Genomic DNA, 244,885 nt, shown 5'->3' with positions numbered 1-244,885 from the left:
GTCAAAAAGTTCTGAGCGTTGGTGGCTTGGAAAATTCTATAGTTTGCAGGGCTAAATCGGAAGACCAAAGTTCACATTCCACACCCACATTTAGAAGCCATGTGACTTTTGATAATCTACTCAATTTTGCTGAGCTACAGCGTCTATATGTATAAAATAGAGATCTATATCCAGAATGTTCTGAGAATTGAAAAAAAAATAAAAGGAAATCTAGTCCTGACACGGGCTTGCCTAGCTCACATACCTGTGATCAAATGAAAATGGATGTGAAAGCCCTTTCAAGAGGCATGGTCCTCAGCACACACAAGAGATGCCTTGTGTTTGCTCATTCAGCTTGCTCCACTGTGGTAGTCTCCACAATGGCTCCCAGTGAAGGATGTTTCCTGGTATTCATCCCCTTGTGTGTTGTCTTCTCCTCTTAAAGCAAGGCTGGTCCTGTGCCCTGTTTTTAAATAACAGAATGCAGTGGCTGGGCCAGCACTTTGGGAGGCTGAGGCGGGCGGATCACCTCAGGTCAGTAGTTCAAGATAAGCCTGGCCGATATGGTGAAACCCCGTCTCTACAAAAAATACAAAAATTAGCCAGGCATGATGGCACGCGCCTGTAATCCCAGCTACTCGGGAGGCTGAAGCAGGAGAATCGCTTGAACCTGGGAGGCAGAGGTTGCACTGAGCCAAGATGGCGCCATTGCACTCCAGTCTGGGAAACAAAAGTGAAACTCCGTCTCAAAAATAAGTAAATAAAGGCTGGGCATGGTGGCTCACACCAGTAATCCCAGCACTTTGGGAGGCCGAGGCGGGTGGATCACCTGAAGTCAGGAGTTCGAGACTAGCCTGACCAACACGGAGAAACCCCGTCTCTACTAAAAATACAAAAAAAAAAAAAAAAAATCAGCTGGGCATGGTGGTGGGTGCCTGTAATCCCAGCTACTTGGGAGGCTGAGGCAGGAGAATCACTTGAACCCAGAAGTCGGAGGTTGCGGTGAGTGGAGACTGTGCCATTGCACTCCAGCCTGGGCAACAACAGTGAGACTCCGTCTCAAAAATAAATAAATAAATAAATAAATAAATAAAAGATGGCAGTCAAAGTGGTGCTGTGTGACTTCTAAAACTAGGCCTTAAGACTATCTGAAGAAATTGCTGAGAGACTCGGAGAGGAAGCCACCCAGCTGAGCCCCATCAATCCACAGAACCATGAGAGGTAGTCATACATTTTTGCTTTAAGCCACTAGGCTTTGGGGTGTGTTGTTACACAGTGACGGATTAGCAAGACACCTGCTATGGGTTGGTGCAAAAGTAATTGCGGTTTTGTCGAAGTAATGGCACCACTGCACTCCAGCCTGGGTGACAGAGTGAGACTCCATCTCAAACAAACAAACAAACAAACAAACAACTATAATAGTGATGATAATCCCTGCTGATAAAGCATCTCTCTTATTTGGCTTCCTTAATTAAATTAAATTTCTTAAAGAGTATATATCTAACTACCCTGTAATTTTTACCCATTGCCTCAGCCACCATCCCTGTGGTACCTTCTCTGGGCATGCAAGGCACTCAACACTTTTTTTTTTGAGACAGAGTTTTGCTCTTGTTGCCCAGGCTGGAGTGCAGTGGAGCGATCTCAGCTCACAGCAAACTCCACCTCCCGGTCGGGTGATTCTCCTGCCTCAGCCTCCCAAGTAGCTGGGATTACATGCATGTGACACCATGCCTGGCTAATTTTTTGTATTTTTAGTAGAAATGGGGTTTCTCCATGTTGGTCAGACTGGTCTCGAACTCCCAACCTCAGGTGATCTGCCCGCCTCGCCCTTCCAAAGTACTGGGATTACGGCGTGAGGCACTGTGCCCGGCTCAATACTTTCAATCTGGGAAATGTAGTCTTGAGTAAAGCCAGGTCTTTTAAGGTATTTTAAGTGGGATTCTAAGTCAGTTTCCTTAAAGAAATGTTTTACATAGGTTGATGTCATTGACCAAATATTTACTTTATTTATGGCCACATTTTTGAAGTCTGCATTATGGCATCTTGTGTATCCATGTTTGTTTAAGGGTTGAATCATACTTCTCTTTCCTCAATGATTCTACCAGAAATTCAAAAGATAAAAAGCCAGGCAGCTCTCAGACACAAATGATTGAAACCATTGTTTCAAAAAGACCCTCTTTCACTTGCTCTAAAACCATCTGCTGCGCACCTACAATGGGCCAGATCCTAGTGTAGCTGTGAGAGATGGGAAGGGAAGACAACCTGTGACCTTAAGAAGTCTACAGTGTGTTAGGGTCAGGGTTGGGGAGAGGGTGGCAGGCCAGTGAAAGACTAATACTGAGAGAGAAGGGTTGGGGAAGAGGGAGGCTGCAGAGAGGAATTTCTCTTTTTAGCTTCTTAGTTGAGTCACTCTCCTGAAAACAAAAGTCGGATTAACAAAAGAAAAACAAGCAGAAGTTTATTAATGTGTGATGTACCCATTATGTGAAAGAGGCCTCAGTTTTAAAAGTATTCCTTTCCACCAGGCACAGTGGCTCACACCTGTAATCCTAACACTTCAAGAGGCCGAGGAGGTAGGATTCCTTGAGCCCTAGAGTTTGAAACCAGCCTGGGCAATATGGCAAAACCCTGTCTCTACAAAAAACACAAAAATTAGCCAGACGTGGCGGTGCACACCTGTAGTCCCAGCTACTTGAGAGGCTGAGGTGGGAGGATCATTTGAGTCCAGGAGCTTGAGGCTGCAGTGAGCCTTGATTGTGTCACTGCACTCCAGCCTGGGAGTGAGACCCTGTCTCAAAAAAAAAAAAAAAAGTATTTCTCTCTCAAGGCAGTGGCCTTGCTTAAATAGTATTTTAAGAAAGAGCCATAAATCCTACATAGTGACAAGACAAGAGAGAGAGCAGTTCCCTTTTTAAAAGGTAGGGAAAATGTGGAAAGATTGTAAAATCTGCTTCCAGATTCCTCTGGTATCTGCTGGTGCCTTCTCTGGGTGCATAAGTAGTATGGAAGATCCATTGATCCATCCACCCACAAACCCATTCATTAACCCACCCACCCATCCATCCACCAACCCATCCACCTGCCCATCTACCCATCCATCCATCCATCAATCCATCTACTCACCAACCCACACATTCACCCACCCACACATCCATTCATCTACCTATTGAACCCTCCACCCATCTATCCACCTACCCACCCATCTATCCACCCAATTATCCACCCACCCATCCATCCACCCACTTATCTACCTGCCCACTCATCCATCCAGCTGCCCATTCACCCACACATCCAGTTTGGAAGGATTTATGTCCTGCCATCAGGCAAGTAGAGGGTGAGGTAGAGTGTTCCCATGTTTTAAGGGTCTTTAATTTAACAATCCTCAATATTTTAGGGAGAAATATTTTTATTTCCTTCAAGGCCATGGAAACCCACAGAAGGGGAGCCTCCCCTGCCACATCTGTGACCAGACTTGCTGGCCTGGTTGGGGAGTAAGTGGAAGTGAGGTGGAGTGGCAGTCACCCACCCAGCAGCCTTCCCAAGACCCTCCTTCCCTGACATGTGGGGGTGGCAGTGTGCGGCACACAATACAATGTGTTCATCTTGCTGTTTCCTTTCCTGGGTCAATTGCCCTTCCCAGCCACCTCTGCAGTAGGTGAGGCCATGGGGCCAAGTTCTGACTAATAGGAATGTGAGCAGAGATGCAGCCCTTCCCATCTGGGGCAGTTAAAAACCGGTGCACAAAGGCCGGGCGTGGTGGCTCACGCCTGTAATCCCAGCACTCTGGGAGGCAGAGACAGGTGGATCACCTGAGGTCAGGAGTTCGAGACCAGCCTGACCAATGTGATGAAACCCCATCTCTACTAAAAATACAAAAAAAAAAAAAAATAGCCGGGCGTGGTGGCATGTGCCTGTAATCCCAGCTACTCAGGAGGCTGAGACAGGAGAATTGTTTGAACCCGGGAGGTGGAGGTTGCAGTGAGCCAATATTGCGCCATTGCACTCCAGCCTAGGCAGTAAGAGTGAAACTCCGTGTTAAAAAAAAAAAAAAAAAAAACTAAAACCCAAAAACCGGTGCACCATTTCCATCTCTCTCTTCCCCTGCTGCAGTGATGGTGGAGGCTACAAGATGAAAGGGGGCCACCAGCACACAAAGATTGTCAGGCGAGCAAGAAATAAACCTCCATTGTGTTCAGCCACTGAGATTTCAGGGCTTACTTCTTACCAAAGCCTAGCCTGGCCCATCCTAATACAATATATATCCATTTCTAGTCAATAACATGTAAGGGACATGTGCTGTGGAGTTTCCTTATAAATATTTCCATTTCCAAAGAATGGACTTTCCAATAAAACAAAAGAAACATATTAGGAGTGCTCATTCATGACCGTGGCAAGGTGTCTTCTTGGTTTTGAAGAAAAATCTTATTAGAATGTGAGGCTTGGAACTGTAGCAGTAGAGATGTGAACTTGGGCAGAGTGATAGAGATGAGAGTCCAGAGCCCTAACCTTGTGAAATTGCTGATCTAAACTGCGAGCATCTGATTCCATACTTCTTTTTAAAAAGACAATAAATGTCGTGATGGTGTAAGTCTTTTCTGTTATTTGCATTTGAATGCACCTGCGTTGATACTAGTTTCAGGTGAGGATGACAGATGGTGATAATGGACAAGTAAAATGAATGGCAGTTCTGGGGGCAGGTCATGTCACTTTCTTCTCTCACATTCTCTCCAGCTCCGTCCACACTACAGTCATTGCTGAAAAATGAAAATAATCTGGGACAGTATTTGCCATCTGCAATGTGCTTTCACATACATTTTCTGGCTTTAGGGTGATAGAAGAGTGGCCACATAACGTAGGGTTTGATAGCTCAGCCTCTAGAGGCAGACACACTTGGGTTCACATTCTGACTTGCCACCCTTTTTGCTGTCTGACCTTGGACAAGCTCTCTAAACATAGCTTTCTCATCTGTATAATGGAACCATTATAGAAACTCCCATATAGTGTTACTGTGAGAATAAAATGACATGACACTTATGAAGTGTTTAACATATCACCTGGGATACTAAAAACACTTAATACACAGGAGCCCCTGGAATACTGGATTTTGATTTTCTTTCCTGTTTTTGAGATGGAATCTCACTTTGTTGCTCAGGCTGGAATGCAGTGGTGCAATCTTGACTCACTGCAGCCTCCACCTCCTGGGTTCAAATGATTCTCCTGCCTCAGCCTCCTGAGTAGCTGGGATTACAGGCACCTGCCACCATGCCTGGCTAATTTTTGTATTTTTGTAGAGACTGGGTTTCACCATGTTGGCCAGGCTGGTCTTGAACTCCTGATCTCAGGTTATCCACCTGCCTTAGCCTCCCAAAGTGTTGGGATTACAGGTGTAAGTCACCGTGCCCAACCTGGATAACATCCTGGGATGTTATGGGATAGGCATTAATATTCCTATTTTGGAGTTGAGGAAACTAAAATTTGTACAGAATTTAAGAGACTGGCTCAAAGTCAGAACCAGAATTTGATTCCAGGTCTGGTAGTTCCCTTTTCAAAGCTCTTTGCACAGTAACATGATGTAAAACAAGCAGTAAAACAAAAGAAAAAATTTAAATTGATTGGGCTGGGTGTGGTGGCTTACACCTGTAATCCTAACACTTCGGGAGGCTGAGGCGGTGGGAGGATTGCATGAGCCCGCGAGTTCAAGACCAGACTGGGCATCATAATGAGACCTCGTCTCTACAAAAAAAATTTTTTTTAATTTGAGGTGCTTCTCTTTTGAGTGCCAATAAACAGAATCACTTCCGTAAAGTTCACTCCTTCAAGGGAAGAAATTACTACTGTGGCATATATGCAACATATTGTTAAACTCATTTAACAGATCAAAATTTAATTAACAGATTGCTAAGTTTATGCTGATAATAATATACTCTACAAGTTTTTTTCTTAATCCTCTATTATCAGCTTCTCCTGCCCCTTACCTCTACCTTACAAAACTGAAGTGAAAATGCTTGCCTTCATAATCCATGCAAGGTAGCACATGTGCCATTATGCATAATTTGTGAATCAAACAGAATAATAGCATTTTTCCCCCAAGGCTTTTCTTCTCCTTCATTAAAACCTTTAGTTTAGAGGCCATGCCTGTAATCCAAGCATTTGGGAGGCAGGGGATCGCTTGAACCCAGGAGTTTGAGACCAGCCTGGGCAACAAAACCAGACCTTGTCACTACAAATAATATAAAATTAGCAGTCGGGCGCAGTGGCTCACATCTGTAATCCCAGCACTTTGGGAGGCTGAGGAGGATGGATAATGAGGTCAGGAGTTCGAGACCAGCCTGACCAACGTGGTGAACCCCGTCTTTACTAAAAATACAAAAAAATTAGCCGGGCGTAGTGGCGGGCGCCTGTAGTCCCAGCTACTTGGGAGGCTGAGGCAGGAGAATGGTGTGAACCCGGGAGGCGGAGCTTGCAGTGAGCCGAGATCCCACCACTGCACTCCAGCCTGGGCGACAGAGTGAGACTCCGTCTCAAAAAAAAAAAAAAAAAAAAAGAGAGTCCATTTCAAAAAAAAAAATTAGTTGGGCACACAGTGGCACCTGCTTGTAGTCCCAGCTATTCAGGAGGCTGAGTGGGAGGATCACTTGTGTCCAGGAGTTTGAGGATGCAGTGAGCTAAGATTACACCACTGCACTCCAGTTTGGGCAGCAGAGTGAGACCATGTCTCGAAAAACAAACAAAAAACTAAAAAACAAAAACAAAAACCTTTGTTTACTATCTCCTCTGATAGTTCAGCATTCAAAATAATTTACTTACTGTATTTTTGAAGCTAAGTGACTCTCAACATCAAGTTAGTAGAATATGAAGCAACGCCCTTCACTGTATCAGAAACTGGATTGATCTACTGCCCTTCCTCTACAGCCTCATCCTTTGACATCAAAAAGTGACCAATAAAATACAAGGCATATTTTTCTTTAAGCTCTGCCTAATGACTTACTTGCAACCTAAGTCCAGGAACAAATACTACTAGTACTGAAATAGCATTTGTTTTCTTAAACCTAGCTCAGTCATGGCCTTGTTTGGAAAGCCTGTCCTCTCATCCTTGGGGTGACTTTAATGTGGCATTTACCTCATTGTGCTGCCATTGATCTGCATTGATGTCGGCCTGGCCATGGCTCTGCTGAAGACGATCTCTGCTTTACTCTTCTCTCCATCTCTAGAGCCTTGCACGGCACCTTGCTTGTTGCAAATGGTTTAAATATTTGCTGAAGCAAGTGACGAGATCAGTGCTTGATACATCACCTGAAAGGGATAAGATTTCTTCAGCAAATTTACCTGTAATACCTATTAAAACGTTTTAGTAGGAGATGTGCCGCTCCTGGGGTGAAATCAATCTAGTGAACCTGGCGGGCGAGGAGGTGAAGGCCATAATCAGGTGCTAACTCTTTCTCCTCGGGGCGTACCATTCCTTCTTTCTATGGTTGCTTGATTTGGGTGACACAACATGAATGTGATTCTGAGTGCTCCTATCTACTTCTGGATCATGGGACAGTCCCCAGGGCTCAGTCCTCTCTACTCCTTTCTTTGTCATCTCTCTGGATTCTGTCTATGCACTCTACAAAAACCCCTAGCTTGGTCTTGATCTTTCACCCTTATTTGGGTGTTACCACTTATTTGCAGTGTTACCATCTGCAGGCAGGATGGCAGAGAGGACGCCCCTTGGATGTCTTGCTAATATTTCCTACTCAACCATCAAGGCCAAAAATAATTAGATTCAAAAGCAGAGAGCACAGCACAGAGGACAAAGAAGAAGGGAATCAAGCCAATAAACCGCTAGGTTTGCCTTAGGAAGACGAAGCACTGGGGGGCTTGGAAAGAACGAAGTTGCTGGAATTGTGTCATACAAGCCCAGATGGTAGGGGCCCTAACAACCATTGCCTTCGGGAGCCTGGGCCTCCTTCCCTCTCCTGCAAATCTGCTCTGTGATCTTGGAAAAGTCACTTTCCTCTCTGGGACTCCATTTCATCAGGGTTAAATGAGATCAGAGGTTTCCAATCTTAGTAATGCATCAGATGTTTTGGAGATGCTTTGGAGAGCTTGTTAAAAATGCAGCTTCTTCCAGATGTTCTGATTTAGGAGATTTGGGGGAAGCCAAAGAACCACCGTTTTCAACAAGCTCCATGAGTGAGGGATTTCCTGGACAAAAGACACTGGAGTAGATGATCTCACAGTTCCTTTCCAGCCCTGACACTCCCTCGGTTGTCTGATTAGGGGAGCAGAGGGTAGCCAGGAAATGCTGGCAGCCAGCCAGCTCTCTGTCCAAGAAGTGTAGCCAGGAAAGAAGCCAGATGGCAGGTGGAAGGGGAGGGTCAGGGAGGGTGGTGTTCACGGTGTCATTGACATCAGCACTCTTTAATTGAACTGGACGTGGGGAGACCTCCGGCGTAAGACTCGGGAGGGAACCAAGAACCTTCCTTGGTTTTCCTCCCACCCCAGCCTGAGCGAATCACTCTTCTTTTGCCCCATTCAGATGCTCCAAACAAACGTTACGAACCGAAAAATGAGTTTGTCCCACAGTGTTAAAACTTTTATTAGATTTCATATTTTAAAATTCCAACAAACAAACAAACAAAATTCCAGATTTCTCTTGGAAAATCTAAAAAGATCAGTTACACTGGACTCAGAGCGCCCTGGGACATCAGCTGGCGCTGAGCAGCTGCGCCCCCTTTGGGTGAAAGCATGCATTTCCAGCCTCTGCGATCGTCAGTGGCCAGCCTGACTCATGGTCCTTAACCTGTCAGGCCCCCGTCAGAGGGGGCGTTAGAGGGGGCTCCCTTCACCCTGAAATTTATTCTGGGATAAGCCAGAACAGCAGAGAACTGCTGGATGTAACTGGACATTGAGAATTATGGAGTAGCCTCTGGTACTGAGGTTTCTTGCCTATGTGGAAAGGTATTAAGAAATCAGTGGGGTCTGGCGCTGTGGCCCACGCCTGTAATCTCCAGGACTTTGGGAGGCCGAGGAGGGTGGATCACGAGATCAGGAGTTCGAGACAAGCCTGGGCAACATGGTGAAACCCTGTCTCTACTAAAAATACAAAAAATTAGCCAGGCGTGGTGGCGGGTGCCTATAATTCCAGTTACTCGGGAGGCTGAGGCAGGAGAATGGCCTGAACCCGGGAGGCGGAGATTGCAGTGAGCTGAGATCGCACCATTGCACTCCAGCCTGGGCGACAAGAGTGAAACTCCGTCTCAAAAAAGAAAAAAAAAAATCAGTGAAGTGGGACTGACTGCTGTGTTTACGACAGGACTGCTGTGGAGAACATCGACCACTACACCACATGGTTTCTTCTCTGTGGAGGCCCAGTGGAGGAATGGATTTCTTTAGTCTCAGTACCAACAGTGCTTCTAGTTGTGTTTCTTCTGAGGATCAGTTGTGTTTTTAAGTCCTCTAAATGGTGTACAGGATGGTTTCTTTTTTTCTTTTTCTTTTTCTTTTTTTTTTTATACTTTAAGTTCTGGGTTACATGTGCAAAACCTGCAAAACCTGCAGTTTTGTTACATAGGTATGCAGGTGCCATGGTGATTTGCTGCAGCCATCAACCCGTCACCTACATTAGGTATTTCTCCTAATGCTATCCCTCCCGTAGCCCCCCACCCTCAACAGGCCCCGGTGTGTGGTGTTCCCCTCCCTGTGTCCATGTGTTCTCATTGTTCAACTACCACTTATGAGTGAGAACATGCGATGTTTGGTTTTCTGATCTTGTGATAGTTTGCTGAGAATGATGGTTTCCAGCTTCATCTATGTCCCTGCAAAGGACATGAATTCATCCTTTTTAATGGCTGCATAGTATTCCATGGTGTATATGTGCCACATTTTCTTAATCCAGTCTATCATCGATGGACATTTGGGTTGGTTCCAAGTCTTTGCTATTGTGAATAGTGCCACAATAAACATACATGTGCATGTGTCTTTATTGTAGAATGATTTATAATCCTTTGGGTATATGCCCAGTAATGGGATCACTGGGTCAAATGGTATTTCTAGTTCTAGATCCTTGAGGAATTGCCACGCTGTCTTCCACAATGGTTGAACTAATTTACACTCCCACAAACAGTGTAAAAGTGTTCCTATTTTTCCACAACCTCTCCAGCATCTGTTGTTTCCTGACTTTTTAATGATTGCCATTCTAACTGGCATGAGATGCTATCTCATTGTGGTTTTGATTTGCATTTCTCTGATGACCAGTGATGATGAGCATTTTTTCGTATGTCTGTTGGCTGCATAAATGTCTTCTTTTGAGAAGTGTCTGTTCATATCCTTTGCCCATTTTTTGATGGGGTTGTTTGCTTTTTTCTTGTAAATTTGTTTAAGTTCTTTATAGATTCTGGATATTAGCCCTTTGTCAGATGGATAGATTCAAACTTTTCTCCCATTCTGTAGGTTGCCTGTTCACTCTGATGATAGTTTCTTTTGCTGTGCAGAAGCTCTTTAGTTTAACTAGATCCCATTTGTCAATTTTGGCTTTTGTTCCCATTGCTTTTCGTGTTTTAGACATGAAGTCTTTGCCCATGCCTATGTCCTGAATGGTATTGCCCAGGTTGCCCAGGTTTTCTTCTAGGATTTTTATGGTCCTAGGTCTTACGTTTAAGTCTTTGATCCATCTTGAGTTGATTTTTGTATAAGGTGTAAGGAAGAGGTCCAGTTTCAGTTTTCTGCATATGGCTAGCCAGTTTTCCCAACACCATTTATTAAATAGGGAATCTTTTCCCCCATTGCTTGTGTGTGTCAGGTTTGTCAAAGATCAGATGGTGGTAGATGTGTGGTGTTATTTCTGAGGCCTCAGTTCTGTTCCATTGGTCTATATATCTGTTTTGGTACCAGTACCATGCCATTTTGGTTACTGTAGCCTTGTAGTAAAGTTTGAAGTCAGGTAGCGTGATGCCTCCAGCTTTGTTCTTCTTGCCCAGGATTGTCTTGGCAATGTGGGCTCTTTTTTGGTTCCATATGAAGTTTAAAGTAGTTTTTTCCAATTCTGTAAAGAAAATCAGTGGTAGCTTGATGGGGATAGCATTGAATCTATAAATTTTTTTGGTCAGTATGGCCATTTTCATGATATTGATTCTTCCTATCCATGAGCATGGAATGTTTTTCCATTTGTTTGTGTCCTGTCTTATTTCCTTGAGCAGTGGTTTGTAGTTCTCTTTGAAGAGTTCCTTCACATCCCTTGTAAGTTGTATTCCTAGGTATTTTATTTTCTTAGTGGCAATTGCGAATGGGAGTTCACTCATGATTTGGCTCTCTGTTTGTCTGTTCTTGGGGTATAGGAATGCTTGTGATTTTTGCACATTGATTTTGTATCCTGAGACTTTGCTGAAGTTGCTTATCAGCTTAAGGAGACTTTAGGCTGAGATGATGGGGTTTTCTAAATATACAATCATGTCATCTGCAAACAGAGACAATTTGACTTCCCCTTTTCCTAATTGAATACCCTTTATTGCTTTCTCTTGCCTTATTGCCCTGGCCAGAACTTCCAATACTATGTTGAATAGGAGTGGTGAGAGAGGGCATCCTTGTCTTGTGCTGGTTTTCAAAGGGAATGCTTCCAGTTTTTGCCCATTCAGTATGATATTGGCTGTGGGTTTGTCATAAATAGCTCTTATTAGTTTGAGATACATTCCATCGATACCTAGTTTATTGAGAGTTTTTAATGTGAAAGGCTGTTGAATTTTGTTGAAGGTCTTTTCTGCATCTATTGAGATAATCATGTGTTTTTTGTCATTGGTTCTGTTTATGTGATGGATTATGTTTATTGATTTGCGTATGTTGAACCAGCCTTACATCCCAGGGATGAAGCCCACTTGATCGTAGTGGATAAGCTTTTTGATGTGCTGCTGGATTCGGTTTGCCAGTATTTTATTGAGGATTTTCGCATCAATGTTCATCAGGGATATTGGCCTAAAATTATCTTTCTTTTTGTTGTGTCTCTGCCAGGCTTTGGTATCAGGATGTTGCTGGCCTCATAAAATGAGTTAGGGAGGATTCCCTTTTTTTCTGTTGATTGGAATAGTTTCAGAAGGAATGGTACCAACTCCTCTTTGTACCTCTGGTAGAATTTGGCTGTGAATCCATCTGGTCCTGGACTTTTTTTGGTTGGTAGGCTATTAATTACTGCCTCAATTTCAGAACATGTTATTGGTCTATTCAGAGATTCAACTTCTTCCTGGTTTAGTCTTGGGAGGGTGTATGTGTCCAGGAATTTATCCATTTATTCTGGATTTTCTAGTTTATTTGTGTAGAGTTGTTTTTATTATTCTCTGATAGTAGTTTGCATTTCCATGGGATCGGTGGTGATACACCCTTTATCATTTTTTATTGTGTCTATTTGATTATTCTCTCTTTTCTTCTTTATTAGTCTTGCTAGCGGTCTATCAATTTTGTTGATCTTTTCAAAAAACCAGCTCCTGGATTCATTGATTTTTTGAAGGGTTTTTTTGTGTCTCTATCTCCTTCTGTTCTGCTCTGATCTTAGTTATTTCTTGTCTTCTGCTAGCTTTTGAATTTGTTTGCTCTTGTTTCTTGAGTTCTTTTAATTGTGATGTTAGGGTGTCAATTTTAGATCTTTCCTGCTTTCTCTTGTGGGCATTTAGTGCTATAAATTTCTCTCTACACACCGTTTTAAATGTGTCCCAGAGCTTCTGGTACGTTGTGTCTTTGTTCTCATTGATTTCAAAGAACATCTTTATTTCTGCCTTCATTTCGTTATTTACCCAGTAGTCATTCTGTTCAGTTTCCATGTAGTTGTGCGGTTTTGAGTGAGATTCTTAATCCTGAGTTCTAATTTGATTGCACTGTGGTCTGAGAGACGGTTGTGATTTCTGTTCTTTTACATTTGCTGAGGAGTGTTTTACTTCCAATTATGTGGTCAATTTTAGAATAAGTGTGATGTGGTACTGAGAAAAATGTGTATTCTTTTGACTTGGGGTGGAGAGTTCTGTAGATGTTTATTAGTTCCACTTGGTCCAGAGCTGAGTTCAACTCCTGGATATCCTGGTTAATTTTCTGTCTCGTTGATTTGTCTAATATTGACAATGGGGTGTTAAAGTCTCCCATTATTATCATGTGGGAGTCTAAGTCTCTTTGTAGGTCTCTAAGAACTTGCTTTATGAATCTGGTTGCTCCTGTAGTGGGTGCATATATATTTAGGATAGTCAGCTCTTCTTGTTGAATTGATCCTTTTACCATTGTGTAATGGCCTTGTTTGTCTCTTTTGATCTTTGTTGGTTTAAAGTCTGTTTTATCAGAGACCAGGATTGTAGCCCCTCCTTTGTTTTGCTTTCCATTTGCTTCATAGATCTTCCTCTATCCCTTTATTTTGAGCCTATGTGTGTTTCTACACGTGAGATGGGTCTCCTGAATACAGCACACAGATGGGTCTTGACTCTTTATTTTTGAGACAGAGTCTCACTCTGTCGCCCAGGCTGGAGTTCAGCAGCGTGATCTCGGCTCACTGCAAGCTCCACATATCGGGTTCACGCCATTCTCCTGCCTCAGACTCCTGAGTAGCTGGGACTACAGGAACCCACCACCACGCCAGGCTAATTTTTTGTAGAGATAGGGTTTCTCCATGTTGGCCAGGATGGTCTCAATCTCCTGACCTCATGATCCACCCACCTCGGCCTCCCAAAGTGCTGGGATTACAGGCGTGAGCCACCATGCCCAGCCGGGTCTTGACTGTTTATCCTTTTAATAGGGGCATTTAGCCCATTTACATTTAAGGTTAATATTGTTATGTTTGAATTTGATCCTGTGATTATAATGCTAGCTGGTTATTTCGCCCATTAATTGATGCAGTTTCTTCATAGCATTGATGGTCTTTACAATTTGGCATGTTTTTGCAGTGGCTGGTACTGGTTGTTCCTTTCCATGTTTAGTGCTTCCTTCAGGAGCTCTTGTAAGGCAGGCCTGGTGGTGACAAAATCTCTCAGCATTTGCTTGTCTGTAAAGGATTTTATTTCTCCTTCACTTATGAAGCTTAATTTGGCTAGATATGAAATTCTGGGTTGAAAATTCTTTTAAGAATGTTGAATATTGGCCCCCACTCTCTTCTGGCTTTTAGAGTTTCTGTGGAGAGATCAGCTGTTAGTCTGATGGGCTTCCCTTTGAGGGTAACGTGACCTTTCTCTCTGGCTGCCCTTAACATTTTTTCCTTCATTTCAACCTTGGTGAATCTGAAAAGTATGTGTCTTTGGGTTGCTCTTCCTTACAAGTATCTTTGTGGTGTTCTCTGTATTTCCTGAATTTGACTGTTGGCCTGCCTTGCTAGGTTGGGGAAGTTCTCCTGGATAATATCCTGAGGAGTGTTTTCTAAATTGGTTTCATTCTCCCCGTCACTTTCAGGTACACCAATGAGACGTAGATTTGGTCTTTTCACATAGTCCCATATTTCTTGGAGGCTTTGTTCGTTTCTTTTCACTCTTTTTTCTCTGATCTTGTCTTCTCACTTTATCTCATCGATTTGATCTTCAATCACTGATATCCTTTCTTCTGCTTGATTGAATCAGCTATTGAAGCTTGTGTATGCTTCATGAAGTTCTTGTACTGTGGTTTTCAGCTCCATCAGGTCATTTAAGCTCTTCTCTACACTGTTTATTCTAGTTAGCCATTCGTCTAACCTTTTTTCAAGGTTTTTTACTTCCTTGCAATGGTTTAGAACATGCTCCTTTAGCTTGGAGAAGTTTATTACCGACCTTCTGAAGCCTACTTCTGTCAACTTATCAAACTCATTCTCCGTCCAGCTTTGTTCCCTTGCTGGCGAGGAGTTGTGTTCCTTTGGAAGAGAAGACGTGTTCTGGTTTTTTGGAATTTTCAGCCTTTCTGCTCTGGTTTCTCCCCATCGTTGTGGTTTTATCTACCTTTGGTCTTTGATGTTGGTTACCTACGGATGGGGTTTTGGTGTGCATGTTCTTTTTGTTGATGTTGATGCTATTCCTTTCTGTTTGTTAGTTTTCCTTCTAACAGACAGGCCCCTCAGCTGCAAGTCTGTTGGAGTTTGCTGGAGGTCCACTCCAGACCCTGTTTTCCTGGATATCACTAGCAGAGGCTGCAGAACAGCAAATATTGCTGCCTGATCCTTCCTCTGGAAGCTTGGTCCCAGAGGGGCACCCACCTGCATGAGGTGTCTGTTGGCCCCTACTGGGAGGTGTCTCCCAGTCAGGCTACATGGGGGTCAGGAACCCACTTGGGGAGGCAGTCTGTCTGTTATCAGAGTTTGAACGCTGTGCTGGGAGAGCCACTGCTCTCTTCAGAGCTGTTAGGCAGGGACTTTTAAGTCTGGAGAAGCTGTCTGCTGTCTTTTGTTCAGATACGCCCTGCCCCTAGAGGTGGAATCTAGAGAGGCAGTAGGCCTTGCTGAGCTGTGGGGGGCTCCACTCAGTTTGAGCTCCCCTGCCCTTTGTTTACACTTTGAGCATAGAACTGCCTACTCAAGCATCAGCAATGGTGGATGCCCCTCCCCACACCAAGCTCCAGCGTCCCAGGTCAATCTTAGACTGTTGCGCTAGCAGCGAGCCAGGCTCCATGGGCATGGGACCCACTGAGCCAGGCATGGGAGGGGATCTCCTTGTCTGACGGTTGTAAAGACCGTGGGAAAAGCACAGTATTTGGGCAGGAGTGTACTGCTTCTCCAGGTCCAGTCACTTATGGCTTCCCTTGGCTAGGAAAGGGAAATCCCCCAACCCCTTGCACTTCCCAGGTGAGGCGATGCCCTGCCCTGCTTCAGCTCGCCCTCCATGGGCTGCAACCACTGTCTGATCAGTCCCAATGAGATGAACCAGGTACCTCAGTTAGAAATGCAGAAATCACCTGTCTTCTGTGTCGATCTCACTGGGAGCTATAGACCAGAGCTATTCCTATTCGGCCATCTTTGAAGCGACCAGGATGGTTTCTTTGTGCCACCATCTGCAAAGCTCAGCACCAAACTCATGGCTGTCTTGGAAAGGCTCCATGGCCTGCCTGGGGAGCTACCCTTGTGAGTGGCTCTATTTTCCTTTCTTAGATGTGTATTTTTCCTACTTATTTTTTATTCTATGTTAGTCTAAGATTTGTGTCTTTGAAGAGTCAGATCTTTGATCTTTGTTAGAATAAACCAGAGTTTAAATAAACTCCTCTACCCTATATATACCTTGATTATAGCACTTTCTACAATGTATTATACTTACCTGTTTAGATATTGGTCTCTTCCGCTAGACTGTGAAGATCAAGCTGCATTTTATCTTTATCAAGCTGCTTATCGCTAATACTGAGCCCAGAGCTTTGCATTTAATAAATGTTTGAAGAATGAAAGTAAAGATGTTAGAGAACTGGCATAGTGGGAATCCAGGTAACAGATGGAGGGGTTGAACAAGGCAGGCCTTCTTCTCAGATCAGAGGGGTGCAAGAGACCAGTTGGTGTTTTCGGTTTTTCTCTCTAACCTAAGAAAAATTCTATTACTCTAGTTAAGGTTTTATTAAGGCTCATTTAAGGTTATTTCACTTTACACATTTCACTTAAGGTTACTGAGTTTGGAGAATATGTAAGGGGTTTTCTGGCATGGTAGAAAGAAGATGGGCTTTGGCTATGGATTTGGGTTGGAAACCCAGGAATGTCTTTTTGTTGTTGTTTTTTAAATGTTAGTGGGGGATTTGCTTCAGTTTTCTTGGCTGTCAAAGTAGCTAGCTGGGCCGGGTGCGGTGGCTCACGCCTGTAACCCCAGCACTTTGGGAGGCCAAGGCGGGCGGATCACCTGAGGTCAGGAGTTTCAGACTAGCCTGACCAACATGGAGAAACCCCGTCTCTAATAAAAATATAAAATTAGCCAGTCATGGTGGCACATGCCTGTAATCCCAGCTACTCGGGAGACTGAGACAGGAGACTCGCTTGAACCCAGGAGGTGGAGGTCGCGGTGAGCCAAGATCATGCCATTGCACTCCAGCCTGGGCAACAAGAGTGAAACTCCATCTCAAAAAAAAAAAAAAATACAAAAAAACAAAAAATCCAAGTGGCTAGCTGTAGCCCTTGACAAAGTAACACATAACCACAAATTTAGCACATAGTGGGAAACTCAGAGGTTTTAGTTTTTCCCATGAAGTTCTCTTCTTTGAATGTATTTTTCTATCATGTAGCCCCTGCCTTTAAAACATTAAGCTCTTGGTGAAAGCAATGGATCCTATAACTCATTTATCCTTCCCTCCCTTCTCCATTTACCTCCATCTGCCTTCTATCTGAGGACGAGAGTTACGTTTGCTGATATTAAAGTCACCAAGGAATCACCAGTTTGTGGGTTTGTTGGAGGCTGGACATGCACACACAGAATATGGCTCCTAGCATAAACTCCTGCTCAAATACAACAGACTTCTTAAGAAAAAAAATAAAATAAAATAAAAAAGGAAAACAAAACAACAACAACAGAAAATACCAAAACCAGTAGATGGTTCCAGTTCTGGTAATGACAGTGTAGCTTTTATCAGACTAACCCACTATTCAATAACAATTATAAACTCTGGACAAAATATGAAAAACAACTGTTGATGGCAATGAAGAACAACCAAAGGCAGGCAGCCACTGGAATGGCCATGGCTCTTGAAAGAAGGGAAGCAAAGTGAGTTCTATATTTAACTGGTTTTCCCCCATGAGTATTATTTAGTCCTGACAGTGCATGGTGAAATACAGCCTAAACAAATGTGGCAATTTGAGTCTCCAAGAACACAACTGTATATTCTCAAAAGGAAAATAATCCAGAATTTCTGTAATGTATCATCTACAATGTCACTCCTATACTAAAAAATTTAATAGACATGTATAGAAACACAAAAAATGTGACCCATAATGAGAAAAATTAGCCAATAAAAATAGACACATAGATGACCTAGATGTTGGAATTAGCATCTATGTTAACTGTTTTAAGCTGCTATGAATATGCTAAAGAATTTACAGGAAGAAATGGACAGAATGGGTGAATAGAGAACTCAGAAGAGAAATGGGAACTCTAGTAAAAGAAGAGAGATCCTAGATCCATGCTATCCAACATGGTAGCCCTTAGCCACGACAGCCACAATGTGGCTATTGAGCATTTCAAGTGTGGTTAGTCCAAATTGAGATGTGCAGTAATTTTGAAATACTAAATTTCAAAGATTTAGCATAAAATAGCTCATTAATAGTTTTTATATTGATTATATGTTAAGTGATAATATTTGGGATATGTATAGTTAAATGAAACATATTATTAAAATTAACTACACCAATTATTTTACTTTTTTTATTTTTTGTAGAGATGGAGGGGTCTCCTTGCTGTCCAGGCCAGGCTCGAACTCCTAGCTTCAAGTGATCCTCCTCCCTTGGCCTCCCAAACTGCTGGGATTACAGGTATGAGCCACTGCACCTGGCTATTTTACTACTTTTGTTGTTGTTTTACTTTTCTTTTCTTTTTTTTTTTTTTTTTTTGAGACAGGGTGTCACTCTGTCACTCAGGCTGGAGTGCAGTGGCATGATCTTGACTCACTGCAATTTCCAGCTCCTGGGCTCAAGTGATCCTCTCACCTTAGCCTCCTGAGTAGCTGGGACTACAGGCATGCACCACCATTCCCAGTTAATTTTTTTTTTCTTTCTTTTTTTTTTTTTTGGTACAAAGAGTTTCGCCATGTTTCCCAGGCTGGTCTCAAACTCCTGGGCTCAAGTGATCTGTCTGCTTTGGCGTCCCAAAGTACTGGGATTACAGAAGTGAGCCACCATCCCTTGTCTATTTTAGTATTTTTTAATGTGGCTACTGGAAAACAAAATTACATGAGGCTTGCATATTTCCATTGGACAGCACTGTTCTAGAACTGTAAAATACAATATTTGAATTCAGAGAGGTGAAAATACTAAAATTAATTAATAAATTAATAAGATTCCAGGATGCTACTAGGTCAATATACAAAAATCAGTTGCATTTCTAACCCTAGCAACAAACAATTAGAAAATAATTTTTTTTTTTTGAGACAGAGTCTCACTCTGTTGCCCAGGCTGGAGTGCAGTGGCATGATCTTGGCTCACTGCAACCTCTACTTCCTGGGTTCAAGTGATTCTTGTGCCTCAGCCTTTCCAGTAGCTAGAATTACAGGTGCACACCACCACTCCTGGCTAATTTTTGTATTTTCAGTAGAGATGGGTTTTCACCATGTTGGCCAGGCTGGTCTCGAACTCCTGACCTCGAGAGATCCACCCACCTCGGCCTCCCAAAGTGCTGGGATTACAGGTGTAAGCCACTGCGCCTGGCTGGAAAATAAATTTTTAAAAGGCCATTTATAATAGCATAAAACTCAGACTTTCAAGAATAAACTTAATAAAAGGCTAAGCTCTATGCACTGAAAGCTGTAAACATTGCTGAGAGCAGCTAAAAAAGAACTAAATGAAGAAATGTTTCTGGATTGTGCAGATGTCAATTTTTGAGAAATTAATCTATAGATATATACTATCCCAATGGAAATTCCAGGAAACTTTTGTAAAAATTGACAAGCTGATTTTAAAATGTATATGAAAATGGAAATGTCCTATATTAGTCAAGACATTCTTGAAGAATAAAGTTGGGGGACTTACCCTGATTTCAAGACACAATAACACTCCAGCATTAGTCTTATTAATTTTGTTAATTTATTGTGGCATTTAGTAATTTAGTTAATTAGTGTAGTTATTAATTTAGCATGTGTTAAGATAAATAGGGCCAGGTGCGGTGACTCACACCTGTAATCCCAACAATTTGGGAGGCCAAGGCAGGAGAATTGCATTTGCCCAGGAGTTTGAGACCAGACTGGACAACACAATGAGACCATGTCTCTATAAAAAATTAAAAATATTAGCAAGGCATGGTGGCATATGCTTGCAGTCCTAGGTACTTGGGAGGCTGAGGCAGGAGGATCACTTGAGCCCAGGAGTTTAAGACTGCAGTGAGCTATGACTGTACCACTGCACTCCAGCCTGGGTGACAGAGGGGACCCTGTCTCTAAAAATAAATACATAAATAAAAATAAAAATAAATTAGATTGCCTCTGGGAGGAGGGGATTCTGGACTAGAAGTAATTAAAGAAACTTTCAGAAATGTTGGTAGAGTCTATAACTTTATTTGGCTGATGATTACAATGATATATATATACATCTGTCAAAACTCATTGATCTGTACATTTTATTTTATGTAAAATAATTGTGTAATAAAATATGTAACATAATTTTTTAATAAAAAGCAACAGAGTGGAGTAATCCTGGCATGGCAGCCCCAGCATGTTGGTTGGGAATGTAACTGTACAATGGAGAGAGATGAACTCTGCGACACACTGAGCTGAGTTTATATCCTTTCTTTACTACTTATCAGTGGTGACCTTGGGCAAATTGTTCACTCTCTGCAAGCCTTAGTTTTCTCATCTGAAAAATGGTGCTGGTGCTAGCACTTTACTTCACAGATTTGCAAGGAAGAGCTAATGAGTATAAGTAGTTAAAGTATCTAGCATGGTTTCTGGTAGTTTACAGTCCCACAGAAGAAAACATGCCCTAAGGGTAAGCGGTTATCTGCCAAGAAAAAAGGTGGACAGTGAAGGGGGAAAAAAAAGTCTTCAATTATGAGAACCTTGAAGATTTTCAGGTCTTGAAGATGCCTTTTATTGACCCTTGCTTTGGTAACATGATCTGGGAAAGTAGAATCCTTCCTGCTCTAAATCATCTACTCTTCGGAAATATATAAATTCCCCCTCTACAGTAGCAGAGCTCCACAAGAAGCCTGCCCAATTTTTCCAAAGTTATTTTTTTGATATTGGTGCCCAGATGTAGGTGGCTAAAGTGAGCAGGGAAAGCTAAGTACAGCCCTCCAGTGAAACACAGAAAGTACAAGAGTCTTGAAACAAACTCCAGATCACCCTGTGGCTCTGGGAATCAAACTTCAGAGGTCATCAGGCTGGCGCTTCTGTTATGGTTTATGTCCTGGCCAGTTATCCCATGAGACCACATCTCTTGTTCCATACAGGCACGGACCAAAGGCCTGGGTTCTGCTTGACTCCACTGCTCACTGGATGACCAAGACATGTTCCACATCTACAAACTAGAGGTAATACTGGCTTGCTTTAAAGTTGTAAGGGGAGCAACTTCCTTATGGCATATATTTATGATTTAATACTATGGTCTTTGCTATAACATTGTGGATCGGAATAAGAACTATGCGGCTGAATATGTCCATATCTTTTGTTCAACTGTAGTTGAAGATCTTGTGAGCCTGGGATTAACAGTAATGGCAAAATTTTATTTCCATCAACAGATCTGTATAATTTCTATGGTTAGAAAAAAAAACCCTATATAATTTGGCATGCTTATTGTTTTGCCTCTGTAACAAATAACTCAAATTCATATTTATTGATAAAGAGTTATTTATTTAAGAAAGATGCGTGAAAGCATCTACTCCTTCTAACTCCTTCACATAGTTTTCGGTTCTGATGTATCCTTAACTGCCTTATCATCTTACACTGAGTGTTAATCTGTAACCCCTGATAAGTCCTTGGGGGTAAGAATCTTAGAATATCTATTTATTGAGTTGTAATGGTGCTTTATATATTCTGGATACTAGACCCTTATCAGATACATGGTTTGAAAATATTTTTTCTCTTTCTGTTGGTTGTATTTTCACTTTTTTGATAATGTGCTTTGAATTATGTCTTAAATATTTTATTGTGAAAATCTTGAATTTTGATTATGTCCAACACATTTGTTTTTTTAAACAAGAATCTTAGAATATCTATATATACACGAATACACTAGACATATTAAAACATTAAATAATTTTATTCTTTTCTCATTTACAGTAGCCCAGTGGTAAGCATGTTAGAAAACCTGAAGAAATTTAAAAGTTTTTGGTTTACAAAAAGCATGTATAAAAATACCTGTTCAGACAAACAAAGATCTGATCATTACATTGCCCAGCTTTAAGAATGCCAAAAATAACTAAAATACTGTCAATCAAATGAGAGGGCTACATGGGTTTATTAAAGTTTATTTTAACAATTTTAGCTAAGCAGAATGTGCTAATGTAATTCAAGTTACAGTTACTGCCAGATAACATAAGAGAAAACATTGTGTGTGGCCACTTAAGATTATGCCTCAAACAGATACTGTTTCGTGCGCAGAACAGAGTTGGGGAACACAGCTGGGTTAAGTTTCAATGGTAAGCAGCAATAAAGATCAAGAAAATCCCCAACTTTTCTAATAACCGCTATACAATATGAAAAAAAAAATAGTATCTATCACCACCTCTTAACAATGGACATCAAAATTAGGATTGTAGGTTTTCTAAGTGCTTGGATAAAAAATGCGAACACAGTTAAGATCCTTGGTTAATTATCTTTGATTTTTCAAAACCCCCAAAACATAAAATATTTTGCTTGCTGGTGCATTAACCCATTAGCAATAACCTGAGCTATCTTTTCCTCACCAAGTATTTTGACAGTGCAAAATGTTAGTAGTCTCAGTAGACGCTGCTCACCACATTCTGTCATTGCAGCCTGATGATGAACCATGTCAGGGAGGTATCACTGCCAAGAGAAATGCACAGCAGCCTAAAAGATACATGATTCACTAGCATGCTGGAGTGTCAAAGGTAGATAGGCAGTTTTATGCAAAATGTGAAATATATAATTCAAAATGCCCACAAGCTAACAGAAAATACAGTATTGAATCTTTTAATATCAAAACAAATACTTATTTTGCTACTTTGAACAGTATTCCACATGGACAAGCAGATCGCGATGCTCAGTGGCTGGATACTGTATATTGCACTTGGGACATTCCACCAGGCTTTCATTGAGTGCAGCAGTGGGACTTTTTGGTGAGGCGGCAACTTTTTCTCTGTTTTCAGTCTCTCCTTGGAAAGTGACTAATGGCTCTGTGATGGCAAACTCATGAAGCTGTTTCTGAAAAATAAGTTTCAAATAATAGAATTTGTAAATAGGGCCAATGTTCAGCTTTTTTTTTTTCTTTTTTTGAGGCAGTCTCACTCTGTCACCCAGGCCAGAGTGTAGTGGCACAAACATGGCTCACTGCAGCCTCGACCTCCCAGGCTTAAGCAATCCTCTCACCTCAGCCTCCTAAGTAGCTGGGACTACAGGCACATGTCACCACGTCCAGATAATATTTCTATTTTTTGTAGAAATAGAAAATTCTACAAAAAATTAATTCTATGTTGCCCAGGCTGGTCTCAAACTCCTAAGCTCAAGTGATCTGCCCACCTCAGCCTCCCGAAGTGTTGGGATTACAGGCATGAACCACTGCACCCAGCCTGTTCAGCAATTTTAACTGTTCCATAAGTATTATAGCTGCTTCAGCACTGTAGACAGATTTTCTTTTGAATTTCAGCTCATCAGTATTATGAGGGTAATATATGAGGTAGTTGTGAATTTATCCAGATAACTACTGTAATTATCCAAATTACCCAGATATGGGAGTTGGGTGTATATATGAATATGTTTTATTAGGACACAGAGTCGAATATTAGGTAGGCCTATATGCAAGGCTGATTAAATTTGCTAGTTTTGTAAAACAGAGGCAACGTCAGCAATAAAGTACTACATGGAAATTAAAGGCAGCAAGCAATTTTAGCAGCTCAAACAGCTTATACACAGAAATGACTAAGATATTCTATCATACCTTTGAGACTTTCCTTTTTTGTGTTTTTTTTCTAAGAACTTGGAGTAGTTAAAAATGAGTATTTTACAGCACAGTGAAGAGGGTGGATAGCAGGAACAAAGTACAGGAAAATTACAAATTCTTTTTTTTTTTTAATTATACTTTAAGTTTTAGGGTACATGTGCACAATGTGCAGGTTTGTTACATATGTATACATGTGCCATGTTGGTGTGCTGCACCCATTAACTCATCATTTACATTGGGTATATCTCCTAATGCTATCCCTCCCCACTCCCCCCACCCCACAACAGGTCCTGGGGTGTGATGTCCCCCTTCCTGTGTCCAAGTGTTCTCATTGTTCAAATCCCACCTATGAGTGAGAACATGCGGTGTTTGATTTTTTGTCCTTGTGATAGTTTGCTGAGAATGATGGTTTCCAGCTTCATCCGTGTCCCTACAAAGGACATGAACTCATCATTTTTATGGCTGCATAGTATTCCATGGTGTATATGTGCCACATTTTCTTAATCCAGTCTATCGTTGTTGGACATTTGGGTTGGTTCCAAGTCTTTGCTATTGTGAATAGTGCCACAATAAACATACGTGTGCATGTGTCTTTATAGCAGCATGATTTATACTCCTTTGGGTATATACCCAGTAATGGGATGGCTGGGTCAAATGGTATTTCTAGTTCTAGATCCTGAGGAATTGCCACACTGACTTCCACAATGGTTGAACTAGTTTACAGTCCCACCAACAGTGTAAAAGTGTTCCTATTTCTCCACATCCTCTCCAGCACCTGTTGTTTCCTGACTTTTTAATGATTGCCATTCTAACTGGTGTGAGATGGTATCTCATTGTGGTTTTGATTTGCATTTCTCTGATGGCCAGTGATGATGAGCATTTTTTTCATGTGTCTTTTGGCTGCATAAATGTCTTCTTTTGAGAAGTGTCTATTCATATCCTTCACCCACTTTTTGATGGGGTTGTTTTTTTCTTTTAAATTTGTTTAAGTTCTTTGTAGATTCTGGATATTAGCCCTTTGTAGGTTGAGTAGATTGCAAAAATTTTCTCCCATTCTGTAGGATGCCTGTTCACTCTGATGGTAGTTTCTTTTGCTGTGCAGAAGCTCTTTAGTTTAATTAGATCCCATTTGTCAATTTTGGCTTTTGTTGCCATTGCTTTTGGTGTTTTAGACATGAAGTCCTTGCCCATACCTATGTCCTGAATGGTATTGCCTAGGTTTTCTTCTAGGGTTTTTATGGTTTTAGGTCTAACATGTAAATCTTTAATCCATCTTGAATTAATTTTTGTATAAGGTGTAAGGAAGGGATCCAGTTTCAGCTTTCTACATATGGCTAGCCAGTTTTCCCAGCACCATTTATTAAATAGGGAATCCTTTCCCCATTTCTTGTTGTTGTCAGGTTTGTCAAAGATCAGGTAGTTGTAGATGTGTGGCATTATTTCTGAGGGCTCTGTTCTGTTCCATTGGTCTATATCTCTGTTTTGGTACCAGTACCATGCTGTTTTGGTTACTGTAGCCTTGTAGTATAGTTTGAAGTCAGGTAGTGTGATGCCTCCAGCTTTGTTCTTTTGGCTTAGGATTGACTTGGCGATGCGGGCTCTTTTTTGGTTCCATATGAACTTTAAAGTAGTTTTTTCCAATTCTGTGAAGAAAGTCATTGGTAGCTTGATGGGGATGGCGTTGAATCTATAAATTACCTTGGGCAGTATGGCCATTTTCACAATAGTGATTCTTCCTATCCATGAGCATGGAATGTTCTTCCATTTGTTTGTATCCTCTTTTATTTTGTTGAGCAGTGGTTTGTAGTTGTCCTTGAAGAGGTCCTTCACATCCCTTGTAAGTTGGATTTCTAGGTATTTTATTCTCTTTGAAGCAATTGTGAATGAGAGTTCACTCATGATTTGGCTCTCTGTCTGTTATTGGTGTATAAGAATGCTTGTGATTTTTGCACATTGATTTTGTATCCTGAGACTTTGCTGAAGTTGCTTATCAGCTTAAGGAGATTTTGGGCTGAGATGATGGGGTTTTCTAGATATACAATCATGTCATCTGCAAACAGGGACAATTTGACTTCCTCTTTTCTTAATTGAATACCCTTTATTTCCTTCTCCTGCCTGATTGCCCTGGCCAGAACTTCCAACACTATGTTGAATAGGAGTGGTGAGAGAGGACATCCCTGTCTTGTGCCAGTTTTCAAAGGGAATGCTTCCAGTTTTTGCCCATTCAGTATGATATTGGCTGTGGGTTTGTCATAAATAGCTCTTATTATTTTGAGATATGTCCCATCAATACCTAATTTATTGAGAGTTTTTAGCATGAAGGGCTGTTGAATTTTGTCAAAGGCCTTTTCTGCATCTATTGAGATAATCATGTGGTTTTTGTCGTTGGTTCTGTTTATATGCTGGATTACGTTTATTGATTTGCGTATGTTGAACCAGCCTTGCATCCCAGGGATGATGCCCACTTGATCATGATGGATAAGCTTTTTGATGTGTTGCTGGATTTGGTTTGCCAGTATTTTATTGAGGATTTTTGCATCGATGTTCATCAGGGATATTGGTCTAAAATTCTCTTTTTTTGTTGTGTCTCTGCCAGTCTTTGGTATCAGGATGATGCTGGCCTCATAAAATGAGTTAGGGAGGACTCCCTTTTTTTCTATTGTTTGGAATAGTTTCAGAAGGAATGGTATCAGCTCCTCCTTGTACCTCTGGTAGAATTCGGCTGTGAATCTGTCTGGTCCTGGACTCTTTTTGGTTGGTAAGCTATTAATTATTGCCTCAATTTCAGAGCCTGTTATTGATCTATTCAGAGATTCAACTTCTTCCTGGTTTAGTCTTGGGAGGGTGTATGTGTCGAGGAATTTATCCATTTCTTCTAGATTTTCTAGTTTATTTGCGTAGAGGTGTTTATAGTATTCTCTGATGGTAGTTTGTATTTCTGTGGGATCGGTGTGATATCCCCTTTATCATTTTTTATTGTGTCTATTTGATTCTTCTCTCTTTTCTTCTTTATTAGTCTTGCTAGCGGTCTATCAATTTTGTTGATCTTTTCAAAAAACCAGCTCCTGGATTCATTGATTTTTTGAAAGTTTTTTTGTGTCTCTATCTCCTTCAGTTCTGCTCTGATCTTAGTTATTTCTTGCCTTCTGCTAGCTTTTGAATGGGTTTGCTCTTGCTTCTCTAGTTCTTTTAATTGTGACGTTAGGGTGTCAGTTTTAGATCTTTCCTGCTTTCTCTTGTGGGCATTTAGTGCTATAAATTTCCCTCTACACACTGCTTTAAATGTGTCCCAGAGATTCTGGTATGTTGCATCTTTGTTCTCATTGGTTTCAAAGAACATCTTTATTTCTGCCTTCATTTTGTTATGTACCCAGTAGTCATTCAGGAGCAGGTTGTTCAGTTTCCATGTAGTTGAGCGGTTTTGAGTGAGTTTCTTAATCCTGAGTTCTAGTTTGATTGCACTGTGGTCTGAGAGACAGTTTGTTATAATTTCTGTTCTTTTACATTTGCTGAGGAGTGTTTTACTTCCAACTATGTGGTCAATTTTGGAATAAGTGCGGTGTGGTGCTGAGAAGAATGTATATTCTGTTGATTTGAGGTGGAGAGTTCTGTAGATGTCTATTAGGTCCGCTTGGTGCAGAGCTGAGTTCAATTCCTGGATATCCTTGTTAACTTTCTGTCTCGTGGATCTGTCTCATGTTGACAGTGGGGTGTTAAAGTCTCCCATTATTATCGTGTGGGAGTCTAAGTCTCTTTTTAGGTCTCTAAGGACTTGCTTTATGAATCTGGGTGCTCCTGTATTGGGTGCATATATATTTAGGATAGTTAGCTCTTGTTGTTGAATTGATCCCTTTACCATTATGTAATGTCCTTCTTTGTCTGTTTTGATCTTTGTTGGTTTAAAGTCTGTTTTATCAGAGATTAGGATTGCAACCCCTGCCTTTTTTTGTTTTCTATTTGCTTGGTAGATCTTCCTCAATCCCTTTGTTTTGAGCCTATGTGTGTCACTGCATGTGAGATGGGTTTCCTGAATACAGCACACTGATGGGTCTTGACTCTTTATCCAAATTGCCAGTCTGTGTCTTTTAATTGTAGCATTTAGCCCATTTACATTTAAGGTTAATATTGTTATGTGTGAATTTGACCCTGTCATTATGATGTTAGCTGGTTATTTTGCTCTTTACTTGATGCAGTTTTTTCCTAGCCTCGATGGTCTTTACAATTTGGCATGTTTTTGCAGTGGCTGGTACTGGTTGTTCCTTTCCACGTTTAGTGCTTCCTTTAGGAGCTCTTGTAGGGCAGGCCTGGTGGTGACAAAATCTCTCAGCATTTGCTTGTCTGTAAAGGATTTTATTTTTCCTTCACTTATGAAGCTTACTCTGGCTGGATATGAAATTCTGGGTTGAAAATTCTTTTCTTTAAGAATGTTGAATATTGACCCCCCACTCTCTTCTGGCTTGTACAGTTTCTGCTGAGAGATCAGCTGTTAGTCTGATGGGCTTCCCTTTGTGGGTAACCCGACCTTTCTCTCTGGCTGCCCTTAACATTTTTTCCTTCATTTCAACTTTGGTGAATCTGACAATTATGTGTCTTGGAGTTGCTCTTCTCGAGGAGTATCTTTGTGGCATTCTCTGTATTTCCTGAATTTGAATGTTGGCCTGCCTTGCTAGACTGGGGAAGTTCTCCTGGATAATATCCTGCAGAGTGTTTTCCAATTTGGTTGCATTCTCCTCGTCACTTTCAGGTACACCAGTCAGACATAGATTTGGTCTTTTCACACAGTCCCATATTTCTTGGAGGCTTTGTTCGTTTCTTTTTATCCTTTTTTCTCAAAACTTCTCTTCTCACTTCATTTCATTCATTTGATCTTCCATCATTGATACTCATTCTTCCAGTTGATCAAATCGGCTACTGAGGCTTGTGCATTCGTCATGTTGTTCTCGTGCTGTGATTTTCAGCTCCATCTGGTCCTTTAAGGACTTCTCTGCATTGGTTATTCTAGTTAGCCATTCATCTAATCTTTTTTCAAGGTTTTCAACTTCTTTGCCACGGGTTCGAACTTCCTCCTTTAGCTCAGAGAAGTTTGATCATCTGAAGCCTTCTTCTCTCAACTCTTCATTCTCCATCCAGCTTTGTTCCATTGCTGGTGAGGAGCTGCGTTCCTTTGGAGGAGGAGAGGCACTCTGATTTTTAGAATTTTCAGTTTTTCTGCTGTTTTTTCCCCATCTTTGTGGTTTTATCTACCTTTGGTCTTTGATGATGGTGACATACAGATGGGGTTTTGGTGTGGATGTCCTTTCTGTTTGTTAGTTTTCCTTCTAACAGTCAGGACCCTCAGATGCAGGTCTTTTGGAGTTTGCCAGAGGTCCACTCCAGACCCTGTTTGCCTGGGTATCAGCAGCGGAGGCTGCAGAACAGCGAATATTGGTGAACAGCAAATGTTGCTGCCTGATTGCTCCTCTGGAAGTTTTGTCTCAGAGGGGTACCCGGCTGTGTGAGGTGTCAGTCTGCCCCTACTGGGGGGTGCCTCCCAGTTAGGCTACACGGGGGTCAGGGACCCACTTGTAGAGGCAGTCTGTCCGTTCTCAGATCTCAAGCTGCGTGCTGGGAGAACCACTACTGTCTTCCAATCTGTCAGACAGGGACATTTAAGTCTGCAGAGGTTTCTGCTGCCTTTTGTTTGGCTATGCCCTGCCCCCAGAGTTGGAGTCTACAGAGGCAGGCAGGCCTCCTTGAGCTGCGGTGGGCTCCACCCAGTTCGAGCTTCCCGGCCGCTTTGTTTACTTACTCGAGCCTCAGCAATGGCGGGCACCCCTCCCCCAGCCTCACTGCTACCTTGCAGTTTGATCTCAGACTGCTGTGGTAGCAATGAGCAAGGCTCCGTAGGTGTAGGACCCTCCAAGCCAGGCGTGGGATATAATCTCCTGGTGTGCTGTTTGCTAAGACCGTCGGAATAGCGCAGTATTAGGGTGGGAATGACCTGATTTTCCAGGTGCCGTCAGTCACCCCTTTCCTTGGCTAGAAAAGGGAATTCCCTGACCCCTTGCGCTTCCTGGGTGAGGCGATGCCTCACCCTGCTTCGGTTCACGCTCGGTGCGCTGCATCCACTGTCTGACAGTCCCCACTGAGATGAACCCAGTACCTCAGTTGGAAATGCAGAAATCATCCGTCTTCTGTGTCGCTCACGCTGGGAGCTGTAGACTGGAGCTGTTCCTATTCAGCCATCTTGGAACCGCCCCCACAAAATTACAAATTCTTTTGCATACCCTCTGCTCCCTAAGCTTTGAATGGTCAATAACAAAAATGAATTATAAATTTTCATTTCAAATATTATAAATGGGTAAAATCAATTATATACTTAAGAACAGAGCCAAAAATATATTTTCTTTCTTTTATTCATACAGAAGTTACAAGTGATTTTTACTTTTATCATTGTTTTTTTTTCCTCCTTTGAAAACTGAGGAATCATATTTGTAACATTTCACTGTCTCCAAGTATTCTATAGTAGTAGAATAAAATTTAAAATATGTACTAGTGGGACAGACATATATTCAAATGCAGACCCCCAACAAGTTTGGTCCAAAAGCTTATTAGTAAGGTGAGAATAAGTAAGTGAAAAACCATTTCATCATAGAAACAATATTATTTAAAAGGTTCATGTTTTAAAAGATTATGTTTTCAGAGTGACTCACACAAACCTCATAATACATCTAAAAAGCATATTAACAGTAATAGTCCATTATCCCTAAAAACAGCATTTTTTTCTTTTTCTTTTTTTTTTTTTTTTGAGACAGAGTCTTGCTCTGCTGCCCAGGCTGGAGTGCAGTGGCTCAGTCTCAGCCCACTGCAACCTCTGCATCCCGGGTTCAAGTGATTCTCCTGCCTCGGCCTCCCAAGTAGCTGAGGTTACAGGCACCCGCCACCACGCCCGGCTAATTTTTTGTATTTTTAGTAGAGACAGGGTTTCACCATGTTGGTCAGGCTGGTCTCCAACTCCTGACCTCATGATCCGCCTGCCTTGGCCTCCCAAAGCGCTGGGATTAAAGGTATAAGCCATCGTGCCCAGCCTTTCTTTCTTTTTTAATAGATAAACACAATTTCAGTTCAGGATTCTGTGACTACCCTCTATTCTACCCTTTTGACCCCAGCTCAGGCACTATTTAGTGCCTCCAGCATCACAGCAGCTGGGGTAGTTGGGGGAATGTTTCCAGATGTGATCATGTCCCTCTTTCATGTCCTCTGAATTGATGCTCAAAGGGCAGTTGCTTCAAATGAGGCAGAGGCTCTACCTACTGATTTGAGATACAGCTAGCTGTGTGTTAAGCTGTATCCTCCTAAGTTCGGAACTGATTTGGTATATAAATGGAAGACGAAGACAAATTTTAGTTTAATCATTCCAGACTCACCAAGGATTCCAACTGTGTTATTTGATTTCTTGCTTTTCGGAGCTCCTTAAGAATTACATGCAATTGATGCTGCACATGTTGACGGTCGAGTTTTTCATTTTCAAAGTCTAAAGTACATGCCTGCATCTGGAAAAGGCCCAGAACAAGACCATTACAGCTGATACAGACTGTCTAGTTCTCTTGACTGGATGCTCACATTTTTTTATTAGCACATGAAGAAAATATTTATTGTACCATCGTAGCAAGAATTCACCTAAGCACCATGAAATGTTAATAAACGAGGCAGCTTATGGCTGAGGATTTGGTTTATCCAAGGAGCAAAGCCAACGCTGAGGTATAGGTGAATGAAGAGCAGCTTAAGAAGTTGTTGATTAGAATTACTCCTCCCTATCCACCTTTTTTAAGGGGGAAGAAGGAGAAGGGAAAGAGATAGCTATTCCCTGGTTTGGAATATACTAAAAATCTCTGCTTTACACCATTTATAATACATTCTGAGACTAAATGGTGTCTCTCCAAGTTCTGCTTGAAGTTATAAGGTAGCCCTACTTAGGAGACATTGTTAGGCTAGGAGCTACAGCCACTGGGGAAGAGCAAAATTTGCCAAGGCCAACATCTACCTGTCAAGAAAACTGCCATCACACCTCAAGAATCTGTTTAGCCTAAGGTCAGCAACAGGAATAAGTGGCTAGCAGAGTCTCTTGAAATATCTTTTTTATTGAAGAAGAAAGACTTTTATTGAAGTCTTTTAAAGACACTTTTCACAACTTTCAAACAGTTCTCCATAGAACAGCATAAACATGAGGAAAAACTGCATTTTCTAACAGGCAGAATTGAATTTAGAAGCAACCCGAATGAGTACCTGTTGTTCCAACAGAGCTACCCTTGTTTGTTCTTCTTGCTGCTTTAGCAGAGATGTGTAAAGAAACTGGACCTGTAGGACATAAAGAGAACCAATGCTGTCACATCCAACCTTTTCCGGCTTGACCTGGGATGCACGGAAAGCTCACATCACAAGTCTCACATCTCTAACCAGGACAACACCTGCTAGTCAGGGGTGAATCATTCCAGCTGGCCATCTGATGGCTATCTATGCCAGCAGCTAAGCAGTATACCACCGCCCTTGCCGAGAGTTCCCTGAGGCACACAGACTGAATGCTGATAAACAGCACTGAACTCTGCAGCAGCCATGCCCCCTTTCCTGGAGGTTCTGACACTTCTGAGTAGGATAACATGGGTGGCAGTGCTGGGCCCTTAGCCAGAGCTGAAGCAAAATTTAATCAGCAGACTTAATCTCTCCCTAGTATCACTGCTCATACCTGTAGACAGAAGAAGTGTGAGTGGTAAAGACTAAGATGGCAGGCTGGACACAGTGGCTTGCACCTGTAATCCCAGCACTTTGGGAGGCCAAGGCAGGTGGATCACATGAGGTCAGGAGTTTGAGACCAGCCTGGCCAACATGGTGAAACCCCATCTCTACTAAAAATATAAAAATTGGCCAGCCGTGGTGGTGGGCACCTGTAATCCCAGCTACTCAGGAGGCTGAGGCACAAGAATCACTTGAAGACAGGAGGTGGAGGTTACAGTGAGCTGAGATTACGCCATTGCATTCCAGCCTGGGCGACAGAGCAAGACCCTGTCTCAGAAAAAAAAAAAGAAAAAAAAGACTAAGATGGCAAATGTTATAGATGGACTTGTTACTGTCCCATCACCAGCACCCTCAACTTTTGTAGGACTGTTAAAAATTATTATTAAAATAGTAGCAATAACTAGCATTTACCTCGCTTAGTTTACAAAGCACTTTTACCTTCTCTCAACTGACGCTCACCAAAGCCCTATATGGCAAGCAGAGGTTATTATTAATTTGACAAGGGAATAACCAGTGAGTAGTCAGAGAAGTTAGGTGATTTGCCTAAGGCCATATATCCTGGACTAGAGACTAGGCATGGATTCCAAATAATGTTCCTTCCATGATGCCAGGCTGCAAAGCAAAATCTAAATTAAAGAGTTCCATCAAAGTACTGTTCAATTCCAATAATCCTAACGTAGTAACTCCAACATTATTATGATACCATAGCATAAGGCTATGAGCATAACAAGAACATGGAAGATGCCATGTGAATTCACTTGAGCACATATCATCACCATTAAGATGCCAGTCTAGGAATCAGCCTCGATTCCTCTCATTACTTCACTTCTTCTTTTGGCTTCTCACATATACTGACCTCCTCCTCACTCAGAGCCTTTGTGTGTACAATTTCCTCCATTGAGAGGAAAAGTCACCCACCTCACTGGGTCCTCCTCATCATCAGGTCTTTGTCCAAATGCCATCTCCTCAGAGAGGCCTCCACTGGTCCCCAATTTCCCTTTGTCATGTCACCCTGTTGCATTTTCTTTAGTTTCCTTATTTATTGTTTATGGTCTGTTTCTGTTCTGGAATATAACTCCCATGAGGGGCAGGAATTTGTTTTGTCCCTAGCCAGTTCTCTAGTGGTCAAATAGTCCCTGACACTTAGAAAGTGTTCGGTGAACACTCTGAATTATGGATCTGGTTAAGTTTACCTGAGATAAGAGCTCTTCGGATCTCTTCTTCTCTTCTTCAAGTTTTCCCCTAGCAATATCATTCTCTTCCCTGAGTTTTTGTATCTTCTCTGTTTTATGCCTATCATCTTCCAGATGTTGCACATCTGCCCTTCTTTGTGAATACAACAGCTGATTTAAATTGTGAACTTCTTTTTGGGTTTCTTCATATTTTCTTCGAAATTCACTCAGTTCAAAACTCAGCTGAGTTATGGTTTGTCGTTCAACCTCAAGATCTTTTTTTGCACTTGCCAAGAGATCGTTGTAACATTTCTGCTTCTCTTCTTGAAGATAACCTATGACAAACAACATTACGGCACAACTCACTTTATAAAATAAATAATATTCCTGAAAAGAGAAACATCAAACATCTAAATGAATCACACTATTTCCTTAGTTTACAACATGAAAAGTCAAGAGATAGGGACTATGGTTGATATTTGATGAAATAAAAAACAAGTTCAGGTATACTATTTGAAGTTATAAAACTCACAAATAGAAGAACTAAAAACAGTAACATCTATTCTGTTGGGAGGGAAAGTCTCAAGAAGTTCAATCAACAAATAGGAACACAAGCTCATTATTTATATGTGGAGATAACTATCAAAATTAAAAATAGAAATATTAAGAGCAGTTGCCTGATGGGAGGAAGAAACGGGGATTGGGATGGGAAAGACAGGGCAAGGTCCTTCTTAACTATTACATTATTCTAACAAGTGCTTATATTGCTTTGATAAAACAGACACACAGAGAAAGAGAGAGAGAGAGAGAGAGAACTGTATTACCAAAGAAAAGAAATTAGACTTAGCCCATAACTAAAATCCTGCTTTTACATAAGCACATATTTTATAGAAGCAACTTAGTGCCATTAGGGCTGACAGCTTTGAAGTGCCTCCAGAGACATTTATAGTTTCTTTTTAGCATTAGCTTTGTTTTAAGTATTCAAATATGATTCTCCAATCTTATGAGTCTTGTTCCCCTTTCTTTAGACTTCTCTATAAAATTCAAGGCTTTGGTCCCCTCCAAACTGTCAGTCTTTTAAGGAGAGCATTGCATGGAGTTTCTCATTTTTCTTTTCTTAGCTTGTCATCTAGAATTGCTAAACCTATTTCTTCATCTGTAAAATGAGAATACTGACCTTTCCTGCCCCGCCTCTTAGGGTTGCTCTAAAACTCCACTAAGATCTATGTAAGGGAAACTGCAAAGTGCTTGGCAAAAAGACAGCATCGTGAATGAGAAATTTCATCTCAATTCTATACCTGAAGTTCAAATGATTTAAGGATCATCTAAAAAAGGCATTCTTTCTCCTGGGGTTGATATGAATAAGTGCTGAAGGGAAGCAAAGTGAAAAGAGAATTGTGACAAGGCCAACTCTGGGGGAAGTAAAAGCTGGAGAAGGACTTTGAAAAAGGGGAAGGACATTCATGGGTAGAGAGAACTGAATGTGATTTCAGAACTGCCAAAGATCACCCATTAGCCTGTGTTGGTACTTTCTTTTGATCTGAAAACGTTAGGAAATAAAACTTGCAAAAATGGTATTTCTTACTTCAGGGCTATAAGACTTGCTCTTATTTTACTTTCTAACACATATCTATAAAAATCTAAATTTGATGAATCATTCCTTTTGGAAAATGTCAGGCCTATCCCTAGAGAACATTTTTATACCAGTCAGTACCTTCTGATTCAGGCTTTTTTGTCTGCTGTGGGAGTGAATGAGCAGCTGTTTCCGTTTTCTTTTCCAACTCAAAGATCTTTGCTAAAAGTCCTTTTACATAGACTTCCCGCTGCTGATCATACACGAGCCACTGCTGATTTTTCTCCAGAGCCTTAATGGGAAGATGAAAGAAAATCAACAGTAAAATAAAAAAACAAAATCTTAAAATGGGCAAGAGAGTCCAAGTGATGTAGTCTTTTCCAACAAAAACTCTATGGCTCATAGACTAATTCTGGGCAACCATTCTATGTTACATGCCTTCAGAATACATAACAACATGACACCATCGTAGTTTATGTGGGATTAAGTTCATTTGTTTGCTTTTTTCAGTACACAACTTGCTTTGTGTGTGCGTATATGTCATTCTCTGTAAACTAAAACACGTTTTATGACAGACATGGAGATGAACTGCTCAGAATCCCCCTTCAAGAGCCCTGCCCAGCTGGCTGGGTGCGGTGGCTCTCGCCTGTAATCCCAGCACTTTGAGAGGCCGAGGGTGGTGGATCACCTGAGGTCAGGAGTTCAAGACCAGCCTGGCCAACATGGTGAAACCCTGTCTCTAATAAAAATACAAAAATTAGCCAGGCATGGTGGCGCGTGCCTGTAATCCTAACTACTCAGGAGGCTGAGGCAGGAGAATCACTTGAACCCGGGAGGTGGAGGTGGCAGTGAGCTGAGATCATGCCCCTGCACTCCAGCCTGGAAACTCCAGTGAAACTGCGTCTCTCAAAAAAACAAACAAAAAAAAGAGGATCTCTGCCCAGCTGCATGGTGAGTGATTAGCTGATTAGCTGACAGCCTCCATCTGTTAATTCCTTCAAGTCCCTGTCAGCTTTTGAGCTGAGCTGGATTGGCCCCAGCCAACAACTGAACAAGTGCCTAACTATTGCTGCCCAACGAGGACTCTGCTTTTCAGCACTCTCTGCTCTGGAGCCCCCCATGGGGTGACAGAGACCTTGTTAGGTTTTCATCATGGTCTGATGGTCTCCCTGGCATAACTACTTCCTTTTTCCTTGCACAGATCTTGCTCCCCAATAAACCGTCTGCACTCCTAACATCATCTCAGTGTCTTCTTTAGAGGATCAAACTTAACAGCTACCTTCTCTCTTTACTACCAACTTTCATCCTTTATATGATCTTTTATAACCCAATTAAAAACTCCAAGCTGCCGTCACTCACCTGTTTGTATAGGGGTTTCATACTTACAGTGAGTTGAATAATGTCCCCCAAAATTCATGTCCACTTGAAACCTCAGAATATGACCTTATTCAGAAATGGGGTCTGTGGGCTGGGCAGTGGCTCACACCTGTAATCCCAGCACTTTGGGAGGCCGAGGCGGGCGGATTACTTGAGGCCAGGAGTTCAAGACCAGCCTGGCCAACATGGCAAAACCCTGTCTCTATTTTTTAGCCGGGCATGGTGGCACGTACCTGCAGTCCCAGCTACTTGGGAGGCTGAGGTAGCAGATCACTTGAATGCGGGAGGCGGAGGTTGCAGTGAGCCAAGATTGCGCCACTGCACTCCAACCTAGACAATAGAGTGAGACCCCGTCTCAAAAAAAAAAAAGGGGAGGGGGAGGCTTTGCAGATGCAATTAGTTAAAATGAGGCCATACTGGAGTAGGGTGAGCCCTAAATCCAATGACTAGTATCCTTATAAAAAGGAGCAGACACACAGATATACATAGAGAATGAGGCCATGTGAAGACAGAAGCTTTGTATGGCAGGGATTGTAACCAGTTCATTTCACACCAGAGGACTTGCTATAAATCCAGAGCTCATAGTAATCTGAACTTCGAAGAACCTATAACAGTATCAGCAAAGCTCATTTTTTCAAGAGTGGAATACAGATTTCTGATTACTATTTGGAGAACAACACAGTAGCTCTTAAAATGATCTATTATGCATAGATAAAATTCTTCTATTTAATTTCAATCTGACAATACAATATAGTGTTTCCTTTTATAGCAGCCACTCTTTCCAGACCTCTAGTTCCACAATGAAGAGGACATAAGGAGCTTAAAGGTTTTGGGTGTCTATCAGGGCAACTGCTTTCCGGTAAGAATTTCCATCCTTTAAAGACATTGATTGAGTCCCATATCCAGAAAGATCTACATGTATGGAAACTCTTATTAAGTCTAGAGAGTTTCTCTAAGCTTTGTTAGGCTCTTTCTACTAGCACCCTACAAACTCTTGAGCAAAGCTCCTGGGTATGGCACTTAAAGGATTTTCAGTGTCTGTTTGCTATAGAATTAGCAAATGAATTAGGAAGACAGAAACAGTCTCTAAAATCAAAGACTTAGCCCAGGAGCCTCAGCCACTTTACCAGACACTTTTCTCTCTGCATCCATTAGGGAACAGTAGTCCTCTTTACATGGCTTAAGAGTCCATTTGTCAAGTGGAGATATTGTATATCCATTTTGTATTATATATCGTCAATAGTGTAAAGCTCTGTGGATGGCTGTTTTCACTGTAGTAATTTGATTTTTGATTTAAAGAGTCTGTCTTATTGAAACTTCGTGGTAGATATATGATTGTTCAATGTATTTTCTTTTAACTTTTGTGTATGTTTGACATTTTTCGTAATAAAAATTGGGAAAAATAATCATAAAAGTTGGGAAAAATAATCAGTGAACTTAGTACAGTTGAGAAGATTGCTAGGATTCTTGGCCTATCTTAAAACAGGCTGCAGTAGTCACTCTCTTATTCAGCTCCACTGCCATCCCCAGTGAGGTTCTTACTCAGAACCTATGCATCTTTCAAAAGAAAGGACTCATGAGAAACCCAGGATCAGATTTAAATTTACTTGATAAGAGAGGAAGCACTGTATGACTCACAATGCACATGTATATCCAAATACCTATAAATTATAGTGTGTTAGATACTAAAGATACCTAATTTTATACTAAATTTTACATTTGTCCACATTTAAGTAGTATTTTAATACAAATAATTTAAGTCAAAATTAAATGGTCATGAAATTTTTTTTTTTTTTTTTTTTTTTGAGACGGAGTTTCACTCTTGTTGCCCAGGCTGGAGTGCAATGGTGCCATCTTGGCTCACTGCAACCTCCACCTCCCGGGTTCAAGCGATTCTCTTGCCTCAGCCTCCCGAGTAGCTGGGATTACAGGCATGCGCCACCACACCCAGCTAATTTTGTATTTTTAGTAGAGATGGGGTTTCACCATGTTGGTCTCAACTCCTGACCTCAGGTGATCTGCCCGCCTTGGCCTCCCAAAGTGCTGGGATTGCAGGCATGAGCCACTGAGCCCGGCCAATTTTTTTTTTTTTTGAAACGGAGTCTCGCTCTGTGGCCCCGGCTGGAATACAGTGGCATGATTTCAGCTCACTGGAAACTCTGCCTCCCGGGTTCCAGCAATTCTCCTGCCTCAGCCTCCCGAGTAGCTGGGATTACAGGCGTGTACCACCACGCCCAGCTTTTTTGTATTTTTATTAGAGACGGGGTATCACCATGTTGGCCCAGCTGGTCTCGAACTCCTGATCTCAGGTGATCTGCCCTTCTTGTCCTCCCAAAATGCTGGAATTACAGACGTGAGCCACTGCGCCAGCCCAATTTTATTTTATTTATTTTATTTTTCTTTTCTTTTAAAGGAACCAGCTGGGTGCAGTGGCTCACGCCTGTAATCCCAGCACTTTGGGAGGCCGAGGCGGGCATATCACAAGGTCAGGAGTTCGAGACCAGCCTGGCCAATATGGTGAAACCCCGTCTCTACTAAAAATACAAAACATTAGCCAGGTATGGTGGCGGGCGCCAGTGGTCCCAGCTACTCCGGACGCTGAGGCAAGAGAATCACTTGAGCCCAGGAGGTGGAGGTTGCAGTGAGTTGAGATTGTGCCACTGCACTCCAGCCTGGGCAACGGAGCGAAACTCCATCTCAAAAAAATAAATTAATTAATTAAAAAAAAAGGAACCATACATCACTTAAGTATGAGAAACAAAAATACATGTTAGTTGAAGATTCAAGGGGTAGTATTCTAAAAGGCCACATGATGGCGATGTTCCCTCAATAAACATTTCCTTATGCCACCTCTTCTCACTGTGTGCATCGGCTTTCTATCAGTATCAATACACGGAGTTGATAGCTATCATAAATATTGATTGTATTAGTTTTGAGTTTTTAGAGTCAAACATCATTGCATTAGATATGCCTTCCAGCTTTGTGTCATCTATACGTTTGTTAGGCATGCATTTAACAATTTCCTCCAAGTTACCAATAAAAATGTAGAACAAAAGTGGGCAAAATAACATGTCCTGTGGAGTCCGGGCATGGTGGCTCACGCCTGTAATCCCAGCACTTTGGGAGGCTGAGGCAGGCAGATCACGAGGTCAGGAGTTCAAGACCAGCCTGGCCAACATGGTGAAACCCCGTCTCTACTAAAAATAAAAAAAAATTAGCCAGGCGCAATGGCAGGTGCCTGTAATCCCAGCTACTCTGGAGGCTGAGGCAGAAGAATCGCTTGAACCAGGGAGGCAGAGGTTGCAGTGAGCTGAGACCGTGCCACTGCACTACAGCCTCGGCGACAGAGTGAGACTCTGTCTCAAAAAAAAAAAAAAAAAAAGTCCTGTGGAATGCTATAAAGGTCTTCGCCCAGGTTTGACAAGAATCCACTAAATATTCTGTAGACAAAAATTCCAACCAACGTAGATTAAAATGTTAGCCTATACTGGAGGAATAAAAAATGTGGGTCAATTGACAAAACTGCAGTAGGAATGGTAGATTATAGAAGTATTGTATCCATGTTAAATTTATTAAAGTTGCTATCTGTGCTATAGTTGTGGGCAAGAGTATCCTCGTTCTTAAGAAATACACATTGAAGTCTACGGCCATACCACCCTGAACGCGCCTGATCTTGGCTGATCTTGGAAGCTAAGCAGCGTTGAGTCTGTTTAGTACTTGGATGGGAGAACAAACACACATTGAAGTATATGGGTTTAAACGGCTGTGGATATGTACAATTCATTCTCAAATGGTTCAGAAAAAAATACTACATGTATATGTGTGTGGGTGAGGGTTGAAAGAGGAAAAACAGAGTGCAAAATGGGGTAACATGTTAACAACGGTTGAATTTTAGTAAAGGGGATATGGGCGTTATATGTTATTATATGTTATCATACTCATTCTTGTAACTTTTCTGTTAATTTGAATGTTTGCAGACAAAATAATTTTAAAACAATTATTATTTATCTTCCCTAAGTTCTATGCTTAAAATTCGGATATTTGAATTTAAGAGCAAGAAACGCCTATTAAAACTGTCTTTTGGCTATTTGGTTTGTCTAGTTTATACTAACATAATGCTTAAATAAATACTAAAAGTACTGACATTTGACAATGCTTACGACATTAACTCTACGTAATTATTTCAACTGTCGGCCAGAGCGAAATGGTAACTGAACAATGATACAACTGGGCCTAAAGAAGCTGTACGTAGCTTTTAGGGCTTATTTAAATATAACAAATACTAATTCTGAAAATACGTGGGTAAGCTTCTACAGGAAGTTTCTGCGAACTTTGAGAGGGTGATGGAACTAGAACTGCTGAGCTCTCAAAAGCCAAATAATGTGCCAGTGTCGGTGCTGCAAGAAGTGAGATGTCTCTTTCCATGTTCCCTAAGTCCTCCAACTACAATTTTCCCCCTGGTCTCAAAGATTTGCTGAAATTCCAAAGGGAAAACCAGAGCTAAACCACTTCTTGCTCCTCAAATATAAGTTCTGGCTGGGTGTAATGACTCACACCTGTAATCCCAGCACTTTGGGAGGCTGAGGCAGGTGGGTCATCTGAGGTCAGGAGTTGGAGACCAGCCTGGCCAACATGGCGAAACCCTGTCTCTACTAAAAGTACAAAAATCAGCTGGGCATGGTGGCACGCACCTGTAATCCCTGTTACTCAGGAGGCTGAGGCATGAGAATCACTTGAAACCAGGAGACGGAGGTTGCAATGAGCCAAGATCGCGCCACTGCACTCCAACCTGAGTGACAGAGTGAGACTCCATCTCAAAATAATAATAATAATAATAATAATAATAATAATGTTAATGGTTCTCAAAGCGTGGTCCAAGGGCCAGCAGCAGCAGCAGCTAGGAGTTTACTGGAAATGCAGAAAACTCAGGCACTACCCCAGACCTAGTATATTAGAGTCTGTGAATCTTGCTCAGTCTAGACCACCATTTGTAGAAGAGTTGGGTTAAATTTTACCCCATTTGTATAAACGCCTTTCTAAGACAGAGGAGACAAGCACAATGTGACCCTTAAATAAGCTGAGAAGATAGAACAAAAAGCTTGGGCTTACATATGTAGTATTTCAAAGTTAATTTCATAAAAAAGAATCATCATTATCTAAAAATACCCTCAGGTGATATCTGAAGCAGTTAGCACTGAGATGCCTAAAAAGCACATGTAAGCTTAAGATAATGGCATCTATTTTCAGGTACTTTTCTAGAAGAGACACCAGTAAAATTCAAGAAACTTCCCAAGATTCCATCCAGTCATTCTTTCAAATGTTCTAGACACTGAGGATATAGCAATGTACAAAACATGCAAAAATCCTTCCTTCATATGACTTCTATTCTGATGGAAAGGTTGAACATTAAACAAGAGAAGTTAAATAGATTGTAAATTTAGCTGTAGAATGTGATGAGGAGGGAAAAGCAGGAGAAAAGAATAGGAATTGTCTGGGAGCTATAATTTTAGACAAAGTGGTCAGGCAGCCCCCATTCTGTCCTCCCCCAACCCCAAGAAAGTGGCATTTAAATAAAAACCTGCATGAGGTAGGGAGGAAATCATGAAGATATCTGGGGAAGAGTGTCCCAGGCAGAGGGAACAGAAAGAGAAAAGGTGGTTTATTCAAGGAGTAGCTGGAAAGCCATTGTGGTGCAGGTGGAGTAAATAAAGTGGAATGCAGGAGCTGTGTAAGATATTTCTAAATATGTGCATCTAATGCATAGGTATGGATATACATAGAATAACAAACTTCAGTGTAATAAGACATAGAACTTTTCCTTTTCATTCCAGTTACCTCTAGGTAAATTACGTATTCTGATAAGAGTACTTGGCACCTGGCTAGACATCCAGGAGATTTAAATTCTTCTTTTGAAGATCAAAAAGACTTCAAAGGATACTTGATAGATGAAGTAAAACAGAAATCTTAAGAACATGCTTATATCAGGATAGACATGCCAGTAATATTTTTGGAACCAAAATACCAACATACTGACCTAATACTTAAGTCAGAAACTTTATACTTCATATCTCTAAAACTTGAAAAAAATACACTGTAAGTAGCAGTCCTGTGTCCTCAATTTATTCCATTCCCAATAAAACCCACCAATCCATTTATCAGTTTGCAATAATACAGCTTTACTGTATAACTAAAATAACCTCATACCAAATTCTAGAGAAAGGAAGTACTGAGTGTACAAAGAACGTTTCCTTTTCAACCTACGAAAGCAAACCTTAGTTTCAAGAGAAGTATTCAAACCAAAGAGAGCATCTTGCATGGATAAACCAAAAGAGAAGATACTACAAATTAAATTACATTATAAGAATAAAATGGAGGCCAGGCACAGTGGCACACGCCCGTAATCCCAGCACTCTGGGAGGCCGAGGCAGGCAGATCACCTGAGGTCGGGAGTTCAAGACCAGCCTGGCCAACATGGTGAAACCCCATCTCTACTAAAAATAAAAATTAGCCGGGCGTGGTGGTGGGTGCCTGTAATCCCAGGTACTTGGGAGGCTGAGGCAGAAGAGTCACTTGAACCTGGGAGGTGGAGGCTGCAGTGAGCTGAGATCTCACCAGTCCATTCCAGCTTGGGCAACAGAGCAAGACTCCATCTCAAAAAGAGAAAAATACTGAAAAAACAAGAAACAATAAAATGATTGGGCAAATTAGGGAAATTAGATTTAGATAGAAAAGGGATGTTATTGAGGTATTTGGTGGCAGTGATAATTTCTAGGGCTGTCTACCCTACAGAGACCATGATGCCGGGCATGGTAGCTCACAGCTGTAATCCCAGCACTTTGAAAGGCTGAGGTGGGCAGATCACTTGAGGTCAGGAGTTTGAGACCAGCCTGGCCAACATGGTGAAACCCCATCTCTACTAAAAATACAAAAACTTAGCGGAGTGTGGTGGCTCGTGCCTGTAATCCCAGCTACTCAGGAGGCTGAGGTAGAACTGCTTGAACCCAGGAGACAGAGGTTGCAGTGAACCAAGATGCCACTGCACTCCAGCCTGGGCAACAGACCGAGACTTTGCCTCAGGAAAAAAAAAAAAAAAAGGGACTATGCTTAGAAGAAATGATTCTCGAATGTATAGAAAGAGACTTAAATGAAGCTCTCAAACCATTCAGTTTTTCTGTCACAGCACTAATGTTGCCAATTTCTGTAAAACTTAAGAATAAATGAATTAGCCCTCTTTACCCATAACTTAAAAGGAAATGAACTTACATCTTTCAGCTGTATTTCCATTTCATGAATATTATTTATTGATGAGTTGAAGCAGTTTGGAGCCACAGTCTGTAAATAATCCAACATTAGTTAACATCAGACATTCCACAATAGAAGTTGCCTCATTACATTCACCATAATAATACAGTATAACTCACGGGGGCATCCCGAAATCCAGATCTAGGCTGGGCACGGTGGCTCACGCCTATAATCCCAGCACTCTGGGAGGTTAAGGAGGGTGGATCATTTGAGGTCAGGAGTTTGAGACCAGCCTGGCCAACATGGCGAAAACCCATCTCTACTAAAAATACAAAAAGAAAAATTAGCTGAGCCTGGTGGCCTGTGCCTATAATCCCAGCTACACGGGAGGCTGAGGCAGGAGAATCACTTGAACCCGGGAGGTGGAGGCTGCAGTGAGCCGAGATTGCGCCACTGCACTCCAGCCTGAGCAATAGAGTGAGACTCTGTCTCAAAAAAAGAAAACAAAAAATCCAGATCTAGTAGATGGTGGTAAACCATCAAGCCAGGTGAGAGTTACCAGAGATAACCATTGTGAAAATTAAGATCCCCTGAAGTTTCCCAAACAGACTGGAAATCCTGAGATTTTCTATCTAATCTGACTTCTGCAGTCCTCTAGACCCCAGGATTGCCAGAATAGCCCTCAGTGCATATGAATAGCCCAGTGATTTTTACCAAAAAGACAAACACAAAACAACTAGGCTATTTAAATGACACCTAGAAGACATTAAATTGTCAAACAAAAGGTAAAATTTTTTTTCTAGAATCATGTTTTGTATTAATAATAGTATTAATTAGGCCGGGTGCAGTGGCTCGCGCCTATAATCCCAACACTTTGGGAGGGCAAGGCGGGTAGGATCACAAGGTCAGGAGTTTGAGACCAGCCTGGCCAATATGGTGAAACCCCATCTTTACTAAAAATACAAAAATTAGCCAGGCATGGTAGCGCACCTGTAGTCCCAGCTAGTCGGGGGGCTGAGGCAGAACCCGGGAGGAGGAGGTTGCAGTGAGCCAAGATCAGGCTTATGCCTGTAATCCCAGCACTTTGGGAGGCCGAGGCAGGCAGATCACCTGAGGTCAGGAGTTCAAGACCAGCCTGGCTAACATGGTGAAACCCCATCTCTACTAATAATACAAAAATTACTCCAGCCTGGGCAACAGAGCAAGATTCTATCTAAAAAAAAAAAGTATTAATTATTAATTAGTATTAGTTCATATAGATTATATGGAACTCAAAAATTATTTCTCTCCTCTTCATTTTCTCAGAGAAATAAAAGAGAAGTGGGTGGCTAGGTAGCCAGGCTGGCCAACAAACATAGAAAAAGCTGTATTTCAGTCTTTTAATAGCTATAAGAGACTTGTGAATACTGGCAAAGAAGCTCAAAAAAATTATTTTTCTCCAAAGATGCTCTATTCATTCACTTTAATATGTAGCCCTTTCTCTCTCTCAATTCAGTCCTCGAGGTGGAAACTATGACAAAGATAGTTCTCTAAATCCCTTTCCTTTTACCCTGGGCACACTGTAGACTGATTCCAGCCTTCCCTGTGGTTAGTGGAGCCATGTTCCAGTGGAATGTGAGCAGAGGTGAGATATGTCAATACCAGGCCTGGCCCCAGACCCCTCCTAGGCAGTTCTCCACAAGCTCCATCTCACAGCTACATACAGAGGACTTGGTGGGGGACCCTACCCTAAAGGAAGGTGGAGCCACTAGAAGGAAGGAACCTGGAGTCAAATGACTCTGTGGAGCAAAGCTTCCTCTACTCCAATCTGGACTAGACCAGCATGAGAGAAAAATAAACATTTGTTGCATAAGACACTGACATTTGGAAGTTGTTATAGGAGTCAGACATACTAGTTAATAAAGAAATCAATACGAGTAGCCCACAAAATTATTATAAGAATACATTTTTAAAAATTATAATTTCAGGCCAGATACGGTGGCTTATGCCTGTAATCCCAGCACTTTGGGAGGCTGAGGCAGGCGGATCACCTGAGGTAAGGAGTTCAAGACCAGCCTGGCCAACATGTTGAAACCCCGTCTCTATTAATAATACAAAAATCAGCAGGGCGTCGTGGCAGGTGCCTGTAATCCCAAATACTTGGGAGGCTGAGGCAGGAGAATTACTTGAACCCAGGTGGAGGTTGCAGTGAGCTGAGATTGCGCCATTGCACTCCAGCCTGGGTGGCAAAATGAGACTCTGTCTCAAAAAATAAAAAATAAATAAAAATTTTAAAAATTATAATTTCTACCAAGTTTGTATTTCACATTCCAAAAGTGGAGAAACTAACTCTTGAACTTCAAAGAAAAATTTTAGTCAGCTACTTTGAATCTGACTGTAACGTTTTATGAGTTTCAGCTCTGTGGAAATTCTCTAGAAAAACTTCAACTTTTTGAACTCATCTGCAGAAACACTCAAACGCCCATCTATGAAAATACACATAAATGTATAGGTCTGATCACTATCTCCCCTAAATGGGAAATAAAGTACAGAGAAAGATCCTTAACAGCACTGAGATATATTTGAAAGCTACAGATTTTCTACTATAGATGATTTTTTTTTTTTTGAGACAGAGGCTCACTCTGTCACCCAGGCCGGAGTACAGTGGCGCAATCTTGGCTCACTGCAACCTCCACCTTTCGGGTTCAAGCGATTCTAGTGCCTCAGCCTCCCGAATAGCTGGGATTACAGATGCGTGCCGTCACACTCGGCTAATTTTTGTATTTTTAGTAGAGATGGGGTTTCACTGTGTTGGCCAGGCTGGTCTCAAACTCCTGACCCCAGGTGATCTGCCTGCCTTGGCCTCCCAAAGTGGTGGGATTATAGGCGTGAGCCACCATGCCCAGCCTATAGATGATATTAATGTTAGTATTATTCGAATCTCCAAATCTCCAAAAGAATCAAAGGTCTGATCAATAAGTAACCATTTACCGAACACCTACTATATACTAGGCACTATGCGAGGCAATTTACATACATATTTACATTTAATTCTCACTATTCCTATCCTGATTTTACTGATGTGGAAACTCAGGTTTAGCTTATATGTTTAAAAAAAAAAAAAAGAAACTAAGATTTAGAACAGGGGTCTGGAGAAGTCTAGTATTGTCTCTAAGGCTATAAAGGTTAACAAATTTGTTCAGAGTCACAGAGCTGGCAAGTACAAAACCAAGATCTGAACTCACATGTCTATTTCTGTATCCTTGTTCTTTCTATGACGCTAGTGCCTCTCAAACAAAACGGGGAGAAAATGCAAGTGCAGTTAGGAAAAGTATACTTGATATTATAATTGTATGTTTCAAATATGAAAAATAACCAAAAAAATGAAGCCTACTGTTTTCATGATACAAACTATAGAAATAAGAGCTCAAAAAAAATCTTGGTAATTGTAAATACACAGTAGATGCTGTCTTCTGAATATTCCTCCAGGCAAATCAATGGTACAAGGAGTGGAGGGTACCATATTAACTATTTTTGCTTATAGAGAAGGGACTGGGCTATTAAAAAAAGTGAAGTGACCTGATAGTATACTATACTAATCATTTGTCTCATCATTTGGGAAGCATGTCTTAACAAACTCATTCCTCCTAAGAATTACAAACTGTATCAGAAAGAAAAAAAAAATCTGGGTTTAAAGAAATGATTAGCACCTGTGATAAACGGAGTGTATTGGTTTTGCTTTCAAGTTCAGCAATTCGTGAGGTTGCAGCAGACAACTGTTGTTTCAATACGTCTTTCTCTTCAGATAAGGCTTTCAACACCTGCTCCCTCCTTTCTCCTTCTCTCGTTGTCTCTTCCAGCTGTTCAAGCAATGTGGTAGTACTATATCTGGCCTTCAGTTGGTCTCTCAGTCGCTGTATTTCTTTGTCCTTCTCTGTGAGTTGATAAGCATTCTTCTCCTTCTCAGCCTCAAGGACTCGAATTTTCTAGACATAAACTAAGAAGAATCTTAGAACAAAGCCAGGTCAAACATCTAGCTAAACAATATATACTTCAACAAGCATTTATGAAGCATTTATTATCAAGTCAGCATTACGCTAAATACCAAGGCCAAAAAAGATTAGGAAGCCAAAGTTTTATGTTCAGATAGCTCACAGAGAAGTAAGCCAATGTATTAATGCAACGTTGTAAGTGCTGTAGTTAAGACAGATTAAAAAATGAGCACAGACACAAAGAAAGGAGAAACCACCTCTATCAAGGGTGGTGAGAAAAAGCTAAAGAAGGGCTAGCTTTCCCATGAGTATTTGGTAATCATTCTTCCATAACACTGGATCTTGTAAAAACTAAGAGCTAAAAGTCGGTCACACAAGATATACATGCTCCTTAATGAATTTGAATCAGTGGAACTTAAAAGTTACAGAATATTTCAGCAGGAGAGGGATGCATTCATTAACCTGCTTACTTTCGATAAATGATTCAGTATTGAATCTAGAAGGTGATCTCTAAAGGAATGCTTAACATCTTCAAAGATTCACAAGATATACATAAGTAATGTTTTTTAAACTGCTGCTGGCATAAAGGAAAAAGTAAAATAAAAAGATAATAGAAATAATTATTAAAATTATAGGCTAACAGGATCAAAACAGCATGAAGTTAAAACTTGAATTTAGGAAGAAAAAAGCAGCAGTTGTTCAAATATAAAATGGGGAAAATTTAAGTTTAGGGGCATGGTTATTCATTTGAAAATAATGAGGAGATTATAGTTGGCCACAAGCTTAACTCAAATCAGTAGTATGAGACAGATAACAGAGCCATACAATTTTAGGCTTTAATGGAGTACAGTATCCAGCTAAGTAGATGTAACACTACTATTTCAATCTGTGTTTTCCAGAACATATTTAGGATACTGTGTTCAATTCTAAGTGCATAATTCAGGAGGGATATGAATAAACTAAAAACTATTCAAGATGATAAGAAGCCAGAAAAGCTGAAGAATATGAGCTTGGTCTGCAGAAAAGTTAAGAGGAAGCAAAATTTCCTTACATATCTAATAAATTGTCAGTTTGCATAGGAAAAATAAGACTTGTTCTGTGTAACTTTAATAGGCACAATTAGAACAAATGGGTAGAAGTTATAGGAAGTTTAATTGATTATAAAGGAACAAAATATCCAGTGCTTCTCAAAAAGTGGAATGAAATGGAAAGCTATCTCTCAGGGAAGCAATAAGATTCCTTTACCAGATTGCAAAATAACCTTCATATCTGTGGACTGGTGATGACTGTTCTCTAAGTGCTTGAAAAAGCATTTACCTCAATGTATGTTGTTACAAAAAATAAATCAGTTTCATTATGTGCCTGTTTAGAGAATTTAAATAAATCAAATGGTATACTGTTTAACCATTTATTTTATTTTATTTATTTATTTTTTTTTTGAGACAGAAGTCTTGCTCTGTCACCCAGGCTGGAGTGCAGTGGTGCGATCTTGGCTCACTGCAACCTGTCTCCTGGGTTCATGCGATTCTCCTGCCTCAGCTTCCCGAGTAGTTGGGATTACAGGTGCACACCAACACATCCGGCTAATTTTTGTTTCGCCATATTGGCCAGGCTGGTCTTGAACTCCTGACCTCAGGTGATCCACCTGTCTCAGCCTCCCAAAGTGCTGGGATTATAGGCATGAGCCACCGTGCCCGGCCTTAACCATTTATTTTCTAAATACAAACAATAAAAGCACTTTTGCAAAATAATTAAATCCAAATTTGTGATTATATTTATGATTACATTTTTAAGTCCCTCTAGTTCTAATAAGTTCCTAACTTCCTTACTGTCTATGCCATAACAAATTATAAATTAGGGAATCCGAAATATAGTTGAACAGAGTGTAAATGCCAACATGTCTAATAATTTTTCCTTCAAAAGCCTGAAAACCAGAATTACTTGGATAGCAGCCAATATGCATGATAAAATATGTTTTAAATAAGGAAATCTGAACACTATTTAATACTCTGAAATGGACAGATCTGATTTTTTACATTTAGTAAATTAACAGGAAAACCAGATTATATAACTATTGGGTAAATATTTTCTCCTCTCCCACAGTAAAAAAGAGATATAAGCCCAGCACAGTATCCTTAAAGTACATCAACGAGTAATTTAGTACTCCAAAAAAGCATGGAATGGCCAGGCATAGCGGTTCACACCTGGAATTCCAGCACTTTGGGAGGCCCAGGCAGGAGGATTGCCTGAGGCCCAGAGTTTGAGGCTGCAGTGAGTTATGATCAAGCCACTGTACTCCAGCCTGGGCAACAGAGTTGAGACCCAGTCTCAAAAAAAAAAAAAAAGTATGGAAAATCGAATGCTTCTAAGTTATGCTATCAATTTAAAAATAGCGAAAATAGTTAGCCAGAATGTTTCACAATCTTAAATACAGCATAACAAAAGTTATCAAGAATATTCATGTAGTTAAGCTAAATTACCAAGAAGCTATAGGAAGAATGATGAATTAGGTTATTACTTTGTTTTAAATAACTGAGAAACAGAGCATACTAAAGGTGAAACAGACCATGTTAAAGGTGCAAAACTATTAATCGCAATGTCTTTATTTCCAGAACAAACTTAGTACCTGGTAACCTCAAAACACATACTCAATTACATTTAAAAGGTGAGAAGTTAGTAATGACTAAAGTACATCTAAGACTTGGCAAAGTCAAAGTAGGAATTTAAGATTCTAAACCCAATGTCAGCTTTCCAAAACTAATCAACTGGACAAGACAGGGAACACGGCAAGAGTAAGAAGGTAGCATCAGGAAATCTTCATGCATCGCTTTCTTGGAGAGCTTACAATTTAAAGGATCAGAAGACCATTTACCTCCAAAAGTCTGTGTCTCTCTTTATCAGTCAGCTTTCCTTTCCCACTTGTGATTTCATCCACTGATGTCTTTAAGTGTGCAATTTCTCCCTTTAATTTTTCTAATGTAGTTTCGGATTTGGAGTTACTAGGCTTCGATCCCCACTTACTTTTAATTAAATCTTTGGTACTTCTGGAAGACATCTCTGAAATGGTCTGTAAAAATAAAAATCAACTGTATAATTCTGAGTTTAAAAATTTAAATCTCAAGTTTGAAACAGGTCTAATAACCTATCTGCTCTAAATAGAAATGATATATCCAAACCAGCAGGGTATGGAGAAAGATGGATGGAGGCTTCTGGGGTATTGTAACTTTTTTTTTTAATCTCAGTGGTAGATAAATGGGAGTATTCACCTTCTAAAATATGTCAACTTGGGCTGGGTACGGTGGCTCACGCCTGTAGCCCCAGCACTTTGGGAGGTCAAGATGGGTGGATCATGAGGTCAGGAGTTCGAGACCAGTCTGGCCAACATGGTGAAACTCCATCTCTACTAAAACTACAAAACTTAGCCAGGCGTGGTGGCAGGTGCCTGTAATCCCAGATGCTGGGGAGGCTGAGGCAGGAGAATCGCTTGAGCCCGGGAGGTGGAGGTTGCTGTGAGCCAAGATCGCACCAATGTACTCCAGCCTGGGTGACACAGCAAGACTCCGTCTCAAAAAAAAAAAAAAAAAAAAAGTCAACTTGTACATTTATGTTTTGTGTAGTGTTCTATATGTGTAATTATATGTGTAATTCTTTTGTGGAAAAGTTTGGTTTAAAAAACAATGAAGGGGTCTCCAACCATTAAATAAAGCCTGAAAGAAGTAGGTCACAATCAAGGACATATCTTGGCCCAAAATAAAAAGCTGTTGGTAAATAATGTAATTCTGAGTATATAGGCACGAAATGTCATTACTTAACATAGGTCCTCTGTTTTAGAAGGTAGCCTAGTTCAGATCCATCTTAATAATCATTTGAGAGAGCACAGTGGGAAAAAGTGAAGAGAACCTAAAATAAGACATTTACTGGAAAAGAGGTATAACATTCAGGGGAGTCAGGCATGAAAGGAATTAAGAATAAGGGGCCAAATTAAGTAAGGAGAAACTCAGTATCTGCTAACAGTACTGGATGACAGTTTAGAAACAAGTATATAATATAAACTTTAGCAGGCAAAAATCTAGTGAAGCATACGATGCATATAAATAGTATATAAAAGTAACTCTAATTAAGGAGGTTAAAAAACATTTTTCTACTTCATGTATCCCAAGATAAAATAATGGCAGTGTGATTAAAGGATATAAAGGAGTATGAGCCCATTAGTGCATTCAAAAATTACTATAAAGCCTACTATTTACCAGGTATCCTAATACATGCTGGGTGTAAACTGGTTTAAAAAAAAAAAAAAGACATGTTCCCTAATGTTATGGGGCTTTCAGTGTAGTAAAGGCAGGCAATAACAAGGAAACAAACAAGGGTTCATGAATCCTCAAACTGTAATAAATATTACACAAGAGAAGTACAGGGATAAATGATATCAGTAAAAACAGGAGAGACCTCCTTAGAATGGTAGTGAAGTGACTTTTAAGATTGTCCTGTGTGAAATCAGAACGTCTAAACATATTAGAACTGTGGAGATTGAGTAGAAGAAATCATCTATCAAAAGGTTAGTCCTGGATTTTTGCCATTATAAGGTGAAAGATTGCAGTAGCTCATCCATCAGTTAAAGAAATGCAAGGTTATGGCGTCTCTCAGTCACCTGCTGCCACAGGAAGTTCTTTCCTATGTGTTTCTGTTGATAACACACTGTTGACTTGATATCGTGGGTCGTAGGACAGAAAACTACTACCAAGTCATTGAGACACAAAATGATGGAAATATAGATCTGCAGAACGTGAAAGAACCCCCAAACATCTGCTTCCTAACCTTTGCACAGAAACTCTGGCAGTGAATGAATGACTACTAGTTTCTAGCCTCTGGCCCAGACGGTTTGGATCTCCCCCACCACCTAGTCCCACCAACCTCCTTTCCCTGTATTTTCTTTTTTCTGTTTCTGTTTCTTTCTTTTTTTTTTTGGCGGGGGCGGGGCGTTAGGGGCGGCAGAGTCTCGCTCTGTCGCCCAGGCTGGAGTGCAGTGGCACTATCTCAGATCACTGCAACCTCCGCCTCCCGGGTTCAAGGGATTCTCCTGCCTCAGCCTCCTGAGTAGCTGGGACTACAGGTGCGCGTCACCACGCCTGGCTAATTTTTTTTTATCTATTAGTAGAGATGAGGTTTCACCATATTGGTCAGGCTAGTCTCGAACTCCTGACCTCAAGTGATCTGCCCGCCTCGGCCTCCCAAAGTGCTGGGATTACAGGCGTGAACCACCGCGCCCGGCCACCTTTCCCTGTATTTCCTATTCCAGTCATCCACAGGGTTCCCCCAGTTCAAACCTTCCTCAGCATGCCTTCCCTCTGTGAACTCTTAACAAACGATATAGCTGCCCCACCCCCACCCCTACACAATCTAGTACCCAATTACACTTCCTGCTAACCTTTTATTTTTTCAATTGTTCAACTATTTTTTCAAGGACTGCACTTTGATTTTTGTTGTTGTTGTTGTTACCCACAGAGCCTAACAGCAAGCCCTCAGATATGATTGGTTGATTGGGGCCGGGCGCGGTGGCTCACGCCTGTAATCCCAGCACTCTGGAAGGCCGAGGCAGGTGGATCATCTGAGGTCAGGAGTTCGAGACCAGCCTGCCCAACATGGCGAAACCCTGTCTCTACTAAAAATACAAAAATTAACCGGGCGTGGTGGCGCACGCCTGTAGTCCCAGCTATTCAGGAGGCTGAGGAAGGAGAATCGCTTGAACCCAGGAGGCAGAGGTTGCAGTGAGCCAAGATCGTGCCATTGCACTCCAGCCTTGGTGACAGAGCGAGACTCCATCTCAAAAAAAAAGAAAAAAGAAAAGAAATGATTGGTTGATTAGCTGAAGTGACCTAAGTCATGCTGGACAGGTGACCAAACAAGCGCTTCCATCCAGTAAATGGTACAAGGCCTCAATTACAAGCCGCATCTTCTACAAGGCGACGCCAATCTTTAAAAATTCCCACATAAAATCTCACTTGAGGAGACAGACAGGAAAAGAGAAACTGCAAAAAAAGGCACAAGTTTTCTCACTTCTAAAATAAAGATGTTTGAGGAACACACAACGAAAGTGCCTGCCAATCGGAAAAAGCCGTCCTAACAAAAGACCTTGGGCAAGTCACTTGGCCTCTCTGCGCCTATCTGTAAGGAGATGATACCCACCGCCAAGTCCAAAGAAGCGATCGAAGAGACAACGGTCTTGAGGCGCCCAGCCGGGTGCCAGGCACGAAGTGAGCGCCAGGGAAAAGGACTGTTATCAGAGCGGGCAGAGATTGAATCCCGCGGACGCGATCTGCCCACTGACCTGCCCTCCCTGGCGGTCCGGACCGGCCCGGCCCCGGGGCTGCGGGTCCTGGCCGCCCCTCGCCACCCTCCGCGGTCGCCTCCCTTGGGCCAGCTAGCAGCTGAAGCGAAGCGCGGCGCTCGCGTCGGCCGAGTCACACCATCAGGTGTGGATGCCGCTTCCGGGAGTTTGAATCCCGCGGCTGCAGGGCGGGGCACGTCACTGCCGGCAGGGCGCGGCCCGCAAGAAGGAGGAGCAGCGCGCGCGCGGCGGGGACGCGGCTCCCCGATTGGCTGCCGCCTTTGAAGGGCGGAGAGTAAACCTGAGGGCGGGCCGAGAAGTGGCTGGGGCCGCGGGGCGGGACAGAGGGCGGGAACACTTCCTCCCGGGCCCGCCAGCTAATTCTGGGATCGGGGGTTCTCTGCGGGCTTAGACCTAAACAAGCTTGGTGTCTCGCAGTCAGGGGCTGGTTTTGTGTTTATACGCTTTTAGGAGAAAGCAAATTACTATTTTTAATGGGATAAAACCAGTGACGATGGACCGAGACGAACTAGTTCTGCGCTCTTGAGCATAGATTCTCCCTGTGTGAAGTGCGGCCCCTCCTGCCCTGGGACAACGGGATTTCACAAAGGAGCACAGCCCCCTTGTCATCCCCTCGGGTCTCACTCTGTCGCCCAGGCTGGAGTGGAGTGGTGCAATCATAGCTCACTGCAACCTCAGTCTCCCGGGTTCAAGCGATCGTCTTGCCTCAGCCTGCCGAGTAGCTGAGACTACAGGCGCACGCCACCACGCCCGGCTAATTTTTTATTAAAAAATTTTATACAGACAGCGGAGTGGGGGGGGGGGGGGGTGGTCTCACTTTGTTTCCCACTCTGATCACGAACTCCTGCCTTCAAGTGATCCTTCCACCTCGGCCTCCTAAAGTGCTGGGATTACTGCCAAAAATCAGCAGCACAGCAGGGAGTGTTAACGGGAGAGATGAGAGGCACGCCCAGGTTGAACGCTGAGATTATGAATGCTAGCGGACCGGCTTTCAGACCAGACTGCTACCCTCCAGCCTGATATCTATCTATTGATCGATTCTAGCTCTTGATTAGCCGCTTTGAGAACGTTACTGCTGAGAGAAGAAGCACATGAAATGTTTAGCAGGGCCTCCCTTTCTCTCCTAGACCCAGCATAAACTCGCTGGAGATTTAAAACAGTAGATACACAGTAGCAAAACATCCTAGGTACACAATATTGTACAAAGGTTATAAACTCTAGATTAGGACTTTCTAGATTTAATTCCTTACTGCCCTGACTAGATGTGTCTCCTTGGATAAATTTATTTAACCTATTTGAGCCTCGGTTTCCCGATGTGTAAAATGATGCAAATAATAATATTTACTTCACAGCTCGGTTATAAGGATTAAATGAGGAAATCCGGCCAGGTGGAATGGCTAATTCCTGTAATCCCACCACTACGTGAGGACGGGGAGCGAGGATTGCTTGAGGTCAGGAGTTGGAGACCAGCCTGGGCAACACAGAGAGATCCACTCTCACCCCACCCAATCCCTGTCTCTAATTTTAAAACTTTAAAATTTTTTTACATGAAAGAAATTCATGTAAAGTGCTTAACATTTAGTAAATGTTCAATTGATGTTAGCCATTGTTAAACAAAAGGCAACACTCAAATGTTACTGAATAGAATGGATGAGAAAACCATGTGGGGAATTTTAAAGAATCAGAGAAACAAAACCAAAACAGAATGCAAGATAACGTTTGGTACCTGCTTCCAAGGAGCTCCCATTTCTGAAGGGAAGGTAAACTAAAGTATCAAGTGGGATTAGGGTGGGAAAAATCAGGGCAAAAGATAAATCATCGTGTGAACATTATTCATTGCCCAGAGTTGAGGGGCAAAATTAATTTCCACAGAGATTTACAAAGATTCTTAAAGAGATATAGAGAAAAACATTTCCCTGTTCACCTTCAAGCCAAATGGGGAGCAAAAAATGGGGGAGAGGGAGGAGGGACCCTGGAGAGAGGTGGCACCTGGCGGACTGGCACCTGGGTAGCCAGCACCCAGGCCTGCTGTGCCAGACACTCCAATTCCACACCTGCCCTCCAGGACCTTCTTTTCTGGCTAAAGGTCGCCCTGTGAGTGGGGACCTTGAGGAAGAGGAGCAAACAAGAGGCTCATTGGCCTGGGGGGCTTGTTAAATTCCCTAATTGCCATTGCTAGCCCTGAAAATTAATGTTTGCTCTTTACAGATAGGAGCTGCCAGTCATGAGGTTGTGAAGAGCTGGTAGTTTCCACAAGATCTCACAAGTACTTTGATGTTGATAGTTCACTCAGGGATAGTCTAGGATGAAGATTGGGAAACTCATCTTTATTCATGTAAAGAGAAATGTAACAGCCAAGCAGACTAGATATTTATCTAAGCAGGTGAGCTCATTTTCTTCCCAGTAGGAACCTGTTCTTGGGAAACCAAAACAGGATCAAAAGGCTGCTGAATGGGTTTAAAGATATTAAATGGAAATAGGGAGGCTGTTGTAGGTTAGAGCACCTATCACCTTTGAAGGTTACATCTTCCAAGGCAATGCTAATGAACACACAGGGCCTCACCAGCGTGTAGATCTGCACTGTCCAATACAACTTTCTGCAGTGATGGAAAGGTCCCTCCTGATCTATCCAATATGGTAGCACTAGCCATAGATGGCTACTGAGTGCTTGAAATGTGGCCACCGTTATTGAGAAACTGAATTTTTAACTTTATTTAATCTTAATTTAAAAACTAAAAGTTTATTTATTGAAAAACTTTTGATTTTCTTATTTTTTTCTTTTTTTTATTATTATTATTTTATTGGAAAACTTTTAAGTATGTTTGGAACAACCTGGGTACAAAAACCTGTTTTTTCAATTGTAAATTTTATGAAATCTACATATAGATCAAGTATTTCTGAGGAAGATTTTATGTCCAAATTGAGGTGTGTGAATATACACAGCAGATTTCAAAAACTTAGTATGAAAAAAGAATGTAAAATATTGCACTAATACTTGTTTATATTATTACATGTTAAAATGATAGTATTTTTGATATATTGGGTAAAATGAAACATATTAAAACGGATCTCACCTAATGTGTTTTACTTTTTTTGATGTGACTAGAAAATTCAAAATGATAAATGTGGCTCATACTATATTTCTATTGCACAGCACTGGAATGCACACAATAAATGTTCTCTAAATTCAGAACAAGAAGAAATGAATGAACTCTTGTCTCCTTTCAATCTGATTTCTCCTTAGCAGGGATTTTTTCTTTTAAATAATGCAAATGCAATCTTGTCACCTATTTCCCAATGCAAACACAAAGCATTTGATTGATTTACCATTGTTCTTAAAATAAGGAAAAAAAATTCTCCATCTGTCCTCTGGGGCCTAGTGGAGACCAAAGTCCCAAACCAGCCATGCTTGACACCTTTCATTCCTTGACCAGGCAGACTCCTTCCTGCCTTCGGGGCTTTTCCACAGGCCCTGTCTGGAATTCTCCACTGTTATCTCCTTTCCTACTTCCCCGGAAAATCTTAGTTCTCACTGCTGCAGGGATGTCCTCGCTTTAGCTTGTACTTCTCCAACCACTCACCACACTTATAATTGCACATTTATTTGAGAGTGATTCTTTGGTTGGTATCTTTTCCCCTCACTAGGCTGCAAAATCCTTGAAGGTAGGGGCCACATCTGATTTTGCCAGCCACCATATCCTGAGCACCTAGAAGAACCACAGTGATTGAGCGAATTAGATCAAGGATGAATTGATCAGAGTCTCGTCTGATCTAAACTATTACGGAGAAACAGACAAATGCTTTACTCTCTTTCCTTTCTGTTATCGATATTCCTTAATTACCTAAAAGGATGCACCTTACTTAAAATAATGCACCAGAAGCATGCTTTTAGAGCTCAGCACCTTTTCAGGGTAGACCCCCTGCTCTTTCCTAAAGTTTATCTTCAGCCAGGAAGGGCTGCATTTTAAATCGGCAAATAGGGAGATCCCCTCAGCACTTAGCTGTGATCACTGCAGCTCTATCAGCAAGCAACATATCTGAAAATCATTTCAGGGGCAGGCGGCTAATCTCATATGAGAGAATTCTTCTTAGGCAGTCAGTGATACTTCCTGACTTGGTTCTTGATTTGGGGTGCATCCTATTTTGAGAGGGCAGGCCCTGACTGCTCTGCCCGCTTTAGGTCCTTTTTTTTTTTTTTTTTTTTTTTAAGAGATGAGGTCTCACTATATTGCCCAGGCTGGTCTCAAACTTCTTCAAGCAATCCTCCTGGCCTGGCCTCAAGCAATCTTTCCACCTTGGCCTCCCAAAGTGCTGGGATTATAGGCATGATCCACTGAGCCTGGCCTATTTTAGCTCCTATTAAAATTTAAGTCTGCATGGTAACTAAAACATTTCATTTGTAACCAGGGTATTAATAGGCAATCCAATCGCTCCACTTCCCTGCTGAAAAATACATCTCCAATAGGTCCCTGTCACCATGAGGTATGTGTAAGAATGAAGAGCACGGACTCTGGAAAAAGACTGCCTGCATTCAGATCCTGGCTTTACTTACCGTGAGAACCTAGGCAAGGTGCTTAGCCAAACCAGGCCTCAGCTTTTTCGTCTGTAGAATGGGGATCCTACCATAGCAGGGACTTCACAGGGTAGGGTGGTGGAAGGTTTCAATGAGAAAAAATGCTTAGGATAGTGTTTGGCACGTAGTGAGTACTCAGTAGATGTTACTGAGCAAATAAGGCTCTCTGAGCTGGTAACTGCCTGCCTGCCTAGGCTCAGTGCTTGACTGTTTTATGTCATACATGATGTTCCACCAGTGTGGAATGTCTTGGGGTTCCAAATGTTCACCATATGTATTTAACTCTATTTCAGATCATACAGTCAGGCACACACACATACACACATATCAATCCAACCATTAAGATTCAGTCCAGTTTTCAGCTGTCACCTCCTCCAGGGAGCCTACCATGCTTGCCCTCCCCTGCCCTACAGATACCTATCTCTTCAGTTTATCTCTTTCTATCATTGCCCTCACCACATGATGCTACAATTATCTGTGAGCTTCTTGCAGAGCAGAAATGTGTCCTATTCATTTTTGTAGTTAGCATTGTGCCTGGCACCAAGTAGCGTTTAATAAGTATTAGCTGAATAAGGTGCATATGTGCGTGAATGAATGAGGGCTCTTCCAGAAGAACAGCTGGGAGCCATTTGTCTATCAGACATTTTGATGAAGAATTATTGTTTCTGTAAAGGTGAGCACAAGGCTTAAAATTATTCCACTTTTGCCTGTTCTATTTTTTCTAGGTTGATTTTAGAAAATATATTAATATCTTCTTAGAGAAGTCAGATTAATTCCTATCTTATATTTAGCTCCCCCAGTTGCCTTGAATGATGACAATATGATGGTGCCAAATGTTATAAAATAATTTATCTCCTCCTGCCCTCTACGTGGACTCAGTTGCTGCCAAGCACTTTCTTAAAGGAATGAAATTCAAATATACTATATATTAAGTTATTTAAAGATAGTGTCTTCCACTGTGAGAAGCCCTGTAATTAAGCCACCAAAAATAGTATTTTAGCTCTAAAAAGCACTTTGGTTATCAACTGAAACAATGGACCCTTCTGTGCATGCCAATTTGAAAAATGCTGTTAGGTAATACCTAAGATTCTGTAAAACTGGAATTGGAATAAGATGTTACGAATCTATCTTCATTTCTCTTCCACTAAATCCTCTTTGCTACCCCAGCACTTTGCTCTTCACATCTAGATTTTTTGCTGAGTCTCCCTTCTCTTCCTCTCACATTCCTCTTTCTCCATCTCTTTTGTCTCACTGTTCCAGGGCAAGTGTAAGGCCACTCACCTAGATTAATGCTTGAGTTTACTTGAGACAGGTAAGAAACAATGAAACAGAAATATGAGATCTCAGCTGAGGTGAAGCTGGGAAGGGAGTTTGACTCGGAAGACACTAGGTTTGAATCCTGGCTCAAGTTTTTTGTCACTTCTGTGCCTCCATTTTGTTAGGGCAGTACAGGTATTTCTTCTTAACTTAAGATGGGCCATTGCTTTTCTCATGTTCCTAGGAGCCACCTTAGTAGTGCGTTTGCACCATCTCTGGGGGCCTTGCGGCATATGAAATCAGCATCTTGGGGGAGCGCACCCATACTGGTCAACTCTCTTTTATCCAAATTTGTGTTCTGCACTGCCCTTCGACACAGCACACTTAGAATCCAGCCCCATGTGAACTCTTCCAGCTTCTGCCAGTCCAATTGGTTGTGTCCTGCAGTTTGTTCAAGGGGTGTCCCCTTTCTGTCTTCAGCAGGCAGGCCTAGCACATCCCAGGCAGCAATATGTTGTTAGGACTTAACCGTAGATATTGGTAACGGCCGGGGTGGGAGGCCTTCGCAGATCCTGAGAAAAGAACAAGGTGTCTTGCAGGGGGGAGGCCTTCACATCATCTCCAAGCAAGGTGGAGTGGTGCTTGTCTTTAATCTGAGCTCCCCCAGGCTCAGAGGGCTCAGAGAAATTTGGGGATTTAAGATTCTCAAGGACATCAACCAGATATCCCCATCCTATGTATCAGGGTCCCAGTCCTTCCCCAAGCAGAGCCTTGATCTTATCAGAGTCAACTTGTCTCGGTTGGGGGTTCAATCTTCCTTGGAGCTTGTCGTCTTTTGTGACTAAGTTCTGGTGCTGGGCCTGAGCTTTCCCAGTTCTCCTGCTGCAGGAGAGGCCACCTGGCTTTCATTCATAGCTATTTATTGCTGATTAATCACTCTCAACCTTTTGTTACTTTTCCAGAGTGTCAACTGAGTTTGGCAATGGCTCCCTAAATCCAAATCCTTAGTTACTGTTTTCCCTGCATATTTCAACTGCTTGACATTTCACGCAGCTAATGCGTTCCCTTCCATTGGTGACACATTTTACTATTGTACTGTGCCAGGGATAATCATTGATGAGATTATCAGGGGTCTTCATTCCCATCTGGGTGGTGGAAGATCAAGCTCAAAATCCCATCTTAGGATCTGCTTTCTTGAACCACTCCTGGCACCCAACTCTGACAGGTTGCATTCCCCAGGGAAAATTTCTGAAATGATATCAGTATACAGGTATTTCTTAAGAAGTATTCATGAGATCAACACCACAGATGCAGGGAGAAGGAAGCTGGGTCCATCACTGGATCCTGCTGACTCCATGGGGAACCCAGACGCTGGAATGGCCCTGTAGATTGTCACCACTTGGGGCAAGGGGACCAGGCCTTCATATCCCTGCGCTGATCAGTCATTGGGAGGTAGGCTGCTTCTGGAAGGAAACATGATCTTGGGTAGGGCAATTTTCTTCAGCGCAGGCAATCCCTGAAGAGGGCTAACAGCTGAGGGAGGTTTTCTGGCAGCTCTCCCAGCAGCTGGGGGTATTTTATCCTTCATTCCTGGAGGGAAATCTGGGTGGTGTATTGTAGCAACAGCCACATTCCCACATTCCATTAAAGCCAGTCCCATGGCCATGTCTGCCACAAATGGGGTAGAGGACAACATGCTTTGCATAGAAAAGCACTGCAAGTCACACAGCACAGGTGCAGGTATGTGATACTCTCCTAGAGATGGCGGGAGCAAGCTATGTGGGAAACCAGAAGACAATGGAACAATGCTTTCAAATATTGGGAGGAAATGCTTTTGAACTTGGAATCCTGTGCCAGCCATACTGCCAATGAAATAGGAGAGTAGAATAAAGCTGTTCAAACAGGGAAGGTCTATGCTTCAGCAATACAAGAAAGTAAACCAAGAAAGAGGAAGACACGGAATCCAAAATAAGAGAGATGCAAAGAGAGGTGGAGAAAGGCAGCTCAGGGATAGCAGCTATGCTTAGCTCCCGAGCAAAACCCTCCAGATCAGAGCCATTTGGAAGACCCCAAGCGAGGGTTCAAGATGAAATTGATACAATTCCAATATGTTTGAACATGTTGGAAATTTACACAATTTGGGAAGAGTTTAAAGTACAAAAAAACAACAAGGGGCTAGGGGCAGTGGTATACGCCTGTAATCCCAGAACTTTGGGAGGCTGAGGTGTGCAGATTGCTTGAGCCCAGGAGTTTGAGACCAGCCTGGGCAACATGGCAAAACCCCAACTCTACAAAAAATACAAAATGTAGACAGGTGTGGTGGTGTGTGCCTGTAGTCCCAGCTATTTGGGAGGCTGAAATGGGAAGATCACCTGAGCCAGGGGAGGTTGAGGCTGCAGTGAGCTGAGATCGCACCACTACACACCAGCCTGGGTGACAGAGACCCTGTCTCAGAAAACAAACAAACAAACAAACAAACAAACAAACAAACACTAAAAACCACCACCAACAAGGTATTAACTCCAAAAGAAAGAAAAGAACAAGTTGAAACAAGATCAAAATGTATGAAGCACATTGCAGTATACTTCATGGCTTGTGAACAGTGTTTATACAATCACAATAATGTATCTATGCAAATTTATGGTACAGCTATCCTGGGGGTGATGGGATACAGAAAGTGTACACATATGTGTTTGGATTTGAGGAGGGGCAAAAGACAGCTAAGTCCTCATTTTCCTTGTTAGGAAACAGATGATGCCTGATGCTGGAAAGTGAAAAATAGAAGAAAGCATGTTACTTGGAGATATGGATATAAACACCAAAATAATCAGATGAAAGAGCTGAAAGTTAGGGCCTCTGGAAATGGAAATGCTGTCAGGAAATGCTAGAGGTAAGGAGAGGTGAACTTCTAATTTTATAATAAGCCTGGTAGAGTTTACTTATTTATTTTGAGACAGGGTCCCACTGTCTCCCAGACTGGAGTGCAGTGGCAAAATTATAGCTCACTGCTCCCAGGCCTAGGTGATCCTCCCACTGCAGCCTCCCAAGTAGCTGGGACTACAGGCACACGCCACCACGCCCAGCTAATTTTTGATTTTTAGTAGAGATGGGGTCTTGCCATGTTGCCCAGGCTGGTTTCAAACTCCTGGGCTCAAGCAACCCTCCCACCCCAGCCTCCCAAAATTCTGGGATTACAGTCGCGAGCCACTGCACCAGCCTCTGATAGGATTTCTTGAATCTTTAAAATAAATACAGGTATGAATTTTGTGAAAGAACAACAAACATATCAGAAGAAATAATTCCAAGTTCACAAGCTTTTCCAAAGAATTAAAAAAGAGGCAACAGCACACCCCACCCCATTTTATGATGCTAGCATGACCTCCACACCAAAGCTGACCAGGACAAAATGAGGACGGGCAATTGCAAGTCAGTCTTATTCATAAATATACATGCAAAAGTCATAAATAGTATATAAACATATTTGCAATCTAAATTTAGCAATAGGAAAGTATAAGATATGACAACCAAGTTGAGTTTATCTCAGGAATGCAAAGTTAGTTTAATATTAGAAAATAAATGTAATTGGCAGGGCGTGGTGGTTCACACCTGTAATCCCAGCACTTTGGGAGGCCGAGATGGGTGGATCACTTGAGGTCAGGAGTTTGAGACCAGCCTGGCCAACATAGTGAAACCCTGTCTCTACTAAAAATACAAAATTAACTGGGTGTTGGTGTGCACCTGTAATCCCAGGTACTTGGGAGGCTGAGGCAGGATAATTGCTTGAACCCAGGAAGGGGAGGTTGCAGTGAGCTGAGATCATGCCACTGCACTCCAACCTGGGCAATAGAGCGAGATTCTGTCTCAAAATAAAATAAAATAAATGTAATTCACCACATTAAACATAAAATTCATATGATCATTTCAATAAAGTGAAACCATCTGATAAAATCCGACTTTATGTCTTATAAAAAGCCTTAAAACTGGGCATTTAAAAGTAGCTAAGCACTTGCCTGTAGTCTCAGCTACTTAGGAGGTGGAGGCGAGAGGATTGCTTGAGGCCAGGGGTTCAAGGCTGTAGTGCACTATGATTGTGCCTGTGAATAATCACTGCATTCCAGCCAGAAGGACATAACAAGACTCCATCTCAAAAAAAAAAAAAAAAAAACCAAAAAAAAAAACCTCAAAGTTTTAGCAACCTAGGAATAAAGAGAACTCCTTTAATCTTAAAAGGGCTAATTATGAGAAACCTACAGCAAACATCATACTTTATGGTGAAGTATGGAAATCTTTCCCTTTGAAATACAGAAAAAGATAAGGATGTCTGTTATTACCACCCCTAGTCAATATTATAATGAAAGGTCTAATCAACATAGAAATAAATGGGAAAATAAAGTAAGCACAAAGATTGAAAAGGAAGAAACACCCCAGGCGTTATTTGCAGATTCTATAATTGTAATGGTAGAAAATCCATGAGAATTTACTGCTGATTACACTCTCACCAGCGGTGTATGAGACTTCCCGTTGTTCCACATTCTTGTCAAGCTTGGCAATGTTAGATTTTTACATATTTTCCCATCTGGTGAGTATATAATAATAACTCATTGGAGTTTTAATTTGCACTTTTCTAATTACCAATGAGGTTGAGTACCTTTTCATATTTACATTTCCTAATTTATGAAGTGCCTATTCAAATCTTTTACCTATTTTTCCATTGAGTTCTATGTGTTTGTCTTACTAATTTGCTGGAGCTGTTTATGTACTCTGAATACTAGTCCTTTGTAGGTTGTGATTTTAATATAATTGAATTTATCAATATTTCCTTTATGATTTGTACATTTTTTCATATTAAGAAATCCTTTCCTATCCTGGGGTCATATAGATATTCTTCTATGGCTTTTTTTGTTGTTTGATTTTTTTCTTTACTTATTTGTTTTAGAGAGGAGGTCTTGCCATGTTGTCTAGGCTGGATTTCTATTTCTGGCCTCAAGTGATCCTCTTGCCTCAGCTTCCCAAGTAGCTGGGACTACAGGTGTGAGCTGCTGCCACCACCTGGTTAGATTTTTTTTTTTTTTTTTTTAGAGACAGGGTCTCACTCTGTTACCCAGGTTGGAGTATAGTGGCACAATCATGGCTCACTGCCACCAGGACTTCCCAGGCTCAAGTGGTTGTCCCACCTCAGCCTTTCAAGTAGCTGGGACCACAGGTGCATGCCACCACACTCGATTAATTTAAAAAATTTTTTTTAGAGGCAGGGTCTCACTATGTTGCCCAGGCTGGTCTCAGACTCACCTCAGCCTCCCCAAAGTGTTGAGATTACAGGTATGAACCACTGTGTCTGGGCTGAAACATGTTTTATCTTGCTTATTTAGATTTATACTCCACCTGTAATTGATTATGTATTATGTAAGGTTGGAAGTCATTTGTCTTTTTCTCCCACATGAATAGGTAAAAGGCAAATTAAAACTCCAGTGAGATGCTATTATATGCTCACCAGAAGGGCAAATGTAAAAAATCTAACATTGGTTAAGTATGACAAAAATTTAGAACAACAGGAAGTCTCATACACTGCTGGCAAGAGTACCATTGTGGAATATAATTTGGAATTACCTTGTAAAGGTGAAGAAATGCATACATTCTCTGGCCCAGCAAGCAATTCCACCCATAGATTAGACTCTAAATAGACTCATGCACATTTGTGCCAGAACAGTCTTGGACTGTTCAGAACAGCACTGTTTGTAATAGCCCCATTCCCTGAACTGTCCAAATGTCTGGCAGTAGTAGAATGAATTAATCAAATCTGGAGGCCAGGCGCAGTGGCTCATGCCTGTAATCCCAGCACTTTGGGAGGCTGAGGCAGGCGGATCACGAGGTAAAGAGTTCGAGAACATCCTGGCCAACATGGTGACACCCCATCTCTACTAAAGATACAAAAATTAGCCGGGCGTGGTGGTGTGCACCTGTAATCCCAGCTACTCAGGAGGCTGAGGCAGGAGAATTGCTTGAACCCGGGAGGCAGAGGTTGCAGTGAAACGAGATCGCACCACTGCACTCCAGCCTGGGCTACAGAGCAAGACTCTGTCTCAAAATAAATAAATAAATAAAATGTCAGAAACTCATACAATGAAATGCCATATAGCAACAAGAGTGAAGGAAGTAGAGCTACATGAATGAATTTCACAATATAATACTGAGAAAAAAGAAGTCAAACACGAAAGAATCCATTCTGTATGAGTCCATTTCTATAAAGTCATAATACAGCAAAGAATTCACAAAGTATGAACACATGTATGTGTGTACCTATATATATGAATATATGTGTTGTATGTAAAGTTCATAACATACAAAAGAATTTATATCACCAAACAAAGGTCATGAGCAAGCAAACCTAAACTGTTTTGTTGTTGTTGTTTTCGGTAAAAACTACAAAGAAAAGCAAGGAAATCATTACCATAAAAATCAGGAGAGTGGGCCAGGCATGGTGGCTCATGCCTGTAATCCCAGCACTTTGGGAGGCCGAGGTGGATGGATCACCTGAGGTCAGGAGTTTGAGACCAGCCTGGCCAACACGGTGAAACCCTGTCTCTACTAAAAATACAAAATTAGCCGGGTGTGGTAGTGCACGCCTGTAATCCCAGCTACCTGGGAGGCTGAGGCAGGAGAATTGCTTGAACCCGGGAGGTGGAGGTGGCAGTGAGCCGATCACCCCACTTCAATCCAGCCTGGGCAACAAGAGTGAAACTCCATCTAAAAAAAGAAAAAAAAATCAGGAGAGTGGTTACCTCTGGGAGAAGGAGGTGGATATGATATATGGGGTATTCCAGGGGCTTCTGGAGGACTGGCAATGTTCTGTCTTGACCTGGATGCTTGTTAAACTGTCACGTTTATGTAGTATGCATTTTTCTGTAAATATATTTCACAGTAAAAATGGCAAATAGAAAGCAGCCAGATAAAATAAAAGTAATAATCTCTATATTCCACTAAAACTGCCAACATGTCCACTAAATACAATAATGAACACAGCACTGGGTAATTGGTTCTTTGCTTTAAGCCTTGGAGAAACTCGTGGAGACAGAAGAATTCTTGTAGGTTAAGTCATGCTTATTCAATGTACTTGAAATGTTTATTTACAGGTGGGTCTGCTTGATGTGTGTTCTAAAGCAAAAAGAAGCCCAATGTTTCTTCATCCCAAGTTTTAGCCTTTTCTTCTGAAATATAACGAGATCCTGATTTAAAGTCAGCCTGCACTAACAGAAACGCTGTGAGACCACAAATAAGCATGAACTTCTTACATGTGCAAATTACTGTGTGCTTTGTGCCAGCTCCTATGCTATGACCTTTATCTTATAACAGCCTTTATCCCCAGTTCATAGATGAGGAAACTGAGGAAGAGAGGGGTTAAGAAACTTGCTCGCCAGCACGGTGGCTCAAGCCAGTAAAGCTCAAGCCAGTAAAGCTCAAGCCACGGAGGCCGAGGCGGGCGGATCACAAGGTCAAGAGATCGAGACCATCCTTGCCAGCATGGTGAAACCCCGTCTCTACTAAAAATACAAAAAAAAAAAAAATTAGCTGCGTGTGGTGGCGCACGCCTGTAGTCCCAGCTACTCGGGAGACTGAGGCAGGAGAATCGCTTGAACCCGGGAGGCAGAGGTTGCAGTGAGCCAAGATCGCTACACTGCACTCCAGCCTGGTGACAGAGCGAGACTCCGTCAAAAAAAAAAAAGAAAAGAAAAGAAAAGAAAAGAAACTTGCTAAGATGACGTAGCTCAGGGTGGTGAGGCAGAGTCTCACACTCAGATCTGGCTGACTAACCCCAGGCCGCCTCTTGTGATCTCAGCCAAGCTGCACTGTCTTCATGCACCCTCTGGGACAGAAAGACACCATGGGCAGCTGTAGGTCCAGAAACAGTGGGGAGTCACTTCTCCATTTTCACTGAAGGCAATTGGCAGCATTTGAAGAGCCGGGAAAACTTAGGCGCCCAGCTCTCACCTCTGAAGGGGTTTTGAAGAAATTCTATGTTCAGTCCTTTATATATATATATATATATATATATATATATATATATATATATATATATATATATATATAATTATTTATACATATATGTAATTATTTATATATCCCATGCCTGGATCGCGTTTACTTGAAATAAACGCTGTCATTCGTTTGCCGTCCAGTAAGAGGCACCCTTTAGCTGCTTTAAAAAAGCTGAACATAGGGTTACTGAGTGGGTGTGTTCAATGGCGTGAGAAGTAACAGCGAAAAGTCAAAAGCAAATAATGACTAAAGTTTTAAAACTCCTTGAAACTCAGAAAAGAATGAAAGCAGTGACGGAAAAATCAATTAATTCAGTTTCACGAACCATTGCTAAAAGGCAGCAACATTTTAGTGGTTTCCTGACCTACCCGTATTTCTTAGCTCCAAATTCATGTTGGTTTCATTTGTCGCACGGAATTATTTTTAGTTTAGGGTTTGTCCTTTTCACTTCCACATTTCCCGAATTCATAAGTCTGTGCCTGCGGCACTGCGTAGACGCGGGGAGTTCGGTATCAGTTTACACGTTGCCTTCAGTAAAATCCGCCAGAGGTCCACCCATTTTGCCTTTTCCCCTTCCTTGCCCTGGGAGAAATCCTCCCTTCACTGGGAGAGAACTTCTCTCCCAGGGCGGTGCGACCCGGAGCTCCAGCGCCCTAGTCTCCACTTCGTTTGCTGAAACTTGCTTTCTACCAGCTAAGAACCATGCTGCGAGTGATTGTGGAATCTGCCAGCAATATCCCTAAAACGAAATTTGGCAAGCCGGATCCTATTGTTTCTGTCATTTTTAAGGGTAAGAAAAAGTTTTCTTCTTTTTCTGAAGTCCTGTTTTGGAATGTTAGTTTCTTGAGTCACCTTCTTGAAAAGTCTGCATTTAGACAGCTGATGAAGCCAAGTCTCTCCAGCAGCGTTTGTTACCTGCGCAGGACAGGGGAGAGGACCCGTTTCTGGGGAAGGCATTTAATTTTCTCCAGGGCTTGAGACTCATGGAATGACCTGATGTTTTAGCTCTAAGAGTGTGATTTCTGTAAGCTCTTGGCAGAAAACGTATTTGCGAATCACTAAATTTCAGGTATCAACAAACATCTGTATTGGTTCAAAGTAAGTTTCAGTAGTCTTAGATGCATTTTTTCTCTGCCTGTGAGAAATGGGTAAAGGAGGAAGAAGAGCAATTAAATTGTTGGAGACACCATTACTCCTTGAACCAGCCTGACGCTGCTTTGATTGTCACTGGGTTTCTGGGAGGTGGGATGGGTGAAGTTCATAGTTTTATTGAGTTTTCCTGCCCTTTTGTGCCTTTGTAATTGTTTTTATATCTAAACTGTTGGGGAGCTTTTTTTGTACATTCTGTAGCTTTTAAATTGCTCATTGAGGAAAGAACTCTGGACAGCTAGTTTGCAATTTGGGGATCTAGTTCTATCTTGCCTGCTGAATGACCTTGGGCAAGTTACTTCATTTCTCTGGGATCTCAATTTTCTTTTCTGCAAAACAGGCGAGAAGGGTTTAGACAAGATCATCTCTAAAAACCTCATGGTTGGCTGAGCACAGTGGCTCCTCAACCCTGAGCCAACTTTGGGAGGCCAAGGCAGGAGGATTGCTTGAGCCCAGGAGTTTGAGGCTACAGTGAGCCGTGATCACGCCACTGCACTCCAGCCTGGGTGTAAAAATAAATAAAAATAAAAGGCTCATGGTAATTTTAAAAGGCTATTTTTCTATGACACTTGATTGCCATTGCAGGGGAGGGGACAGGAATGCTTGGTGTCATGGTACAATTTGATGTAAGTGACTTAGTTTTGGCTAAAGTGGGGTTTCTAAATCTCAGTGTGGAGGCTTTATCTATTTTGTTTGTCATTGGTAAGACTGCCAACTCACTTCTTGGCAAGAGGGATGGGAAAGAGAGGGAAAGGCAGAGAGAGTGGGAGCATGGATAGACATGTGTTTCCTGACCATGCCTTGCTACATTTCTCGTTTCTTCCAGGAGCCTGACTGCTACTCCCTGTCAGTTCCTGAGGCATCTATACCTTTCGCCTTTCTGTTTCCCGTTTTTCCCCTTTATTTCTCTTCTTAAACCTCTCTCTCTGAGGATGAGCAAGAAAATGAAAGAAATGAAACTCAAAGCTGGCTGGCTGGGTGTGGTGACTTCTGCCTGTAATCCCAGAACTTTGGGAGGCTGAGGTGGGTGGATCACATGAGGGCAGGAGTTCGAGACCAGCCAGGCCAACATGGCAAAACCCCATCTCTACTAAAAATACAAAAATTAGCCGGGCATGGTGGCACATGCCTATAATCCCAGCTACTCGGGAGGCTGAGGCAGGAGGATTGCTTCAACCCAGGAGGAGGAGGTTGCAGTGAGCCGAGATCATGCTACTGCACTCCAACCTGGGCAACAGAGTGAGACTCCGTCTCAAAAAAAAAAAAAAAAAAAAAAAAAAGCTGGCAAATTGTTGGTTGGTTAAAAAAAAAATCTAAAGGGCAAAAATTGGATTTAAAAAAAATTTAAAAAAATTTTTTTGAATAAGACTGGGTCTTGCTATGTTGCCCAGGCTGGTTATAATTCCCTTGCTCAAACTTTCTTCCCATCTCAGCTTCCCAAAGTGTTGGGATTACAGGCGTAAACTACCACGCCCAGCTTAAAATTGGGCTCTTAAAGGACAATGAGGTTTGAAAATCTGGCTAGTGAATATCATGGACTCACGTTATGTCAGAGTTTATTTACATGTGTTAGGTTTTATTAATTTTTTGTTTTCTTGAAGCAGTTACATAATAGAGACATAATATGAAGATTTTACATCCTTCATCATTGACATATAAAGACATTAAAATATATTTGGATCAGTCCGATCATGTAATTATTTAAGTATTATAGATTATAGAGGAATTGGAGTTAATACTATATTGAAATCTGACTTGTTATTTGTCTGGAGTTTGTATGCATTGATGAAACATTTTAAATGATGAAAAATATATCTAAGTCAATGAATGCAAACAATCAATTGAAAGTGGAAAACTTCAGTTAAGTTGGCAAATATAGTCTATACAAACAATTACACATTTAACTTTAGTCTCTTTTCTGGCCTCCTTTTTTCATACAAATCGAGTGGTAAAGTCATTCATTCATTTAGCTAACAAGCAACCTGACAGAGGAAAGGGCACTCAACTCAGAGTAGGAACATCTGCATTCCAGCTGACATTAACTCAATATCTGATTTAACCACCTGGGTCTCCAATTTCTCAGCTGTGGCATGATGGGAACTGGTCTTTAGATGCCTTCCGTCTTTTAGATTCTAATTTTCTAGTTCCAGGTATTGAGTTAGCTGCTCTCAGCAAGATGTGAAATGCATTGCCTTAGGTGCTGGAGGGGATATAGCAACAAACACAGCACTCTTCTTGCTTTCAGTCTATGTCGGTGGTTTAAAATCCTGGTGATGGCAAACCCTTTACAGGTGTGTTCCCAATTTTGAGCACTGCGTAAAATTAAGTAACATTAAGTTCTGACTGAACTGAGGATACTTATAGCAAAATACTGTCCATCAGAGGGAACATGGAACAAAGGCAGACACACTTCATAGTGTGGAGTGGGGCAGGGTATGGTAAACTGGAAAAAGCCCTACCATGCCTGTAGTCCCAGCTACTCAGGAGGCTGAGGCAGGAGAATCACTTGAGCCTGGGAGGCGGAGGTTCCAGTGAGCAGAGATCGCACCACTGCACTCCAGCCTGGGAGATAGAACGAGACTCCATCTCAAAAAAAAAAAAAGGAAAAAGCCATACCAGAAGATCAAGGCGGCATCAAAGAAAGTCCCTGTGTTAACAGAAATATGTAAACATTTTGCCTCTTGGGTAAATAAACAAAGTCAGGGCAGTAAGCAGCTCTTCTCAAACTATAAGACGGTGAAGAATGGCCAGGGGAAGTGATTGTTAATGGTGAAGCTCGCATAGACACTGTGAGGCCCTATTAGGCTATAGCTACACTGTACTTGGGATTGTGCTGTACTGACAACCAACTGGTTTACAGTTGACCTCAGTTTTTCGTGTTCAAACCCTTTCTTTCTTTCTTTCTTTTTTTTTTTTTTTTTTGAGACTGTTTCACCCTGCCATCCAGGAGGGAAGAGTGCAGTCAGTGGTGTGATCATGGTCTCGAACTCCTGGGCTCAAGCGATCCTCCCACCTCAGCCTCCTGAGTAGCTGAACTATAGGCACACACCACCATGCCCAGCTAATTTTTAATTTTTTTTGTAGAGACAGGGCCTCACTCTGTTTCTCAAGCTGGCCTTGAACTCTTGGGCTCAAGCAATCCTCCTGGCTTGGCCTCCCAAAGTATTGGGATTACAGGTATGAGCGCCCAGTTGTGTTCAACCGTGAGTGACCCTTCTGAGGCTGTCAAATTACTCAGGGCCTGGTAGGAACTAGGAGGATCTGGGGGTTGCTGTAGTCCTGGTGCATGGTTGTTGGTGATGTTCAGCAGCGCAGGTGTAGATTATGAAAGCCACAACGCTTATGTAATTTTTCATATCCTTCGGGTACACCAGGTTCCATGAGCCAGATCCGAATTGAGGCTGGAGTGAGTGCCTGTGAGCCAGGGGTGGCCATTCTGCCCTAAGTTCCATGCGGACAGCCAGGCTGTGAAGCTGAATCTAGCTGAGATTAGACTACACAGACCTCTGAGACCAATTTCAACTCTGAGACTTGATGATTCTTCCAAACAGTCCTCCAAACAGAACAGGTTGTTAAAAAACTTTTTAATTTTAAATAATATAATATTTTTAATTTCTAAAATTAAAAATGCATGTAGACATAAGATAAACAACCCAGAAGGGATTATGCAACTAAAAAGTGAAAATTCTCCCCACACCTCTTCTATTCTTTCTCTCTCCCACTGTTAGTCCTTCAGGGTCACCACTCTGAACAATTTGATTTGAATCCTTCTTGATCTTTTGCTCTAGACATATAAGTTGTCCCAACTACTGCCTGTTAGCAACAGTACTGCAGTGGGTGTCCCTGTGGTGCGTGTCTTTGTGAATATGCATATTTCATTTTTATTTATTTATTTATTTTTTAGATGGAGTCTCGCTCTGTCACCCAGGCTGGAGTGCAATGGTATGATCTCGGCTCACTGCAACCTCCACCTCCTGGGTTCAAGCGATTCTCCTGCCTCAGCCTCCTAAGTAGCTGGGATTACAGGCGCCCGCCATCACGCCCGGCTAATTTTTGTATTTTTAGTAGAGACAGGGTTTCACCATGTTGGTCAGGCTGGTCTTGAACTCCTGGCCTCATGATCCGCCTGCCTTGGCCTCCCAAAGTGCTGGGATTACAGGCGTGAGCCACTGCGCCCGGCCATGAATATGCACATTTCAAAAGCACAGCTTCTATCTTTGTGTGTGTTTGTGTGTGTTTTTCTTTTTTCTTTTTTTACACAGAGTTTCGCTCTTGTTGCCCAGGCTGGAGTGCAGTGGCATAATCTCGGTTCACTGCAACTTCCACCTCCCGGGTTTAAGTGATTCTCCTGCCTCAGTCTCCCGAGTAGCTGGGATTACAGGCATGCGCCACCACACCCGGCTAATTTTGTGTTTTTTAGTAGAGACGGGGTTTCACCATGTTGGCCAGGCTGGTCTTGAACTCCTGACCTCAGGTGATCCACCCGCCTCGGCCTCCCAAAGTGCTGAGATTACAGGCATGAGCCACTGCATCTGGCCTTTTCTTTTCTTTTAAAGGTGCTTTTGCTGGATCTTGCCTTAGGCTTCCATTTTCCCTTTGACCTATCCCTTGCTTCTGTGTCCAATCTCTTGAAAAGGTGATTGAGCGGAGGTTTTCTTGCATACTTTTATATTATTGTGCCTTTACAATGTGGCAACATTACATTCACATAAAACATCCATCTCCTTGGGTACGTAGTTGTTGCTACTATAGCATTTTTCTCATTCTCTCCTTACAATATCCCCCATTCCATCAGCCAGAATTTTCTCTCCCTTCTGGTCTTGTGTAAATCTTTTCCTTGTGGAATGGCTACTGCTACTGTCCAGATGGCCACCAGATAATTGTCATGTTATTACTTATTTTTTCCAGATTCCTGTCATTTTACTTGGACCTGTTTTTGGAATGTGAGCCTAGATATTTCTAGAATATCCCCCCTCTAATTAGCATATCAAACTTTGTAGTCTTGAGCAAACCAGTTAACCTCTCAGAGAGTCCTTTTTTCTTTTGAAAAATGGGGCTGTAATGGCTTATCTGAAAGGGAGTTAATCTCTAGACATCCCAAAGGCTGTGATGTATCCAATAGACACATGTGTATTTTTAGTAAAAACCTGCTTTGCTATTTGAAATTATAAAGTTGATTTTTTTTTTCAGTGGGGGACATTAACACCAAGAATATATCTTTTAAAGCATTTTTAAAATAAGCTCCAAAGCTATGCGATTCCACTTAAGAATGGGGAAGTAACTTCCTGGCCAACATGGTGAAACCCCATCTCTACTAAAAATAGAAATATTAGCTGGGCGTGGTGGTGGGCCCCTGTAATCCCAGCTACTTGGGAGGCTGAGGCAGGAGAATCGCTTGGACCTGGGAGGCGGAGGTTGCAGTGAGCTGAGATCGCGCCACTGCACTCCAGCCTGGCAACAAAGCCAGACTCCATCTAAAAAAAAAAAAAAAAAAAAAAAAAAGAATGGGGAAGTGATGTGAGAAAGAGCTCATGGATAGTATTCACTGTGGTTTGTCCAGGCACTTGGTGCGTTCCCCACAGAGAGCCTTGGTTCACCCAGTGAGCACCATAGGACTCATCAAGAAGATCCCTATCAGCTCAAACTGATAATCACACTACTCGGGTATTCCCATAAAACCACTGTATTGTATTGACAAAACAATCAGGAAGGCAAAAGTGTTTAATCTCCTGAGTCATTCCCATCCCTTTCTGGAGAACAAGGCTTAGAGACTCACTGCCTAAGGAAAGTGGCCCCACCCTATGGAAGCATGGGAATTCTCAAAGGTACACTCCCCAAAGGCACATTCTGCAGGGTCTCAGTCATCTATAAAGCTACAATGGCCCTTAAAAAATTAATTAACGTGCCTTGTTTTTCTTTCCTCCTTCACAACACATCTCACCTGCGTGCCCTCAGCTTAGGGGTGCTGGTATTTGTCTGGTATGGGTTTTCCTTTCTAATCACGGGTGTGTTTCTCCTTTACTGTAGGATTTGGCCCTGCCAAGAAGGTGTGGGATTGTTATATCCTCTGCAACACCCAGCACATCACTGATGTTGAATATACATTTTAAATATTGAGCATGTAGCAAAGAACTGGCAGGAAATTTCAGACACCTTAATGTGACAAAGTCCTTGATGCTTAGTCCTGAAAGAGACCCTGGGAAGTCATCCAATTGCCCTTTACGTTTAATATCCTCTCAGGTGTTTGTGAATGAGGCTTAGCAAAGAACCATGTCAAGTATTCATGAACCCTGAGTACAACCAGTTCCTAGCACCTGTTCTCTGGGGGCAAATTGGTGTATAAGACATTTTGCATTCTTGTTCCTGGCAAGGAAAATATGAAGCTGCCAGTTTTATGTTGAACCTTCATACATGAAACGTAGTATATAGAATGCCATGATATGGCAGTGGTCAGCTGACTCACTGTGTAATTTCTATTGAACAGCTGTTCTGTTGCACTGGGGTGTGCTTTGAGCAGGTCTGAGCACAGTTCTCAATCAGAAAAAGTTATGGGACATTTGATACCTTAAGCCTTATCAATTAACTTCTTACTGGGCATGAGGGTACAAAGGCCCTGAGCTCTGGGGCCAGGGATGCCTAAATGAGAATTCCAGTGGCCATCCCTAGTTGCTCATGAGCAAATACAATCTGCAGCTTCAAGCCCGGTCATGATGGCTCACGCCTGTAATCCCAGTACTTTGGGAGGCTGAGGTGGACAGATCACCTGAGGTCAGGAGTTCAAGACCAGCCTGGCCAGCATGGTGAATCCCTGTCTCTACTAAAAATACAAAAAACTTAGCCAGGCATGGTGGTGGGCACCTGTAGTCCCAGCTACTCAGGAGGCTGAGGCAGGAGAATTGCTTGAACTCGGGAGGTGAAGGTTGCAGTGAGCTGAGATGGCGCCATTACACTCCAGCCTGGGCAACAAGAGTGAAACTTCATCTCAAAAAAAAAAAAAAATCAGCTTCAGTGTTCTTAATAATATCTCCTGCCTTGCAGGGCTGTTTGAGGATTAAATTAATGTACATGTGACATTGCACATGGCAGTCTATAAATCTCCTTACCTATTTGATAACAGTTTCATGGAGCACTACAGTGCACCAGAGAGTATTTCTGGAACTAAGTCTAGAAAAATATGCATAAGATGGCTTGGATTTTCAGGCCTAGGTGACCGACTAGTTAGCACACAAGAATGAGATGCAAACCAGAATAGACATGAAAAGTTACAATCTGAGTAGATGAAAGAGTGAAAAAGCTTGTGGAGAAAGTGTCATTTGGCTTGGTTTTAAAGGATGAGTGGAAATTTGACAGAAATAATGGAAAAAAGACATTCCAGGCTTTGGAACAGTACAGGAGGACCAGAGAGCCATGGGGAGGAGTAACGTGGTATGAATAGGGATTGAACTTTACTCATCAACCATTGGGGAGCCGCTAGGCCGCAATGTGAACAGCAGATTAGTACTAGTCAGGGAGACTAGTAAGAAGGCTTACTAGTTGAGTCAAATGCTTCTCAGCACAGATGGAGCTCATCCCAGGACTGGAATCAGAAGGAAGGCACTAATAAGGAAAGACACTGAGGAAACAACCTGATTAAATTAAAGTGATAAGGGAGCCACACTGGACAGGCAAATTTGGCCATCCTTCCTCACACTGTACTGTGAAATGGAACATCAGACTGCCTTGCTTCCAGCTGGAGTGTGCACCCTGTGGGCGAGTGCAGGGCTGGTTGGGGTAGCTCAGCAAGAGGCCAGCACGAGGGCAGTAGCCACCTGAGGCGGCAGGGAGGCCACCAAGAGATCGAACAAAAACAGAAATACAAAGTGATCTTTGAAGACAAATTTTGCTGTCTTCCCAAAGATCAAATGGGGGAGCATTTCCTCAACCAAGCTGAGCCATGGTTCATTTGCATAAGGTCCTTCTCTCCCTAGCCTGTTGTACTATCTGAAAGGATAGGGAGTCATGGTTCAGAATTGCTTCATTACAAGGAGCAGATACCCACTTCAGCGTGCTCAAGGAAACCTTGATTTTTCTAAAGCTAGAAAGAAATCTGGAGTCCAGATCACAGACCTCACAAGAGCCAGAATCATGTCAGCTCCCCTCTCCTCATTTCCCAGGGACTGTGCAGCCTCCTGCCTCTGCTTCTCCCTGCACATGGCAGCCATTACTTTTCTGCATATTGTCTATAATTGTTGGCTCTCTGCAAATTGGCTGTCCTTAGTGAGGCCTCTTGCATGGGCTTTGGGTTGCTGCAAGGTGACTGGGTCTTGACTCTACATCCAACTGCAGTGGCAGCGTCTCGTGCATGAGATAGCTCAGAGAAAAACACCAATTGCCTTGGTTTTGGTCAGATGTTCAGCCCTGCTCCAATTAACTGTGGCCAAGGGGCATGGAAGGCCAAGACAAAGTGGGTAGACCAGATGTGTCTACTCACAGGGCAGCCTTCTGGGGGCCTAGAGTATGAACTCTGCAGCCTGTCTCCTTCCAGGGATTAGATCTGTTCTTTTCCATCTTTACTCTGTTGGTTGACATAACCTCTCACTTAAAAGAACCCCCTTCTTTCTGTAACCAACACAATACTTGGAAAGGGATGACCTTTGGATTCGAAAAATTAATTTTCACTCCTGGTTTTATCCCTAGGAGCTGGGTGTCTTTGGGCAACTATATTTCCGAGCCTTCATTTCCTCATCTACAGAGTGTGGAGAATAATCTATACCTCACAGGGAGGTTGTTGGGAGCAATTGTGATAAAATATATAGAGAACTTGTCGTAGTGCTGACACAGAATGTTGCATGACAGGTGCTCATGTCTTCTGGCTTTTATGCCCCACTTCTTCCCCCATTGCTGCAGGGACATACAGAGTCCTGGGGGACATTTCCAAGGGGTGGCCCAGGCTTAGCTGTTCAGAATAAACAGGATGCTGGTCAGCTGTGGCTGCACAAACAGCTTGAAGGCATTGCCAAAGTAGGTTCTTTGTTTTTAATTGTGGTAAAACACATATAACGTAAGATTTACCATCTTAACTATTTTAAGTGTACAGTTTTGTTTTTGTTTTTGTTTTTGTTTTTGTTTTGAGATGGAGTGTTGCTCTGTCACCCAAGCTGGAGTGCAATGGCGCCATCTTGGCTCACTGCAACCTCCTCCTCCTGGGTTCAAGCGATTCTCCTGCCTCAGCCTCCCAAGTAGCTGGGATTACAGGCACATGCCACCATGCCTGGCTAATTTTTGTATTTTTAGTAGAGGAGGGGTTTCACTATGTTGGCCAGGCTGATCTTGAACTCCTGACCTCAAGTGATCTGCCCACCTCGGCCTCCCAAAGTGCTGGGATTTTATTTCTAATTTCCTGAGGAAATGGCCTACTGTTCTCCATAGATCCTGCACCATTTTGCATTCCCACCAGCACTGCACAAGTGTTCCAATTTCTCCACAGCCTTGACAACACTTCTTTTTTTCTTCTTTATTTCATAATAGCCATCTTAATGGGTGTGGGCATAGTAGGTTCTTAGCAACTCTCTGACTTGGATTTTCAGCTCACACTTGCTGCATTAGCTCAGAGTGAGAATTGCTGCAGTGCAGGCCTCGTCCTCAGTGATCAGCAGGAAGGCAGCTCTCCTGTGATGGAAAGCCCACCTCGCAGGAGCCCAGCAGCAGCCTGAAAGAGCCTGGTGGCCTCTTGGCCAGTGGAGCCCAGCTCTGAGGTCCATGTGGCCAGAGTTGTGCTGGGAACCATAGTAGAGCCAAAGACGTGTGGGAAATAGCCTTGGTCCTCTGCAATACCAGGTCTTCCAGTTGGCCACCGTGCCGAGCCTTTTTTTTTTTTTTGAGACAGTGTTTCACTCTTGTCACCCAGGCTGGAGTGCAATGGTGCAATCTTGGCTCACTGCAACCTCCACCTCCCAGGTTCAAGCAATTCTCCTGCCTCAGCCTCCTGAGTAGCTAGGATTACAGGAGCATGCCACAATGCCCGGCTAATTTTTGTATTTTTAGTAGAGAAGGGGTTTTGCCATGTTAGCCAGGCTGGTCTCGATCTCCTGACCTCAGGTGATCCGCCCACCTTGGCCTCCCAAAGTGCTGGGATTACAGGCGTGAGGCACCACGCCCCGCCTTCATTTCGTTTTTAGGAAGTAGGTATTATTGACATCTTCATTTTCCCTATGAGGGAGCTGAGGCAGAGACAGGTCAGGATTTAACTGGATTCCAGATGGTCCATGCGTCTTCACTGAGCTCAGCATGGATGAAGAAACAACTCACAACCTCTGACTACACAACCAACTCACATAAACAGTTCCTCTCTCTCTGAACAGATTGAGTTGTTTAGTGGTTGGAGTCATTAGGATCCAGTCTGAAAAAGGAAGAAAGTGTACCAAGAACAAAAGAACTTAAAAAAAAAGAAAAAGAAAAAAAAACCCATCCCCCCTGGGGTGAGTTTGCAACAGAGCAATGAAAGCCTTTATGACATGCTGTGACTCAGAAGCTCAGAGGTGACATAGCTTAGCAGTGAATCAGTTCCACTGATAGTCAAGTTTGAGCCATTTTATTAGTGGAGACTAGAACCATAACTTCTTGTAATGTAAAGTATTAAAAATCTAATATTTGACTGGCAGGGCGAGGTCCACTTCATTTCACCTCCGTTTGTTAGTTTATGACCTTCATCATCTTTTTCATCTCAATAGTGCAGCTTATAAATTGAAAAAAAAAATTCCTTGCCCTTCTCTCTCTTTCTTTCAATAAATAAAATGTTATGTTTTTGCTTACCCCTCCTAACAGACTGAATTCATTGCTAGGACACTCCCTGTCTCTGTCCCTCCTATGTTTAGCAGCTCCTTCCTCATTCCAAGCATGAATCCATTCAACAAGCATTGATCCAAGCATTGATTGAGAGGGTACTCTGCCAGGCAGTGTGCTTAGCTCTGTGTATAGGGTGGGGAACAAAGCAAGTTTGGCCCTGCCCACATGCAGCTTATAGTCTAGGCTGTAAATGGGGCCAGCGTTCAGTGAATTAAGAGTGTAGGCTGGGTGTGGTGGCTCACACCTGTAATCCCAGCACTTTGGGAGGCCGAGGTGAGCAGATCATTTGAGGTCAGGAGTTCGAGACCAGCCTGGCCAACATGATGAAACCCTGTCTCTGCTAAAAATACAAAAATTAGCCAGGCATGGTGTTGGGCACCTGTAGTCCCAAGCTACTTGGGAGGCTGAGGCAGGAGAATGGCTCGAACCTGGGAGACAGAGGTTGCAGTGAGCCGAGATCGTGCCACTGCACTCCAGCCTGGGTGACAGAGCGACTCTGTCTCAAAAAACAAAAAACAAAAAAACAAAAACTTCTGGAAAGGAGACATTATCATTATTGGCAATTATATTGATGGTGATGGTTTACTGGCTGTTAAGCACTGTGCTACATGCTTCACATGTACTTAGTTATTTAATTTTAACATATTCCTTTATTTTCTTTCTTTCTTTCTTTGTTTCTTTCTTTTTTTTTTTTTGAGATGGAGTCTCGCTCTGTTGCCCAGGCTGGAGTATAGTCACGTGATCTCAGCTCACTGCAACCTCCACCTCCTGGGGTCAAGCGATTCTCCTACCTCAGCCTCCCAAGTAGCTGGGATTTCAGGTGCGCACCATCATGCTTGGCTAATTTTTGTTTTTTTAGCAGAGACTGGGTTTCACCATGTTGGCCAGGCTGGTCTCGAACTCCTGACCTCAGGCGATCTGCCCGCCTTGGCCTCCCAAAGTGCTGGGATTACAAGCGTGAGCCACTGCGCCCGGCCTACTCCTTTATTTTCTCACCAAAAAAGTAAAAATAAAAATAAGAAAGAAGTCCTCACTTGAGAGCTGAACAAACTGAGTCTCGGGTAGAGTGGGTGAAATGCCTCACTCAAGGTCTTACAGCAGGGTCTAGGTGGAGCTGGAACACTAATGCTTACCGCCAAGGCTGTACCACCTGTGCTGTCCCTTATGCAGCCCTGAGTGCTTGGTCTTGGTCGCATCCAAATCTGGCCCATCCTGTGGTCAGGCACGTGAACTCAGCCCACATTGCTGGCAATCTGGGCTCTGCTGCTTACTCTTGGCAGTAACTTCCCTGGACAAAGCCAGCCCTGAGGGCATCTGGTCACACCATGCTGGGGCCTGGGGCATTGGTGCCTTTGAGCTGGACATCTCTGGTCTCAGAGGCCTTGTCTGGGGCCCCAAATTCCCTCTTGTTTGCCCTAGGGTGTTGGACACATTATGATGGCTTCCATGTGTGAAATTGCCTTGCAGGGTACTGACAGTGTAGAAAGCTTTTTCATGGGTGTAATCTTTTTTTTTTTTCTTCAGAGATGCAGTCTAGCTCTGTCGCCCAGGCTGGAGTTCAGTGGCATGATCTTGGCTCACTGCAACCTCTGCCTCCCAGGCTCAAGTAATTCTCCTGCCTCAGCCTCCCAAGTAGCTGGGACTACAGGAGTGCACCACCATGCCCGGCTAATTTTTTGTGTTGTTAATAGAGACAGGGTTTCACCAAGTTGGCCAGGCTGGCCTCGAACTCCTGACCTCAAGCGATCCACCCACCTCGGCCTCCCAAAATGCTGGGATTATGGGCGTGAGCCACCATACCTGGCTCATGGGTATAATCTTATCTGTTCTCCACAACAACACAAGCAGGTGCTGAAGGCAGATATTCATACCGATTGTGCAGATGAAGATATTTAGACTCAGATATCAAGGGAGGCCAAAGCTGTGTAGCCAGAAAGAGGCAGGGAAGGACTAGAAGCTGGGTCTTGGGATGCTTGGTCCTTTGCTTTTTCCCACTGCTTCATATATGGTTGGTTTTCTTTGTGCTTGGCGTCTTCTCATTTTAATTCCACCCTCTGTCCTTGTCCCAGGCCCCACTGACAAACAACAGCTCACAAACACTCCTGACTCCCAGCTCTCCCTCTGATCTGCAGCAAACAACCAGCCCAGCTTGCTAAAGCGCCCAGAGGTGAAAGCCATGCACAGCATAGGAAGGAGGGTTGAGGAAAGTAGATTAAACTGCTGGCAGGGCCCAAAATTCCAGTGAAAGAGATGACTAATGATGAGACACCAGGGTCTGAAGCTGAGGTTAAATTCAACTGGAAATTCTTGGCCTGGGAGGGATAGGATCTAATTATCAAGATTTTTCACTCCGCGCTTTGCATTTGTTTTCAAGGTTGTTTTAAGTGACTATTTTATTTTCTCTTGATACCATCTCTTGGAGCGAGGAAGGACAGAGGACTGGATCCTCCCAAAGCTTGCCTGAAGGAAGCAGTTGATAGTTCTGATTCCAACACCTGGTAATGTCCCCTGTGTCTTGGGCATGGGTATGCTTTCTCATTTGATCCTTGCTGCAATTCTACCAGGTGGGCTTTTGTATCCCCTTTTTAGAGGACACTCGGGACTTAAGAGGCACTGTAGGCCCTACCTCCTCAGCTGGGTTTGAAATGTATTTGCTGAGTACTTGAGACTTAATTCATTCTCTAGCAAATTATGTGAAATATACTAGTCAGAAGCCAGAGAGGTTGAGTGGCTCCAGAGCCAGAAGACCTATATTCAAATTCTGGCTTTGTTTCTTACTAGCAGGTAATCCTGGACAAGCTACTTAACTTTCTTGTGCCTTGAATAAGGATCATAATAATAATAGGTAACATTTACAAAGCCCTTAGAAGAGTGCCTGGCAGATGGTAAACCCTATAGTTGGTAGGAATTATTCCTGGGCATTAGATACCAATCTTTATTAATGAAGAAGTCTAGATATGAAGAGCTGGAGTAAGTAGACCAAGTTCACACCACTGGAAGGTCTGAAAAAGTGACAGGTCGCCTGGCACCCTCTGCCTGCAGTGGCAGTTAAGAGCACAGGTTTGCTGAGAATGATGGTTTCCAGTTTCATCCATGTCCCTACAAAGGACATGAACTCATCATTTTTTATGGCTGCATAGTATTCCATGGCATATATGTGCCACATTTTCTTAATCCAGTCTATCGTTGTTGGACATTTGGGTTGGTTCCAAGTCTTTGCCATTGTGAATAGTGCCGCAATAAACATACGTGTGCATGTGTCTTTATAGCAGCATGATTTATAATCCTTTGGGTATATACCCAGTAATGGGATGGCTGGGTCAAATGGTATTTCTAGTTCTAGATCCCTGAGGAATTGCCATACTGACTTCCACAATGGTTGAACTAGTTTACAGTCCCACCAACAGTGTAAAAGTGTTCCTATTTCTCCACATCCTCTCCAGCACCTGTTGTTTCCTGACTTTTTAATCATTCTCAGCAAACTATCGCAAGGACAAAAAAACCAAACACTGCATGTTCTCACTCATAGGTGGGAACTGAACAATGAGAACACATGGACACAGGAAGGGGAACATCACACTCTGGCGACTGTTGTGGGGTCGGGGGAGGGGGGAGGGATAGCATTAGGAGATATACCTAATGTTAAATGACGAGTTAATGGGTGCAGCACACCAACATGGCACTTGTATACATATGTAACAAACCTGCATATTGTGCACATGTACCCTAAAACTTAAAGTATAATAATAATAAAATTTAAAAAAAAAGAGCACAGGTTTGGAAACAAGGCTGACTTGGGTCTGAAGCTCAGCTCTGCCACTTACTGGCTCTATGATCTCGGGCAAGTCAGTTAACAACCCTGATCCTCAGTTTCCTTATCTGTAAAATGAGCATACTCATATCTCCTATTTTTGTTGTTGTTGTTTGTTTGTTTGCTTGTTTGTTTGAGATAGGGTCTTGCTCTGTCACCCAGGCTGGAGTGCAGTGGCCTGATCACGGCCCACTGCAGCCTTGATCTCTAGGGCTCAAGTGATCCTCCCACCTCAGCCTCCTAAGTGAGTAATTGGGACCACAGGTGCAAGCCACCATGCCAGGCTAATTTTTAAATTTTTTGTAGAGATGGAGTCTCATTATGTTTCCCAGGCAGGTCTCAAACTCCTGGACTCAAGCCATCTCCCACCTCTGGCCTCCCAAAGTGCTGGGATTACAGGTGTGAGCACTGCGCCCAGCCTCCCTTGTAGGGAACAGACGTGAATGTGTTTAATATGCCCAGCACACAACACAAACACCAAGGCAGTCAAGCCAGGTGCCTGGCCCTCCTGGGAGCCCTTCCCAGCAGCCCTGGCAGTGAGCAGAGCTGGGACATGACCACGCCCCAGCATCAGCTTTTAGGAAGCAGATTCTGGCTGAGTCATTCAAATGGACTGGACTTCACTGCAGCTCCCTTGGAAAATGTGGGTTTGATTCAAGAGCCTGTACATCTGAAAGGTCATTCCCAGAGGCCAGTGGGGCACTGGGTGTGGAGAGGGGAGCAGTCACCCCTCCTGCCTTTTTGCTGGGGCATTTCTGTTTATCAGTGATATCAGTGACTGTTTCAGAAATGTCCCAAACAGCCTCGCTTTGTATCCTGTTGCCACTTGCCCAAAATGCCTTTCTCCTAGAACCTGTTTGGCAGCATCTTCCTGGAACGATAGGGCAGCCAAGGTTGGAAAGCCAAAGTCAGAGACACTCCTGGAGAGGGGTCCACCTGATGGGCCCTGTGTCCCTGTGCTCCCCCAGGTGTCTCTCAAGTCCCCAGGGTGGAGGCGTTTCTGCCAGCCCTTCTCAGAAACTTCTCTGCCCCTTGTTGATAGTAGAAATTAGCCAGCTCCTGGAGGCTGCCAGGCTGCCTGCCAGAGAGGAGCAGTCACTGCTCACATGCCAGCTGCCCCAGGGAAACTCAGAAGCCTGGAATGGAGCCACGTGGAAGAAATATTCCACCAGGGCGGTCCCAGCCTCACAGGGCACTTCCTCCAGTCACAGGGGCCCTGCCCTCCGGAGCTCCACAGCCTGGGAACTCCCTGGGGGGATGCAAGGAGGCTGCCCTGGTGCTGTAATAAGAAATCATCTAGCTGTGTGCGGTGGCTCACGCCTGTAATCCCAGCACTTTGGGAGGCGGAGGTGGGCGGATCACCTGACGTCAGGAGTTCGAGACCAGCCTGGCCAACATGGTAAAACCCCATCTCTACTCAACATACAAAAAGTAGATGGGCATGGTGGCACATGCCTACAGTCCCAACTACTTGGGAGGCTGAGGCAGGTGAATGGCTTGAATCCAGGAGGTGGAGGTTGCAGTGAGCCGAGATTGTGCCACTGCACTCCAGTCATCTCAAAAAAAAAAAAAAAGAAAAGAAAAAAAAGAAAGAAAAAAGAAAAGAAAAAGAAAGAAATCATCTGATAGCTCTCATTTGTTTAGTGCTTACTGTGTGCCAGGCCCTGGGCTGGGCACTTTGTATTCATTCTTTCATTTAATCATTAAAGCCGCCTAGTAATCACACTTATATGAACTTATGAAGTCCAATTTACTCCGTCATGGAGAAATTACTATGTAGTAAGCGTTGTGGGGGGAATAACAATATTAATAATACATAGTCTCAGCCTTCAAGGCATCACCCTCTTGTCTTAATCCTCCAACTTTGGAAACTAATTGCTTTTTGTCTCTTTCGACCGGGGTTTGAATCCCAGCTCCATCACTTACTAGCTGTATGACCTCTAATAAGTTGCTTAACCTCTCTGTGTCTTGGTTTCTTCCTCTGTAACTGGGAATGATCATAATAGAATTTATCTGTTAGAGTTGTGAAGATTAAGTGAGAGAATCCATGGGAAGTACTGGGAACAGTGACTCAGTTCAGAGCACTTAATAATAAGTGCTAGCCATGTATGGGTGTGGTTCAGGGGTGTGTGAAATGTTAGGCAAAATGGCAGATGAATTCATATGGGGCTTTATATATCTCAAAAGAAAGGAGGCATGACCCAGAGACCTAGAAAAGGGGAAGAAGTACTTCTGAATGGGAGATCAAATGTAGACTCTTGGCTGAACCTAGAGATCTTGTTGTTCTATTTTGTCTACCGAAGAGCTGAGTTACTTAGGGAGCTTTTGTAGACAGCACCCTAACTTTTCCTGAGGCCATTTCAGAAAGACACAGCAATCTAACCGTTCAGGACTTGGGGGGCACATCATAAAGGTTATGTACCATAAGTCTGGGGGAAAACTTAGAGATTATATATCTCGTCTGAATGCATCAGTTTATATATGAGGGACTCTGAGCTTGGGGGTTCAGCCTTATATTTTCCTAAGATAACAGCTCAAAGGAAGAGAAGTCACAGATATGAAAGTTCAGTCAGAGGGGCTGGGCCGACATCTGTGCTTTTCCCTGCAGGATTTTTAGGATCAGTGAGACGGTGTGTATTTGGAAGCATTTCAAATGTGTTACCATCGTGTTACTTCCGTGGGCACCTGGTGTTATTGGTTGGACTAGTCAGGATTCTCCAGAGCAGCAGAAGCAATGGGATGTGTGTGCATGTGTTTGTGCAGAGACAGAAAGAGAGATTTTAAGGAACTGGCTTATGCAGTTGTGGGGGCTAGCAAGTCTGAAATTTGCAGGGCGGGCCAGCAAGCTGGAAATTCATGTAAGAGTTGATGTTGCAATCTCTAGTCTGAATTCCACAGCTTAGAAAACTCAGGCAGGGTTTCTATGTTAGAGTCTAGAGGCAGAATTTCTTCTCCAGGAAACCAGTTTTTGCTTTTAAGACCTTCAACTGTTTGGATGAGGCCCATCTAAATTATAGAGGGTAATTTTGCTTTACTTAAAGTCAACTGAGTGTAAATGTTTATCACATCTACAAAATACCTCGACAGCAACATCTGGACTTATGTTTGACCAAACAATTAGACACCACCATAGCCTAGCCAACTTGACATTAAAATGAACCAGCGCAGCTGACCACCGGCACAGATGTAGCAAGCCAGTCTCAGGAGTCCTGATGTCTTTCAGGCCTTTTTTTTTTTTTTTTTTTTTTGAGACAGGGTCTTGCTCTAACACCCAGGATGAAGTGCAGGGGTGTGGCCACTGCAGCCTTGACCTCCCAAGCTCAAGCAATCCTCCCACCTCAGCCTCCTGAGTAGCTGGGACTATTGGTGCATGCCAGTATGCCTGGTTAATTTTTAAATATTTTGTAGAGATGGGCCGGGTGTGGTGCCTCACGCCTGTAATTGCAGCACTTTGGGAGGCCGAGACGGGTGGATCATTTGAGGTCAGGAGTTTGAGACCAGCCTGACCAAAATGGTGAAACCCCCATCTCTACTAAAATACAAAAATTAGCCGGGCATGGTGGTGGGCACCTGTAATCTCAGCTACTCGGCAGGCTGAGGCAGGAGAATCACTTGAACACAGGAGGCGGATGTTGCAATGAGCCAAGATTGCACCACTGCACTAGATCCTGGGCGACAGAGTGAGACTCCCTCTCAAAAAAAAAAAAAAAAAAAAAAATTTGTAGAGACGAAGTCTCACTATGTTGCCCAGGCTGGTCTTGAACTCCTGGACTCAAGCGATCCTCTGGCCTTGGCCTTCCAAAATGTTGGGATTACAGGTATAAGCACCGCACTGGGCCAGGCCTTTTCAATAAGGTTCTGACACACTGGCTGGTAGGTGAACAGCAAAGGAAATGGTTCCGCGCAAGAGGGCGGGTGGTTTGGCTAAGAGAGCTGTTCAGTTCTCCCGGAAACCTTGTTTGGAGGCTGGCATTGGGGTTAATTACTGCAGTGGTGACCTCCGCAGAACTGAGTGAGAGGCAGGCGTAGCTAATCGGAAAACAGGAAATGTCCTGAAGAACGACTTGAGCCCTTGAGCACACTCAGAGTGTGCTCTGCATTTGAGTCAGTTGTTATGTTCTGAGCTGAAAATATTTTATTGCTTTCCATAGGAAGAAACAGTCATCTTAATAAAATTAGACGCAGGAGCCAGGTTGGGGGGTAGGTAATGTGGAGAAAGGGGAGGGAGTTTCCTGTAATTCAATTTGATGTTCAGTGCCTGCAGGTTTAACCTTTTTTTTTTATTTTTACAGAGGTAGAATAAAATAATTGACTAATATAAATATGTGACTGGCTGCTGATAAGAAAAATAATTTATCTACTTTTTTTTTTTTTGCCTGATGTGTTTATGTGTGAGAATAGGTTTTCAATAAAATGTAACATATACACATTTTGATAAACATCAGAGCCTCCTTCTTGAAAGAGATTGAGCTGGGTTTCTCCAGAAGGGTAGGAGCCAATGCCAGCCACTTAGTTTTTCCTTATTAGCTAGGGAAATGGGAGGTGCAGTGGTTAAATGCATGGGCTCAGGAGTCATACTAGACCTGGTTAGAGGGCTTCGTCCTAGCCCTGTGATCTTGAGCAAGTTACCTAACCATTCTGGGCTCTCTTTGCTTCTCTGCAAACTGAGGATAATAAAACAGTGCCTACGTCATAGGCTTGCCAGGAGGATTCAATGAAATGATGCATGTAAAGGGCTTAGCAGGCCGGGCACGGTGTCTCACGCCTGTAATCCCAGCACTTTGGGAGGCCGAGGTGAGCGGATCACTTGAGGTCAGGAGTTCGAGACTAGCCTGGCCAACATGGGGAAACCCTGTCTTTACTAAAAATATAAAAATTAGCTGGGTGTGGTGGCACACACCTGTAATCCTAGCTACTCAGGAGGCTGAGGCAGGAGAGAGATTGTAGTGAGCAAAGAGCGTGCCATTGCACTCCAGCCTGGGCAACACAGTGAGACTCTAACTCAAAAAAAAAAAAAGGTGGGGGGCTTAGCAATGCCCAGCCTGCAGTGAGCATCCCCTAGAGGTAATGCCATTAGCATCAACCTCACACAATGAGTGCCAGGAGCTGCAGGAAGTTCTGGTTGAATAGCTCCACCTGGTCTGTGGTCAACTGGCATCTGCCTGGACTCAGCCACTCCCCTTTGTTTTCAACACACAATTGAATCATGTGTTCAGGAACATGCATTGGGAGAATTGTTGGGCCACTTGGTTTTTCTCATGAGTTATAAAATTTTGAAGTTATAAAATCCAGTTTCTAATACCCTCCTCCTTTAAGTACTTATATCAGCCAAATGAAGCTTAGCCTGGTACTTGAGGCTTCACAGTGAGACCATAACCTTCCCACAAAGCCCGTTTGCCCCCTACCCAGTTCTATGCTCTTTGGTTCCAGCTGGTTGGGTCCTGGAGTGTCCCCAGATGTGACATAACTGGTTCTCCCTCCTCCATGCCTGATCCACCCACCCTATTGTGTCTACTGGAGTGAGCTCGTCTTCTGGCTCCACATTTTCAACCCCTCCTTGCCCTTGAATTCTCATCTAGCTCAGCCTCTGCATCTTCTGTGCACACAGCCTGAAGTCACCTTTCTTTCCTCTGAATTTTTCTGTGCATTGATACCCCTCTGATAGCAACTGAAGTCCTTTCTCTATCAGTCCCGTATAGCCACATTTCCTCTCCCCACTAGACCCCCTGAGGGCAGGAACCATGTCTTGGGTATTTTTGTGTCTCCTACAGTGCTCAATGCCTGGCAATTTCACAAACATTTGTTGGGTGGAAGAATGAAGGAGCTGATTAATGTTTGCGGAAGAACTCACTCAGTGAACCATTTCTGTGGGCTGAGCTGTGAGGTCTCTTGGCCTGAGCTGACCAGTCATTATTTCTGTTTATTCCCCCTCTGACAGGCAGGAAGAAACTTCAGGATGAGAATGAGACAGGCAAAAGCCTGGTGGAGCTTTGTGCTATTTCTTTTCTTTTCTTTTCTTAGATGGAGTTTTGCTCTTGTTGCCAGGCTGGAGTGCAATGGCGCGATCTAGGCTCACTGCAACTTCCGCCTCCCAGGTTCAAGCGATTCTCCTGCCTCAGCCACCCGAGTATCGGGGATTACAGGTGCCCACCACCATGCATGGCTAAATTTTGTATTTTTAGTAGAGATGGGTTTCACCAAGTTGGCCAGGCTGGTCTCAAACTTCTGACCTCAGGTGATCCGCCTGCCTCAGCCTCCCACAGTGCTGGGATTACAGGTGTCAGCCACCGCACCTGGCCTGTGGCACTTTTTTTTTCTTTTTCTTTCTTTTTTTTTTTTTTTTTTGGAGATGGGGTCTTGCTCTGTTGCCCAGGCTGGAGTGCAGTGGCTTGATCTCGGCTCACTGCAACTTCCGCCTCCTGGGTTCAAGCAATTCTCCTGCCTCAGCCTCTCGAGTGGCTGGGACTGCAGGCGTCCACCACCATGCCCGGCTAATATTTTTTGTATTTTAGTAGAGACGGGGTTTCACCCATGTTGTCCAGGCTGGTCTCGAACTCCTGAGCTCAGGCAGTCCACCCGCCTTGGCCTCCCAAAGTGCTAGGATTACAGGCGTGAGCCGCCATGTCCAGCCAGCCTGTGGAACTTTTTAAGACTAAGAATTATCTTACACTCTTCTGTTTCCTGTTACTGGCACACAGTGGATGCTTAATAAATGTTTGTGAATGAATGAATGAACAAATGAATCTTTTCACACTCCCCAGCTGCTGACTCTGGAACAATCCTGTGCCTCCTGAGGGCAGAGAGGATCCATGGTCCCAGGCTTGGCCTCAAGGTAGCTTGCAGCGTGTCTTCCGTGTTCTCTGTTTCCTGGGTCAGGAACCAGGCTTGGGACTTGTTTCATGTTGACAAGCGCTGGTTTTTTCTGTGACCTCCCTGGAGCCCTTGTCCCTGCCTTGGCTCCCTGGTTGGAGTCTTGGGGACTTGGAGACTGGAATTTTGCTTCAGTGCCATCTTTCAGTGATGCAAATCCTACCCCAAGCCTGGGTGCTCAGTTTCTATTGCATTATTTTCTGCCTTCTCCTTGCTTTCCCTTCTTGCTGGGACTTCTTGGAATCTCCTATCTTCTCTCTTGAAGGACCGCCATGGTCTCAGGGTCCAGATCCACTCCTTTGAGACTCAGTTCTCCACCCCCCCAAGCCCCGGTTATGGGAGCAGGGTAGTGGTAAGGTAGAGGGAGATTGGTGGTACTATTTCATGCTTGTTGAATGCTGGGATTCCTAACCTTTTTCAAGCACATTTGAGAATCTGATGAGAACAATGAGCTCTTTCCTCCAAGAAAACTCACAGATGCAATATTTTGTGTATTAGAGCAAATAATCTTGGAGAGTTTCAGGATACCCTGGAACGCAACCATAAACTTCCTTATGGACATTTTCCAAGACGCCAAGCCCATCACATGTGTTACATTTACGAATCTTCATTATCCAGCATTTCTGACAGCTTCCAATAAGGCACTGTGGCATGGTGGCAAACACACACAAACACAGATTTTGGAGCCAGAGGGATGTAGTTCAAAATCTGGCTGTTTCCTTATTAGCTGTGTGATTGAAGGCAGGTTAACTACTCTCCATTTTCTTGGCTTAGAAATGGGAATGACCATGTTTACCTGGAAGAATTGTCTCAATGGTTAGAGACACTGTGGTAGAATGCACAGCCTGGCACCTAGAGATGATTCTGTAGAGGGAGCAGCTACAATTACACATAGAAACCATTTTGTCCAGTTCTATTTAAGTTAAAAATTCTTTGCATGTCTCCTGTTTCTCTCAAGAGCACTTTCTTATACTGTAACCAGAGAGGAGGATTGGGAGTTTCTGTTAGATGAGGAGAGGGAAGGGTGGGGTCAAAATGGAAGTGTGGGAGGGGAAGTTTCTGGACAGCGTCTAGGGGACCTCAGAGTCAGATGCAGTGAGGGGCTCTGTAGGCCACATAGAGAGAGCACAGGCAGAACCAGCCAGGATAGGTCTGGGCACAAGCCGACGAGGAGCGTCACGCTGAAGCTTAGGAAGGGAAGCCATTGGGCTGTGTGTTGCCCTCTCAAGTGGAAAAGTTAATGCTTAGCAGAGTGAGGTCCATGACTCACGGCCTTGCTATGCTGAGGTCTTGGAAGAATGAGGTGGTTAGTCCCACAGGCAGCTGTGTGCTGGGAGCCAAAGCAATGTGACATTAGCTAAACAAAACCCACTACCTCCTACATTCCACAGCAGCAGAGGAGAAGCAAAGGCTGAGGAGTGATTCAAAGTGTGGCCACTAATGTGAGACTGCCTGGGTCTCAAATCCTAGCAAGACCATTTATTAACTGGGTGACTTATTTGTTTTTTGTTTTGAGACTGAGTCTCGCTCTATCCTTTAGGCTGGAGTGCAGTGACACGATCTCGGCTTACTGCAACCTCTGCCTCCTGGGTTCAAGTGATTCTCCTGCCTCAGCCTCCCGAGTAGCTGGGATAATAGGCACCCATCACCATGCCTGGCTAATTTTTGTATTTTTAGTAGAAGTGGGGTTTCACCATGTTGGCCAGGCTGGTCTCCTGACCTCAAGTGATCTGCCCGCCTTGGCCTCCCAAAGTGCTGGGATTACAGGTGTCAGCCACCGCACCCAGCCAACTGGGTGACTTTGAATGTTACTCAGCTTCTCAGTTTCCTTAGCTGTGAAAGGGGGATGAAAATAGTAATATATACCTCCTAGGGTTTGTTTTTTGTTTTTGGACAGGGTCTTGCTTTGTTTCCCAGGCTGGAGTGCAGTGGTGTGATCTTGGCTCACTGCAGCCTTGACCTCCTGGGCTCAAGGGATCCTCCCACCTCAGCCTCCTGAGTAGCTGGAACCTATAGGTGTGTGCCACCACACAGAGCTAATTGTTGTATTTTTGTAGAGATGGGGTTTCATTATGTTGCCTACGCTGGTCTTGAACTCCTAGGCTCAAACAATCCTCCCACCTTGGCCTCCATAAGTGCTGGGATTACAGGCGTGCACCACCTCACCTGGCTTCTCCTAGGTTTTTAAGATTAGATGAATGCCGGGCGCAGTGGCTCATACCTGTAATCCCAGCACTTTGGGAGGCTGAGGCAGGTGGATCACTTGAGCTCAGGGGTTTGAGACCAGCCTGGGCAACATGGCAAAACCCCATCTCTAGTGAAAAAAAAAAAAACATAGAAAAATTAGCTGGGTGTGGTGGTGTGCACCTGTGGTCCCAACTACATGGGGCGCCGAGGTGGGAGGATCTCTTGAGCTGGGAGGCAGAGGTTGCAGTGAGCCGAAATAGTGCCACTATACTCCAGCCTGGGCGACCTCGCGAGACCCTGTCTCAAAAAAAAAAAAAAATTAGATGAGATAATGCTGACAAAGCATTTTGTACTCGAAGATTAGCTTTTATTTGGGTAGGTATTTGGGGACTTGGGGACCCAAAAGAAGCCTCTGCTCTTTGGACTTTGCTACAAGGAAACTTTAAGCACTTGCTGGATTTGCTCGTGTGCTCATCCAGGTAGGTGTACTGTCCAGGCTCAGACACAGAGAAGAAAGATCTTGTGTCTTCAGAAAAGGTGGCCTCGGAGTAAAGGAAGCCCCAAATTATCCGCTGGTCTTAGAAAGTTTTCATCTACTAATGACCTTGTACCGAAGCCTATGGGAGGGAGTCCAGCTTAATATTGAAGCTGTGTTGGCATCTTAGCACACTCAGATGCAGCATGAGCTTCAGAGCTGAAATTCCAGGTTTAAATCAGGGCATCACTGCCAGGTGTGAGCTCAGATAAACGTCTTAACTCTTTGAGCCTCAATATCCTCATCTATAAAATAGCAATATCAGCATCTCAGAGGTTAGCTTTGTTGGCTTCTTTCTGCAGCAAGCCAGAGATGCAGAGGCTCTGGGTAGCCTTGGTGAGAGAAGGGCAGAACATCACATCCCTTAACTCCATGTAGACCTGGAGATGGGAAAACCTTGTAGACCAAAAAATGCCATTTCATTTGGAAAACTGTGATTCAGGTAAACACCCATCCTAAGCGATGAATGGGGAGATGTGGGTGCAAGTAGACCCTTGGGTAATGTTCTTAGAATAAATGAATGGCCCACGCTCTTTAATTTTTTTATAAATGATTGCTGTCTCTTCCTTTATCTCTTTTGCAGATGAGAAAAAGAAAACAAAGAAAGTTGATAATGAATTGAACCCTGTCTGGAATGAGGTGACTTCATTGTTTTTTCAACTTTGTTTTAATAGATAAGCTATTTCTGATTGTCCTATCTTTGGGTGAGAGGTTACCTCTTCCCTTCGGAAGGAGAATCTCTACATTTCACCCCCACCCACTCCGTTTCCCTTTGTGTTCACCAAGAGAGCAGAGCAGTTCAAGGAGAGTAGCTCACCAGCGACCATCTTCTGTACAGCAGTGGCGCGGCAAGGGAAGCCTGGACTGGCAGGAGAGTTGAGTTCTTACCAGGCACCGCCACGAGCTTGCTGTGTGAGCTTGGTCCACTTATGTTGCATATCTGGGGCACATGTGCAGAGCAAGGGTGGGATTAGATCATCTCCAGAGTCTCAGAAGGAAGGCCTCATAATTAAAAACATGTCTGCATGTGACAAATCAAGAGTGTATCACATGATTCTCTGTGTGTCTAGCTGGGTAATGACATGTATTGGTTTTATGTTGATAAAAGTGATGTCCAGTATGCTTCATGTGGAAACTTTTGAAAACTTCAATTAATCTTTAAAAAATTAACTTGGGTCCCACTCTCTAGAGGCAACTACTATTAACATCTGTGATGTATCACTAAGTGTTTATTGGAGGAATATATTTAATGAAATACGACATCTGATAACACAAACTAGCAGCATATAGCAAATGATTTCCTCTCCTACACTTTCTTGCTATTATATCCTAAGCATATGCCCATATTAATTCAAAATTATTTTAATAATTCAAAAGTATTTTAATTCAAAAGCATAAAATTATTTTAATAATTCAAAAGCATAAAATTCAAAAGTATTTTAATGACTGTGCAATATTCTACTGAAGACATATAACTTATTTACCTCCCCCCACTGTCGACCTTATATCTATTTTAGAAGTGGTTCAGTGTTTAATATTTTCACAAATAAGTGAAAAAATTTAATTCTTCCCACTGAATAGGATTTTCCTACTCTCTCTCTGTCTCTCTCTTTTAAACCACCCAATTATTCATGAAACTTTAACTTTTTAACAGTTGATGGCCAGCTCCATTGTGTTTTTCAAAAGCTGGGTCAAACCTCCCTGGACAAGAGCAATAATGAATGTCTTTGTTATTTTCACCAAGTCACTAGGCCATGAAGGCTCCCCTCCACCCACCCACCTTTCTCTCCCAACTAGTTTCAATATCTCTATAAGATAAAGACTAGAACCTTCTGGGTTTTTTTTTATTTGTTTGTTTGTTTTTGAGATAGGGTCTCCCTCAGGTTGGAGTGCGGTGGCGTGATTAAGATTCAATACTGCCTTGAATTCCTGGGCTCAGGTGGTCCTCCCACCTCAGCCTCCTGAGTAGCTGGGACCACAAGCGTGCACCACACCCAACTAATTGTTTTATTTTTTGTAGAGATGGGCTTTTGCCGTGTTGCCCAGGCTGGTCTTCAACTCCTGAGCTCAAGTGATCCACCTGCTTCAGACTCCCAAAGTGCTGGGATTACAGGTGTGAGCCATTGCGCCTCGCTAGACCTTATTCTTGAATGAAGTGAAACAAAAAACTTTTTAATGCCTTGGGGGTTTTTTTTGTTCTTTTTTTGTTTTTTTGTTTTTTGTTTTTGTTTTTGTTTTTTTGAGATGGAGTTTCGCTCTTCTTGCCCAGGCTGGAGTGCAGGTTGCTCACCGTAACCTCCGCCTCCTGGGTTCAAGCAATTCTCCTGCCTCAGCCTCCTGAGTAGCTGGGATTACAGGCATGTGCCACCACACCCAGCTAATTTTGTATTTTTAGTAGAGATGGGGTTTCTCCATGTTGATCAGGCTGGTCTCGAACTGTCGACCTCAGGTGATCCACCCAGCACCCAAAGTCCTGGGATTACACGCATAAGTCACCACGGCTGGCCTTTTTTTTTTTTTTTTTTTTTTTTTTAATTAAAAAAAGACAGGGTCTCGCTCTGTCACCCAGGCTGGAATGCAGTGGTGTAATCATATCTTACTACAGCCTCGATCTCCCAGGGCCAAGCGATAGCCCTGCTTTAGCCTCCTGAATAGCTGGGACTACAGGTATAAGCCACCATGCCCAGCTAATTTTAAAAAACATTTGTAGAGATTACATCCTGCTATGTTGCCCAGGCTGGTCTTGAGTTCCTGGTCTCAAGCCATTTTCCCATCTTGGCCTCCCAAAGTGCTGAGTTTACAGGCGTCAGCCACTCTGCCCAGCCTTTTTAATGCCTTTCTGAAACGCCCAGCAGGTCTCAGGCAGGTTGAGAGGGAATTCCACTTATCTGTAATTTCCCCAGAATCCAGAACACAGCCAGCTGGACTACAAGCTCCATGAGAGCAAGAGGCCCCTTGGGTTGGTCATTGTGGATTCCTAGCACCTGACAGAACTCCAAGAATAAAGCAAATAAAAAATGCATTTATGTGAGAGTGCTTCCTACTTCAGATTTTGAATCATCCCAACTCATCTCTTCAAATTTGAGATTGAGATCAAGCCACGTGACCAATGGCAGAGAGAGATGTGCTGTCATGCGAGCTGGCATGTCCTCTGCAGGGAATCAGCCATCTTATTCCATTTTGTTTCCAACATGTTTTTTTTTTCTTTCCTTTCATATTGCAGATGTACTTATCAAGTAAACTGTTTTATAATTGAAACCAAACACAAATGAAATGTCAACCCCAAACCCACTGGGATTGCTGGTGCTGGGTGTGTTCTTTTTTTTCTTTTTTCTTTTAAGATGGAGTTTTGCTCTTGTTGCCCAGGCTAGAGTGCAATGGTGCGATCTCGGCTCACTGCAACTTCCGCCTCCTGGGTTCAAGTGATTCTCCTTCCTCAGCCTCCCAGGTAGCTGGGATTACAGGCATATGCCACTACGCCTGGCTAATTTTGTATTTTTAGTAGAGATGGGATTTCACCATGTTGGTCAGGCTGGTCTCGAACTCCTGACCTCAGGTGATCCATCTGCCTTGGCCTCCCAAAGTGCTGGGATTACAGGCATGAGCCACTGCGCCCGGCTCTTTTTTTTCTTTTTTGAGACAGGGTCTTCCTCTGCCACCCAGGCCAGAGTGTAATGGCACAGTCATAACTAACTGCAGCCATAACTAACTGGGCTCAAGCAATCCTCCCCACTCAGCCTCCCAAGCAGCTGGGACTACAGGCACACACCACTGCGCTCTGCTGATTTTTAAATTTTTCACAGAGACAGAATCTAAGTTGTCCAGGCTGGTCTTGAACTCCTTGCCTCAGCCTCCCAAAGTGCTGGAGTTACAGGTATGAGCCACCATTCCCAGGCTGGGTGTGTTCTAAGAGAAGCTCTGAGGCCACGTGTGGTGGCACATGCCTGTAATCCCAGCACTTTGGGAGGCCAAGACGGGTAGATCACATGAGGTCAGGAGTTTGAGACCAGCCTGGCCAACATGGTGAAACCCTGTTTCTATTAAAACTACAAAAATTGTCCAGGTGCGGTGGCTCACGCCTATAATCCCAGCACTTTGGGAGGTCAAGGCGGGTGGATCATGAGGTCAGGAGTTCGAGACCAGCCTGGCCAACATGGTGAAACCCTGTCTCTACTAAAAATACACAAATTAGCAGGGCATGGTGGCAGGCGCCTGTAATCCCAGCTATTCGGGAGGCTGAGACAGGAGAATTGCTTGAACCCGGGAAGTGGAGGTTGCTGTGAGCTGAAATTGTGCCACTGCACTCTAGCCTGGGCAACAGGGCAAGACTCTGTCTCAAAAAAAAAATTAGCTGGGTATGGTGGTACACACCTGTAATCCCCAGCTACTGAGGAGACTGAGAACTTGTTTTTTTTTAGAAGTGCTAAAAATAATTTTTTAAGAAGTTCTGAAACAAGTTTTCCTTCCATTCCAAGCCCACTACAAGGAGGATCAAGTCATCATTTAATTATTACCTAATCAGTCAAAGGCATCAGTGACGCTTTATCAATCTTTTTTTTTTACTTTTGTCATTAGGAAGCAACTTACTGCATTAAAATGAGAGTCTCAGAAAGGTCGGTATATTATAGCATTGACCGACCATGGTGGAACTTAAAATGAGAGGCATTTTAGAAAATGTTTTCTTAGATTATTCATCTTCTTTGTTTGATAGTAGTATGATTAAGAAGAGCAGATAATTTAAAACTAGCCATTGAAGAAAATGTTTTCACATATACCCTGCATTTTATTCTTTTTTAATTTTTTTATTTTTGTTATTATTATACTTTAAGTTCTAGGGTACATGTGCACAAAGTGCAGGTTTGTTACATATGTATACATGTGCCATGTTGGTGTGCTGCACCCATTAACTCATCATTTACATTAGGTGTATCTCCTAATGCTATCCCTCCCCCCTCCCCCCACCCCACAACGGGCCCCAGTGTGTGATGTTCCCCATCCTGTGTCCAAGTGTTCTCATTGTTCAATTCCCACTTATGAGTGAGAACAACACCCTGCATTTTATTCTTGCAGCAGTTGTGGTAGTCGTTGAGTCCAGCTCTTGAGTATGAAGCAGGGGTGTGGTCACCTGGTTGAAGCCACAGAACCTAGAAAGCAGGAAGCCAGGAGTTGTCTACAGGTCCTCTAAGTCGACATCTGGTTTGCTTTCCTGCCCCCTCAGCTGCCTTCAGGTTTAGAATTTAATCATTTCTGCATAACTTCAAAAGATTGTCATTGGTGAAAATAATGACCCAACATGTAGTACTGGTGCATCTTAGTGTAATCTCTGCTCCTTCTAACAGCCTTTTTTTTTCTCTTTTTTCAAAACCTTTCTGTGAACAGATTTTGGAGTTTGACTTGAGGGGTATACCACTGGACTTTTCATCTTCCCTTGGGATTATTGTGAAAGATTTTGAGACAATTGGACAAAATAAGTAAGTTGTTTTCACCTGTTTTTCTCATTTTAGGTATTACTATCTCACTGTTGTTTATTTTGTTGAAGAGACACATCTTTAATAACGTATTATAATACTTCCAATATAAATGTGCTTTAATTCCATGCCCCGCTCCCTTCTAAGCCAATAGCAGATGTGGCTAATCCATCACAGCACTTTTTCCCAATGACTGCTTTTATTCCAAAAAAGCTGCAAACACCGAGCCACCTAGACTAGTTTATCAAACTTGGCACTTAGAGTGAAGCCTGTTCACATGCCTACAACTTCTTGGTCAACTGCACTTCCTACCTCTGGCAGTTTATCTGAACTGTAGTGATATTGGATACAACCCAAATCACTTCTTCTGATTATTTGTGGCCTATACATGTCTCATTCAAGTTTTACTTTCAGCCCCATTTCCATGTTAATGTCTCCTTCGCCTTTTAATCCCAACAGACCTAAACAGACCTTAATCCTTGCCTTACTGCCTCTTTCCTTTCACATGGGGAAGGGTCACGGTGGTGCCCGTGGTGACACTGAGGGTTGTCCTCTGAGTAAAATTGGGAGACTTCCCAAACAGGTTCCCGTGGGACAGAATGATCTTAGTATTAATAAATTCACCCTAGTCCTGGATCTGGACTTTGGCCTTGTAGACCCAGTCGTATGTTACCAATTCAAACTAACCAAGTTCACAAGAGACTAAAGGTTTTTTTCTTTTTTTTGACTCTGTCACCCAGGCTGGAGTGCAGTGGCACAATCTTGGCTCACTGCAACCTTCACCTCCCAGGTTCAAGCAATTCTCCTGCCTCAGCCTCCCAAGTAGCTGGAATTACAGGCGTGCACCACCACGCCCAGCTAACTTTTATATTTTTAGTAAAGACAGGGTTTCACCATGTTGGCTAGGCTGGTCTTGAACTCCTTACCTCAGGTGATCTACCCGCTTCAGCCTCCCAAAGGGCTGGAACTACAGGTGTGAGCTACCGTGCCCAGCTGATACTAATACTTAAAACCAGAATACCTGCTTATTTTCCTTCTGGTGGAAGTCAATTGCCTAGTGACAGGGCATTTCTACCCTCCAACCCATGAATTTTCCTTCAAGTCATACCACATGGGAAGCCAAATTACTTTGTATCCTCGATTTCAAGATGTTATTGTTTATAAAGTATACTATCAAATTAATAAATGGTTAGGGGCCAAAAAAAGCGTGATATTTAATGCCCCCATCAATTGTAAGAAGCATTTCAGTTTTTAGTAATGTTAGTACATTTAAAAATGTATGTCTTAGGCACATCTGATATAATCTGAAGGCTGCAGTGAGAGCAAAAATTTAGGATAAATTAGTTGAGGTAGGTGGTCACATGCTCTGATTGCTTGAGACAGTCCTGGTTTGCTGTCCTAGCACAGTGATTAATAATGCCCCTTTTGCAGTCAACGTGGCTGGGTTTGGACAGTAAATTATTATTATTTTTTGTTTTTGAGATGGAGTCTCACTCTGTCACCCAGGCTGGAGTGCAGTGGCGCAATCTCAGCTTACCGCAACCTCCGCCTCCTTAGTTCAAGTGATTCTTGTGCCTCAGCCTCCTGAACAGCTGGGATTGCAGGCATGCACCTCTCCACCTGGCTAATTTTTGTGGTTTTTGTTTGTTTGTTTGTTTTTTGAGATGGAGTCTTGCTCTGTCGCCCAGGCTGGAGTGCAGTGGCACGATCTCAGCTCACTGCAACCTCAGACTCCTAGGTTCGAGTGATTCTCCTGCCTCAGCCTCCTGAGTAGCTGGGACTACAGGCGTGTGCCACCATGCCTGGCTAATTTTTGTACTTTTAGTAGAGATGGGGTTTTACCATGTTGGTCAGGCTGTTCTCGAACTCCTGACCTCATGATCTGCCTGCCTCGGCTTCCCAAAGTGCTGGGATTACAGGTGTGAGCTACTGCACCCGGCCTATTTTTGTGTTTTTTAGTAGAGATGAGGTTTCACCATGTTGGCCAGGCTGGTCTCGAACTCTTGGCCTCAACTGATCTGTCCACCTCAGCCTCCCAAAGTGCTGGGATTACAGGGGTACAGTAAATTAGATGGTCACTCCAGTTATTGGGGTCTTCTGCTTACCGGCATCAAAATAAGAGAGTCTGCACAGACATGGACTCCCTGGACAGTGCTTTGATAGGCACTCCCATCTTCGCCTTTGATGACATCCTTTTTACCATTCTCTGTTGCTGACCGATGCCCCCTGCATATTTTTCTGTAACTATATAAATACATTCTGGGCCAGGTGTGGTGGCTCATGCCTGTAATCCTAGCACTTTGGGAGGCTGAGGTGGAAGGATCACTTGAGCCCAGGAGTTAGAAACCAGCCTGGGTAACATAGTGAGACCCCATCTCTAAATAAATGAATACATACCTGCATACATTCTAGCAGGTTCTGGTCCCACTCTCTTGCACTGGAAACTATTCTAGCTTTTTAAGTTTCTGTCGCATATCTCAGCTGCGAACTATTATATGATTATTTATTCCCCACCCCAACTCCCAAAAGCCAGTTTTATTTCCCATATTTCAAAGTTTTGGGGAAGGGGAGGAGAGGGGAGGGCCTCACACTAGCCTCCTGCATGTTACTAAGACTAGGCCCTCCTCTTCTTTGCTTTCTTCTTTCTGCAAATGGTACCACTGTTTATATTCTAGACCAGGCCTCTCCAACAGAAATACAGTGCAGGGTGCACATGCAATTTAAAATTTTCTAGTTGCCAGATTAACACAAATATGAAGAAATGGGTGAAATCAATTTTAATAATATATTTAACTCAGCAGATTCAAAATGTTATTTCAACATGTAATCAATGTGTTTGAATCACTGTGATATTCTGCACACATTCTTTCTCTTACTCAGGCTTTGGAATCTGGTGTTTGCTTCACACTTACAGCACCTCTCAATTCAGAGACTTACCACATTTCAAGTGCTCTGTAGCCACGTGTAGCTAGTGGCCACCATATTGGACAGGATGGTTTCAGATCCTGGGCTTAAAACTTCAGACCTCTCTGCACCCTATCCCTCTTGCTTTTTTTTTGAGACAGAGTCTCACTCTGTCACCCAGGCTGGAGTGCAGTGGCGTGATCTTGGCTCACTGCAACCTCTGCCTCCCAGGTTCAAGTGATTCTCCTGCCTCAGCCTCCTGAGTAGCTGGGATTACAGGTGCACACCACCATGCCCAGCTAATTTTTGTATTTTTAGCAGAGACAGGGTTTCACTATGTTGGCCAGGCTGGTCTCAAACTCCTGACCTCAAGTGATCTGCCCACCTTGGTCTCCCAAAGTGCTGGGATTACAGGCGTGAGCCACTGCACCCAGCTCCCTCTTGCCTCTTATCCAGTCTGTCCTCAGATCTTATGTTTTCTTCCTTTCCAAAGTCTGTGCTTGTGCCTGTGTTTCTTCCCCAAGCCCACAGCCACCAGCCTGGTTGAGGCCTTCCTCATTTTATGCCTTATCTATTTTAGCATGGCAATGGGCTGGCCTCAAAACTCTCATCTATGGTTTAAAGTCCTTGCTTTCCTGAAGGTTACGATACTTAAGGAAAGTTAGAAAATAAACAAATACACTAAAAAATATATACATAATATGTCGGGTACCATGAATGCTGTGAGCTAAAGAAGAAACTGTTATATCCCATGAAGAAAAGCAAATCAGAGGAAAAGGGAAAGTTGTCAAGGGTGGGGGGAAAGGAGATCCCATTTTATGTGAGGTGGTGATAAGGTGACAATTGAGCAGAGACCTAAATATAATCACAAAAGTAATTGCAATTTTGCACCAACCTAATATAATGAAGAACTGAGCCATGCAGTTCATTGGGGGGTTAGGGAGTAGGGGGGAAGAATATTCTGGGCAGAGAATAGCAAGTGCAAAGGCCCTGAGGCAGGAGTGCACTGGGGATGCTGGAGAAACGTGAGAAAGGCAGCCAACCTGGGGCACAGTGAGGGTTGAAAGTGCAGGAAGGAGGTGAGGTCAGAGAAACCACAATATATGTGGCTTTGGGGGCCAAGGCACGGGCTTTGGATTTCATCCTAAGTGGAATGAGAATCCGTTAAAAGCTTTTGCTTATGATCTGACATATTTTAAAAGGATCACTCAGGCTTTCTGTGTAGAGACTGGAGGTAGGAACCAGTTAGGAGGCAGGAAAACAATACTGGGAGACCATTATATATTTATTTTAGACCCATTGAAAACACAGTGGGGCCCTCAGATGACAGCAGTGATGGGGAGAGGTCAGCCCCCCACCGTCAGGCTCACCCTGGCACTCATTTCGGGCATTTTTGTGCATTTCTAGAGATAGAGTTTGTTGTAACCAAGTGAGTTATAGAGAAACGTCACACTTTGAGACTAATTCAGGAGTCCTTTATTAGCTGGCGAACGAGAGACAGCTAGCGCTCAAAATTCTCTCAGCCCCGAGGAAGGGGCTAGATTTGTTTTATACCGTGGTCTAAATAGGGAAGGGGGGAGTTTAGCTGAAGCAATTTTTACAGAAGCATAACTGGCAAAAAGTTAAAAAATTAATTGGTTACAAAAGCAGTTACAAAAAATAACCAGTTCCAGGTGTAGGGGCTTAAACTATCACAAAGAGATAAATGCAGGGGCTTTAGGTGCCATCCACCGAGCACGTCCCCAGGAGCTGCTGGTGCAGCTTGCCTCAATGTCTTATCGGTAAGTGCATTCCTGGACGTGCTTTGAGTCAGTTTACACTAGTCATGCCCTTAAGGAAGGGAGGTAAAGGGGCTGTAAGTGAAGGAACTAAAATGGAGTCTGTCTGGCTCTTTCAGCTAAGAGAGACAATCAGGTTAAAACAAGGTAGAGTATCACAAGTTCACGTGCAGTCTATCTGAACCTGCACATTTTCATATTTTTCTGAACCTATGACATGCATAATTCTGAACAAAGAAAATATGATAGGTCCTGTTCTAAGAGGGTCCTTCTAAGGTTCAGGGGCACCATGCATCGTGCTGAGCTATGTTGCACTTGGTGTTATGATGCCTATTGAGTATAAAGACCAAACGAGGCTGGGTGTGGTGGCTCATGCCTGTGATGTCAGCACTTTGGGAGGCCGAGGCAGGCAGATCACTTGAGGCCAGGAGTTCGAGAACAGCCTGGTCATCGTGGTGAAACCCTGTCTCTACTAAAATACAAAAATTAGCTGGGCGTGGTTGTGCACACCTGTAATCCCAGCTCAGGAGGCCAAGGCACAAGAATCACTCGAACCTGGGAGGCAGAGGTTGCAGTGAACTGAGATCACACCACTGCGCTCCAGCCCTGGTGACGGAGTGAGAAAAAAAAAAAAAGACCAAATGAGCACGTGGTTACTCTGATATTATGATGACGGGAATTGTTAGGCATAACAGAAAAAGGTAAATTCTAGGCCAATTATGAAGCTGGTCTTGGTTACTTTTTCAATCTTCCCCCCTCCCATCTTCCATCCCCCTGACATTTGCTGGGCACCCAGTGTCTTTAAGTTTCCTGGCTCCCACTGTGGTACCCGCTGAGGCCTGCCCTCTGAGCCACACCCTGCATCTTCTGCCAATTCTTTTCCTGTACAAAACTTACCTGTCCTGTGGCTCAGTCCTTCAAGGTCCTGCTTCAAGGCACTTTCTGAGAAATTAATCGGGTGATGCTATAATAGCTGCTAATAGTTAATTTCCCGGTAACACTGACTTTTGGACTGAAGGCCATCAGTGACTTACTTGAAGGAGTGAACAAGATGAGAACTTCAGACCCTATGGCCAGGTCATTGGAGGAGGTGTTTTCACTAAAAATTAGAACATTATCTCTCATCCTGCAGATTCCACTGCATAGTTTACTGTCTTGCAGTGGAAGGCCGACCCTGCGTCAGCTCTGTAATGAACAAGGCATGATTTCCTGCCCCTCCACCGCCTCTGCTCTTTTGTAAGCAGTGTGCCTCCCCATCCTCAGCTGGGAATCATGATCATTAGCTTAGTTTCCACCAACTAACCAATACACACACCTTGGTCAGATTACCTGTACATTTCAGAAACAAACTTTTTTTTTTTAACCATCTGGGAATAAACTATATGTGTTTTCAAAATATTTGTGTATTTTGGGCCCAGATTTTCTTTTTGGCTTTTCTACTAAAGTTCTGGCCTTTGAGGATCTGCTTACTGCTCAGTGTGGGACCGCTTCCCTCACCTGAAGTGCAGGGTTGGGGCGGAAGGGTTTTCTACAGCTTAAGGAATGTCCTGCCTGTTGACTTTCCTGTTGCCATGGCGATGGCCTGTGCAAACATGAGCCCTCACTTTGCATCTGCTGCTCCCCGGCCTATTAGCAAACAGTTCCCAGCTGCCTCGGTCAGCTGGGCTCCATGCCCACACCCGCATGGGCTAGACCCAGGCAGTCCCAGGCTCACAGCGCCTGTGGGCAGTGACACCTCCCCACCCCTCAGGCACTGGGAGCGGGTTGCCTTGTTCAGTGTGGACTCTCCTCTTCCTCACTTTACAGTCATCCAACCAGCCATTCAGAGGGAATGAGGGTGAGAAAGGAGACAGAGGAGCCTCTTGGTCACATAAGGAACATGAAATGTTATTTTTTAGAGGAAATGTCAGAGTGGAAAGATTTTCCCAGAGGCTGAAGAATGAAAGTTCCCTTTGCAGGCAGCCAATGGTTATAGCTTTGTGAGGACTTAGCATGTGCCAAGGGCTGTGCCCAGCCCTTTGCATTCATTACCCCAATTGATCCTCACACACACCTCATATGATGGGTCCTATTTTTCCTCAGAGAGGTTTAGTAACCTGCTCAAGGTCACACAGCAGGTGTGTGTTAGAGTCAGCTCATCTATATCCAGGCCTGTACACTTGACTTTTATGTTATACTGAAAGCCTCTGACTACCTATAGTAAACAAAATGTAGGTAGAATGATCAATTATCTCTGCTGAAATAGAAGTGATTTTTCTTCCTAATTTTGACAAAAAAAAATTTAATTCTCAATATCAGTGTATTGCTACCTTTTATAAGCTCCACCCTAGGTAAAAATTTTAAGCATTTTTATACTGTTGAGTAGGAAGTCACTTATGCCTATATTCTGCAATGGACCAGATATATGAAGAGACTATATCTCATCTCATTTGCTCTTCACAGTGACCTTGAGAAGTAGAGAGTAGACTTGAGCCTCAGAGGGGTGGAGGCTGGGACCCTGATCTGTTGGCATCCTGGCCCTACCCTTGAGTTCCTAAAAGTGCCATCTTCAAGAACCTGTACATGTAGAAATAAAAGATATTGACAAGTTTTCAGATTTGTGTGTCTGTGTGTATGCACACGTGGACACACATGCCCAGGAGAAAAAAGAGGTACTGCGTAGAGTTTTTGCATTTGCTGTTCCCTTTGCGTGGAATGCTCCTTCCCTCAAACTGCAATAGATGTAAAATCTTGTCATTGGGCCTCACCATGTCTGATCATCCAGCCTAGAGCAGCCCCTCCCTGTCACTCTTTATCTTATTACTCTGTTTTATTCTTCCAAAGCCCTTCTTATTAGGGAGCTCATGTGAGTGTAAGAATGGGAAAAGGAGTCTGTGTGAGCAAATACATGCTAGAATTGTGTTTTAGACAAGTACTCAGGGTATGTGCTGGTCCACACACCTGCTATATGTAGCTCAGCATTCACCACCATCTGAAATGTTCTTTTCTATTTACTTATTCATTTGTTCTCTCTCTACTGGATAGTAAACTCCATGTCACTCTTGTTCAATGCCGTAAGACCAGCACTTAGCACAGTGCCTGGCATATAGTAGGCTCTAAATAAACGTTTGTTGGATGAATGAGTGAACAAGTGAGTTTATGATGCTCCTACGTGGATGACATTTACCATTTAAGAAGCACCTTGCAGCTGTCCTGTCAGCTCACTGGTAATGGGCCACCAGTGTGGAATCTGTCCACCTCGGCTCTCTGAAACAGCACCCTAGTTCCAACTTGGGTTTAAGCTGCAAAGGGGTCAGGATACAAAGGTCAGAACACAAGAGAAACAAACCTCTCTCACAAAGCTCATGCCATTTTGTAGAGAGATGTGGAACTCAAGGCTGAGCTCACAGGAAGGCAGGAGAGCATGGTATTTGAAAGTTGGGATTCTGGAGCCAGGCAGAAGCCGATTAGAGACCCAGCTCTACTGATTACTAGTGGGTGACCTGGGCAAGTTACTTACCCTCTCCAGGCCTCAGAATTCTCATCCTTAAATTGACTGTAGTTTGGAATTGACTGTAGTTCCGTTATGCTAAGGGATTAGATTTACCCTCCCACCTGACACAACTAAAACAAAATACATGCAACAGTAGTTTTCAGATGTTGGACTTTGCTGGCACAGAACAGTGATCTCTAAGAGATGGGAGATAAATGAGGTGAGCCCTGAGAGTTCCCAGCTTAATGCCTAGAGAGACTCATTTCCATGCTGCAATGCAAGAAAAGGGATCCTTGTTGTCTCCCAGAGTTGGAGAGGTGCAGGTGGGAGTCTAGAGATGCCAAGGTTAGTCTAAAGATGCCAAGGTTACTAGTGGACCAAGAGGAGAGAAACACAGACACACACACACACACACACACACACACAGAGAGAGAGAGAGAGAGAGAGAAGAAAGAGGAGAGAAGAGAGAGGAGAGACAGAGAGAGCACTTCAGAGACTTGCAGAGAATTCCCCTTGAATCTTCAGCTGAGAACTGAGTGAGGAAACTGCTTGAGGCAGGACTAGAAAGAGTTTATGTTCCCGCCAACCGGGGGAAACACCTTGTAATTCATAGGGAAGGATTTTGCCTCCCTAATGTAGGTAGAAAACAATCAATAGAAACTGACCCAGAAATGGCACACAATCAGTAGACATGGACAGTAAAACAAGTATTATAATTCTTTAAAAAAAATTTTTTGTGAGACAGAGTCTCACTCTGTTGCCCATGCTGGAGTGCAGTGGCACGATCTCAGCTTACTGCAACCTCCGCCTCCGGGTTCAAGTGATTCTCCTACCTCAGCCTCTGGAGTAGCTGGAATTACAGGCACACGCCACCATGCCCAGCTAATTTATGTATTTTTTTTACCAGAGACGGGGTTTCACCATTTTGGCCAGGCTGGTCTCGAACTCCTGGCCTCATGTGACCCGCCCCCCTCGGCCTCCCAAAGTACTGGGATTACAGGCATAAGCCACCGTGCCCCGCTGAGTGTTGGAATTCTATTCTATAGATTCAAGAAGGTGGAGAATTGCTTGAGCATGCTAGTAGGGACATGGAAGATAATTTAAAAAAATTAACTTGGACTGCTAGAGATGACAATTACAATGTCTGAAATAAAGTGACCATAATTATCTGTCTCAGAATTTGCATGTCTAGTATTCTTTCTGCCCTCCAAATACATGTACTTGTGCATGCAAAACCACCATTATATATACTTCCACACCAATGCAGAACAAAGTTAGAAACAGTTTCTGAATATAAATCTCAAGCAAGGCATCTGTTTTGCCGTATTGTAGGAAGGAGATAACAAAAAGGCCTGACAATATACCTAGAAGGAAATGTATTCCAGTTCTTGTGTAAGAGGTGTGGGCATGTGGCCAGCTGTACAATCATGAGATTAGACAGAACTTTGGTTTTGCTTCTTGTTGGTTGGGTGACTCTTGGCAAATTTCTTAATCTTTATAATGGGGACTGTGATACTTCCTCAATAAATAGTAGATATAGGGCAAATTTGATATAATTAAGAAAAAATTACTTCAATTTCCTGATGAACAACAAAATAGCTAATTCTTTTCTTCTAGGTTTACTGTGTGTCAGGGACGATGTTAAAACTGTTTCAGTTACAATCGCATTTAATCCTTATATCAACTATGAGTCCGTCAGACAGTCTGATCTTCAACTCACAGATGAGAAAAATGTGGCTGAAAGAGGTTCATTAAATTGTAAAAGGTCACTCAGCTCTTTAAGTGGAAGCATGTGGATTTTACATAGGTATGTTAAAATCCTCTTACACAGAGCCCAGACTTTCCAAGGTTTATTCTGTGTGTGTGTGTGTGTGTGTGTGTGTGTGTGTGTGTGTGTGTGTTCAGGTTGAGGGCCAGGGTGCTAAAACTTGAAAGTGAGAGGTTGTTCGGGGGAATATAGAATTAAAGGAAAAGGATATAGAATTAAATAAAAAAAGGAAAAGACCTAGCTTACGTTGTGAAATGTACTAACTCTCGGCCGGGCACGGTGACTCACGCCTGTAATTCTAGCACTTTGGGAGGCCGAGGCAGGTGGATCACGAGGTCAGGAGTTCGAGACCAGCCTGGCCAACATGGGCAAACCCCCGTCTCTACTAAAAATACAAATATTAGCTGCGTGTGGTGGCAAGCGCCTGTAATCCCAGCTACTCGGGAGGCTGAGGTAGGAGAATCGCTTGAATGCAGAAGGCAGAGGTTGCAGTGAGCCGAGACCGTGCCATTGCACTCCGGCCTGGGTGACAGAGTGAGACTCTGTCTCAAAAAAAAAAAAAAAAAAAAGATACAAAAATTAGCCAGGCATGGTGGCGGGCACCTGTAATCCCAGCTACTCCAGAGACTGAGGCAGGAGAATCGCTTGAATTCAAGAGGTGGAGCTTGCAATGAGCTGAGATTGCACCACTGCACTCCAGCCTGGGCAACGGCGTGAGACTCCGTCTCCAAAAAAAAAAAGAAATGTACTAACTCCCTAGCTTGTTTTAAATTAGAAAAAACAAAAGACTGCGTTTGGAATAAAATTAATTTGGTAGGGCAAAGTGTGGTATTGCTTATAAGACGTTTTTCATTCCCTAGTATATGAAATACCTTGTCTTTAAGCTTTTATTACTTTTATTTCTCCTAGTTATAAAGCTCATTTCTGACCTTGCCCCATGTAAATGTGACAGTGGGAGAAGGTGGTCTTTCTTCTCCTGGGGTTGGTTGGTGAGGAAGGATAGGATAGCCCATGGATTGAAACAGGTTCTTCTCACTGGAGTAGCTTCTCAGGCTGTACAAAAATCTAAACTAGAAGCAGATGTTACTGTGGGGCAGAACTCTCAGTTCTGATTTCTTTTTAGTTCTGTATTAGAGCAATGACACTGAAATGATCTGAGCTGGTTTGGGCTGGCTGTCTCTATACGGGGAGAGGCTGAACTGCACTTTTTGGAAGGCAGATTAAGTAGCTGCTGCAATCCTGTTGGTATCTGTTAAGATCTTGTGATTAAATAAGATTGGGCCACAGCCCTGGAGAAAGATACCCAGAGAGGCTGAAAGAGAAAGGCATCTCATAAAGGCAAGAGCTGTAATTATCTTCTGATGGCTCTTTGGCGGGTGATCTCTTAGGACAGGAAGATTTACAACCTGTAAATAATTTGCAAGGTCATTGGACTATCTTCAATGATGTATCAGCTAATTTATTCATGCCACAAATATTTACTAATGCCTACTATGTGTCAGACACAGCTCTAGACACTGGGGGTACTCCATACCTTTTATGGAGCTAACATCTGAGTAGAGGGAACAGATAAATACACATATGACATAACAGATGGTGATAAGTGATACGAAGAAAATAAAGGAAGGTAAAGGAGAGAAAACAGCAGGGTGAGGTCTGAGTGGGTGCTGGTTTAGATAGGGTTGTTGTATAAGGGTTTGTTTTGGGGGTTTTTTTTTTCGAGACGGAGTCTTGCTCTGTCGACAGGCTGGAGTGCAGTGGCACAATCCCGGCTCACTGCAACCTCTGCCTCCCGGGTTCAAGTGATTCTTCTGCCCCAGCCTCCCGAGTAGCTAGGACTACAGGCGCCCGCCACCACGCCCGACTAATTTTTTTATTTTTAGTAGAAATGGGGTTTCACCATATTGGCCAGGATGGTCTTGATCTCTTGACCTCGTGATCCACCTGCCTCGGCCTCACAAAGTGCTGGGATTACAGGCATGAGCCACTGCACCCAGCCTGGGGAATCTTTTATAATGGGTTATGAAGTTTACAGACTTCATTCAGATTCCACTAAATTGGATTTTATGAGAATTCAGCTGCAGCTGACATTTACCTCTGGTCTAACTCTGAAAAGAAAAATTGTTTCCCAAAAGGATTTGTGGTATATGTAGTATTAAGGGTGGGGAAGGGCTATTTAATGTAGGTAAGATAAAGAACTGGTTTTAAGAACTTTACATAGTGATTACATAGAAATGGATGTGGGTAGTTACAAAGGGTTCTTATCTATTCATTCATGCCCACCTGCCCAGCCCCCTGCTGATTCAGACCAGCTTTCACTGCCAAGTACTAGCCAGGAGCCCTGTCTTCATATGCTTTTTATACATCTCTTTTTCTAGCATAGTGTCTGAAATAATAATACAAGGTGACTGTTAAGCACTTGCCATATCATCCTTTTAATCCCTGCAACAATACCATTAAGTAGGAGCTGTCATTATCCCCATTTTATAGATGAGGAAACTGAAGCTCGGAGAAGTTAACCTGTACGCAGCCTGAGTCTGAATTAGTCAGGCCTGCCTGCCTCCACGTTCCTAGTCATCAGGCAAAGCTGTCCCTCCTTATCTTACAAGGTTCAAGTTCATGAAAGAGTGAATAAATGGATGGATGAAAAAACTACTACTTTGATTCTAACGGTTGAGGGAATTAACTGGAGACAGAGCATCGGAACTCCACTGAACCATCAGAGCAGGCAGGCAGGCAGGCAGGCACAGAATTGGTCAGGTGAAAATAACAAAATAGCAGGTGACCATTTCTTCAAGAAATAATATTCAGCATCTCCTCCATGCCAGAGGAGTTAGCCTGCTCCTCGCAGCCACAGACTCTGGCCTCAATGCCTCACTGACCCGGAGGGCTTTGGTGAGGAGACCTGGGCTTCCACTCAGCCCTTTGCAGGTGTTACCTGCAAAGGTAACAGTGATACCATAGTGGCCAGAGTTGCAGAGGTGGGAGGGGCTGGGAAAAAGAGCACAGTAGATGCTGGCCACGAAAATCGTGCAAATCCTGCCACAGCCTTCAGGCTATGTCAGTGATTCCAAAACCAGGGCGTGGAGTGAGCTAAAAGTAGAGGCGAGACTTGTGCCAGCCAGGTTTGGGAATCACGGTTGAGGATCAGTGTTTCTACCTTTTAAAAAGCCACACCCCCTTTCGATGAGCAGGAAAAGAGCCGCAAGGTTCTCTGGCAGTCCTGGCCTGGAGTCAGGAGCGGAAGTTCCTGGGGGGAGCGCAGGTCACTAGGCCTTCCTAGGAGGTTTTCATGGAGTTTGCCTGCTACAGTTTGTTCTATTAAATAATTGGACTTCGATGCGTGGTTCTCAAACGTGAGCCTGGATTCCCATGCTGAATGTTTTCAAAACCACTCAAGCCCCCCTCTCCCCAGATCCCGCGTTGCCTTCTGCCTTCCCTATCCCTAGCCCTCTACCTCCTCCACTTTACTCCCACAGCCATTGGGAGTCACTGTCTAGACCATTGTTTCTCGGACTTCCTGGGTATTAAGAATTACCGAAAGGAAAAAGTCGGACTCAGGGATCTGGGAATCTGCAGACGCCCTGGTGAGGGACGTCTGGGGAAGCACATTCTGAGAAATGTTTTGGGAGACGATGCGGAGGCCGAGTGAGGGTGGGCGGGCAAGTGCAAGTGGAGGGGTGAACCGAGGCGCAGCCCTTTGCGGGGATTTTACCTTAGCAATAGTTTCCTGTGATACGAGCTGCTGCCATGGGCGTGTTGAGAAAGAATTATTCAGTGACACCTGGTACAGTATGGGCAGGAAGGCTTCATTCAGGACTGAGTTAGCTCAAGTGACCCCTGCAACGGAGACTCGTGGGAAGGAAGAGAGATGGGGTGCCACTCAGATACAGCATGGGCAAGTAGGAATTGATAGCCAAGGAGGAGTGTGGGGGGTCAGTGGATGGAAAATTCCTAAGAGGAAATGTCACAGTCAGGGGGATTCTGGCTAACCCAACCTAACAGGATTCTTGCTGAGGACATCACGTGGGGGATGGCAGAGAATGAGAAACCCGATCAGATATGGAGGGTGATCAGATCTCACGGATGGGGGTTGTTTGCTAAACTGACCGAGTAGGATTCTCTGCTAACACTGGATTTCATAAGGAAGCACAGGCTTAGGAGGAGGCTCAGGAGCTCCACTCAAGTTTGGCCAAGCAAAGACTCTTTGTCAGCTGACACGGCGTCTCCTACCAGTCTAGTTCACAGGGAGCATCCTTGGCTCTCCTGCCTTTTGGCGGGGGATCAGGGCAGGAGCTTGACAGATACTGGCCCAGGAGAGGGAGAAGTGCTGGGGAGGGAGATGGGGTCCAGCCTTGGAACCCCAGGGCCATAGGCCTGCCAAAATGACAAGGCACGGCCAACTGAGAGCCCCTGCTTCGAGGGTGGGAAGCTCACCATCTTTTTAGGTTTCCTACAGGGGACCTAGGAGCAGCCTGGAATCGTGTTTGTCCCCAGTCAGGTTGGGATTGCTGTTCCTGCTTAGAGGTCGGGAAGTTGAGACCGTGCTGCGATCTCTAGAGGCAGAAACAGTGCAACATGTGATTTATTTCTCAGCCTCCAACACATTTTTTCCTTCCTTCATGAAGGAATTTCCAAGTTACTCCTCCTCCAGAAATCATGTGGGCTGTGTCTCTGCTGCATAGAGGAACAACTTCGTATACGTGAGCTCCCCTGAGTAAGAGTCAGCCGGCAAAGCCCTTACTCACTCCAGAGGCATGCGGCCCTTCACATTTGCGCCGTGCTAAAGGGGAGAACATTTTCCATTTCTCTTTTGTAAACAAACTATACTCTGTCTATTTTAAGAAGAAGAAGAAAGAAGAAAAAAAAAACAGTTTAAGCGGCTCTTAACCAATACTTGCAAGACTAAGTTGACTGGTTTACAATTAAACTCTTTCATTCCCCCAATCATAACATCTCATTTTCAAGTAGTTGCTCCCATTGTGTAATATTTGATGTCACATAGAGACTCGACTCCAAACTCTATGACATTCGTGGGCTGAAAGACAAAGGAGCATGACTGGCTTTTTCTTCACTTTGAAGACATCTGCAGTTTATTAATTCCACAAGGAAAGCTGGAGGGCCAGAGGACGTCGAGATTCTTTCACTAAAAAATTTCCTTTTGAGACAGTAGTCCTGTTTTAGTGTTGGTTGGAGTTCATGGGGAGACTTACTTTTCCATGAAAATATAGAGCAAGGCTTCCCCCTCACTGTCACACTATAATATTCTAGCATTTTTATAGCATTAGTAATAGAAAAGAAAAAAGACTCTTGGTTTAGTGTCACCTCCTTTAAAGGAAATTGGCTTATGGTCAGACCAAACTGTTCTTATCCCCTGTGTAAGAGGCCAAGTCATCATTTCCCAGTTTTTCACAGTATTTTGTATCCAGGCAACGTCACAGAAAATAGGCCCAGCCAGGAGTGCTCTGGGAGTCACTGCAGAGCTCAGACTTATCCATGGGGCGTATTTTCTTCAATTCACAATGAAAACTCCTAGAAGTTCTGTTTGAATTTTTCCTGAAGTCAGCTTGTTGTAAAAATGTTTTTGGGATTAAAGTCTTTGCAGGCCGTCATCTAAACACACTATCTTTACTTCAGAAAAAATAATAAATAAATAAATCCAGTTTTCTTTTATGTGTCCCCCCTACAAAAGCATCAGAATTTTAGGAGAAAGCAAATCTTTCTTTCCAAATAGGATATGGAACTAAAGATTTCTAAAAGAAGAAATTGAGGTTAGCCTTTATAATTGGTTTCTGTTATTTTACTCCCTTCCTGGTCAGTGATCTGTTACTACCCTCTCTGGGGGAAGGGAAACTAGCGGATACTGATTGGGTCAGAATGGAGGTTGTAAAACCACTCAAGGCCATAAAAGGTCAGCAGGAAGGCTTTGTGTTTTAGGTAAGCCTGCTCTTTCCAGTTAACCATAAGCCCCACTATTGTATTACATAGCACGAGTTGCATTCCACATTTCTGTTATTGGCCTAACCTTCTCTCCTGACACTCTTGTGTGAATTCTAGTTTGATTCACGACATTATAAGACAATCTCTTTGAAGGCAGAAACCCTGCCTAGCATTCTAGATGGTCTAACACGAACATGTTCTAGGAGATTTTTTTCCCTCTAAATTAGAGAGTAGGACTTTAAAAAAAAAAAGAGAGAAAATAATTTATTATTATTATTATTATTTTTGAGACAAGGTCTTGCTCTGTTGCCCAGGCTGAAATGCAATGGAACATTCACGACTCACTCAGCCTCCCAAGTAGCTGGGGCTACTGGTGTGAGCCACTACAACCAGCTAATTTTTCATTTTTTGTGTGTGCCAAGGCTGGTCTGGAGCTCCTTGGACTCAAGTGATCCTCCTACCTCAGCTTCCCAAAGTGGTGAGATGACAGGTGTGAGCCACTGCACCTGGCCAGAAAAGAAATATTTAACATTAGATAGTTTCCTGTAGACATATATAGAAAGCATCACATATACAAGCCTAGCAACAGATTGTTAGAGCTGGAAAGCATTTGAGAAATTTTTTGCTTCAATCCACTTGTTTGCAAATAACGAAGAGTTGGGTGACTTAGCCAAGTACTTCAAGAAAGTGGGGACACAGAGTTATGAATAGAACAGGAGTTGTTTTCAACCTGGGGCAGTTTTGCCCTCCAGGGAACAACTGGCAATGTGCCTCGAAGTTTTTGATGATCACAAATGGTATCTAGCTGAACAGTATAGCCTCCCATAAAAATAATTAACGGGTTCAAAATGTCAGTAGTGCTGAGGTCGAGACACGCTGGTCCAACCCCAGGCTGGCCCTCTTTCTACTTCAGCATTGTCCCAGCATGTTGCACTGTTTGTTCTAAGATTTGTTTATTGATGACAGAGATTCAGGTCATTTTGACTTTAGCAGAAGCAAATCAGTACATATTCAAGTGTGCAGTGTTGCTGTCTTAGTCCTAGGGTTAGGCTATGAATTATGAAATTGCAAGGAATGAAGTCCAGTTTGTTTCCACATCTTTCATCGCATTTAGACATTTAATACCAGTTGGATGACTTTTAAACCTCTAGTTTTTACGTTTTGATTTTCTTGAAAACTCAATTTGCTGATTTCATGACTTAAAAACCATGGAAATAAATTCTCCTTAATACTCGTGCTGTGTGGCTGAGAGAGATGTGGAAGAGATTTTCGGGGCTTTCACCTTGTTTGGAGGCTCATCTGTTTTGTCTGGTGGAGATGGAGTAATGGGTGTCTTCAGTATGTCACGGGAATAAAAATCTAAGTAAGGAGAAAAAAAATACTCCTGTAAAAAAGCCTAAAAAACATACTGATCTAAAAACATACTCTGTAAAATTCCCATCCAATCTTTTTTTCTGTTAATGTAAAAGATAGTTTTATTTTTAAAATTTCCTTAAAAGATAATTTATTGTTTTGAGAAAAAAATAATAACAATAAATTATGGTTTTGTAACATGTAGAAGTTAAATGTATGACAGCAGCAGGAAAAGCAATAACAACAACAAAACAGGAGAAAATTCCCACCAATTCTCAGCATTGACTGAGAATTAATTTCTGTATTGACCAAAAAGGGCTGAAAAGTTCCCTATTGTCCCTCTGGAGGCAAAAATTTTCTTTTCCATTGCCAACTACAGATTCTTTTTTGTTTTTTTTTTTTTTTTTGAGACAGGGTCTTGCTCTGTTGCCCAGGCTGGAGTGCAGTGGCCTGATCTTGGCTCACTGCAACCTCTGCCTCACGGTTCAAGTGATTCTCCTGCCTCAGCCTCCCAAGTAGCTGGGATTACAGGTGCGCACCACCACACCTGGCTAATTTGTTGTATTTGTAGTAGAGACGGGGTTTCACCATGTTGGCCAGGCTGGTCTTGAACTCCTGGCCTCAAGTGATCCACCCACCTTGGCCTCCCAAAGTGCTAGGATTACAGACATGAGCCACCGCACCTGGCCCCAACTACAAATTCTGCTTGTGATATTAGAAGGGATGAGAGTCCATCGCAGTTGTTGATCGTCTTGTGTGGTGTTCTTTACAAGAAAGTGCACTTTTCCAAGAAACCATGTACAGGGGGCTCCTGTCATTGGGTAAATTGGGTGAAACAGGGTGCTATAGCAATTTCCTGGTCTTGTGCAATATCCTATTCATAGAAAGTGAAGGCACTTATTAATATTGCCAAGTCTCTGGACCTATGTGGTTGGGTTACAGACCCCAGCGTTAAAATCTAGTCCTATTTCTGAAGACTGAAGAGGATTGGGGAGAATAATACAGTTGCTGCTAACATCTATCACTTCCAAAAGATGTGCCTATGCTGCCATGTGGCGTACCCGGAGCACCTCTGAGAAACAACTTTTACTTTCTAATTTTTAAATATACTGTATTATATTTTAAAATAAAATGCATTTCCACAAGATGAATTTTCCTGATTATCATGTTTGCCCAAAAGCCCAGAGTTACATAGAAATGTTCAATTACAGTTTCCTCACCCGGATATTTTGGCATAAGGAATCTCTTCTATCACTTTAAGGACTCAATGTTTAGCTTTCTATTTTTATGCTAATGATTTTCTATGTTATCTGCTAGTACAAGTCAGTGCCGATGTAGACAGGATATAAGTAAGTAACAGTTAAAAATTCTAAATATTGGGCCAGGCGCGGCGGCTCACGCCTGTAATCCCAGCACTTTGAGAGGCTGAGGCAGGTGGATCACCTGAGGTTGGGAGTTCTAGACCAGCCTAACCAACATGGAGAAATCCCATCTCTACTGAAAAAATACAAAATGAGCTGGGCTTGGTGGCGCATGCCTGTAATCCCAGCTACTCGAGGGGCTAAGGCAGGAGAATTGCTTAAACCCGGGAGGCGGAGGTTGTGGTGAGCTGAGATCACGCCGTTGCACTCCAGGCTGGTCAATAAGAACGAAACTCCATCTCAAAATAAATAAATAAATAAATAAAACATTCTAAATATTTCTTCTGTCCGTTTTCGGGATACATACTGAAAGCATGTGACTCTCTTGTCTTTCTGATTGGATTTCACACAAGGAACTTCCTCGCTTTACCTACTCTCATTCATGTTTCATGTTATAACCCCAATTTACAGGCTCTTTTTCACAGGTTACATTTTTATATAGACTGGCTAATGTGTGTTCTATATGTGTTTTTGATCATGTTCCCCAACTATAAAAATGTTTTGAGTATTAATTCTCAATATATGTAGACTTATTTATTCTTTCCTTCATTCAGGAACCTGCTGTTAAGTATCTACTATAATCTGGTACTGTGTTAGAGTAGTGAGTAAAACAGGCAAGAATCCCTGAGTCGAGGGGGCTTTCCTCATGAGCAGAGACATGAGGGTACTTCTGTACCAATATGTTAGGTATGATAGGAGATAGATGGGTAAGTGGCAGAGGCTGATATTATCCACCAAGTTCTAGGAAGAGAGAAGTACACACACTGAACGTTTGAATGCTGCACCATCAAACAGGGGACAGCAAGCTAACCCTATCAGTGAACTAGCAACCTATTTACAACCCTAGAAGGTCTACTTGGGGGGATATTTTCACAGTGGGCAAAGATTTATGGGTCCTTTTACATTTCTATTACAGAGAAATGCCTTCCTCTCTTACTGAATTTTGTCCTACTTTTCTCTCTTCCTGGATTCTGGCGGGGGGTAGTGGGGTGCTATATTTAGTCTTTCTTTTTTCTTTTTCTTTTTTTTTGAGACAAGGTCTCACTCTGTCGCCCAGCCTGGGTACAGTGATACAATCATAGCTCACTGCAAGCTCAACCTCCTGGGTTCAAGTGAGCTTCCCATCTTATTCTTCCATGTAGCTGGGATTACAGGCATGCATCATCACACCCCATTAATTTTTTAACTTTTTGTAGAGATGGGGTCTCATGATCTTGCCCAGGCTGGTCTCAAACTCCTGGACTCAATTGATCCTTCTACCTCAGCCTCCCAAAGTGCTGGGATTTCAGGCATAAGCCACTGTGTCTGGCCACTCTATTCAGTCTTTACCTCTTGCCCCTCTATCTCATTCATGACTGTTGAAATTTCAGGCTGAGAGTGGTGACTCACGCCTGTAATCCCAGCACTTTGGGAAGCTGAGGTGGGCAGATCACCTGAGGTCAGAGTTCAAGACCACCAGCCTGGCCAACATGGCGAAACCCCATCTCTAGGAAAAATACAAAAATTAGCTGGGCGTGGTGGTGGGTGCCTATAATCCCAGCTATTTGGGAGGCTGAGGTGGGAGAATCACTTGTACCTGGGAGGTGGAGGCTGCAGTGAGTGGAGATCACCCCAGTGCACTCCAGCCTGGGTGACACAGCAAGAGTCTGTCTCAAAAAAAAAAAAAAAAAGAAAAGAAAGAAATTTCATAGGCACCAGAGTTTGACTCTTGTAATGGAGAAGTGATGGCAGATATGTTTACTGCCAAAATGCCCTGCGAGGCTAATAGCAAAATGGCCCACATCTCATTATAGTGACTTCAATGATTTAACAGATGAAGAGGTAGGGGTTGAGAGGTCCTGAGTCATTGGAAGCCTATCTCCTACTTAGGCTGCTATGTGCTTTCCTGTTTTCCCTGCAGATTAATTGGCACGGCGACTGTAGCCCTGAAGGACCTGACTGGTGACCAGAGCAGATCCCTGCCGTACAAGCTGATCTCCCTGCTAAATGAAAAAGGGCAAGATACTGGGGTGAGTGTTTTCTCTCTTATTGAATGGCTTTGAAGTGAGATGATTGAGCAAAATTTCATTAAGAAAAAGGTCTAAGGCCGGGCGTGGTGGCTCACACCTGTAATCCCAGCACTTTGGGAGGCCAGCACTTTTGGGTGGATCACCTGAGGTCAGGAGTTCGAGGCCAGCCTGGCCAACATGCCGAAACCCCATCCCAACTAAAAATACAAAAATTAGCTGGGCATGGTGGTTGGTGTCTGTAATCCCAGCTACTTGGGAGGCTGAGGCAGGAGACTCGCTTGAACCCAGGAGATGGAGGTTGTAGTGAGCCGAGATCATGCCATTGCACTCCAGCCTGGGTGACAAGAGAGAAACTCCATCTCAAACAAAAAAAAAAAAAAAAAGAAAAGAAAAATGTCTAAATTGTCAGAACCAATTGGTAAAAAAGAAAAAAGAAAAGAAAAGGAAAAGGTATCAATTGGTAATTAGCTAACCACACACACAAAAAATCTGGTTTTGAGATTTTTCTGGTGATCTTTCTCAAGTGTGTGTGCTTTAAATAAAAAACTGGGCCCGTTTGCAAACGACATGGACCTTATTTTATACTTTCAATCACAGAACTAGCAAATTTGATAGATTTGATTTTCTATGAGATAATTCTATAGAGTGAGGGTGACCCCCTCTAGGTGTAGCTCTGTGCTTAGCCATGTGGGTGTTAACATTTGTGTGGTTATGTATAATTCTGTGTGTCAGATATTCTTTGAAACATTCTGTAGAAGGCAGTTCATTGACATAAGCTTGGAATATGAAGACTGTAATATCATAATCTTTTTTTTTTTTTTTTTTTGAGATGGAGTCTCACTCCGTCACCCAGGCTGGAGGGCAGTGGCATGATCTCGGCTCACTGCAACCTCTGCCTCCTGGGTTCAAGTGATTCTTCTACCTCAGCCTCCTGAGTAGCTGGGATTATAGGCACGTGCCACCATGCCCAGTTAATTTTTATGTTTTTAGTAGAGATGGAGTTTCACCATATTGGTTAGGCTGGTCTCGAACTCCTGACCTCAGGTGATCCTCCCACTTCGACCTACCAAAGTGCTGGGATTACAGGCATGAGCCACCACGCCTGGCCTCATAATCTTTATTACATTGGGTGCTGGATGTTTTCTGGTCACAGCCTCTCTCAATAAGTACATCTTGCTGGGCGCGGTGGCTCACGCCTGTAATCCCAGCACTTTGGGAGGCTGAGGCGGGCGGATCTTGAGGTCAGGAGATCCAGACCATCCTGGCTAACATGGTGAAACCCCATCTCTACTAAAAATACAAAAAATTAGCCAGGCATGGTGGCACGTGCCTGTAGTCCCATCTACTTGGGAGGCTGAGGCAGAAGAATCGCTCGAATCCAGGAGGCCGAGGTTGCAGTGAGCCAAGATCGCGCCACTGCACTCCAGCCTGGGCAACAGAGCAAGACTCCATCTCAAAAAAAAAAAAATTAAAAAAATAAGTACATCTTAATATTTTCTGATGCAAGACCAGAATTCTCTTTCTCTAGTGCATGTGCTTTAAAAAAAAATGACTCAAGTGTCGCAAGTCCCAGATTTCATATAATTAATAAGAAGCACTCATAAAGATACTGTACTTGGCCCATAACTTCCAACCCCTTCATTTTCCAATCAATTTATTTTTCTTGGGAGCCTGGGCAAAGGGAGAGAAATTTACATTAAAAGATGCAGTCCCTGTAAGCAAAGCTAGGCTCTCAACAGCCATATGAGAGAAAGGCAGTTTTGCTGATCTGGTCTCTAAAACTTATAGATTTGCCACAAATCAGCATTGTAATCAAAACACACATTTAAAATGTTGGCTATCATCTGTTTACCCAAAACCTAGCTGAGAGAAATGATTCTGAGGAAAGATGGTATAAGTCAATGATTTTTCTGCCTTCTTTTTTTAAAGCACAGAAGAAAGCATATGTAGACCCCTAGAATGGCAGAACTGTTGTGATTCAGTGGAGTGTGTTAGTCCATTTGGCACTGCTATAAAGGAATACCTGAGGCTGGGTAATTTATAAAGAAAAGAGGTTTATTTGGCTCACAGTTCTGCAGGCTGTACAAGCATGGCACCGATATCTGCTCAGCTTCTGGTGAGGCCTCAGGAAGCTTTTACTCGTGGGGGAAGGTGGAGAGGAAGCAGGCGTGACACATAGTGAGAAAGGGAGCAAGAGAGAAGAGGGGGAAGGGGCCAGACCCTTTTTAATAACCAGACCTTGCAATAACTAATAGAATGAGAACTCACTCATTACTGCAAGAATGGCACCAAGCCCTTCGTGAGGGATCCGCCCCCATGACCCAAAAACTCCCACCAGGGCCCAACTCCACTATTGGAGGTCACATTTCAACATGAGATTTGGAGGCAACAAACATCTGAACCATATCATGGAGTAAGGAAAGTAAATGGCCTCAAGCCCTGCCCCCTGTAATTCCTCTTACCCTTTTGGGGGTCCCTGGAGCACCTCTGGGAATCCTGAGGTTATAGAACACAGCATGAAAACCACAGATCAAGGGGGTGGTTGTCTGTGTGTTCTTCTAGGTTTGAAAAGTTTGATTCTTAGATTCAGTTTAGCAACTAAGCCCTTCAGTGCTCCCTGCGTTCAGCCATGAGATGCTGCTCTTATGATTCTTTGTGTGCTGTGAAACTGTGGCTAGGGTCGTATTCCTTATCCTGTTCAGTCCCTTCCAGAGCAGTAGTTCCAAGACACACGATGTGCCAGTATATGAGGGAGTATTCACTGATGAACAGAAAAATGGAAAAAGGGCAATGCACTGTGTGTGTGTGTGTGTGTGTGTGTGTGTGTGTGTGTGTGTGTGTTTACCAGATGTAGGAAAAGTGGCAAATGAAAGCATAGGATGTGTATTTAAATTCACATACAGGCTGGGCAAGGTGGCTCACGCCTATAATCCCAGCACTTTGGGAGGCTGAGGTGGGTGGATCATCTGAGGTCAGGAGTTTGAGACCAGCCTGGCCAACATGGTGAAACCCCGTCTCTATTAAAAAAAAAAAACAAAAATTAGCTGGGCATGGTGGCACGTGCTTGTAATCCCAGCTACCCAGGAGGCTGAAGCAGGAGAATCACTGGAACCCGGGTGTGAGGCGGAGGCTGCAGTGAGCTGAGATTGTGCCATTGTGCTCCAGCCTGGGCAACAGAGTGAGACTCTGTCTCAAAAAAAAAAAAAAAAAATTCACATAAAAAACGAATAATTTCTCAGTGTAACTATGTCCTAAATATGATGTCCTGTCCAGATGTCCAGATTTTATCTGGTCACCTTGTGTGTGTGTGCATATGTGTGTGTGTACGTGTGTGCCATCCTTATTTGCAAAGGACTCCCTTTATTCTGAGGTTTGTCTCTTCTCATTTTTGGTGTTAAAATGCCTCTCTTTTATAAAATGATTGTGATAGTAGATGATAGTTGTGGGCAGGTGTTTGGCAAAATACAAGTTAGCAACCCAATGTCGATTTCCCCTAGCAAATTGTTTGAAATTTTGTGGGTCCATGAAATTAAAAAGTACTGTATACAGCAAACTCTGCCCTAAAATAATGCTCCATGTGAGAAATTGATCTCAGCTCTTATAAGTAGGAATAACATTGTCTCTTGTAAGGAACTAGTATGTTTCCTTCTGTTGGTAGTGAAAGCTACATAATGTTTTCAGTTTCCCTTTTCATTTGGCTCTAGGCATTTCGGAGGTCACAGATTATGCAACAGAAATGGCAATTATATTTAACTTTATGGTTTGCATATTTGTTTCCTCTTTAGCCAGATTCAATTCTCCTTTTTTTATCCTATTTTATGAATCACAACTTTATATACATGTTTTGTTAGTCACTTTTTTTTTTTTTTTTTTTTTTGAGACGGAGTCTAGCTCTGTCACGCAGGCTGGAGTGCAGTGGCACGATCTTGGCTCACTGCAACCTCCGCCTCCCGAGTTCAAGAGATTCTCCGGCCTCAGCCCCCTGAGCAGCTGGGATTACAGGCACCTGCCACCAAGCCCAGCTAATTTTTGTATTTTTAGTAGAGATGGGGTTTTACTGTGTTGGCCAAGCTGGTCTCAAACTCCTGACCTTGTGATCCACCCACCTTGGCCTCCCAGTGCTGGGATTAAAAGTGCAAGCCATTGCACCCAGCCTTGTTAGTCACTTAAAGTTCTCTCTGTTTTTTTTTGTTTTGTTTTGTTTTGTTTTAAGACAGAGTCTCCCCGGGCACGGTGGCTCATTCCTGTAATCCCAGCACTTTGGGAGGCTGAGGTGGGCAGATCACGTGGTCAGGAGATCGAAACCAGCCTGGCCAACAAGATGAAACCCCATCTCTACTAAAAATACAAAATATTAGCCGGGCATGATGGTGCACGCCTGTATTCCCAGCCATTCGGGAGGCTGAGGCAGGAGAATTGCTTGAACCCAGGCGGCAGAGGCTGCAGTGAGCCGAGATTGCGCCCTGCACTCCAGCCTGGGCGACAGAGTGAGACTCTGTCTCAAAAAAAAAAAAAAAAAAAAAGACAGTCTCGTTCTTTTGCCTAGGCGGGAGTGAGTGGCACGATCTCAGCTCACTGCAACCTCCGCCCCCTTCAGGTTCAAGCAATTCTTCTGCCTCAGCCTCTGAGTAGCTGGGATTACAGGTGCCTGCCACCATGCCCAGTTAATTTTTGTATTTTTAGTAGAGACAAGGTTTCGCCATGTTGGCCAGGTTGGTGTCGAACTCCTGACCTCAGGTGATCCACCCGCTTCGGCCTCCCAAAGTGCTAGGATTACAGGCATGAGCCACCGTGCCCAGCCCTAAAATTCTTCTTTAAAAAGAAGCATGAAAATAAATCTCAGCAATTCATAATGAAATAAGCAATGAGCAAACAAATAAATTAATCATTTACAGTGACCCTCTGTAATTGTAATTCTGTGATGGGAGGGCATCTCCAGTCTAGGATGGAGGTGTGTGACAATTCACACCTGCTTGTCACAACTTTACTCTGTTGATGAGGTGGCCCCTTAGCAAGGATACACTTGGCAACCTGTGACAGGGAGCTACTTCCCCACCCTGCCTTGGCTGTCAGTGGGAGGATAGGAACAGTCGAGCTTGTGTCCCTCTCCCCGTTTCCAGCCTCGCTTACCTACTCCCTCTCTCTTACCCCTTCCAAGACTTTGGCTCCTGCTGAAGTCACTTGCATTGAGTCTATAACATGCTGGTGCCCTGCACTGATAATATTTGCAACGAATTATTTCTACCCAGGCCACCATTGACTTGGTGATCGGCTATGATCCGCCTTCTGCTCCACATCCAAATGACCTGAGCGGGCCCAGCGTGCCAGGCATGGGAGGTAAGCTGACCCTTCTGAAGGCCCAGCCACCCCCAGGGGGAGGCTGCTAAAGACACACAGGAGAGTGTCTGGAGAAACCCTGCCATTGATCACAAGCCTGTAGCTCCCTGCCCACCCAGACAGGGGCCCCGAGAGGCAGGTGGGGCTGCCTGAATTGGGACATTGCAATTGTTTATGAAATGCCCTTCAAGGTAGAGGGGAAGGGTGAACCAACCCTTTACTGAACAACCTCACGGTGAGCACAAAAAGCACATGCCGGCTCCAGCAGAATGTCCCAGGGCTTTGCTTCAGGTTTGTGGCTTCCACCCCATACAGTGTCTCCAGGCTGTTTGGCTCAAGGAGTGGCCCCTCTGCTCTCCTCTGTGTGTCTCCTCACCTCCCAAAGGTGCCACCACCGGGCTCTGCTCTCAGCACCAGTCTCATGGGCATGGCTTTCGACTGGAACCTCCTTCACTGTCTCCCCTAACCCCGGCCCCATCTTGTCCCCAAACAGCCCCAGGTCCTCTAAGCAATTGCTTCTCTTCAGCATAGCCCGCATTGTCCTTGGTCTCTGACATGGGTTGCCAGTCATTCAGGGCCATCAGGTGCCAGTCTAGGTGGGGTTGGGGCTGAGGGCTCAGGGAGGGAGGGCCTACAAGACAATCAGTCCTCTCATGCAGCTGAGTCGGACCCCCTCTCAGTGTTTTCCCAGGATGACGTGATGCTAAAAGTCTCTGTCCCTTCCTCAGCCGTAAGATGCATGACCAAGGCACAGTCTCGGCATGTGTCCCAGGAAGGGAGGGGCCCCTTATCTCACCACACTCACCTGCTTCCTTGAAACTCTCCCTCCTGGCTGGGCGTGGTGGCTCATGCCTGTAATCCCAACACTTTGGGAGGCCAAGGCAGGTGAATCACCTGGGGTCAGGAGTTCGAGACCAGCCTGGCCAACATGGTGAAACCTTGTCTCTAATAAGAATTCAAAAAAATTGGCCAGGTGTGGTGGTGAAGGCCTGTAATCCCAGCTACTCGGGAGGCTGAGACAGGAGAATTGCTTGAACCCATGAGGAGGAGGTTTCAGTGAGCCGAGATTGTGCCACTGCACTCCAGCCTGGGCAACAGAGTGAAACTCCGTCTCAAAAAAAAAAAAAAAAAAAAAAAAAAATGGAATTCTCCCTCCTGGGAGGAAGTCCTGCACTTGTTGCTGAGGTGGCTCCTCGGGGCTCATCTTCTTCTTGCTTCTCTTGGTTGGGAACTTGGCTCTCCGGCCGCCCGAGGGTTCACTTTACACCTGCAGCAGCACCCTCCCTGCCTGTCCTGCCCAGTCCCACCTGACTTCTCATCTTGCTCAGCCTGACCTCCGCCCCTGCCCCTGCTTATGCACCCATTATGAATGTTTTGGCCCATTTTTTGACTAAGTAGTTGTGAGTTTCCAGTGAGGGTTAGGTGGCTTCCTCTTGGTGACAAGACTGAGATGGCCCCAGCACATCAGCAGCATGCTCTGCCCATCGCCCTCTTCCTAGCGGCACCCTGAGCATTCTACTTGGCTTTGGACACTCAGCCCTGCGGGAGCGCTGCAGTGGCTCAAGAACATCCATGGCTCCCTTTGCTTCCACAGCAGTGATGACAAAAAAAAACAAACAAAAAACCACGAAACACAGAGGACACAGGCCAGCACCAGTAACACCATCAGGGGCAGAACTGAGTGGTCCCACCCATTTCCCTCAGACCTCCGCTGCCGATGACTATTGTCACCAGCATTTGTATCTGTGTGGGAAAGGCACTAGGCGCTTTCTGGCCTGCACAAGGCAGCCCTCATTGATGGGCTATCTGGAGTAGCCTCTGAATTGGAAAGATCAGGGCATCTTTCTTCATACTGTCGTTTCTCCTAAGCTAGACCCTGTTTATTAGTTTCCTAGGTCTGCTGTCCTAAACTACCGCAAACTGGGTGGCTTAAGCAACAGAAATATTCTCTCGCAGTTCTGGAAATCAAAAGTCTGAAATCAAGGTGTCAGCAGGGCTAGTTCCTTCTGGAGCCTCTCAGCCTTTCTCCCAGCTTCTGTTGGTTGCCCGCCTTCCTTGGCATCTGTGGCTTGTAGATGCGTCACCCCAGTCTCTGCCTCTGCTGTCACATGGTGTTCTACCTGTGTGTCTTGGTGTCTTTGTTGCTTTTTTCCCCTCTAGGATATAGCTCCTGAGTGGCTCAAGGATCTTCCTCTCTATGTGTCTGTTTTTGATTTTTTGGTTTGTTTTTTTTTTTTTTAGACAGAGTCTGGCTCTGTCGCCCAGGCTGGAGTGCAGTGGCACGATCTCGGCTCACTGCAAGCTCCGCCTCCAGGGTTCACGCCATTCTTCTGCCTCAGCCTCCCGAGTAGCTGGGACTATAGGCGCCCGCCACCACGTCCAGCTAATTTTTTGTATTTTTAGAAGAGACAGGGTTTCACCGTGTTAGCCAGGATGGTCTCAATCTCCTGACCTCGTGATCCACCCACCTTGGCCTCCCAAAGTGCTGGGATTACAGGCGTAAACCACTGCACTCGGCTTTTTTTTTTTTTTTTTTTTTTTTTTTCAGATGGAGTCTTGCTCTGTCATCTAGGCTGGAGTGCAGTGGTGCAGTCTCAGCTTATTGCAACCTCTGCCCCTAGGTTCAAACAATTCTCGTGCCTCGGCCTCCCGAGAAGGTGGGATTACAGGCGCCCGCGACCACACCCGCTTAATTTTTGTATTTTTAGTAGAGATAGAGTTTCACCATGTTGGTCAGGCTGGTCTTGAACTCCTGACCTCAAGTGATCTGCTTGCCTTGGCCTCCCAAAGTGCTGGGATTACAGGTGTGAGTCACTGCACCCGACCCCTCTCTGTGTGTCCATGTCCAAATTTCTTATAAGGCACTGGTCATTGGATTGGGACCCACCCGAATCAAGTTAAGATAAGGTCACTGTGGATTAGGGTGAGTCCTAACCTTCTCTTAAGGTCCGTAACCTTATCTTAACTGTACAGAAACCTTATTTCCAAATAAGATCACATTCTGAGGTTCCAGTGGACATGAATTTTGAGGGGACAGTATTCAACCCAGTACACTGGCAGATAAAAGACAATTTCATATGTTGATTCCATTCCAAGAGCCAAAATATTAAATGGGTCCTCTTGTGTTACCCCTTCTGCCAGGCCTTTAGGAAAAAAAAAATACTGTGGTTCATTCAAGTAAAAAGAGTAAACTTAAAGAGATCAGCGCCACACCATTTGTTAGTATTTATAAAGTAAGAACATTGCTTGCTGGGTTTATTTTATTTTATTTTTTTGAGATGGAATATTGCTTTGTCACCCAGGCCGGAGTGCAGTGACATGATCTCTGTTTACTGTACCCTCCGTGTCCCAGGTTCAAGTGATTCTCATGCCTCAGCCTCCCAAGTAGCTGGTATTACAGGTGTGCACCACTATGCCCGGCTAATTTTGTATTTTTAGTAGAGTTGGGGTTTCACCATATTGGCCAGGCTGGTCTCGAACTCCTGACTTCAGGTGAAATACCCACCTTGGCCTCCCAAAGTGCTGGGATTACAGGTATGAGCCACCACGCCTGGCCCCAACTATTGAACTTTTAAACCTGCTGGCGAGAAAATCCCTGCCACCCAAGGCTCCTTCTCCTTTCCTCTTGGTTTAAGCCTTTGTTTGTAGCACCAGTGCTCCCAGCAGGACAGTAGACTGAAGGAGTCCACCATCCCCTTAGGAGTCTGGCTCACAGCGGGCTCAGCACCAGGGAACTGCACAAGCGCAGCCCAGCTCTCCCACGGAAGTTCTTTAGAATCCCTGACTTTGCTCAGCTAAGACAGGAAATGAACCAAAACTTGGGTTCCTTGTATTTGGATTTCAAACAAAGAAGGTCACCAAGTGTTGGTCTGCAAATGAGCTGTGTCTGCAGGGCAATTTTATTTTTAAATGCAAGATGACAGAGTGAAATTTCTATGTTTGATCTTAGCCAAAAGTCTGAGAAGTAATGTGAAATTTCTTTATTACAAAAAATAAACCGGGCTCTTTGATCTGGAAGTGCTGCCTTTGTTCTATAAATGAATGTTTGCCGGGGCTCGGTCAAAGGTGGCATTCTGTGTGTCGGCTTCCTAATCTGGCTAAGAGAAACTTTCCTTCAGCATTTAAAAAAAAAAAACAAACCTCTAATAGCCTCGACTATCTAGATGTTTCAAGGGAAAACATTTCTTTTCCCTAACATAGTGTCTTAGTCTGTTTGCATTGCTATAAAGGAATACCTGAGGCTGGGTAAGTTATAAAGAAAAGAAGTTTATTTGGCTCATGGTTCTTCAGACTGTACAAGAAGCATGGTGCCAGCCTCTGCTTCTGGTGAGCGCTTCAAGAAGCTTCCACTCATGGGGGAAGGGGAAGGGGAGCCAGCATCACATGATCAGAGAGGAGGAAAATGAGAGAGAAGGCAAGGGTGCCACTCTCTTTTAAACAACCAGCTCTCAGGTGAACTCATTCATTACTGCGGAGAAGCCACCAAGCCTTTCAGGAGGGATCCACCCCCATGACCCAAACACCTTCCAGTAGGCCCCACCTCCAACACTGGGGATCAGATTTCAACATAAGATTTCGAGGGGACAGATATCCAAATTATATCACATGGTAATTCAGTTCAACTGAGCAAAAGGTATCTTTGAGCACCTACTGCAACCCCCTGCTAGGGAAGACACCAGGAGAAAAAACAACTTACAATCTTGGGGGAATATAAGACAAACAAATATGAGACAGAGAACAGCAAGACAGCCATACCTCTTGGCATTGCATACCTTAATGACATAAGCAGGACATCTGGCCCAGAATTTGCTTTTTTTCCCTTCAATTAACTTTCTTTCTTTCTTTCTTTTTTTTGAAGTGGAATCTCAGTCTGTCGCCCAGGCTGGAACGCAGTGGAGTAATCTTGGCTCATTGCAACCTCCACCTCCCCGGTTCAAACAATTCTTGTGCTCAGCCACCTGAGTAGCTGGTATTACAGGCATGTGCCACCATGCCTGGCTAATTTTTTAATTTTTAGTAGAGACAGGGTTTTGCCATGTTGCCCAGGCTGGTCTTGAACTCCTGACCTCAAGTGATCCACCTGCCTTGGCCTCCCAAAGTGCTGGGATTACAGTCATGAGCCACTGCACCCGGCCTCCCTTCAACTGACTTTTAAAGAAACCCTAAAACTTTACCATTCTATGTAAAAGTAATGTCTGCTTCTTCTGATTTATATATTTTCAAATTCTTAAAATTTGAGCTTGTTTTTCTTTCCTCGAGCAAAAAAGAAATATCTGCTTAATAAAATGTAAATGTCACAGAGATACATGACACGGAAAGTGAAAATCTCTGCGTCCCATCCTCCTGAGATAACCACTGCCAGCAACTTCTGCTATTGATTTTAAAGGTTCTTCTCCACATAGTGGCTCCTGCAGAGGAGAAATTAGAAGTATTTATGCTGGAATACAAAAGTTAAGATTTTTAGGAAAATTTGCCCCTGCCATTTGTAGAAGCTAGCTATGATCACATATCACAGGAAGTGAACACCTGAGGGCTTCTTTTTTAAGGAATTCTTTCTTAGAGCTTTTATATGAAGATGACAAAAGGTAGAGACCTTAGGGCACTGGTGGCTTGACTGAAAGTGTGTGTTGTCAAAGATGTTCTTTTCACTGACCCCCCTGGAAGACTGTTCCCATGACAGAGGGGAGGGCTGACCCAGTCTCCAGGCTTGACCTGAAAACCTGTTACCATGGCAACTTAATTCGCCAGATGTCAGTCTGCTTAACTGGAGCCTACATTCCCGTAGCTGGAAGAAACTATTTTTAAAATCTCACGTCTATTTTTGAAGCACCATCTGTTAAATTTGCGCTCTGTCCAAACATAGACATTCAAAAACTCATTCATAGCCAGACTTCACTGCTTCAAATGTCTTTCATTCCACGAATCCCAAAGTCATTTGCTTAAAATTAATTTTTTTAATGGAGTTTTTGCTCTGTTGCCCAGTGATCTCAGCTCACTGAAACCTCTACCTCCTGGGTTCAAGGGATTCTCCTGCCTCAGCCTCCCAAGTAGCTGGGATTACAGGCACCGGCCACCACGCCTGGCTAATTTTTTAAATTTTTAGTAGAGATGAGGTTTCACCATGTTGACCAAGCTGGTCTTGAACTCCCGACCTCAGGTGATCCGCCAGCCTCGGCCTCCCAAAGTGCTGGGATTACAGGCATGAGCCACCATGCCCAGCCTTAAAATTAAATTTGATCCAGTTCAGAAAATATTTATTGACACCTGCCTATGGGACATACAGAGGTGAGAAAGCCATTGTTTTACCACCAAGGAGCTTGCAGTTCAGTAGGAAGGTAAGAGATAAACATGAATAACTATAGCCCAGAGCTGAATGTAATACATTCCTCCAGAGAGATTGACCAAATTGTTATATAGGAAACAATTGCTTTCAGAAAGTACTTTTTCAGCTGTGTATTGCAACTCTGTATTCATGGTGCCTAGCACAGCCCTTGAGAAGTCATAATTGTTAATAAATGCTTGGTTGGTTGAGTGAATGAATGAGTGAGTGAATGATAGATGGGCACTGAATATGGTTTAAAAATTTTTTTTTAAGAAGGGCATTTTGGGGCCGGGCACGGTGGCTCATGCCTGTAATCCCAGCACTTCAGGAGGCCAAGGTGGGTGGATCACCTGAGGTCAGGAGTTCGAGACCAGCCTGACCAATATGGTGAAACCCTGTCTCTACTGAAAATATAAAAATTAGCCGGGCGTGGTTGCATGCATCTGTAATCCCAGCTACTCTGGAGGCTGAGACAGCAGAACTGCTTGAACCCAGGAGGCGGAGGTTGCAGTGAGCCGAGATTGCGCCATGGCACTCTAGCCTGGGCGATAGAACAATACTCCGTCTCAAAAAAAATAAAAAGAAGAAAAAAGGAAGGGCATTTTGGGGAACACTAGTGAATATGCCAAAGCTCCTGGCTCATTCAGAAGTGTGTTGAAAGTGAAGCATGTTCCTGAGGGTAGTAGGTCCCAGGCTGGGATATTTGTCCTTGATGGGAAGACCATGGGGCTCCATGAAAGGTACTCCATGACAAGGGACTGACTTGGTCAGAGCCTAACTGGAAAATGATCCATGTGCCAGAAGATTGTTGCAGGCACTGTTTCCAGGATTGGGTTTCTAATCAAGTGGCTTTGTCTAGTAAACTGATTATATTAGTCCAATTTTTCTCTAGGATATTTAGGAAAATCAAAGTGCTCATCATAAACAAGTGGTTCTCAACATTTAGACACAGTGAAATCATCAAGGGATATCTCTAAACGTGCAGTCATCTGGCGCCCATCTCCAGAGAGTTTAATATAGCTCATCTGGAGGGGAGCCCCGAGTCTGTATGGAGAGCCTGATGCAGGCAGATTTCGGAGTTCACTTTGAGAAACGCTGCAGTCGTACATTTTGCCTGCTGAACGTGATGTTGTCCAGAGGGAGACATAGATCTCTGGGCTTTGTTATCTAGACTGGCTCACAGCCTGATTCCTCAATTGCCCCGCAGGACTGCATTTGCATCCCTGCTTCTTAGGTTCCTCCATGGTACCTTTGCTCTGGTCTACATATTGGAACATGCTAGAAAATTCTTAGGGCACATTTATTGTTATTTACCCAGGAATTGGGGTGGGGTAATGAATTGCTTACAGTAGGACACAAACATTTATTTATAAAACTTTTAACATTTTAGAAATTCAGAAAAAAATTATTCTACATTCCAGCTAAGAAAATGTGTTATCTCCAAAATATTACATGTTTTCCTGCTTCAAAACTTACCCTTTCCTGTTCTGCATTGTCCTTTTAGCTTACACTGAAGATAATATGATATCAGCCCTTTGTTGTGCTTGGGCAATGACCTTTGGCTCAAAGTGATAAAATTCTGGCTTAACCAGTACCACCACTTAACAAGACTTCATCTTGAAAAGCAGAATTAGGATCAAAGGCAGAGGCCAGGCACCGTGGCTCATGCCTGAAATACCAGGACTTTGGGAGGCCGAGGCAGGAGGATCACTTGAGCCTGGGATCACTTGAGACTAGCCTGGGCAACATAATGAGACTCCATCTCTCCAAAAAAATAAAAATAGTTAGCTGGGTGTGATGATGCACGTCTGTAATTTCAGCCACTCTAGGGGCTGAGGTGGGAGGATTGTTTGAGCCTGGGAGGAGATGAGAGGAGAGGCAGAATGTTTGGATAAAGGGGGCTGCCAGGGGCTGAAGTGGGGTCTGTGTTCCAGCCAGGAGGATCCCAGTCCAGCCAGGGTGACCAGCAAGTGCTCCTTTTCCTCAGCCATTCCTAGGAGTTGCCTTCACTGGGAAGCTCTAACAGGGATCCCCCTCCCTGGCAAGGTGCAGACAAAGTGGGATGATGGAGGTGGGGGGACAATGACCTGCAGCTCTGGTGACATCTGATATCTGAGTGACTGATATCCCACTCTCTTCTGCTTGGTAGGGAGAAGTGGTGCTAGAGAACAGTATGGGAGCCTGGAGGAAGAAGGGACATTGATATGCACTGGGGAAAGGCACAGTTGGGGATGCCAAAGGCAAACTTGACTGTATCACGAGGTCCTCTAGGGCTGCCAACTCTTCAGCACTGAGTGGGTGGACAGATGCCATGTAGGCAAGTGTCATTATCACAAGTGACTGCACACAAGGGCAGTTGGCAGGAATATTGCTGCTGAGCGTCTGGAAAGAGGATCACAATACATCTCAGGAATGATTACATTGCTGGAGCTATGATGGAGAACCATTTCCAAATGTTAGCGGAAACATCACAAGTAAAGAAGAGTGGATCACATGCAGTTACTGATATTCAGAAAGGAGACAGGTCAGTGTTGGATGCAGTGAGAAGCTTTGTAGGATTTGACCAAGTGACATTATAATTATTGGAGAGGCAGGATGGCATTCCTACAAGGGAGTTGTGAAGAGCTTGTCATAGCCGGAGATGGACAGTGAGGAATCTTGAACCACTGTGAATCAACAGATCTGGATTTGAGCATTGGCTCCACTATCAAGCTGTGTGACAGTAGGCATGTCACTTAACCTCTCTGAGCCTCAAGTTCCTTTCTTACAACATCAGGAGGTTGGATTTAATAATATGTAGGGTCTCTTCCAGCTCCGAAGTTCTATGATTCTATTAAAATGGCCTGGTCATGGCCGGGTGCAGTGGCTCACGCCTATAATCCCAGCACTTTGAGAGACTGAGGTGGGTGGATCACTTGAGGTCAGGAGTTCAAGACCAGCCTGGCCAACATGGCAAAACTCTGTCTCTATTAAAAATACAAAAATTAGCCAGGCGTGGTGGTGTGCGCCTATAGTCCCAGCTACTTGGGAGATTGAGGCTGGAGAATCCCTTGAACCCAGGAGGTGAAGGATGCAGTGAGCCAAGGTCATGCCACTGCACTCCAGCCTGGGTGACAAAGTGAGACTCTGTCTCAAAAAAAAAAAAAAAAAGCCTGATCAAAGCCAGGGTTCATATATTATAAGAAGATGGGATGAGAGAAGTTTCTTTTTCTTTTTCTTTTTTCTTCAGATGGAGTCTCGCTCTGTTGCCGAGGCTGGAGTGCAGTGGCGCGATCTCGGCTCACTGCAACCTCTGCCTCTGGGCTCAAGTGATTCTCCTGCCTCAGCCTCCCGAGTAGCTGGGATTACAGGCGCCTGCCACCACACCTGGCTAATTTTTTTTTTAAATTTTATTTTTAGAGAAGGGGTTTTGCCCTGTTGGCCAGGCTGGTCTTGAACTCCTGACCTCAGGTGATCCACCCGCCTTGGCCTCCCAAAGTGGGGATTACAGGCATGAGCCACGACGCCCGGCCGAGAGAAGTTTCTTTGGTGATTACTTCTGTTTGCGAATGCCAGGATGAGCAGCTGCGCTTTGGTTCAAATAGGCTGAATCAAAGAGCAGAAAGTGTTTCAAGGATTAAATGAACAAATGCTGCAGAAAGTTTGAGTAAGAAGAGACCTGAGGCTGGACCGTTGGATTTTGCAACATGAAAGTCTTTAGTGGCCTAGACAAGAGCAGTTTTGGTGGACTAGGAGGGCAGAGGGCTGGCTGGAAGAAGCATGAGAATCAGAGACAGAGTGAAGAATGTGAGTAAAAATGATTCTTCTGAGGAGTTTGCTCCCAAGAGGGGCAGGAAAAATGGAGCAGTAACTGTAGGGGGCACCGTGGAGTCAATGAAAGTTTTGTTTTTTAATATTCTGGGTGATATTTCAGCGTGTTTATATTTTGATGGGAATGATCCAGTAGAAAGGGGGAAACCGATGAACGTATAAAGAGGCAAAACTCCTTAAGTAGCAACAGGAGATAGGATCTGTGCAAATGCGGAAGAGTTGGCTTCAAGTCAGGGAGCACAGATAGTTCAGTGACTAATTGTAGCAGGAGAGAAGGCAACAGATACAGGTAGATGATTGATTTGGAGTTGGAAAGATGTGGAAATTATCTTCTAATTGCCAATTTTCTCAATGAAATAAGAAGCCAGGTCATTAGTGGACAATGAGAAAGATAGAAAGGGTGTTGGAAGCTTTCAAGATGCAAAACAGGTGGCCGTTCAGAAAGGTAAAGTGATTTGACTGTGCTGGTTAATTAGTGGCCATCTCAGACCAGGATTCAGGAAAGTTTTGGGATAGATATCTTGGAAATGTGGTAAGATGGCCAGGCAGCCCTGTGAGGACACTTACAGTTTGTGATCAGGAAATTAAAGTGAGATCAGTCCAGTGAGATGTGTGTGCTTCCCAGCCAAGTTCAGCTGGCTGGGTGCAGAGGTGAAGTCAGTGGAGGGTTGAATAAACCAGGTAAGCACAGTGAAGTGAGAGGGGGAAAGGGATCGAGGGGCATGCAGTGGGGTGGTTGCAGTGTTAGGTGGCAGGATCTAACCTGGGGTAGGGGTAAAGCAAAGACATGGAGGAAGTGGGGTGCAGGGAAGGCAGTGTGCTCATTAGATTGGGGCTGCTTGTGGGCTGGAGTAAGAGAGGAAGCAAATTGGAAAGATACAAAAGATGGCCTCTCAGCCAGGCGCGGTGGCTCACGCTTATAATCCCAGCACTTTGGGAGGCCGAGGAGGGTGGATCACTTGAGGTCAGGAGTTCGAGGCCAGCCTGGCCAACATGGCGAAACCCCGTCTCTACTAAAAATACAAAAATTAGCAGGGCGTGGTGGCAGGTGCCTGTAATCCCAGCTACTCAGGAGGCTGAGGTAGGAGAATCACTTGAACCTGGGAAGCAGAGGCTGCAGTGAGCTGAAATTGTACCACTACACTCCAGCCTGGATGACACAGTGAGACTCCACCTCAAAAAAACAAACAAACAAACAAACAAAAACACAAAACCACAAAAAACAACAAAAAAGATGGCCTCTCTAGTGGACTGAATAGTGGCCCTCTAAAATGCATGTCTATATGGAACCTCAGAATATGACCTTATTTGGAAACAGGGTCTTTGCAGATGTAATTAGTTAAGATAAAGTCACACTAAATTCAGTGACTGTAGTTTCTTGTTTGTTTGTTTTGTTTTTTGAGACAGAGGCTCTCTCTGATGCCCAGGCTGGAGTGCAGGGGCATGATCTCAGCTCACTGCAACCTCTGCCTTCCAGGTTCAAGCGATTCTCCTGCCTCAGCCTCCCAAGTAGCTGGGACCACAGGTGCACGCCACCACACCTGGCTAATTTTTTAATATTTTTAGTAGAAACGGGGCTTTGCCATGTTGACCAGGCTGGTCTTGAACTCCTGGCCTCAGGTGATCCACCCGCCTCAGCCTCCCAAAGTGCTGGGTTTACAGGTGTGAGCCGCCAAACCTGGCCCACTTGTTCTTATGAGAAGACGGGAGGACACAGAAGGAGAAAGGCTGTGTGACCACACAGAGGCAGAGACTGGAGTTATGCAGCCACAGGCAGGGCATGCTCAGGATTGCCGGGAGCCACTGGCTAGGAAGAGACAGGAAGGATTTTTCCCTCGAGGCTTCAGAGAGAGAACGTCTCTGCCAACATCTTGATTTTATACTTGTAAGGTTTGGAACTGTCGGGGAATACATTTCTTTCTTTTCTTTTCTTTTTCTTACCTTTCTTTTTCTTTCCTTGCTCTGTCACCCAGGACAGAGTGCAAGGGCATGATCATGGCTCACTGCAGCCTCGACCTCCTGGGCTCAGATGGTCCTCCCATCTTAGCCTCCCGAATAGCTCAGACTACAGGTGTGCACCACCACACCCGGCTAGTTTTTAAATTTTTTTTGTAGAGATGGGGGGTCTCCCTATGTTGCCCAGGCTGGTCTCAAACTCTTGGGCTCAAGCGATCCTCCTGCTTCGGCCTCCCAAAGTACTGGGATTAGAGGTGTGAGCCCCTGCGCCTAGCCAGAGAATACATTTCTATTGTTTTAAGTCACCCAGTTTGTGGGACTTCCTGCGACAGCCTTCAGAAGCTAATACAACCAGCAGCTTCCTGTTCAGTGGGTGATTCCTGACTTGGTGTGGCCCTCTGTGGTTGTGAAAGAGTTGCTCTTTGTAGATCCACTTGGCTGTGGATCACATTCAGGCCTGGGTCTCACGAACAGGGCCTGCCAGCACAACTGCTAGCATTTCACTCATGACACAGCTTGCACATCAGGGTGTGTTTAACAGTGCCATAGGGGCCCCCTCATTCTTTGTGGAACCCATAGCATTCTTTGTGGAGCCCGTACCATTGTTTAATCCTCTGCAGCTTCCTGCCACATAAAGGGGAGGTTTCCTGCTTGAATATTCTTCTGCTGCAAGGCACAGAGGCTGGCTGTCACCATGGCTTAGGCTGGTTTCCTCTGACCCATCCCTTTAGCCTAAAGTCTGAATAGCAGAAGACGTTCTTTGTTATCTGCAGGCTGATTCTAGAGCATCCACTGAGAATGTAATAAGTACTTGTCCAGAGTCCAGCATTGCAAAGGGGTATGATTGACCCCGACTTTTTCTCCTGCTTACTGCCATAAACAATCACCAGCCTAAAATGCTGTAATTATGGCAAGGAGGAAGTACAAATCACCAGCCTAAAATGCTATAATTATGGCAAGGAGGAAGTACCACTTAGGCCCAGGATGATGGAAGGAAGTTCGTCTTCGCTGCTTGGAGGAACCCAACAGCTGTCAGCCCCAGCCATTGCTCGGTCCAGGACAGGTTTACCGAGGGGAAGCGCCTGGCCCCCAGTGCTTCCCCGAGGCTGGTGCCAAGGTTGGGAGGAGCACCCCTTCAGCCATCTGGGTGTTCTTTCCTGAGAGTTGTTCAGTAGTTTTTCCAAATGTGAAGGCACATTTGTGCCTGGGATCCTGTTCCCCTTCCCATTTGTTTACTCATTCCACATTTATCAAGCACTTTCTATATACTTTGTGTAATGAGTTCTGTAAGGCATGGGGCAGAAACAAAGAAGCAAAGGCAAGCTCCTTGCTTCTGAAATGCCTGGGAGTAGGGGAAGCCTATGGGTTGACAAGCAGGTGCAAGACTATGTGGTGAGGACTAGAAAGAACAATGTGTGGCGGGTAGGAGAGAGCGGGACTAACTCCATCTGGAAGAGGTGGGGAGGGCATGTTGGAAGACAGTAAGTTTCATCTGAAACTTAAGAAGGAGAGGAACTTACCTGGTAGAGAGTAGGATGAAGAAGATTCCAAGAGCTTGGATCCAGGTGCCCTAAGAGAGACAGCAGGTAAGCCCTTCTTTTGAAGTCTCTTCAAGAATAGGCAAGAGGAGGTCCAGATCATCTTGCAGAGGACAAAGATTCCTTATCTTTGACTTCCATGAGGTTTTCCCAGTAGCCTGAAAAAGATGTTGAGGTACTAGGAGCATAACATGTCCTTCACCTACAGCCTGGTTTTAAACCCAGTTTTATACCAGAGAGGCAGTGTGAAAACTTGGTCCTGGTTTTAGCTCAGCTTCTAATAACTTAACCACAGGCAAGTTGCCTTAGCTTTCTGGACCTCAGTTTTTCTGTCTGTAAAATGGGGTGAAGGGTAGGTTGGATCAAGGATCTCTAAGGTCCCTTCTAGGACAACATTCTGTGGGTCCATGGCTACTTGAAGGAAGTGTGAAGTGAGGATCTACAGAGTGTTGAGTCAAAGGATCAGAGGACAGAGTAGGGAGTCACACTCAGTGAGTAGGAGACAAAAACAGGGGCCCACAGAAGAACCTGAAAAAGCAGATCGGGGGAGGAGAGCTGCAATGATCTAAAAATATGTATATGAGCACTGGTGTCCAAGGCTGTGGAAGATCCAATATGGAGATACAGAAAAGGGCACGGAGCTTGGCAAAGAGAGGTGATTGACTTTTGAAGAACAGAAGCCAGGCTAGGATGGGCGAAGCATGAATGAATGGATGATGAGGAGCAGGGCCCACCCTGGGCTAAATTGCAAAGCAGTGCATGTGGAGGCCCCCTTTTCCCTTGTGGCTGCCTCTTCCTCACTTTGGGACCCCTGCCTGCTGTGCTGCCCATGGACTGCTCCAGTGCCCCATCCCCACACCCCCCATAGCTGGTTCCAGGAAGTGTCCTGTGCTCCAGAAGAAGCCCCTTCCAATTGCAGTGGTCTGAATGGTTGTGTCCCTCCACAATTCACACATTGAAATCCTAACCCTGAACGTGATGATATTAGGCAGTGAGGCCTTTAGGGAGGTGATTAGGTCACGGGGCCAGAGCCCTCATGCATGGGATTAGTGCCGTGATCAAAATGGGCTCAAGGGAGCTCCTTTGCTTCTTCCATCATGGGAGGCAGAGAAGGCTCCAACTGCAAACCAAGAAGTGGGCCCTCACCAGACACTGAATCCGCCGGTGCCTTGATCTTGGACTTCCCCACCTCCAGAACTGTGAGAAATAAATTTCTGTTTTCTAAAAGCCACCCAGGTTGTGGTATTTTGTTATAGCAGCCCAAGCAGGTGAAGACACCAACCAAAACTGATTACACAGCAAAACTAAAAAATAAACAGTTAATTTATTGGGTGCTTCTGTATGCCAGATACTGTGCTAAAGGCTTCGCCTATAGATAATTACACCTTTACAGTAACCCTGTGGTAAATACTATTATTTTCCCCTCTTTACAAATGAAGAAACTGAAGCTTAGAGAAATTAAGAAACTTACTCAGACTCACATAGCTCGAAAGTGGAGGGTGGGGAGTGGATTGAGCCTAGGCCACGTGGCTTCAGAGCCCAAGATTTCAAGAGCTATGCTACATAGTAATCTGATGAAACTCATTCATACCAGGATGTGAATGACTGACAGGTGACTGTCCTTGGAAATTAAATCTCTTTCATAATCTTGCATCGTAGAGAAGGAGTTTCAGAATCCAAAAGCAGGGTTCTAGACAGGGTGGCTTGTCTTCTAGGCTCTCTTAGATTATATTGTACAGATTACCAGAAGTTCTAACTCTTTGTGTATTAAGAAAAGAAAAGCTAAAGTTTGTCAGCGAGTTTCAAAGAGCTCGTGAATAAAAGAAAGAGGAGAGGTAGTAGGCAGAGTTGATTTTTGGTTTTTGGTTTTGTAGGGAGAGAAAGATCTGTGTCTACTTGAAGGCAGAGGAAAAGCTGCAATAGAGACGGAACCCCCAGAGGTACACAAGAGAGAGGAGACATTTGGGGAGCCTGAAAATAATCAGGAGGTAGTAGGATCTGCAAATATTCAGGAGGTAGCAGGATCTAATGCATGGCAGAGGGTTGAGATTTTCACTCTGCTGAGCAGGGTAAACCTTTTCCTGAGTGCAGAGGGAAGGTAGAGGGATAAAGGAGGGGACACGTGTGTGTTAAAGTGACAAACCAGGAGGAGGAAGGAAGAGCAAGATGATCACCTTGGTGCTTGGCAAGAAAATGAGGAGAGTTTCTCTTCTGCCATTAGGGTGGAAAGAGCAGTTGTGAATTAGGAGGCTCAAGCAGGAAACAGTACAAATAGATCACGAGCAGATCTCTAGAGAGAAGATCTGCAGTGGGAGGGATGGAGTTGAAGCTTGTCATTGCAAGACTGCAGTGTTCCGTGATGTTTCTTCCTTTTTCCATCCTAACACTAATGAGAACTCAGCAATCCCTGGCTGGGTCCAACGGTGCCATCTCCTCTCATTGTCCCTGTGATCTCTGCCATTCTCTTGGTCTCTTCGAAGGCAACCTGAGCAACAGCCCCGATGTACTGTGAACACATTTTCCTAAAGAATTTTTCCAAGTCACAAGAAGTCCCAAGTCAGTGTCACCAAGAGGATCTCCTTCACCTGCCACTTTAGGAACACTTAAAACATAATGGCAGACAAAACCGTGTCCTGGAAACCTGAGCCTTTGGACATTTACAGGATAAGGGCTATCCCTCACTGGGTTTCTTTCTGATATTTTAGGAGATGGGGAAGAAGATGAAGGTGATGAAGACAGGTTGGACAATGCAGTCAGGGGCCCTGGGCCCAAGGGGCCAGTTGGGACGGTGTCGGAAGCTCAGCTTGCTCGGAGGCTCACCAAAGTAAAGAACAGCCGGCGGATGCTGTCAAATAAGCCACAGGACTTCCAGGTAGCAACGGCCTGGCGTTCTGCTTCTTTGTTTAATCTTTATATTGCCCATCTTCTGGCAATTGCAGTGATGTTTCAGTGGACCTATTCCAATGGACAATGGCTCAACCGGTAAAGAGAGATGTCAGTGTATAAACCCAGTAAGAAAAGCTCTCCATCTTTCTTCTGCAGGCACAAGTGGGTTTAGTCTAGCCAGCTGATGGTCTCCAGAGAAATAAAACTATAATTCTCCTTCCCTTTGGCAGAAGGAAAGAGCTAATCAAAGAATAGAAGCGCAAATACTGTGTTTTTCGCAGCTCTGGGCCCTGTCTTAGATTTGGAAGGCAGCTATGGAGTTAGTTCATCACTAGGCTCAGCAAGACCAGGTGCATGACTGGAGTCTGAGCAGTGACCTCCACCTGCCCTGCCCTTTCCCAGGCCGGCTTTGAATGATTTCATCCCTACAGCTGCTCTTGGTCTCTATAACCCAACCCCAGTTCCCATCTTGGGAATGACCCTAGGTGGCTCCACCCAATTGGTAGCACCTGGTATAGCACAAAGCTGCCCTGGCCTGGTGTTAGCAATCCTAATAGGTGAAGGAAATGAAGCAACACCTGAGGATCCTAAGGATCCCACGTGCTGGGAAAGGTTGGGTAACCATCCCCCTTCTGTGCTGCAGATCCGCGTCCGAGTGATTGAGGGCCGACAGTTAAGTGGTAACAACATAAGGCCTGTGGTCAAAGTTCACGTCTGTGGCCAGACACACCGAACAAGAATCAAGAGAGGAAACAACCCTTTTTTTGATGAGGTAAAGGGGTTGAGAGGGCATGTTTCTGCTCATGAGTCCCACTGGGGAGGGAAACACGGGAGCAGCTTCACTGGTGAAGACACCACTGAGTTCCAAGTAGAGATCACAGGAACAAAACTAGGTGTGACCATGTGAACGCATGGCAGGGTCTTGGAAAAAGCCCTGGAGTTTAAGCTTCATGGTAAACCCACTTCTGCTATTGGAAAAGGAGAAATAGGTAAGTAACAAATATAGCTTTTTTTTTTTTTTGAGATGGAATTTCGCTCTTGTTGCCCAGGCTGGAGTGCAGTGGCGTGATCTCGGCTCACTGCAACCTCCACCTCCGGGGTTCAAGTGATTCTTCTGCCTCAGCCTCCCAAGTCGCTGGGATTACAGGCATGCACCACCACACCTGGCTAATTTTATATTTTCAGTAGAGGTTTCACTATGTTGGTCAGTCTGGTCTCGAACTCCTGAACTCAAGTGATCCACCCGCCAACAAAGTGCTGGGATTACAGGCATGAGCCACCGCGCCCGGCCAGCATTTATTTAAATAAAATTGTTCACTTGGGACAATCTAAAAGATATCTAGCTTTTAGATATCTAAAAGCTAAATGATGTGAAGATCCAAGGCTAAGCAGGTATGGGGGTACACACCTGTAATCCCAACACTCAAGAGGCTGAGACGGGAGGAGTGCTTGAGCCCAGATTTTCAAGACCAGCCTGGGCAATATAGTGAGATGCCTTTAAAAAAAGGAAAATTACCTGGTCCCCTCTGTCAGTGGTTCTCAGAGATGCTGTTGCCTTTCTGGTGTTTTTGTGATAACTTCTTGATGATCCCTTCGACCCTTATGAGAGAGGACATGATGTCTCCTAAATCTACCTTTGCTTATTCTAATTAGCAGGGTGTCTCTGAGGGACAACTCTCGTGACTAATCCAGTTTTTTAGAGGTGTCAAAACGTACTTGGCTGCAAAAATAATATATGTTAAAGGAAAGCAGTTATTAGCACACAGGGGCTTTGTTTGTTTTGCCCCCCATACTGATAAATTTTTTTTTTTTTTTTTTTTTGAGACAGAGTCTGGCTCTGTCGCCCAGGCTGGAGTGCAGTGGCGTGATGTTGGCTTACTGCAAGCTCTGCCTCTTGGGTTCACGCCATTCTCCTGCCTCAGCCTCCCGAGTAGCTGGGACTACAGGCGCCCGCCACCACGCCCAGCTAATTTTTTTTTTTTTTGTATTTTTAGTAGAGACGGGGTTTCACCATGTTGGCCAGGATGGTCTCGATCTCTTGACCTCGTCATCCACCCACCTCGGCCTCCCATAGTGCTGGGATTACAGGCGTGAGCCACCACACCCGGCCTTTTTTTTTTTTTTTTTTTTTTTTTGAGACAGAGTCTCTGTTGCCAAGGCTGGAGTGTGGTGGTGCAATCTCAGCTCATTGCAACCTCCACCTCCCAGGCTAAGGCAATCCTCTCTCACCTCAGCCTCGCAAGTAGCTGGGACTACAGGCACACACCACCACGCTCAGCTAATATTTGTATTTTTAGTAAAGATGGGGTTTTGCCATGTTTCCCAGGCTGGTCTCAAACTCCTGGCCTCAGGTGTTCCACCTACCTTGGCCTCCCAAAGTGCTGGGATTACAGGCATGAGCCACTGCGCCCTGCCTCCCATACTGAGAACTTAGCCTGTTCTACTGCCCTCTTTTATAACACTCCTCAAAAATACATGATACCTTGACAATCATCTCAAATGCCACAAAACTCCATGACTGGGCTGTGGGGAGAAATGATATATTTAGGGAACTTTTCAGAGTCTTGGCCAACTGTGCTGAGGAGACACATTTCTGGGATTCCTCAGGCCTATGTCTCCTGCTCTGTTCTCCAGCCCAGGCCTGTCTTACCACACTACCTCTTCATTCCCTACGGCTCTAATCCCAGCTCTGGCGTTTGTCCTTTTTTTTTTCCTACTTCTTTATTCAGAAAAGAAATGATTTCTTCTATGCCGCGTTTCTATTTCTTCCTCTTCGTTCAAACTGGCTTCCAGCTCTGCAGAAGGTCCTATTTTCTTCTCACCTCTAACCTCTAACCTCTCCCCTCAAAGGAATCGCAGACGACAGCAGGCAGCCAAGTACAGTAGTATACACATTCTCATGAGAGGTAGGGGCTGCACAGAGATGGGGCACTGGAAATGGACTTCAGGGAAGGCAGAGAGATTCACGTTGGAGGGCAAGACTGGATGGGTGGGGAGGAGGCAAGATGCTGGATTACTTGGGCCTAACGCGTAAACCCTGTCTATGCATTGATAATGCAGGCTTCCTGTTGACTCAGCTGCATTCCCAGGAGCCCAGCAAACATCTCCACCTTCCTCAGAATTTTCCCATTTTAATGAGTTTGAGGGGGATTAGACCTCTTGGCAAAAGAGAAGTCCAGTACATTAATCGATAAAAAAATTTTACGGGATAGGAGAAACAAAAGTAAGATGATAAAAACAAATATATATATATATATATATATATATATAAAAGAGGTTTACTAAAAAAATTTCTAGCCTGGCCAGGCGTGGTGGCTCACGCCTGTAATACTGGCACTTTGGGAGGCCGAGGTGGGTAGATCATTGGAGATCAGGAGTTCAAGACCAGCCTGGACAACATGGTGAAACCCCGTCTCTACTAAAAATACAAACAATTAGCCGGGTGTGGTGGCACACACCTGTAGTCCCAGCTACTCAGGAGGCTGAGGTAGGAGAATTGCTTGAACCTGGGAGGCGGAGGTTGCAGTGAGCCAAGATTGGGCCACTGCACTCCAGCCTGGGTGACAGAGCGAGACTCTGTCTCACAACAAAAAATTAGCCTGGCATGGTGATGGGTGGCTGTAATCCCAGCTACTCGGGAGGTTGAGGCAGGAGAATTGCTTAAAGCCTGGAGGCGGAGGTTACAGTGAGCCAAGATCGTGCCACTGCACTCCAGCCTGGGCAACAGAGAGAGACTCCGTCAAAAAAAAAAAAAAAAAAAAAAATCCTAGCCTGTATATATCTTTTTAACCAAGTAATATTAAACTTGTTATCACCAATAATAGGAACAAAAATGATGTGGTGTCCTCATGTGAGATAATGGAAGTAATCAACATCACCTGTGTCAAGTCTTGTCAAATGGCCAATTTGCATCCGACAGTGAGGAAACATTCACACAAATCTAGACTGTGGGATATTCTACAAAACAACGGGCATGGTGGCTCACGCCTGTAATCCCAGTACTTTGGGAGGCCAAGCCAGGAGGATCACTTGAGGCCTGTAGTTCAAGACCAGCCCGAGCAACATAGTGAAACTTCATCTCTATTTAAAGAAGAACAAAAGGCAAGAAAAAACACAAGAAACAAAAAAGGAAATAGCACTGTTCTATATTTTTATATAGCTTCCTTTTGGAAGCTGAAGAGACTCAAAAACGAAATGCAACGTATGATTCTTGCATAGATCCTAGATTTCTTTGAAAAGCTAAAGTTTTTTTGTAGGGATGATTGGAGAAATTTGAAAATTGACTCTGTTAGATGTTAAATTTCTTGGTTATGATAATGGTGTTGCAATTCTATAGGAGGATGTCCTTGCTCTTAGGAGATGCATGTAAATGTATTTTGAAGGGGTGAAGTGTCATGATCTCTAAAGCTTTCTTGCAAATAGTTCAGTTTAAAAAAGAGATAAAGCAAATGTCCAAAAATGGAACAATTGGTGAACATAGGTGAAAGGTGGTATTTATTTTACCATTCTTTCAGCTGTCCTGTAGATTAGAAATATTCCTAAGTAAAAAGTTGGAGGAAAAAGTCTCAGTTGGAGTAAGTGTTCAATCTTTTAGGATTAACATTTATTAGCCTAACATGGTTAAACCTCCTATATACCTAATATTCATATCCCAAGAATCAACCTTCTTAAAATTAGCTTTTACAATGTGGTCAATATTGACTTTGCTGAGGCACTAACTTAATCTAATGGGCAAAATTGTCTTGAAAGGTGCTTTCTTGGAGTAAAATTAGAGTCACTAGACACTAATAGAGCTAAAGATATTAGAGAAATTTAAAACACACTCCAGGTCATGCCAGCTCTAAGCGCTCATTTTGATAAGCATTGCAGCATGAAGTCACCTTGGATCTTTTTCCCTTTTTTTTTTTTTTTTTTTTTGAGATGGCCTCTCACTATATTGTCCTGGCTGGTCTTGAACTCCTGGGCTCAAGCACTCCTCCCATCTCAGCCTACTGAGTGTTGGGATTACAGGGGTGTACCCCGATACCTGCTTAGCTTTGGATCTTTACATTATTTAGCTTTTAGATATCTAGCCCCAGGTGAACAATTTTCTTTAGTTAAGTAAATGCTATATTTGTTACTTACCCTTTTCTCCTTTTTCCAACATGAAGAAGTGGGTTTACCATGAAGCTTAAACTGCAGGGCTTAAACTCCAGGCCTTGCCATGTGTTCACATGGTCAAACCTAATTTTGAATTTGTGTTTTGCATTTTTTAGGAGGGCCCCCAAAATTATAGTATCAGATTCCCCTAACCCGAATCCCCTGTTAACATTTAAACATCTGCTCTATTGTTTTGGCAGTTGTTTTTCTACAATGTCAACATGACCCCTTCTGAATTGATGGATGAGATCATCAGCATCCGGGTAAGGGTCAGCAAGTAGGAAGGTACTGCTCACTCACTGCCAGGCAAAGCCAATCATTTCTTCACTACTCTTCTTTCTTCCAGGTTTATAATTCTCACTCTCTGCGGGCAGATTGTCTGATGGGGGAATTTAAGGTGAGTGACAACAGTCTGCTTCATTCAACTTACAGAAAGATGAGAACTTTCATAATAGAAATCTGATTCCTATGTACGCATCTTGGTGGCATCTTGGGAATGTGTAAGGGTTCAGCATGATGACACTTGCTGAAGGCTGCTTGGGGCTTGTCTATTTCCAAAGTATAACAGTGAACAGAGCTCTCAAAGCAAGATGCCCTGAAGCTGCCATATCAGGGCCCTTCCCAGGGTTGTATCTGGATGGAAGCAAATCCACTGCCACAAAGGGAAGGGGTGTTGACCATGGCAAGAAGTCCACCATCTACCTCCACTTACTGGGGGCCCCAAAGCTCCATCTGCAAAGCCAATTATGGTAAATTCAGAGTGTGAAAGGAAAGCCAAACAAGGCAAGAGGTTCAGGGTGCTTCTATAAGTAGCTCTCACTGGAATGAAAGGACAAATACTTGGTTGGCTTCTTCCCAGCAATTCTACATGGAATAGGCTGCCTCTCCAAGAAAGGAGCACCAGTCACTAGAAGTCCTAGAGGATGATCTGGGTCAGGCAGACCTGTGTTCATACCCTGTCTGCCACCAAGTAGCCACATGTCCCAGAGGAACTCAATCTCTCTGATCCTTAGTTTCTTCATCTGTAAAATGGGATCATTGAGAAAATTAAATGAGATAGTATGTGTAAAGCACCTAGTACAGCACCTGGCACATTGAAGTGCCCAGTCAATGGTTATATTAATAGTAGCATTAGCTGGAGGAGAAGGAGGAGGAGGAGGAGAACTGGACAGGAAATTGGGCCAGGTGAATTTCTGTAGGATGACCAATGGTCCCACTTTGCCTGGGACTTTAGTGGTAAAACTGAGGATAACCCAGGCAAACTGGGTCATATTGGTCACTCTGCTTCTGTGGTCCCTTCCAGCCCTAAGACTAGCTCATTCATTCAATAGTGACTTACTGAGGGTCTTCCATGTGCCACACATCAGACAAGGCACTGGGGATACAGAGAGGATAAGACGGAAATGTTGGGTCTCAAGGAAATTTAAGTGTAATCAAGACATGATATTTAAATATAATGATGGCTTCTTTAAAGTGACTAGACTGATTTTAAAATCTACTTAGACTACTTTCGATTATTGTTTTCCCAGATTGATGTTGGATTTGTTTATGATGAACCTGGTAAGTAATGTTCTCCCCATCAATATGAAGTCTTAAATTCATTCCTTCTAACTCTGAAGATGATTCTAAGAATCAAGACAATTTGGGGGGGATCAAAGAATTAAAGTTAAAGGAATTTTTTAAAAAATATTTTCTTAATGAGGGAGAGGAGAGGATACTTAGTGGGAATAAATAACAGTAGCTTAGAAAAAATGTCTAATTTTTTATCTTAACATTCAAAATAGATGATTTCTATGTTTTGTGAGGATATTTTGATCTTATCAAAATTAAATTATAAAACTCGTTGGTACAACTTAGAGAGTCTTGTTTGAGTTACACGAGGACAGAATGGTGGGGGTGGGGTGTAGGGAGAGTACAAAACAGAAGACGTGAAAGTGGACACTCATCTGGGGAATTTGGTGTGTCGTGAAGAGGCTTCCAAGAAAATGCAGCTTATCTTATGGCAGAGGAATCACAGACTTATCAGTACCTTTTTAGCATGTCCATTTCCTTTTACTCCTTCTCTATTTTAGGCCATGCTGTCATGAGAAAGTGGCTTCTTCTCAATGACCCGGAAGATACCAGTTCAGGTTCTAAAGGTTATATGAAAGTCAGCATGTTTGTCCTGGGAACCGGAGATGAGCCTCCTGTGAGTCCCTACATTCTCTACTTTCTACACTTCTCACTAAAAAAGAAGGCCAAGAGTTAAGCATGTGGGCATGGGTAATTGTGAAATGGAGCACAGCTTCCCGTCAATACCCTCAGATTCCCCCTATTCTTCAGAAGCTGTTCTTTTCTTCATCATGGAATTATTGTTCTAGCTTACTTAAACTCTTATCTGATGTCTATGAGTGAGCATTTAATTGAGAATCGATGAATGTGTTTTTACAACGTCCTTGCCTCATTAGAAAGACTGCTTTTATCTAGAAAGCATGACCTACTTGCAGAATTAGGCATTGCTACCTAAATAGTTAGTGATTATTCTAGGAAACTGGGTGGCAAACTGCAGAATATAAGTGGCCAGAGAGAAGTTGAAGGGACATCAGGATCACACACACACACACACACACACACACACACACACACACGCACAGGCTCTTACTATTTGGTGCTCATAAAATGACAGAATGATACAAAAACATGAGCATTGATTTTGTGGAGCAGTTTTGAGGTTGAAGGAAAACTGGTGGCTGATGGCAGGCTGAACTCTTAAGCCCCAAACACAGGAAATCTTAATGGAAACGATTCTGAATGGTTTCATTTTATAAGCATTAATTTGGCTTTTTCCAAGTGCTGCTTTTCTGTATGTATAATTTAAATCATGTGCCCCTAATAGCCTGAGAGACGAGATCGTGATAATGACAGTGATGATGTGGAGAGTAATTTGTTACTCCCTGCTGGCATTGCCCTCCGGTGGGTGACCTTCTTGCTGAAAATCTACCGAGCTGAGGACATCCCCCAGAGTATGTACTGATTTAATCTTGCCCCAGAATTGTTGATTATGTGTGTGATGAAATGTGTTAAAAATCAAACTTTAATAGTGATTCGTGTCCCTATCGTATGTTTTTCTTCTGAAAGGGCTTCATGGGCTTATTTTCATTCATTCTGGCCCAGTTGAAAGCTACCTGAGCAGGCTCATGGCACAGCTAGTTGGTTGCTGATCATGTTCCTTGTTGAGTACCTGCCTTTGGCCCATTTGACTCTCTCTCTTGCTATTCTATATCTTCTCTTTATTCTAGAGGATGCTAAAGAGATATGAGCAGTCAGCACTTCCAACCCCTTTTATCCCAAATGAAAATGTGAACTGTTATTATCAAATCAAGGTGTTTGCTATCCAGCTATAAAAAAAAAATAGCAGAAATTAGCTGGGCATGGTGGCGGGTGCCTATAATCCCAGCTACCTGGGAGGCTGAGGCATGAGAATCACTTGAACCCAGGAGGCGGAGGTTGCCGTGAGCCACACCACTGCACTCCAGCCTGGGCAACAGAGTGAGACTCCATCTCAAAAAAAAAAAAAAAAAAAAAAACATGCTGAGCAAAGGGTAGTAATGTCCCAATGACTAGAAGTCTGCCACTATTGTATTATGAAATATATTCAGCAAGAGACTGGTTGCATTTAAGGGATCGCTTCTAGTGATTCCATTTATAGGAACTAGTGTGGTTATCCCTCTGTCACTGCTGATGGCCCAGCCTCCTATTTGCCTTGCTGGGCCTGTCTGGTTCCTGCTGGGCTCTGGGACATGGGACCCTTCTCCAAGTCCCCAGGAGGCTGCACTCACTATACAGGCCATGGATCTCTTCAGGATTTGCTGCTTTTCTTGGGAATCCTTTTCCTCTTTTAAGATCCTATGGTCTTAAAAGATAGTATTGTAGGGCCTCCCCATACCCACCTTTCTCTCAAAAATGTGTCAAATGGGCTGGAGGCAGTGGGTCATGCCTATAATCCCAGCACTTTGGAAGGCCAAGGTAGGAGCACTGCTTGAGGCCAAAAGTTCAAGACCAGCCTGGGCAACATAGCAAGACTACTGTCTCTATTTAAAAAAAAAAAAAAGAAGAAGAAGAAGAAGAAAGAAATACATAAAATAAGGTAAATTAAAATCCTGATCTCTATTTACTTTTTAGCTTAACTATAGATTGTAGTTGATTAAATATATTATTTGTGATTATGTCAAATTTTCTTGAATTTCTCTGAAACAGACTAGGACTATATCATTTTGACCTAGAGCACCTTTCTCCCAATTGAAAGCAGGCCTGAGTTTGAGAATCATCTTTTACTCTCACTGAATGAACTTTGTTGTATTTTTTTTCCTCCATAAAAGATCAAGTTTTTGTTTTATTTTATTTTATTTTGAGATAGAGCCTCACTCTGTCACCTAGGCTGGAGGCTGGCATATACTGGCTTGATCTTGGCTAACTGCAAGATTCAAGTGATTCTCATGCCTCAGCCTCCCAAGTGGCCGGGATTACAGGCATGTGCCACCACACCTGGCTAATTTTGTTTGTTTGTTTTGAGATGGAGTCTTGCTCTGTCACCAGGCTGGACTGCAGTGGTGTGATCTTGGCTCACTGCAATCTCCGCCTCCCAGGTTCAAGCAGTTCTCCTGCCTCAGCCTCCCGAGTAGCTGGGATTACAGGCGCGTGCCACCACACCCAGCTAATTTTTGTATTTTCAATAGAGAAGGGGTTTCACCATGTTGACCAGGATGGCCTTGCTCTTCTGACCTCATGATCCACCAGCCTTGGCCTCTCAAAGTCCTGGGATTACAGGCATGAGCCACTGCGCCTAGCCTGTTGCAACTATTTTGATGTATAAGAGAACTTTTAAAATTTTGCCAAATTTCTGGGAATTGAATTTAATTTCTGCTGTATAACTATTACCTTCCAGTGGATGATGCCTTCTCACAGACAGTAAAGGAAATATTTGGAGGCAATGCAGATAAGAAAAATCTCGTGGATCCTTTTGTAGAAGTTTCCTTTGCTGGAAAAAAGGTTTGTACATGATCTAAATGCAGATGCTGCTAGTAATAAATATCTAAAACTACTGTGCTTTCCTTGGAGTGAATTCCTGCTTACTCTTTGTTAAAATAGCCCCCTGATGAGCCAGGCACTCTGAGGGAACACAGATTATCTGAGTCTGAACACGCCAGACTTCTCCACAGGTTTATTTTGGAGTGGAAAGTATGCAGAACACAAATTAGAAAATTCAATCTTTTGAGAGATTAAAATAGGGAAGGCTACCACTGAATTTCTGGAATTGCTTTTCAGGTCCAAACGTTATCTTAACCTTAGGCAAGCTCTCTGGCCAGCCACACCCATCCCTGGTAAATGTTGTAGGACAGAGACCCCCCCCCAGTGCCCTGTTGCCCCTTCCTGTCATGTTTCTCACCTTCCATGCCCCAGTAAACTGTTGAAACCAGAGAATGGGTCAGGGAAGCCCCATCCCACTCCCCTGAAAATATCTGGGAGACTCTTGGTGTAGGGACAGCTATAACCACCACTTTTACCTACAGAGATGGTCAAAGATTGGAGAGTTGAGAGTTGGGTGAGATTCTACAGTAGAATAATAGCACATCATGGACAGTTATAGACAAAAAGAACTAGCATCTTTTATGTGTTCGAACCATATAATTATGAAAGCAAGATTCGGCAAACCACATACACATACACATATGACTGGTGCTTTTTTCTAAAAGATTCAGTGGGTGTGGTAGAAAAGCCTTCAGCTCTGGGGCAAAATGAGGCCTGAATTAAATTCAGGCTTTACCCCACTTCATAGGCAGGCAAATCGTTTACCCTCTGAGTTTCCATTTCCTGAACTATAAAGGGAGATAATAACAATCACAGGATTGTTGAGAGGTTTGATTCATTCAAAAAGTCATTAAGTACCAGATTCTGTCCCATGTGCTGGGATATAGAAACGAACACATGGGAATAGAAGAGACAGACAATAAACAAGCAAACAAGAAACTGAATAATTTTAAATGGTGCCCAGTGCTACAAAGAAAACAAAGCAGGGACAAGAAGTGATTGGTGCAGGGGAGGAGTGTTTATCCAGGTTATCAGGTGAGACTCCTGGAGAAAGTGACAGTTGAGCAGAGGCCTGGATATGCAGAGATTGGGGAGGGAGGCATCCAGGCAGGGAGAAGGGCGATGGAAGGGCCCCAAGGAAGAAAATGTTAGCAGGGAAGGCCTGCCCATGTGGCTGCGGTAGAGCCAGCAAGCGGGGAAAACTAGGAGGTCAGTGAGAAGTAGGGTTGGGACAGTAGGGCTTCATCAGCCCAGGGAAGGATTGGGGCTTTATTTGAAGTGTACTTTGAGGGCCCCCTGAAGATGTTACACAGAAGTGACATGAAAGTCAGGAGGCAAGAGAGGGTGTGGAGTTCAGATAGACAACCGCAGGTGTCCTGGGGAGAAACATTTCAGGATCAGCTTGAAGACATTCCAGGATCTGCTTGAAGACGGAAGTGTCAGGGTGTGGCTGATTCTGGTTCTGAGCCTGACCACCTGAATGAAGAGCGATGGAAAGACTGGAACAAGAGTCAGTTTGGGGTAGAGGGCAGGGAGGCTGGCGGGCAGGGTCAAAAGATCTGTCTGGATGTGTTAATGGTAGATGCTTCCCAAACGGTATGTAACAAATGCTCTATCAACCTTATCTCTTGCTTTTTTACATTAATCTAATGTTAGAAGCCTGACAATTGAAAACTAATTAAAAAAAGGTTAAAAGCAAGCTCCTAGTGCCTCGAAACAGCAATGATTAATATTAAACCCATGTCATATTTTACAAATCATCAAGAAAAATAAAGTTTAACCAGGTTCCTAAGTATATAAGTAAACTGCTAAAGTCATAATCTAGTATGCATAGATTGTAAACTTTTAGAAATTAGAAACTTGAAAACCTACACTTTTGCTTTGGTGATTTTACAGGTTTGTACAAACATAATTGAGAAAAATGCAAACCCAGAGTGGAATCAGGTCGTCAATCTTCAGATCAAGGTTTGACTTTATTTTCTTTCTGAAAAAGTAAGAATACTTACTTAATAATTACTAAATCATTGAGAAATAACTACTTTTTTCTGTCTCATTTTTTTAGTTTCCTTCAGTGTGTGAAAAAATAAAACTAACAATATATGACTGGTGAGTTGAAAATACGTATGTGTCTAATTCAACATAAAATAAACATTGGATATTGTGAAACATTACTCTGGATTGTCTCTTTCTGGTATTTTGCTTTCCTTCCAGAGGAGAGGATAAATTGCTCCTGGAACTGGGCGTTTCTTAAAACAAAATTTAATAATAGTGTTACTGCAAAAAAAGCTTCGATTATTTCGGTTCAACTGCTCATAAACAAAAGAAGGGGAACGTGCTGAAAATGCCCCAAGATAAGAAATCAGGGATTTAATTATCATTAGGCTGTCCAGAATAGACTTCAGAAATACAGTCAAGCATTTCTTGGGAAGAATCACCAAAACATTCTGAGAGCAATTCATTGTTATTGTTTAAAAAGAAAATGGTAAAACTACCTCAATGAAGGCAAGGAAAAGTCCTTGAAATGTTCTGATAGAATTTTTAGTAGACCAGCCTTCTAGCACTGATTGGCCATAACAAGACCATTCTTGGAATGTTCTAGTTGGATGTAGCATTCAGCAGGCACCCTTAGCTCCCTGACAGTGGAAACATGACAAATATCGTTACCATCATCATGATCATCACAATCATAATTATGTAATGTGCCTATAATTGATTAATTCATTTTATGACAATGGTATTGAGTGTAGCCATAGGCACATCTCTTGGCCTCTCTGTACAATTGCAATTTCATAACTTCAGAATAAATTACCTTACTAGACCAGTGTTTCCAAAGGGTGACTGGAGGACCATCTGTATCAGAATCAATTGGGATACACTTATAAATGCAAATTCTTAGTCCCCACTCTAGGCTTATTGAATTAAAAATGTGGGCAGGAGATGAGGGTGAGAAGTCTCTAGTTGATTACTAAGTACAATAAAGTTTGAGGCCCACTAGACGTGATTATTTCTGAAGTCTGGGGTATTTTCCAGCTCTAACTTTTTTTTAATTGTTGAAATGAAGACATATCTTCCTAGATGGAGCTCTGAACCTTTTATTTTTTATTTTTTTATTTTTATTTTTTACACAGGGACCGTCTTACTAAAAATGATGTAGTTGGAACAACATATCTACACCTCTCTAAAATTGCTGCCTCTGGTGGGGAAGTGGAAGGTAAGTCACTCAACAGATCTAGAACAAGACTGGATACAGAACTTTTCTCCAGTCTGAGAAAAAAATGAACTGGGGTAGCCACCTCACAGTAGGTTTGGTTTCTTAGAAGCCAAATGTGATGAACCTAGTGAACCATTTCAATGATGTTTTGGTGATGGCCTGCAAAACAATTAATCATTGAAGTATATAAGTAAACTGCTAAAATCATAATCTAGTATGCATATATTGTAAACTTTTAGAAAAAAATGAAATTTACAGTTTGAAGATTTTCAGCTTTCTTGCTCCCATCCAAAACTTCTTTCCCAATAGCGGTTTTATGAAATTTTTGTGTCAATACAGAGAGCTAGCACCTTATTTTTTAGAGTGGCATTGACCCAAGTCCACCCAAATATAAAATAATACTCCCTTCTCAACCGAATCCCTTGGCAGGAACAGTAAGGTCAGATGCCAATGAACCATGTAGTCCTCACTCCCTAAGATAATGTGTATTTGGTCTTTACTCTGACAAGCATTGATAGCCAACACATTGTTCTTTCTGTTGTTTTCCAAACAATTTTCTTGAGAACTATTTGCCTATACCTGGCATTATGGTTTTGTGCATATGCCAGAAATTGTAACAGGGAATGAAGGAAAGCAGTTAAGATGATAAGAGAAAAAATTAATGTTAACACAGTAATACCAGCAGCTTATTTATTTTTTGAGATAGAGTCTCGCTCTGTCACCCAGGCTGGAGTGCAGTGGCGTGATCTCAGCTCGCTGCAACGTCTGCCTCCCAGGTTCAAGCAGTTCTCCTGCCTCAGCCTCCCGAGTAGCTGGGACTACAGGCGCATGCCACCACGCCCAGCTAATTTTTGTATTTGTAGTAGAGACAGAGTTTTACCATGTTGGCCAGGATGGTCTCCATCTCCTGACCTGGTGATCCACCCTCCTCGGCCTCCCAAAGTGCTGGGATTACAGGCGTGAGCCACCGTGTCCAGCCCAGGAGCTTATTTTTTGTGACCAAAACAAAAATTATTGTAATTGCCAATAGATTAAATATATTGAGAGATTAAACACATGAAACAAAGTGAGAGACTTTGAGACAAAATTTTATCTTGGGCAACTCAAGGTTCCTCTCATCCTTATCTTGTTTAAGGTCTTTTTATAGGTTTTGAAAAAACATTGTTAATTCAAGCAATGGATAACATAAATAAGAACCTGGTTATTATATATATACATATAATACTATATATACATGCATATATATATACACACTATATGTATGTATATATAGTATTAGATATTAGAGAGAAGGTAAAGAAGGTATTAGAGATATGGTGAAGAACATATAGATTTCCTCTCTCCAGAAGTGAAAAAAAAAAGCAATCAGAAGACGAGGTGGTGGCCGGGCCCAGTGGCTCACTCCTGTAATCCCAGCACTTTGGGAGGCTGAGGTGGGTGGATCACGAGGTCAGGAGATCGAGACCATCCTGGCTAACACGGTGAAACCCCGTCTCCATTAAAAATACAAAAAATTCTCCGGGCGTGGTGGTGGGCACATGTAGTCCCAGCTACTCTGGAGGCTGAGGCAGGAGAATGGCGTGAGCCAGGGAGGCGGAGCTTGCAGTGAGCCGAGATCGCGCCACTGCACTCCAGCCTGGGCGACAGAGCAAGACTCTGTCTCAAAAAAAAAAAAAAAAAAAAAAAAAAAAAAGACAAGATGGTGACCAAAGGAGATATAGTACAATTATAAATGTACATGGCTGGGCGCAGTGGCTCATGCCTGTAATCCCAGCACTTTGGGAGGCCAAGGTGGGTGGATCCTTTGAGGTCAGGAGTTTGAGACCAGGCTGGCCAACATGGTGAAACTCCATCTCTACTAAAAATACAAAAATTAGCCGGGTGTGGTGGCAGGTGTCTGTAATCCCAGTTACTCAGGAGGCTGAGGCAGGAGAATCACTTGAATCCTGGAGGTGGAGGTTGCAGTGAGCCGAGATTGCACCATTACACTCCAGCCTGGACAACAGAGCAAGACCCCATCTCGAATGAATAAATGAATGAATAAACAAATAAATAGCTATATGTGGCATTATTTTAAGCAAATGGTAGAAGGTAAGAAAGAGATTCCATCTGAATGTTCTCTGCTGAGTAGCATAGTGATTATAACACTGGAGCTGCAAGGAAGGAAATGTAATCACAGACCTTTCCTTTTCTCTGCAGAGAATATTTATATGGTTGCTAGAATGTAAGCACTATTTATTGTATTTTGATTTTTAAAATTTAACCTATAGCCAAAGCTCTGAACAAAGTGTAGATGTCATCACCCATTACAGTGTAAAAGTGTGGAAGATAGAGATGAGAAGCAGAAGGAGGAAGGGGAGTGGAGGTAGGGCAGGGGTGCTAATAGTCTCTTCTCTTCAAGTCAGGAATCTAAATATGACTATAGATGGAATCACAAAGGTGACCATTACACGAAATAAAAATCATGCTGGAACTATATGGGGGGAGGGTAAAGATGACTGAAATCCATTATTCATGAGAAGTCATTAAATAATATCTAAAGATAATTATTCAGAAATAGTGGCATAAGCATTTTGCTTAGTGACATGGTGGTAACATCCAGAAGAACTAAAAACAGAGATTGCTACAAGCAGTTTTAGCTTCTGTCTCTGGGGCCTCTCATTGCAGGCCCTGCAGACCATGGGGTTACAGGGCCTTAAAATAACAACGAGCTGTCAACATCGCCCTCCCCCCGACAAAGAAACAAACCATGCTTTCAATCAAATAATGTGCAATAAACTCCAGGCCTTTGCTTACACAGCCTCAGACCACATTTACTTGGATTTTCTGATGTTGGTCCCAACTAAGCCGTAAGATAAGTAAATGTTTTATTAAAAACGTGAAATGCTGGTAACTTCGCCAGGCCCCCTCTGTCCCCGGGAAGCTAGCTCTTCTGCTTCCTGGCTGCCTTGGTGCTGGGTGAGATTGAGTTATTCATGTGTGGTGGTTCTGCCCGGGTCATTTTGCATTTAACCGATGAGAATTGTATACATTACAAAAGGGTCATATGTGACTTGGGTCTGAATTTGGGATTTTTCTGGTGTTGCTAAATCACATACCTGGCACTGGATTTGATTAACGTTTTCAATGTCTGTTTTATAATGCCCGTGTTCTTCTTGTTTAACCAGTCATATTTTTACTATATAGATTTCTCATCTTCGGGAACTGGGGCTGCATCATATACAGGTTTATGCTTCGTAATTTTGCTCTCTGTTATATCTTCCTAGCTAATATTATCTTATTAAGAATGTATCGACTGTCTTTAGAACTTTTTTTTGACATTTTGCTGTCTCAACATAGTTTTGCTAAAGTAATAATTTTTGTGTAAGTGCCATACGGTTGTCCTGCACGGCTAAGCTTAAAAGAAATATGCTAACCAGGCTTTGCTCCATGTCCCATGCTTTCAGCTAAATGCACACCATCGTATTTGGCTTTATTGCAAATAATTGATTGTGAGATATAACATTTTCTGTTATTGTTTATGTTCAGTAAGTAGAGAAATGGACCACTAAATCAATTGTTCTGAAATGTATCAAGTAACTTTCCCCCAATTTCAACGTGAATCTCTAGGTTGAAAAATACTGAACGTTTTTTACTTTGCACCCTGAAGATCTTCACCTCCCCCAAAATGAGGGATCATAACACATTCTTTGGTTTGCACAGAACTCGTCATTTTTTGCAAGTTTGCTCAATACTGTCACACACTTGACCATCACAATTCTCCTAGGGCAGATGTTTTTGTTCCCCTAATAGATGAAGACTCTGAGGTTTAGAGAGGTTCATTATCTGTCAGATAAGCATGATTCGCCCTGCCATAATAATCTCCCAGGGTTGTGGTAAGAAGGGAAAGAGATATTGCATGTGGGAAAGCTTTGCAAACTCTGAAGCTGTGTGCAAATATAAGGTGATATCATGTAATTATGTAATTGACACAATGCCCAATTCTTATTTGCTTTAAACAATCTATTTCATTATAATCAGACTTTATATGAATATTAAGTAGTCCTTAGATTTGCAGTGGACTTGGCAGATGTGCAAGCACTTTATTCCTTTATTTGTTTAACCAATCAATGAATATTTATGTAGTAGTATCACATGATAGAACCAGTAGTAGGTGTTTAGGAAATCAAAATAAAACATACTTAAATCCTGCCACTCCCCCTGAAAAGTGATACTTTAGTCACAGAGATGTGCAGCTATGTAGGATTCTAGAAACTAAAACATACAGTAATTATTTGTAGGAATCCAAAACATGAAGGGGATTCAAAAAGGTAAAGGAGGCATGGAAAATATTGTTGGAAAGTGGGTTGTAGCTAGGTCAGAGGAAATCCTTGATGGCCAGGGTAAAGGATTTTTATTTTATTTTATATAGGCTTTTCAGCAAGGACATTGGGAAGTTTGATGTGTCCACTGTGCATTAAACGGACTAGGAAACTTTGGAGGCAGGAAGAGATTTAGCTTATGAGAGAATGGGTTTTCTTTTTTTGTTTCTTTCTTTTTTTTTTCTGAGATGGAGTTTTGCTCCAGTCAACCAGGCTGGAGTGCAATGGCATGATCTTGGTTCGCTGCAACCTACACCTCTTGGATTCAAGTGATTCTCCTGGCCCAGCCTCCCTAGTAGCTGGAATTACAGGCACCTGCCACCATGCCTGGCTAATTTTTTTTGTGTTTTTAGTAGAGATGGGGTTTCGCCATGTTGGCCAGGCTGGTCTAGAACTCCTGAACCTCAGGTGATCCGTCTGCCTCAGCCTCCCAAAGTACTGGGATTACAGGCGTGAGCCACCATGCCTGGCCTAGAGAATGGGTTATCCCAGGAGACTATACTAAGATGTGAGCACATAGAAGGAGAGTTCCTTCTGTTAATGCACAATGAAACAAGTCAAAGGGGTAACATACCAGAAAAGAGATTTGTTGGACAAAAATAATTAAGCCCCTGGCATTAAGCTGATATGCAGTGGATCATTCTTGACAATTTGTGTTTCAATCCCTGGGGATCTTTAACAAAAAGCAAATACACATGACAGCACAGTCATTCAAGGGAACCAGGTGGAGGAGAAGTGAGGTTAGACCAAAGGAATGGATGGGGTAGTGGAGGGTGTCCTTTTCTGAGCTTTGAAACTCAAGATCTGGGGTTAAATCTGCCAATTTGTGGGACTTTTGACAAGTTGCATCACTTCTGTGGGCTTTGGCTTGCCCATCCATAATGTGACATGACTATGGTGCCATAGCTTTAACATCCATTCTTACTGGAATATTCTGTGATTCAACTTCTTCCTCTTTTTTTTTTTTAAATCTTTTTTGTGTGTGATTCAGCTTCTAAAAATAACTTCCTTTTCTCTCTGTGAGTCTCTGCTTTAATTCTCTATTCGCACCCAACATCCCTCCACTAAAACAAAATATTCTAGCACACAGAAAGAAGTCCAAACCCTACTTATTAGTGATCAATTAATCGTCTTTGCAATGTTCCATATGCCACAATGGATAAAGCCAAGCCAATTTATATGTTCATGTATAATAGTCATTCCTCCTGTTTATCTGTCTTGAAGATGATAACATGATTCAGAGAAATCTCTGTTGGAGAAACTGTTGGTCCCTCTTTGTGTTTCATAAGAGATTTCCAAACAAGTGTGACATGTGGCATCCTAGGCTGTTACCAAGTCTCAACCTTAGGCTGCGTGCACTAGTTTTGTACATCTTAATTTTCTAAATTTTCATTTAAATGTTTCTTTTTTTCTTGCTGTCTTCACTGAGATTGCTATTCAGCTCTTTTCTGCCTGTGTCCATGATTTCTGTCTCCCCACAAATGTGTACACGCCCATTTAAACATGCAGAGAGCTTCACGTAATGAAAATGACTGTGCAGTATATGTCTATAGGGTTAGGTAAATTATTTATTAATGGGCATCATTCTGATGACGCTGCTCCACATTTATCTTTCTCCCTTAGTTTTAAGCATAGAGTTGGAAAGGGCCATAGATATGATCTGGTCAACCTCATCGATAGCAGGAATTATCCTGAGAACATGCTGAAAGATAGGCTGAAGCCTTTGCCTCAACATTTCTTCTAATTGTCCCTAATGCAGCCTGTCCCATTGTTTGTCATTTCGAATTCACAGAAAGTTCTGCCTTATACAGAGTGAACCAAAGCTGATCTCCCTGTAGCTCCCAGCAGTGGTCCTTACTCTGCTTCTGGAGACAAGTCCATCCCTCTCCCATGGGGGGCCATTCAGGCTATTGAAGGCAACTCTTATATTTCCCCACCCTCACCCGCAGTTTCCCCATTTTCAGCTATTTAATTATATTGCCCTTAGTGCCCTTCATTGAGGAGTTGTCTTGCTAAGACCAGGTAGCAAAAATAAGGAGCTTATCAGATGACCACCAGAGATAGAAAGCAATGAATGGGAATCTTCATGTCATTTATGAATATCACATGGTCTTACAACCACAGGCAGGCAGTTTATTATTACATATAAAATTTAAAAATGTCTTATATTTTTAACAGCATCTGCTAGAGTTATACTAACTACTGAAGATTAAATGACACTTTAGAAGAACAAATAAAGTTCATAAAATATGTCATTTAAGTGACTTCCCAAAACAATATAATCTTTTGCCCCAATTGGCAATGGCATGTTTAATACAATGCCCATTATAAACTTGCAAAAATGTGAAGGTCAACTTCAAAGTCTAATTGCTCTTTATTTAAATAGCATTATCTTTTTATAAAAATAAGTTTATCTGCGCTACCCCCAAATGTTTTTATTTAATATTTTATGTAGCAATAAGAAAAGAGAAATATGGCAAACCTCATGGTGCTTACAACTTGCATTAATACAACTAACTCCCAAAATGGAGGAAAATAGTCTCACCTAACTAACTAATAACTAATATTTATTTCAATAGATTGAATGTTAAAAGCCTAACACCTCATGATGATGTTTCTCTCTCAGTAAACACAGGAGAAACAGAGGTAGGCTTTGTTCCAACGTTTGGACCTTGTTACCTGAATCTTTATGGAAGCCCCAGAGAGTACACGGGATTCCCAGACCCCTATGATGAGCTGAATACTGGAAAGGTTGGTTTCTCAATTAAGGTGGTTATTAATCAGCATTGGTTAAGGTGATTATTTCTTCTTATAATGTCTGATCAAGTATTGCAGGATAGAAGTTTCATACTCCCTAAGACTTAGAATGCAAAGATAGGAAAAGACTGTGGAGATCATCTCACTGGGGGATGGCCAATGGCCAATGGCCATTTCCCCCAACTTCTATGCTTATGGTAGACATCAATAATCAATGCTGGCTCTCTTTCCTAATAAGCCCCTGGGCTGCCTTGGAATTCTTTTCAACATCATATTCCAGGAATTTACCAAGCACTAGGCAGTGGCATGCACCCTGAAACCCTTTATTACCCTTGATCTGATCAATCCTTTCATTTCATAGATGAAGACATGGAAGCCCAGAGATGGGAGATGCTCTTTTTACCACAACAGAAGCCAAATGTCTTTTAGGTTATCTCCCAAGGCTCAAGAAAGAGACCAAGCTAGAGAGAAAAAGCCCTCAGAGGGGAAGGGTAAAAGACTGGCTGTGGAGGTGGGGACCCTTCCGTCCTTTCCAGAAGGTTCTATTGCCAGCACTGCTGGGTATGGTGGGAGAAGTATCCACTCTTCATCCTCAGGCTCAGCTGCACCCAGAACTTCTTCCTCCTACATCTTCCTCCTTTACTTCCTGGCTATTCTGAGACTTGCCCTGGTTGCCAGCATGGCAGCCTCCCTATTCTGAGAAGAGGAGAAAAGCAGCCAAGTTAACCCAGATAAATGCAGAGCTTCCCTGCTGAAGTACGGTGAAGGGAGACTTAGAGCCCCATCCACCCCCCACCCCCCACCTCCCAGCCTCCACAAACTCCTTCTGGAGCTAGAGCATGGTTTGAAGACCTCTGACCTTGGTCACAGCTAAGATCTTTTTCAGCCCTAGCATCCCAAGGTACTCTTTGAGATCTGTCCTAAAGCCAATGGCTCTCTTTCAAACACCAGAGACCTGAATCCAGCTGGGAGAGTTGCCGACTGATTCATTTCGAAGGTTAGGGCCATGGGAAGGAGAAACTTTTTGCAGTTGTATTAGCCTGACTAGAGACACAGAATTCTTTTTGCTGTTGCTGCCTAGAGGAATAATCCTGGATTATTGCCTTTCAGGGGGAAGGAGTTGCCTACAGAGGCAGGATCTTGGTTGAATTAGCCACTTTTCTTGAGAAGACACCACCAGATAAAAAGCTTGAGCCCATTTCAAATGATGACCTGCTGGTTGTTGAGGTAAATGTTAAAGTGTGAGTAATGCATGGTATAGAAAAGGAGACCTCCAGGGACTGAAGGGGTAGCTGGGGGAGTCGGAAGGCAACCCAACTCACAATGAGGCCCTCATCTGGATGTTTCTACAACAGCCCTATGAGGATCGCTTCATCCTTTGAGATGTTAATACCCTATTGAAAACTGGCAAGAACACTGATACCCACAAACTGAATGACCTGTTTGCTAACTGGCGTTGGGGGTCATGGGGAAGTGGCCATAACAGCCACTTCTTGCTGGCACCAAGAGCTGTAGGTGCCACCTCTACTCATTTCCATTTTCAGAGGTGGCTGGTGGGCCTCAGGCTTCCCAGCACAGGAGGGCAGGTGTGCTGAGGGCCCACACTGCAATGGCTGTGAACCCCGCTTCCTCCTTGAAGACAGGAAATCTTCCCAGTTGACTTCCCCAACCATTTCTGAGAATCCAGGTCGATGCCTGTGTGTTCCACAAATCTGAATCATTTGCCAGCACAGCCAGCTCATGGATGCCCCTCTGCCCGCGGCCCTCCTTGCTGGGTTGCAAATCACCGCCAGCCCCCCAGCTGCCCCAGGCTGCTGTTGCCCTCTGTTCCAAGCACACAGGACAGGCCCTGCCCTGATTTCACCACTTTACAGCAGAAACCAAACAGCAACTTTTAAAAAGCTTTCACTTTCAGTTTTTGGGATAAGAATACGAAAATACAGTAAAAAGGGTGACAACGTGGTTGCGAAATGTGGCTATTCTCAAAGCTCATGGGGTCAGGCTGGTGTTCTGGGTCCCTGACAGTCAGCCTTCCTGTCTACTCGCAGCCTGTCTCCTTGTGGCAGGACTGGGTTCTCCATGCTCTCCCCCAAACTCCCGTGGTACCCAGAACACGTTTTCATCTGAGTCCAGGCCCAACTGCCGTGAGTTCTCCAGCGAGCCAGGGCCTTCTCCCTCTAGTCGTCTGATGTCTGCCTGTTACATCTGCCCCCTTTGCAGGATGATTGACAGGGAGAATAGCCACACCCTTTAACAGAAACTATCCCTTCTTCCCCAGAGCAATGTGGCCTTGCTCATTGACTCCCAGAAGGCAGCCGTATCAGGAGGTTAGCATCCAAAGCAGTCTGTTCTGGATTCCTCAGCCTTTACATGTTGGGAACATCTGTGGTCCAGTGCTTGAGCTGCACCAATTTCATTCCTGTCTCCTCCTTTGAGAGGAAAGGAGCAGGCTCCTGAGACTGCCCTCTCTCCACCCCCCAGCCTCAGGAAGGAACCTAGCATCACCACAGCAGCAAGCCACGGGGCATCCGTGTAACTTCACATGGGGAAAATAAATAGTTCTTCCCCATGAATTACTACAGCAAAGATGATCATTTGTTTTGTTTTTTTACTAAAGAGACACGGAGCCAAAAGTCAATAAGGTCCTGGTCATAGTCTTTCTATTCCACAACATTACCCACTCTGAAGTCCAGGAATTGCAATAGATCTTGAGGAAAAATTAAGAAAAGGAAAAAAGAGGGCGGGAGAGTGAGAAAAGGGACAGTTTGCATGCTAGTTACAGCCAGGATCATGCAAAAGAATAGCCAGAAACCACTTGGAGGCCTCCGTGGAGACACATGGTGGTTCTTGACTTGAGTAGTTACAGATTGGAGTTAGCTCTTGAAATATTGGTTGGAATTCAGGGTTATTCAGAAATGCCACCATGGACACTCAACCATTATAGTACCTCTTTTATTTGGTTCCATCACCAGAATGTAATTTAAGTTCATGCTGCTTCTCTTTGTTTTAAATAACCATAGTTGCAGGGAGAAGGAGAAAGAGGCCCAAGAAAATATTTTTTAAATGCTTTATTAACTGGAATGCAAAACCAAATTAGTTTTCTTCACTGCAAATAGTTAAACACATACAGGCAAAGAAGCTTATTTCATTAATTTAGTGTAAAAGCAAAAAAAAAAAAAAGTCAACAATATATATTGCCCACAGTATATGTCAACAGAATAAAAGAACAGCTTTTTATTGACTGGTAAAACAGAATTCATTTTCTTTGCTCTAAATTAAACACAGACAGCAAAATAGCTCATCTTTTTAATTAAATAAATATAAATCAAAAGTGAAATGAAGCAAAAATTTTAAAAACCTAACAGTGTTACAGAATAGGAGAGAAATGAGGATTCTGAAGACATAGCCACACTTCAAGCAACAGGAGCCCCAGGAGAGAGTGAAATGAGCAGATCTGTGCACCTGCCAGAAGGACTTAACGAATGCAGTCAACCTACAAACATGCTCATGACCCTTGTCTGTCTTGCAAAGGTCCTCTGTTCTGGATTATGTGCAGCTAACAAAACTTTTTGGTAAAGCTAAAGAGGCTGCAACAAATGGGCAAATTTTTTGCCAAACTGCCAAGTGCTCCCCATCTTTCTAAAGCAGAGCTGAGCTATTGCTCCCGGTGGGCCTGGTCAAGAGAGGCTGCAGTGCAGGAGGGATGCAGCAGATTCAGCCTGGCCACTTCCACAGTAAGAATCAGGCAGACAGAAGATCAAGTGTTGCCAACCCAGTGTTATTCTAATACCCGCTGGCTTCTGGAACCTCTGCCCTGCCACTAAAGGACTCCATTTTTTGTCTCCAGGATCAAGAGTCTGTTCTTGGACTGCTTTCTCCCTGCTCCTCTTTCCCCATTTTCCTTGGATGTGACCGAATGTATTTTGGGAGCATTCTATGCACTTGCATTCTCTCTCCTACTCAACTACAATCTCCTTGAGAGCTCTCATTGGTCTGGCCCACATTAAGGGCTCAAAAATATTGCTAGAAACAGCACCTTCAGGTTCTTCCAGCTGCTCCATCAGGTATCAGCTCCCTTCAGTAGACATACCGAAGGTGGCATGCTGGGCAGTGTTCATTGGTACCTGATCTTGTCACTGACCTTTAATGTCCCATGCCTTGTGTGTCCACAGCCACTTTCAACAACTCTTAGCCCTTATCGGTATCTTGCTTGACAGAAATCACCTCCTTTTGCAAATCGACTGCTGAAACTCTACTTTATACCACCTTATCCACAAGGTGCACTAGTCACTGATGATCAGAAAGAGAGCCCCAAGGCCCTAACCCCACCTAAGTCCAATAGACTACAACTTACATTCTTCTTTTTTTTTTTTTTTTCTGAGACAGAGTTTCACTCTTGTTGCCCAGGCTGGAGTGCAATGGTGTGACCTTGGCTCACTGCAACCTCCACCTCCTGGGTTCAAGTGATTCTCTTGCCTCAGCCTCCTGAGTAGCTGGGATTACAGGCACCTCTCACCATGCCCAGCTAATTTTTTGTATTTTTAGTAGAGATAGAGTTTCACCATGTTGGCCAGGCTGGTCTCAAACTCCTGACCTCAGGTAATCCGCCGCCAGCCTCGGCCTCCCAAAGTGCTGGGATTAAAGGCGTAAACCACCACGCCCAGCCCAATTTATATTATTTCATTTTCTCTTGTTGTAGGCAGATCTTGTCCCAGGCTCTGTACTTCTCTGAATGGTGTTTATTGTTCCTTCCTCTCTCTACCTCTTTGTGCCCTGAGGGCAGAGAGGAAGTGGGAAAGGTCTGAGGGAGCGGCAGAATTCTCAGCTGCCTGAATCATCGAGGGTAGCCTGGCTCTGGCACAGGTGAGCAGATGGTAGCGTTGCCCCTCCTGGAATCTGGGCTTGCACAGTGATCCAGCGGCTCCATCTTCAGCGGCTTGCTCATAGTGAGTCCCTTCTCTGTTGGGAATTGTGCTGATGGCCAGAAGCCCAAACTATTGCTTTTAGGGCTCAGACTCTCCAGGGTGAGGGTCCTATCAGGGATTCTGTGGGTCATTTTGCAAGCTCTGCGTGAGAGCATCCATGGGGTTCTAATGGAATCCTGGCTATGTGGAGGCCTACGGGGTAGAGCCGGCCCAGCTGGGAGTATCATCCCCGTAGTTCCCACCCCACCTCCAAGCCTCCCCATGATCCTTCTCCATCCTGTGCAGTCCCTGGCTTAACAGATGGCTCTGGCTTAAATACCGGTCATTTTCTCCTGGGTCCTGACTCAGGCCACAAATTATGTTTCCTATTTTTAGCTCTTTCCCTTTTCTCCTATCATCCTAGTTGGTTTACAAAGAAGTTATGCTGTATGTAGTTATGACTAATCCAAATAACTTCCTACTTTTTCATTTTGACACAATTCAAACCCAAACCCAGAATTTCCACATCATTCTGGACCACGGGTATTCCAGGGGGCTTCGCTGTGGGTAGTTAAGCAGAGCTCTTGACAAGTAGCGTGCACCCCCAATCCTCCCTTATCAAGGTGACAGTGGACTAAGCTAGGGAGGCTTTTAGACTCACAATGCTCCCGTCAAAGCTTCCTCAGGTCATTCAATGTGCAGCTCAGGTTACAAACCAGTGTTTAGAGAGACTTTTTAGAAAGATTGAGGCCTAGAGGGGATTTGACAAAACCCTATTGGAGGGTTCTATTATACCATGTCAAAAACTCCTTTAACCAAAATGGAGACTCTGTAATAGAAGGATGTCCAGGGGTTCTTCAAGACCACAAGCTTCAGTCACTGTCAGAAGTTCTTAAAACAGTCCTTAAAAATTTAAAAATTCCAGCCAGGCACGGTGGCTCATGCCTGTAATCCCAGCACTTTGGGAGGCCGAGGCAGGCAGGTCACTTGAGGTCAGGAGTTAGAGACCAGCCTGGCCAACTATGGTAAAACCCCGTGTCTACTAAAAATACAAAAATTAGCCAGGTGTGGTGACACACGCCTGTAATCCCAGCTACTTGGGAGGCTGAGGCAGGAGAATCACTTGAATCCAGGAGGCAGAGGTTGCAATGAGCCGAGATCAAGCCACTGTACTCCAGCCAGGGTGACAGAGCGAGACACAGTCTAAAAAAAAAGAATTAAAAATTCCACTTCTGGGTATATACCCAAAATAATTGAACGCAGAGACTGGGTACCACCAGAGTTCTAGAATAGACACAGGATGCGGATCGTATTGCATGGCAGAATGCACGGGACATAATGAAACACAGCAACCTAAACCATTGCATGGCTCTTTGGTAAAAGAAGGCACAGTGCCTGAAGATCTGTGGAGATATGGCTCATAAAGAAGGAGATATGCCAGCTGAGCAAGGATTTGGGGCAGGATATGGATTCAAGAGATTTTATGTGCCCATGAAGGAAGGCTTGAAGGGCTCATGGTCATTTCTGGTAGGCTGATAGGCACTCAATGTGGTTATCGTTGACCCTATCTTCAACTCTCTTAGTAAACCAGTAATTTAAAAAGAAAAAGGAAGGTTTAATTTCCCATTTCAATTTAAAATAAATTTACCCAGTTTCCTTATTTTTATTTACATCTGACATGAAAATCTTTATTGTTATTTCTGATTAGAAAATCAATAGTTTAGCTGGGTGCAGTGGCACGCACCTGTAGTCGCAGCTAGTTGGGAGGCCAGAGGGTCACTTGTGCCCAAGAAGTCGAAGCTGTAGTAAGCCGTGATCATGCCATTGCACTCCAACCTAGGTGACAGCATGAGACCCTGTCTCAAAAAAAAAGAAAATAGAGAAAAAAAAATTAATGCTTCATTCAAAATCATTAAAAATGTATAAGTTAGAAAGTAAAGTTTGCCATAATCTCTCTACCTTCTTCAACATAACTACTGTTAACAATTTGAGTTATATTCCTCCAGACCTTCTTTATGAATATGCCTTTATGAATATTAAAATATCTATTTAATAGATTTACTTAAAATATACTCTCTTTTTTTGAGATGGAGTCTTGCTCTGTCACCCAGGCTGGATGCAGTGGCACGATATCGGCTCACTGCAACCTCTACCTCCTGAGTTCAAGAGATTCTCGTGCCTCAGCCTCCCGAGTAGCTGAGATTACAGGTGTGCACCACCACGCCCAGCTAATTTTTGTATTTTTAGTAGAGACAGGGTTTCACCATGTTGGCCAGGCTGGTCTTGAACTCCTGACCTCAAGTGATCCAACCACCTCGGGCTCCCAAAGTGATGGGATTACAGGCATGAGCCACCGTACCCAGCCCAAAAAATATACTCTTTTTTCATGGTTGCACATATGGACCTAATTAAGTCTTTTTATGAACCTTCATTCTATTTTATGGATATAACATAACTTGTTTAACAAGTGGTCTACTGAAAGACTTGTGTACTGTTTTCATTTCTTCCCCTCCATTTCAATCAATGCTGCCAGGAACATCCTAGTGCTTCTATCTTTGCTCACTTGTATGAGTGCAAGAGGAACAGCTGGGTCCAAGAACATTCTCCCCTGTCATTTAATTCAGCACTAATTATTAGGTGTAGAATTGCGTCTCCTAGAAATCCACATGTAAATAAGAACAAATGGCCTTTCACTGAACCTTATGTCTGCTCATACTTTATAGAAATACCAGCGAAGGCGGAAGTACAGCCTGTCTGCCGTGTTTCATTCAGCCACCATGTTGCAAGATGTTGGTGAGGCCATTCAGTTTGAAGTCAGCATTGGGAACTATGGCAACAAGTTTGACACCACCTGTAAGCCTTTGGCATCAACAACTCAGTACAGCCGTGCTGTATTTGATGGTAAGATTGGCACTAACAGTTCTCTCCACACGTTTACAATGGGTGCACCACGGGACCGGAAGCAAGCACTGTGTCTTCCCTCTGGCACTGTTCTACGCAGCCTATGGTTAGTGGAAAGGAAAAGGTTGAATGAGGAAGAGAGTGTGGTTGGGGTTCAGGCACCTTAAAGACTGGCCAGACCCAAGAAGTTGCAGGTCCCATTGCCAGAGGCTGAACCCCAATGCTACCCTCTCCCCACCCAGCTTTAACAATGGTTTTGCCATGTAAGACCCCAAGGTAGCCACTGTGCTAAGTTCTGAGCTCCGCAAAGCAGCTCCTACCCCTACGAAGCCCCAAATCTTTCTTAGGCTGAGTAGTGGAAAATGAATGGGACTCTGGATCAGCTACTGGGAAATCATGCTTCTGGTCTTCACTCTGTTACTCACCAGCTTGTGACCTTAACCGTGTCACTGAATTCTAACCCTCAGTTTCTTCGTCTTCTCTGGAGTTGACATGAGGATTAAATAGCTGTATTTGAACAAAGATGGGTGAGAAACAGTCCCTGATTTTAAGGAGCTTACATTCTAGTGTATAAAATAAATCATAATAGAAAGCAAAGTATGAGAACTTCCAATAAAACTGTCAACAAATGGTTTGAGAGTACAGAGAAGGGAGAGAGGAATACTGATCAAATTTCCCAACAGTATTGCCAGAGTTTTAACTTAATTTTTGTACAAGCAGTTTTAAAATGTAAGACATCCTAGGAAACATCAGCTAATAATTCTTAATCACAGTAAGGCTCTAGTACCAAACCCTATGTAGCCAGCTAAAGCTTTCCAAGAACAGAAAATTCTTTTCTTTTGCCCCAGTTCCAACAAAAACATTTATTTAGAATAACAGTTTTTAGGGACTAACATGTTCAGTCTAGCTTCCTATGTCATCTGTATTTTCTACTACCACGTTAAGAAACCATCTTTGATGTTCAGATGCATGGCCCTGAATCACTAAACGATCCTGAGATTGCTGTGCTCAGTTTACTAGGGTGTCTCAGAGAAAATTTCAGAACAGCCTGAATGAAAAAGAGCTTCCTAGTCTTCAGTTGCTTAATTGAGTCAAATTAAAGAACCAGACCACCTCAAGCTATTCCCCAAGCCTGTGGATTAATCAGCAGCTCAGTCTGCACATCTCTTTAATAAACATGCTGTCTATTTTAAGTGTTCAGTGTTCATTGACCCCCAATGTTTTATACCAGGCAACTACTATTATTACTTGCCTTGGGCCCACACCAAGCCAGTTGTTACCCTGACTTCATACTGGGAGGATATTAGTCATCGCCTGGATGCGGTGAACACTCTCCTAGCTATGGCAGAACGGCTGGTAAGTTTCTCTTTTTCTGCATTTCCTTTTCACCAAGCAGGGTGAATTAGGTATTAGGATGGAGGCCAGGCCACTATAACACAAGAAAGTGCTTAGTACAGTGATCAATAAGGTAAGAGCAATGTCTCTAGGAACAGTGGAGGTAGATGGTCCTAAGTTAGTATGGAGGTTCAGTGGTATTGGAGACCCAGGCTCTTACCCCCGGTTGCTCTGCCATCACTCAGGAGTTATCATTGTCTGCATGGTAGAGGCAGCTCACTACTACATCTGCCCTCCAGCCTGAGGGGAGGGCTGGTAAACAGTGGGGAGAAGATGACATAGGCCTTTCTCTTGAAGGGAAGGATGCAGAAGTCATACTCTTAATTTCTACTCACTTTCCACTGGCCAGAATCCAGTCATACAGCCACATGTGACTCCAACGAAGGTGGAAAATGTTAGTCTTATGCCTGGGCAGGCATATGCCCAGATAAAAATTTTCTTACTTTGGAAGAGGGGAGGATTAAAAAGGTAGGAGTGGGGTGGAACAGGAACTCATAGTTTCTGCCGTAATTTTTGTGTAGAGAGAATGGTTCATTCCAATAGCAATATGAAACTCTGAGAACTTTGCAGTGGAAATCTCCACTGCAGGAAGAGGTAGCTTTGAGGAACCAGTGTCTGACACATTCCACTCTTGCTGCAGACTAGAGGAACTTCTTTTGTTTGGAGGTTGGGGATTTCCTTGGGTGAAAACTGCATACATATGATATCTGTGATTATCTGTCTAGTTGACATTGGTCAACTAGATTGGTGAGGAGAAGGGGGATATGTCTGTGATATTTCTAATTAAGCAAAAATACTAAGTTACTTGGGCCAGGTGCAGTGGCTCACGCCAGTAATCCCAGCACTTTGGGATACCAAGGTGGGCAGATCATTTGAGATCAGGAGTTAGAGACCAGCCTGGCCAGCATGGTGAAACCCTGTCTCTACTAAAAATACAAAAGAAATTACCTGGGCATGGTGATGTGAGCCTATAATCCCAGCTACTAGGGTGGCTGAGACAGGAGAATCACTTGAACCCGGGAGACGGAGGTTGCAGTGAGCCAAGATGGCGCCATTGCACTCCAGCCTGGACAAATTGAGACTCTGTCTAAAAAGATAAATATATACATATATATATATATATATATATACACACACACACATACACACACACATATACACATATACTAAGTTACTCCTATCAGGTAGTGCTAAAATCCATCTGGCATTGGTGTTTTGATTTCAACATTATGTTAATATTAATTTTTTAAAGATCTAATCTCTACCAGGGCTGGACCAAAACATATGGGGTTTCAGGAGTATACTTGATCTAAAACTCGACGGCAAAATCTGAAATATCATTTTATGTTATAAAGGCAATCTGGGAGGATAACTATAGGTTTAAATTGACTTAATCATAACTGTCCTGAAAATAAAGTTGCAATTGATAGGCAATGTACATCTCAAAGGCATTTGTGGAGAATTAGTTGCACCTGTGTTCTAATTGTGTTTGAGATGCTCTTCAGCAATTTTCATCCTGGTTCTTCTTATCAGCTCTCTCCACTGACCAGGCTGCCTAATCTGGACAGGATGGTGGCTTTCCCTTTTCCCTGATTAGGACTTTTGACAGTCATGGTAGGCTCTTCCTCAACTTCTCTGTTGGCAGGTGCTCAATGGAATAGAACCATATGTTTTGAGCTTATCTTGTACTTTCTCTGCCCCAGTCCGTAAATCGCTATTTCTCCAAGCAGCTTTTTCCTTTGAGTGGGGAATAGCATTTTAGAAACAAAATCTGGGTATACAGTGCTCACTACTACTGAAATATCATTGCTTCTAGGCCTTCTCAGCAAACGAATTTGCACAGACACATGTATGTCTATTTATTTCTATATCTATCAATATATTAAAAGCTATGACTTCATAAAGATACTTCCAATTCCAGTCCAATACCACAAGGTTTATCCTAGTCCTCTGTATTTCTATGTCTCTAACTTTCTTCTCCAACAGTGAGAAATCTGGCCTTTGTTATCCTCAATATATTTACTCCTTGGTTCAATCCTAAAATCTGTAGATAAACCACTGTGAAAAATAAGCCTACTAATTAGAGTTCAATATGTTTATGGGTTTTTTTTTTCTGCCTTTTAACAAAGTGTACATAGTCAAAATACTGTGTTCCAAAAGTTACTTGGGTTAGTTTAGTGTAATTATGTTATTCATCTGAAATGTAATTAGATCTGTTTTATTTCTGGTTATATTCCACTTTAGGGTTCCCTCTCCTATCTTTGCTGGTTTCATTTTATTTGTTTTTTGAATATACAAAAATATTTACATGATTTCACAGGTTAAACTATATGAAAAGGTATAATGGCATAATGAACAATTATCAATTATTTCCTCTCTTTTCAAATTCTTCAGCAAACAAATATAGAAGCTCTAAAATCAGGGATACAAGGTAAAATTCCTGCAAACCAGCTGGCTGAATTGTGGCTGAAGCTGATAGATGAAGTTATAGAAGACACGAGGTACAGTGATCTTACGCCTATCTCAGAATTTTCATCCAGGCGCTCCTCCCTGAAATTCTAAGACTGTAAATCCTGTGGAATTGTTTCTAGTGTTTGTCTAAGAAGTGATTTTGAATTATTCAAACTTCGTAAAAAGTCCTCACTGGGAGGAGTGCCTGAATCACCACCAGGAAAAGCTCCACTTTCTGATTTGGTGCCAGTTCTCAAGTAGCCTAGGGAGGCTGAGGCCCCACTCCCAGAAGCACGTCCCAGGCAGCCTCAGGCAAGGGATGGGGAGCGGAGAAAGAAGCAAGCCTGAGCCTCTGCTTCTCATCAACCCAAGAATGACCCCCACCCTGGAGAAGGGTGACTTCTGGCTCCTACGGAGAATGGGATCTGGGAGTGGAGCATTGATTTTACCATTCAGAACAATATCTCTAATTCATAAACATATTTTTAGAAACAGCCCTTTTACTTGCTCTTTTACTGAATGCCTGATGAACACTGTGGCCAAGCCTCTGTTAGGCAAAACCAGTAGATTTGACTTGAACCAGCGGACCTTTCATAACTGATTCGGGGAAACAGCTCAGATCTTTTAGCATATGGAAATCAAAGGGGGAAGTGATTCGTTCCAAACTCATTTTAAATATTGGTTAATAAAGCAGTGGACAGGGAAGTTCCGAAAGAAAAGCATATTGAATGCTTTCCACAAGCAAAAAGGCCTTTATTCCCCACACTGGGCTAACACCCTAAGTCACCCTGTCTTCTTGTGCCTCCTAGTGGTAAAGCCAGGTAATTGAAACGCAACCAAAATCAAAGTACTGCTGGGGTGCTTGTTTAAGTTCTGAATGTTAGAGCTGGGTCCTAAGGGATCATGTCCTTCAGTCTCCTTATCTTGTAAATGAGAAAACAGAGGCCCAAAGAGGAGAAATGACATATCTGATGCCCAGAGCTGGGTTTGCCAACTCAGCCCCTCTTCCTGCCATGTATTTCACAGTAGACATCTATTTGTTCAAGGCCCCAAGTGTGACTTTTGAACTAACAGCTTCCAGATATCTTTTTGCCTCAAAGTCTCACTCTGGGGAATTAACCCTTCAAATACAATGCCGTAGTTATTTATGAAACCAAACAGAAACATTTGGTAATAACTTTCATGGAGAAATTGTCTGTGAATTTTAAGATTTGCAGAGCAAACCACAGTCATCTATTTATACTTCTGATATGAGCTGTTTTTGAGGAATCAAATTGGAATCTTTCTAAACTTTATGTAACAGGAAATTCAGTGTCTAAGGGAAGTTGTGCTAGGATTTTCTTCATTGAAGAAGCTAGGTGAAATTCAAGTGAGTGGAAATTCTAGGTAAGGACACTGTGAATCAGAGCTTCGTGAACCTGGTGGAAATCCTCACCCTGTGTCCCACCAGATGCCATGGTGGGAGGCAAGGCCTGGCAGCAGAAGGCTAATTCTGGCTCTAGCTCAGCCATTCTCAGGAACCCTTGGGGGTCTCATCACAACACATCCAAGTTCTCATATTGAATGGAGATTTGGCCTACATGGTTGGTTCATAAATCTTTCTGGAGTTCATGGGCCCCTTTGAGAATCTGATGAGATGATGGTGATAATAAAGATGACAACGAGATGATGATGAGGATGGCAACATTGTTTAGACGTTGCTATGCAACTATTCTAAATCCTTTCCATACAGCAACTCATTTCCTTCTCACAACAGCCCTAAAAAGCATGTCCCACATTTGAAAATAGGAGGACAAGGAAGTAAGTGACTGGTCAAGACAATAGAACTAGTAAAGAATGGAGCCACGATTAGTACCCAGGTTGTTGGCTCCAAAGCCTATGTTCATCATTACATCACACTACGTGTTGACACAGATAGACACAGTTTTCTTTATAAGTTCCAGAGTTTCACAGACCTTCGAGACCCACCCATAGATTGCTTAAAGGCCCAGGATTCCCTAAGTTAAGTATGCTTCAGCTAAATGGTCTCTAGCCTCCCTTCTTCTTCCATCATTTTGTGGTTCTGTAAAATGATTCTAGGAAGCAAAAGAAGGGAAAGCCAGTTTCTCTCAGCTGCCACTGTTTCCATCTTCTTTCCAGTGACTCCTTGGGCCGTAGGTTAAACCCTAAGGCCTAAAATGGCTTTGGGATTTTAATCTCCCTGTATTCCTTATGAACATCAAGAGACCGGCAGGTCTGCTCTGGCAATGCCAGATACACTCTACTCCAGCGTAAACCAGGCAGTGCTTGTAGATTCAGTTAGGAGGTTGATGTGGTTTGCAAGATGGAAATCCAACATAAATGTATTTGACAGTTCTGAAGCCTAAAATTAGGTTATTCTTCAAATCCTCTGTTTCTTTTTTTCTTCATTTTTCTAGATACACGTTGCCTCTCACAGAAGGAAAAGCCAACGTCACAGTTCTCGATACTCAGATCCGAAAGCTGCGGTCCAGGTCTCTCTCCCAAATACATGAGGCGGCTGTGAGGATGAGGTCGGAAGCCACAGATGTGAAGTCCACACTGGCAGAAATTGAGGACTGGCTTGATAAATTAATGCAGCTGACTGAAGAGGTAGGACTTTTAAACTACACAAACGTCACCTGATATGGAAGAAGGGCTCTGCGAAATGGCACCAAGAATAGGATGGTGGAAAGAGAATCTACTACATTATCTTGGATATTGAGCAGCTCTGACAGATTGTAAAAATCAGGGAGTAACTGGGCTGAGGATGCTAATGATGAATGTGATTGAAATCAGAGCAGGGGAAGAATTTTGAGTTGGTGATCTTGGAAATGTCTTCAAAAGTGGACAAATCATTATCATTTTCATGGTACTGTCGGAGAATATTTTGAATGGTCTTTGCAGTTCACAGGATTAAAATGTCAGCTTTGGCTGGGGTTGGGAAGACCTGAATTTGAACCTTGGTTCTACCATGTATAACATTGGGCAAGTTATTCAACCTCTCTGAGCCTCAGTTTCCCCATCTGTAAAATGGAGATAAACATAGCACTTACTAGTTAGCTTTGTTGTGTGAAGATTTTAAAAAGATGGTGGGTGTACAAATGTCCATGAATGATAGACTGGATTAAGAAAATGTGGCACATATACACCATGGACTACTATGCAGCCATAAAAAAGGATGAGTACATGTCCTTTGCAGGGACATGGATGAAGGTGGAAACCATCATTCTCAGCAAACTATCACAAGGACAGAAAACCAAACACCGCATGTTCTCACTCATAGGTGGGAACTGAACAATGAGAACATTTGGACACAGGGTGGGGAACATCACACACCGGGGCCTGTCAGCGGGATAGGGGGCTGGGGGAGGGATAGCATTAAGAGAAATACCTAACGTAAATGATGAGTTGATGGGTGCAGCAAACCAACATGGCACATGTATACCTATGTAACAAACCTGCACATTGTGCACATGTACCCTAGAACTTAAAGTATAAAAAAAAATGGTAGGTGTAAAGGGCTTAGCACAGTTGAGGGCATACAGTAAGTGCTGGATAAATGCTGGCCTCCACTAACTTCGGTGGACTAGAAGAATGAGGAAGTAAGGAGACGACTCCTCCTGTCTCTCAGAAATCAGAGGGTTGGGTAGGTAGTCATATATTTGTGGGTAGAAATACGCTTGAAAAAGCACACAGGATTATAGGTAATTTCATTTTCTACTTTGTATGCTTTGGTACTTTCACAGTGTTCTATAGTGGACTTAGGCAGTTTTTTTATACCACTGTGTGCCAATAGGGACATTTGCATATCCAGCTCTGGAAGCTGGATTATCTTCTTTATAATAAAAAAAGAGGTTTTTGAAAACAAAATTAATATTTCAGATTTGACAAATATTGGATGGTGAGCCAGAGACTCTTTATCCTGTAAAATATATGCAATCTGTAACCTTTTGACTGCTGCTGGTGGCTTTCTTCAAATGATGCTTGAGATAAGATGGAATATTTTCTAAGATACCTCCCAGAGAAGAGTAGGAGGGACTTTTGCTAGGTGAAGCTGCGCCTCTGCTTCTCGCCCTTCCCTTTGGCCAGCCACAGTCTGCCTCCCAGCCCTGCAAACTCACAGTGCGGTCCTAGAAGATGGGAGCTCAGGAATTTGAGACAGAGCCCTAACCACAGCGTTTCTTTGCTAAATGAATCCCTGAGGGTCCAGCCTGCAGGGTCTTCGGTCCCTCTCCATTTAGACTAACCATGGCTGTGCTTCCTCTTCCATCCAATCCTCATGACCAGCCACAGAACAGCATGCCTGACATCATCATCTGGATGATCCGGGGAGAGAAGAGACTGGCCTATGCACGAATTCCCGCACATCAGGTCTTGTACTCCACCAGTGGTGAGAATGCATCTGGAAAATACTGTGGGAAAACCCAAACCATCTTTCTGAAGGTACATATCTTCACTGTGTCATGTGAAACACACTAAATGCAAAAGCTGTATTCCTGAGAAGGGTCTGCTTTATATCATTTGCAAATCATTGAATGGTAAGGGTGATTGGGATCAATTCTAGCCCATCCTGGTCCCTCTCTCTGGGGCAATAATTCTGAGAGAGAGTGATCTGAGGTTGGCCAGCTTTCAATCAAGGACACCTCCTTAGATGTCTTTGTGACATTAATATAAACATGGCATTGTGAATGCTTTGCTTTCTGGCATGAATATTTCACTTCTAATATTTCACACAAGGCAATGCCTTTCTTCCTTTCATTCTAGTGAATGTTGGGGAAAGAAAGAGAAAGCAGTAGGGATGGTTCATGGAATCTGTTGCTCTAACCTAATGAGCAATAGATTGAATCAATTTCAATTTGATGAACCAATCAAATTGAACATTTTTGACAATCGTAACTTTAGGGAAGAGATTCTGAATACTTTTAGAGTCATAGACTCTCTTAAGTGCCTGACGAGAGCCACAGGCCTTCTCCTCCAGGGAAATGCACACTGCATGTTCAGCTAATATTTTGCATAGAATTTAGGAGCTTCATACAACCCATAAGCCTGTTCCAGGGCCCCGTATTAAGAACTCTGTGTGTGTATATGGGGAATCAAAGGTGAGCCTAGGGCCGAAACAAAGAAATCAGAATAGTTCCCATCTATATGTTTTGACGTCATCTCTCTGGCCAACCCCAACTGGAGTTCTTTGCATTTGGGACAGAGAAATAACAATTAAGAAGAGAAAAAGCAGAGTTGGAGAGAGTGTTCTCTTCAAACAAGGAGATTCTGCTAACTTTTAATAAATTTACTCATTGCTCTTTAATCAGGAGGGTGTAAATAGAATCAGAGTGATTATCTTCTTTCAAGTGTCTCTTGGTAGAATAAATTTTACTTAAGATAGAACCACAATTATAATTGACCTCAGCAGTGGGTGGAAGCAAACTGATTAATAAATAAAGCTTCACAGGGGGTGGGAGAGGAGACAAAGGCACCTTCTCTGTGTTAGGTTTTAGAAGTTAGTGGATAAACAGCAAAATGCTTTTAAGAGAATGTTTTGTATATTTATTGATTTTGTTAATACTCATTACACAGTTTAGGGAGCTGTTTAACTCATGAGTTTTTTTGGTCTTGAGATCCCTTTATACTTTAAAAAAAAAGGTTGAAGGCCCCAGAGAGCTTTGGTTTATGTGGGTTATACCTATGAATATTTACTATAATAGAGATCGAAGCTGATAAATTTTTAAAATATTTATTGATTTAACTGTAACAATAACCCGTTACTAACATAAATTACATCAATTACATATTTAATTTAAAATGTTAATAAACTACATATTTTTACAAAATACATTTTGTGTAAAAAATCAGAAAGCAGAGTGAGACTGTTTTGCATTTTTGCAAACTTCTTTAATGTCTTGCTGAACAGAAACATAACTGGATTCTCTCATCTTCTTGTGCATTTAAGCTGATGGAATTAGTTATTTGGTTGAAGTATATGATAAGGATCTGGCGTCACATAGATATGTAGTTGGAAAAGGGAGGAGTATTATAATAACCTTTTCAGATAATTATGAATATTCATCTTTGATATAACACTAAACTCAAGTGGTAGCTTTTAAAAGGTTAATTGCAGTGTGACATCTGAAACCATATCAATGAATTTTTCATACTCAGCTACGTTAAAATCCTTGGTCTTTCTTGGACTTTGAATGACTCTTTTATTCATGCATGATTTTGTAACATAATGTACAATCATTTGGAAAATTCACTGAGTTATGTAGATCACTGAGTTATGACACATTTCATCATACAATATTGAAAAAAACACACTTTGAAATCACATTTGTTAATATCACTTATCAGAAAGTCTATGTGTTGGGAAGCTATCAAACTTATTGTTACAGATTCATGTTTTCCAACACTCTATTATTTTACGTGAAAGCTGGAATTTTGTCATCACCAACAAATAAAGAGTTATTTTCCTTGGAGTGAGAGGTTCACTTTGTTTATGTTTAAAAAAAAAATCCTTGCCCCATACTCAAATTGGAATAACCATGTTTACCTGTCAATCGCAGTTTTAAGTAAAAGTGATATTTCATTTTTCAAAAATCTAGTTCAACTTACAACTCAAAAAATTGCACAAGAGCTTTTTCTCAAGACAACCATCATATGCCAATATGCAGCAGAAGTGCTTCGCATGTACTTCCCATCTCATCACACAAAATATTAACAAGACATGTATTCAAGGGTCGAGATTTAATAAGATTGGTAATCTTGGCTGGGCACAGTGGTGTACGCCTGTCATCCCAGCACTCTGGGAGGCTGAGGTGGGTGGGTCGTTTGAGTTCAGGAGTTTAAGACCCACCAGGGCAACATGGCAAGACCCCCGTCTCTACAAAAAAAATACAAAAATTAGCCAGGCATGGTGGCATGCATCTGTGATCCCAGCTACTCTGGCAGCTGGGGAGGGAGGATCGCTTGAGCCCTGGAGGTCAAGGGTGCAGTGAGCCGAGATTGAGCCACTGCACTCCAGCAACAGAGTGAGACTCTGTCTCAAAAAAAAAAAAAAAAAAAAATTAGTAATCATTACTGCTTGATCAACAGAATCCTTTTATTTTTATGTTTTTGCACATAAAAAGGGAAAGATAATTCTTTAGTGAAACTGGAATTTTGTTTCTTTACTGAGATTGCTGTTATTATTACTATTACTTTTACTGTTACTACTAGGTCCAGTTTGGCAATCCGGCCTTGATTCCTGCTACAGTGCAGGAGTTTTTTCCACTGTTGCTTTTGCACCACCAGTGCAAGTGTCAATACAGTAAAGAAGATAAATACCATGTTAGTGTTATTAGAAAAATTGTTTTGACCTTGTGGACCTCCTGAAAAGGTCTCAGGGACAGGCAGGAATCTATGGATCACACTGTGAGATCTGCTGCTTTAATTGTGATTTTAATCTTTGCTGTAGGGTCATCTGGAAATGTTTTAACTGAAGCAAACATAAAATTAGACTGGTGAAAGCAATGATTAGATGTTCCCTCTGTTTTTGGCTTTAACTTAATGTCACAGTCTTTGCTGTGCCTAATGTAACATCACATGCTATTGTTCATCTCACAGTATCCACAGGAGAAAAACAACGGGCCAAAGGTGCCTGTGGAGTTGCGAGTGAACATCTGGCTAGGCTTAAGTGCTGTGGAGAAGAAGTTTAACAGCTTCGCAGAAGGAACTTTCACCGTCTTTGCTGAAATGGTACCTTTAATGATTTCACTATCTTTTCTTCTTTGGTCGGGGGAGGGGCACTTTTACTTTTCACCTTTATGGAAAACATTTACATACCAAAAACAACCACAGCCCTCCTTACCATCCCCTAAAATCCCATCGAAGGGATCTTAACCTAAGGGATAAGAGAAGATGCTCCTGAGATTTTATAGTCAACATTGGAACACACCATGGTGATTAACACTTTTGTGTGATAATTCCAAGAGATGACTTAGATGCCTTCCACTTCTACCACAATCTTACTAGCAATACTGAAAATGGGTGTCTTTCTAGCTCTCAAAACTAGAACTCTGTAATAATCTTATTGGTTCCTGATGCTGGGACACTAAGTAGAGTATACACACACACACACACACCAACCCAGGAGAGGGGACACTTGAGATGTTCAGATCTTGATAAGCTTACTTGGGGTAGAGTGTCTTAAAACCCCTGAAGACCCATTTCACACTTAAGGGAAGCCTCAGATAGGCTTGTCCAGGGGCAAAAAAAAAAAAAAAAAAAAAAGCTGTCTGAATACTTCTAAAACAATAGAGATAATTTGTAAAACCTTCACTGAGCTTAAAATCCATGTAGTTAATGAAAAGTCTCATTACAATTAAACCAATGAAAATAATGTTCACAAATGTTTACAGCTAAAAGTAGAATTGTTTTGATTTTTTATGCTATTTTTAACTCAAGTGCTTATTGACTTAAATTTACCAGATGTATTCGGTGGGTCTCTTCTGATAACTTTCAGATGAACACCACTCTACAGATAGGCCTTCATGCTCCAAGAAATGAGGTGAAGACTGTCATCATTTTAGCTAGTCTAGAAATCTATTCCTGCTACTCACTGCTATACCTGACAACTGGTTCAGGATTGTGGCTCTGATCTGCTTGCTAGGCAAGACAACCCTTGACCCTCTTTTATTTTTACTTTTTATTCATTCAGCAGTTCCTGGCACATAACAGGTCCCAATACCTGTTTATTGAATGAATAAATAAATGATGACAATTTATCTGTCCTACTGTCCACCCAACCATTCATTCCTCCATCCCTCCATCTGTCCATCGGAGCTTTTAGGGAGTGGTGGCTTCATGCTAGGCACTGAGCCAGGTAACCAGCTGCTGAAGATGATGAAGAAGCCAAGCCTGGTCCTCAAGGATCTCACAATCTATTGCAATGATTGCAAAACTAGGTCTCTTGTTAAGCATGCAGACTCCCAGGGGCACCCTGGGGATTCTGATTGTGTAGCTTGGGTTAGGGATTAGCAGCAGTGGTGATTCCAACATGGGGCGAGAGTGGGGACCACTTTAAGAAACAGTAGAATGTGTGGGAAACATACAAGCCCTTGCAGCTCAGGCTTAGAGGTGCTAGTGAAGATAGAGGGTGTGCTGGAGGCCACTAGGGAGGCCCTGAATGGAGGATGTTGATGTCCAGCCAGCTGGATTGTGTGGAGTAGGGGCTTCATGGCATAGGTAAGGAGAGGCTCATTCCTGCCTTCCTGTAGGATTTCTTGGCATCTACCTGCCCTCCAGCTCTGTGGCTGGGTCTAAACTGGAGAAAGCAGCCCTGAGCAATGATCGACCAGCCCAGGGCTTCCTTCCACTCTTTCCCATTTTTGGATCCTTCCCTGCATAGAGTGAAGCCTGAGCTTCAACTTATGTAGAGAGATGATCCACTCATTTCTGTTGTTCTGTGTGACTCACCTGTTGAGTACCAGCAGAGGCACATTAATAATAATGGAAATTTTACTGGCTCTTGCCTTCATGTGCTAATAATACTAGCACGTAATTTTCTACAAAATTCCCCCCCACCCCCGAGATTTCTGGGAGTCTATGAGGTGCTTCACATGTGCTTGCTCATGAATACTTTTTTCTTACTGTCCTGCCCCAGTCCTGCTGACTAAAGCCACAGCCCTCAAAGCCACTTGAGGCTCCCATCTCCACTGCTGCTGATACCCTCTTGTCCATGCCAAGTCTTTGCCTGGATTTTACTAAGGCTATGCTGGCTTCCAAGCAGAACAGGAGGAATGTCTTGCTCTCCATTCTGTGTCCATGTCATGTGACCCCAAGCCTTAAGGTCCCTTAGGATAACAGTTCCTTTAGTTTCTGCCTGAAGCTCATCTCCCCTCCAGGCTGACAGCCAGTATCTGAGATAAGCACCATTGTGTCCTCTTGATTCCAATTTCCTAATCAGGCCCCCACTCAAATCTCCTCCTTTCTCCTTCAGCCAAAAGCTTTCCTATGGCTTATGCAAATCATCTTCTCAGTGGATTCATCAGCAGACAATTGGAAATTCTAGTTTGGATCCAAACATGGACACCCACCACACTGGCAAATCTCTACCCTTTCCATGGTTGCCATGATGAAGAGCAGACCGTCATAGATTTATAGATTCTAACTTGGAAAGGAATGCCCTAAAAGCCAGAGTCTGCCATTGCCATTCAGCCTGCTTCCCAGAGAGGCCTTGGTCTCCTTGCCACATTCCAGATGGAATTAAGGCTCATAACTTTTAGGTCTAATAAGGGCTGGGTATTAAAGGACCTTCATGTTTCAGATGGGTTTTTTGGTGGACTGCCTGGGAAATGGCAACATTAATTGTATATTGTTTCTACAGGGAAATGTGCCCCAAGTTCTCAGCAGTAGACTTACAAATAAATTTTATAAAATCTGCTCATTCATAAGCTGAGGACTTTCATAGGTATTTAAAAGATAAGGTTCGCGAACTATCTTGAGCCATTCAAAATTATAATAGAAGCAACTAGGATGCTATATCGCTATTTACAAAGCACGTTCGCAATCATTTGCACATTTAAACTCCAGAATGACTCTATAGGAGAGGTAGCATTATCCTCAGATTTCAGATGAGAACACTGAGTCCTAGAAAGTTGAATGATTTATCCGAAGTTGCATAATCAGTAATAGCTCAAGTTAGGTCCATACCTTCTGAGCATAAAGCTTTTTTCTGCTTTCTGTAGTTGTCTAGCCTAAGTCCTCGATGAACTTGAAAATGTATGTGCTAGCTTTATTTTTTGCTCTCTGATGGTGTTTCTCCAATTTTATCTCTTTTTTAATAGTATGAAAATCAAGCTCTCATGTTTGGAAAATGGGGTACTTCTGGATTAGTAGGACGTCATAAGTTTTCTGATGTCACAGGAAAAATAAAACTCAAGAGGGAATTTTTTCTGCCTCCAAAAGGCTGGGAATGGGAAGGAGAGTGGATAGTTGATCCTGAAAGAAGGTAAGTTGTCCATTTTCTGAGTAAAAAGGATAGCAATGAAATCTTTCTCTAGAAATTGCTAAATATATTATATCTCCGTCATCATCTTGATAATAGTTATGTAACACCCACTGAGCAGAACTAAGTCCATTGAAATTTGTAGAAAGTTGAAAGATGTTCCACCATAAGACAGGCTAATATAAAAAGCACCTGGTAACTAACATTTTGAGAAATTATTATGCTTGACTGTGTCAGGCAGTGTGCTGGGCACTGGCGTCATCTTACTTAATCTTTACTACAGCCCTACAAGGGAGGCAGTGGCAAGAAGGATCTGAGATTTGACCCTACTTGCAAGCGAACAAGGTCCCCCGTCAGTTTCACAGATGCCGACACATGACTCCTGGGTTAGAATAAAAGAACTTTATTGCCCACAGCAATAGCAATGCCAGAGTATTGATATTTGCTCGACTTTTTCATGCCCGAATTCCCACAGAGTAACATGAAGAGGGCCAGATGACACTTGTACACACAGTGGATTGAGTTATATGAGAGAACTCTAGGCTTAGGGGACTTGAAGTTTTTATAATGGGCAGTAAGCAGGCTGGCCCTTTGCTGTGCAGAGAGAGACTATCTTAGTGTTCCCCATATAAACATCTTTGAGAAGATAGCCCATAACAAAGGTAGTCAGTGCCTGAGCTCACAAGATGCGCAGAAACACAAGAGACTCGCAGAGAATTATCTCCCAACAAGTAGTAGTATTATCTCCACTTTGCAAATGAGGAAACTGAGATCTAGAAAGATTAAATAACTTGTCCAAAGGCACATTGCTTGTCAATGGTATAGTAGGGGCTAGAATCCAAGTCTAGCGTGGGCACCCAAACCAGTACTCAACTATTATGCTAGAATGTCTGCAAGAAATGGTAGGAGGTATACTGTAAGTGGATGAATTTCATATATGTGAACTATATCTCAAAAGCTGTTATTAAAAAGAAAGAAAAAAATAAACAGTAGAAGGTGGTAAAGATGGTTCCCCTGGAGTCTGGGGGACACTGTAGCCTGTTTGCTAAATGTTGCCAGTAACATTAGAACCAGCATTCCCTCTTCTTGCCATCTTATGACAGCAGCCTTGAGTTGGGAGGGAAAAACCTTGTGAAGTTGAATTTTAAGGCCTCCAACTAGAGTTTGGTCTCTCTGTTGTTCATTTCCTGTAATTGCATAGGCATTAGGGAGGGAGGAGGGAAGAGAAAATACTGCTCTCTTAAGACCCAAACGTGCTTGCTTGCATGTGATTGCTTTCAATTCAGGCAGCTTGCTCTGGGTGGAGTTGGGGGAAATTGGTGAGGGAAAGGAAAATGGGGTTTGAATTGGCTGGAAGGAAGGAAGGTTAGTGAGGACAGGGAAAGGGTAGGGAAATTGTGATAGAAAAAGCAGAAGGTCAAAGCATGTCAGGGCTGGATGGAATCCTACAGGCAGCAGCCAGGGCTTTTATTCTCCTTCTTTGAGGCCCAGAGACGTGATGCCCAATTCATATAAGTGATTGGGACTGTTTGTTTTTTTGATTCCTTTCCTGTGCTGGATTCTAGGGGAGAATACAGCAGAGAAAAGATGCAGAAACAATAAAGGGAAAAAAAACCCTCATTTGAGTAGGTACCTGGCAGAAGACTTGAGTCAAAGTTGGAGCCTCTGTAACTTTCCTCTGCGGGTTGTCCAAAGAATTCCAAATCCAAGAGGAAAATTAACATGGCAGAGAGTCAGTATGGATTTCCCAAATGCCCAAATGGAGTTTGGAGTCTGAAATGACCTGGTTTGGCTGTCTACCTAGGAACTCTCCAGAAAACTTAAACTCCTCCCTTCAGTTTGTGTTATGTAGACCAAGCAAGCCACATGTGGCTTCATGAGACCGTCTACACTCTGTTTTAAAAAATAGTGGGGACAGCTCCCTTTTCTTTTGAACTGTTAGCCAAGAGTTTCATTGAGATAAAGCTGAGCAGCCCGGAACTGAAACAGAAACATGGAAGGCGTTGTCTGTGGTCTCTGTAAGAAGCTGCCCACAATACTGTTTTCCCAGACCCCATCCTCATTACTGAGAAGGAGCAACCTTGTTAATTTGAGGAGTTCTTTATGATTTAGGTCACATTGTTCCAGCAGGCTCTTTCTTCAAAGGAATGTCAAAAGCGATTAGTACAAAGAGGAATTTGGAGTCAGAACCAACAGGGGTAAAGCGAGGAGGGAAGTGGTGCCACTCCCAGGGTGTAGATGCTTCCTGAGTGTTGGCAATCGCCGAGGCTGCCGGTTACCCGGTCTCCTTGGGTAACTTGAGCCCTCCCCGCCCCACAGCTTGCTGACTGAGGCAGATGCAGGTCACACGGAGTTCACTGATGAAGTCTATCAGAACGAGAGCCGCTACCCCGGGGGCGACTGGAAGCCGGCCGAGGACACCTACACGGATGCGGTGAGTGGCCTGCTCCGGAGAGAAACTCTCACCTGTCACCTCTGATCGTGATCTGCGGGGAACCCAGCAGCCACCTGGCTTGGGCTTTAACCTCTCCTCCGCTCCATCTTATGTTCTGAAGAGTCTTCCACTTATAGCTTAAGCCACACAAGTGCCACAATAAGTATTTTCTTTAGAATAGAAATGAGGCCTATTTAACTCGATGTTGGAACATGGTATAGTTTGGATTGTGCAAATTTTTTAGGTAAATTTTTATTATTATCTAATTAGGGTTCTGTTGTTGTTTGAGGGTTTTTTGAGATAGGCTCTTTCTGTTTCCCAGGCTGGAACGCAGTGGTGCGATCATAGCTCACTCTAACCTCAAATTCCTGGGCTCAAGCAGTCCTCCTGCCTCAGCCTCCCCAGTAGCTGGGACTACAGGCACATGCCACCATGCTGGACTAATTTTTTATTTTTTTGTAGAGATGGGTTCTTATTATGTTGCCCATGCGGGTCTTGAACTCCTGGCTTCAAGCAATCCTCCAGCCTCAGCTTCCCAAAGTGCTGGGATTATAGGCATGAGACACCAAGCTCAGCCTAGTTTTTAATAGTATAACAAATGAAATGTTTCTGTCTTTAAAAAATCCAAGCAGCATTAAAGGAAATCAAAAGTAATTATTCTCCCCAATCCATATTCCACTCCCCAAAGATAACCATTGATGTCTGTTTTCTGTTCATAAACAAGGATATAACTTCCTTTTTCCCTGCCTAAATAGAATTGTGTTGCACACACAGTTTCATAGCTTGTATTTTTCACTTAACAATATATCTTGGACATTTTTTATGTCAATGCATATAGATCTATGAGCTTTTAAAAAATGGTTGCAGAATGTTTTATTATATGTACCTACTATAATTCATTTAATCCCCTCTTTCTGGGCATTTAGGTGCTTTTGGTTTTGAGTCGTTGGTTTTTATAAGCAATGTAACAGTGAACATCCTTAAACATACATTTTTGTATGTTTATGAACGTTTATCTGTAGGGAAGATCCTTGCATTTGGTTGGTCTAGGTTTAAATGCATATAAAATTTTGATAAAATTTTATAACCTTCAAAAAGGTTTTATAAATTCATATTTTCAACAAAATTACAAGAAGCCCATTTGCCTAAATATTCATCATCCCGCTTTATAATCTTTGCCACATGAATAAGTGGTATCCTGTTATTTCAATTTTCACTCTCTTAATTTAAAGTAAAGCTGAGTATTTTTTCATGTTTATGGGCCGCCTTTATTTCCTTTACTTAGGAACTTTCTTTTCATAACTCTCTTCATTTTTATGCAAACTTAAGTCAATATTTTAGATAAATTTTGCTAATTGTATATAATTAACATTATGAACCTCCAGTAGCATTTCCCCATACTCAAAAACATGTGTCTGCCGGGTGTGGTGGGTCACACCTGTAATCCCAGCACTTCGGGAGGCTGAGGTGGGTGGATCGCTGAAGGTCAGGAGTTTGAGATCAGCCTGGCCAACATGATGAAACCCCATCTGTACTAAAAATACAAAAATTAGCCAAGTGTGGTGGCAGGTGCCTGTAATCCCAGCTACTTGGGAGGCTGAGGCAGGAGAATCGCTTGAACCTGGGAGGGGAGGTTGCAGTGACTCGAGATTGCACCACTGCACTCCAGCCTGGGCGACAGAGCAAAACTCTGTCTCAAAAAAAACAAAAACAGGCCAGGTGTGGTTGCTCACGCCTGTAATCCCAGCACTTTGGGAGGCCGAGGTGGGCAGATCATGAGGTCAGGAGTTTGAGACCAGCCTGGCTAACATGGTGAAACCCTGTCTCTACTAAAAATACAAAAATTAGCTGGGCATGGTGGCGCACACCTGTAAATCCCAGCTACTCAAGAGGTTAAGGCAGGAGAATTGCTTGAACCCAGGAGGCAGAGGTTGCAGTGAGCCGAGATTACGCCACTGCACTCCAGCCTGGGCAACAGAGCGAGGCTCTGTCTCAAAACAAAGAAACAAACAACCATGTGTCTTGAATGTTTTACCCATTCTCTGATGGGTTCTATCCCATGTAACCCCTCATAAAGAGAGTTGCACCATTTCATAATATTAAGTTGAACCATAAGAAATTGCTGAGATTCAACCACTTTGACCTATAACAACAGCAATTTCACATGATTGAACCTAGTACTATTCCCTAATAGTAAAAACAAAAGGTAGTTTAAACTAATTTTTATTTAGCAGTTGTGAATAAATAAAGATTAGAGATTTTTCTGAGTGAAATGGATCTCTAAGATGGTATCTAAGTAAAGGTGTGAATGCCATAGTTAAATGAGGAACTATATTGGACCCTTTGCCTCTTACTGACACTATGGCTTACCTCTCTTCTTTGTTTTTATTTTTGTTTTGTAAGAACGGCGATAAAGCAGCATCACCCAGCGAGTTGACTTGTCCTCCAGGTTGGGAATGGGAAGATGATGCATGGTCTTATGACATAAATCGAGCGGTGGATGAGAAAGGTAACATTGTACATCTGTGACCTGATTGGGGCTCTGCAGCAGGGCCTTGGTTAACCAGGATAAAGTTTCCTTGGGAGGGAGGGGCCTCACTTCTGTTGGTCTATGGCAGGAGTCCCCAGCCCCCAGGCCAGACTGGTACCAGTTCATGGCCTTTTAGGAACAAGGCCGCACAGCAGGAGGTGAGCGGCGGGCAAGTGAGCATTACCACCTGAGCTCTGCCTCCTGTCAGATCCGTGGCAGCATTAGATTCTCCTAAGAGTGCGAACCCTATTGTGAACTGCACGTGAGAGGGGTCTAGGTTGTGTGCTCCTCATGGGAATCTAGCCATCCTCCCTCTACCCCACAACCCTGTCCATAGAAAAATTGTCTCCCATGGAACCGGTCCTTGGTGACAGAAAGGTTGGGGACCGCTGGTCTGTGGCATCTGGGTCATGTGGTACCGTCTGTGACTAACCAAATGTAGAATCCAAGGGAAAGGCAAGTGTATGGACAAGTGCTAAGTGAGCAGGGGGTGTTAAGAGTGAAAAACATCAGGTGATGGGGCCAACTGGTCAGGTTTTGAGATGCTTGGGGATCCAGGATGAGAATTTGGGAGGGAGCTGGAGTCAAGATTTTCTCTATTCTAACCACACCCCATAACCTCCCTGGGAACATCACATTCAGGGCCCCCCTGACGCAGAAAAGAGAACTGTAAACTACCCTTAAAGTCTTCCTATGCAGCAATGATGCAGACTACTGATATAGCTTCTGATATTTGTCTTTTTCTGAACCATAATTAAAGTTAAGTGAACAATAGCATTTGGAATTCTCAAAAGAGAAAATCTGATTCATTACTTTCCTTATGCATGGTGCATAGAACTGGCATTGACCCAGAAGATTTCAAATCAATTATAAGCTCCTCACTGATCTCGATGCACACACCAGATCTCAGAATAATCGTTAGCATTGACTGAGCAATAGCTGTGTGCTAAGTATGGCCCTAATGCTTTGCATATGTCATTTTGATAGTGTTAAAATACTGTAACCCTATAATCCCACTTTACAGTGGGGAAATTGGGCCATAGGCAGGTTTACCAACTTGCTGGAAACTTATTTAGTTAACAGCCAACATGTGGCGATGCTAGGATTTGAACCCAGGCTGTGCAACCGCACAGTCCACACGCTTACCTGCTGTTTCTTCCTGCCTCTTGAACTGTGCTTTATTCCTAAGTGCACTCAGTTACCATGAATGACTGGAAGCATAAAAGTAGGGGAGAACATGGCCACCAAGGAGGCATTTTGAGGAGCTGAATGGGAATGAGGCTGTATTCAGTTTGGCTGAATAACCCAGCAAAGTGAAAACAGCCACATATTCGGTCATGATAGTACAGAACATCTGAGGGCAGGGAGAGTGAACAAATGTTTCCTCGAGGTTTATTTGGTGATCTGGCAAATGCATCTCTTCTGGGTAACCATTCACAAACTCTGTTCCAGGCTGGGAATATGGAATCACCATTCCTCCTGATCATAAGCCCAAATCCTGGGTTGCAGCAGAGAAAATGTACCACACTCATAGACGGCGAAGGCTGGTCCGAAAACGCAAGAAAGATTTAACACAGACTGCTTCAAGCACCGCAAGGGTAAGAGAAGCAAGGGAAGGGAGCTGGACTGGGGAGCTCTGCCCTCCTGACTACAAAGTCCCAGCTAACTAGCCATTTCTGCAGAAATTATTTGCAAATCCAGAGCCTAACACTCCACTCAAGGGTTCTCAAAGTGAGCCCACCCCAGCCAGCAATATCATCATCACCTGGGAATTTGTTAGAACTGTCCCACCCCAAACCTCCTGATTTAGAAATCCTGGGGGCAGGCCCAGCCATCTGTAGTTCAGCAAACCATCCAGGTGATTCCCAGGCAGGCTAAATGTTGAGAACTGCTACAGAGGTGTTAAATGGAAATGATTTTGGCAGCATAATCTAGTAGTAGTAATAGGTCAGGACTTGGAACAAGATGTGTAAAGATTCAAACCCTGACTTCCCTTTCTTTCTCATCTGCAAAATGGGAATAATATCTATGCCTTTTAATTAGGGTATTGTAAGCTTTAAATGGAATAATAATAAATTAAATAGAACAGTAACACTCAATAATAAGTGGCATGTATAGAAGTGGCTTTCTATAATGCTAGGTACTGAGTATGCATCATCTATGTTCTGTAAGGTTTGGATTTTATGCTCATTTTATAGATAATGCTCACAGAGTTTAAATAGACTTGCTCTGGGCCAAGTGTTTAGTAAGTGACAAAGCTGGTGCTGGAACCCGGGCTAAGTCCAAACAGGAACTCTCTCTATTCCACAGAATGGGTAACTCCGGTAGGCACTATGACATTATTTTTATTAGATGGTGAGCTTCTGGAAGCAAAGATGGAGCCACAGTCATCTTTGTATCCTCCTTGCTAACTCAGAAATATGCTCCCAGTAAATAATCTAGTCAAATAAATGAGCTAATGAATGAATGAGTCTTTTTTTTTTTAATTTAAGTTCCGAGATACATGTGCAGTACATGCAGGTTTGTTACACAGGTAAATGTGTGCCATGGTGGTTTGCTGCACCTATCAACCCGTCGCCTACATATTAAACCCAGCATGCATTAGCTATTTATCCTGATGCGCTCCCTCCACCCGCCGGCCCCAGTGTGTGTTGTTCCCCTCCCTGTGTCCAAGTGTTCTCATTGTTCAGCTCCCACCTGTAAGTGAGAACATGCGGTGTTTGGTTTTCTGTTCCTCTGTTAGGTTGCTGAGGATAATGGCTTCCAGCTCCATCCATGTCCCTGCAAAGGACATGATCTCGTTCCTTTTTATGGCTGCATAGTATTCCATGGTGTAGATATACCACATTTTCTTCATCCAGTCTATCATTGATGGACATTTGGGCTGATTCCATGTCTTTGCTATTGTGAAGAGTGCTGCAATGAAAATATGCATGCATGTATCTTTATAATAGAATGGTTTATATTCCTCTGGGTATATACCCAGTAATGGGATTGCTGGGTCAAATGGCATTTCTGGTTCTAGGTCTTTGAAGAATCGCCACACTGTCTTCCACAATGGTGGAACTAATTTACACTCCCACCAACAGTGTAAAAGCTTTCCTATTTCTCCACAGCCTCACCATCATCTGTTGTTTCTTGACCTTTTAATAATCTCTATTCTGACTAGTGTGAGATGGTATCTCATTGTGGTTTTGATTTGCATTTCTCTAGTGATCCGTGATGTTGAGCTTTTTTTCATGTTTTTTGGCCACATAAATGTCTTCTTTTGAAGATTTATCTGTTCATGTCCTTTGCCCACTTTTTAATGTGGTTGTTTTTTCCTTGTAAATTTGCTTAAATTGCTTGTAGATTCTGGATATTAGACCTTTGTCAGATGGATAGATTGCAAAAATTTTCTTCCATTCTGTAGGTTATCTGTTCACTCTGATGATAGTTTCTTTTGCTGTGTAGAAGCTCTTTAGTTTAATGAATGTCTCTCTATTGTTTAATTATCCCCGTCTGACAGGGTGAGAAGTTTCTGAAGGTGCTTGAACGCTCTTCTTCCACACGAGGGCACCAAGTTGAAGCGGGAAGAACACTGAGCCATCAGTTAGAAGGCTCAGGATATGGTCCAGTTCTAACGAGTATTTCTGAGGCTTTGATCATGTTTCCTAACCTGCCTTACTCTTGGCTATGTGAAATTTTTCACTGCTACTATTTATGTTACTAGAGGGTCAGGTACAAGATTATGCTTAACCTGCATTTTACATTTATTTAAAGTGAAAAAATAGACCCAACAATAATTACCCACATGGAGCTCTCACTTCTCAGGTCTTGAATATTATTCCACATTGTTTTACGTTTATTAAATCCAGTCATATTTTTAAGATTTTAAATCAAACTTCTGCCATGAAAATGTCAGCTGCATGAAAGCAAAGACCCTATCTCTTCTTCACTGTGTCCTCAGCCCCTAACACGATCCCTGTCACACAGTGGGCACTCATATTTGTCGAATGAAGAGAATATAACATTGAAAACTGATACCACTGGTAAATCAATAGTTCTTAAGCTAAAAAGTACCACACGAATTTGTTATTAGTTATTACAGAAATAACATATTCTGATCACTTAATTATCAGTTATGGCAGCTATTAGCTCAGGCAAGACATTTAAACCTGGGAGGGGGCATTTAATTTTTTTCCTACATATGTAAAATGGAGATACTAATGTTTTACAAACTATATCACAATAGCAACATTTTTATGAAATAATGAAGTGAGGAAACAGAAAGCAATTTGAGAAAGAATCCACTTGCTTCACCCACCCCCAAATCTGAATGAGGTGCACCTCCTGAGGGTATGTCCACGACTGTGCTGTCATTGCCTGGTTATCTCTCTGCACTCCTGCAGTCCATCAGCTCTGCAAGGCAGAGGTCCTGTCTGTTTTTTTCTTTTCTGTATTCCTGACTCTAGCTCAGTACTTGGCACAGAGTAGATTTTGAATACTGTGTATCTGTTGATTGATCATATAACCTGTTTTATCAAAATAAGGAATATCATCATCATCATCGTCATCATTAACATGTTTACTTCTGTTTTAGGCCATGGAGGAATTGCAAGACCAAGAGGGCTGGGAATATGCTTCTCTAATTGGCTGGAAATTTCACTGGAAACAACGTAGTTCAGATACCTTCCGCCGCAGACGCTGGAGGAGAAAAATGGCTCCTTCAGAAACACATGGTGCAGCTGCCATCTTTAAACTTGAAGGTGCCCTTGTAAGTACTAGGTTGCCAGAGCGCAGATCATATTGGTGTAGAGAAAATATATGAGTGTTGGATACAGCACTGCCAACTCCATAGAGGTCCCTGTAACCCTGGTACTATAAGATGGCAAATATTAACAGGTTGAGGGAAAGCCACACATCCTGGGTGCTCAATACCTCGTGTAGAACGAATAGACCATTAACACAGGAGTGTTCTAAGAAATACTGCTGTCTACACACCTGCTTTACCTAGTGTTTTCCAAATATATCTGTTCCAGGACCCTTGTTTCAGGTGACACCTATTCACATCCCAGGCACAAGTTCTTTGAATCACATCTTGGAAACTGCAACTGTTCAACAAAATATTCATATGTATATTCATAAATATACAGATGTCGGGGGAGGAAATCAGAAGTCTAGCTCACAAAATTAGAGAGCAATACGGAAGAACATACTGAAGCACAGTAAAGAAGTCGGGGGAAAAAGCAGGCAGGTGGAAGGAAGGAATAGGAGAATGGCAGTGGGTGATCTAAAACAATAGGGTGGTCAGGAGCCATTTCCCAACAGCCTATGTTTGTATTTCTGCACTCTGACCCCACAGTATTCTGCTGCTGCTGCTCTTTCTCTTCCTTATCCCATCCTTTTACTCCCTGTTTATCCTCTACATTTTTCCTTTTTTTCCCTTTCTTTCAGTAGCAGGGTTTGGCAAACCTGGACTGGAGGTAGGAGGGCTGGCTCCCACTTCCTGCTCGGCTGCTTTCCAGCTAAGCGACTTCAGGGAAGTCACTTGCTATCCTGGGACTTATTCATCTTTAAAAATGGGGTGTTTGCACGATAACATCTTTAAAAAGCTAGAATTCCATTTGTTATTCTTGCCTCTTGGTTGGTTGATTTGCTTTTAGGCAGTGTTTATTGACTTCTCTGCTAATTGACTCTGTTAATTGACTTCAGGGGGCAGACACTACCGAAGATGGGGATGAGAAGAGCCTGGAGAAACAGAAGCACAGTGCCACCACTGTGTTCGGAGCAAACACCCCCATTGTTTCCTGCAATTTTGACAGTGAGTTTTGTTTTATTTTTGATTTATTTTATTTTATTTTATTTTTTCAAGACTGAGTCTGGCCCTATCACCCAGGCTGGAGTGCAGTGGTACGATCTTGGCTCGCTGCAACCTCCCAGGTTCAAGCAATTCTCCTGCCTCAGCCTCCTGAGTAGCTGGGACTACAGGCGCACGTCACCATGCCTGGCTAATTTTTTGTATTTTTGCATTTCCTCCATGTTAGCCAGGCTGGTCTCGACCTCCTGACCTCAGGTGATCCACCCGCCTTGGCCTACCAAAGTGCTGGGATTATAGGCGTGAGCCACCACACCCAGCCAGCAGTGAATTTTAAACATGACTTTGTGAATTCCACTTCTGTAACTCTTATCTTAAGGAAACTCTTCAAATCACTGAATATGATTTTTAAAATCTCTTCATGCAAACGTGACTTTCATTTTCATCCTTGATGAAAGGAGTTTTTAAAACTACAGTTGAAAACCATATCACATATAAGGTGAAGGGTGGTCAGATCACTGATATTAACAGTCTATCTCATATGTGCTCATTCTGTCTAGTAAGCCCCCAAAATTAAAATTTTAACTATAGGAAAAAAGGCACCAAAATTTAAATAATGGTTGATTTCAATAATAATTTTCAGGATTTTTGGAATGAGACAGACCTGCTCTACAATAATATTAGCAAATGCTTATATAGGTCTTAGCATGGGCTAGGACCTGTACATATTATAACTTGTTTAATCCTCTTAACAACCCTGTAAGGTAGGTGCTATTATTGTTCCCGTTATACAGAAGAAGGAACCAAGGTACAGGAAGATTAAATAACTTGCCCAAAGTCTTATGGCTTGTAAGCACTAGAGAGATTTGAACTCAGGTAGTAGAGCTCCCAGAATCTGTGCACGGAATCATAATGCTCTGCTATCTCACAAAGAGAGAGAGAGAGAGAGAGAGAGAGAGAGAGAGAGTGAATGTGTGAGTGATAGAGACAGAGAGAATATAATAATAAAAGGAGTATGAATATTTTGAAATGTCAAAGAATCTTTTAGATGTTAACTGTTTCCCAGATCTGATGCTGAAGTAGTATAGAAAGCCCCGTTTCTATAGCTGCTGGAGACCCAGTTTCATTTTAAAGGTCTGTGATGATAAGCAGTACCCTAAATTCAGTTAGTTTATAACAAAGGTAATGTTTTCCTGATTGATACACTTTGCATTGAGCTTACTGTAGTATTTTTTAAAAATAGGATTTTTGTTTTTAAGACCGAGTCTCACTCTGTCACCCAGGCTGGAGTGCAGTGGTGTGATTTCAGCTCACTGAAACCTCTGTCTCCAGGGTTCAAGTGATTCTCGTGCCTCAGCCTCCTGAGTAGCTAGGATTACAGACGTGCACCACCATGCCCAGCTAATTTTTGAATTTTTAGTAGAGACACAAGTTTTCACCATGTTGACCAGGCTGGTCTCCTAACTCCTGGCCTCAAACAGTCTGCCTGCCTAGGACTCCCAAAGTTCTGGGATTACAGGCATGAGCCACTGCACCCAGCCTAAAAAATAAGTTTTATTTTACAGGAAATAGAACTACTTTGGGAGGCCACATCATCACTATTCTATGTGCTCTTTACTGTGGGGAACTATAATAGATTCAAGTGACCCATTTATCAGAAACATGTATTTTTTCCAAATATTCCAGTAAAATAGCAGTTTACAGTGTTACGCTTCTTGTAAGTAATCTTTATCCTGTTTTTTTAGGAGTCTACATCTACCATCTGCGCTGCTATGTCTATCAAGCCAGAAACCTCTTGGCTTTAGATAAGGATAGCTTTTCAGGTAAAGGAAAAAAAATCTACATGCTACACATGATTACATAGCATGCTATTTTGCTTCTGTGTTTCGAGTGAATGCTTTTTGTCATTTCTAACAACAAAAACCCTTTACATGTTGAGGTTATTTTTGCATGCTTGAAGCAAACTGCTCAGTCATTAGATAAATCATCACTGAATGCTTTAGGCACCATTGCTGGGTCCTAGTAATACATAGAAGATACTTTTGGTACTAATAGATATTAATTGATTAAGTAATAAGAAGCACCGAGAAAGTGATTTCTCATCTCTGTTTATATACATGGCTGTGTTTTCATCCCTGGACCCTCAGGTTGATTGGTAAGTTAAGATCCTTTAAGTTTTTTTGCAGGCTCTTTCAAGGTATCAAAAAGATGATAAGTTTGCCCATTTGCCTACAGCACCAGGCTTTGAGCAGTTTGGAGTTCATTTTAACCTCCTCCTCTGCCTGCTCCCCACATTCCCAATACCATAAAACCATGAGGCTTTTTCTTCTCTTGCACTGACACCCAGCTGCTTTTGTTGCTTCGGACTGGTTCTGAGAGGAAGGCTATTGGCAAGGGACAGGGGAGGAGGGGAGAACATGCCTGTCTGGGGATTTGAGTCCTTGCCGCTGAACCATGGATAGTTCAGGCTATCTGGGGAGAATTCCAGTTTGGGACTCAAAGCCCAGCAGAGTTTCCCTGGGCCTTCTATGAAAACACCTCTTAACCCATTTCCCATTTGCCCCGAGAAATGAGTGCTGGCAGCGAGCTGCACTTTTTTATTCCAAACGGAAAGTTTGTTAAAGCATTTGACTGACACTCTCATGTGCTCACATCAATTTTGAAGCGTGTTCCAAGCACTAATATTTACCAATATTTGTGAATGGTTTCCTTTTCTTAGAAATTTGAGCAGATTCAAGGTTATCTCTGCAATATACATCTCCAACAGGGTCTTTGAAGACATTTTCAAATATTTTCCACCAGGGGGCACTCTATCACTGAAAGTTAAAAAAACATCTTTCCAAAGTTCTTGACTAAAGCTTCATAAAACTCTAAGCACATTCCTTGCAGTTTGAGATAGAAGAATTATCATCAGGGCAAAAGCAAAGGGTTCATATGATGGCTCCACTGCTAGAAACCAAGCACTTTTGGCTTATACAAGAGTTTCAGGCTAGATATTGTGTTATTTTTCAGATAAGTCAGCCCCCAGGCAACTGCAAAAAGTTTGATGAAATTATTTAGCAAGGAGGAGAACATGGATTATTTCTCCATACATAATATTGCTTTCTCTCCATTCTTAAGTATAGTGAGACAAAGTTTTCTGCTGTCACAGATTGTAAACTCTATGAGCATCTGAGCTTTTCCGGCTGCTGTTATACTCTTGAGACCTGGAACTCAATAAATATTTGCTGAATAAATCGATTACCATCAACATTAGAAACAACTATAATAAAAACTAGCATTTATCAGATACTTCCTATAGGACAGGCTCTGTCCCAAATAGCTAACATTCCTTATATCATTTCATCCTCTCAACACCGTGAAGCAGATATTACTTTCATTGCATGGAGGAGGGGATCAACGTTTAGGAAGATTATTTTTTCCCTCAAAGTTATGCAGCAGGGGTGAAGTGTGGGTGTTGACCCCAGGTGTATCTGACTGCAGAGCCTCACTCAACCATGAGTGCAGTACTTTTGCAGAGAAAAACTATGGGCCCCATTAACCTTGGTGGGGACATACTCTAAAGAGTGACCTCTCAGTACACATCAGGGTCTCGCTTCAGGTGCCTCTGCTGCAGTGCCAGAACCTTCCATGGGGAACTCCCTGCTCCCTAGAAACCCTATCTCCAGGCAGGTGGTCAGAGCCCACTGTCATTATATCCAGAGGAAAAGAATATGGTTGCACTGAGTGGTTCTGGGGAGTTAGATTTTAGCCGTGGCCCCGTTGTTATTCTCTTTTTCTGTTTTAGATCCATATGCTCATATCTGTTTCCTCCATCGGAGCAAAACCACTGAGATCATCCATTCAACCCTGAATCCCACGTGGGACCAAACAATTATATTCGATGAAGTTGAAATCTATGGGGAACCCCAAACAGTTCTACAGAATCCACCCAAAGTTATCATGGAACTTTTTGACAATGACCAAGTGGTAGGTCGTTTAGAATTTCTAAGATAACTTGGGGATGATGGAGATTTGAAGGGATGATTGTCGGGGAATTTAAGGATCACTTTGTTTCTCTAGGGCAAAGATGAATTTTTAGGACGAAGCATTTTCTCTCCTGTGGTGAAACTGAACTCAGAAATGGACATCACACCCAAACTTCTCTGGCACCCAGTAATGAATGGAGACAAAGCCTGCGGGGATGTTCTTGTAACTGCAGAGCTGATTCTGAGGGGCAAGGTACATTGCTGTGTTCTTCCTCATGTATTCTGTCAGCTGCTTAAAATGCATGTTAATTCTAGGCACTGTTTGCTTGAACTAAAGTGAGGCATTGACATATCCATGTTTGTTTCACAGGATGGCTCCAACCTTCCCATTCTTCCCCCTCAAAGGGCGCCAAATCTATACATGGTCCCCCAGGGGATCAGGCCTGTGGTCCAGCTCACTGCCATTGAGGTATGCTGCTCCCCACGTGTTACTCATCAAATCAAACGGATGTGACTGCAGGACAGGAATCTTTTGTATAGAACATAGAATCCTGCTGCATATTTTCTTGCTATCTCCAACTTCCTTTACAACTTGTCCAAAAACTGGAGGTATTCATGGGAGTAGAAGGCTTGTTGAAGCAACAAGGACAGGTCAATTCTAACATTCCTGAGGGCATCTAAACTCCTCATTTACTGGGAGCCAGCAGGTTTCTGAGTTTTTCAGGTCAACTGGAGACCTGGGAGAGGGAAGATGGACGAGAAGAGAATGACGGTGTATATGCTGAGAGATGGGGGCATGGCAGGGAGGCAGAGATGGAAGTTGGATGGGAGCAGTGAGCAATGTTGACATGTCAGATACAAGCTGATGACCCCAACAAGGTGGCTTGATAGACAGTGTCTGGCCCACTCTCAAGACTTTCCCCGTCCAGTCAAGCAGCTGTTAACACCCCAAGATTTCCCTTCTCTGGCTGTCCTGCTAAGAGTTCTCAAAGGCTGAGGCTATCACTTCGAAATGCTTCCATGTCAGACACCGTGTTAAGAAGTTTACAGGTGGGCTGGATGCAGTAGCTCACGCCTGTAATTCCAGCACTTTGGGAGGCCAAGGCAGGTGGATCACTTGAAGTCAGGAGTTCGAGGCCAACCCGGTCAACATGGTGGAACCCTGCCTCTACTAAAAATACAAAAATTAGCTAGGCATGGTGGCACACACCTGTAATCCCAGCTACTTGGGAAGCTGAGACATGAAAATCACTTGAACTCAGGGGGTGGAGGTTGCAGTGAGCCTAGTTCGTGCCACTGTACCCCAGCCTGGGTGACAGAGTGAGACTCTGTCTCAAAAAAGAAAAAAAAAAAGTTTACAGGTGGTCATCAATATAACCCTATGACAGATAATACGATCAGTCTTGTTTGTAGATGAGACATAGGGAGGTGAGTTACCTTGTCAGCATTGACACAGCTATTAGATGGCACAGCCAGGATTTGATTCCTATACTCTTAACTGCATTGCTTTTTTAGGGGCTCAGGCAGGAGAAAGAAAGGGGCAAAACCACTTTCTTTGGATGACCTACAAGCTTACTAGGATAATGTTCAAATTAATCTTAAAGACTTTGCCAGTAATTAAGACAGAATTTTTCCTTTTGAATATTATTTTTAAAGTGCTGAGTTACCTTCCCCTCTCTTTAAATCGTTTTCATAGATTCTAGCTTGGGGCTTAAGAAATATGAAAAACTTCCAGATGGCTTCTATCACATCCCCCAGTCTTGTTGTGGAGTGTGGAGGAGAAAGGGTGGAATCGGTGGTGATCAAAAACCTTAAGAAGACACCCAACTTTCCAAGTTCTGTTCTCTTCATGAAAGTGGTACAGTATCGATTCTCTGTGATCACCCATGCGCGTTGAAATATGAAAGTATGTGCCTCACACACACACACACAAACACAGAGTTTATTTCCAAAACCTGACAAATAGAAAAACCCTGCCTTATATTCAGCTTGTCAGTGACTTTTTCCCCTTAAATTCTCCCACTGTAGTGATGATTTCTTAAAGCTTCAAAATAACTCCAGTGGCACAGAAATATCTGTGAGCAATACTTACTTATTTCTCCAGTAAACTTTCCATCTATTCAGCTATCTATTACAAGCTGTTGGTCAACCCCATGAAGGCAGAATATTAACCCCCAGTCATGCATGGACCAGATATACCCCCTACAACTGTGCATGGACCAGAACCTTCTGGATAAGGACTGGCTGTCTGGGGAAGGGGCAGCTGTGGGGGAAGGTATATGGGGTGATAGGGCCATGACCTTGGCAGCCCATAACTGTGCCCCACCTCCAGGTGCCCCTGGGATGGCACCTTCTTTGGTCCATTGAGGCTACCCTCTGGTTGTTAAAGATGTGAGAGCATCAGATCCAGTTCACAGCTCTCCATCACAGACCCCATAATACCTGGGGTGAGAAGAGGCCACCCAGTCTTTCCATTTTTAAAGCAGTTAATTTCTTAACTTTAAAAAAAAAATCTTTCTTTTTTACTCTATTATATAAATAGGTGACATAAAGACAGTTTCTTACCTTGAAGTGTTGGAAGACCTAGAACCTTCCTTTCCCCACCCCAGTCATTTTCCTGACCTTGATGTCTCCAATACAGTGCTCTTGAACTCTAGGGTCACGTGCTTTAACCTCTTATTTTACATTACAGAGGAGGAAACTGAGGCCTAAAGAGGGGAAATGATTTATCCAGTGTCATAGTGTTAGGCCACACCTTCTATACCACAGTGACTATGTCCTAACTAGTGACAGCTGCAGTGTAGGGCTTGGTGCATTCTTACTTGGTACACCTCGTCTTTAATCCTGCGGGGTGAACATTTTCACCTCTCTTATGCCCACCTTGGGGAAAAGCAAGAGGTAACAGATTTACACAAGGGGATGTCGCTAGCAAGTGAGTGGCCAGAGTTTGCACATAGGTCCTTACAACCCCAATGCCCATGCTCCCCTCCCTATCATGCGACAGACGGCGAGCCACCGGGATGCTGCCAGCCAGGGTCCCAAAGTGGTTGTCCCTGGGCCACTCCACCTATCCTTGTCTACTCCCCACACCTCCCTCACCTTCCAAGTTCTAGTCTGGAATCTAGCCTTGGTCAGCAGAGATGAGAAAAACCACTCAGGTGACCCCAGTTTCTATTCCTGTGTCAAGCCAGAGATAGAAATTCACCTGAACCACATACCAAATGGGCCCCTAGGTCAGCTCATGATTCCCCAATCAGGCATTGTCACCAAAGCCACCAAATTCCATGAGAGGGAGCCAGGGGGAGTTGAGGAGAAAGTAGCAATCCATTTTTACACTGAATTTCCAGGGCAAAGAGACTCTCAGCCACAGTTATTTCCCTTAGAAGTTCAGTTTTGTCTTGACCATTTCTAAAGTCTGCTCAGAACTTGGCTAGTAGATGACCAAAGCCCTGGGCTAGTTAGCCTTGTGCATGTCCCCTCCCAGGAAGCAGAGCACAGGGAAGAGTATAGGGCAGTGACTGAGAGTAAAGAGCATGGGTCAGTGATTCCACACTTACAGGACACAGCATGGGTCAGGTACTATTCTAAGTACTCTTCACATAGAGTAATTCAACAATGTTACTATTACTCATGAAATAATGGGGGCATGGAAGGGTTAGCCAGGTAGTTCATGGTGGCAGTGCCAGGATTTGACCCAGGCAGTCTGGCTGACAGCTCACGCTCTTAAGCACGGAGCTCCTTGCCTGGCACATGAGTAACTGAACTATTGCGAGTCCTCTGGGCTGTGTGGCAGAGAGAATCTGGACTGGTCCATCTGGGGAATTTTTCTCAAAGCTGCCCTCGTCTGGTCTTGAGAAATGAAACCTACCTTTGTGACCCCCAGTTCTTGCCCAAGGAGGAATTGTACATGCCCCCACTGGTGATCAAGGTCATCGACCACAGGCAGTTTGGGCGGAAGCCTGTCGTCGGCCAGTGCACCATCGAGCGCCTGGACCGCTTTCGCTGTGACCCTTATGCAGGGAAAGAGGACATCGTCCCACAGCTCAAAGGTAACATGCAAGGCTGTGCATAAGTCTGGGGGCTTTTCTTTTTTTTTTTTTTTTTTTTGAGACGGAGTCTCGCTCTGTCGCCCAGGCCGGACTGCGGACTGCAGTGGCGCAATCTCGGCTCACTGCAAGCTCCGCTTCCCGGGTTCACGCCATTCTCCTGCCTCAGCCTCCCGAGTAGCTGGGACTACAGGCGCCCGCCACCGCGCCCGGCTAATTTTTTGTATTTTTAGTAGAGACGGGGTTTCACCTTGTTAGCCAGGATGGTCTCGATCTCCTGACCTCATGATCCACCCGCCTCGGCCTCCCAAAGTGCTGGGATTACAGGCGTGAGCCACCGCGCCCGGCCGTCTGGGGACTTTTCATGCATGGCTCTGATTTACTCTTTACAAACCTACTCAAGGTAAGTCCTGGATTCATTGTCTACATTTTACGGATGAGCAAACTGCGTGAGTTGCGGTGGGTTATGGCACTTTCCTAAGGTTCTATCATTCGTAAGTGGCAGAGCTGGGCTGGAATCTCGGCCTTGTTTTAGGGGTGGGTGGCATGCTCGAGGGATTCCTCTCTGAAGCGTCCTGCTCCTGGGTGAATGTAAGACTTCTTTTGAGGAAGTGTTAAGTGCTCATGAATGTTCCCTATTCACCTTTCAACAAGCAGCTTGCAAAGCAGGGAGAGCTGTTCCCACATCAGTGATGGGGATGAAGTCATTTCCTCTGCCTTTCACTGAATGGTTAGGAAGCACTCACTGACTGCCACGTGCTGTTCTAGATATCTGGGGACAGTGGGGACCAAGAAAGGCATGTTCCCCTCTCACAAAGCAAAAGTCCAGCAGGGAAGGCAAACGAGGAAGTGTGCAGTTGCAGTCCAGTGTGATAAATATCTTGATGGGGAAAACAGGAAGCTCCCTGACCCCATGAACACTGAGAGAGGAGGAGATTTTATTTCAGATTGCTTTCCACCTGTTGGCCTACCTCATTATCACATATAATTAATATGTAAATGATAGAGCAGGGCATAATACTTACTTTAGATTTCCATAATAAATAATAGCTAGTGATACAGCATTTTGCAATTACCCATTCAATAGTTACTTGCTTTTAGCTTACCATGTGCTAGGGACTGTGTTAGGGGCTGGGGGCTACATTGCATCAGTGCAAGAGATCCCAGGGCCCCTGGCCTCATAAATTAGACACCGTGGGAGGGCTGGAACAGCCTCATTCGGCTGATCCTTGGTGGCTTCAAGACTGAAGCAGATGTCTTCTATTTAAGCAGCTGTGTCACTAACTAGTTCCATTAAAACTTTCATAAGTGTGAGTACTGATTTTACAGAGCCTCTGAAATTCATCTGCTGTGTAGGTCTGACTAAGCATCCTGGATCCCTGATTCAGAGAAGAGGAAAAAAATCCACAGTCACATTTAAGCAAAACTCTACATGTGCTTATTAAGAAATGTCCCATATAAAACATTTTATGCTGAATTGACGGTGCCTAAAATAGCATTTTTGATAACAACAAGGATTGTTGTAATTGCAGGAATTGTTTCATTTGAGGTTACTAAATGGAGAGAAACCACTTTCCTGGCTTTTTTTTTCTTACTGTTTTCATGAGAGAAGGTTTTTTGGTCCAAATATGTGAAATCACCCAGAGGGTACAAATGCTACACGCTTTCTCTGGCCCCAGAATCACTTACGTGGACCTGTTTGTGTCTATTGCTCAGGGGTGGGCTGGGTCTAAGGCAGACTGCCCTGGCTAGCAATTCTATGTAATCAATGTAGAGTGTGGTCAAGGCTTCAGAGAGCCCCAGAAAAGGAAAATCTGGTCCTTTCATAAAACCAGTGATAGGTTAAGAGTTGAGGGCACTTGGATGGCCTCATGTTGGAAGCACACAGAATAACTTTCTCCTCCTGTCCCTTGGGCTTTGTTTCCATGAGGAGGGTGAAGTGGAGAACTGATCCTCTAGGAAAGAACTTATGTTCAGTTGTGTTCCTGTGACCCTGCCCTCTGGTTGTCTTGTTCTGTACTGTTGGACTTGTCAGGATCTGCAGGGGAGCTTATCTTGGAAGTGTAGAGACTGCTTACAGGTCTAGGGGTGCCACGTGGATCTAAAACTACCTCACACAGTAACTGATATATCACAGATGCTCAGGAAATGTCAGTCTCCCCTCCTCCCCGCTATCCCCCTGATGGTTCCTCCAGGCTCTGGTGTGGTGGTTAAAACACAAGCTTTGGAGTCAGCCAAACCTAGGTTACTTACTCCCCAACTTACCACTAATTGTTTCACCTGAAGCAAGTGACTTGCTTGCTGTTAGCTTCTGTTTGTTTTAAAATTTTTAAAACAGGGATAATGGCACATATTCTACAGGACTATTGAGGTACTAAGTGAGGTCATGTAAGTAAAGTGTTTAGCTCAGTGCCCAGCACATGGTGGGTACCGAAAAAGGTTTGTTGTTTCTCCTCCTTTATGTCCTGTATGTCAATTGCCAGGGTGGTTAAGCAGAAAGTTCTGTTGGCTTGGCAGAGTTTGTTCTGTCTAGGTTCTGGCCTTCTGTTAAATGTCTTCCTGTTTGGTGCTTCCTCAATAAATGGGAGATGTACCTCTCATCCTACCCCCGCCCCAGGGTGAGGCTTTGGTATCCCCCACCCCTTTAGCTGAATCAAATGTAGTAAGCCCAGGGACTACTCCTGAGTCCATGCTCTAACCCCCAAATCCTGAGTCACAGATATTCTGGGAATTGTACATAAAGTCAGGGCATGTGTCTTCTCCCTCTGCATACGCTGTTGAGAATAAGGGCTGAATAAGCCACTGCAACCTCAGGCCTGAAATATACAACAATCCACCCTGCTTTTCTTTTCCTTTCCTTTCCCTTCTTTTTTTTTTTTTTTTTTTTTTTTTTAATTTAAGTTCTGGGATACATGTGCAGAACGTGCAGGTTTGTTACATAGGTATACACGTGCCATGTTGGTTTGCTGCACCCATTAACCTGTTATCTACATTAGATATTTCTCCTTCCCCTGGCCTCTCACCCCTCCTTTCCCTTCTTTTTCTTATTTTTCTCTTCTTTATTTTCTGTTTCTTAGGAACAAACTTCAAGAAAAGAAGACTCCTTTAGATGTAGGCTCTCTGTATGTTCTCACTTATAAGTAGGAGCTAAGCTATGGGAATACAAAGGCATGCAGAGTGGTACAATGGACATTGGAGACTCAGAAGGGGGAGGGGGATAAAAGACTGCATACTGGGCACAATGTACACTACTCAGGTGACAGGTGCACTACAATCTCAGAATTCACAACCATATAATTCATCCATGTAACCAAAAACCTCTTGTACCCCAAAAGCTATTGAAATTAAAAAATGTCGGTTCCCCACTTACTCCTGCACCCTCTAAAGACATGTATTGACACAATTGTTTTTTGAGCACTTTCTGTATAGGCACTGGACTAATTGTCTAAAAACAGTAATGAACATATAATCCCCTAGAAAATGTCTAAAACCATATTATGTTTGGGGAAACGTGATGGATTGTTGGTTTATTTTCTACATTCAGGAGTTGTCCTCTCTATTCTGTAAGTCCCATCCAAGAATAAACTCTACCATCCACCCTATGGCTGTTAAACTTGAACTTGGAGTAGAATGTTCACCACTGTATTTCTCTAAGTATCTTAGATTAAGAAAGTATTTGTCTTGCAGCCTCCCTTCTGTCTGCCCCACCATGCCGGGACATCGTTATCGAAATGGAAGACACCAAACCATTACTGGCTTCTAAGGTAGGCTTCAGAGCTGATCAGTGGATGCTGTCAGTTTTATCTTCTATGCTTAGATGTCTAAGCATTTGGTGAATTCAGTCAAACAACAGTTTGTTGCAATTATAATCATCAGCCAATCCATTTATTGAGGACTGAGTACAGACAAGAGTCTAAATCTTGCACTCATCAACAGTTATGATGACATTGTGTAGACTAGTAGTCTTCAACCCTCACTAATAAGTCACCCAGAATACTTAAAATAAAACCCATGCCCAGGCCCCACCTCCCAAGAGGGAGAGGGACCTAGATATCAGTATGTTTTTAAATCTCCTCAAATGATTTTAATATGCTGGCAGGTCTGAGAACCACAGGTGTGGACAGTCTGAGAAAGATCATTTGCTAGAAAGCGAAGTCTGAGAAGCAAATTTATAGCATTGCAACATTCAGATCAGAGATAACATGCAACACGCCAGATTCTTCCCCCTACATAAAGCAGAATTGTTTGATAAATTTCTAATGACCATATTTATCAGTGTATGGGACACCCAGGTTTTTTTATTTTCACTGTGGTTTTGAAGTGAAGAAATTGGTTGAAATAATCACTCAAGGCCCTATTTTAGAACTAGCTATTCCAGCCACTTCTACACGAAGGAAAGGGGGCAAAAAGCCTCAGCCCAGAAAAAAGGAAACACCAAATATCTCCCTGTTTCTCTTGGCAGTTATGATGAACATTCACAGCGTGTTTTAATGTGCAAACTAGCCCAAAAATGCACATGATTGCACTTTAATATGTTATGTCCATAAACAGTGCCTTAAAAAAAAAATCTACTTCCATCCCACTGCATTAAACTCACTAACAACTGGACCATATAAAATATAGTCTCCACAGCCAGCACTGTGCAGCAGTGTGTTTGATTCTACTCTCTGTGAATCCTACACAGTCACAAACGACAATATCAAATTTCCAATCTCATGGGCCAAAACTACTGTGATCACTTTGTAAACCACCCCAAATATCCCTAATAAGATAGTAGTAGCCTTGGCAGAAGTTAATATACTTAAGATCTTTTCTGTAGATTTTTACAACTGCTCTAGAAAAAGACAGTTTAAGATCTCGCTGTATAATCTGCCTCCAGGTTTGCCATCTCTCATCGTCAGTCAATTCTTATTACATGCCTTCAGTGTACTCAGTAGCCCTAAGAACAACTGAGGAACAGGAGAAGAATAAAGTCAACAAGCTATGCCAGTATTTTCGTTCACTTCTTAACCATAGTTAAGAAATGTGACTATGTTACTGTAGCAACACTTTATGAAAGTTCAGTTTACATCATAGAGTTAAACATTGCAACATAGCAGGATTGGTGATGGTAGTATCAGTCATTCCCACTGTATTGTAAATTGCTTTAATCAGCTCGCTCTCCTAACATCTAATTGAGGTACACTGTGTTGATAAGAAAGGCTGGTTGAAATCTCTAAAAATCTGAGTCCACTTGTTCATCACAGTAGACATCGCACATCTGTACAAAGTCAAATGAACAAAGTTGCACTTTGAAAGAGCCAATAACAAGCTTGCTGATGTCCTGTATTACATGTATATGTAATGTACATGTAATGTGCATGTATTACCACTTCCTCAATTCAGGCCTTGTATCTGGGTAAATGGAGGGAATGCCTCAAAAATAACTATGCTGTTGCTGGGGGCTGGAGGCTGTGTCTCTGAGTGACAGTGTCACACTCCGGAAACTCATGGCATTACTCTGTGATGTCCATGGAAATTCTTAACAAATGGGCTGAGCACTATCACAAGAAAAGTGAGAAATAAGTCTTCGGGGAAAATTGGTCAAGTGCTAGCCAGATAACATGGACATGTGTACATGGCCATCTCAACAATTACCTTCCAATTCCAGTGCTTAAGCAGTATGTCAACAGCACTCAGCAAAATGGCTTCTCCAGCGACAGTGCATGTATGTATGATAAGCAAATGCATGAGGCTGCCTGGGACTGTGGGACCTTGGCCTAAAGACTTGAATTATTCTTACAACTCTTTCCATTAGTAGATTTTGGAGTGAAAAGTGATCTTTAAACAAACGTGATTGTTTTAAGCCTAAAAGAAGAATCTTCTGTGCCATTTAATGATTTGATTCCCATTGCAAGTTTATTATTAGATATAATAAAGCAAGTCACATCAGTTGCTTCCATAACCTTTCCACATGAACTAATGATCATGTAGGCATGAATAAATTCTCCCATACTAATTCTAAAGTTTAAAATCAGCAACTTGTCTTAAATAATGCCTTTTAGGCCGGGCACAGTGGCTTACGCCTGTAATCCCAGCACTTTGGGAGGCTGAGGCAGGTGGATCACCTGAGGTCAGGAGTTTGCGACCAGCCTGGCCAACATGGTGAAACCCCGTCTCTACTAAAAATACAAAAAATTAGCCAGGTGTGGTGGCAGGCGCCTGTAATCCCAGCTACTCGGGAGGCTGAGGCAGGAGAATCGCTTGAACCTGGGAGGCGGAGGTTGCAGGGAGCCGAGATCATGCCATTGCACTCTAGCCTGAGCAACAAGAGCAAAACTTAGTCTGAAAAAAAAAAAAGCCTTTTAAATCATGAACTATTATTTTCCTTGAAATGGTTTGAATTGTGAACAAACAGATTCTAAAAATCTGATCTCAGGAACCATTGAGAATGTAAGAGTACTTTGGAAATAAAATCACTCTCTCCAAAATCTCAATTCAGCTGTGATGATTTAACCCTTAATCTTGCTTTGGTATGAATCTAATAGAAAGAATTGATATATCTATCTGTCCCTCTGCCTCTCTTGGCAATTGCATTGTGCTGAACAAAAATCAATCTGGAAAATACCAAGGGGCACCTACGGAAGCAGCTCCATGGCCTCTCACATGGCAACCGGAGGAAGAGCCCTTCAGGATGAACATAAAGTTAGGATCTCAGAAAGGGGTCTAGGCAGCATGTCTTCAAACTGCTGCTGAGGACGAGCTTGGCTAATGCTCTAACAGATACCAGAACCACATTCAAGCCCCCCTTCCCAGTTCTTCATTCTCTCATCTCCTGGATGGGCCCTCAGATTGGGGTGGGTTCTCCATTAAAAAAAAATCACATGAAAGGATTTGGCCAATGGAAACTTGACATCCTCATAATAAAGCAGTTTTGATGGATGAGTATTTATTTGGTGCTGTAACATAGGCATGGCTGGGGGGTACCTGTATGATAACATTGCAGTCAAACATATCTTGTGACAGGACAGTTTTTTGTGGGGAGGAGAATTAGACCAAGTTCGGAGATATATTTAAGGAACTAAAACGAACGTAAGATCTGGGGTAGGGGGATGAGCAGCTCCACACCCTGCTCCTGTGTGAGCTGTGTGCTCCCGACTGGGAAATGTCTAACTCCATCGAAAACATGAGATGAGGGGCAGGGAAGGGGCTACTTCCAAGCCTTTCATTATAATACTGTGTGTAACCTTTTGCATATTTTCAGAAAAGAAACCAGTAAGGTGGGTTCAGTTGTGGGCTCATCCTGACTTAGAAAATTTTAAATAATTTAGCCCATTGAAATGTTGATAATATAAGGCATGCATGAATAATAATTTTTGCTTCTTTCTCTTTAAACTTCATGTTCCTGGGGTCTCCATATCTATGTGACCTGTTATATGGTTTGCCCTCTTCCTCACGGGACATGTGCACGAGCAGCTGACAGAAAAGGTAACTATGGTATACATTTTGCTACATTTAAGATTCATGTATTTTCTGCCCAGAATTTTTCTTTTCTTTTTTTGAGAAGGAGTCTCGCTCTTTCACCCAGGCTGGAGTGCAGTGGCGCGATCTTGGCTCACTGCAGGCTCCGCCCCCCGGGGTTCACGCCATTCTCCTGCCTCAGCCTCCCGCGTAGCTGGAACTACAGGCGCCCACCACCTCGCCCGGCTAATTTTTTGTATTTTTAGTAGAGACGGGGTTTCACCATGTTAGCCAGGATGGTCTCGATCTCCTGACCTCGTGATCCACCCGCCTCAGCCTCCCAAAGTGCTGTGATTACAGGCGTGAGCCACTGCGCCCAGCCTGGGAATAATTTTTTTCTAAATCTAGGGGGGCCGGGCACAGTGGCTCACGCCTATAATCCCAGCACTTTGGGAGGCTGAAGCAGGCAGATCACTTGAGGCCAGGAGTTCGAGATCAGCCTGGCCAACATGCAAAACCCTGTCTCTACTAAAAATACAAACATTCACCAGGCGTGGTGGTGAGTGCTTGTAATCCCAGATTTTCGGGAGGCTGAGGCACGAGAATCACTTGAACCTGGGAGGTGGAGGTTGCAATGCAGTGAGCTGAGATTGCACCACTGTACTCCAGCCTGGGCAACAGAGCGAGACTCTGTCAAAATTTAAAAAAAGAACTAAATCCATGTGTAGGTTGCTGACCCATAAAGGGGAAGTAATTCTGTGTAAGTATGTGTAACACACACGCATTCACACACACACACACACACACACACAAATAAGAAGCATATAATGTAACATATAATATAACATGAATAAAAAGTAGCCTTTTAAGGCCGGGAGTGGTGGCTCACGCCTGTAATCCCAGCACTTTGGGAGGCTGAGGTGAGCGGATCATGAGGTCAGGAGTTCGAGACCAGCCTGGCCAATATGGTGAAACCCCATCTCTACTAAAAATACAAAAAGTAGCCTCGTATGGTGGCACATGCCTGTAGTGCCAGCTACTCGGGAGGCTGAGGCAGGAGAATCGCTTGAAGCCAGAAGGCAGAGGTTGCAGTGAGCTGAGATCATGACACTGCACTCCAGCTGGGCAACAGAGTGAGACTCCGTCTCAAAAAAAAAAAAAAAAAAGTGGTAGCCTTTCTTGTCCCTTCTTCCTTTCCCCCAAGAGGCTCTACTGCAGGTGACATTCTGTGTTTTTTTGTTTGTTTTTTTTTTTGGCGTTATTATTTCCAAGGTAGGTTAAAATAAGCAAAGAGGGGGTCTGATAAGAATCTATTCTTGTTATAAATCTGAGTGGGAGGCCTTCTATAGTTTGACAATATTCCACAAGTGACTCTGACATGCTGTCCCTTCTGCCCAACCAAGGACTACCCATTCAAACCAGAGATTCCCAACACTGTCTACGTATTGGACTCTCCTGGGGAACTTCTGAAAGCTTATTGGATGCCCTGGTCTCACCCCAGACTGATTGCATCTCCTAGGATAGGTTGGGAGCCCTGGTCTAACTGAACCATGATGCCTCCTGCCTTTCGTTTCACGTTTTATAATTTTCAAAGCTCTTTCTCCTAAAGATCCCATATGATTTCCAGAACAACTTTTGGAGGTACATGGAGGCAGGTAGATGAAGGCAGCATGTGAATGCTTTGTCCATTGTGTTATTATTGCATTCAGTGGATGAAGAAATTGATGCTCAGAGATGTTAAACAACTTGCCCAAGCCAGTACAGCTTGAAACATAAGGGTATGGCTTATAACATAAAGGAAGGAACTTGAATTAAAACCAGTTTTTCCAATTTTTAGCTAGTGAGTATTGTATTACAAGGCATTACTGGCTAAAAGGGCTAAGAAAATGAGATAGTAGAAAACACATATTGGAGGTTTTCTTTAAATTTATATGTATATGTAAATATGAAGTCAATAGAATAAAAATGTAAAAACCAACAAATTAATAGACTGTGTGTAAAAGACATAAGAACATTATCTAGTATGATTGTGGGCATTAAAGCCAAACACATTTCATCGGCCCAGAATGGCCATTTCACCTCTAGCTTCTGAGTAGGAGAGTCGTGAATGCTTTGTCCATTGTGCATGTAAACAAAAGTCATATAATCTCACTTTTAACAGGGTCAGAAGAACCTATTTCTTCTTAACTATTACAAATGCATTTTCCTGCATCGATTGGAAATCCAGGACATCACTAAAGATTTTTCCATTTTGGCATGTCTTTAGGAGGAAGAAATCGTGGACTGGTGGAGTAAATTTTATGCTTCCTCAGGGGAACATGAAAAATGCGGACAGTATATTCAGAAAGGCTATTCCAAGCTCAAGGTACCTGGATCTATGCTGCTATGGGTGGAGAATCAACATCCTTTGAAACTGGCCACAGGCAGAGCTAAGAGGATGACTAAAAGGTCCCTTGGGTGGGTGCTAATGAGCAGGGCCCAGGAAAACCTCTGTCTTCCCGGAGAGCCCTCTTGCATGAGTTTCGGCTTTGCCAAGATTCCAGGGACTTGAGGACAGCTATTGAGTTATGGTTACGTGACTGCCACATTGGGGCTTGGAGGCATCTGGCAGATGGTTGGGAATGGGCTGGCACCACACTAATTAGGCCACGATGATCCAGTTTGACTCAGGGAAACCCAGAAGTCATAGTGCTCTTTGCAGAATGACACAAGATGTCAACATGCTTTGTTGTGTACTTTGAACAGGGATTGGTTTCACAAGCTGAAAAGTTGAATCTGTCACATGTATGCAGCATAAAATCACAGCCGTGAGAACATGTATACAGCAGGAAGACAAGCGACTGAGCTAGGCACGGCTGACTAGCTCTGAGCTTTCTGTTCATGTTTTGAATTTTCTAATTCTTCATTCAATTTTCAGCCTGTAGTGTCCTCAAGCAGAAGCAGTGCTAAAGTTTTCAGAACAGTGTATATGAGAAAAAAAAACTTTAGAATGAGAAATATCTGGTCATTGAAATAATTTTCCCCATCAAAGCAAAAAAAAAAAAAACCCACACCTTTTCATGTTATTGTCATAACTTCTCAGTGTAGCTTAAGAAATACTAGCATATAAAGGACCATTCATTCAGAAAAATGATCCAATGAGGCTGAAGGATCAGCCTCACACTCCATCCTCCCTCACTCCCTCTTCCCTTCCTGCCTGCCTTCTTTTCCTCCTGCCTGCCTGTCTTCCTACCTTTCTTTCCTTCCTTCCTTCCTTTCCTTCCCTTCCTTCCTTTCTTCTCTTTCCTTCCTTTCTTCTCTTTCCTTCCTTTCTTTCCTTCTTCCTTCCTTCTTTTCTTCCTGCCTTCCCTCCCTTCTTCCTCCCTCCTACCTGCCTCCCTTCCTTCTTCCTTTTCTCCTGCCTTCTTCCTTCCTTCTCCTCCTTCATCCTCTTCCCTTCTTGCTTTTTAAATTGAGAAATATTTTACATACGATAAAGTGATCCATTCAACAAGTTGTGATTATTGTATATACCCTATGTGAACCACCACCCAAAACAAGACAGAACATTCCCATTCCCACAGAAAACTTCCCCGTGTCCCTTTCCAGTCAATTTTCCACTATCCTCATCCCTCCTAGGAGCAACTGATTGGATTTCTCTCACCACAAACTGATTTTGCCTGATTTTACACTTGCTCTAAATGGACTTGTATGATTTATGTTTTGTGTGTCTGGCCTTTTATCCCCACGTTGTAGTTTTGAGACTCATCATGTGGTTGTGTGTATTCATAGTTTTTCCCTTGTCATTGCTGAGTAGTATTCCATTGTGTGGATATGCCACAAGTTATTTTTCCATTCTCCTGATAATGAAGCTGCTGTGAACATTCTTCTACCATGTGTACGTGTTTTCACTTGTCATCAGTAAATGCCTAGGAATGCAATCTCTAGATCATAGAATAGGTGGCTACTTAACTCCAAAAGAAACTACCAGACATTTTCCAAAGTGGTTGTATCTGTCTACACTCCCGCCAGCGATTTGGGAGTTCCGGTCGCCCCATCCACAACCTCAGGCCCACTTGATACTGTCAGCCCTTTTGATTTTAGACCTTACCTGCATTTTAATGAGAAATTAAGACTCTGTTGGTGGTTTTCAGATATATAATTGTGAACTAGAAAATGTAGCAGAATTTGAGGGCCTGACAGACTTCTCAGATACGTTCAAGTTGTACCGAGGCAAGTCGGATGAAAATGAAGATCCTTCTGTGGTTGGAGAGTTTAAGGTGAGTAAGATGTGTGTTGGTCCCGTTTAAAATCCACCTTCATTTTCTATATAGGCCTAGAATAAAGGACAACCAGGCTCTAGGGAGGGGCACATCCTGCAGCCTCTGAGGGATGCTGGCATTTTCTATATAGGCCTAGGATAAAGGACAACCAGGGTCTAGGTAGGGGCACATCCTGCAGCCTCTGAGGGATGCTGGAAGGTGCCAGAAAGGAAAAGGGGGAGGGGGGCCAGAGCACTCGAGCCATCTCCGCATCTCTTCCTGCCTCCCTGCTCACGCCAAGCAGCCTTGACTGAGCCATCTCCGCATCTCTTCCTGCCTCCCTGCTCACGCCAAGCAGCCTTGAATCCTAAGATACAGTCTCTCCAAGATCTAGTTCCTCTCTTCATCCTACTGCCCCTACCATGCTTTCAGCAGGATCATCGTGACAACTTCTCACTTGACAGTCCTTGTCACCTTTCTCGTCACACTCCTCTCCAGCCTCCATGCAACCAAATCTGATCTTCTCTCTGGACTACTGAAAGGCTTTGCTTGGGTTTTCACAGTCAAGTCGCAACTCCTTTCAAAGGCAGAGCCAGTCTTTCCCAAGCTACATGGTCCCCTGCCTCCCTCCCCCTCACACACTCCACCCTCCTGCCTGGGAGAGCCTCGCCCAAGCCCCGGACACACCTTGTCCTCTCAATAAGTCGGAGGCTTGGGACAGGCTCTTCTTCCTTCCCTGGGTGCCCTTTCTACCTGCTTTGTGGTCTGACGAAGTCCTACTCATTCTTTTAAGCGCCAGCTCAAATGTCACTCTCTTTGTCAAGTGTTCCCTGATTGCTTCGGGCAGCGTGACTCACTCCTGCTCTGGGCTCCCACAGGTCTGGGTTCATGCCTCCATGAAAGCATCTTACACATGGAAAGTATCTGCTTTATAATTGCCCCTCCCTGCAACCACGCTTGGCAAAGTCATGGCAGATGTGCTGCTGCTGCTTTATAATCCTTTGCCTGTAGCAGACATTGCTAAGGGACGAGAGGATGATGCCTGATGTGTGGTCTCAAATCCTTCTCAGTACAGCCTCCCACCAAGCAATCACATATGGCACAAGAGCCAACCCTACTGAACATCGCTGTGCCAGACGGGAGTCTTTGAGTTCTTTTGTGGGTCCCTAGTACCTGGCACATAGTAGGTGCTTATTCCATGCTGCTTGACTGAATAAAGACCACTGGAACTAAGACCTGTATGTTCTGAATCCGGCTTCAGTGCTTTCTCCTGGTTTTAAGGCAAAATATGTGGCCTCTCCAGCAGGTCTTGTTGGCTCGCTCCTTCAAAATACAATTTTTGTGGCGTTACTATATGCCTAGTCCTGTGTTAGGCCCTGGAGATAGGGTGATGAACAAGACTTTATGCTCCCCTCACCCGTCTCTAGAAGCCCACAGTCTAATGAAGGATCTAGAGAATAAATAGATTATCTCAATGCAGAGGCCAGTGCTGTGCCAGGGGTGAGTATGGGGTTGGATGAGAGCACCCAGAGGACATACCAAGCCCAGGAGCAGTCAGGGAGGTTTCCTGGAGGAAGTGACACCTTTCAGCTGAGATTTGAAAGATAAACAGGAGTTTGCCTGGGAGTGGGAGGTGGAGTACAGAGGTGCTACAGGAAAAGCGGAATCACTGTTGGTATTTCGTTGGGTTTAAAATGTAATTATTGTTATTCCTATCTTCAAAGAATGTGCAGTATTTCACTCTTTCTCACCACCACCTCCTCCATCACACTGGCCCATGTTCTCCTCTTGACTCCCAGTTTCTGCTCTGCCCTCTCTTCTCCCCTGTGAGCTCTCAAATAATTACTTGAGAATCATTTCACTTTCCCTACTGGAAATATGCAAAGTGCAATATACATTATTTCTTTCACAAAAGGCAGCCTTCCATCCTTCAATCCCACACCCCTGGCGGAGGAGGGGACTTCCCAGGAGCCCTCTACCTGGGCCACCCAGGGCCCTGTGAGTCCTTCTGTCTCTCTCTTTTAGGGCTCCTTTCGGATCTACCCTCTGCCGGATGACCCCAGCGTGCCAGCCCCTCCCAGACAGTTTCGGGAATTACCTGACAGCGTCCCACAGGAATGCACGGTTAGGATTTACATTGTTCGAGGCTTAGAGCTCCAGCCCCAGGACAACAATGGCCTGGTAAGAGTTTGGGTGTGGGGCCTTCTCCTGTAGCAAGATAATTACAGTCATCAGCCACAATAATTGTCATGTTCTTTCTTTCTGGGCGTCTGTTATCTCACTAGGGGAAAGATACTCCATCAAAACAATGTATTCAGGAGGATTGTCCCCATGGGGATTTATCTAAGAGCTTGCGGGGGGCTTAAGGTCCCCTGGTTCATCCTTCTCATTTTACAGGTGTGAGCCAGGACTCCCCCCCGCCCCCTGCCACCACCCCTGCACCCACACAACTGGCTGCATGCCACCCAAAGGAGAGCATTGCTCCCTTGTCTTAGGCACGGGGTGCCATGGCGGCCACCTTGTCATCAGCTGGGAGTGGGTGTGGAGGCGAGCTGAGTCTGTCCCTGAACTTGACTTCACCTTGCGCCCTACAATGATGTAACATCCCGTCTATTTTGTCCCACAGTGTGACCCTTACATAAAAATAACACTGGGCAAAAAAGTCATTGAAGACCGAGATCACTACATTCCCAACACTCTCAACCCAGTCTTTGGCAGGTAATATACATTCTTAAATGTTTTTCTGGCCTTCATTTCTCCACGGAACATGCATGAAGACTCTAATATGTGTCCAACCCTGTCCTAGGCTCTGAAACTGTGTTTGTGAACTAGATAAACATTCTAGACAGGGGAGCAGGTAATAAATAGATAAACCCAAAATAAAAGAACTTCACAGAAGTGAAGAAGCTTGGTTCTGATAGCTTGCAGGGTAGACAGACAGCATTAGTACTAGTGTTATAGGAGCACAGGCCAGTTGGAGTTTTTCCGGGGACCCCCCTCCCACCTGGCTGTCTGCGGAGCTGTTTATATAAAACATCTCAAAAAAATCTCGCAACTCTGAGGTGCTATTATTATTCCTATTTTATTTTTTTTTAAGACAGAGTCTTGCTGTCACCCATGCTGGAGTGCAGTGGCGTGATCTCGGCTCACTGCAAGCTCCGCCTCCTGGGTTCACGCCATTCTCCTGCCTCAGCCTCCCGAGTAGCTGGGACTACAGGCAACTGCCACCACGCCCGGCTAATTTTTTTTGTATTTTTAGTAGAGACGGGGTTTCACCGTGTTAGCCAGGGTGGTCTCAATCTCCTGACCTTGTGATCTGCCCGCCTCGCCCTCCCAAAGTGCTGGGATTACAGGCGTGAGCCACCGCGACAGGCTGAGACTCAGTGTTTAATGTACTTAGCTTTTAAGAGAAGAGTGAGGGCCAGGCACGATGGCTCACACCTGTAATCCCAGCACTTAGGGAGGCCGAGGTTGGTGGATCACAAAGTCAGGAGTTCGAGACCAGCCTGGCCAACCTGGTGAAACCCCATCTCTACAAAATAACAAAAATTAGCTAGGCATGGTGGTGTGTACCTGTAATCCCAGCTACTCAGGAGGCTGAGGCTGGAGAATTGCTTGAACCTGGGAGGTGGAGGTTGCAGTGAGCTGAGATCGCGCCATTGCACTCCAGCCTGGGCGACAGAGCAAGACTCCGTCTCCCAAAAAAAAAAAATAAAAGAATGAGGATTTGAACTCAGACCATCTGACCCCAGTGTCTGTGTGGCACGCCACGGTCTGATTTCCATCTCCATGTCAAACTTATTAGCTGCTCAGGGCAGGGATTACCAACCCGACTGTACAGGTGCAGAAAACAGGGCTCCCAGAGCTCTATTAATAGAGGTGGGGTAAGTGATAGAGCCGAGATTTAGCTAGAAATTCTGCTGACTCCAAGCCCCATGCTTTTCCAACCGCCTTGGTGATGTTTCACATTTGTGGCAAAGCCATCACCTGTAGAAAAATGTTCTCTGTCTGAGACATTTGTGAAAATGATGTTTTGTTCTCAGAACCTTGCTGAGTGAGAGAATACTGTGTTCTTATTTGCTGCGTGGCATATATTTTTATTTCTGGCTTTATTATCTTGCCCATATGCTTCTTTCCTTCTCGGGTTTGTTGGTTTGTAGCCTTACGTATTCTTTCTCTGTCATGTGTCACACACACATACATGCACACACCTGCCCACCCCCCACCCCCCCTACGCCCCCCGCATGCTGCACACCCAAGGCCATGCACCCGGGCCAGGGAATGGAAGTAATCCTCTGGCACCGCAATATGATCGTTTTCCTTTTCTTCCACTGATCCAGCCCCGAGGTCTAGACAGGAAAAGGCACGCAGGGCAGGAAGGAGGGCTCCCGTGAGGGAGACAGGGAAGCAGGGAAAGCCAGCTTTGAAGGGAGAAAGGCAACCCTGTCTGAATTGCTCGTCTCAGAGGAGCCAGGCACAAGCTTAATTAAGTGGCAGGAAAAGTCTTGCTCGGAGGCACCCTGGAAGGAAGGGGTGCTGTAGGCTCTGCTCGGCCAATCGCTGTCTGGCGGATGGGCAGACTTCCCCTCATCCAGCAGGGTGGAGCCAAGGAGATGCCGGCTCTGCAGCCCCCAGATGGCTCCAGTCCATGGCCTCAGTCTTAGGGGGTAGCTTTCTTCTCCGCAGAGACTCTTGGGGACTCTGGAACAGGAATTCAGGAAGGAACAACCTTTCCTATGTGCGTGGCCGTTACTCAGAGTCCTATCCATCATGGCAGATCACCTTCAAAAGAATATCGGTGTCTTCCACAGGATATTAATTGATGTTCCAAGAAAAAAAAATATTCCTTAGTAAAACCAAGACACTTGGGTTTAAAAGTTATAATTGCAGGACTTCTCAGAACCTTTAGTTTGTCCAGAAGAACTGCAAAAGAAGTGGTTCTCAACCTTATTTGACTGAAGAATTCTTTCCAGAGACCACATATGATTTGCTTCTTGGAAGTTGGGATTGGAAATGTGATGTTTGGGGGCACATGTGGGTAAGGTGCTTCATGTGTCATGACTCAAGCACCTTTTCTCACATCTGTTTTCTGCTCAAATGGATCAACATTCCTGGCTCTTTGGGCAGGGACCAGTCCACACACCAGAGTGCAAGGAGAAGGGGAGGAGGCAGAGAGGAGGCCTCTCACAGCTTCTCCTTCAATAGAACATATTGAGCACCTTCTCCGGGACTGTCCCTCTGTGGATAGTGCAGATACAGAGCCCAAAGCCCACCCTCTAGCATACATCGCCCACCCACCACAGAAGCACTGTCTGACTCTTTCTCTTCATCTCAGGAGTGTTTGCATTTTCATATGGGTTCTATAGAAAAGCCTTAAAGAACTGGAGCCAAGGGCATACCCAGTGGGTCTGGGAGAAGAGGGGAGCCTTTGGGGCACCCTACATATCACACCCTATGGTGAATCACACTCACTCCCCTCCCCTGTGCTTCTGTGGGGTGAGTCAAAGATGTTCCATGGGGCAGTGGTCTCTATTGAGGCAGAGGAGGGAACCTAGGAGGGGCACAGGTAGGGGGCTATAAGTCAGGGTACTTGTGCCTTACTCATCTCTGAGCTGGGTGGAGGTGCTCTGGTGAACAGCTAATGGGCATGTGATGATAAAGTTAATAATATAATACATCATTATTATTATACTGGCATTGGAGCGATGCACTCATGTCAGATGCTCTCTAAATATTTCTTCACTTGACACTTATAGCGACACTGATGGGAGGGATTATTATCACCACTTTACAGATGAGAAAACTTAGCACAGAGAAGTAACTGGTCTAGAGTCCCACAGCTGGTAAGCAGCAGAGGTAGGATTTGAAGCTAGGCATTTAAAGCCCACAGGTTTCCCTGAGCAAGCATATGTTCTCTTCTTGTTCTTATTTCTAGTATGTACTATTTATCAAGCCACCCACCACCACCCACCCTGGTTATCCTGCTCAGATGTCCTCCAGCAGCCATACTACACACAGCCTGGGAATTCTGTGCACAGAGCCCCAGTTTTTGTGAGGTACTCAGATGGATCATGAAGATTCTGACCTTGCATTTGTTTATTTAGGATGTACGAACTGAGCTGCTACTTACCTCAAGAAAAAGACCTGAAAATTTCTGTCTATGATTATGACACCTTTACCCGGGATGAAAAAGTAGGAGAAACAATTATTGATCTGGAAAACCGATTCCTTTCCCGCTTTGGGTCCCACTGCGGCATACCAGAGGAGTACTGTGTGTAAGTTGCTTTGACTGTACAAGAGGCACTTTGCTGCCTCTGACATTGGCACCTGGGGAGGCCTAGGCCCTCTACCTTAGTGCCTTCCTTCACTGAGCCACTGCTCCTATCACTCAGGTATGGATTTCAATCGCAGGATTATTCTAGGGAATCTCCGGGCCACCTCATGGCCCCTATTCACATCACAGTGTGTGTAAAATGGTGGCAGCTGGAGCAGTGCTGTGCGCTGGGGAATGGCACAGTTAGCAGCCCAGAGACCAGTTCCCTTGCTCCCCGTCATTGAGCCCCTCCTGGATGTCAAGGACTGAGGACTGGCAACGTTTGATAGCAGGGATTTCCTGTCCTTGGGAAATAGGGATTCTTTGTGCCCTCTACTTAATTTTGTGACTCCCTCTTCCCCTGCCTGGTATACAGTGTCTTTCCACAGTATCTGATTAAGACATAGCTTGCAATTTCTAGTTTATGAGTTTGCCTATTATGACTAGAGTGATCTCAACTCCTCACTTTTATGGAGGAGGAAACTGAGGGCTAAATAATATTAAATAAATAAATACATTTGTTTCTCTGAGGCCAAAATAGCATATGGGTTTTTAGGACTCTGAAATAGATTTCTAGGCCAAAGTCAGAGTGTAGCGCAGATTTTCTGCACCCACTATATGGGAGCACCTAAGAGTACATGAGCATGTATGTGTGAATCTGAGAAGAACCTGCAGGCTCCTCCGTAACTCCGAGCCACGTGATGCTATTCACAGTTCTGGAGTCAATACCTGGCGAGATCAACTGAGACCAACACAGCTGCTTCAAAATGTCGCCAGATTCAAAGGCTTCCCACAACCCATCCTTTCCGAAGATGGGAGTAGAATCAGATATGGAGGACGAGACTACAGCTTGGATGAATTTGGTGAGCACCTAGCTGTGGATTGTAAACTGGTACAAAGTATAGTAACCCATATATATTGCTGGGTTTGGGGGAGTGAATAGACAGAGCCAGTACCCTAATTATACCACATGAGACTGTGCACGTGACACTAACAACAGCCACGTCAGAGTTCTGCTGTCTTGTCAAGTGTCAAAGTGGACACATTTTCTTGTCTGCTGTTTCACTTGCCCTTTTTAGATTATAGCCATTAGAGCTTTATACAAAGTACTAGTAATGAACTAATTTCCATGTAATGCATAATTAGCTAAAAAAATGCCCATACAGTAGTGCAGGAATTTCCCTTCCAGGTTTATCCCATCATTTGTTCTGTCCCTTCTCCCAGAAGCTTCAGGGATGTTATGGTTGGCTTGAAGAGCCTGCTATGTTCCCATTTGGCTCATGTTCAAGCTTGGGGTCTTGCTCTTTCCCAACCAGCAATTTATAATCCGACCTGTCCTGACGCATCAACAGCTAGCTACACTATGACAAAGACTGCAGTAAGCATCATAGAGCATGCGAACTGTGCTTCCATATTTTGCACGGGGGAGGGTTACCCAGAGGGGGCGGTGGCAAGGGCATGGGATATCCAGGGGGAGCTGAACAAACGTGCACAGGAAGAAAAGTGCTTTCTGCTCCTCAGCTTGATTCGTGACATTGTAAAAAACGATGTTTTGAGGCCGGGCACAGTGGCTCACACCTGTAATCTCAGCACTTTGGGAGGTCGAGTCGGGTGGATCATTTGAGGTCAGGAGTTCAAGACCAGCCTGACCAACATGGTGAAAGCCCAACTCTACTAAAAATACAAAAACAAACAAACAGAAGAGCCGGGTGTGGTGGCATGCACCTGTAATCCCAGCTACTCAGGAGGCTGAAGCATGAGAATCGCTTGAACCCAGGAGGCAGAGGTTGCAGTGAGCTGAGATCGTGCCTCTGTACCCCAGCCTGGGCGACAGAGTGAGATCCTGTCTCAAAAAACAAACAAACAAAAAAACTTATGTTTTGTCTTTCCATTTTAAAGAGGACTTGGTATCAGGGATGATTAGATGTTTAAGAAATGTTGATGCTGCTTCTAACGTGAACTTGCAAACAGGATTGGAAATAAATTGGGAAGCATCATGGTCTAATGGTTAAGGGTACCCCCAAACAATCAAACAACTCCCCCGTCATGGGGATTGTTCCAGTTACTATTGATATATAACAGATCACCCCAAACTTAGTAACTGAAAACAACCATTTTGTTTTCCTCACAGTTTTGCGGGGTCAGGAATTCAGGACGGGCTCAGGTGAACAGTTCTGGCCGAGGCTGGCCATGAGCTTGTGCCACAAGAGTATATACAGAATGCTCCCACTTACCGGATCTGGAGTTCTGGTCCCTTTGCTATTGGCAGTCCACAAGTTAGGTTTGAGCCTGGGTGGCTCATCTCCTGTGGTTGCAGTCAGATGTTGGCTGAGGCTGCAGTCATCTGAAAGCCCTGCTCGGGGGAGCAGTCAGGTGGTCCACACACACAGCTGGCAGTTGTGTTGGCTCTCGGCTGGGGCTGATGACCAGAGCACCTACACAGGCCTTTCCAGCAGGGGAGACTGCAGACCCAGGCTCCTTACATGTGGATGGTGTCCCCCAGAGTGAGGGTCCCCAGAAAACCAGGCAGGAGCTGTGTGGCCTTTTGTGTCTAAGCCTTGGAGTCACACAGCATCTTTTCTCCATACTCCAGTGTTTGACTACGTCTCCAGATTCAAAGGGAAATGACACAGACCCCACCTCTTCATGGGAGAAGTGTCAAGAGAATCTGGGGCCTATGTTTTTAGAATATCACAGTGGTGGCCAGATACAGTGGCTCACACCTGTAATCCCAGCACTTTGGGAGGCCGAGGAGGGCAGATCGCCTGAGCCCAGGAGTTCGACACCAGCCTGGCCAACATAGTGAAACCCTCTCTCTACTAAAAATACAAAAATTAGCTGCGTGTGGTGGCACATGCCTGTAATCCCAGCTACTCGGGAGGCTGAGGCACGAGAATCGCTTGAACCCAGGAGGCAGGGGTTGCAGTGAGCCGAGATCACGCCATTGCACTCCAGCCTGGATGACAGAGCGAGACTGTCTCAAAAAACATACAAAAAACCCAGAATACCAGTGATGCCAGCTGCTGTAAAAACTGAACCTCCAAATTTCCGTGTTCTAACACAAAAAAAGTTTATTTCTCATTGATTCTAAGTAGGTATTCCTCCAGGTGGGTAGCTGTCTTCCAAGCAGTGCTCCATGAACCCAGGTCCCTGCCGTCTTCTAGCTCTGCAGTTCTTAAGTGCAGGAGTCTGAGGCTGCTGTTCCTTTTTGCAGCCAGAAGAAAAAGGCACATAGAGACTCCTACCCAGGAGGGATTTATGGGCCAGGTCCGGAGGAGATACACATGTCACTTCTACCCATGTTACCCTCTGGCTGAACTTGGTCACATGGCCTCCTCTAACTGCAAGGGAGGCTGAGAAACAGGCAGGCCATGAGCTCGTGCCACAGAAGTAAATATATAACGCTCCCACTTACCCGTTCTGGTGTCCTGGCCCCTTTACTATTGGCAGTCCACAAGTTAGGCTTGAGCCTGGTTGGGACAGGGCTCCTGGTCAGAAGCTCTTTCTGTCAACTCTTCCTTCACAAGTCAAAGTTTGCATGTTGGCACTGCCTGTCCATTTTGGCAAAGTCTGGGATGAAGTGCTGGAAGCAGCTCTAGGCAATCTGGCTGAACTATTCCCAAATACTCATTCCTGCTTCAATGCTGCTTTCCATTGCAGAAGCCAACAAAATCCTGCACCAGCACCTCGGGGCCCCTGAAGAGCGGCTTGCTCTTCACATCCTCAGGACTCAGGGGCTGGTCCCTGAGCACGTGGAAACAAGGACTTTGCACAGCACCTTCCAGCCCAACATTTCCCAGGTAAAGGGCCTTCCCTCCCTTGAAGACCATTATCCCTGCCCCAAATGCAATGGCAGTAGTTGACATTTTTGCGCCTTTTATCTTCTTTGAATACTTTGAGATGCACAGAAATAGAAATGAGACTCAAATTAGCGTCATATCAAAAGGGAATTTTTTTGTAAGAATTTTCAGGTAACTCTCTAAATCTAGATAGGAGATTGGCCATGACTCAGAACAAACCAGAACCAGGGTCTCTCTGTGTCTCATCTGTTTCTCTGAGTCTATTTCATCTGCCCTCTTGCTGTGATCACCTTCCTATGAGTCCAGATATTACAGAGAGTCCTTGAGTGCTTGTGTGTTGTAATGCAGCCCCATCTACTTCTAAATGCATAGGGATTTGTTGCCCAAACTTGGCTCCTTTGCCCACCATGGGACCACTGAGCTCCAGCGAGGTGGGCAGGGTCTGGGAAAGTGATTGAGCTCGGCCCGGTTCAGGAGGTGCCATCTGAGACTACAGTATCAGGGAGGCGAGGACCATGTGGATAGCAATGGGGGACATTCCACTCCAGAAGATGGAGAGCAGTTTCCACAGAAGCAAAGCAAGACATGGCCACTGACAAAATAATCTATGTGGAAGCTTGTTATAATGAAGATGTCCAGGCCATGTCTGCAGAGATTTGGATCCAGTAGGTCTAGGGTGGGTCCAGGAATCTGAATTTTAACAAGTACCTGAAGAGGTTCTGATCACACTTTAAGAAATATTAATCTAGGCCGGGTGCGGTGGCTTATGCCTATAATCCCAACACTTTGGGAGGTCGAGGCAGGTGGATCACGAAGTCAGGAGTTCGAGACCAGCCTGGCCAAGATGGTGAAACCCTGTCTCTACTAAAAATACAAAAATTAGCTGGGCGCGGTGGTGGGTGCCTGTAACCCCAGCTACTCGGGAGGCTGAGGCAGGAGAATCACTTGAACCAGGGAGGTGGAGGTTGCAGTGAGTCGTGATCCCACCACTGCACTCTAGCCTGGGTGACAGAGCCAGACTCTGTCTCACAAAAAAAAAGAAAAAAAGAAATATTAATCTAATGGATGCAAATATTGTTGACCCTGACAGCAAAACTATGGACACGCTGATTGCAAAAGGGTTGGCCTGGGCTTTCTAGGTTGTTTTGTCACTTCCTTCTTGCTTTTATTTTGTTCTACATTTCCATTTCTTCCTTTTCTTACTCTTCCTTTCACCAAAGAACTTATTCCTCCTTCTTTCTCTCCTCTCACCCCTTAGCCATATGAGGAGTTTCAAGAAATGACAGAGTGAGGAAGATTTCTCCCCGGGAATCCACAAACCCCCATCACTTCTGCCTCCAGCATTAGCCACAGACTGTGGCTGGGTTTGGGGAGACACTGGACGCCTAATATTCTGTAGAGTGCTTGATGAATTGTAGAGCCCTGAGCCCTAGAGATTAGTTGCAGGAGAGTCAGGATCATAGTAAAATACATCCTTTTCAAGAGCTCCACTTAATGTATTTTGATCACAATGCATTAGGAAGCCAATCTAGTGGTTTCCTTGGCAACTTTCTTGAAGATCAGTTTGTTTTTGTCTGAAGACAGAGTCTACAGAACACTCAAAAACAGTTTGAAGAATATAAATTGGTTTGTACGGTTGATATAGTTTTTTCGTGGCATTCCTGACCTGTCTGGAAGAACATTCGAGTCAGATGGATGGGCCAAGTCTGTGTCAGTCAAAGAGCTGAGCAGGACCTCACCAAGATGGAGCACAAATGTCAGTCTAGGCTTTCACCTCCCCTTCCTGCTAGCCACTTACCTGGTGGTGGGCACTAATGAACCAATGGCCAGGAATCCTTACCTTTTGGGAACTGTAATATTATCATTGTTTGAGCTCCTCTTTTGAAAATGCCATGTTGTTTTTCTTTTACAAAATTAAATACCATTTTCACTAATTGCATTCATTACTTTGATTTTATATTTTGAGGTAAGTAGAGAAACCCTTGGGTATGGCAAAATGGGGATTGGTGTCAGGTGGGCAATGTGATGGATAGAATGACAGCCTGAGAACTGCTAAAGGCGAAGGACCCAATTTTAAGTCATTGTAAGAGGGGGGATGTGCGCGCACGCGCGTGTGTGTGTGTGTGCACGTGCGTGTGCCTGCCTGTGGGATGTGTATGTTGGGGTTGGGTTAGTGATGGGAAGTCTGCAGTTTTATTAACCAGGCGAGACCCAGACTATGATACAGGTGGGCATGTGCAGCCGTCAGAGACCCCTGAGTGAGAATGGAAAGTGGGTGGCCTAAATGACATTGTACATAAAAGATTAACCTTGGTTTGCTCTCTTCCACTTCTTGCCTTCCATGTGGACTAATAAATTAGAGAGACCAAAGAAAGAAATAGTTTCATCTAAGAAATATGAAAGAAAATTGTGACTTCTGCTACCCATCATATAACTTCAGTCCTCTTTTCATTTTCAAATGGTTTAGGGAAAACTTCAGATGTGGGTGGATGTTTTCCCCAAGAGTTTGGGGCCACCAGGCCCTCCTTTCAACATCACACCCCGGAAAGCCAAGAAGTAAGTCAGTCATCCTGAGACCCTGATACATACACTGGGCTGGGGACTTGGTCCAGGACCAGAAAAAAAAGTACCTTCCAACTGTGCTTCTTGCAGATACTACCTGCGTGTGATCATCTGGAACACCAAGGACGTTATCTTGGACGAGAAAAGCATCACAGGAGAGGAAATGAGTGACATCTACGTCAAAGGGTAAGGTTAGCATGTGAGAGACTTTGCCAAGCTCAGGGAAACAGACTCTCTCCTTCGTGAGTTTTCATTACTGAATATGCCCAAGATAGGATTCTTGGTTTTTTGAGGTTATTTTATCTCATTAATGTGATCTACTTAGGTAGCTCCTGGAAAGCAAAGGAGAGAGAGCAAGACCTGTACAGACTTTGTTTATGAGGAAAGCTATATAAGGATTATAAGAACTGATAAATATTTCTTTGTTTCCTTTTTGACAAAATGGATTTTCTTCAGTTTCTTAAGCAGATGTATTATTTCTGGGACGTTTTAGCCATGTAGTTTCTTTTTATTCCTCTTTGATACCCTGAATAACTAGCCTTAGAAACACAAGTAAAGCTCCCAAAATTTCATTTTCTACATATTTTATTACCAGCAGCCCATGTCTATGGAAAAGAGGAAATGTTCGCAGATTTCAAAGGAAGTAATTTATTCTCCCAACCTGCACTGAGTGCCAGCATCCAACATGTCAAGTGTCATTGTTGTTCAATATTCTCTTACTTGCCTAATTCAATTAAATCGTCTCTGTGGATGGCTATGCCTTGATCATATGCCTCGATCATAGATGTTGCGTGCAGTACAGCATAGCGACTACATTCTGGTGCTTTCCCTACTGTCTGGGCAAGGTAGTTAGCTCGCTGTTCCTCATCTGTAAAATGGTGATAATGATTATTCTTCCTTCCCAGGGATATTCAGGTGATCCAGTTATCCAAAGCATTTAGGACAGTGCCTGGCACATAGTATTGTTGCTATTCCACGTGGACTGAGTTTGATTCCTTGATACATGAAAGATAAGACTTGCGACATTTAATATATTCATAAAGTGAGAACAAAGTTTCACCTATAATCCCATGTGGCCTTCAATCAAAACTTTGTTAAAGATATAATTAGTATCATTTAGGTTCACTATAAACAGGGAATGTTTCATCAAGTTCTTCATTATTATTTTTGGATCTCATTACCATTCTCTAGGGAAACTAATCTCAGCTAATTATATATATGCAAATTTATTTGACTATCATAAGCATTATTTTTTTTTTTTTCAAATCAGGGAAACAAACTCAAGTAATTCTGAACGGAGAGAAAACTCCTCTAATCAGAGAATAAAGCTCAACTTAAAGTACCTTGCAAAATTTGGAATAAAAATCTAAATACGACATGTGAAAAGATGAATCGTGCATAAATACCATGCCTAGTGCTAGACACAGCTGGGTATTATATTACATACCAAGCTATACATATACATACATGCACACAAATACGTATACCTATAGGAGCTGTTTGACTTGTCTTAAAGTATGAAAAGATTTATGTTTAAAATTAAATGTGAAAATTCACCAAAAAAAGAGAGGAAGAGCTGTAAGGGTGAGCAGTCTAGGGTAGGATGATGGTGACCCTTAGGGGTGGGTCAGGAGGTGAGGCCACCAAGGTCATGGCCAAGAGAATGTGAACTCTCCTCAGTGAGTTACCTTAAAAGTTAATAGTCAAAACTGGGCATGGTGGCTTACGCCTGCAGTCTCAGCTACTCAGAAGTCTGAGGCAGGAGGATCACTTGAGCCCCGTAGTTTGAAGTCCAGGCTGGGCAGCATAGTGAGAACCTGGCTCTTGTAAAAAAAAAAAAAAAAAAAAAAAGGTTAATAGTCAAAAGGAATCTTTCAACTCATTTATCTAGTCAGTTAATTGACTAGCAAAAAGGAAAACTACTGCAGTTGATTGGTATTAATACCACTACTAATAGTAGGACTTAATATTTTCAAGTGACTTTGCAATCTCTGTGGTTCTTTGAGGCAGAGTAACAGATGTGGACTTCGCAATCAGACTGACCTGGGAATCCTACTTAGTTCTGTCAGTTCTGGGCTATGTGACCTTGTGCAAGTTAATATATTCTCTCTGAACCTCAGTTTCCTCTTCCACAAAATGGAGATAGTTACGCAGTTGTTGGGAAGAATAAAATAATGCATGTAAAGTACCTGGTTCATAGAAGATGATAACTGTGTGTTAAAGGTACCTCCATTCCCACTCTGCCCCTGCTAAACCATAATCTTTTCTGTCTGCGTGTCGACCATGTGAAGGGCGCACATATCATTAATCTTATTTTACAGATGCGAGATGAGGCTCAGAGAGTTTTTCCAGCCAGGCCTGCCTCCTACCATGAATCTCTATCTATCTGTGGGGTCCAGGCATCAATATTTTTAAAACGTCCCCAGTCGATTCTAATGTGATTCTAATGTGCAGTTTCGAGAAAACCATGCGCTCTCTATTGCTTTGACAGTGTAAAATCGAATGTTACCCCCTGGTTTCAAACTAGAAGTCTTCCCAGTAGCAACAACTTCTTTCTGGGCACACTCATTCATTCATTCATTCCTTCAGTAGGTATTTATCTAGTGTCTACTATGTGCCAGGCACAAGCAGAAGAAAACTTCTCAAACGTTAAAAGTTAAGATGTTACTGAAATGAATGCTCATAGATATGCATGTGGAAATAAGAGCTGACATCTTCCTTGCCGGTATCATTAATATTATCATAGTGAATTTAAGAATAATTTATAAAAAGGAAGCTGTAAGATTACTTGATTTGTGCTTCTTTGGTTTGCTTAAGTAAAATATGGGAAAGGAAATGCTAAAATTTTGAGCTAACTCATATTCATTTAACCTATCAGCAGTGCTGAAAGACACTGATGAGTTATAGTTGTGAGGACTAAAGTCATAGCCAGCAGGCTTCATTGTACCCAAAATAGAAGCTACATTGTTGATATTTTCCAGAAAATTTCACCTTAGCCCTGTTAACTGAAGTCTAAAGGGTTTCCTGCTTTGGTTTTAGGGGAATGATATTTTATTTGGCCACAACCTGTGTTGGATGCAATAGAGCACCTCCCCTCCATAAATCACCCCCAGCTCCGAAGATAACTGGAATCTGCCCAAGAAAAGTGCATTAATTCTCCTGCTCTTTGCTCCCCTAATTACTGCACAATTTTGCGGCTACATGACTTGTCAATCACGTGAAGCTAAGTCTGTTTGCCTCTGCCTTTCAGCTGGATTCCTGGCAATGAAGAAAACAAACAGAAAACAGATGTCCATTACAGATCTTTGGATGGTGAAGGGAATTTTAACTGGCGATTTGTTTTCCCGTTTGACTACCTTCCAGCCGAACAACTCTGTATCGTTGCGAAAAAAGTGAGCTCTGAAATATGCCGCTGGGAAGTGGGTATCATGGATCTTCCTTAACTCAGAAGCTCATAGAATGCTGGAGCTGCTCAGGATCTCGGAGGTCACTGAGTCCGGCTCCTTCTCAGCAGAGATGGGGAATCTGCCACCTTGACACTTGTCCAAGGTCACACTGCTAGGACAGGTATTTGTGTCATTAGGAAGCATGAGGAGCACAACTTTCTTTCCCCTCACATACTCACATACTGGTGGCGAAGGATAAAGGGTAGAAGTAACGGTTTTGTATTAGTATAAACAACAACCCAAGTGTGTTCTTTATGTGATGGGGAGACTGATGTCTTCCCATGCTAGGCAGAGTCAAGCAGAGGCCCAGTATTAAAGTGGGTATCCTTCCTTATCAAACTTCCACATCTGCTTTACCTCCCTCAGAGGCACTGCCATGAGGGCTCAGGGCCCTCCTGGTCTTAACTAGTTAGACTTTCAGTTACAGAACTCAACTCAAACTGGCTGACACCAGAAAAACGATGTATTGGTTCACATTACCAAAAAGTCCAGGCTTCTGCTGGCTTTAAGCCCGTCTGGATCCCACAGTGAAGTGATAATGACTTTAGAAATTGGTTTCACCCTCCACACTCTTCCCCAGGAGACAGTGGCAGCCTCAGCTCACATCCTGTCCTCCCCGCAAACCTCAGCAGAAAGAGAAGAGCGAAGCCCTCATGGGGCCAACCAGAGTTCTGTAATTGGGCCTCAATGTCTCTGCTTTTGGGGGTCATGTGCCTATCCCTGAACCAACCATTGTTGCCCAGGGATGCTCTGATTGTCCAGGCTCTAGAGTTAGTGACAGAGGCAGCTTCTCTAAAATTTGGGGAAAAGGGGAGTCCGCTAAGGAAAATCTGGGTGCTTTCATTCCAAAAAAGGGGGCCTAGAACCTGCATAGTCAATAACAACAGATGTCTTCTATAGGTGCCCTGTTCCATTCCTGCCTCCACATTCTGTCAGCTTCCTCCTCTCCCCACACCTGATCAGAATGTACCAGCCACCAGCCCTGTGTCGCATTAGGCCTACCCTCTGCTGGCCCTACTCAGTGCTAATGCTGTAGTAAGCACTATTTTTTGTTTTTTTGAGACAGAGTTTCACTGTTGTTGCCCAGGCTGGAGTGCAATGGTGCAATCTCAGCTCACCACAACCTCTGCCTCCTGGATTCAAGCTATTCTCCTGCCTCAGCCTCCCAAGTAGCTGGGATTACAGGCATGTACCATCACGCCCAGCTAATTTTGTACTTTTAGTAGAGACGGGGTTTCTCCGTGTTGGTCAGGCTGGTCTTGAACTCCTGACCTCAGGTGATCCACCCACCTCGGCCCCGCAAAGTGCTGGGATTATAGGTATGAGCCACCGTGCCCAGCCAGCACTGTTTTAATACCAGTGGGATGAACGCCTTCAAAGGGGACTTTTTTCTTTTTGAGATAGGGTCTCACTCTGCCACCCAGGCTGGAGTGTAGTGGTGCACTCACAGCTCACTGCAGCCTTGACCTTCTGGGCTCAAGCAATCCTCCCACCTCAGCCTCCCTAGTAGCTGGAACTATAGGCATGCATCACCATGCCTGGCTAATTTTTGTATTTTTTGTAGAGATAAGGTTTCACTTTGTTGCCCAGGCTGGTCTCGAACTCCAAGGATCAAGCCATTCTCCCACCTTGGCCTCCCAAAGTGACAAAGGGGACTTTTAAGAGGCACAGAAGCTCAATGTGATATCAAAAATGCACACTTTCAGATGGTGTGGCATCAGGGCTGATGGTGGGGATCAGGGCTTTAGGTATGGTTACCTTTCCTGTTTACCCACATCTAGGGCCAGACCTCCCCACACCCTGTGGTGCTTGGAGCATGATCCTACCCAGGACAGTCAGGCAGCAACAGATAACAGCAGAGTGGGCTGCCGAGCCCCTCAGAGCCAGGCTTTCTGAGCCCTGCAAAGGAAAACATTCCTGGAATATGAAAAACAACCCAGTAATCTTCCTTCAAATTCATGAAACACTGGGAAATTCCCTTTTCACTGGGGCCAGAGGAACTTAGGTGTACCTGAGCTGTAAAGATGTTTAGTCTTAGTTAACATTGTCTGAGGCAATGGAGGCAAGAACTTGAAGGACACTTACCTAGTCTTCCTTCAACCTACCTCTAGCATGAGGATCTGAGGGTCTTAAGTGACCACAAGCAAACAAAAGCCAGTGGTTTGTTTTGTTTTGTTTTGTTTCTGAGACGGAATCTCTGTCGCCCAGGCTGGAGTGCAGTGGTATGATCTCAGCTCACTGCAACCTCCACCTCCCAGGTTTGAGTGATTCTCGTGCCTCAGCCTCCCAGGTAGCTGGTATTACAGGCATGCACCATCATACCCAGCTATGTTTTGTATTTTTAGTAGAGACGGGGTTTCACCATGTTGGCCAGGCTGGTCTCAAACTCCTGGCCTTAAGTAATCTACCCCCTCGGCCTCCCAAAGTATTGGGATTACAGGAATGAGCCACTGCACCCAGCCCAATGGTATTTTTCAAAGGCCAAAAATCCCAGACATTCTAAATCTGCACTGATAAAAGAGCAGAAGTAGAATCTGGGCCCCAGTCTCCTTACCCCCATGTAAAATGAGAGCATACTCAGACATCTGTGTGGGTGGGAGGGTGGGTAGAAAGTTGCTGAGCAGAAGTGACACCCCGGTGGGTGATACTGTGGGCTGATCTAGAATGCCTGGCCTTAGGAGGATAATCTAAATAGGACATAGTGGTCTTTGGTGGGGAGATGAGTCACTCTCCAACCCCCAGGTGGCAGCGGGAAGTCACACTGATAGGGACATGGCAGGAAATCTTCTTTGGGAAAAACCTGGGACATTCCTTCAGTTGCCCAGCTTGTGATTTCCTGGGGAGCCTGACTGCTCTCTGTACAGATAGAGTGGAAGGATTTAGGCCCAAGGGAGTGTCAGGGTGGGGGTGCAAAGGAGAGAAAGGCCCCAGGCTTTGATGCTGTCTTAAGGAGCCAAAGGTGAGTGTTTCAGAGTCATCATGATCATGTTTCTTTTTGTTTTAGGAGCATTTCTGGAGTATTGACCAAACGGAATTTCGAATCCCACCCAGGCTGATCATTCAGATATGGGACAATGACAAGTTTTCTCTGGATGACTACTTGGGTAGGGCTTACATTTGGATCATTGTTTCTAAGAAACTGTACTTGGAATTAGTGGGGTCAATGAAAACTTGGAAGCAATTCTTTAAATCTTCAATACTTTTTGGTAATGGGGGCCTGGTGGGGGGACAGGGGATACACCCAGTGCTTGTGTGAGCTCTTGGCAGTGCAGCCTGACAGTGAGTGCCATCCCTTTTCAAGGGCTCTGGTGAGGGTCTTGCACCAGCTCCTGTCTGTCTGTGAAGACTCAAGTCCTGTTTCTGCAGGGGGATGCCACACTCCTACATCCACTTTCAAACCAGCCACTCTCTCCTCAGCACCTGGGAATCAGCTCCTACCCTCCTCAACCTGTTCCCAAGTTACCAAGGTCCCCAACCCCCCCGCCATTTCTCCTGTCCCTAGGCCCATTCTCCTCTGTGGTAAGGGCACTAGTTCAATGCACCCTTAGCCCGGGCCCTTCCCTCTCCTGGCACACTCCTCCCTCGCCCCCCATGGCACTGTGCTCTCCAGATTTTCACTCTCCCAGGCTCTGGTCTTGTCACATTAGCCAGCTCTGTTTCTGCATCCCACTCTATTTTTTTATTTTTTTATTTTTGGAGACAGGTCTCTCTGTTACCCAGGCTGGAGTGCAGTGGCACGATCATAGCTCACTGCAACCTCAACCTCCTGGGTTCGAGAAATCCTTCCACCTCAGCCTCCCGAGTAGCTGGGACTACAGGCATACGAAACCTGGCTAATTTTTTTTTTTTTTCACTTTTTAGTACAGACGAGGTCTCACTATGTTGCCCAGGCTGGCCTTGAACCCCTGAGCTCAAGCAATCCTTGCACCTCAGCCTCTCAAAGTGCCAGGATTACAAGCATAAGCCACAGCGCCCAGCCTCCCACTTTTTGAATACAGGCCTTCCCTGAGGTTCTTCTGCTCTCCTCCAACCCGCCAACCACCCCCTCCAAGGATTTACCCACTCTCACCTCAGTGGAAGGTCATGCTTCAACTCTCACCTTTCCACAAAGTATGGCTCCTAAACCAGGACGTGTAGCCTGCGCTCTCATAGTGCCTGCAGTACAGTCAAAGGAAATCGTTGTGAGGGTCATTCCTGATTCCTGGCCAGAACCTCCCACCTTTATATCTGGCTGGCAGTGAGCCTGTACTGTGACTGAAATCTCACTCAGCATTTCTTCCCTGACCTCACCCCTGCTCTCCTCAGGAACTTATTTAGCAGCTCACAACCCCTCCATTTCCCCAGCCACCCAGGCGAAAGCACCCGGAGTCCTCTGTGGTTTTCCTCCTCTCTTTTCTCCCCACGCCCCGCCAGCCACTCCATTCTAGCAATGTCATCTGTTTTATCACGCACACTTATTTTCTTAGTCCTGTGATCTCTGCCACTTGCCAGTTGAAACTCACTTTCTGCTAGCCACATGTTACAGTAGCCCCTGACTGGTCTCCCTGTTTCCACGCTGCTTCCAGGGGTCCCTCCTGGCAGAGGAAACACCCACCAAAGGCTGTGTCTTATTTATCCCTTTTCCCCGCACAGTACCTAATGCAATGGTTTTGACTAAGTGCTTAGTTAAGAGGTCAGCAAATAAATGAGTATGCAAGTAGGCTTACATAAAGTATATGGATAGTAAATTCTAGGATAATAAAGGGTTTGCCCTTGGCTTTGTTTGTTGAGACAGAGTCTCACTCTCTCACCCAGGCTGGAGTGCAGTGGCATGATCTAGGATCACTGCAACCTCCACCTCCTGGGCTCAGGCGATCCTCCCAACCTCAGCCTCCCAAGTAGCTGGGACCACAGACACGTGCCACCAAGCCTGGATAATTTTGTGTATGTTTTGTAGAGACAGGGTTTTGCCATGTTGCCCAAGCTGGTCTCAAATTCCTGAGCTCAAGTAATCTGCCCACCTCGGCCTCCCAATATTGCTGGGATTACAGGCATGAGCCACCATGCCTGGCCTTCCCTTGGAATTTAAACAAAACTATCAGACAACAAATAAAGAGAATGACTGTGTCTCAAAATGCCAAGTGAGCACATAACCAAAAGGAGAGGGGAGACAAAAGCAGTCATAGGTCAAGAAAGGCTAAGGTCACGTGTCTTATGGGTCCACTATATGCTGAAGGGTAGTCCCTGAGCCTGACAGTTTAAAGAGAAAATGCCACAACCTCCTTGTTGCTCTTTGCTGCCACTGCTGAAGGCCAGACTCTTGCCCCAGTCATCCATAGACTTGACCCCACATCACAGATACCATTTTCTTAAGGAAAGGGCTCACAGGAGTTCCCAAGCCCAAAACACACTTTTCCCTTACCGTGGAAGTGGTACTAAAGAGTTAATGTGGCCGGGCACAGTGGGTCATGCCTGTAATCCCAGAACTTTGGGAGGCCAAGGTGGGTGGATCACATGAGGTCAGGAGTTCAAGACCAGCCTGGCCAACATGGCAAAACCCTGTCTCCACTAAAAATACAAAAATTAGCCGGGCATTGTGGTGCACACCTGTAGTCCCAGCTACTAGGGAGGCTGAGGCATGAGAATCGCTTGAACCCAGTAGGCGGAGGTTGCAGTGAGCTGAGATCACATCACTGTACTCCAGCCTGGGTTATAGAGAGAGACTCAGTCTCAAAAAGAGTGAATGCCTTACATCATAGAAGGGACAATGTGCTTCTCCAGACACTCTGATTGAGGCTAGGAGTCTCAGTTCCTGGTGAGCGTTTTCTGTTGAGTCATGTTCCTTCTCAAGCTTCTGTTTCTGAGGTTTTACTAGGAGAGTCTTGGACATGCACATTTCATGCAGCATCCTGTGTTGGTTTTCTGTTTTGTTTTTTTTGAGACAGAATCTCGCTCTGCTGCCCAGGCTGGAGAACAATGGTGCGATCTCTGCTCACTGCAACCTCTGCCTCCTGGGCTCACGCGATTCTTGTGCCTCAGCCTCTTGAGTAGCTGGGATTACGGATGTGTGCCATCGTGCCCGGCTAATTTTTATATTTTTAGTAGAGACGGGGTTTCACCATGTTGGCCAGGCTGGTCTTGAACTCCTGACCTCAAGTGATCTGCCCACCTCAGCCTCCCAAAGTGCTAGGATTACAGCCGTGAGCCACTTTGCCCAGCCAGCATCCTGTGTTCTAAGCACCTATTGTCTTTACCCAAAGCCAAATGACCTCTCTGCTCAGGGCAGCTCAGAACTAAAAGGAAAACATTTCACATCCAAGGGCCTTGAGTTGAGTGAAAATTGTGTCTGTAGATATTTCATTACTTTGAGTTTAAAGAACTCTGTTTATGCTCATATCTTTGAGAAAGAAAACAGGAGATGCTGTGCAGTGGACGGCTATTTCTTCGGCCATTTTCCTTCCTAACTGGAAAGACTTTAAATGTCCACCAGGCTCCCTTTCTCTAACTCACCATTTACCTGTTCAAAATCACTGTGTGCCTCTCTCCTGATAAGAACGTTCTGTTCACTTGTGAACAACAGCTGATCCACTTGAAGCTCATTTGGACTTACTGTTGTTTCCTTGGCTAGGTTTCCTAGAACTTGACTTGCGTCACACGATCATTCCTGCAAAATCACCAGAGAAATGCAGATTGGACATGATTCCGGACCTCAAAGCCATGAACCCCCTTAAAGCCAAGACAGCCTCCCTCTTTGAGCAGAAGTCCATGAAAGGATGGTGGCCATGCTACGCAGAGAAAGATGGCGCCCGCGTAATGGCTGTATGAACATTTCCTGGTTCTGGTTGAAAATCGTTTATGCCTTTTATCATTTAGGTTTTGCCCTTTATCCATAGACTTACTCCAGATAAAATGAGGAAGTTTTAAATTGGTGGGAGTTTAAGTTATGGGAACAGTTTGTCTTTGGGATATGTTTGCCTTTGTCTTACAATATAAGGTGGGAGATGCTGTGAGCATGTGTTTGGAGTTGGAGGAAGGTGAAGAAGTTGGAATGGTCAAAAAGTAGAAGCCCAGGTGGTTTCACTATATTTTCCTTTCTTCTTCATCAGGGAAGTTAATTAATGCTAGGCTTCTAGTACAATTTCGTATGGAAAAGGGAACTTCACATTTGAATTTTTCTCATTAAAAAAAAAAGGTAGGGCTGGGTGTGGTGGCTCATGCCTGTAATCCAAGGCAGGTGGATTACCTGAGGTCAGGAGTTCGAGACCAGCCTGGCCAACGTGGCAAAACACCGTCTCTACTAAAAATACAAAAACAACAACAACAAAAATAGCCAGTAGTGGTGGTGCACACCTGTAGTCCCAGACACTTAGGAGGCTGAGGCACGAGAATCACTTGGACCCAGGAGGCATAGGTTGCAGTGAGCCAAGATCGTGCCACTGTACTCCAGCCTGGGTGACAGAGTGAGACTCTGCCTCAAAAAAAATAAAAAAGAAAAAAAAGAGAGGTGGAAGAAGCAAGGTGTGCTGGCATTAGTTGAATAAGAAGGCCATAAATTACAAGCAAGTTGAGGAACTCAAGATGTATTTTGATCTAGAAGCAATAGTGTGGGTTACCATGCCATATCACGAAAGACTACCTAGTTCATTATGCATTATTAAAAATAGCTAACATTTTTGATCATTAATTTTGAACCAGGCAGCATGCCAAGTACCTTACATTCATAATCTTTTTAAAAACAACCTTGGTGTATAATTTACATAAACTGTATTCATTTAAAGTACACAATTTGATGACTTTTGACAGATGTAGACACTCACTGAACCATAATCAAGATCCAGAACCTTCCCATCACCCCCAAAATTTCCTTGTGCTCTCTCTCTGCAGTCCATTGCTCCCTCCCTCCCTGGTCCCAGGAAACCACTGACCTGCTTTCCGTTACAATACAGCAGTTTGCACATAACCTCACTTAGTTCTGCTGACAACGCCATGAAGTAGACATTGTCCCCACTTTAGCGATTCCAAAAACAGTCTTGGAGAGATGGAGCAACTTGCCAAAGTCAGAAACCCAGCTTTGTCTGACTTGTAAGGGTAGAGGTCATCAGGGCTCTACTCAGGGCCAGGGCTTCCCAAATTGTTGGTGACCTTGCTGCCTTTCCTGGCTCTTAGAAAGTCTGTTACAAAGTCTGTTACAATCTTAGGTATGGCTCACTATAAAAGTGGGCAGGTTTGTTGCTTTTTTTTTTTTTTTTAGAGATGAAGTCTCACTCTGTCACCCAGGCTGGAGTGCAGTGGTGCGATCTCTGCTTACTGCAACCTCTGCCTCCCAAGTAGCTGGGACTACAGGCGCACGCCACCATGCTGGCTAATTTTTTTTTTTTTTTTTGTATTTTTAGTAGAGATGGGGTTTCGCCATGTTGGCCAGGCTGGTCTTGAACTCCTGACCTCAGGTGATCCTCCCGCCTCAGCCTCCCAAAGCACTGGGATTACAGGCATAAGCCACTGCGCCCAGCCAAAAGTGGGCAAGTTTCTAGACCACTTTCACTTTGGCCTCACTGTTCTCATTTGCACATGAGGACAATAATAGTACCTTTGTAGGGTTGCCATGAGCATTACATGAGATAACCCATGTAGAACATTTAAACGGTGCTGGGAACATCACTCAGGAACCCGTGAGCAGGGAGAAAACATTCATTCACTCACTCATTCATTCATTTATTGAGCTAGTGTACATGGAGTACCTACTGAATGCCAGCCACTGTGCACAGTAGGTGACAATGATTGATAGGCATGAAGAGATATGGCTCTGTTCTCTTACTGGGAGCCTACAATAATGCTCAATAAATGTTAGATATTGTTATTAGTGGTATTCAGGTTAGTCTGGGTCCAAGTGAAGTTACATAGGAAGGTGTGTGGGGAGACAAGGAGACCAATGTGAGAATGTTAGAGTGAGGGGGATACAGAAAATGAAAAGTAGGGAGTGGGGGAAGCAATTTGTCCTCAAAGTTTCCCACACAGAGTCAGTTCAGAAACACATGGAAGAGGAAATGGGATGAAATCTCTTGAGGAAAACTGAAGGCAATCTAAGGATTGTTTTACAAGAATAAAAATCATTGCTCGGGGAATACTCCTTGGGTTGAAGTAAAAATATTTGTGAAACATGATGTCATATGTTTAACCTGCTCTGCTTTACTGAAGGGGAAAGTGGAGATGACATTGGAAATCCTCAACGAGAAGGAGGCCGACGAGAGGCCAGCCGGGAAGGGGCGGGACGAACCCAACATGAACCCCAAGCTGGACTTACCAAAGTGAGAGGCCTTCTTTGTTCTCCCACTCCCCAAACACCTGCAGGCTGAGAGCCCCCCTTCCCATTGGCTTAATGGGATGGATTAGCTTTTGTGGTCCTCCTAATCTGGTATTTAATAGTGGTGGGTGGGGGTGGAGAGGTTGGTGATCTGGCTTCATTTTAAGAATTCTCCTTTCCAGGAAACCAAAGTTCAGCATCTTAGGAAGCTGTCGTAGGTTAAAGAGCCTTTCTCAGTCAACGAAGGGGAACAGTATTTTTTCTTGACCTTATTAATGTGATTCTTTATTCCTGAAACTGTGTTATGCTCTGGAATAAAATATGCATCCCTCCTGAGTTGGGTAGGTGATACTGTTTCTTTGCAATGCAGTCGACCAGAAACCTCCTTCCTCTGGTTCACCAACCCATGCAAGACCATGAAGTTCATCGTGTGGCGCCGCTTTAAGTGGGTCATCATCGGCTTGCTGTTCCTGCTTATCCTGCTGCTCTTCGTGGCCGTGCTCCTCTACTCTTTGCCGGTAGGAGCCCTTCCTTGGCCCCTTGTCTTGGCTTTCTTGTGAGTTGCAGTTGGTCCTCTCCCTTGGCATCTGCCCTGACCACTGTGCAGAAGAATGACCCGCTCAGCAGCATGGGGTTGTAACCCTTCTGCTTTGGGGAAATTTAAAGTAATGTGTCTTGTAATTAGAATCACATTCTCAGGGTTTCACAAATTACGGGCAGAACTTTTCTTTATGATCTGAAAATAACTTTGGTTTCAGGAATTCTAGGAGAAATCACTCAGGTCTCGGTCAGTGTGTGTCTGGACTATGGCCAGCGTTTCCAGCTGATCTTCCTGCCTTCAGACTTTCTTGTTCCAAACCATCCTGCATCCTAATTCCTTGTCCTAGCTTCAAGAATCCCCAAATCTGGGTTCATTGTGGGTCTACATATACCTTGTGTTCCACCCAAACTAGATCATTGATCCCAACCTCCCCAAATATTATTGCCCTTACCTATCTGGATGCCTTTGCCAATTTTGTTTCTCTGTCCACATTTATCTATCAAAACCTCACTCATTTTTTAAGGCTCATGTCACGTATAACCTCCCCCTTAAATGTTCCCCTAATCACCCCAGTCATAAACGGGAGTCCAAGTGGGAGATTTGGCAGCTTGCCTAGAAGTAGTACCTCCCTTCCTCCATCCAGAGGATGTATTGCGCATCTACGACAGGCTAGGAATTAAGTTATAGTGATGATTAAATTATTGGCATGATTTGTGCCCAAGAGCAGTTCATATTCTGGGAACAGGCAGCCACGGGAACAAGGACACATGACTAAGGGAGGTGAGCTGTTATGGAGACAGAAACAAACAACCGTGGGCACCCCCTGCTAAGACAGTTCCTCCAAGGAGGGGACATTCAAGTTTGCCAAGTGGAGAAGGGATAGTCCAGGCAGAGGAAGCCATGCTCAGAAGTTGGGCCAGTGGCACTGAATGTCACAGGAGACATTCAAAAGCTCTTACTCCAAAAACACATTAATAATAATATCAGCTGGGCGAGGTGGCTCATGCCTGTAATCCTGGCACTTTGGGAGGCCGAGGCGGGTGAATCACTTGAGGTCAGGAGTTCAAGACTAGCCTGGCCAACATAGCGAAACCCCGTCTCTACTAAAAATACAAAAATTAGTTGGGTGTGGTGGCACATGCCTGTAATCCCAGCTACTAGGGATGCTAAGATAGGATAATTGCTTGAACCTGGGAGGCGGAGGTTGCAGTGAGCTGAGACCACACCACTGCACTCCAACCTGGATGAAGAAGTGAGACTCTGTCTCAAAAAAATAGTATCGTAGCCATACAAGCAGCAGGGGTTTTGTGTCTTCATTTTTCCCCAGTATAGTACTTCTAGTTTGTCATCTATGAGTATATGTACACTATTATACAGTCGTAGCTGGTCAAACTGCTTTTTTTTTTTTTTTTGAGACAGAGTCTCACTCTATCACCCAGGCTGGAGTACAGTGGCACGATCTCGGCTCACTGCAACCTCCGCCTCCCAGGTTCAAGCATTTCTCATGCCTCAGCCTCCCGAGTAGCTGGGATTACAGGTGCCTGCCACCACACCCTGCCAATTTTTGTATTTTTAGTAGAGACTGGGTTTCACCATGTTGGCCAGGCTGGTCTCGAACTCCTGACCTCAAGTGATCCACCCACCTCAGCCTCCCAACGTGCTAGGATTATAGGTGTGAACCACCACATTCGGTCCCAGTCCAACTGTCTTGACCATTTAAAAAACTTCTATTTTTTTTATTTTTTATTTTTTTTGAGATGGGGTTTTGCTCTGTCACCCAGGCTGGAGTACAGTGGCGCAATCTTGGCTCACTGCAACCTCTGCCTCACAGGTTCAAGCGATTCTCCAGCCTCAGCCTCCCAAGTAGCTGGGATTACAGGCACCCACCACCATGCCCGGCTAATTTTTTTATTTTTAGTAGAGACGGGGTTTCACCATGTTGGCCAGGCTGGTCTCCAACTCCTGACCTCATGTGATCTGCCTGCCTTAGCCTCCCAAAGTGCTGGGATTACAGGTGTGAGCCACTGCACCCGGTCTAGTTAATTCTTTTTCCTGATTTAGATTCTGTTGGCAGCCGGGTACAGTGGCTCACACCTATAATCCCAGCACTTTGGGAGGCTGAGGCGGGCGGATCACCTGAGGTCAGGAGTTTGAGACCAGCCTGACCAACATGGTGAAACCCTGTCTCTACTAAAAATTTAAAAATTAGCAGAGCGTGTTGGTGGGCGCCTGTAATCCCAGCTACTTGGGAGGCTGAGGCTGGAGAATCACTTGAACCTGCGAGGCAAAGGTTGCAGTGACTGGAGATCACGCCACTGCACTCCACCCTGGGTGACAAGTGCAAAACTCCGTCTCAAAAAAAAAAAAAAAATTCTATTGGTTTAAACCAGTGGTTACTGCAGGGCGTGGTGGCTCACGCCTGTAATCCCACCATGTTTGGAGGCCGAGGCAGGCGGATCACGAGGTCAGGAGACAGAGTCCATCCTGGCTAACACAGTGAAACCCCATCTCTACTAAGAATATAAAAAATTAGCTGGGCATGGTGGCAGGCGCCTGTAGTCCCAGCTGCTCTGGAGGCTGAGGCAGGAGAATGGCATGGCGTGAACCTGGGAGGCGGAGGTTGCAGTGAGCCGAGATCGCGCCACTGCACTCCAGCCTAGGCGACAGAGCAAGACTCCATCTCAAAAAAAAAATAAAAATAAAAATAAACCAGTGGTTCCCAATTAGGGGAGATTTTTGCTCCCCACCCCCAAGAGGACATTTGCCAACGTCTGGAGACATTTTGGTTGCAACAACTTGGCGGGGGGGTGCTACTGGCACTCGGTGGGTAGAGGCCAGTGAAAGCTGCTGAACATCCTACAATGCACAGGACACTCCCCAACAAGAAAGAATCATCTGGTTCAAAATGTCAATTTTTTCTCAAGATTGAGAAACCCTAACTGAAAAACATATATACATACATGTTTTTTTACCACTGTTTTTGTTTCCTTTCCAGAACTATTTGTCAATGAAGATTGTAAAGCCAAATGTGTAACAAAGGCAAAGGCTTCATTTCAAGAGTCATCCAGCAATGAGAGAATCCTGCCTCTGTAGACCAACATCCAGTGTGATTTTGTGTCTGAGACCACACCCCAGTAGCAGGTTACGCCATGTCACCGAGCCCCATTGATTCCCAGAGGGTCTTAGTCCTGGAAAGTCAGGCCAACAAGCAACGTTTGCATCATGTTATCTCTTAAGTATTAAAAGTTTTATTTTCTAAAGTTTAAATCATGTTTTTCAAAATATTTTTCAAGGTGGCTGGTTCCATTTAAAAATCATCTTTTTATATGTGTCTTCGGTTCTAGACTTCAGCTTTTGGAAATTGCTAAATAGAATTCAAAAATCTCTGCATCCTGAGGTGATATACTTCATATTTGTAATCAACTGAAAGAGCTGTGCATTATAAAATCAGTTAGAATAGTTAGAACAATTCTTATTTATGCCCACAACCATTGCTATATTTTGTATGGATGTCATAAAAGTCTATTTAACCTCTGTAATGAAACTAAATAAAAATGTTTCACCTTTACACCTGGCTGTTTGTTGTAACTGTGGGTCAAGTGAGGAAGGAGGCATTTTTCTGGCCTTGTTTTTTCAGTGAAGAGAATGCCCTGGCATACCTCTTGGCCATATACCCTTTATAAATATGCTGCCCAATTTTAGCCAGTAGGTCAAACTGAATATAACATTGTAAATAAAAGCTAACAGTTGGCTGGACAGAGCGGTTCACGCCTGTAATCCCAGCACTTTGGGAGGCCGAAGCGGGCAGATCACCTGATGTTGGGAGTTCAAGACCAGCCTGACCAACATGGAGAAACCCCGTCTCTACTAAAAATACAAAATTAGCCGGGTGTGGTGGTGCATGCCTATAATCCCAGCTACTCGGGAGGCTGAAGCAGGAGAATTGCTTGAACTCAAGAGGCGGAGGTTGTGGTGAGCCGAGATTGCCCTGTTGCACTCC

General features: G+C 43.6%; 2 protein-coding genes and 1 pseudogene across 18 annotated transcripts, besides 12 other annotated features; 2 read left to right on the top strand and 1 right to left on the bottom strand.

The window, feature by feature from the left end:
- Positions 8,675 to 8,764: a silencer, noted in NCBI's record as "silent region_2629". NCBI's record gives its function as "represses an Ori minimal core promoter by ATAC-STARR-seq in GM12878 lymphoblastoid cells {active_cell/tissue: GM12878}" and the evidence as "EXISTENCE:reporter gene assay evidence [ECO:0000049][PMID:35858748]".
- CEP55 (centrosomal protein 55) lies at positions 21,790 to 54,270 on the bottom strand. Of its 8 annotated transcripts, none has more exons than NM_018131.5 (9): positions 53,959 to 54,270; positions 50,648 to 50,842; positions 47,494 to 47,769; positions 43,826 to 43,894; positions 35,327 to 35,477; positions 33,634 to 33,947; positions 31,934 to 32,005; positions 31,075 to 31,200; positions 21,790 to 22,932 (listed from the first exon to the last, which is right to left on the bottom strand). In NM_018131.5, exons 2-9 carry the CDS (start codon positions 50,828 to 50,830, stop codon positions 22,729 to 22,731), a joined length of 1,395 nt encoding a protein of 464 aa, NP_060601.4. In that variant the 5' UTR covers positions 50,831 to 50,842; positions 53,959 to 54,270; the 3' UTR covers positions 21,790 to 22,728. The 8 variants fall into 8 exon arrangements, with proteins under 8 accessions (NP_060601.4, XP_016871862.1, XP_011538221.1 ...); XM_017016373.2 differs by having other exon boundaries at positions 47,494 to 47,791; positions 50,797 to 50,842; XM_011539919.2 differs by having other exon boundaries at positions 47,494 to 47,780; positions 50,797 to 50,842.
- Positions 39,236 to 39,530: a silencer, noted in NCBI's record as "tiled region #3496; K562 Repressive DNase unmatched - State 12:CtcfO". NCBI's record gives its function as "represses a minimal TATA promoter and a strong SV40 promoter by Sharpr-MPRA in K562 cells {active_cell/tissue: K562}" and the evidence as "EXISTENCE:reporter gene assay evidence [ECO:0000049][PMID:27701403]".
- Positions 40,202 to 40,334, top strand: RNA5SP323 (RNA, 5S ribosomal pseudogene 323; annotated as a pseudogene).
- Positions 53,942 to 54,451: a silencer, noted in NCBI's record as "silent region_2628". NCBI's record gives its function as "represses an Ori minimal core promoter by ATAC-STARR-seq in GM12878 lymphoblastoid cells {active_cell/tissue: GM12878}" and the evidence as "EXISTENCE:reporter gene assay evidence [ECO:0000049][PMID:35858748]".
- On the top strand, positions 68,548 to 244,453 carry MYOF (myoferlin). Of its 10 annotated transcripts, none has more exons than XM_005269693.5 (55): positions 68,548 to 68,775; positions 93,945 to 94,000; positions 98,741 to 98,832; positions 119,366 to 119,474; positions 124,724 to 124,811; positions 141,143 to 141,309; positions 141,967 to 142,095; positions 146,663 to 146,725; positions 146,809 to 146,859; positions 147,992 to 148,022; positions 148,535 to 148,650; positions 149,338 to 149,464; positions 151,387 to 151,490; positions 153,426 to 153,494; positions 153,592 to 153,635; positions 154,658 to 154,740; positions 157,927 to 157,965; positions 161,728 to 161,852; positions 162,969 to 163,085; positions 169,486 to 169,663; positions 170,895 to 171,019; positions 173,453 to 173,559; positions 175,927 to 176,119; positions 177,797 to 177,952; positions 181,106 to 181,237; positions 184,327 to 184,490; positions 186,807 to 186,921; positions 189,325 to 189,430; positions 190,904 to 191,049; positions 194,034 to 194,207; positions 195,146 to 195,254; positions 196,994 to 197,071; positions 199,036 to 199,217; positions 199,311 to 199,469; positions 199,587 to 199,685; positions 200,913 to 201,074; positions 203,100 to 203,265; positions 206,950 to 207,026; positions 208,913 to 208,969; positions 210,718 to 210,729; positions 212,969 to 213,067; positions 214,836 to 214,961; positions 216,969 to 217,124; positions 217,570 to 217,661; positions 221,048 to 221,218; positions 221,971 to 222,119; positions 224,917 to 225,056; positions 227,524 to 227,612; positions 227,709 to 227,804; positions 230,869 to 231,010; positions 234,069 to 234,168; positions 237,672 to 237,862; positions 240,239 to 240,348; positions 240,715 to 240,862; positions 243,881 to 244,453. In XM_005269693.5, the coding sequence occupies exons 1-55, from the start codon at positions 68,688 to 68,690 to the stop codon at positions 243,917 to 243,919; spliced, it is 6,243 nt and encodes a 2,080-aa protein (XP_005269750.1). In that variant the 5' UTR covers positions 68,548 to 68,687; the 3' UTR covers positions 243,920 to 244,453. The 10 variants fall into 10 exon arrangements, with proteins under 10 accessions (XP_005269750.1, XP_047281005.1, XP_005269751.1 ...); XM_047425048.1 differs by lacking the exon at positions 68,548 to 68,775 and adding an exon at positions 72,567 to 72,702; XM_017016069.2 differs by lacking the exon at positions 68,548 to 68,775 and adding an exon at positions 90,538 to 90,601.
- Positions 80,719 to 81,568: an enhancer, noted in NCBI's record as "H3K27ac-H3K4me1 hESC enhancer chr10:95229071-95229920 (GRCh37/hg19 assembly coordinates)". NCBI's record gives its function as "activates a minimal SCP1, AML or CMV promoter by ChIP-STARR-seq in primed H9 embryonic stem cells {active_cell/tissue: H9 hESC(primed)}" and the evidence as "EXISTENCE:reporter gene assay evidence [ECO:0000049][PMID:30033119]".
- Positions 90,460 to 91,082: an enhancer, noted in NCBI's record as "H3K27ac hESC enhancer chr10:95219557-95220179 (GRCh37/hg19 assembly coordinates)". NCBI's record gives its function as "activates a minimal SCP1, AML or CMV promoter by ChIP-STARR-seq in naive H9 embryonic stem cells {active_cell/tissue: H9 hESC(naive)}" and the evidence as "EXISTENCE:reporter gene assay evidence [ECO:0000049][PMID:30033119]".
- Positions 112,779 to 113,978: an enhancer, noted in NCBI's record as "BRD4-independent group 4 enhancer chr10:95196661-95197860 (GRCh37/hg19 assembly coordinates)". NCBI's record gives its function as "activates an origin of replication core promoter dependent on BRD2, P300/CBP, MED14 and CDK7 cofactors, and independent of BRD4, by STARR-seq in HCT116 cells {active_cell/tissue: HCT116}" and the evidence as "EXISTENCE:reporter gene assay evidence [ECO:0000049][PMID:35650434]".
- Positions 113,336 to 113,630: an enhancer, noted in NCBI's record as "tiled region #10561; HepG2 Activating DNase matched - State 5:Enh". NCBI's record gives its function as "activates a minimal TATA promoter and a strong SV40 promoter by Sharpr-MPRA in HepG2 cells {active_cell/tissue: HepG2}" and the evidence as "EXISTENCE:reporter gene assay evidence [ECO:0000049][PMID:27701403]".
- Positions 114,541 to 115,102: an enhancer, noted in NCBI's record as "OCT4-NANOG-H3K27ac hESC enhancer chr10:95195537-95196098 (GRCh37/hg19 assembly coordinates)". NCBI's record gives its function as "activates a minimal SCP1, AML or CMV promoter by ChIP-STARR-seq in naive H9 embryonic stem cells {active_cell/tissue: H9 hESC(naive)}" and the evidence as "EXISTENCE:reporter gene assay evidence [ECO:0000049][PMID:30033119]".
- Positions 143,677 to 144,176: an enhancer, noted in NCBI's record as "H3K27ac hESC enhancer chr10:95166463-95166962 (GRCh37/hg19 assembly coordinates)". NCBI's record gives its function as "activates a minimal SCP1, AML or CMV promoter by ChIP-STARR-seq in primed H9 embryonic stem cells {active_cell/tissue: H9 hESC(primed)}" and the evidence as "EXISTENCE:reporter gene assay evidence [ECO:0000049][PMID:30033119]".
- Positions 166,311 to 166,810: an enhancer, noted in NCBI's record as "H3K4me1 hESC enhancer chr10:95143829-95144328 (GRCh37/hg19 assembly coordinates)". NCBI's record gives its function as "activates a minimal SCP1, AML or CMV promoter by ChIP-STARR-seq in primed H9 embryonic stem cells {active_cell/tissue: H9 hESC(primed)}" and the evidence as "EXISTENCE:reporter gene assay evidence [ECO:0000049][PMID:30033119]".
- Positions 166,811 to 167,312: an enhancer, noted in NCBI's record as "H3K4me1 hESC enhancer chr10:95143327-95143828 (GRCh37/hg19 assembly coordinates)". NCBI's record gives its function as "activates a minimal SCP1, AML or CMV promoter by ChIP-STARR-seq in primed H9 embryonic stem cells {active_cell/tissue: H9 hESC(primed)}" and the evidence as "EXISTENCE:reporter gene assay evidence [ECO:0000049][PMID:30033119]".
- Positions 215,771 to 216,970: an enhancer, noted in NCBI's record as "CDK7 strongly-dependent group 2 enhancer chr10:95093669-95094868 (GRCh37/hg19 assembly coordinates)". NCBI's record gives its function as "activates an origin of replication core promoter dependent on BRD2, BRD4, P300/CBP, MED14 and CDK7 cofactors, with strong dependence on CDK7, by STARR-seq in HCT116 cells {active_cell/tissue: HCT116}" and the evidence as "EXISTENCE:reporter gene assay evidence [ECO:0000049][PMID:35650434]".
- Positions 244,454 to 244,885: the final 432 nt, after the last annotated feature.

This window comes from Homo sapiens, chromosome 10, assembly GCF_000001405.40.
Source record: "Homo sapiens chromosome 10, GRCh38.p14 Primary Assembly".
Taxonomy (NCBI): Eukaryota; Metazoa; Chordata; class Mammalia; order Primates; family Hominidae; genus Homo; species Homo sapiens.
This window is presented reverse-complemented; position numbering and strand designations above follow the sequence as displayed.

What these genes read in the sequence shown, in the direction of transcription:
- CEP55 (NM_018131.5), bottom strand. Translation starts at nt 50,830, where the DNA reads ATGTCTTCCAGAAGTACCAAAGATTTAATTAAAAGTAAGTGGGGATCG. An exon ending in TAGCTCTGTTGGAACAACAG is followed by an intron (nt 31,201 to 31,933) that starts GTACTCATTCGG and finishes GGCCTTTTCCAG; the next exon opens with ATGCAGGCATGTACTTTAGA. An exon ending in TAACACAGTTGGAATCCTTG is followed by an intron (nt 22,933 to 31,074) that starts GTGAGTCTGGAA and finishes CTTATTTTTCAG; the next exon opens with AAACAGCTTCATGAGTTTGC.
- MYOF (XM_005269693.5), top strand. Translation starts at nt 68,688, where the DNA reads ATGCTGCGAGTGATTGTGGAATCTGCCAGCAATATCCCTAAAACGAAA. An exon ending in ACAACCCTTTTTTTGATGAG is followed by an intron (nt 142,096 to 146,662) that starts GTAAAGGGGTTG and finishes TTGTTTTGGCAG; the next exon opens with TTGTTTTTCTACAATGTCAA. An exon ending in CTCAACCCAGTCTTTGGCAG is followed by an intron (nt 217,662 to 221,047) that starts GTAATATACATT and finishes TTGTTTATTTAG; the next exon opens with GATGTACGAACTGAGCTGCT.